This window comes from Triticum urartu, chromosome 6A (genome assembly GCF_056163025.1).
Source record: "Triticum urartu cultivar PI428250 chromosome 6A, HENAU_Tu73, whole genome shotgun sequence".
NCBI classification, from domain to species: Eukaryota; Viridiplantae; Streptophyta; class Magnoliopsida; order Poales; family Poaceae; genus Triticum; species Triticum urartu.
The window spans coordinates 361691896-361980253 of NC_141878.1; the positions used below are offsets into that span (position 1 = coordinate 361691896).

General features: G+C 46.1%; 1 protein-coding gene and 1 pseudogene across 1 annotated transcript; both read right to left on the bottom strand.

The window, feature by feature from the left end:
• Positions 1–84105: 84105 nt before the first annotated feature.
• Positions 84106–84629, bottom strand: LOC125516784 (uncharacterized; annotated as a pseudogene).
• Positions 84630–271487: 186858 nt separating this feature from the next.
• Positions 271488–276770, bottom strand: LOC147965262 (uncharacterized). The gene is made up of 6 exons (XM_087530376.1): positions 276615–276770; positions 272525–272698; positions 272051–272434; positions 271808–271960; positions 271653–271715; positions 271488–271562 (listed from the first exon to the last, which is right to left on the bottom strand). The coding sequence occupies exons 1-6, from the start codon at positions 276768–276770 to the stop codon at positions 271488–271490; spliced, it is 1005 nt and encodes a 334-aa protein (XP_087386502.1).
• Positions 276771–288358: the final 11588 nt, after the last annotated feature.

Here is a 288358-nt window from a genome sequence, read left to right on the forward strand (position 1 = left end):
CTAAGATCGAGTTTATCCATTTTCGCCTCTTGTAGGAGAACAAGCAGGAACTATGCAAAAAGATACTGAGCTTGGACTAGGAGATCGAGGACATAAGGGACCAAAATTCTGTCCTCAAACGCAAATTAAGGAAGCAGCCTACGCCATCAACAAAATCACCACCGTCTCCTCCAACAAAGAAGAATTGAGTATCTTGGTATGGGCACTCCACTTGGCAACTGCCAAGCTTGGGGGAGTGCCCCGGTATCGTATCACCATCACTTTTATCTTTACCGTTTTCCTTAGTTCGATCTTATTAGTAGTATTTTGATCTGGTAGAATAAAGTTTATGGCATGATCTAGTTGTGAGTTTTGCTTTATTATCCTTCTATGTAATCAAGTCTGTGAGCTATATAATAAAGATTAGTGTTGAGTCAAGGGCTTGATTATTTTTCCATGATCCTAAGTGAATAAAAGAAAAGAGAAAGAAATAAAAAGAAACAAAGAGATCATATGGATCTCATGGAGAGTAATGAGCTCACATAGAAAAAGTATGATTAGTAAAAGTTGTTGAGAGTTGACAAGCATAGTTTTGGTCATCGTTGCAGTTAATAGGAAGTAATAAAGAAAGAGAAGTCCTCACATATAGATATACTATCTTGGACATCTTTTACGATTGTGAGCACTCATTAAAATATGACATGCTAAAGAGTTGACATTGGACAAGGAAGACAACGTAATGGGTTATGTTTTGTTACATCTGAGATAAATTATATTGTCTTGGATCCTCCAACATGTTGAGCTTGCCATTCCCCCTCATGCTAGCCAAATTCTCAACACTGAGTAGAGATACTACTTGTGCTTCCAAATACCCTTAAACCAGTTTTTCCATGAGAGTCCACCATACCTACCTATGGATTGCATAAGATCCTTCAAGTAACTTGTCATCGGTGCAAAGCAATAAAAATTGCTCTCTAAATATGTTTGATTGATTGGTGTGGGAGAAATAAGCTTTATACGATCTTGTGATGTGGAAGTAATAAAAGCGACGGACTGCATAATAAAGGTTCATATCACAAGGGGCAATATAAAGTGACGTTCTTTTGCATTAAGATTTTGTCCATCCAACCATAAAAGCGCATAACAACCTCTGCTTCCCTCTGCGAAGGGCCTATCTTTTATCATTATCTTCTACCTTATGCAAGAGTCATGGTGATCTTCACCCTTCCTTTTTACATTTTACCCTGTGGCAAGCACAATATGTTGGAAAGATCCCGGTATATATGGCTAATTGGATGTGGTTTTTCATGAACTATTACTGTTGACATTACCCTTGAGGTAAAACGTTGGGAGGCAAGACTATAGGCCCCTATCTTTCTCTGTGTCCGATTAAAACTCCACACCCATAAGTATTGCGTGAGTGTCAGCAATTGTGAAAGATTATATGATAGTTGAGTGTGTGGACTTGCTGAAAAGCTCTTATACATTGACTCTCTCCTATGTTATGATAAATTGCAATTGCTTCAATGACCGAGATTGTAGTTTGTTAGTTTTCAATGAAGTTTATGATTCATACTTGATATTGTGATTGAATTATTACTCTAGCATTAGAGATCATATGACAAACATTATATAAGTTGTTGTTATAAGAATGATCATGATGCCCTCATGTCCGTATTTTATTTTTATCGACACCTTCATCTCTAAACATGTGGACACATTTTTCGATTTCGGCTTTTCGCTTGAGGACAAGCGAGGTCTAAGCTTGGGGGGGTTGATACGTCCATTTTGCATCATGCTTTATATCAATATTTATTGCATTATGGGCTGTTATTTCACATTATGTCACAATACTTATGGCTATTCTATCTTATTTTACAAGGTTTACATAAGGAGGGAGAATGCCGGCTGCTGGAATTCTGGGCTGGAAAAGGAGCAAATATTAGAGACCTATTCTGCACAACTCCAAAAGTCCTGAAACTCCACGGATTGATGCTAGTAGGTTGCTAGTAGTGTTAATTACTCCTTGTAGTTGATGCTAGTTGGTTTAATTGGTGGAAGATCATATTTTCAGATCCTATATGCATATTAATACCCCTCTGATTATGAACATGTTCATGCTTTTGTGAGTAGTTACGTTTGTTCTTGAGGACAAGGGAGAAGTCTTGCTATTAGTAGTCATGTGAATTTGGCATTCGCTCGATATTTTGATGAGATGTATGTTGGCTAGCCTCTATTGGTGTTATGTGAACGTCGACTACATAACACTTCACCATTATTTGGGCCTAGAGGAAGGCATTGGGAAGTAATAAGTAGATGATGGGTTTCTAGTGACAAAACCTTAAAACCTAGTTTATGCGTTGCTTCGTAAGGGCTGATTTGGATCCGTATGTTTCATGATATGGTTAGGTTTACCTTAATACTTTTGTTGTAGTTGCGGATGCTTGCAATAGAGGTTAATCATAAGTGGGATGCTTGTTCAAGTAAGAACAGCACTCAAGCACCGGTCCACCCACATGTCAAATTATCAAAGTACCGAACATGAATGATATGAACATGATGAAAACTAGCTTGACGATATTACCATGTGTCATCGGGAGCGCTTTTCCTTATATAAGAGTTTGTCCAGGCTTGTCCTTTGCTACAAAAAGGATTGGGCCACCTTGCTGCACTTTTATTTACTTTTGTTATTTGTTGCTCGTTACAAATTATCTCATCACAAAACTATCTGTTACCACTTATTTCAGTACTTGCAGAGAATACCTTGCTGAAAACCGTTTATCATTTCCTTCTACTCCTCGTTGGGTTTGACACTCTTACTTATCGAAAGGACTATGATAGATCCCCTATACTTGTGGGTCATCATGTCTCGGTCATGTCTACATAGTTCTCAAAGCCGTAGGGTCCGCACGCTTAACGTTCGATGACGATATATGAGTTATGTAATTTGCTTACCGAATGTTGTTCGGAGTCCCGGATGAGATCACGGACATGATGAGGAGTCTTGAAATTTTCGACAGGTAAAGATTGATATATAGGACGATGGTATTCGGACATCGCAAGTGTTTCGAGGGGTATCGCGTACTTATCGGGTCACCGGAAAGGGTTTCGGGCACCCCCGGCAAAAGATGTGGGCCTTATGGGGCAAGAGGGGAAACACACCAGCCACAAGGAGCTGGTGCGCCCCCCATATGGGCCGGCCTAAGGAGGATAAGGAAAGGGGAGAAGGGAAATGTAAGTGTGGATTAGGATTCCCACTTCCTTCCCTCTCCCCCCTCTTTCCTTCCCCCCTTCGACAAACATGGCAGGGGGGCACGGCCAAGGGAAGGAGCCCAAGTAGGATTTAGACCTACTTGGGGCGCTCCTTGACCTCTCCCCTCTCCCTCGCACCTATATATATGAGGAGGGGTGCACCTAGCACACAACATACATTTGCCTAGCCGTGTGCGGCGCCCCCTCCATAGTGTACATCCCCGATCATATTTTCCTAGTGTTTAGGCGAAGCCCTACGAAGATCACTTCACCATCATTTTCACCATGCCGTCATGCTGACGGAACTCATCTACTACCTCGACGTATTGCTGGATCAAGAAGGCAAGGGACGTCGCTGAGCTGAACATGTGCAAAACACAGAGGTGGCGTGCGTTTGGTACTTGATCGGTTGAGGCACGAAGAAGTTTGACTACATCAATCGCATTGTGAAACACTTCTGCTTACGGTCTATGAGGTTACGTAGACACCCCCCCCCCCTCGTTGCTATGCATCCCCATGGATAGATCATTGCGTGTGCGTAGGAATATTTTTGTTTTCCATGCAACGATTCCCAACAGTGATATCAGAGCTAGGTCTATGCTTAGAAGATATGCGCGAGTAGAACACAAAGAGTTGTGGGCGGTGATAGTCATACTGCTTACCACCAACGTCTTATTTTTATTCGACGGTATTGTGGGATGAAGCGTCTCGAACCAACCTTACATGTCCACGCACATGAGACCGGTTCCACCGATAGACATGCAACTAGTTTTGCATAAAGGTGGCTGGCGGGTGTTTGTTTCTCGTACTTTAGTTGAATCAAATTTGACTGCGGCCGGTCCTTGAATAAGGTTAAAACAACAAACTTGATGAAACACCGTTGTGGTTTTATGCGTAGGTAATAATGGTTCTTGCTAGAAGCCCGTAGCATCCACGTAAAACTTGCAACAACAAATTAGGGGACGTCTAACTTGTTTTTGCAGGGTATGTTGTGATGTGATGTTGTCAAGACATGATGTGATATATATTATTGTATGAGATGATCATGTTTTGTAAGTTATCGGCAACCGGCAGGAGCCTTAGGTTGTCTCTTTATTGTATGAAATGCAAACGCCATGTAATTGCTTTACTTTATCACTATGCGTTAGCGATAATTGTAGAAGCAATAGTTTGCGAGACGACCATGACGTAACGATGGAGATCAAGTTGTCGACTCGGTGACGATGGAGATCATGATGATGCTTTGGATATGGAGATCAAAAACACAAGATGATGATGGCCATATCATGTCACGTATTTTGATTGCATGTGATGTTTATCCTTTATACGTATTATTTTTCTTAGTACGGTGGTAGAATTATAAGATGATCCCTTCACTAAATATCAAGGTAGAAGTGTACTCTCTGAGTATGCACTATTGCAAAAGTTTGTCATGGTCAAACACCACGTGATAATCAGGTGTGATAGACTATACGTTCTCATACAACGGGTGCAACACAGTTTTGGACATGCAGAATGCTTGGGTTAAACTTGACGAGCCTAGCATGTACAGACATGGCCTCAGAACACTGGACACCGAAAGGTCGAATGTAAATCATATAGTAGATATGATCAACATAGAGATGTTCACCATTGATGACTACCCCATCTCACGTGATGATCGTACATGGGTTAGTTGATTTGGATCACGTGTCACTTAGATGACTTGAGGGATGTCTATTTAAGTTGGAGTTCTTAAGTAATTTGATTAATTGAACTTAATTTATCATGAACTTAGTCCTGATAGTATTTTGCATATCTATGTTGTAGATAAATAGTTTGCGATATAGCTCCTATATATTTAGATCAACAGTTTGCGATATAGCTCCTATATATTTTTGATATGTTCCTAGAGAAAACTAAGTTGACAAATGATAGTAGCAATGATGCAGACTGGGTCCATGATATGAGGATTATCCTCATTGCTGCACAGAAGAATTATGTCCTTGATGCACCGCTAGGTGAAAAACGTGTTGTAGGAGCAAATGCAGATGTTATGAATGTTTCGCAAGCTTGATATGATGACTACTTGATAGTTTAGTGCGCCATGCTTTGCGGATTAGAACCGGGATTTCAAAAACGTTTTGAACACCATGGAACATATGAGATGTTCCAAGAGTTGAAATTGGTATTTCAGACTTATTCCCGTGTTGAGAGGTATGTGACCTCTGACAAGTACTTTGCCAACAAGATGGAGGAGAATAGCTCAGCAAGTGAGCATGTGCTCAGAATGTCTGGGTACTACAATCGCTTGAATCAAGTGGGATTTAATCTTCCAGATAAGATAGTGATTGACAAAGTTCTCTAGTCACTATCACCAAGCTACTAGAACTTCATGATGAACTATTATATGCAATGGATGACAACAACAATTCCCGAGATCTTCGCGATGCTGAAATTGGCGATGGTAGAAACCAAGAAAGAGCATCAAGTGTTGATGGTTAAACAAGACCACTAGTTTCAAGAAAAAAGGCAAGGGAAAGAGAGGGAACTTCAAGAAGAATGGCAAGCAAGTTGCCGCTCCCATGAAGAAGCCCAAAGCTAGACCCAAGCATGAAACTGAGTGCCTATACTGCAAAGGAAATGGTCACTGGAAATGGAACTGCCCCAAATACTTGGCGGATAAGAAGGATGGCAAAGTGAACAAAGGTATATTTGATATACATGTTATTGATGTGTACCTTACTAGTATTGATAGTATCCCCTAGGTATTTGATACCGGTTCAGTTGCTAAGATTAGTAACTCGAAACAGGAGTTGTAGAATAAACAGATACTAGTTAAGGACGAGGTGACGATGTGTGTTGGAAGTGATTCCAAGGTTGATGTAACACCCCGGATATAATTTATCTTATATGTATCCCAACTCTTGCCGTTTCCGGCGCTAAGTTATTTTATTTTTCCTCGGGTTCGGGTTTTTGTCTCCGTGTGTTGTTTCCTTTGTCATGCATCTCATATCATGTCATCATGTGCATTGCATTTGCATACGTGTTCGTCTCATGCATCCGAGCATTTTCCCCGTTGCCCGTTTTGCATGCCGGCGCTCCTATCTCCTCCGGTGGTCCTTTCTACCTCTTTTCGTGCGTGGGGGTTAAACATTTCCGGATTGGACCGAGACTTTCCATGCAGCCTTGATTTACTACCGGTAGACCGCCTGTCAAGTTTCGTGCCATTTGGACTTCGTTTGATACTCCAACGGTTAACTGAGGGACCGAAAAGGCCTCGTGTGTGTTGCAGCCCAACACCCTTCCAAACTGGCCCAAAACCCACCTAAACCCTCTCCATCGTCTAGAGCATTCGATCAGGATCGCGTGGCCGAAAACCGCACCTCATTCTGAGCTTCCTAGCTCCCTCTACCCCTATATATAGACCCCTCCTTGAAAATCCCGGATCCCCTCCTTCCAAACCCTAGATCTTTCGTCCCTCAGCACGCCGGACGTGTCCGGGCGCACCGGACGCACCGCCCCGCCACTCAGTTCGCGCCACGTGGCACCATAGATCCGCCGCCGCCGCTGGCCCGGGAAGCCCACTCCGGGCCCCCGAGGCCCATCCGCCGCCGCGCCGCCAGGGCGCCTCCCCGCCGCCCAATCGCCCGCGCCGCCTTGCCGCCGGCGACGCTCCGCCGCGCCACTGTTCTCCTTCCTCCCCGCTGGCCGTCGCGCTGCCCCGCCGCTGTAGCAGCTCCGGCCGCCGCACCGGCCACGCCCGCGCCGCCCGAGGCCTCCGCCGTCACCAGCACCAGCGACCTCATCTCCGGCCCCGGTGACATCATCCCCAGCCGGCGCCTCCTCTCTGCGGCGAGCTCCCGTAGATCCGGCCCCTTCCTTCCACAACTCCGGCGTACCTCGAATCGCATGCTGGATCTGGATCTGAGAACTTCGTGGTTGACTTTTTCACCTCCAAACCCTAGCTTAATCGGTATGCTGATTTCGGGGACTTAGAATTTCACTAAGTCCTTGTTCTGATTTTTTTTCGGTATGCCATATGTTCATGTTGTTTCCTAGTGATCCATGCCTCTTTTGAGGATGATCAGTAAGGATGATTTGTTAAAATTGTGGTGGTCTATCCATCCATTTCTTTGTTTGCATTTATGGAGCACCCTAGCTTGAGTCAATCAAGCTCTACTTTTGCTATTTCGTGAAACCTGGCAGATTGTTGACTTGTTAGCGATTTTGCCGAGGATGTTGCTATTGATCTGTGCATGCTATGTTGTTGTTCTTGCCATGTCTAGCTTCTAGGACATTTATTCTTGATGGGTGTATGCTTAGTTTGTCATGACATGCTCTGTAGTGAGTGCATCGAGCTCGTGAACATGCCTACTCGTTAACTGATTTGCATGCTCCAGTTTTTCACTGTCTGTAATCTGTTTATGTTTTTTCCATGTTCACATGCTTGCAATTGTATTTTATGATCCCTTTTGGCTCAAGGTCACTAAGGGACTCTTTTTAAGTGCTTTGAGTAGCTTTATGCCATGCCTTGCTTTTCCATGTTAAGTTCCTGTAGCATGTAGTTTTCATGCTCTAAAGTGTGCTACCTGATGTTAAATTCCAGACTTGTGTTAATTTCACAAAGTCTGAAACCTGTTATCATTTGCACTTTTGCCATGCTTGTTTGAACCTGTTAATGGATGAATTGGCTGTAGCTCAGTGTTCATCTTTTGTCAAGCATCATGAGTGGATACCTGCCATGTATTTTGTTGTCATGTTTGATTGCCGTAGCATAATTATCTTGATGCTTTTAGATGGCTACTTGCTGATTATCGCAGACCGGTGCCATATTTCTTTTGCTTGCCATTTCCAAACCGTGCATCCGATTCCGGTGATCTTTATATCGATTTCAACCGAAATCACATCACCTTTCCAGCAGCACTCTTGGATTTCCATGTTGATGCCAGGTTCAATCATTCCTTGTCAAATATTGCAAATGCATCACATACCGCATCCCGCATAGCATGCCATGTTTGCATCATGTTTGTTTGAGCATTGCACGTGCTTGATTGTGTTCCTTTTGCTTGTTTGTCTTTTTTGGGTAGAGCCGGGAGACGAGTTTGCTAACGAGGAGCCCGTTGAGTTTTCTTACGAGGATCAAGTCAACTCTGACAACTTTGCAGGCAAGATGATCATACCCTCGAAATCACTTCTATCTTTGCTTGCTAGATGCTCGCTCTTTTGCTATGCCTATGCTACGATGCCTACCACTTTCTTATCATGACTCCCAAATTGCCATTTCAAACCTCTAACCCACCATGTCCTAGCAAACCGTTGATTGGCTATGTTACCGCTTTGCTCAGCCCCTCTTATAGCGTTGCTAGTTGCAGGTGAAGATTGGAGATCGTTCCTTGTTGGAACATTGTTTTTTATTGGGATATCACTATATTATCTTGTTATCTTAATGCACCTATATACTTGGTAAAGGGTGGAAGGCTTGGCCTTTTTGCCTAGTGTTTTGTTCAACTCTTGCCGCCCTAGTTTCCGTCATATCGGTGTTATGTTCCCGGATTTTGCGTTTCCATACGCGGTTGGGTTGTAATGGGAACCCCTTGACAGTTCGCCTTGAATAAAACTCCTCCAGCAATGCCCGACCTTGGTTTTTACCATTTTCCACCAAGCCTCTTTTTCCCTTGGGTTTCCGGAGCCCAAGGGTCATCTTATTTAAACCCCTCCGGGCCAGTGCTCCTCTGAGTGTTGGTCCAAACAGAGCCACTTGCAGCGCCACCTCAGGCAAACTTGAGGGTTTTTTTTAGTTGTATGTAGTGTTCATCTGAGTGTGCCCTGAGAACGAGATATGTGCAGCTCCTATCGGGATTTGTCGTCACATTCGGGCGGTGTTGCTGGACTTGTTTTACCATTGTTGAGGATGTCTTGTAAAACCGGGATGCCGTGCCTGATCGGAATGTCTTGAGAGAAGGAATATCCTTCGTTGACCATGAGAGCTTGTGATGGGCTAAGTTGGGACTCCCCTGCAGGGATTTGAACTTTCGAAAGCCGTGCCCGCGGTTATGGGAAGATGGGAATTTGTTAATGTACGGTTCTAGATAACATGAAACTTAACTTAATGAAAATGAATCAACCGTGTGTGTTACCGTGATGGTCTCTTCTCGACAGAGTCTGGGAAGTGAACACGGTGTTGGAGTAATGCTTGACGTAGGTTGTTCTAGGATCACTTCTTGATCATAGTTCTTCGTTCATGCTTTGCCTTCTCTTCTCGCTCTCTTTTGCGAACAGGTTAGCCACCATATATGCTAGTCGCTTGCTGCAGCTCCACATATTACCTTGCCTTACCTATAAGCTTAAATAGTCTTGATCGCGAGGGTGCGGGATTGCTGACTTCCCGTGACTCACAGTTTACTTCCAAAACCAGATGCAGGGACCGATGATACCGTTCCAGACGATGCGCTTGAGCTCAAGTGGGAGTTCGATGAAGACTCTCGCCGTTACTATGTGTCTTTCCCAGATGATCAGTAGTGGTGCGCAGTTGGGGCGATCGGGGACCGTGTCGCATGTGGGGGTTGAACTTTTATTTTGGTACCGTAGTAGGATCATGAGTGTATTGGATGATTGTAATGTTATTCATGTATTTGTGTGACGTGGCGAGTGTAAGCCAACTATGTACCTTTACCCCTTTTATCTATTTACATGGGTTGTTGTGAAGATTACCTTACTTGCGACATTGCTTTCAATGCGGTTATGCCTCTAAGTCGTGCTTCGACACGTAGGAGATATAGCCGCATCGAGGGCGTTACAAGTTGGTAATCAGAGCCTTCCCCGACCTTAGGAGCCCCCTGCTTGATTGAATCATTGGTGTTGTTGAGTCTAGAAAAGATGTTTTGAGTCATTTAGGATTATATATATCGGAGAGTTAGGAATTCTTTTTACTCCCCAGTCCCTTCATCGCTCTGGTAAGGCATCCTGACGTAGAGTTTTGACTCTTCTCTTCTCAAATTTCACTAAAAAAAATTTAGGATCACGCGGATATCTTGGAATCGTTCCGGTCGATTTGTGACGAGAACATTGTTCTTGGTGCCTCCTGTTATTTAGGAGTTGTGGCAGTGTCCCGGGGAGTTGAGCTCCGAGGTATTGTCATCACAATTTTATCGTTGAGATTCTGGAATACCTGAGTTTCGCCAACATCGAAAATCTCTTTTATGCAGTTGTTGGTGAGATAACCTCGACGCCACCCAGTACTGGGGCGGGAGTTCGGGAGTATTGCCATAACTTGTATAACGGATGCTTTTCGAAGGTTGAGGTAAATGATTTCCAAAGTTTTTCCCGGTTATGTGTTGAAGGATGGATACAGCTGGATGTAGGATTTTCTAGATTTGGGTGAGATATTATGCTTCCCATGTATCCCCAACACCTGATTGCATAACCGGATAGGTTCGGGAGTTTCATAGGTGGGAATTCTTGTAGCTCTAGTTCTTCTTCCACGGGTATTTGGTTTTGGATTGGGTAATCCTCACCAAGTATTCGTTCTTGTTCCATACCTTGTTTTTATTCTTCTTCCTCAATTCTAAGTGCCTTCTCAATTTATGGATATGTGACCATTTAATTGGAATGCATTCATTCATTTGGTTCGGATGTGAAGACTATATGTTGCAATTTCAACCCATTTGATTCAGCTTCGATATTTGTCTGCCAATGTGCTAATGGATGTCAACCTCTTTAGGATGGCTCCTCCAACGTGCACGACTCTGAATCCTGAGCCGCCGCCACCACCTCCACCTCCGGAGGCATGGCAAGCTGTGATGGCCGCTACCAATGCAAACACGCAGCTGATCATGCAACTTCTTCAAGAGCGCAATCAAGGAAACCAGGGCCAAGGCAACAATCAGAATCACTTTGCTACACTCAACCAGTTCCTTGCTAACCAGCCAAAGACCTTCTGCAATTGTGTTGAGGCAACAGACGCTGATGATTGGCTCATGGACATATGCAAGCATTTCGAGTGGAGTAACATCAGGCCTGAGGACTTTGTCAAGTTCGCTTCCTTCCAACTCAAAGACCAAGCTGCAGAATGGTTTCAGCAGTACAAAGATTCCAGAGGAGGCCGTGTGATTACCTGGGATGAATTCCGTCAAGACTTCAAAGCTCATCATATTCCTCAGAGCGTGGTTGAAAGCAAGCGAGAGGAATTCCGCAACCTGAAGCAAGGCTCTATGTCTGTTTACGAGTACAACAAGATGTTTCAGAAGCTCGCCCGTTTTTCTAAGCAAGATGTCCCTGACGAGAAGAGCATGATATACTAGTTTAGGGGTGGTCTCAGAGAAGAAATCCAGCTAGCTCTCGTTCTCTTTGAGCCCAAGAGGTATGATGAGTTTTACAACATGGCAATGAAGCAAGAGACTGCTCAACTGAAGTGCGATGCTTCCAAGAAGCGAGTCAGAGATGCAACTCCTTCTTCCTCAACTCAAGTGGCTAAGCAGCAGAAGTATTGGCTTCCTCCTCCTCCTCCGTTCTGTCAGCCTTATCAGCAGAAGAGCAAAGGTGGCAGTGGATCTTCCCACCCACCCAACCCTGGCTTTCAGAACAAGACTTCGTCTCAAGCTCCAAGATCAAGTGCTCCGTATCACCGTCCGCTTTCAGAGGTCACGTGCAACAAGTGCCAACAGAAGGGTCACTATGCCAACAAATGCTTCAATCAGAGGCGTCTCCCTCCTCCTCCGGTGAGATCGGCAAGTACAACTGTGGTCAAGCATAACCCCAAGCACGCCAAGGTCAACTTGTTGAACGTAGCTCAGGTAGAGGACTCGCTAGATTTCATCATGGGTAACCTTCCTGTTAACGATGTTCCTGCAAAAGTTCTTTTTGACACTGGTGCATCGCTTTCTTTTATTTCAAGACCATTTGCTGCCCAGCATGATTTTGTGACCGAAAGGATTCCTTTCCCATTGAAGATTGTGTCCCCGGGCAAGCAAATGACTTCTAACAATTGCGTCCCGGATGTCTCTATCACATTGGGCGACTACAAGTTTCTGTCCTCTCCAGTGGTTCTTGATAACTCGGATAACGATCTTATTCTCGGAATGGATTGGCTTTCTAAGCACAAGGCTCATCTTGATTGTGATGCCAGGAAGATTCAATTGACTCATTCGTCTGATGATGTAATTGTCTTTGCCACTCGTGATGATACCATCTGTCTGTTTTCTCTCAATGAGAAGGGTGAACTGGATGCCATCTCTCAAATTCCAGTCGTTTGCGAATATCAAGACGTCTTTCCAGAAGAGCTTCCAGGAATGCCTCCGCACCGGCCAGTTGAATTCGTCATTGATCTTGAGCCTGGCATGGAACCTGTTTGCAAACATCCTTACAAGCTTGGACCTGAAGAGTTGAAGGAGCTGAAGAAGCAACTCGATATTCAAGAGTGAATGGGTCTCATCCGACCTAGTTCTTCTCCGTGGGGTTGTGGAGCTCTTTTTGTGAAGAAGAAGGATGGAACGGACTGACTTTGTGTTGACTACCATCCATTGCACAAGAAGATGATAAAGAACAAGTACCCACTTCCCAACATCAACGAGCTGTTTGAACAACTCAAAGGTGCTCAAGTATTCTCCAAGCTTGATCTCCGTATGGGCTATCACCATATTCGAATCCGTGAGCGAGATATCCCCAAGACGGCTTTCAGAACAAGCTATGGTTCATATGAATACACTGTCATGTCTTTTGGCCTCGTCAACGCTCTGCCGACTTTCTCTCGCATGATGAACTTCATCTTCAACGCCTACACAAATGACTTCGTCTTGGTCTACCTCGATGAAATTTTGGTCTTTTCCAAGAAGAAGGAAGATCATTCCAAGCACTTGCGTTTGTTGCTCGATAAGCTCAGAGAACATCAGTTCTACGCCAAGTTCTCAAAGTGCGAGTTTTGGCTCGATGAGGTTCTCTATCTTGGGCATATCATCTCTGCCAAGGGCATAGTGGTGAATCCTGAGAAGGTGTCTGCAATTGTGAATTAGGAACCACCTCAAAACGTGAAGCAACTCCGCAGCTTCGTTGGTCTCGCAAGCTACTGTCGAAGGTTCGTTCAGAACTTCTCAAAGATCGCGAATCCGCTTTCCAACCTTCTCCAGAAACACGTTAAGTACATTTGGTCTCCTGAGTGTGACATCGCTTTCAACACCCTGAAAGAGAAATTAGTCACTGCTCCAGTTCTGACTCCTCCTGATGGATCCAAACCGTTCGAGGTCTTCTGTGATGCCTCTCTTCAAGGTCTTGGTGCGGTGTTGATGCAAGAGAAGAAAGTTGTGGCTTATACCTCTCGCCAGTTGAAGCCCAACGAGAAGAACTACCCCACTCATGACCTCGAGTTGGCGGCAGTTGTGCATGCTCTTTTGACTTGGAGACATCTCTTATTGGGAAGAAAAGTGGACATCTTCACTGACCACAAGAGTCTCAAGTACATCTTCACTCAGCCTAATCTCAACCTCAGGCAGACTTGTTGGGTCAAAATGATTCAAGAGTACAATCCGAGTATCGAATATACTCCAGGCAAGGCCAATGTGATTGTTGACGCATTGAGCAGGAAGGCTTATTGCAACAGTTTGATTCTCAAGCCTTACCAACCCGAGCTTTGTGAAGCTTTCCGCAAACTCAATTTGCAAGTTGTTCCTCAAGGTTTCCTCGCCAACCTTCAAGTCTCTCCTACTTTGAAAGATCAGATTCGCGAGGCTCAACTTCTTGATGCTATGGTGAAGAAGGTGAAGATTGGGATTGCCAAGAGTCAATCCAAGTACATGTGCTATCGCCTTGATGACAAGGATACTCTCTTCTTTGAGGATCTCATTGTTGTGCCTAAAGGTGACCTTCGTAAAGTCATTATGAACGAGGCTCACAATTCACTCCTCTCTATCCACCCTGGGAGTATGAAGATGTACCAGGACCTCAAGAAGGCTTATTGGTGGACTCGAATGAAGCGCGAGATTGCTCAGTTCGTGAATGAATGTGATGTCTACAGAAGAGTGAAGGAAGAACAACATAGACCAGCTGGTCTCCTCCAACCTCTTGCCATTCTAGAATGGAAGTTTGACCACATTGAGATGGACTTCGTGACTGGGTTTACAAAGTCAAAGCATGGCAATGATGCTATATTCGTTGTCATCAACAAACTCACTAAAGTGGCTCACTTTCTGCCTACCAAAGAGTCTATCTCTGCAGCTCAATTGGCGGAGCTTTATACCTCTCGGATTGTCTCTCTGCACAGTATTCCGCAGTTGATCTCTTTAGACCATGGCAGCATCTTTACCTCCAAGTTTTGGGATTCTTTTCAGAAGGCCATGGGCACCAACATCCGTTTCAGCGCAGCTTTTCATCCTTAAACTAGCGGTCAAGTCGAGCGTGTCAATTAGATTCTCGAAGATATGCTCAGGGCTTGCGTTATCTCTTTTGGTATGAAGTGGGAAGATTGTCTTCCATATGCCGAGTTCTCCTACAACAACAGTTTTCAAGCAAGTTCGGGCAAGGCCCCATTTGAAATTCTCTATGGCAGGAAGTGCCGTACTCCTCTTAACTAGTCAGAGACCGGTGAACGTCAACTTCTTGGAAATGACTTGATCACAGAGGCAGAGGAAATGTGCAAAGTCATTCGTGATAACCTCAAAGCAGCGCAATCGCGCCAGAAGAGCTAATATGATAGTAAGCATCATGATTTGGCTTTCGAGATCGGAGACCATGTTTACCTCCGTGTCTCTCCAATGAAAGGTACTCGTCGCTTCGGTATCAAAGGGAAGCTTTCCCCTAGATATGTGGGTCCTTTCAAGATCATCAGCAAGAGAGGCGATCTCGCCTATCAACTCGAGCTTCCTTCAAACTTTGCAAACGTGCACGACGTGTTCCATGTCTCTCAGCTCCACAAGTGCTTCAAGACCCATGACCGCACCGTCAACTTCGAAGACATTTGATCTCCAAGAAGACCTCTCTTATCGTGAGCACCCAGTTGCTATTCTTGAAGAAACTGAGCGCAAGACTCGCAATAAGTCAATCAAATTCCTCAAAGTGAAGTGGTCACACCATTCCGACCGTGAAGCTACCTGGGAACGCGAGGATCACCTCCGTTCTGAGTACCCGGTGTTTTTCCAGTCTTAGATCTCGGGGCGAAATCCTTTCGTACTGGTGGAGTGTTGTAACACCCCGGATGTAATTTACCTTATATGCATCCCAACTCTTGCCGTTTCCGGCGCTAAGTTATTTTATTTTTCCTCGGGTTCGGGTTGTTTTCTCCGTGTGTTGTTGCCTTTGTCATGCATCTCATATCATGTCATCATGTGCATTGCATTTGCATACGTGTTCGTCTCATGCATCCGAGCATTTTCCCCGTTGCCCGTTTTGCATTCCGGCGCTCCTATCTCCTCCGGTGGTCCTTTATACCTCTTTTCGTGTGTGGGGGTTAAACATTTCCGGATTGGACCGAGACTTTCCATGCAGCCTAGATTTACTACCGGTAGACCGCCTGTCAAGTTTCGGGCCATTTGGACTTCGTTTGATACTCCAATGGTTAACCGAGGGACAGAAAAGGCCTCGTGTGTGTTACAGCCCAACACCCTTCCAAACTGGCCCAAAACCCACCTAAACCCTCTCCATCGTCTAGAGCGTTCGATCACGATCGCGTGGCCGAAAACCGCACGTCATTCTGAGCTTCCTAGCTCCCTCTACCCCTATATATAGACCCCTCCTCGAAAATCCCGGATCCCCTCCTTCCAAACCCTAGATCTTTCGTCCCTCAGCGCGCCGGACGTGTCCGGGCGCGCCAGACGCACCGCCCCGCCACTCAGTTCGTGCCACGTGGCGCCGTAGATCCGCCGCCGCCGCCGGCCCGGGAAGCCCACTTCGGGCCCCTGAGGCCCATCCGCCGCCGCGCCGCCAGGGCGCCTCCCCGCCGCCCAATCGCCCGCGCCGCGTTGCCGCCGGCGACGCTCCACCGCGCCGCTGTTCTTCTTCCTCCCCGCTGGCTGTCACGCTGCCCAGCCACTGCAGCAGCTCCGGCCGCCGCACCGGCCTCGCCCGCGCCGCCCGAGGCCTCCGCCGGCCACCGCCGTCACCAGCGCCGGCGACCTCACCTCCGGCCCCGGTGACATCATCCCCGGCCGGCGCCTCCTCTCTCCGGCGAGCTCCCGTAGCTCCGGCCCCTTTCTTCCACAACTCCGGCGTACCTCGAACTGCGTGCTGGATCTGGATCTGAGAACTTCGTGGTTGACTTTTTCACCTCCAAACCCTAGCTAATTTGCATTTTTCCGCATGCCATAACTTCGCATCCATAGCTCCGATTTGCGCGTTTAGCATATCAAAATGTTCGCCTCGACGATTACATCATTCCATATCAATGCGTCATTTTCATTTGATCTCATCTTGATTCCCGAAATCCTGTTGGAAGAGGGCTATGTGATATATTTGCCAGATTTGTTACATCAAATAGATATTTGTCATTTTTGCCATGATTAATGTGTGCATGATATGCTCCTAGGCTCTACATTAGTTTTGTTATATGCCATGCCATCTTTATAGATGTTCTTACCATTTATTTTTGTGATATGTGTGGTGACTAGCACAAGCTTGCTGATTTCAGGGACTTAGAATTTCACTAAGTCCTTGTTCTGTTTTTTGTCGGTATGCCATATGTTTATGTTGTTTCCTAGTGATCCGTGCCTCTTTTGAGGATGAGCAGTAAGTATGATTTGTTAAAATTGTTGTGCTCTATTCATCCATGTCTTTGTTTGCATTTATGGAGCACCCTAGCTTGAGTCAATCAAGCTCTACTTTTTAGCGATTTTGTGAAACCTGGCAGATTTTTGACTTCTTAGCGATTTTGCCGAGGATGTTGCTATTGATCTGTGCATGCTATGTTGTTGTTCTTGCCATGTCTAGCTTCTAGGACATTTATTATTGATGGGTGTATGCTTAGTTTGTCATGACATTCTCTGTAGTGAGTGCATCGAGCTCGTGAACATGCCTACTCGTTAACTGATTTGCATGCTCCAGTTTTTCACCAAGTCTGTAATCTGTTTATGTTTTTTCCATGTTCACATGCTTGCAATTGTATTTTATGATCCCTTTTGGCTCAAGGTCACTAAGGGACTTTTGTTAAGTGCTTTGAGTAGCTTTATGCCATGCCTTTCTTTTCCATGTTAAGTTCCTGTAGCATGTATTTTTCATGCTCTAAAGTGTGCTACCTAATGTTAAATTCCAGACTTGTGTTAATTTCACCAAGTCTGAAACCTGTTATCATTTGCACTTTTGCCATGCTTGTTTGAACCTGTTAATGGATGAATTGTCCATAGCTCAGTGTTCATATTTTGTCAAGCATCATGTGTGGATCCCTGCCATGTATTTTGTTGTCATGTTTGAGTGCTGTAGAATAATTATCTTGATGCTTTTAGATGGCTACTTACTGATTATCGCAGACCGGTGTCATATTTGTTTTGCTTGCCATTTCCAAACCGTGCATCCGATTCCGGTGATCTTTATATCGATTTAAACCGAAATCACCTCACCTTTCCAGTGGCACTCTTGGATTTCCATGTTGAGGGCAGGTTCAATCATTCCTTGTCAAATCTTGCATATGCATCACATACCGCATCCCGCATAGCATACCATGTTTGCATCATGTTTGTTTGAGCATTGCGTGTGGCTGATTGTGTTCCTTTTGCTTCTTTGTCTTGTTTGGGTAGAGCCGGGAGACAAGTTCGCTAACGAGGAGCCCGTTGAGTTTGCTTACGAGGATCAAGTCAACTCTGACAACTTTGCAGGCAAGATGATCATACCCTCGAAATCACTTCTATCTTTCCTTGCTAGATGCTCGCTCTTTTGCTATGCCTATGCTACGATTCCTACCACTTGCTTGTCATGCCTCCCAAATTGCCATGTCAAACTTCTAACCCACCATGTCCTAGCAAACCGTTGATTGGCTATGTTACCGCTTTGCTCAGCCCCTCTTATAGCGTTGCTAGTTGCAGGTGAAGATTGGAGATCGTTCCTTGTTGGAACATTGTTTATTATTGGGATATCACTATATTATCTTGTTATCTTAATGCACCTATATACTTGGTAAAGGGTGGAAGGCTTGGCCTTTTTGCCTAGTGTTTTGTTCCACTCTTGCCGCCCTAGTTTCCGTCATATCGGTGTTATGTTCCCGGATTTTGCGTTCCTTACGCGGTTGGGTTATAATGGGAACCCCTTGACAGTTTGCCTTGAATAAAACTCCTCCAGCAATGCCCAACCTTGGTTTTTACCATTTGCCACCAAGCCTCTTTTTCCCTTGGGTCTCCGGAGCCCAAGGGTCATCTTATTTAAACCCCCCCGGGCAAGTGCTCCTCTGAGTGTTGGTCCAAACAGACCCACATGCAGCGCCACCTCAGGGAAACTTGAGGGTTGGTTTTAGTTGTACGTAGTGTTCATATCAGTGTGCTCTAAGAACGAGATATGTGCAGCTCCTATCGGGATTTGTCGGCACATTCAGGCGGTGTTTCTGTACTTGTTTTACCATTGTCGAGGATGTCTTGTAAAACCGGGATGCCGAGCCTGATCGGAATGTCTCGGGAGAAGGAATATCCTTTGTTGACCATGAGAGCTTGTGATGGGCTATGTTGGGACTCCCCTGCAGGGATTTGAACTTTCGAAAGCCGTGCCCGCGGTTATGGGCAGATGGGAATTTGTTAATGTCCGGTTGTAGATAACATTAAACTTAACTTAATTAAAATGAATCAACCACGTGTGTTACCGTGATGGTCTCTTCTCGGCAAAGTCCGGGAAGTGAACATGGTGTTGGAGTAATGCTTGACGTAGGTTGTTCTAGGACCACTTCTTGATCATAGTTCTTCGTTCGTGCTTTGCCTTCTCTTCTCACTCTCTTTTGCGAACAGGTTAGCCACCATATATGCTAGCCGCTTGATGCAGCTCCACATATTACCTTGCCTTAACTATAAGCTTAAATAGTCTTGATCGCGAGGGTGCGGGATTGCTGAGTCCCCGTGACTCACAGTTTACTTCCAAAACCAGATGCAGGGACCGATGATAACGTTCCAGACGATGCGCTTGAGGTCAAGTGGGAGTTCGATGAAGACTCTCGCCGTTACTATGTGTCTTTCCCAGATGATCAGTAGTGGTGCCCAGTTGGGGAGATCGGGGACCGTGTCGCATGTGGGGGTTGACCTTTTATTTTGGTACCATAGTCGGACCATGAGTGTATTGGATGATTGTAATATTATTCATTTATTTGTGTGACGTGGCGAGTGTAAGCCAACTATGTACCTTTACCCCTTTTATCTATTTACATGGGTTGTTGTGAAGATTACCTTACTTGCGACATTGCTTTCAATGTGGTCATGCCTCTAAGTCGTGCTTCGACACGTAGGAGATATAGCCACATCGAGGGCGTTACAGTTGATACGATCGCCATCACACACTCCCTCTACCTTCGGGATTAGTGTTGAACCTAAATAAATGTTATTTGGTGTTTGCGCTGAGCATGAATGTGATTTGATAATGTTTATTGCAATATGGTTATTCATTTAAGTCAAAGAATAATTGTTGTTCTATTTACATGAATAAAACCTTCTATTGTCATACAACCAATGTAAATGGTTTATTGAATCTCGATCATTGTGATACACATATTCAATATTGATGCCAAAAGATGCAAAGTTAATAATGATAGTGCAACATACTTGTGGCACTGCCATTTAGGTCATATTGGTGTAAAGCACATAAAGAAACTCCATGCAAATGGGATTTTGGAATCACTTGATTATGAATCATTTGATACTTGCGAACCATGCCTCATGGGCAAGATGACTAAAACTCCGTTCTCCGGAACAATGGAGTGAGCTAATAACATATTGGAAATAATACATACTGATGTATGCGGTCCGATGAGTGTTGAAGCACGTAGCGGGTATCATTATTTTCTGACCTTCACAGATGATTTAAGTAGATATGGGTATATCTACTTAATGAAACACAACTATGAAAGATTTGAAAATTTCAAAGAATTTCAGAGTGAAGTGGAGAATCATCATAACAAGAAAATAAAGTTTCTATGATCTGATCGCGGAGGCGAATATTTGAGTTACGAGTTTAGCCTTCATTTAAAACGATGTGGAATAGTTTCACAACTCACACCACCTCGAACACCACAGCATAATGGTTTATCCAAACATCATAACCATACTTTATTAGATATGGCACGATCTATGATGTCTCTTACCAACTTACCACTATCATTTTGGGCACTGGCGGACGACCCCGGTGGGCAAGGTGTGGCAGCCGCCATACCTTGATTTTGTCCAAAAAAATTTATATATGCTTTGTTCGCTAATCGCTAGGATTCTGTGAATTGCTAATCTCTAAGTATAGAGAGAGGTCGTTCATTTTATTGGGCCAGGCCGCCTTAGCCAGCCTTGTATTCTGGCCTTCTAGTGACGCACCATGCTCGAACGATGCATCGAGATCGAGCCTTTCATGCCAGGAGCAGGTGGATTGGTGGAGCGATTCGAGTCAGGCAAACAGCGACCGAGTGACGCAGTCGGTTGTGGCGTCGAGCACTCGTCGGGCAAGCGTGAGGTGTGGCTAGGCGCTGCCGAGACAGGGACGTGGGCACACGGCGAGCGGTGGCTGTGGCTGGGCCTAGCGGATAGCACGACAGCACAACATGGCAGCAACGAGCTACCCGACTTTGCGTCCTTCTCGTCTTGGTCGTTAGAAGATGGAGAGCAAGGGGGCTGGGCCAATCACTACAAAAAATATACATCCGTGACATTTTGGGCCAAACGAAAAAAATGTCATAGTTATGACACTTCTATGACAATAATTATGACAAAACCCGGTATCATCATAGATGTGGTGGGGTCCTACTTCTATGACAAAAAATCATGACAGAAAATGGGCTTTTCATCCTAGACGGGCCAGAGAGGCAGCTACATGACATTCTTTGGGCCATCCATGACGGAAAAAAACCGTGGTAGAAGCAAGGGCGAGGAAAATATCGGGGAGTTCCCGGTTATGGTGGGTGGTCGGGGGCCGAGCGATGCGCGCTTCTCTCATACACATACACGCGTGGGTGCGAGGCGTTGGGCTCTAACTGAACCCGAGCGAGGCGTTGGGCTCTAACTAAACCCGAGCGATTGCACTAGCTACGTTACTGAACCCGAGCGATCGATCCCTTGCTGTTAACTGAACCGAGTGATTCCTTCGCTCTGCTGCTAACTAAAGCCGATCGATGCTGCCTCTGGATGAACAACGAGCATTGTTGGGGTTGGATGAACAATTCCCGGTGGGGCGTTGGATGAACAGGACCCTGTGGTAGTAGAGGCCGTTGCTGCTGGATGAACAGTACCCCAATCGATCGAGCCGGTGGATGAACAAGACCCCATGGAGGGCTAGATGAACAGGACCCCGCGGAGGGATGGATGAACAGTAGCCGATGGAGGGCTGGTTGAATAGTAGCCGGTGGAGGGCTGGATGAACAGTAGCCGGTGGAGGGGTGGTTGAACAGGACCCCGTGGAGAGGGCTGGTTGAACAGTAGCCGGTGGAGGAGTGCGCGGTGGAGGCTGGATGAACAGGATCCCGTGGATGAACAGTCGCAGGTGGAGGCTGGAGGAGGTCGACGATGGATGAATAGTAGCCCATGGAGGCTGGAGGAGGTCGACGGTGGAGATGAACAATATCCCGTGGAGTCCCGTTTTGCGGTACGCCACACCCCTCCTAATGAATAGGACCCCCGTTTTGACTGTAGCGCTCCAACACAAGTATGTTTCCTCCGCTTTGCGGTACGCCACACCCCTCCCGATCAACAGGACCCCGTTTCCACCGTAGGAGGTCCGTTTCCTCTGTTTTCCGGTATGCCAGACCCCTCCCGATGAACAGGATCCCGTTTTGACTGTGGTTGGTCGAACACAAGGCCATTTCCTCCATTCTGCGGTATGCCAGGCATCATTTCCATCGGCTATTCCGTCCAAGCCGGTTGGCTCCCGACGAATAGCACGCGTTCCATTGCCTCCTGATGAACACAACGCATTCCGTTGCCTCCCCATGAACACGACGACGACGCAGTTTCTCTGTTCCGACCCAGCCATGTACAGGAGCCCTGGCCGTACGTATGCACAAGTAGGCGTTCGAGACCCCGCATGTATGTACGTACGTGGCCGTATTTACTTTCTTGCACCCTGGCCATTGTACGTATGTGTACATGCTACATGCGCACCTCTACTACGACACGTGCCCTTCCTTACACGGCCATGGATCATCGCTACAGCCTGCAGATAGACCGATCGTATGTACATACATGTTCGCAACCAGGATGACAACGCTACATACGCTTCGACCAGGTGGGTCCCGACTGTCAGGCACTTCCTTGCATGCGAAGATGTAGTTGGTGGGTCCCAGCAATCAGCAGGGTGAATCATTTTTTTGCCCGTAATATGGATGCACTTCCTTGCACGCGAAGATGTAGCTGGTGGGTCACAGTAGTCAGGGGGAAACTATTTTTTCGCGAAATACGGTGGCTCGTCCGGTGGGTCTCTAATGTCAGGTGGAGGAATAATTATTTTCCGCGTAATAAAGAGGCACTTCCTTGCGGCGGCCGTTGACCTAGCTGTCAGCCTCTCCACGTACAATACTCTCTTGATGGAAGTCATTCGTTGACCACATTGACCACGCTGCGCCGAAAGCACCAAGGCGGAGGAGGGCGGTGAGGCCTAGGAAGGGGACGACGCGGAGCCGGGGAAGACGCAGCAGTGGATGCCCACGCGGAGAGGAGTACGAGGGTTCCCTGATTCGGTTGCGGTGTGAGGCTGCCATCGCCGCAGGGCCTGGCCAGTGGTGGGAGTAGTAGGGGGAGGTGAGGCCTCCGCGGCATCACAGCCGGCCACGGGAGGCGGGAGCAGGCGGCACGACCGGCGCTGCTTTGGGCGGCTAGACCAAGAAGACCAAAGGTTGAAGAATCACGACAGCCGTTGAATGGACATCGTACGATCACTGCAGCTAGAATCGTTTATATTGATTAAGTTGACAAAGCCCTTGGTACGCGTCAACTTAGTAGACCCACAAGTCATCCTCTGAAACGGTGCGCCCCAGATGTCAGGGGGGAATCATCTATTGGGCGGCTGAAGCTAGAATATTTGAGATTGAAGAAGAAGCACGACATCCGTTGGATGGACATCCAACGGACACTGCTGCTAGAACCGTGTGTTGACTATAAGTTGACAAAGCCTTGCATACCTATCAACTTACTTTTTTAGGGGACGCATCAACTTAGTAGGCCCACAAGTGTGTGGCAAAGAACTTATAGCCTATTTGCGATTTGTAAGAATGTACAACACATTTTTGAATTCTAATGGAATTTACTACAGCCCATTTATAGTTTGTTAAAAGTACAACCCATTTTCTAGCTAGGACAACGATTAATAATTTCAACCAACCATTCAAAACAGAATTCAATAAAATTTCCCACATTTTGATGGGATCCAAAATATTTTTATCCCGAAATTTCTAGTCAGCTTAAATACAATTTCAATATAAATTTGTATTATGTAAAAATCCAACGAAACATTACGCGCGCAACAATTAGTGAAATTAAAATTTTCAAAATCAAAAGTAGTATTTTATAAACTAATTACGTGTTTGGTGCATTTTCTTATAGTTACTGCCCAGTTTTTATAATTACGTCTGATTTATTATTTCTTAAAGCCCATTTTCTTGTTGAGCCTAATGCATCCCTCCTAGGAAAGATTTGCAGCCCAGCGAGGTGGAGAATAAGAAGTTCACCCGGATTGTGTAGAACTGTCGGCCCAGTTGCATTGCTGATGTTGAAAAAAGGCCTGTGTAGTACAGTACAACCTTACATGGTACTCAGCCCACATTCAGCGATGCCGGAAAGTCCAAACAAGGCTTCTGTACAACTTTTTGAAGTCACTGAGCTCAGTTAATAACTTAAGAAAAAAGTTAGAGTGTAGTGGAACCTAATTAAAAGATGTCACCAACGAAGAAATAATTCAACGGGTCCCACTTGTGCGTGTGTGCGTATGTGTGTGTGTGAGAGAGAGAGTGAAAGAGAGACCCGTCGGTCAATGCTCGTAAATACATCTTTCAGCCATATGCATTGATGATGCTCAGTAAAAACTTATATAGTTGACACAATCATATAGAACATCATAGCACACTGAACATGCATACAAAAATTTCACGCAGGCGGCACAATCAGGGTGGAAGCAGTGCATCGCTACGGGTAGGGCTATGTTGAAACCAACGAACTCGTACATAACGGTTCATCGTCTTTATCAATGACGAGGAAATATCTTGAATGTTGTGCAAAGAAAATAGACAAACAACACAATATATATGTTCTGCTAGGACATTAAGTTGACATGCAGCCCTTTCTAAAAAAAGTTTAGGTAAAAAAATAGAATAGGTCACAATCAAATGTACTGGCACATCAGTGCTTCACACCTATAGCTCAGATTTAACTAGTATAGTATCTGACAAGATTCAGTTGTTACCTAAAATTAGAGCACATCCAGGCAGCCAGCCCTGCCTCTTGTCCCAAAGAAGTAGCGGCCTCTGCCGCGTAATGGAGTAGGCCCTGTGCCATCCATCGTTCCGAGAAACACGGGGTAATTCTGATGTTGACTCCTGTAATGGATGTCGTCGACGGACCCGGGCACCAGCGGCGGTGGCAGGACTTCGATTGATGGATTGACCACTTCTTCGACATGCACGAACAATCGATAGGTACATCCCTAACATGGTCCATGGCGGCCTTGGTGGCGACGAATAGTACAACCCCGGTTCCTGCACCGGTATCTCAACGCCAATCACCTTCTTTATGGTGGACGGCTTCTTCATCCATGCCATAACCGTAAGAGCCCAGCTGTCTGGAGGAACAAACATACTTACGAGCTCACCTCCAAGGTCGTTGATAAGCTCATTCATGGACTCGTTGTTCCAAGAATGTGGAGGCATTCTGTGGAAGGTAAGCTTTGTTAAAAACTCAAGCTCAGAGGGCACCGAGCCACATCCTGGGTGCCACCGATCAAAGCTCACCAGTGCGCCATCGCAGAACAAACACCGGGAAGATTCGAACACACGACTATAGTCCAAAGTTGTCTGGAACCTGACGAAGAAACCAGCCGGTGGCGGACAGACTTCGATGAGCAAGTCACTTATTTGGATGCCGTGCGCAATGCCAAGAGCTTTGACAAGGTCGTCCGGCGAGACGGGATGCCGGTCGCCGTTGATGGTTACCATCAGCACTTTGCTGGCAAACTGGTCGTTAAGCGCCGCCATGCCACTTTTGAGCGACAGCACGCAGCGCCCGAAGGCAGGACGGACCTCAGGATCTCCGGCTCGGAGATCCGCGTTGACCGGCGACATGATAGTGCGCTTGAGTACAGGGAGTATAGGAGGGTGATTTGGGGGAACTAGAGTAGGAATCAAGATTCCAGAGGTGGGGAGGGGCGGGAGATTGGGGATGAAAAGGTAGCATGAATTTCGAACACACGCAAATATGCTCTTGGCGCGCAAGCGCATGAAAACACTGGTGGCACCCACATGTCGGCCTAAGAGTCCCTATTCTTTCTGTTTTTGAGAGCCTGGCCTTTTTTGGAGGATCTTTGAGAGCCCGTCCTGAGAGTCATAATTGACCTATTTTGCATTGCGTTACTACTCGGCTCATATTCAACGACACCTCACTGGCCCAAACAAGTGTACATCATCGATAAGACACAGAGCTCAAATTATAACTTCAAAAAAGGAGATATACTCTGAACACTGGAGAATGGTGATGCCCTCATTTAGCCCACCGGCAGTTTGAGACAATAAACAGTTCGAAACAACGATATATAAAACATTCAAACACTGACTAGTGACTACTACTGACATAAACAGCAAGACATGATAGTTCATAAGAAGTCTTGCTACACCACCAAAACAGAACCATCTGCAGCGCTCAGACTCTCGTGATCCAAACGAGAATGACATTCTAAATAGAGGCAACTATTACATAGTAAGAGTGACATAGACGAGGCTGACCAAATGACAAGGAATATGCATAACAAAAGAGAGAACTACCCATCCAGAACAAGCTGCAAAGACAACAAGTCATTTGAAGAGGGATGATCCAACACCACATAATTTGCAGCCCCGATTCAGCCATCAGTGATCGAGAGACACCAGTACTCCACCCTTTCGACGCAATAGCCCAATTACCTATCAACCTGAAGGCTTGAACCACATCACTACCTGCCGGACTCGACACATCCAAGGATCAAAGTTAATCCAGATGCCTTTGTCATTCTCACCTTCTTTTGGCTGCAGGCTGTATCATTGTCAATCAGAGGAGTTTGCTCCTGAACTCCTAGGGATCGCCGTGTAGACACCATTTTCCATAGCAAACAGAGCCTCTCTACCATCAAGGTCCTTGCCAATGGTGATCTCCTGGTTCATCGAATAATTGAGTCTAAGAAACAGAGAGTGTGAACCAAGGCTGTTTACCCGCCTCCAACGCAAAAATCCTGAAGGCCCCACCAAGCTGGTATCCTGCTCATAGACGTAACAGCCACTGTCCGGATACTCACGTATTTCACAGTGCTTGAATAGAGTGGGGGTTTTGCAATATAACTTTTCCGGCTCATGTGTCTGAATGATCATCAGTCTTTTGCTGTCGTCTGATCGAGCGAGGAGCCAGTTGTGCTTCCTTGTTTTTGGCAAAGGTGGTGTAATTACAAAGGGCAGTAACTGTAGGGACACTGCATCATATCAAAAAGGACAAGCATTGTTAATGTAAGATCAGCATTGTTCAGAGTATGAGTAGGATAATGCAAGAAATAGCATTGATATGTCCCTGTTGGAACTGGGAGGAAAATACAGGGAAATGTATATTGGGTTCGAAAATATAGAAGTGCCATGCATGGTTATACTCATGTTATCTCACAATCAATTCTTCACAAGAAACTACCATGTCATGCATGTTATGTAATCATTTTCTGTCCTCACAAACAAATTCTTCAAGGAAACTAACAGACCATGCATTGTTATATACTCATGTTCTATGGGAAAAAAATTGTGAGCATATTATTCGAGCCATTGCTTGCTGAAGGGCGAACATAGGTATGTACATACGGTAAGCATTACAGGATTTCACTACTTCCAAATATAGAGTTCTCCATATGCACATTTACTTCCCTGATGTATGGTTTGATGAAACCTACAGTGTGATGCATGTTTCTACATTAACATCAGACGGAAACAACTTACATGCGTCGTCCCAGCAATACGTGGTGCCATCTGCTTTGTCAATCGCGTAGATGATGCCATTGTGTTTAATAGCATCACAGAAGTGTGTATCAGCTTTGACGATGATCCAATGCGAGCTGAGCTGTCTCCAGCTAAAGAAGGAACCGGCGGAAAGATAGGAGAGTCCCTTGTCGAACAAGGCAATTAGCTTGAAGTCTGCGTAATCTGCATGTCGTGTGGGCACTTCGCTGATTACAATCTTCTGCAACACAAGGTGCGTCCAACTGACGACGTAATCTAGATGACTTGGACCGCGACAGTAACTCTATATCATCCAACGGAGGAAGGATAATCTCATGGGAGGTCTGGAAGTTCACGAGCACCAACTTTTTCCCGTCTTCTCTGATGGCAGCCATCCAGTGGCAGTTCATGCCGACCCAGTACATACCTGCAAGATGTTTTGGGCGATGGTGATCGGATCGGAGTCGAGGGAAATGATGTACGGCGACCCACTACATACCTACAAAGAAGTTTCGGCTAATGGAGGTCGGATTGAAGTCGAGGGGCATCATGTACGCCTCCGTATCATGGTGAGCAAATCTCGCAAGACCAGATAGCAGCAAGCAGGGTGTCTTGAAAAGCTTAGGCCTCACTTCGACGATGGTCGTGTGCATGCCCCTCGAGCATCCAGCCAGCCGCAGGGCGCTCAACATATCCATACATGAACAACAAAGTTCGTGGATGTCACCGGGGAGATTGCTCCAATCGTGGCTCATATGGATGTTGCGCGTTTCACGTTCAGCCATGGTGGAGTTTGGAAGGTGGGGTTTTGGGGGGCTTGATTTACGGGGGAGAAGGCTCTCGGTGCTGGAGAGGCTAGCGAAGGAATAGTGGTATTGGGGGAGGCAAGGGTACGCGGGGGCACAGTGAGATGATGAAGAGTGACCTCTTTTTTGTGTGAAAATGAAGAGTGACATCAGGATCCCCGACAAGACGGAGATGGAGATGGAGTGGTGCTACGGGAGATGGGGATGAGACGAGGCATGCTATATAGCAGCGGTGACAGTGACTGCACAGTGCACAAGGTGAGGCTGACTTTGGTAACCCGGACACGCCGCCTGGACTGGTGTCACCTCGGGTGCAGGGTCTTGTCACTTCAGTGTGAGGACCGGATGAATAATAGTACAGTAGTATTTTGACCATCAAGTGTACCATAGTAGTACTACTACTAGTAGTAGGAGTTGTAGGAACATGTGTAGTACTCCCTCCCTTCCGGTTTATAGGGCTCAAATCTCAAATCTCATCAACCAAGGCATTTTGTGAGTGGAGGAATGTATCTCATACTCTACAAGACTACCCCAATTAAACTCATGCATTAATTTGGATTAATTACAGTGCATGCATGCTTGGCCACTAGATGAGTAGGAACATTGCATGCATTGGTGTGTTCCTTTTTAATTCTTGCATGCAAAGATTTAATGCGCATTGGAAACTAAAAATGAGATGGAGATGAGCCCTTTCAATTCGAAAAACAAAAAAGGTGAGATAAGCCTTATAAATCGAAAAGGAGGGAGTACTCCCGTGCTAGCATGCCTATGGGTTCACTTCATCCTCCAGGTATCATCCATATTGCGAGCAGAACCAAATTCTCGTGCATGCGGAAGCGTGAAGAAGGACTTTTATCTACTTGCATAGGTCCCACCTGTCAGGAGGGGTGCAGAAATAAAAAGGAATCATAAAATGTCTCGCCACAGTGATTCGAAAGAGTGACCTCAACTAGCCAGTGGCACGTGTAGTGCTAGAAGGATGGGCACGTACAGGGACAGGCCCCACTCCTTAGTCTACCCCCGTAGCCTTTTCATTTGGTCTACCTAGCGGTATAATCAACTGCCTTCAGGCCACTTCTCCCATTTACTTCTCCATTGGGAACCGATTCTCCTCGGCTTCTTCACTACTCCTTCATCTTCATTTGCATCCAAACCACACTGCATTCACATTGTTTTAACCTCTTCACATCCTCCTGGAGTAATTCCGAAGCCCCTATAAGTAATCATCTTCATCAGTTAGACTAGCCATCTAATCCTATTCTCCAAACCATAGCCCTCCGGTCCAGTGGTTCCAAATGGCGAAAGAGATCGAGATGCAGGTTTTTAGCATCCAACATGTCCTCGTCGAAGGCTCATTGAGCATAGTTGCCACAGTCACCGACCACCCAAGGGTTGTTCGGAAGTGGATCAACAATGTATCCAACTCCCTCCAAAAGGTGGAGATGAAGGTCATCGGTCTCGACGCAGAGTACATGGAGCGTGCCACTAGGAAGATCCAACGCGCCGCCATCCTTCAGCTGTGCCTCGAAGATGATGTTTTGGTGTACCACATCATACACGCTCTGTCAGGACCCCGATTCCAAGTCACATCGATCTAGCCGGTAACACCTCATATCACATTGCGGCCTCATGCATGGTATCCCCATGGGTGTCGCCTTACCATGGCCCGGGACCGTTTGCGCCTTTTAGCTCACGTATATGATAGTGTCGCTAGCATCCATATGACAGAGAACCCGGGCCGACATGGCTAGTCGAGAACCCAAAGCGGCACAGACCTATGGAGACAGGCATACATGAATCACATCGAGCATGTCGGTCATCAGCGAGTGAATCCGGGCTGTAGCACTAGGCTAACAGGACTCCGGGGAACCCGGGCTGTAGCAGGCTAGGCAGGACTCCGGATGTCACCGCGTGACATTCCCCCGAAGCGACAGACATAGGAACAAAGTGAAACACATGCCGGCTAGTCAAATGTCCTGAGCAGTAGTGCTGGGCTAGCAGGACTCCGGTGAACCGGGCTGTACCGGACTACTATGGCTCGAGGAACACTAGACTACATTTCCCCATAAGAAAGGCTGCCAAGGATAAACAACTAGATTGTCGGATCCCACACATACCAAGCATTTCAATCATACACACAATATGCTCGATATGTGCAAATACAACATGGCACCACAACAAAACTCTACAACTCAAGTACTTTATTTAAAGGCTCCAAAGAGCCATAGATAACATGTTCATATAGGTAGGGGTCACATGACCCGACACTCAAGTCATACAAGCATACAAGCACATGCGGAAGCAAATAGTCACTAGAAAGAAAGAAGGCTTCTCGAAGCCTGTCTATCTACATAGGGCCCTCCATGGCCAGGATCACCACCTGGGTGGCAAGTCACTCATCGACGTCGACATCTACATAAAACCCATCGGAGGGGGCGGTGTTGTCGTCTGAAAACAGTAATTAAACAAACATGAGTACAAAGGTACTCAGCAAGTCTTACATCAGAACCTACTATACATGCTCATTCTCAAGAAGGTGGTGGAGTTATTGCAGCAAGCCAGCTTTGACTCTTGGCTAAGCTATCCTACGGGACACCACTTAGTAAAATAGTTTTCGCACACGAGTCCACTAATCACCAACACAATACACCACCGGGGATCCTCCCTCGTCATCCTACGAGAGGGCCATCCTCGGTACTCACACTTATCTTGAGTCTTTTAGTAGTATCCATTAACTTGTCTATGAACTGTATAGGCAACCAAGTAGTCCTTTACCGCGGACGCGGCAATTCGAATAGATGATGTTAACCCTGCAGGGGTGTACTTCTTCATACACGCTCTCACCACTTACCGCCGTTTACACGACATGTACTCGGAAACCTTCAAGCGGAAGCCCAACGAGGGTGTCGGCCACGGCCTACCTAAACACTTAAGTCTCTAGTCCAGGTTTATCGCCTACCCAGGTTCCATCCGTAGGGTGTCTGGCCGAGGTTTCCACATTCGGCCCCGAACAATGTGAACAGGGTCCCGAGACGCCAAACGGGCGCCCGGCATACCTGGCCACGGTGTATCTACCGCAACATAGCCCACCCCTAGGGTCAACGCTACGCACGGCCGCCAACACATAACCTACAAACACCAGAAACTAATTGCAACTCCTGGACAAAGTACTAGGGTGATTAAGAAGCTAAGAGGGTCAATTAAGGATCCCAATGCATGGTAGTAGCTGATTCTTAAAATCACACATACAGATCTCAGTTCTTAGGGACGGCCTCAATGAAACAACCCACCATGTACTCCTACATGGCCTCTCATCGATACCTTTACCAAATCATGTTCAACACATCCCTCACATTACCGACATAATCATTTCACTCTAGCCCATCACCCAGATGAACCAGACCTGACACACCTCGAAGCATAGCAGGCATAGCAAGGTAGGAAACACATACAAGGCTCAATCAACTCATACACATGCTAGTGGGTTTCATCTAGTTACTGTGGCAATGACAGGTCATGCAGAGGATAAGGGTTCAACTACCGTAGCACACAGCAGTTTGAAACGTTGTTGTCTTAATGCAGTAAATGAGAGCAGAGGCGAGAACATGGGATTGTATCGATATGATCAATGGGGCTGCTTGCCTGATGTAGTGGTAGTAGGGTACTGCCCTTCAGACGAATATTCGGGGTTATCCTCGGAGGCAGAACCTACCACGAAGGACACACAAAACAGAATCAACACATGACAATATGCAACAATATGATGCATGCTATGACATGGCAAAATGATGTGTCCTGCCTAATGCAATGTGAAACAAGTTGAAATGGGTCCATTTGAATCAAAGATTCAAATGAAGGTTAAAGTTCTTATGCATAATAAGTGTATTAGCTTGTTTCACCTAAACAGCAAGGTTAAAGTGGTTTTTCATGCATGAAACCATTACAGATGGATAGATTTAATTTTTCTGATAATTTTTCATATAAAATTTGTTTGATTTGGAGCTATGGTTGATTTTCTATGATTTTTAGAAGTTTTGGCTATTTTTTGGAATTTCCTATGTAAAAATAAATCCAGAAAATGAATAATTGCGTCAGCACTTCGTCACTGTGACATCAGCGAGTCAAAGGCGCCAGGGCCAGTCAAACCTAACTGGTGGGCCCCGTCTGTCAGTGTCTCAGCTAACTAACAGAGTTAAGTTAGTACTAATTAACTGTTAGTGGGGCCTGGGCCCACATGTTAGTGACCTAAACTAACTAAAATTAGTTAACACTAATCCGAAACTAATTAACAGGCCGGCCCCACCTGTCATAGGCTCAGGGGGGGGTCAACCTGGGCCCACACGGGTCAGGCGTGGTCAACTCACCGGTCAGCGGGTCAAGGCCTGCCGGCGTTTAGCCGCCGGCGAGGCGAGACACGGCGGCACGCTACGGGATTTGCCCACAGGGCATCATTTGCTACGAGGAGAGCAGCTACGGGCAGCTGGTGCTCGCCCGCATCCAACCGTGGTGATGGCTTGGCCGGGGAGTGGCCCGAGCATCGCCGGCGACGAGCTTGGCGTAGGCCGAAGCTCGGGTCATCTCGTGCATGTGGCTGGAGTGGCCTAGGCGGCATGGCGCTTTCACCTACAACATCTACGTGATGCAGTGAGTGTGACGGGCACAAGCCCGTGACCAAAAGGTCACCGGAGCATCGCCGGCGATGTGGTCAGGCGGCGGTGCATTCGGACGGCAAAGGCACGGCGGCTACAGAGCTCTAGCGATGAAGCAGAGAGAAGGGGGAGGAGCAGTAGCTCACATGGAAGCCGCAGAGAAGGTCAGCGCGCTCGGGGAAGGTTCGGTGCGGTCGGAACGGTGACGGGGATCTCGGCGGCCTGAGGTTGAAGACGACGGCGGCGGGGACGATGCAGGGGCTCCGGCGTCGTGCGGCTTGGCTAGTCAACATAGTCGACGACGGTGAACCGTCCGGACACGGTGAGAGGGCGCGGGGATGGTGTTGGACGTGGCTGTGGCTAGCGGCAGCGACGGTGACGTCTCGGGCAACGTCGGGGATGGCGAGAGAGAGGAACCAGAGGGAAGAGCGAATGTCTGCGAGGTCGGGGAGAGAGAGGGGGGTCGTCCCATGTCGACAGCTCGACGAGGGGAGCGGCGAGGCGGCGGGCAGCTGCGTGGCGCGCATGCTGTGCTCGCTGTCGAGCAGCTGCTTGCCTGCCTGGCCAAGCCAAGCAGCTCGCTGGAGCGTTGGCTGGGCTGGGCCGACAGGTGGGCCTGCTGGGTGGGCGCCAGGTAAGCTTTTCTCTTTCTCTCAGTCCTGTTTGTTTTCTTTTTCAATTTTTCTATAACTTTAGGGCTTTATTAAAACTACTTAGGCACTTGCTAAAATCCTGAAAATAATTGTGGGCTCTGTTGGGATTATTCCCAACAGCCCTCACTTAACTCCAGAATTATTTGGGCATTTAAAATATTTTATAGCATTTAAATGCCCAAATTCAAATACTTATGATTTAATTCAAAGAATCCAGAATGTCCTAGAAAAGAGTGCACCATTTTTGCCAGGGGTTTTAACCCAATCCAGAAATGATGAACATTTTGTGAAGGGAATTTTGGGTTCATTGAAAATAATTTTATTAAACCCTAGTTGTTTCCAGGGGGTGGGTTGCTGGGGGTTTTGTCATCCCCATTTCAAGTTTTTGTGGAAGTAGACATGATGCAACACTCTAATGCATGAACCAGCTAGGGTGTGACAACACACCCCCACTCAAAAGAATCTCGTCCCGAGATTTATGATCCTCCGGGAAGAAGGTGGGGTACTCGAGTCGAAGACGATCCTCCCTTTCCCAAGTGGCTTCTTTCTTGGAATGGTGTGACCATTGAACCTTGAGAAACTTGATATTATGGCGTCGAGTGGTACGCTCGGCTTGATCAAGGATACGAACGGGATATTCTTGATATGAAAGGTTATCTTGTAGATCAAGCATTTCGTGGTCCACTCCACGGATAGGATCCGCGAAGCAACGCCTGAGTTGAGAAACGTGGAAGACATCGTGAACTCTGGAAAGATGCGAAGGTAGTTCCAATTGGTAGGCAACTTCTCCTCGTTTGGCAAGAATGCGAAAGGGTCCAATGTAACGAGGAGCCAATTTGCCTATGATACCAAAGCGATGGTTTCCCTTTAACGGAGTAACCCGAAGGTAAGCCTTCTCGCCGACTTAATAAGTCATGAGCTTATGTTTACGATCATATTGGCTCTTTTGACGAGATTGGGCTGTTTTCAATTTCTCACGAATAACACGAACCTGCTCTTCTGCTTCCTGACTCATATCCGGGCCAAAGAGTTGTCTTTCCCCGGTTTCAGACCAGTTAAGAGGCGTTCGACATTTTCATCCATAGAGAACTTCGAAAGGAGCCTTGCCCAAGCTAGCTTGATAACTATTGTTATAAGCAAACTCCGCGAATGGAAGGCATTTCTCCCAACCCATTCCGAACGAGATGACAGAAGCTCAGAGCATATCTTCCAGAATTTGATTGACTCGCTCTACTTGACCACTTGATTGAGGATGGAAGGCGGTGCTAAAAGAGAGACGAGTTCCCATAGCATTTTTGAAACTTCCCCAAAATCGAGAGGTGAAGAGACTCCGACGGTCTGAGTAAATTTCCAATGGGACACATGAATAGACACTATTCGGGAGATGTATAAATCATCTAGCTGGCTAGTGGTGATACTCTCACGAACAGGTAGGAAATGGGCTACTTTGGAAAGACGGTCGATCACGACAAAGATGGCATTATTCCCTCTCTTGCTCCTGGGAAACCCAATAATGAAATCCATACTGATTTTATCCCATTTCCACTTGGGAATAGCCAAAGGTTGAAGGGTGCCAGCAAGCCGTTGGTGCTCTGCTTTAACACGACGACAAACGTCACAATTAGCGATGTATTGAGCGATTTCTCTCTTCATCCTAGTCCACCAAAACCTCTGGCTTAGGTCTTGATACATCTTAGTACTACCGGGATGAATGGTGAGAGGGGATTCATGAGCTTCCTTAAGAATCAACTGGCGTAAATGTTGTTTCTTGGGAACCACCAAGCGGTTCTCGAAGAAGACAACACCTCGCTCATCCATGGAAAAACATTTAGCAACTCCGCTAGCGATGTTTTCCTTAATCCGGGATATGCCCTTATCATACCGCTGGGCGGTTATGATTTGATCCATAAGGTTAGGCTTCGCTACCAGGGTGGATAGGAATCCTCGAGGAACTATGTGATGGTTAAGCTTACGAAATTCCTCGTGGAGAAGTGGTTGAGTTTGTTGTAACATCAGGTTGTTACAATAAGATTTACAACCCAGCGCATCAGCCATGACATTGGCTTTGCCCAGGGTGTAAGTTATTCCTAAGTCATAATCCAAGATCAACTTGACCCAACGTCTTTGCCTGAGATTCAAATCCGGTTGGGTGAAGATATATTTCAAACTTTGGTGATCGGTGAAGATCTCGCAACGATTACCGAGAAGGTAATGTCGCTAAGTTTTAAGTGCATGGACTACAGCTGCAAGCTCTAAATCATGTGTGGGATAATTTTCCTCATGGGGGTGTAATTGCCGTGAAGCATAGGCAATTACCTAACGATCTTGCATGAGTATGCAACCTAGTCCTTGTCGCGAGGCGTCGCAATAGATAATAAAGTCCTTGGAGAAATCTGGTGGTACCAGTACGGGAGCAAATGTTAGGCATCTTTTCAGTTCCTGAAAGCTGAACTCGCACTGTGGGGTCCACTCGAACTTTTTATCTTTCTTGAGGAGTTCAGTTAGAGGTTTAGCAACCTTGGAGAAATTCTCGATGAAGCGGCGGCAATAGCTCGCTAAGCCAAGGAAGCTCTGAAATTGCTTGACTGTCTCAGGTGGAGTCCAATCAAGGACGGCTTGAACTTGCTCGGGATTGACAGCAATATCCTTACCAGAGATTACATGGCCTAGATAGGTCACTTTTGGCAACCAAAATTCACACTTGGAGAATTTGGCATAAAGGCGATGCTCTCGATGTTTCGTCAATACCAGCCTTAGATGTTCGGCATGTTCCTCTTCATTCTTGGAGTAGATGAGTATGTCATCGAGGTATACTACGACGAATTTATCCAAATACTCCATGAAGACCGAGTTCATTAACCGAGAGAAGGTGGCTGGGGCATCGGTTAAACCGAAGGACATAACGGTGTACTCGTATTGGGCATAACGAGTAACAAAGGTCATTTTGGGAATGTCCCCGTTTCTGATTTTGATTTGATGGTAGCCCAACCTCAAATCCATCTTGGAAAAGACTGAGGATCCAGCGAGCTGGTCATACAGATCGTTGATCTTGGGAAGCAGATACTTGTTCTTGATAGTGACCAAGTTGACAGGTCAGTAATCTACAACCATCCGATCCGTTCCATCCTTCTTCTTGACGAAGAGGACGGGGCAAGCCCAAGGAGAGGAACTAGGATGGATGAAACCCTTTTTCAAGGACTCATCGAGTTGGTTCTTAAGCTCGACTAGTTCTAAGGGTGCCATCTTATAGGATCTTCTAGAAATTGGAACGGTTCCTGGAACAAGGTCTATCACAAACTCGACATCCCTGTCAGGTGGAACACCTGGCAGTTCTTCTGGAAAGACATCCGGAAAGTCCTGGACTACCGGAATATCTCCAAGGTCTGGAAAGGGGTTGGCATTTAGGGAGTAAAGCTGGCGCTTGGCCACTCGAGTTAAAACATTGACTGTCTTGCCCGATGGGTGAGTAAGTTGAACGGTTCTAGTGGCACAATCAATCTTAGCATAATGAGCTGACATCCAGTCCGTACCCAAGATGATGTTTATGTATGAGGACTTGAGAGCTATTAATGATGCAAGGAAGACAAGTCTATCGACAAGAATTTCATTCCCATGGCTTACTTTAGAAGTTTACCATTTAGAGCCAGGGGTTTGAATTTCCATGGTAGTGGGCATGTCACAGAATGTTGTGTTATGCAATCGAGCATAGCTCTCAGATATGAATGAATGAGATGCTCCAGTATCGAAAAGAACAAATGCCGGATGGCAATTAACAAGGAGCGTACCAAGGACGACGTTAGGATCCTCATGAGCCTCCTCGGCTGAGACATAGTTAACATGGCCACGTGCAGTGGTGACCGGCTTGGCGTAGAATGTCTTTCCCGCTGGCTTACCACGACCAACGGACTTTCCAGACTTATTGGGGTTGTTGTTCTGTGGACACTCTCGACTGTAGTGACCCGGCTCTCCACACTTGAAACATGTCACAACATTGGGGCATGGAGCAGCATTAGCAACGGGGCCACCATAGGGCTTGGACGGTGCAAACTGCTGGTTGGGACGAGGTGCCTCAAAGGATGGCCTCAGAATGAACCTTGGTGGTAGTGCCATGCTTGGAATCCACACCCGACGCTTCTGAGATCCAGAGCCGGATAAAGAGCCAAAATCACGGGAGTGTTTGCGTGAAGCATCATAGTCAGACTGGCCTGTCTCAGCACTGATGGCTTTATCGACCAACTTCTGAAAGGAGGTGCACTCGTGCAGACGAAGATCGCGGCGAAGCTCAGGGCTAAGTCCCTTGCGGAACCTTGCCTGCTTCTTAGCGTCGGTAGATACTTCTTCAGGAGCATATCGTGTCAGATTCCCAAATTCACGACTATATGCATCCACAGTCAGTCTTCCTTGGGTGAAATTGCAGAACTCTTCCCTCTTGCGATCTATGAGACCTTCCAGGATGTGATGCTCACGCAAAGCCTCACTGAATTCAGCCCAAGTAGTGATTTGGCCGACCGGGCGCATAGCTTCAAAATTTTCCCACCAAAGACTAGCAGGGCCTTCGAGGTGATAGGCATCATAAGTAACCTTATCAGCTTCGGCTACGTTGGCAGAACATAGCTTGTGGGTGATGCTGCGAAGCCAGTCATCCGCGTCGAGGGCTCGACGGAATGGTTAAACTTTGGTGGGTACAACTTGATGAAGTCATTGATTGACACCAAGTCATTTCGCTGATGGCGTGCAGTGTTCTGCTCAATCCGCTCCAGCAAGCAGTTAGTCTCATGCTTGTTTCTTTCCGCCTCCAGCATCACTTCGGCCAGAGAAGGCGGGTGAGGCAGATTTTCACCCCAAACTGCACTGGCTTCCCCCTGCTCCGGGGCAGCAGGGTTGCTGCGGGTTTTGACCATCCTAGGAGAAAACAAGACAACGGTTTAGATAAGGATGGCACAACTTAGCAAGGAAGTGCAGAATGTAATGGATAACACGGAATGCAGAGATGTTCATCCGTATGACATGGTAATATAGAACTGCCATATATATACCAATGGTCATACACACCATACATAGTTTAGTACAAGCCCAGGCTACAGTACAACTATGATGAAAGACGTTACATCTACTCGGAGGCATTCCAAGCTCCTATACATTATTTGTCTACACCTCCGGAATTGATTACACACTAAGTCATATTCCACAAGTCACGCAGGACAGTGGAGATACAACTATTAAAATACTAGTGACACTACTACTAACTCAGATAGCTCCGTAGTAGTCCTCATAGAAGTCACCTCCATAGCCTGGAAGTTCAATGTGATCATCCGGGAACAGACAGTCCTAAGGAGCTTGTGGACCAAAGGGGCTAGGATGAGGTCTTGGACCAACAAACGGTGGCCTGCGGGGACCACGGGGTGGGGTGATGCCTCCCACATCACGCCAATCCACCATGTCTGGCAGAGCAGATCTCACAGGATACAGATCCCTCGTATCCATACATCCATCTTGCACAGTAGGTGCAAACCGAGTCAAAGTGGCCCAATGATCAGCACGGGTGTTGAAAAGCTCCAGTCTCAAGGCCCAATTCTCTCGGTCCTTATCCTCGAGCATCTCGGCAGTGGTGCGAGTTAGTGAGTCCTCACGTGTGGAGTCAGCATAGATAGCCTGGAGATACCCTTGCGCTCCCGGGAGTGAAGCTGGCATATAACGGAAGTCGGTGTTCTGAAGCAGGCCAGTGCGGACTCGCATGATGGTCATCATGGAATAGGCAGCATCCTGCACAACCATCTCAACAGTAACCCCGAGTCCATAGGAACAGTGGAGGGGCTCGATAGATCCAGGATAAGAAGGAAATATCCTGACGGTGCAGAAATATTGGCTTTGATTAAAGTATCGGAATTGCTCTTCGACAGTGTTTTCGGGATACCAACGGTAACCCGTTTCGATCATTACCCGGACTAACATAGCAGTATGACGGGGCACATCGAGGCACCGGGTCAGGCGAACCACTTGGTTTTGAGCACGAGTGGCCATCTGAAAGCACAACCACAATGCAAAGACATTAGAATTTCTAGGGAAAATTGGACAGCATAATAGCTGTAAATGCTCAGAAAAAGATTTGAGACATCCACAACAGTTTGCAACACCACTCAACAACATCATATAAAGGTTCTGATTCAACTGGCAACATACTCAAAGTGGTAGAAACTGAACTTAGGCTGGTAACCAACAATCCTATAAGTTACTATGGATTAGTAACACGTGAACCTGACAGAAGAAGAGAGCCTAGTCCTTAACCCACGTTGAATGAGAAGAGAATGACTCAGATCAGAGAGCATAAGGAAAAGGAGTAAAAAGAGCCTTACGTTCCCTCCCACAATCAATTTCCCTACATATAACTAAAGCATTTCTAGACTCGACATCGACCAGTTTGGCTCAACGAACCTATAGGCAGTCCGGCTCTCATGCCAACACTGTCAGGACCCCGATTCCAAGTCACATCGATCTAGCCGGTAACACCTCATATAACATTGTGGCCTCACGCACGGTATCCCCACGGGTGTCTCCTTACCATGGCCCGGGACCGTTTGCGCCTTTTGGCTCACGTATATGATAGTGTCGCTAGCATCCATATGACAGAGAACCCGGGCCGACATGGCTAGTCGAGAAACCAAAGCGGCACAGACCTATGGAGACAGGCATACATGAATCACATCGAGCATGTCGGTCATCAGCGAGTGAATCCGGGCTATAGCACTGGGCTAACAGGACTCCGGGGAACCCGGGCTGTAGCACTGGGCTAACAGGACTCCGGGGAACCCGGGCTGTAGCAGGCTAGGCAGGACTCCGGATGTCACGGCGTGACATTTCCCCGAAGGGACAGACATAGGAACAAAGTGAAACACATGTCGGCCAGTCAAATGTCCTGAGCAGTAGTGCTGGGCTAGCAGGACTCCGGTGAACCGGGCTGTAGTGGACTACTATGGCTCGAGGAACACTAGACTACATTTCCCCATAAGAAAGGCTGCCAAGGATAAACACCTAGATTGTGGGATCCCACACATACCAAGCATTTCAATCATACACACAATATGCTCGATATGTGCAAATACAACATGGCATCACAACAAAACTCTACAACTCAAGTACTTCATTTAAAGGCTCCAGAGAGCCATACATAACATGTTCATACAGGTAGGGGTCACATGACCCGACACTCAAGTCATACAAGGATACAAGCACATGCGGAAGCAAATAGTCTGAGTACAGACACTAGAAAGAAAGAAGGCTTCTCGAAGCCTGTCTATCTACATAGGGCCCTCCATGGCCAGGATCACCACCTGGGTGGCAAGTCACTCATCGACGTCGACATCTACATAAAACCCATCGGAGGGGGCGGTGTTGTCGTCTGAAAATAGTAATTAAACAAACATGAGTACAAAGGTACTCAGCAAGTCTTACATCAGAACCTACTATACATGCTCATTCTCAAGAAGGTGGTGGAGTTATTGCAGCAAGCCAGCTTTGACTCTTGGCTAAGCTATCCTACGGGACACCACTTAGTAAAATAGTTTTCGCACACGAGTCCACTAATCACCAACACAATACACCACCGGGGATCCTCCCTCGTCATCCTACGAGAGGGCCATCCTCGGTACTCACACTTATCTTGAGTCTTTTAGTAGTATCCATTAACTTGTCTATGAACTGTATAGGCAACCAAGTAGTCCTTTACCGCGGACGCGGCTATTCGAATATATGATGTTAACCCTACAGGGGTGTACTTCTTCATACACGCTCTCACCACTTACCACCGTTTACACGACATCCAACTACATGTTAACTATGCTAGGAAGAACACTCTAATGGAACCCACCTCCCACGTCGGCGCTCCCACCACCCCTCCGGCGATTTTCACCTCTCTCCATTCATTTCTTGATCCTCCCGGGCCATCTTGTCCGGCGTTCTCTCTGGATCAAGGCAATACCCATCTCCTATGGGTTCTTCTGGTGGATCTACCCTTGGTTTGGATTTCTCCAAGGGTAGGGTTTTCGCTGATGAAGTTTTCAGATCTACTGGTCGCACAATTCATCCGATGGGAAGAGGGAGGGCTTTCATTGTGATCGTGTCTTTTAGTAGGTACGTCTTTCGCCTGTCAGAGGATTCAGTGGCTGCGGCGCTGGAAGCTGCGCTCGGTGGATCGGCAATTGATCTTCGGGTCAGTCATGTTAAGGACAAGGTTTTTTCTTTTGAAGTCTCATGCAAGCAGGTTGGCTTTCTTATCATGGATCTACGCTCTTTTGCTTGTGATTTGTTCAAGTGTTATTTCCATCTTTGGGGTAATGGAGGACCTAATTGGGTTTGTGAGCTTAAGATCTGGCGAAAGGAATGTGATGCTGAATGGATTCTGATTAGTCCTACTAAGCGTAGGTCCTCGTTAGGTTTAATGGCTATGCATAAGGCCACGGTTCGGTCATCTCTCAAATCCTCAAATTCAACCAGTAAAAAGCTATCTTTTTCCACATTTGAAAGGTATTCTGCTTGCAAGGGCTATAGATACCCAGCTATTCAGAATTGCATTGATACTATAGTTGATGGAGGGTATAATCTTTCTGCTCATGAGCGTGTAGTCATTCGGCAACCTCCTGCTCTAGATCTGCGTTGGACGGTGGCAAGGCCACCCATTGTGTTTGGTACAGTCAACTTGTCGCCGGAGTTGCACCGGCCGACTGTTGGGCCTCGTTCTGGTCCAGTTTCTGTGGATCAGCAGCCCTTGATTGCTGGTAATCTCTCGGCACAATTTGAGGAAGCGGGAACCGCTTTAATTCAAAATGGGTGTTTAGAATCGGGCCCTTCACAATTGGTCGAATCGGACCCTTCACAATTGGTCATCCCACAATGTGAGAGCTCAGTGAGTCAGGGTTCTATTGCATCTGGTGGGCTTGAAGCTGGCCTATCTGCTTCTGGGCTTCCCGATATTAGGTTGGTTTCATCTGTGTGCCAGAGCCTGGAGGGTGTTACGCTAGAAATCCCTTCTACACAAGAGGCAGCCAAGCAGTTTGATGCTATGGTCGATGACATGGTGGACCGTGTTTTAACTTGTACGATTTGCACTCATAAGGTCCACATGGTAGTCTCTTGTGGAATGCGAGCGGTCTACTTGGCTTGCTCTCGTGTGGGTCACTCTAGGCATGAGTGTAATGATTTTGCTCGGGCTCATGGATTGGTTTGGAGGCAGAGCTCGCTGCAACAAAACACGACTATTTCAGAATCCTCAGCTGATCAGGGGAAGGGAGCCGGGGTTATTGGGATATCTACTCCTGTCACATCACCACCGCCCACATTGTTATAATCTCCTCGCCTCCCTGCCAAGGAAACCTCCTGCCCTTCCAAAGAAAACCTCTGCTCGTCGCCGTTGCAGCCGGCCATGGCAAACTTTGAGCTCGACCCACACCGTCTGGTGCCGCCGGGGCATCACATCATCGATGGTGGGGAGCGACGTCTGCCCCGCACCTTCTTCACGCCTGCGACCTGCCCGCCTTGACGCCATGAAGATTACATGGTGGCTGAGGTTATGCCTGCTCCAGATGGACCTCTCGGACCTGTTAGAGAGGAGGTGGTTCAGTTTCTTCAGAACAGAGGTATTCTTGTCCATTCTGCTTAGTCATGGTTTCATGGAGTTGGTCTATTTCAAGTTCAGGATCCGTCTGTTAGATATACTTTGATTCAGCATCCGCCTTTGCTTTGGGAAATGATCGATTTGTTAGATTTATGAAGCATGATGAGGGGGAAAACTTCAAAGGAAATCATGGTTTTTGTAAGGGCTGGCTCATGTTCGTTGGGATTCCACTTGATTATCTACGACAGAGTATATCTCTCAGGCAGTAGGTACTTTTGGAAAGTTTCATTCTTGGGATAGTGAAGATCCGTACCTGGCCCGTATTGTTGTGGAGGCAAGCTTTCCGGATACGCCTCTTGTGCCAAGGGATGTGGTTTTTGGAGATTATGCTGAATGGGGGGGTGCACAAGTTTCCTGGACTACTGCATGTTATGTTCTTGGGGCAGACTTTGCCGACCAGATGCCCAATGATGAGGATTCGATGCCTTTGGATGGCAATCCTCATCCAATGCCTGGACACCTAATTCCAAACAACATACCATTTGTTCTCCCGCCTTACCCAATGCTTGGATGGAATGACGCGCCTCTCACACCCCCTCTCCCTCCTGATAACCCAGTTGTTGCTGGTTGGGGCAATGCTCAATGGGGAGATGAGGAGGACAATAATCAGCCCCCACAGCCCGCTGTGCCAGAACAAGATCAAGTCTCCATTGGCATTGATCAACCAGAAGAATCTGAGTCTATTGAGCAGCCTCTGCAAGTCGTTCAACCGCAGCATCCACCATTGCTCGATCTGATTGCCCCAGTTCATGTTCAACCTGCAGCTGTGGCAGAAAATCCATTGGCTATTGTCCCCTATCAGCCACCTATAATTCAGCACCATCAAATCTTCATTGGGATGGCTCGGATAGTGGCTGGACCAACTCTTCCGCCTGAAATGCTTTGGAAGCGCTCGTTTGAGAATTTGATGTTTGACTTTTCAGTGAAGGAGGTGCCCAGGTCCATTTTCTTCAAGCCCTTCGGGACTGTCACCTATTCCAAGTGTAAATGGTCAATTGCATTTGAGGACTCTCAGAGGATGTCCATGCTGGTCCCAAGTTTGCCCAGTACTCTGCCTAGCAATATTGCAACTGTCACTAGGCGCCCAGTTGCTCGATCCTTGTTTGGTAGTTCTTCTGTCTCAAGTGATGGGCATTCTGGTGATGTGAGTTCTGTTGGGCTGTTGATTTCTGATGCTGTGGTTGCTGCGGATTCTGGGGCTGTGGGGCTTTCTGGCCAGGAGGAGGTTTCCTCTCCAGTGGTTTTCGCTATGGAGTCCAAGACTTGTCAGAAAAACCAGCGTGGTAGGCGGAAGATATCTGCTCCCTTGGTGGACACTTCAGTTAGAAGATGTACGAGGAGCGCGGCAAAGTTGGATGGTTTCAAATCTGTGGTTTTTGAGCAACTTTCACTTCAGCCTGCTAAAAGACGTCCTAGGTCCAAGCCCATGGAAGAGAAGGCCCGGCCCAATCCGGAAGCTGCTGCTGGCATGGACAACAACACTGAAGATGTGGGCAACGACAAGTCTGAAGAAGTACCTCCGCCGACGCCGCTCGGGGTGCTGCAGGCAATTGGAGCAGAGCTGGAAATTGATTCCAACCTGCTGTCTCAGGAGAAGCTTATGGCTAATCCTAAGGACGACTCCTCCTCCGGCAGTGCTTAAATGTTAAAGTTTAATGTTTTGTCTAGGTGTAGCGAGCCTGTCAAATATGCTGTCTGTTATGTCCTCTCTGAACTTATGCACTATGGTCTAGACTTGGCACTTCTGGTTTTCTATGGCCTGGGTTGTGTGGCACTAGGTGTCACACTGTTTTTGCTATGTTCTTATATATTATTCTATGAATCAAAGGTCAATGCGTAGCTGGAAGGTTCTTTGTTGGAATGTCCGTGGGTTGAATTCTGAAACAAGGCAGCGTGCTGTTAGGCAGAAAGTATCTGAAACTAAGCTCTCTGAGTGCCCTTGAAATTTAATTAAAAGCATTTGTCCTGTGGGTTTTGATCAGTTTATTGAATCTCCTTCAAGGGGAGCTTCTGGTGGCATTTTAACTATGTGGCGATCAGATGTTTTTTCAGGGACCTTAATTGAAGTTAAACCTTATGGGGTTGTGATTAGTTTCAAGTCTGTGCATAATGATGACATATGGTACCTAGTCAATGTTTATGGACCCTGTCAGGGTGTCTTACGGGATGAATTTGTCAGTTGGCTTTATAATTTAAAGATTGAACCTGAACTGAATTGGCTGTTGTTGGGAGATTTTAACTTCATTAGATCTCTAGACAATAGAAATCTTCCTGGTGGAGATGTCAATGATATTTTTAGTTTCAATGAGATCATAGGTCACTTGGGACTGCTTGAATTACCTCTAAAAGGAAGAAGGTTCACTTGGTCTAATATGCAGGATTTCCCTCTTCTTGAACAGTTGGATTGGTTTTTTACCTCTGCCAGCTGGATTGACCAATACCCAAATACTCAAGTCACACCTCTTGCCAAAACTACGTCAGATCATATTCCATGTGTGGTTTCTATATGCACAAACATCCCAAAGGATCACATATTCAGATTTGAAAATTATTGCGTCCACCAACCTGGTTTCATGGAGTGTGTTTAAGAGGTTTGGCAAGAACATTCTCATAAAACACACATATCAGCAATTATTATGGACAAACTAAAAGCTTTGAGGTTTGCTCTTAAGAAATGGCAGAAGGGTTTGTCACATATTAAAATTCTGATTGAGAAGTGTAACTGGGTAATTTTTTGGTTAGATGATTTGGAAGACTCCAGGCCTTTGTTCTTATCTGAATCCAATTTCAGAAAACTGGTGAAGATGCACCATGAACATCTTCTTCACTTGCAATTTCTATACTGGTAGAAGAGGTGCACCATTAGATACATGAATGTGGGGGAAGAAAATTCCAAATTCTTCCAAGCCATGGCAACTGAGAGATATAGAAAAAATTCAATTGCCACCTTACAGTTGTCTGATGGAACAGTTTCTTCAGACCATGACACAATTGCTAAGGAATTTCTGGAGATTTTTAAGGGCGGAATAGGAACTGTGAAACCAATCTTTCTGGGCAATGACATCCTTTCTATCATCCCTAGGGTGCAGGGGCTAGATGTCCTCACTAGGCCTTTTGAGGTCAAAGAAATTGAGCAGGTGATCAGGGAATTGCCCACTGACAAGGCTCCTGGACCAGATGGATTTAATGGTCTTTTTATGAAAAAGTGTTGGCCAATCAGTTCAGGAGATTTCATTGCACTGGTTAATGAGTTCCATGCTGGAACTGCTCAGCTTGAAAATCTCAGTGAGGCCTTCATAACTCTGATCCCCAAAAAGTTGTCACCTGAAACTGCTGGAGATTTTAGGCCAATTTCTTTGACAAGTGTGGGGTTGAAATTCCTCACTAAGCTTGCAGCCAAGAGGTTCCAAGATGAAATAACCAAATGTGTGCATAAGAATCAATATGGATTTATCTAGTCAAGAACCATTCAAGATTGTATAGCATGGACTTTTGAGTACATTCACCAATGCAATCAGTCAAAACAGCCAATCATGTTACTCAAACTTGACTTTGAAAAAGCCTTTGATTCTATTCAGCATGAGGCAATTATAAAGATCTTGGTGGCAAAGGGTTTTGATAATAAATGGATATCCTGGATACAGCAATTGTTGTCCTCAGCAACCTCCTCAATCTTACTTAATGGGGTACCAGGAAATCATTTCAAGTGCAAGTGTGGGGTAAAGCAAGGTGATCCCATTTCACCTTTGTTGTTTGTGATTGCTGCTGATCTAATGCAGACTATGATTAATGATCATCTCATGAAAGGACTTATCTCTTTGCCCCTACTAACTCATGATCCTGATTACCCAGTGGTCCAATATGTTGATGACACACTTCTATTTGTGAATGCTGATTCTGCTCAGTTGGAGGTGCTTAAGTCTGTTCTAAAGTCCTTCTCCATGGCAACTGGACTGCAGATTAATTACCACAAATCATCAATGTACCCAATCAATGTGGATGCCACTTCTGCCAATGTTCTTGCTGCACAGTTTGGGTGCCAACTGGGGATTATGCCATTCACATATTTGGGTCTGCCAGTGGGCAGAACTAGGCCCAAAATTGTTGATCTGCTTCCACTAGTTGACTGTATGGAAAGAAGGTTAACTGCTAGCTCATGGTTCTGCCCCAAGGTAGTAGGCTGCAGTTGGTAAACTCTGTTATCTCTTCATTGCCAATCTTTTTCCTTTGTAGTTTATCAATACCACAAGGGATTTTAAAGCATCTGGAAAGAATATAGAGACAATGTCTATGGAGAAAGTATGGTCAGGAGAAGGGGAATTCTCTGGCTGCTTGGCCCTTGGTCTGCAGGCCCAAACTTAAGGGTGGGCTTGGCATACTCAATCTAGGCCTGCAAAATGAAGCTTTGTTAATGAAATTCCTCAGTAAGTTCTATAACAAAGTAGATGTGCCATGGGTTCATTTGATCTGGGACAGTTACTATTATCAGAGAGTTCCTCATGACACTTCTTTGTGTGGCTCCTTTTGGTGGAGAGACATCTGTAAGCTAATGGATAAATTCAGGGCTGTTTCTTGTGTATCTGTGGGAAGAGGGGACTCTTTGCTATTCTGGTCTGATTCTTGGGAAATTGATAACTCATGCATACCACTCCAAGACAGATTCCCCAGACTTTTTTCCTTCTGCTTGCAAAAGAATTTCTCTGTTATGGAAGTGTTGCAGACCAGTGAGTTTCAAAGCATTTTCTCCTTGCCATTATCTGAATTGGCCTATATGGAGTTTAATCAACTATCTAGAATTATGGCTGAGATTTCCTTCGATGTTGCTGCTAATGATTCCTGGCAATGGAAACATGGGAAGAAAGCTGGCTTTACAGCAAAGAAATACTATAACTTTGTTCATGAGCCAATTCCTGTCAACCCTCTTCTCTATTGGATATGGAAATCATGATGTACTATGACAATTAAAATGTTTGCCTGGCTTGTCATTGTGGACAGAGTAAATACCAAAGATATGATTCAACGCAGGAAGTGGAAGATCAATGATGGCCCTGAGTGTGTACTTTGTCACACAGGAGCACTTGACGATAGGAATCATTTATTCTTCCAGTGCAACTTCAGCATGTGAGTATGGAACTATCTACAAATTTCATGGCTCAATAGTCAGGATATGGTGAAGATTACACACCATGCTAGGAAGGATTTCAATAAGCCATTCTTCTCTGAAGTGGTCTTCCTCACTTGGTGGAATATTTGGAAAGTTAGGAATGACAAAGTCTTCAAGTATCTCAGACCTACCTTTAGGCAGTGGAGGAATGGCTTTGTCCAAGACATCTCTCTCTTAGCTCACAGAATCAAGTCAAGACATAGGGATGCTTTGATCAGATGGATTGATTTCCTGCCTCCCTGAGGGGCCCTGCATTTGTAATCTTTATAGTTAGACTTTTCTTTTCTGTCTAGAATAGTTTGTATAGTTTCTTTTTCTTTCCTTTCCTGCCCAGTTCCTTTTCTTAAGGAACTCTTTGATGTTCTTCCTGTCTTTTTTTTAATAAATTGCTGTGGGGTGTAAACCCTGCAGTCTTCAAGGTCAAAAAAAACCTTCAAGCGGAAGCCCAATGAGGGTGTCGGCCACGGCCTACCTAAACAATCAAGTCTCTAGTCCAGGTTTATCGCCTATCCAAGTTCCATCCGCAGGGAGTCCGGCCAAGGTTTCCACATACGGCCGCGAACGATGTGAACAGGGTCCCGAGATGCCAAACGGGCGCCCGGCATACCCGGCCACGGTGTATCTACCGTAACATAGCCCACCCCTAGGGTCAGCGCTATGCACGACTGCCAACACATAACCTACAAACACCAGAAACTAATTGCAACTCCTCGACAGAGTACTAGGGTGACTAAGAAGCCGAGAGGGTCAATTAAGGATCCAATGCATGGTAGTAGCTGATTCTTAAAATCACACATACAGATCTCAGTTCTTAGGGACGGCCTCAATGAAACAACCCACCATGTACTCCTACATGGCCTCTCATCGATACCTTTACCAAATCATGTTCAACACATCCCTCACATTACCGACATAATCATTTCACTCTAGCCCATCACCCAGATGAACCAGACCTGACACAACTCTAAGCATAGCAGGCATAGCAAGGTAGGAAACACATACAAGGCTCAATCAACTCCTACACATGCTAGTGGGTTTCAACTAGTTACTGTGGCAATGACAGGTCATGCAGAGGATAAGGGTTCAACTACCGTAGCACACAACATTTTGCAACGTTGTTGTCTTAATGCAGTAAATGAGAGCAGAGGCGAGAACATGGGATTGTATCGATATGATCAATGGGGCTGTTTGCCTGATGTAGTGGTAGTAGGGTACTGCCCTTCAGATGGATATTCGGGGTTATCCTTGGAGGTAGAACCTACCACGAAGGACACACAGAACATAATCAACACATGACAATATGCAACAATATGATGCATGCTATGACATGGGAAAATGATGTGTCCTGCCTAATGCAATGTGAAACAAGTTGAAATGGGTCCATTTGAATCAAAGATTCAAATGAAGGTTAAAGTTCTTATGCATAATAAGTGTAGTAGCTTGTTTCACATAAACAACAAGGTTAAAGTGGTTCATCATGCATGAAACCATTACAGATGGATAGATTGAATTTTTCTGATCATTTTTCATATATAATTTGTTTGATTTGGAGCTATGGTTGATTTTCTATGATTTTTAGAAGTTTTGGCTATTTTCTGGAATTTCCTATATAAAAATAAATCTAGAAAATGAATAATTGCATTAGCACTGCGTCACTGTGACGTCAGCGAGTCAAAGGCGCCAGGGCTAGTCAAACCTGACTGGTGGGCCCCGTCTGTCAGTGTCTCAGCTAACTAACAGAGTTAAGTTAGTACTAATTAACTGTCAGTGGGACCTGGGCCCACATGTCAGTGACCTAAACTAACTAAAATTAGTTAACAATAATCCGAAACTAATTAACAGGCCGGCCCCACCTGTCATAGGCTCAGGGGGGGTCAACCTGGGCCCACACGGGTCAGACGTGGTCAACTCGCCGGTCAGCGGGTCAAGGCCTGCCGGCGTTTAGCCGCCGGCGAGGCCAGACGCGGCGGCGCGCTGTGGGATTTAACCACAGGGCATCATTTGCTGCGCGGAGAACAGCTACGGGCAGCTGGTGCTCGCCCGCATCCAGCCGTGGTGATGGCTTGGCCGGGGATTGGCCGGAGCATTGCCGGCGACGAGCTTGGTGGAGGCCGAAGCTCGGGTCAGCTCGTGCGCGTGGCTGCAGTGGCCTAGGCGGCGTGGCGCTTGCACCTACAACATGTACGCGATGCAGTGAGTGTGACGGGCACAAGCCCGTGACCAAAAGGTCACCGGAGCATCACCGGCGACGTGGTCAGGCGGCGGTTCGTTCAGACGAAAAAGGCACGGCGGCTACAGAGCTCTAGCAACGAAGCGGAGAGAAGGGGGAGGAGCAATAGCTCACTGGGAAGCCGCAGAGAAGGTCAGCGTGCTAGGGGAAGTTTCGGTGCGGTCGGAACAGCGATGGGGATCTCGGCGGCCCGAGGTTGAAGACGATGGCGACGGGGACGATGCAGGGGCTCCGGCGTCGTGCGGCTTGGCTAGTCGACGTAGTCGACGACGGCGAATCGTCCGGACATGGTGAGAGGGTGCGTGGATGGTGTTGGACGTGGCTGTGGCGAGCGGCGGCGACGGTGACGTCTTGGGCGATGTCGGGGAGGGCGAGAGAGAGGAACCAGATGGAAGAGCGAATGTCTACTAGGTCGGGGTGAGAGAGGGGGGTCGTCCCACGTCGACAGCTCGACGAGGGGAGCGGCGAGGCGGCGGGCAGCTGCGTGGCGCACATGCTGTGCTCGCTGTCGAGCAGCTGCTTGCCTGCCTGGCCAAGCCAAGCAGCTCGCTGGAGCGTTGGTTGGGCTGGACCGGCAGGTGGGCCTGCTGGGTGGGTGCCAGGTAAGCTTTTCTCTTTCTCTCATTCCTGTTTGTTTTCTTTTCCTATTTTTCTGTAACTTTAGGGCTTTATTAAAAATACTTAGGCACTTGCTAAAATCCTGAAAATAATGTGGGCTCTGTTGGGATTATTCCCAACAGCCCTCACTTAACTCCAGAATTATTTGGGCATTTAAAATATTTTATAGCATTTAAATGCCCAAATTCAAATACTTATGATTTAATTCAAAGAATCCAGAATGTCCTAGAAAAGAGTGCACCATTTTTGCTAGGGGTTTTAACCCAATCCAGAAATGATGAACATTTTGTGAAGGGCATTTTGGGTTCATTGAAAATAATTTTAGTAAACCCTAGTTGTTTCCAGGGGGTTGCTGGGGGTTCTGTCATCCCCATTTCAAGTTTCTGTGGAATTAGACATGATGCAACACTCTAATGCATGAACTAGCTAGGGTGTGACACGCTCCCTCCATACCAGGTGAGCTTCACGATTTCTTGTCTCGGGAGGACATTTACTTCTGTGGGGCAGCCATCGCAGGGGACAAACAGAAGTTGGAGCCGTACAAACTTGATTTCAAAAGCATCGCTGACATACAAACCAAAATAAAAATTCATGTATAAGATTGTGATAAACCGACACCATCCCTATTCGACGTAGCAAATTTTGTGCTCGGAACAAATCTTCAGACGGGTGACGAGATGCTGGCATTAAGGTCGTCTGGATGGGAGAATTATCCCTTGACGTACGAGCGGATAAAATATGCTACCCTCGATGCCTGTGTGAGTTTCGAGATAGCTTCAAGGTCCAGAGAGCTTGTTGCGAAGCCATCTCCCACAGAAAATGAGAAGAAGTAGAAGAAGAAGAAGAAGATGTTGCACTAGCAGCAGGGCATTATGGATGGATGAACTATTTCCTCTATTGCAAAAAAAATTATTCCCTCTCCGTGTATATTGGTATAGATGGACTATTTCAATGGTGTGCATCTCTTTGGAATAAGTAGTAGCATGGGTCCGCTTGACTATAAGGAACTATTTATCCGCAGCTTTCTCTACTACTCCTTCCAGTGATCGGTATGCAATGCATGTGTCCGTAGACATGACAGATTGTCCATGGAAGTTCAACTACGGCGACCATCATGTTTCATCCACTGCCACTCGCGATTCCCACGATGCCGCTCCAACCCACGGCACCACGTCCCCCGACGTGCGCCTCACTCCTCTCGGCCGCACTGCCCCACTGCCTTTGTGTGCATGATATGTGGGCCAATTGAAATGCAGCGAACATCAAGTGTCTACCATAGCCACATGCGATTCCCATGATGCCGCTCGAACCCATGACACCACACGTCCCCCGACCTGCGGCTCACCCCTCTCGGCCCCACTGCCCCTCTGCCTTCAGGAGCATTACATGTGGACCAGCCACCTATCGAGTCCACATGTTATTGACTCAAAGGCAGGTGTCGTAAGGCCCTAAAGCTCAGACCCGAGGTCCCCAAGAGGTAAATGTAACTCCTGCGCCAGGCCTTGTGGTGCTACCGCTGCACGAACTCGTGGCAAACTCGAGATTTGTTTCTTTACTATACATGCACGCAACGATTTAATGGACATTGTAATCTCAACATGTGATGGGGAGATCTAAATTTGAATTTGAAACTTATAAAATGAAAAAATTCAAAACAAATAAACTGGGAGAGGGATTATCCCGTAAGATGTGTCCCATACGAAACAAGTCCCCTGGTTTGCCACCGCGAAGATGCGGTTACATAGGAGTACAACATCTTCGTACTCGTACGGGAACAAATCGGCCGCAGACAGCATCGTCCACCTTTGACCACCATGTGCAAGGTTCGTGATATCTTCTTCAATCTCACCGTGGTTCCATCGTACCAATTCAGGCGGTGGCCCATTGGATAGTTGATCCCAATGTTGGACAAAGATTCTATCGGAATGGTGTCACCGTTGTAAATGTTGTGCAAATTGATGTTGGTACCCTCCCGTACATATGCAAGCCAATCTCCACTCGCACCGAGCCTAACCTGTGAAACAATGGGCAGGGGGAGAATTAGGAAATGGACACAGAAGTAGTCTTTAGAATGCATTTACTATGTGATCAAACTCATCTTACTTTCTCATCGGATAAAATCCGAGTGCCCCTCAACGTTGGCGTCAACTTGCAACTACGGCCACGCCACGCTGGAGAGCCCCCAAGGAAACATCCTCGTGCGTTGCACGGAACATCAAGATGCATTTGTATGAGTATTTTATCTTGTGGGAGAAAAGGATGACCGAGGGAAGGCCTTATTTGCAAATGTGGAGAGGGGTGTAGGTTTCTTCTTGCAAAATTGCCACAGTTTTCTTCCTATCCATCAGATATAAATTGAACGGCCTATATTGCAGGGTGGCAGGCACACCATCATCACCAACTCTGTTTTTATCTCTACTCCTATAAAAGACTCAGTTGGTGATGATGGTGTGTCTGCCATCTGTCATTTCTGACCATCAGATCTACATCTAACGACTATGATGTAAGTCCTGGCTTTTTGCAGCAAGACCCCACTTCCCTGCTCCAATTTGCAGAAACCCCTTAGTATATTGAAACCAACCACATCCCTCCCCCACCTCATCAAAACAACCAAAAGGAATATTTTTTGAGTGAAACCTAATACGAGTATATTTTTAGTGATATATAGACCAAACTAGAGTGTTTTTCTTTCAAGTTTGTGAACATGTATTATTATATTTTGGATCCGTTGCAATGCACGGGCACATTGCTAGTAAGAGCAGAGAAAAGGATGAATTAGGGAAGGCCTTATTTGCAAACATGGAGAGGGGTGTGGGTATATTTTTGCAAAATTGCCATAGTTTCCTTCCTATCTGTTAGATATAAATCCGACAGCCTATATTGCAGGATGGCATGCACACCATCATCACCAACTCTGTTTTCTACTCCCTCCATTCCTAAATATTTGTCTTTTTAGATATTTCAATAAGTGACTACATACAGAGAAAAATGAGTCAATCTACACTATAAAATATGTCTACATACATATCCGTATGTGCTAGTCCATTTGAAATCTGAAAAAGAAAAATATTTTGGAACGGATGGAGTATAAGAGTACACATGGAGATATATCTCCAGAATGGTCTACAACAAAAATGTGCTGGACTGGTTAGCGCCGGATGCACGCAACTCGATGAACTGAGTTCGAATTCTCTCTTTAACTTTAGATTTTTATATATTATATATATATATATATATATATACATACATTACTTCTTTAATATATACTTCTTTCGCTACTGTACTGACAATGGAACCCACAGAGAACTTAGAATACAATATTAAGGATGGACTTGTTTCTTTTTTAACTTTCTGTATGAAGCTATAGCCACCCTGCAAGTCACGTGTACACTATACATGCAATTAACTTTTTATCGAGGGAGAATCATACACGCAATTAACTCAAATGGATTGGATGTGACTCTATTATTTCCAGCATAAGATACTTTTTTCTTTTTAACTTTCTGTACGAAGCTGTAGCCACCCTGCAAGTCACGTGTACACTGTACATGCAATTAACTTTTTATAGAGGGAGAATCGTACACGCAATTAAATCAAATGGATTGGATGTGACTATTCTTTCCAGCATAAGAGCATCTCCAAGGGCAGCCGGCAAATTTCCTCCCGCTTCCTTCCGCGGAGGACGACATCAAACGCCAGCGGCATACATTTTCACAACTCTAACCACCTAGATGAAATTCATGCAAACACGGACTGTTTTCATATAAGCATGCATGATTTCGTATAAAAAAGCCGGATATTCATATTGTATGTATTCATATTGTTCCGGAACTCGAGTTAACCTTAGGGATATGTGTGAGAGACATAATTATCCTTATCCTTTGAGACATTAGTGGCTGTGGGTGGGTGGAATTAAAGGGGTGGGCGTGTTTGACAGAGAGAGTGTGTGTGTTTCTGTGTGAGAGACTTGTAGGACAGGGTAGAAAGATGAATTCTAACCTTGACGGAGGAAGAGAAGTACGCGAAGTGCGCGTGTGTGATTCCGATGCCCACGGGGAAATGAGATATGTATGCATGTGAGAGAGGTTGCACAATTCATTCACGTATCAGTATCTAGCGATCGTGGACGTGCATCGCTTGAACATAAATCAATATCTACTTCGTATCATGGCCAAAGGTACAATATCGATTCAACGCTATAAAGATTGGACACTCACATATCACATTTTTTCTATCTAAATAAACCTTTTCAATTGTGCATGCCAAAGTTACATTGATGTTTCTTCAAACAACCAATGTAATTATCATGTACATGCACTGTTGTTACTCTTGCATTCAAATTCATTAGTGTTGGATGATTTAATATTCTATTATGAAGTAATATACGTAATATTCATATATGAATTCAACGGGTACGCAATTTATGAAATGGAGGCTATATAATCATATGAGGTAACACTTTTATGTAGCGGACTACAATATCCATTTCTTTTGTGCGACTAGAATATCCATTTCTTTTTGTGCGCCTCTACACTAACACGTCAATGCATTATGTTTAAAGTAAATAACCAATGGAACTAAATTATCTATTTACACGACAAATACATAGGCTGAGCGTTTGATCCCTTTTTTGTGAACGCGCCTCTACACCCGTACGATTGGCCGCGCCCATGTGAACGTCCAAGTTGTTGGCGCATCATTCCGAATTATTGTCTTTTTTCTGGGGTGGAGTTCACACCAGTTGTTATCTGCTGACGCGTGCCCCATGTACACACTCTCACATGACCTTCCCGCTAGCACGGTCCAAAATTAGTTGAAAATGGATATGAACGATCCCGCGGGCGGCAAAATCTCCCGCCTCCTTCTAAAATTTTGGTCACCTAGTCTTTAGCATGTGAAATTCCCCTTTTGTCCTTGGTGCACGGAGAACAAAAGTAACACTACCGCCCTCATCTACATAATAGGCCAGGGCTGCTTTGGTATCTTCAGGTTCCCCCCACCACACGGCACCCCCATTTCCTCTCCCCCTCCTGCAAAAATGATCCACAACACTAGAGCACCTTACATCACATGGTCCGTACTTCATCGGCCTTTCTTCCCCTCCCCTCTCGAAACCCTAGACTGCTCATCCACCGGCATAACAGAGCCTATTCACTGCCAGTGGCGTCGACCTTGTCGGATCTTCTTCTACGGCCGCATCTACCCCTCCCACGTCCACTAGAAACAAGTAGATTGTTCATCCACCAGTGTACCACAACCCATTTAGTGTCGGCCTTGTCCACAGCGCCGGATCAGCTTCACCGGTACTCTTGTCAACCGTAGCGCATCTGTAGAGGCTCATTCTTACTCCCCACCGAAGACGCTTCATGCACACCTCCCCCCCCCCCCGAGCCGCCCCACCGACGCCCCCATCGACAGCCTCTGATCCACTTAGTCGACACCTTCCTCAACCCTACCGAAGCCGCTTTTGCCGACACCATCGTCAACCCTGCCGGAGTAGCTTTTCCTATACCATTATCTACCCTACTAGGGCTGCTTTGCCAACTCACAAGTCCATGGCCACAGATCCGCTTCGTCACACCCTCATCCAACCTACCGGAGCAGCTCCTGACGCCCCGTCCACGGCCGCAGATCCGCATCGTTGACACCATCCTTAACCCAAACACCGGAGCAGCTTCACCGACACCCTCGTCCACGGCCAAAGATCTGCTTCGCCCACACCGTAGTCCACCCTACCAGAGCTGCTCCACAAACACCCTACTCAACGGTTCTAGATCTCCTTACCGGACCCCGACAGCCAGCGCAGCGTCATCACCCTTGATGTTTCTAACCTGATTCCCACCGTCTAGCAAGATGCCAAGCACCCACCACGGCCTACGGACTTCACCTTTAAACCCATCCAGCATCACCTGCCCAATGTACTTCAAATATACTAACATGTCGTTGTTACCTGTTATGCAGCTGGCAAAAACAACAATGACGATGTTTCTTCTAGATCTAACAGCTTGGCCAACCAAGATCCTGGACTGAGGCATTGCTATGATCTTGTAAGTGTGTGTCTCTCTCTTGTATTGTTGTGTGCCTACCAGCGTGCTTTGCTAGGATTTTCGACCAGTAATCCCTTTGTGCTGACAATGATTTCTAATACTAGCTACTAAATTAGATATGTAGAGGTCATACATGATACTACCTTGTACCTCCGTGATGAGGACATAGACCTGGGGTAGGGTAATAGGCCTGACCTATACGTCCTACCCAAGGTCCTTGTCTTAGAAGCAAAGAAGTTCAAGAGTAAACGAGGTGGGCCCAATAAAGGTGTCGAGTGCAATCCACTCGACCTCCATTCACTCGGAGACTACTCTTTCTTTGCGTAACTCGACTATTCAACCACTCGACCATGTAAAAGACCACTCGACGTACAAGAAGACCTAAAGCCGTTCTACACAGCAACAGTCGGGCATTCAGTCGTATATTTAATGATCATTTGTAGCACTTTATTATAGACGTTACCTGTAACGCTCTCTCTTTATGAACATTGAACCCTGTGTAACGGAAGGGAGCTGAGGTCTTGGCGCACTCTATATAAGCCACCTCCCTCCTCTGGGACAAGGGTTCGCACCCTCTCCTCCAGCCGACCGCCTCCGGGCTCCGAGACGTAGGGCTGTTAATTCCTCCGAGAAGGCCCTGAACTCGTAAACCTCGCGTGTACAACTCCTCCATAGCTAGGATCTTGCCTCTACATCCCTACCCCCCTATTCTACTGACAGACTTAGAACCACGATAGTTGGCGCCCACCATGGGGCAGGTGTCTTAGCGACTTGTTGGAGAAGTTGCCATTTATTCGAACCCCATCAACATGGTTTCGGGCGGAGGTTTGGCCGAGGTCCGCGAGATCCGTCTCGGTGCGCTCGTATTCATCGCCGGCGACTTCGCTTGGCTCCAAGAAGCGCCACTTGATGTCGAGGCTCATCCCGTCCGCGGGGCAACGCGCTTTCGCGCGTGTGTCCGTGGCGTCCTCCTACGGCAGCCGTCAAATCAGTATCGGTCAGCTCCTGTGCTGACCTCCCTCCCTGCAGCCCGCCAGAGCAAGCGTTCCGGTCGATCGAGGCTTCAGCGGTGGGTGAGGCATGCGGTGGCTCGCCAGTCGGCCACCCCCCAAGTTGCGGCAATTGAGCCCGACAAAACTCTCTACGGCATGTTCGACTGGCTCCGTAGAGACTGCATCCAAGTGCGACAGCAGCGACCCGGCGGCGGAAGTTTTGATGGTCAATGGACCACGCAGTCCTCCTGGCTTCACCCGTGAAGACGGAGGCGATGGGTGCGGCGATTCGTCACGTGTTCACGAAGAGTACCGCCTCAAACCCCTCTCTTCGCAGCAGAGGGAAGAACTTCTCCGCTAGAACATGGATGCGCTTCACACTCCTATCGTTGGAGAAACCCCTGAGGCCCAGGCCTTAGAAGAGGTGTGCCTAGCCAACTTGGCTGAGCGCACTCAACTGGAGAACCTCCAGCGCGCACTCGACGAGCGTGCTCGGCAGCGTATCCCCGAGTCCCGTCGACGCCAACTTTTTCCGCCTCTGACTCAGGTATACCGAACTCCGATCCAGAATCTCTCAGCTGCGGCCCGAATAGCGGAGTCAATCCAACCTTCCCACTCAAAAGCTGGTCGAGGTTTGGTGCAGATCCGGGCTTTGCTCCGTGCAGCGAGAGAGCAGAATACAACAGTATCTCAGTCACAGAATAGGATCCATAGCAAAACCGTGGTTGCAGACACAGTCCAGTCGGCTCACAGCCCGAGATCGCCCCCGAGGCGTGAAGGACATGGGGACCGGCGAGATTAGTACAGAAACCGCGAGCAGTATGATCACCGAATCGATCACGATGATCATCGTCGAGTGCCCACGCCTCCCCCAAGGAGTGGTCATACGTGCCTCGGCAGCATGATGACAGACGTCCTCATAGTGGTGGGCGAAGGATTCCAGTCGACCCCAGGGAGCCGGGCTTTGATGCGAGATCTATTCTCGTTCAGGGTCTGGTCGACAGAAACAGAGCTCACAGAGAAGGCCACGACAGAGATTTCCCAACAAGCAGCAGGGTACATGTCTCAGGTCCAGAGTGCTTCAGCAGAGCCATCAGGGCTGCGGTGATTCCTCCCAACTTCAGGTTGGCGACTGGAGTCAGTAAGTTCACTGACGAGTCCAAGCCTGACACTTGGCTTGAGGATTATTGATTGGCTATACAGATTGGTGGTGGCAACAATGAAGTGGCCATGAAGCACCTTCCTTTGATGTTAGAGGGCTCGGCCAGAGCGTGGCTGAATCAGTTAGCACCTGGTAGTATTTATACTTGGGAAGATCTTTCCCAAGTATTTGTCAGAACATTTGAAGGTACTTGTAAACGGCCAGTAGGGCTGACAGAATTGTAGTGTGGCATTCAGAAACCGAATGAAACTTTGAGAGATTATATCCAGAGATGGATCACGTTGCACCACACAGTGGAGAATGTGTCGGATCACCAGGCAATTTGTGCCTTCAAAGAAGGCATTAAGTATCAGGAGTTGAATCTGAAATTCGGTCGGACAGGAGATATGACTCTGAATCGGATGATGCAGACTGCCACCAAGTACGGCAATGGTGAAGAAGAAGACCGACTCCGGAGTGGCAAGCAAAAAATAGTCGCCCACGAAACTAGAGGAGGGAACTCCAGTCAAAAGCAGAAGCGCAAAGCCGAGCCAGCCGCTCCTGGTGAAGCCTTAGCCATGACTCAAGGAAAGTTCAAAGGGAAACCCAAAGGGCCGTGGAACCCCAATAAAGTAAAAGATCAAGATGGAAATGATGTGCTAGATTTACCGTGCCACATTCACACCAAAAAAGATGAAGAGGGTAATTTCATTTACCCGAAGCATACCACTCGACAGTGTCGACTCCTAATCCAGCAATTCCAAGAGAAACAACCCAAGGAAAAGGAGAAGGAAGTGGACAAAGTTGAGGATGAGGAGGACTATGATTGTTACCCCCACGTCATTTCCACTCTGATGATTTTCGCCGATGTTGAGAGTAAGAGTCGATTGAAAGTCATCAATAGAGAAGTGAACATGGTCGCTCCGGTGACACCCACTTATCTGAAGTGGTCTCAGACTACCATTACATTCGACCAGTCCAATCACCCAGCGCACATAGCCACCCCTGGGAGGCAAGCGCTGGTGGTCGACCCAGTAGTCGAAGGCACTCAATTGACTAAGGTTCTGATGGATGGTGGCAGTGGTCTGAATATACTTTATGCAGAGACATAGAAAGGAATGGGCATTCCGATGTCCAGACTCAGTGAAAGTAATATGAGTTTCCCACTAGTAGAAAAAGGGTCAAACATGAAGCACATTAGTGCCGGTTTGTAAAAAAACCGGCACTAATCTGATCAATAGTGCCGGTTCGAATGGCTATGCGTTAGTGCCAGTTCGTAATGAACCTTTAGTACCGGTTCGTGCCATGAACCGGTACTAAAGGGGTGGTGGCAGGCTGGCGTCAGGCCAGGGCCCCACGAGTACCTTTAGTGACGGTTTGTGACACAAACCGGTACTAAAGGTCTAACCTATAGTACCGGTTTGTGTCACCAACCGGCACTACAAAGTCATAACCTATAGTCCCGGTTGAAGACACAAACCGGCACTATAGGGCAATTTTCAAACTCTACCCCCCCCCCCCCCCCCCGTGTATCGCCATTTCAGTTTTGAAAAAATCAAAAGAAAATGATAAAAACTTCAAAAAATAAAATCCTTCGAGAGGTAGTTATATTCTACATCTACACGTTAGGAAAATTTGAAAACTTAAATTTGGACATGTTTTGCAAAAAGTGTAGGGAAAATGTAAAACGGCTATAACTTTTGCATACGATGTCAGAATAAAACGTATAATATATCAAAAAATTCAGCACGAAAATCCACATCCGATGGAGACAGCCTATGGCCTCTTTGTGATTTTTTAGAATCGTCAAATTCCAAAAGGAAAAAAAGATATGGTCAAATTTAAGTTTTTTAATTTTTTTTGTTAAATCTGGTCAAACTACTAATTCAAGAAGTATTAATGTTACTACATAATTATTCAAGAATATTAGTGTTACTAAATAATTATTTCAATTTTTTGAATTTTGGTCAAATCTGGTCAAACTGTGGTCAAACTATGGTCAAACTTATTCAAGAAATATTAGTGTTACTAAATAATTACTGTTTTTTAGAATAAAAGTTTCAAACTCAAACAGTGAAATGTGTGACTTCATGCTCAAGCTAAACTCCTGAGGGTTAATAGGATTGACATCTTACTATTGTGAGGAAAACAACAAGTGCAGACTTGGAAACGAAGGAGAATAGAACCCGAAAGTTAAGCGTGCTTGGGCTGGAGTAGTGAGAGGAATGGGTGACCGGTCGGGAAGATAGATGATTTGGAATGAGTGATCCACACTTGAGCAGTTAAGAGAGGTGATTAGAGACTAAATCACCAAATAATTTATAAAAATTAAAAATCGAAAAAAATAAAAAAAATCCAAAATTTTCAAAAAAAATTCAAAAAAAAACCTTTAGTACCGGTTGGTAACACCAACCGGTACTAAAGGTCCCCCATACCAGGGCGCGAGCTCATGCCACGTGGTGGCACTTTAGCGCCGGTTCGTGCCGAACCGGTGCTAAAGGGGGGGGGGCCTTTAGTGCCCACCAATTAGTGCCGGTTATGGAATCGGCACTAAAGGCCCTTACGAACCGGTTTTAAAGCTCCGTTTTCTATTAGTGTCCATGGAGTTATTCCTGGCAAGAAGGCTGCGTCACTCGGCCAGATCACCCTTGATGTAGTTTTCAGTGATTCCAAGAATTATCGCAAAGAAAAGTTGACATTTGAAGTTCTGGATTTCCAGAGTGCTTATCATGCTATTCTAGGCAGACCAGCTTATGCACGTTTTATGGCTTGACCATGTTACGTGTACCTCAAATTGAAGATGCCTGGTCCTAAAGGGGTGATCACTATCACTGGCAGTCGAAAGAAGGTAGAAGAGTGCTTCCAGAAGGGCTCAAAGATCACCGATGCACAGATGGCAGTAGTGGAGTTGCAGGAGTATCAAAAAAATGCAGACCCGAGTGATTTGTTGCGAGCTAAGAAGCCTGCCACAGATTTAGCATTGTAGTCGCCTGGTGAAACGAAGCCGATTCATATTCATCCAACAGATCCCAATGCTGCTCCGACTCACATTTCAACAACACTCAACTCCAAATAGGAAGAAGCGCTCATCCAGTTCCTCTGTGAGAACTGGGACATCTTTGCATGGAAACCTTCTGACATGCCAGGTGTTCCCAGGGGACTGGCTGAGCATCATTTGAGAGTCGACCCAAAGGTGAAACCAGTCAAAGAACATCTTCGACGGTCCGTCGTACAGAAGAGGAAGGCAATCGGTGAAGAAGTGGCTCGGCTTCTGGCAGCTGGGTTTATCCGAGAGATTTACCACTCCGAGTGGTTAACTAATGTTGTCATGGTCCCAAGGAAGGACGACTCACTTCACATGTGCATCAACTTCAAACATACCAATCGGGCCTGCCCGAAAGATCACTTTCCTCTCCCTCGCATCGACCAAATAGTCGACTCGGCTGTGGGGTGTGAGCGTTTGTCCTTTTTGGACGCTTATTCTGGGTATCATCAGATCTGTCTGTATGGACCCGATGAGATAAAAACAGCTTTCATCACCCCATTTGGGTGCTTCTATTATGTCACTATGCCATTCGTGTTGAAGAATGCTGGAGCCACATTCATGCGGATGATTCAGAAGTGCTTACTCACTCAGATCAGTCAGAATGTGGAAGCATACATGGATGACATTGTGGTCAAGTCATGTAAAGGTTCCGACCTACTGGCTAACCTTGCTGAAACGTTTGCCAACCTCAGAGGGTATGATATCAAGCTTAATCCATCAAAGTGCACGTTTCGAGTTCCAGGCGGAAAATTACTCGGTTTTCTCGTTTCTGAACGAGGGATCAACGCTAACCCAGAGAAAGTGGGTTCCATACTCCGGATGAAACGCCATGTGCATGTGCACGATGTCCAGAAGCTTACTGGTTGTTTGGCCGCCCTAAGTCGATTCATTTCTCACCTCGGTGAAAAGGCACTGCCTCTTTACCGGCTGATGAAGAAGTCAGTTAAGTTCGAGTGGCCTCCTGAAGCTGATGCAGCATTTGCAGAGCTTAAAGCCCTACTTTCCACCCAGTCGGTGCTTGCTTCTCCAATCAGCAAAGAGCCTTTAATGCTTTACATTGCATCCACTGGAAAAGTCGTCAGTATAGTACTTACGGTCGAGTGGGAAGAAGAGGGAAAATCCTATAAAGTTCAGCGCCCAGTATACTATGTCTCTGAAGTTTTGACTCCATCAAAGCAAAGATATCCACATTATCAGAAGCTTGTTTATGGGATTTATATGACCACGAAGAAGGTTGCACATTACTTCTCTGATCACTCCATTATAGTCGTCAGCGACGCTCAATTATCAGAGATTCTAAACAACAAAGATGCAACTGGTCGAGTGGCAAAGTGGGCGATTGAACTCCTTCCCTTAGATATCAAGTTCGAGGCAAAGAAAGCTATCAAGTCCCAAGCAATGGCGGATTTCCTCGCCGAGTGGATTGAACAACAACTGCCGACTCAAGTTTACTCGGAGCACTTGACCATGTTCTTTGATGGTTCCAAGATGCTGAATGGTTCTAGTCCTGGGGTGGTACTGGTATCCCCCCGAGGAGACAAGCTCAGATATGTCCTCCAAATTCACTTTGATTCCTCCAATAACGAAGCATAATATGAAACACTCTTGTATGGGTTGCGTATGGCCATCTCACTCGGCGTCCGTCGCCTCATGTTCTATGGCGACTCAGATTTGGTAGTCAATCAAGTGATGAAGGGGTGGGACGTCAGAAGCCCAGCCATGACTGGTTACTGCAACGCGGTGAGGAAGTTGGAAAAGAAGTTTGAGGGGTTAGAGCTCCATCATATACCTCGACTGAAAAATCAAGCAGCAAATGATTTAGCAAAGATAGGCTCCAATAGAGAAGCTATTCCCAGTAATGTGTTCCTAGAGCATATTCATGCACCTTCAGTTCAAGAAGATCATTTCACTAAAGAGCCCCCGCAGCCTAAGAGTGCCACAGATCCAACTGAAGTTGAGGTCCCAGCCGTGGTCGACTTGATCATGGAGGTGTTGGTCATCACTCCCGACTGGACAGTGCCATACATTGCATATATCCTTAGGAAAGAACTCCCAGAGGATGAAGAAGAGGCTCAAGAGATCGTCCGTCAATCCAAGGCCTTTACTGTAATAAGAGGACAACTGTTCAAAGAAAGTGCAACTGGGGTCAGCCAGAAATGCATAACGCCAGAAGAAGGTCGAGTGATCCTCCACGACATCCATTCGGGGACCCGTGGTCACCATGCGTCCTCTCGGACCATTATGGCTAAAGCATACCGAGCTGGATTTTATTGGCCACGAGCAAATGAAATTGCGAAACATATAGTCGACAGATGTGAAGGCTGCCAGTTCTACTCCAATATGTCGCACAAACCTGCATCAGCCCTGAAGACCATTCCACTCGTCTGGCCCTTTGCTGTTTGGGGATTGGACATGGTTGGTCCACTGAGGACTGGTAGGAGTGGCTTCACTCATGTGCTTGTAGCAGTCGACAAGTTTACCAAATGGATCGAAGCCAAGCCTATTAAGAATCTTGAAGCTAGTACTGCTGTCAGCTTCATCAGAGAGTTGACATTCAGATATGGGGTTCCGCACAGCATCATCACTGACAACGGATCGAACTTCGATTCTGATGAATTCATAACCTTCTGCGCCTCACAAGGCACATGAGTCACCTATGCTTCAGTCGCCCATCCCCAGTTGAATGGACAAGCAGAAAGAGCAAATGGCCTGATTCTCAAAGGATTGAAACCCCGACAGATGCGAGATCTCAAGCACGCAGTGGGCGCCTGGGTTGATGAACTTCCATCAGTTCTTTGGGGATTGAGGACAACTCCCAATCGGTCGACTGGCCGAACTCCATTCTTCTTGGTCTATGGAGCTGAAGCTGTTCTACCGAGTGACTTACTTCAAAATGCACCACGAGTTGAGCTCTTCTCTGAAGATGAATCAGAACAAGCTCGGCAAGACGCAGTCGACCTCCTAGAGGAGGAAAGAGAGATGGCCTTGATCCGGTCGACCATTTATCAGCAAGACTTTTGTCGATTCCATGCTAGACACGTGAAGGGTCGAGCCTTTCAAGAGGGTGACTTGGTTCTTCGAGTGGATCAGCAGAAACCACACAAGCTCGCCCCGGCTTGGGAAGGTCCCTTCATTGTCACCAGAGTGCTCCACAATGGGGCATACCAACTTTACAATGTTGAGCATAAGAAGGACGAGCCACGGGCTTGGAATGCGGATCTGCTCCGCCCCTTTTATACTTAAGTACTCGTTCGAATAAAATGTAATAAGAAATACCTTTGTAATTTGTTTATCAAAGACAAGAGCTTTACAGTCCTCTTGAATGATTGTTGTTGCTTTTATTTGCGTCTGAAATCCCCCAATGGGTGCCTTAGCTGCGAATCTGTTTCGCCTAAGTTCAAAAGAAAATCCTACCGAGTGGTGAGCAAGCCTCTCACTCGGAGGCTTAGCTGGGAATCCGTTTCGCCTAAGTTTAAAAAATCCTACCGAGTGGTGAGCAAGCCTCTCACTCGGGGGCTTAGCTGCAATCCAGTACTCGCCTAAGTTTAAAAAATCCTACCGAGTGGGAAGCAAGCCTCTCACTCGGGGGCTTAGCTGCAGTCCAGTACTCGCCTAAGTTTAAAAAATCCTACCGAGTGGTGAGCAACCCTCCCACTCGGGGGCTTAGCTGCAGTCCAGTACTCGCCTAAGTTTAAAAAATCCTGCCGAGTGGTGAGCAACCCTCCCACTCAGGGGCTTAGCTACAGTCCAGTACTCGCCTAAGTTTAAAAAATCCTACCGAGTGGTGAACAACCCTCCCACTCGGGGGCTTAGCTGTAGTCCAGTACTCGCCTAAGTTTAAAAAATCCTGCCGAGTGGTGAGCAACCCTCCCACTCGGGGGCTTAGTTGCAGTCTAGTACTCGCCTAAGTTTAAAAAATCCTACCGAGTGGTGAGCAACCCTCCCACTCCGGGGCTTTGCTGCAGTCCAGTACTCGCCTAAGTTTAAAAATGATCCTACCGAGTGGTGAGCAACCCTCCCACTCGGAGGCTTAGCTGCAGTCCAGTACTCACCTAAGTTTAAAAAGTTCTACCGAGTGGTGAGCAACCCTCCTACTCGGAGGCTTAACTGCAGTCCACTACTCGCATAAGTTTAAAAAATCCTATTGAGTGGTGAGCAACCCTCCCACTCGGGGGCTTAGCTGCAGACCAGTACTCGCCTAAGTTTAAAAAATCCTACCGAGTGTTGAGCAACCCTCCCACTCGGGGGCTTAGCTGCAGTCTAGTACTCACCTAAGTTTAAAAAATACTGCCGAGTGGTGAGAAACCCTTCCACTCGGGGGCTTAGCTGCAATCCAGTACTCGCCTATGTTTAAAAAATCCTACCGAGTGGTGAGCAACCCTCCCACTCGGGGGCTTAGCTGCAGTCCATTACTCACCTAAGTTTAAAAAAATCCTACCGAGTGGTGATGAACCCTCCCACTCGGAGGCTTAGCTGCAGTCCAGTACTCGCCTAAGTTTAAAAAATCCTACCGAGTGGTGAGCAACCCTCCCACTCGGAGGCTTAGCTGCAGTCCAGTACTTGCCTAAGGTTTAATGTCCGTCCCTATCTGCAAGGACGATGAGGTGCAGGTCGACTACAACCTTCTCCTTTGGAGCTGCGCCACAAATACAACACGCGCAACATCCCTATCCGCAAGGATGACGAGGTGCAGGTCGACTGCAACCTTCTCCTTAGGAGCTGCGCCACAAGTACAATGTATGCTCCATCCCTATCCGCAAGGGAGACGAGGTGCAGGTCAACCACGGCCTTCTTCTCCAAGCTACGCCACAAGTACAATGTATGCTCCATCCCTATCCGCAAGGGCGACGAGGTGCAGGTTGACCGCGGCCTTCTTCTCTGAGCTACGCCACAAGTACAACCTATGCTCCATCCCTATCTGCAAGGGCGACGAGGTGCAGGTCGACAGCGGCCTTCTTCCCCGAGCTACGCCACAAATACAACGTGCGCTCCATCTCTGTCCGCAAGGACGACGAGGCGCAGGTCGATTGAAGTCTCCACTTCAAGGTTACATCTCAAAGAGCAAATTCCACGCGAAGGCAAAAACAAGCATATTCGGAAATAAATCAAGTTCAGATAGATCCTAAAAGTTCCAGACGACAGATCAAAAGTATTCGAGCATCAAGCCCGAAGGAGTTTAACGGTTACACAATCACTCGGCATTCCGAGGCAAATAAATGTGGAGCATAATGTTTTTCGGTCACGCATCAGGAGAAGGACTGGCCGGGTCGCAGAAACTATCAAGGTCTATGCTGTCTGCAATACGAGTGGCGGCCTCAAGGAAAGTGTCCATGAAGGAATGGAAAGTGTGTTTCTTGGTGTTAGCAACCTTGAGTTCTGCCAGCTTGTCTTCCTTGACGTTTTTGTAGTGCACTCGGACCAGGGACAATGCGGCATCAGCACCACAGCGAGCGGATGACTTCTACCATTCTTGCACTCGGTCAGGGATTTGATTCAGTCGAGCCATCAGGGACTCGAGATCTTGGGACAGTTCCTCCTGAGGCCAGAGTTTAGCATCAACCCGAGTCATCACCGCTTTTAGGCGGGCAAGATAAGTAACCGCGTTGTCCATGCGAGATTCCAACCGCAGCACATTCATCGCAACATCATCCTTGACTAGACAGTTTATGGGGTCAAGACCCATCTCGACCCGCCCAGTTTCCGCTTCAAAGTCTTAATGAAACTCTGCACAGTCGAGTGAATGGTGAGTCGACGATATAATTAGACTTGACAGTCGACAAAAACAAGTCAGTCAACCATCAGTACCTTCATGGTTTAAGACCAGCTTTGCAGCAAGCTGGCCTAGATAAGACTCCAACTCGCCCTTCTTAACTTTGAGGCTCCCAAGCTCGTCAGTCAGCTTGTCCTTGTCCTTCTCTAGTCGCTCGACCTCCCGATTGGCATCGGAAACAACAGTCTTCAGTTTGGAATTCTCTTCTTCTAGCTTGTCGACCGAAGCAAGCTTCTTGTCAGCAAGCGCAGTTTTATCTTGCGCTTCCTTCTGTGCAGCAGCATGATCTAGATCCTTCTTCTCCAAAGCCTGCTTCATTTTCTCTAAAGAAATAACGGGCTTGGAGTTGACGGTTTTCACTACGTACATCTACTCGAGTGGAGTCACTCGGTTAAAAAAAACCAGAAAGGAAAAGTGCCAGCAACAGTAAGATAAATAGTTCATGATTGGTTACCTCCCATGGCAGCTACTTCATTGCGAGCAGTCTTGAGATTCTTTTTGGCCAGTTCCAGATCAATGTTGAGGCTGATTTGTTGTTGGTTCAGCGTAGAGAGTTGAGCTCCGAGATCACAGGATTCTGCAGCCAACACACAAGACTCGTCAGTCGACTAAAATGAAAGACACCACTCCGACAGCTACTCCAAGACTACCATCGAATCAAACATTCAAAAAAAAATAGGTTCAGGTTCTCAGACCATAGTCGACTGCCCGCAGTCAATTATGGTTTCGGGGACTACACCCAGTGGGTGCACTTAGCGTGCCCCACTGGTTTTAATTCCACTCGGCATGGTCCACCCAGCGCGAGTTGTAAAAAAGAAAGTACAGATTCTCAGACCACAGTCGACCGCCCGCGGTCAACTCTGGTCTCGGGGACTACACCTAGTGGGTGCACTTAGAGTGCCCCCACTAGTTCGAAGATTCAGCTTGAGTCGATCCAAAGTGACTTATACAATTTCAAAACAACCACACCCCAGTGGGTGATCAGACGAGAAGTATGACCAACTAACCTGGACATTGGTTTGCAAAGCAGCTCCAGCGTTGAGGGCCACCTGGCTGGCCTCATGCACCACTTTCATTTGCCCCATCACAAGATTTAACTGAAGAAGAGCTTCCTTGGCAGCAGTCGACGGGTCGTCCGGAGTTTCATACGCAGTAAAAAGCGATGCTGGCAGAGTAGTCGAAGCAGCTGCAGGATCTGAAGCATGGAGTTGTATCGGTGCAGCAGGGGCCTCACCAGCTGATCCTGATGGACAACCAGTCGACAGAGGGACAGCGAAGGTGACGTTGGTTCGAGCCGGATCTGTCTATTGCTCGACTGTCCTCCCAGACGTCACGGTCGACTGAAGAATCTGGACCTCAGGCGCTGTCCCGCCCAGTTCCTTGTCTTTCCTCCTCCCCCCCTCAGCGGTGCTTCTTCTTCATCATCCGGGAGCACAACAATGTCCCGTGGTACTGCAATAAACAGAGAAAGTCGTACGTATAGCTGGCAAACAGTCCAGTCGACCAAACGAATTCGAATCGGGCAGACTTACTAGCTTTGGAGGTAGCTACGTCGTTGGTTTCCTTGTCGACCGGATTCTTTTCAATGTCCATGTCAGTCGCAGCCGAGGTCGGGCTTAAAAGGTTCATCATCCACTCGGTCAGAACAAAAAAGTCAGTCGGAACAAGAAAATATGGGAAAAATATTTACCCAGAAGCAACAGGAACGTCCATCTTGATTCTGGGCAAGGTCTTCCGAGCCTTCGAAGGATTGGCCTTGGGCTTCTTGGTGACCTTCTCAGCCAATTCTGGAGTCGGAGACTGAGCGCGCTTTTGAGATGGAGCATTCGACGCCATAGCTTTACCGCGCCTGCCTATGGGATCATGGTGCTGCCTGGATCGACGTTCAGAACAAGGCGGTGAATCGGCTACTTCCTTGTTGCCCGACTCATCACTCTCATCTTCATGATCATCGGCTGATGACTCCCACTCGCCGCTCTCCTCCGCACTGTCCTCGCCCTCTTGGTCTTGCTCCAGAGCTTGCTCACCATTGGGCATTGAAATACATCTCCGTGTAGATCTACAAAACAAGGAGCCGACTGCAAGTCAGTCGGGTTGACAAACAATCGGAAAACATGTCTAAAAAACTCAGTTGAGATGGCCAAACCTTGTCCGGTTGGTTTCTGTCACTGAAAGGGTTGACTCCCTTGGCGCGCCTGGGGTTATCCTTGTTCCTAGTGATTCCCTTCAGCCACTCGACCACTGTCTTGGCCTCCACCTCTTCCGGATGAACCCGAGCGGTATCACCAGCCCTAGAGTACATCCACATGGCGTGGTCACGAGCTTGGAGTGGTTGGATGCCCCGACTGAGGAACACCTCTAGTAGATCCATGCCAGTGACACCTTGGTTGATCAACTGAACCACTCTCTCGACGAGCATGCCTGTCTCTCGGCAGTCACTTTCAACGAAGATGGAGTTTGGACTCGATCAAAAGAGAAAGGGGAAGTCCAGTCGACTGGCCTGGCGTCACGATGTCCTGGCAGTAGAACCAGGTCAACTGCCAGCCCCTGACCGAGTCCGAAAGAGTCATTGAGGGAAAGGAACTTCTTTTCCTCTTCTGAATACCCAGACCCCCACACATCTGGATAACATGGGTTTTCTCGTCGTTCGAGTTCGCTTTCTTCACCGATTAGGAGCGGATGGTAAAGATGTGCTTGAAAAGACCCCAGTGCGGTCGACACACCAGGAAATTCTCGCACATGGATATGAACGCGGCAAGATACATGCTGGTGTTGGGAGTAAAATGATGGAGTTGGGCCCCAAAGAAATTCAAGAAACCTCGAAAGAAGGGGTGGGGAGGAAGCGAGAAGCCGTGGTCGACGTGGGTGGTGAGCAGGACGCACTCACCCGGTCGCGGCTGCGGTTCTGTTTCCCCCTCCGACAGCCGCGCAGACTCATGGACGATCAGCCCTAACTCAGCCATATCGTCCAAGTCTTCTTGTCGGAGCGAAGATCGGGTCCAATCTCCTTGGATCCAACCCGATGGCAGCCCCGAGCGCGATGAAGACCCCCGATTCGCCTTCCTGCTTTTCGCCGCCCCTGTCACCTCCTTCACGCGTTCCAGCGCCGCCGTTCTCTCCTTCCCATGGCGGCGGAGCGGTGGCGTCGAGAGTGGAGAAGCCTGGTGGGGTAAAGGAGCAAGAGGAAGAAGAAAGAGAATGGGCACGCACAGTGCGGACGCCTCGGTCTCGCCGCTTTTAAAGGCCCGCTTCCGAGTGGCTGATGCATGGGTCCGGGCGATCCTGTCAAATCCCTCAAACAGTCACGCACAGGATACGTGGCGAAAAAGGTGGCGCGGAAATCAAAACGCTCTGTCTATCCACTCTGCTCACCACGGCACGTTCCGTCAAGCGCGCTCCTACCGAAATTTTGAATCCCACGAAATCTGGGATCCTCGGCAACGGATCACGCCAAAGATTTCGCATCAAAGGTGACACTCGACAGGCGATGTTATAAAAACTTGTCGGTAATTGCTGAATCGATCGTGGCAACTGAAACAAAGCCGAAAGTTTCAACACTGGCCTCCATTCGGAGATGAATTCTTGAGAAAGGCAAGAGTCAAAGCTAGATCAACTTCAACCTTGTTTCCACTTGGACCTCAATCCATTCGGGGGCTAATGATGAGGACATAGACCTGGGGTAGGGTAATAGGCCTGACCTATACGTCCTACCCAAGGTCCTTGTCTTAGAAGCAAAGAAGTTCAAGAGTAAACGAGGTGGACCCAATAAAGGTGTCGAGTGCAATCCACTCGACCTACCATTCACTCGGAGACTAATCTTTCTTTGCGTCACTCGACTATTCAACCACTCGACCATGTAAAAGACCACTCGACGTACAAGAATACCTAAAGCCGTTCTACACATCAACGGTTGGGCATTCACTCGTATATTTAATGACCATTTGTAGCACTTTATTATAGACATTACCTGTAACGCTCTCTCTTTATGAACAATGAACCCTGTGTAATGGAGGGGAGCTGAGGTCTTGGCGCATTCTATATAAGCCACCTCCCTCCTCTGGGACAAGGGTTCTCACCCCCTATAACACACACGCATATAATCCAGTCGACCGCCTCCGGGCTCTGAGACGTAGGGCTGTTACTTCCTCCGAGAAGGGCCTAAACTCGTAAACCTCGCGTGTACAACTCCTCCATAGCTAGGATCTTGCCTCTACATCCCTACCCCCTATTCTACTGTCAGACTTAGAACCACGACACTCCGTTCCTAAATATAAGTCTTTCTAGAGATTCCACTATAGGCTACATATGGAGCAAAATGAGTGAATCTACACTTGAAAATTCATCTATATACATCTGTATGTGGTCCATACTGGAATCTCTACAAAGACATATATTTAGGAACAGAGGTGGTACATTACACAAAATTGTAGGTGGCATGTAGGAATTCCAGTACACTACATTAGGCTCCCTTAGAGTGCATGTTAGTCCAGCACACAGGGTCATGGCTAGTTTATGCTACGCACATAATCGTTAATTGGTGGTTTAAATATGCGCAAGGGATATGCAATCTCTCCCTAATAATAAAGCCTAGATTGAGTCTCCGGGTTCACCATCACGGCATTTTTGCGAAATAGTCCTTGTTGTTTTAGGTATTCAACCCGCACTCACGTCCCTAAGTGAAATAACAATTCGCAATAGAAAAAAGGTCCCGAACAGGTGTGCATCGCCCCCACCGCTTCGCCTCAATTGGCACCGGTGCAGGCCACCCTGCTGCTCGACCTCGCCTCGCACCGGAGGCGACCACCACCATCCTCCCCGCTCCCTCCCCTCTCCCAACCCGATATAGATGCCTAACTTGCGGGAACCGGCAAGCGGCCAGCGGGCAACGCGAGGCGCGGTGGCGGCTCGAGGAAGACGGGCAGATGTGGGCGCGGCGTCGACCGATCTGGCGGGTGGTGCGGCGGCTTGTTCCGGTGCCAGCAGCGTACTGCTCACCCAGAGAAGGAGAGACAAGGGCCTGAGGGAGAGAGGAGACAGAGGAAGAAAGGAGAAGGAGAAGGGGCACACGCAGGGTGAGGGAGGCAGTCGCCGACGATGGTGGCTCCAGTGACTGACCGACGGGCTTGCTGCCAAATCGCGCCCACCGGGCCATGCTCTGCGCCGGCTACGCCGACTGCCGTGCGCCGCCGGACGGCGGCGGTGGAGCCTCCCTCATGGTGGATTACACCGGCTGCCCCGCATTTTCCGAGATCCTCCGCATCCTTCCCGTGAAGCGTCGTCGTCGCGGGAGGACTTCGATGCCTAGATCGCCGACATCCTCCTCCAAATCCTATAGGAGGTCCAGGTACAACATCTACAAAATTGTGTTCGTGTATGTGGGGTCGACAGATGAATCAATCTCCTTTCAAGTTTCAACCCAGCAACCTTCGTGTATGTAGATGTGTATATCAAGGACGCACAGATCCATTGGCCTGCGTACCACACATCCCTTCACTAATTCCATCAGTGTCATTCTTAACAAGGTAAGTATGATTCCCCCATCCATGATTTTCTTAATTGATCTTTGATCCTTGATCTCCCTAATGTCCTTACATTTTATTGATTCTATAAACGATCTCAAATAGGAATATACCATGATTTAGATGGAACCAATTTTTAGGCCACAATTCCTATAACTTTCCTTGTCAATTTGATAAAATTAGATGTGTGTTGGAGGTTGTAACCTATTACGGTTTACATTGTTAGAATTCTTCAAGACCCTCTGTCGATCCTCACTATCTTTGAAACAATCTGATTTCTGTGTCATTGCTAAACATATGTATATATTTGGTGTGCTGGATTTTCTGATGTATATGCTATATAAGAGGAAGCTATTCGACAATCCTGCCCAAGTTGCTACAGATTAGCTCGATTTTATTCAGTAAATATTTATGCTTGATAGATACAAGCCTTCCTCTTTTGCCCTTCTTTTCTCCATCCTCTGCAGGTCTCTAGCACATGTGAATCGTTGTCGTGAAGAGCATGCTTGTGACATCATTACAATACGTGATGCAGGGCAAAAGGATGTTATCAGTAATAAAAACAAATTTAATCATTTCCTATTCTTTTTCCTTGCCAGTTTTCGTCGTTATATACACTGTATTTCCCATTGTAATGCACAGCCAAATTTGTATTCTTGAAAGTTTTAGTCATCTCTGCTGCAGCTAAGTGGTCAATTGCAATCTCTAGCCAAGTTCCCTTTGTTGTTGTGTTGAATTTGAGGAAAGGCGGCCAAGCAGCTCTTGGCAGCTGTGTCGCGCCTGCTCCACCGCTGTCTTGACTTGCCGACGACGTCGCCGGTTGGGCCGTAGGGGGGCAAGATCATCGTGGGACCCATTGCCATGGGCGCCGAGTATGCTTGATTGCCATGTCAGAGGCAAAGGTCCTAGAGCTTGGTGGTGTGTGTGTGATTTGTTTTCTCCCGTTGCAATGCATCAATCCATTTATTCATGCGTCCATCGATTTACTTTGATTTTTTTTTCAGTTGTCGAACATTAACTGGATTGGTTCATGGATATGCAGTGTGACAAGTCGTGTGAGATGAAGGTGGTGAACCGTCTCAATGTGAAGCCAAGTATGTGAAGGATATGCCATGGATGATGTGGACAGGTAAGGGCAAAAGTTTGAGCTGTCGAATTTTGTGTGATCGAGCTCCTGTACGGTCAAACCTAAAAATTTCAGTGAAGATTCAAATTACATATGGATTCCTTTTTGTTGCCTACAATGCTATAATCACACTAACTATGTGCATGGAATACCAGAGATAATGCAAAAATTGCTTGCCGATAGGCAGCTGGGCGCATGCATAATTGTCGAGGAGGCCGAAGCCAGCGCTATTCTGGTTTGACTGAATAACATATTCTGAGGCTCCTTTGTGGTGGAGATCGACTATGCACTGGGGAAAGGAGCTAGGGGCTGATTCGTAAGCAGATCATTGTTGATATTAAATCTGCGTTGAGTAAATATCACATCAGGGCTGTCAGAAGGACAAACAATGGGCTAGATCATGAACTAGCCAACGTTTCCAAAGCTCATGGAGACTTTGTGGTTGCGGATGATGTCCCGGACCATGATCTTCTTCGGAAGGAAAACGATGCAGCCTTGGTGTCGGTATTAGGCATTTTGATGGATGTAAAGCGGACTTGATTGTCTGTGACGGCGCCCCTGATAGTAAGCTTGCATTGCTAGACAAGTGGCCGATAACCATCTTACATGTGTTTATGGTACTTCTGTTTCTTACTTTGCTTTGGATGATTGTAGTTACTGGACTTCATGATATGGATGAGTTTGTTCTGTCCCAGCCTATATAGGTGGTTGGTATATTTTTCTCTTTCTCTACGTATCAATTTAGATCAGAGATACTTTTTGGAAGTAATTTGCAGTATCCATAAGATGAAGTGTCCAAAAATAATGCTACCTTAGCCCTGCAGTTTATGCTTAGTATTCTACCTTAAAATGTTTACTTTCGGCGCAATAGCTTCTTTGGATTTTTATATTGAACATTGGACCATTTTTACTCAACCTTTGGATATTTCGTTGCTGTTTATGTTGTAGAACAACATGGTGTAACACTATGGTTCCACTAACTTGATATATTTTCCACTAATGCCCTTCCTGCTTCCATCTACCTTGTTGCCCCATCTCTCCTCTACCAAATCCCAGCTTCATGGTGGATTCATCTACAGGTAGTTAATCTCCTAGCGCTGAATCACTACACAGCTGCACATGAATTGTTATGGACCATTTGTTTTTCTTCAGGAATCCACACCTACAACAGTTCTCCTAGAAATCATCTGCCTGAAGTTCATCTCCCTACCACTCTGTTAGTACTTATCTCACCCCATATGCCCTTAGCAGATCACATGTCTCTCTCATCTTACTCACAACTGATTGTTGTTGTTTTCCTGCAGATTTGTGACAGAACAGAGAATTGTTACAGCTGAGATCATAGACAAATCTTATGTTGCAACAATAGGTTTGGAGGTTGTGCTGAGAATTAAAATGTCAAGGTTCAAAAAATAGATGCTTCAAGTATTTAATCTCTTTCAAATACTCTTATCATGTTCCTTTCAGTGGTTAGAGCCCACAACTAAGATATGTTTGCTTCACACTCATGCTTGTAATACGCCTATATGGTTCCTTATTTCATCATGTCCACGTTTGTAATTCTCTGGTGCAGCAGAGCTGACCGATAGTAGAGGTTAACCTTCTTTTTAGCCAAAACTTCCAGTATTGTACTAATTATATGTGCTCTTTGGTGCAGCGCTCACTCAACATATTGATATGTAAGTCAATTTTAACAAATAACTCTTTGCTTTGTCATGGTGGCTAAAATACATCACACTTATCTGCACCTAGAACTGACTATTTGATTCTTTTTGCACCTAGAACTGAAAATTTGATTCTTTTTGCCTGCATGTCAACAGTATCGAAAATCATGTGCATAGTTATCGAGTTAGTTTTGTGAGAACTATATATGATAAACTACTAGAACCAATAGGATAAACTATAGTAGTACTGTTGCATTGGAACACATGATTCTCTGGTTGATATTTGGCATGATGCTTGCATTCAATATCTAGAATCCTGCACCTCAAACCATATGAATGTGATCCCTATATGGTGTTCCAGTGGTGAAAACTAGAGCATATACTATATTCAAATATATTTTTTGTTACACATCAGGCATACATTGGATGGACGAACCATAAAAATAGTAGTCAATATGATATGGTTTAGTTACATATACTTTTTTGTTTTCTTCTGGTGTGTAGTCATCTCTTATAGTGACCACAAATTAGTACATATAAATTCAATTTTATGACCACTGTTAATATGAACAAGATTCTTGCTCTATGTCATTTATGGTTAGTGATATGTAACAGTGAGCTGCACTATTTTTTTCATCCTGTTAGCAAAGCATCATTTTTGTTTTCGAGAAGATTTGATGATAGTGCAGCTTATAAACTTACTCCAGAATGGACCGATGTTAATAATTCTTTTTCGGAAATTGGTCAATATATTTGGTGATTTAACTCCCTTGATATTTTTCAGTTGCTTTGGTTTTGTACCTAGATTTGACTGTATTTAGGCTGCACACAGTACGAGCTATATTCAGATGTACACGATGGTAGACGTGCATATCATGCTGGTTTTCTACTCTATAGTTTTGGGCACCCATGGTGTCCATTTTGAACTGGCATAGTCTGGATTATAAATGTTTTAATGCATGCGAATATGGCCTGATTTATTAACAAAGAGAATTCTATATGCTTTTTTTTGCCCTGTGCAATGCACGAGCATTTGTGCTAGTGTATTATCATGTAGAGATGTCTTAAATTAGCCGTGTCAACTTGCAGATAGGGTTACACAATGAAAAAGTACAAGATGTATGTGGCAATTTCATGGAACATCACAAAAAAGGAGAGGCAGCGGTGAGCCTATACAGATTGCTATGGTAGGTCACTCCTCCATTGCAATCATCGTGAAATGTTATTTGTATGTCAGTTCTATTGGCCAAGTTTCTTATGGACAGTTATTACTAGTTATCCTAAGAAAATAAGCACATGTGAATATAAGCTCCAGGTAATAAGCCAACCAGTTATTTTCATTGCCTTCCTTTTTCATCTTATATTTTGTCATTTTTTTGCCCATATGAAAATTAATTTGACTTGCAAACATCACAAATTGAACCCACTGCGGTAATTAATATGATAGGAAAACAAACCATGACTATTTGTTCAAAATGCAAATATAAAGATACCATCTACTTGGCACAATCTACTTTGGTCAATGTCTTCCATAGAGGTCCCATTGCCTAATTTAAATGAAGAACGCATGAACCACATTTAAATGAAGAACAATTATTTATTGAAATTCGATAGTATAGGTGGCTGGTTATTATCATATAGCAGCACCACCTGAAAGCATCATATAGCAGCAGCAGCAGCTCATAGCAACTCATCATACAGTAGCAGCAGCAACAGTGTGCAATTCATCATATACCAGCAGCAGCTCATAGCAATTCATCATATAGCAACAGCAGGAGCAGCTCATAGCAATTCATCGTATAGCAGCAGCAGAAGCAGCTCATAGCAATTCATCATATAGCAGCAGCAGGAGCAGCTTATAGCAACTCATCATATAGCAGCAGCAGCTCATCGCAATTCATCATATAACAGCAGCAGCTCATAGCAATTCATCATTTAGCAGCAGCATGACCAGCTCATAGCAATGCATCATACAGCAGCAGCAGAAGTAGCTCATATCAATTTATCATATAGTGGATCAGAATGAAGATTTGGCAGAAAAATCAGAGGAGAACCTCACCGTGTTGGATGAGCTCATCCTTCAACAGCACCTCAAGGCCACGGCCTGGGAGGAGGGAAGGGGGAATAAGGTGCCTTCTGCTGTAGTGTGGCATCAGCCATAGTTGTGCGGCACCCGCCGGAGTAGTGTGTTGGACGGACCACACTGGCGCATCTGCTGGAGACCATGAGGATGAGGGGCGATGCTAGAGGGAGGAGCAGCCGGGAAGATTTGGCCCTACCCACTGGCCATGTAGCCTAGCTAGACAGAGCATTGTCAAGGACCAGGCCAGATGCGACCAGTGGCGACTGCTCGCTAGAGGAACCCTATCACTGCAGGCAGGGGATCGAGGTAGAGGGAAAGGGGAGAGGAGATGCAAGTGGGCAGGGCAATTCCATTTTGAGTGTAATATAGGCAGACAACAGAGTCATTTCACTATTCCCCTTCCCTTCAATTTTTAGTGATCTTCTACCTGAAACATCCCCCTCCGAAGCGAAATAAGTTAAGCCCAAGCCCATAACTCAAAAATGACATCTTTACATCTTTTATGGCTTATTTTGACAATAAGCTCTGAAAGGCAGAATAGATCTGGCCCTTAACCTGCAATTCAATTGTTCGTGCAATAATGAATCACTCCTGTCTGCTATAGTGTACATTTAGGCATCATCATACATGGCATAACCTAATACATGTGCATTCCATTATAGAATCTGGAATATGCAATGTTTATGTTAGTTCATACGTTGCACATGATGTTTAAATGCCCCTTAAATCTGGTCAGTCAAGTGATGGTCTTTAAGCCTCCTTCTTTGCTTCTTTTCTTGATACATCTGTTCAATTGCTTGTTTGCATCAGCCATACCAGAACTGTTTGCTTTGATTACTTGTTGTTCTTGACCTAACGCTTTAATAGAGCTTGTCAACGATTTAAACACTAAGGGCTGCTGTAGTGGGGGCTTGTCTAACTCATATGTGACATAAAGGTTTGGTTGTACACAAAAGTAGGCTCTCCAAGAGTACCTGGAGATCCAGTTTGAAGGTATTCCTAGTTTTTACATAGTGCACACATAGTAAATGCTCATTTTATTGTGTGCAAGTGCAAGAGATGTTCATGTTTCATTATGTGGTGGTGTTTTGTTATAATCTCATCCTTTTGTGTTGTTCACAGACTGAAAAGCATGCATATTTAACTTCCAAGGAGACGAGTAACTAGTTTGTGTCACCTTCCAGAGGGGGGCAATGAAGATAAGATTGAGGATTTTCAAGTACAAGATGTTAGGAAGGAGCCTTGCAAGAGAAGTAGGAGCAGTGCTGAGCCTATTCAACCAGCTAAGGTAAGTTACTGTATCCAACTTAACAATTCAATTCCTTGTTCGTTTCAGGCGTAGTTAATTTGTTCTTTTCAATTGCTTTATTTTTCCTCAGTTAATGAGATGCCCAAACAATGATTCCTGATGTTGGGTACTTGTATAACTATTAGTTGACATAATTAAAGGCCTTACCATTTAATTACTCTGGCAAAGTGTGCCTGAAGCTTTGAAGTCTATTAACCAACTATTAATGCATGAGGCTCCCAATCTAGTTTATACTAGGCTAATGATTGCATAGCTTTGCTTGTTGTAGTAGGTTTGTATGAATCCCTCTGCTGTCCATTATGCACCCTAAGACTTTGATTGAGCTACAGAATGGCCAACTGCTTGCTTACTTATATGCAACATGCTGTCTAAATTTGTAACATGTCTGTGTTTTGGATATGGCCCCAACATCATGCTCCTATGGTGAGCTAAGAGAGATTTCTATATGCAGGCTGCACAGACTACCATTTTTATAATTTTTAAAATATCACATGCTTATGCTTCATGACGTGTAACATTATTGTTAGTCCTATTTTGCCATGTACAAAATAGTCTGTCTTGCTCGCTTCACTGTTGTAACTATATTTTTGCCCTAGTCATGTGTACTTACAGAAACATTTTAGGATGAAGTGACATCAACACAAAGATCTGCGAGTAGTGCGGCATGGCCGTTACCGAATGATTATGGATTGGAATTGGAATGTGTTGATGTTCTCGAGCATCAACTAGAGGTGGCAAGACAACCTATACATGATTCTCAACGTACAATGAACAAGTTGTGACTGGACATGCAGGTATTAGATGCACGAGTCAAAAAATGAAACAAGACACTAAGGTAACCATGAAGGAATTGGTGATTTTGCAGACTGAAATTTGTGCTATCTATATCTGACTAATCCTATTTTCTGAAGAAATTATAGTTCAAATGCTAAGTTCTGTTGATGCGTACCCATGATGTATGAGCTTTATTTGTCCAGTGTATGTAATTTGTTGTTTGTGTATGCTTTATTATCACTTGTGCCGAACTATAATGCCCAGTGGGTATATTCGGCTGGAATTTCTTTATTGTATAGTGTAGGATTATTGTAAGTTTCTATGCCTTAGTATTTTTATTGTATAGTGTATGTTTTTTAGAGGCGATCACTACTAGGGGAAAGCCTAGCAGCAGCGCGGGTACCCGCGCTACCAATAAGGCGCTATAGCTAATAGTTAGTAATAGTGTGGGTTGAAGCCGCGCTACTACTAACAAAGTTAGTAGTAGCGTGTGCCACCCACGCTACTGCTATTTAGTACCCGCGCCACTACTAACAAAATAGTAGCAGCGTGTCCATACTACCAACGCTACTAGTATCCTAAATACTAGTAGCGCACAGTCTTTTCCCACGCCCCTACTAACTAATTTATAATTAAAAAAATAAAATCCACCAATTCCATTTTATGCATACAGTTCCCAGTAAACACAACAATAGTGAGCACTGTTGGGCTCCTATTTCATGGTTAACCGGAAACCGAAGAAAATAAATTAGCCAAAAAACCTCATTATGCATTGCAACTCACAAATGACCACTTCAAAGAACATGCAAGTATCTATGTCATTAACAATTGCAAACATAAGTTTCTTTTTAGTACAGTTGTTGTATGTACTATCACACAGTTCCTCATTCTGTTCTCACTCAATAATAAGAGAAATGAAAAGAAAAGATAGAGATAATCTACCGCAATTGCACTTTGGTGTCATGGATTCAGTTTGCCGCTTCAACATCTCATTATCCGGCAGCACTCTGTCGCTATCTTCTACCTATGAATAAAAACAGACCTTGTCAGAGAAGCAAATGTGAAACCTTATTACAACATGTATGCTAAGTCGCTAACCCATAGAGACAGCTAGAACAAATGTGGAAACTTTCCATGTTGCCGAGTAAGTATATTAACTAGACAAAGTTAGATGACAGTGAAGCTTAAAGCTGCAGTAAGAAATATTAGATATACACATTTTGAAAATCAACCTCAGAAGTGGATACTCTAGTAGACCTGCAAGAGCAGATATGGTAGTAACCAAAATCCTATAAAGATTCAAGGTTAAAGATTATAAATCCAATTTTTCATTAGCATAAAAATATTAGTTCCATGAAGAAGTTTGTCAAGACATATTTTCTAGTGTTTCTAAGACAGTGACTGAAACATAATGAAAGAAAACACGTTTTTGCATTTTAATTAAGGGGAGCTTTAGTTCTAAAATACTGGAACTGTGACTGAATGATCATATATACTATTAGAAAAACAGACCAAAATCCCCGCAGAACAAAATAGACTAAAAAAATTAACTTCCTACTTACAGTGGCAAGAAAATCTTATATGAATGTGTTATAATAAATAATGCTAACCATGAAGTCTTCTTCCATATAACAAAGGAGTGACGAAACCAAAAAACCTGTAATTCAAGTACGACATGCAGTTAGTTAATTATTTGCATGTCAACAGTTCTAACATCTAGCTACAGATCTTCAAAGTAAAGATTGTGAACTCTATTAGACATGATTATATCAATTAGACCAAATAGAAAATAATTGAATATGTTGTACATCCATTAAACGAAGTTCAATCTATCTTCTGATTATTAATGTTTCAGTTAGGTGATTAGTCCTTCTACGGCCGCCGGTTAATAGGTGAGCCATGACTTTTTATAGTAAAAAATGCAAAGGAAATAACAAGTTAGTATTTTTCCAAATCTAATTATATGGCCACGTTGATCACACCTTACTAATTCTGGACGGACACTAGTAACACAAGAAAAACTCCCATGCTTTATCGGTGCACATTCACCTTACTGTCAGAGTATTTTCTTTTTCAATTTAATCGCGCAATTCCAACATCCCCACCCATAGATGTTTTGTTTGTGTATGAATAGTACAATGTTTTCTTTTCAATTTAATGAGCAAAGTTTAAGGTCCATAGGCTCCTTTGTATCCTATGGAACACAGAATTCTACATTGATTGAACAAATTGACATTTCAACATTCCTAGAGGCATTGTTGCAAACACCTTGCGAGCGAGCTCAGAGCGTGCACCTGCTGCATAGACTAGACTAATCTAATCGCAAGCCGTCCTACTAGTAGTAGTTCAGCAGAAGGATCCTACTAGTTCATCTACTAAACTTACATAAACTAAATCTTACTAGCTCAATCAGAATACTATGGTTTCTACAAAACTGTACTTTTGAGTACTGTGAGGTGTTTGCCTAAACCAACAAAACTATACATTTGTAGCACTCATTTGCTCATATAATCATTCAAAACTCAGAAGTAGAAATAGAAGCTTATGCAGTTGCCGATCAACCATAGCTAATGGACTACAGAATTCACTGCTCCTCACTTGTGATAAATTAGGCTAAAAAATTGCATGTTCAATTTTGCATCAACTGAACTTAAGAGAACGGAGAAACCGGACCTTGGGCTGTAGCTCTTGGCGACGTATCTCCCGACACCAGGGTTTATCCGCACAATCCTCCGGATTGAGTCATCGGTGTCATTAGCATATCCCACCCACCAACCTACCTGAAAATGAAATTGGCTAGAGTCAAACCCAACAACGCGTGCTGCAGGATGGCATCAAAAGCCCACTTGATGGATTATCTAGTGTTTACAACTTTGGCCATATCTGGAACAGACATGTGTGTATTTTTTGCATATATAAAGGATCGAACAACGGAGGAATTATCACTAGCCATGGTTTGTTATTACTTATATTAGGACCAGCACCTTACTTATATTACACCTCATGGATAGTTGTTCAGCAAACAGAGACCACGCTTTACATGATGATGTCCCCTTTTTGCTGAGCTTTTACAAAAATAGGTACTCACATTTGACATAATTTCTCATCTTTAGATGCCAATACCTTTTGCTGGATGTTTATTATATATAGAAAACAACACAATGGTACACACGCAACTGGGACGATCATGTTTAGGTACAAATATAGTTTGCTGGGTATTAAGGAGCACCATGGACTAGAATTCCTAACTGAAGATTCACAAAATCAAGACCAACATGAAGCTAATTGAGCACTTGGACTGGAACAATGCACTCACACATGGGCGAAAGCTAACGAGGCAAGAGCTTACGACAAGATGTATGTCCAGAACTGCTTCTCCTTCATGTGGCGTGGGCACAGATCATAGCGGACCTTAGCGAGTTCCTGCAGGGATCACAAATTACAGTTTGAGACCTGAGAGCCATCTCTGTCTTGGGCGAAGCGGAGGACGAGATCCGTGGGAGACCTACCTTGGCTCTAGCGAGCACGAGGACGGCGTGCCGCTGCTGCCAGTCTGAGAGTTCGGCCGCCGACTCCGCGGATCCTCTTGCGACAAAGCATAGCACCGCCACTAATCGAGAGGGAACTAGCAGGGGAGCGGAATCGAGAAGGGAGGAAGGAGGGGGTGCCTTGGTGGAGCTGGAGGGGAAGGACTTGAAGGCGTCGGGGGAGAGTGTCCGGAGGAAGTCAAGGAGCTGCGGCGTGACGCCGAGCTCCTCCGCGTCCTCCTCCTTCCCCTCCGCGGCAGAGGGTTTGCTTGGGCCGGTTCCGCCGCTGCCGCTGCCGCCGGATCAGCGGTGGAACGGCCATGGGAACGAGGAGAAGGCCATCGGCGGGCATGTGGGCTGGGATGGGATGCGGCCGGCGACGGCGATATGATGGATATGAGATTCGTCGGCGAGCTCGCTGGACTGGGGGTGGAGGGGAGGGCAGCGGCTCGAGACGGGGAGCGGCAGCCACGCGGCCGCCGGCGTGGCGCACGCAGTGGGGGATGGAGGCGGAGGGGATCTGGATCGGGCGTTGGTGGATTTTTTTTAGACAGACATGGGTTGAGTGGTGTGGGACGGTTGCAGGTGGGAGTGTATCCGGCGGGGGTGGGTGGCGTGGGAGACTAGTAGTAGCGCGGGTGTCTGACCTGCGCTATGGCTATCCACGTAGTAGTAGTGTAGGTTTTACAACCCGCGCTACTACTACGGATGGTCCCGGGAGGCACGGTGGAAATAACTTAGTAGTAGCGAGGGGTAAAAACCCACGCTACTACTATCAGGTTATTAGTAGCGCGGTTTTCTCAAGCTCGCTACTGCTAATTAGTAGTAGCATTTGTTTTTAAACCGCGCTACTGCTAAGATTTTGTGTATAAGGTTTTCCCTAGTAGTGGATAGTATACAGTAGGATAATTCTTGAATATGCTATATCGTTGAAACGGGGGCCACACACCCAAACATTTCTTGGACGCCATACAAACAAACAAACATGTGTAGTCAAAGCAGGCCTTAATTGGGCTGGTCAAAATAATATTAAGTGGATCCCAAATGATGTGTCCCACTGTAACAACGGCTCTTAGCAGGCCGTAAACAGGCCAAAAGCTCGATAGGGCCGTAAACATGGAAATGGCATGTGGGCCTCTAGCAGGCCGAAATAGATGTCAATTTTGTCTCGGCCCTTTCACTTTACGGGCCAGTAAGAGGCCGAAAGTGTTATGGGGCAGAGGAGGCCCAATTTGCAAACTAGGCTTTTAACAGGCCGAAAGTCACGCTGGGCTGGAATGATGCCCTATGGAACGTGGGCCCCTAATGGACCTAAAGTTAAAGGCCCAACTGTTGTGCGGGCCGTTAGCAAGATGAGAGACAAAATGGGCTAGGAGTTGGCCCATTTACCGAATGGGCCGTTTACAGGCCTAATGTCACACTCGGGCCGCAATTGGGCCCAAAGATGTAGCGGGCCATTAACGGGCTAAAACTGACGATGGGCTGGAAATTGTCAAATGTAGAATGGGCCTTTGATGGCCCAATTATGTGTAACTTGTATGGGCTGTGCTTGTAAATGGGCCTGACCGCTTATTTTGATAGGCCCTGCCTTTTAACCTGAATGGTCCACTGTTGGGTCGGTCCACGTGTCGACATATCGTAGGCGCCTCCTCTCTAGTGAATGGATGAAATCTGTCCCAACGGTGAGCCAACACGTGTTTCCTCCGGCCAATGATAATTTTACACATGGAAATCCTCATTGGTCCGGGCTGTTACCGGGTTATCGGATCCAAAACCGGACCTGATAGCTTAACGTCGACCCGTTACGATGGATGCCACGTGTCGGTCACCCTTGACGAAAGCACTTCCATGACGTGGCATTTATCGTCATGGAAGTGAACACTTCCATGATGATAATTTTGGTAATGTCATGGAACACTTCTACGACAGCACATGTATGACTATCTTGATTCTGTCATAAAATTGCCATGGATGTACATGCATGACAGAAAACATGACCTACTGTGACAAACACGTAACATCACGGAAGTGTCCTTTTTTTTGTAGTGAATGGGGAGAGGTATATTTTTTGAATTTTGTAGCATTTTTTGATACCTTGTAATCTGTAGCAATCAGTAGTTCTAATTGCAATAGTTTATCTCTTCTATTGCAAATGGAAATCATTTTTTCGATATTGGCTACAATTATTTAGATTATATTAATGTATATTTTCTTAATTTTAAATCATTTGGATATCATTTTTTGACATCTTGGAAGCAATGGAATGTAGTGATACTTTAATGGTGTGAATTTGTGAATTGCAGGAGTGTAGGGCACTGCCATTGTGAAAGGATCGAGATGGACCTAGAGGGGGGGTGAATAGGTACAATTACAAATTTTAATTATTTACTTAGCAATTTTAGGCAATAATGCGGAATATGAAAGTGAGCCTAACAATTGCAAGTATGATGCTAAGAGCTAAGCAAAGTAAACGAGTAACATAAATACGCAACGTGCTGTCTAAATTTGTAACATGTCTGTGTTTTGGATTTGGCCCCAACATCATGCTCCTTTGGTGAGCTAAGAGAGATTTCTGTATGCAGGCTGCATAGACTACCATTTTTATAATTTTTAAAATATCACCTACTTATGCTTCATGACGTGTAACATTATTGTTAGTCCTGTTTTGCCATGTACAAAATAGTCTGTCTTTCTCGCTTCACTGGTGTAACTATATTTTTTCCCTAGTCATGTTTACTTACAGAAACATTTCAGGATGAAGTGACATCAACACAAAGATCTGCGAGCAGTGCGGCATGGCCATTACCGAATGATTATGGACTGGAATTGGAATGTGCTGATGTTCTCGAGCATCAACTAGAGGTGGCAAGACAACGTGTACATGATTCTCAACGTACAATCAACAAGTTGAGACTGGACATGCAGGTATTAGATGTAGGAGTCAAAAAAATGAAACAAGACATCGAGGTAACCACGAAGGAATTGGACATTTTGTAGACTGAAATTTGTGCTATCTAAATCTTACCAATCCTATTTTCTATAGAGATTATAGTTCAAATGGTAAGCTCTGTTGATGCGTATCCATGATGCATGAGCTTTATTTGTCTAGTGTATGTAATTTTCTGTTTGTGTACGCTTTATTATCACTGGTGCCGAACTATAATGCCCAGTGGGTATATTCGGCTGTAATTTCTTTATGGATTATTGTACGTTTCTATGCCTTAGTCTTTTTATTGTATAGTGTATGTTTTTTAGAGGCGATAGTATACAGTAGTATAATTCTTGAATATGCTATATCATTGAAATGGGGGCCCACACGCCCAAACATTTCTTGGACGCCATACAAACGAACAAACATGTGTAGTCAAAGCGGGCCTTAATTGGGTTGGTCAAAATAATATTAAGTGGATCCCAAATGATGTGGCCCACCGTAAAAACGGCTCTTAGCAGGCTGTTAACTGGCCAAAAGCTCGATAGGGCCGTATACATGTAAATGGCCCACGAGCCTCTAGCAGGCCGAAATAGATGTCAATTTTGTCTCGGCCCTTTTACTTTACGGGCCAGTAAGAGGCCGAAAGTGTTATGGGGCAGAGCAGGCCCAATTTGCAAACTAGGCTTTTAACAGGCCGAAAGTCACGCTGGGCTAGAATAATGCCCTGCGGAACATGGGCCCCTAATGGACCTAAAGTCAAAGGCCCAACTATTGTGCGGGCCGTTAGCAAGCCGAGAGAAAAAAATGAGCTAGGAGTTGGCCCATTTACCGAATGGGCCGTTTACAGACCTAATGTCATGGCGGGCTAGAATTGGTCCAACTGCTGAATGGGCCGAGAAAAAGCCGAAAGACGTTCTGGGCCATTAACGGGTTGGAACTGATGATGGGCCGCTAACAGGCCGAAAGAAGCTCGGGCCACAATTGGGCCCAAAGATGTAGCGGGCCGTTAACGGGCTAAAACTAACGATGGGTTGGAAATTGTCAAATGTAGAATGGGCCTTTGATGGCCCAATTCTATGTAACTTGTTTGGGTTGTGCATGTAAATGGGCCTGAATCAAGTAGGCCGCTAATGGGTTGGCCTACTTATTTTGACAGGCCCTGCCTTTTAACCTTAATGGGCCACTGTTGGGCCGGTCCACGTGTCAACGTATCATAGGCACCTCCTATCCAGTGAATGGATGACATCTGTCCCAACGGTGAGCCAACACGTGTTTGCTCCAGCCAATGAGAATTTTACACGTGGAAAATCCTCATTGGTCCGGGCTGTTAGCGGGTTATCGGATCCAAAACCAGACTTGATAGGTTAACGGCGACCCGTTACGGTGGATGCCACGTGTCGGTCACCCTTGACGAAAGCACTTCCATGATGCGGTATTTATCTTCATGGAAGTGAACACTTCCGTGATGATAATTTTGTTAATGTCATGGAACACTTCTACGACAGCACATGTATGACTATCTTGATTATGTCATAAAATTGTCATGGATGTACATGCATGACAGAAAACGTGACCTACTGTGACAAACACGTAACATCACGGAAGTGTCTTTTTTGGAGTGAATGGGGAGAGGTTTATTTTATGAATTTTGTAGCATTTTTCAATACCTTGTAATCTGTAGCAATCAGTAGTTCTAATTGCAATGGTTTATCTCTTCTATTGCAAATGGAAATCGTATTTGGTACTATATGGGCTATAATTATTTAGATTAGATGCATGTATATTTTATTAATTTTAAATCATTTGGATATCATTTTTTGACATCTTGGAAGCAATGGAATGTAGTGATACTTTATTGGTGTGAAATTGTGAATTGCAGGAGGGTAGGTAACTGCCATTGTGAAAGGATCGAGATGGACCTAGAGGGGGTGAATAGGTACAATTACAAATTTTAATTATTTACTTAGGAATTTAGGCAATAATGCGGAATATTAAAGTGAGCCTAACAATTGCAAGTATGATGCTAAGAGCTAAGCAAAGTAAACGAGTAACACAAATACGCAACATGCTGTCTAAATGTGTAACCTGTCTGTGTTTTGGATTTGGCCCCAACATCATGCTCCTCAGGTGAGCTAAGAGAGATTTTTGTATGCAGGCTGCACAGACTACCATTTTTATAATTTTTAAAATATCACCTGCTTATGCTTCATGACGTGTAACATTATTGTTAGTCCTGTTTTGCCATGTACAAAATAGTCTGCCTTGCTCGCTTCACTGTTGTAACTATATTTTTTCCCTAGTCATGTGTAATTACAAAAACATTTCAGGATGAAGTGACATCAACACAAAGATCTGCGAGCAGTGTGGCATGGCCGTTACCTAATGATCATGGATTGGAATTGGAATGTTCTGATGTTCTCGAGCATCAACTAGTGATGGAAAAACATCGTGTACATGATTCTCAACGTACAATCAACAAGTTGAGACTGGACATGTAGGTATTAGATGCAGGAGTCAAAAAATGAAACAAGACACTGAGGTAACCACGAAGGAATTGGAGATTTTGCAGACTGAAATTTGTGCTATCTAAATCCGACCAATCCTATTTTCTGAAGAGATTATAGTTCAAATGGTAAGTTATGTTGATGCGTATCCATGATGTATGAGCTTTATTTGTCCAGTGTATGTAATTTGTTGTTTGTGTACGCTTTATTATCACTGGTGTGGAACTATAATGCCTAGTGGGTATATTCGGTTGCAAATTTTTTATTGTATGGTGTAGGATTATTGTACATTTCTATGCCTTAGTATTTTTATTGTATAGTGTATGCTTTTTAGAGGAGATAGTATATAGTAGGATAATTCTTGAATATGCTATATCATTGAAACGGGGGCCCACACGCCCAAACATTTCTTGGACGCCATACAAACGAACAAATATGTGTAGTCAAAGCGGGCCTCAATTGGGTTGGTCAAAATAATATTAAGTGGATCCCAAATGATGTGGCCCACCGTAACAAAGCCCGGACATCCGGCGAGACAGGAAGACCCGGACATCCGGTGAGTTCAAAGAGCCAAACCGCTCCCTGGATAGCTCAAGCCGGACATCCCGCTTGGGCAGCCCAGATATCAGGGGAGCAAGGAGAGTCCGGACATCCAGCATGGAATTCCGGACATCCGGACATCAAAACCACCATATGATGCACTCTGGACAGCAGGGTCACGGATATCCGGCGTGCGGGCCGGATATCCAGCAAGCGACCCGGACATCCGACAGGCTGCCCGAACATCCGGCTTGTGTTGAGGCAGAACTTTTAGCACAAGGATTTTGGGAGACCCTAAGACTTGGAGGTTAGGAATCTTGTGGCATGAGCAAGTCCTTCACTAACCCTATCGATCCCCTCTTAATAGTGTGGGATCCTATACTCAAGAAAAACAAATATGCAATCTTTTTTATACTTCTTCCTTGAGTGAAAACAACTCCGTATGTCCATGATCCACACACCATTGATGATCCGGGGACTAACACCTGAGATTCACTTGACGAACATAGTTAGTCCCCTACATGTATATTGTCATCAACATCAAAATTGATGTATGGGCATGATTGCACTTTCAATCTCCCCCTTTTTGTTCGTTGATGACAATCGTACATGTAGTATCATAGATAAAATAAATAGATTTAGCATTGTAATTCATGAGAGCATAATACAATATATGTTCCTATTTGCTTTAGCTCCCCCTCATTGTGTGCATAAGATGATTATGTTAGAATGTACTGCACAAATTCTCATGGTAGCATATGTAGCTCAAAAGATAGGAAAGTAGGACAAGCACACATGAAACAAAACACACCAACAACCCATAGAAACAACAACTCATAGCCACAAGGATAACAACATAGTCTCATTCGATTAAGTACCGTATGTAGCATACATAGAGAGTTTGAATAATAGCAAACATGAATAGCAACATATAGCACGACACTTTAGCCAACTAAGATACTACTTCTTCCCCTTTGATAGGAACATGCAAAAAGGGGGTGAAGATAACTAGAATAACAACTTTGAAATCACTCTTGGCGGATGTCATCATCAACAGCGATCCCCTCAAAGAACTCAGCATACTCGTCACGAGATGGGAACCCGAAGGTGGAAGAGGATGGTGTCACAGGAATACGATCATCATCGCTCATGGGACTCCCACGGTCGCGAAGGCGCTGCTCGAGCTGGTTCTTGGAGATGATGAGGCGCTTCTGAACATCATGGTTTTGCTGAAAGTTAAAAGTGATAGCCTTCATGATAGCAGACTGAGCCTTGCCCAAGAACGAGGCAAGACGTCCACGAGGCGCGATCGAGGAGGAAGGCATGGAGGAACCCGTGGGCTGAGACCCGCCAGCAGACTTCCTAGGCTGACATGGTGCAACAAATGGTGCAGGAGCTGCCATGCGCATATGAGTAGGAGGTTTCCAAATGGAATGCACAACAATCTTTGCAACCTCAAAGGGAGCAGTGTGATCGATCAGCGCCTGAATGAATGGAGCATGAGGGAATTGGCGCGTCTGAAGAAAGCTGGAGACACGGATCTCATGTCAAATGTAATGGGCTGTGTCAAGAGGCTCGGTAGGCTCGTCATGCATACGAACCATCAAGTCAATGCAGTAGTTGCGAGCCCTTGAGCGATCTCCCTTCTTAGGATAGAGAGTGCGAAGCACACACTGATAGAGAATGTAGTAGGGAGACTTGAGGATGGATACCTCATTGGTTGGATACGCACGCTCCTCCGAAGTGAGCTGGGTGATAGGCTTAACAAGAGGCATGCAATCATCAATCCCTTTGGGCCTATGCAGAGGATCCATACTCTGGATTTGATGACCAAAACTAGAGATGCCCAAAATCTGAAGAAAACGGTCATAGGTGACGCTTAGCACAGTATCGTCGGTCATCCAGGTGAGAGTGTGTTGGGGCCAAAGAAGCAGGTGGCATAGAACTGAAGGATGGCAGCTTCATTTCAATCACACTTGAAGGTCATTGCTGGACCGAGAGTCATGTCATCAATGATCTTGACCAGGTTGCCAGGAAACATGGCAGTATGATCACGCAAGAATTGAAGATCCAAGTATTTGTGAGGAGCAAGTCCACGACCGAGGACGAAGCTAGAGTAGAGATCCTGCTGCATGCGAGTACGAAACCGAGGATCCTCAGCATCAACCACCATCTCATACTGGTTGATATCCCATCGAAACTCAAGACATGGACCAGCCCCCACGGTTGTGAAATCGTTAGTGGGGCGATCCTCGTTGAAAGGGATCTCCATGGATATGTGCCGACCACGGACAACGGGCATCGCAGAGCCCTGGACCTGAGGCATGGGTGCCCTCCGGGTGCCCAGTTTTAACTATCCAAAGGAGCTCCTAGGGGCAATGTCTTCCTCTTCCTCCCCAACATAATCCTCATCATCTGGATCAGAGGCCGACAGACTCGGTGATCGAGCCCGACGCAACTTCTTCGATCCAGTGGTGGTCTTCTTCTTCTTAGGCCGGACATGCTCCTTGGAGTCAGTAGAACCTTGCCGGCGAGCGACTGAAATGGACACATGATAGGGATACGATGAGAAGTAGCCCCAAAAAAATTATGAACAAGGATAAAGCAATTAATCTATGGAGATGTGGATATTTTTGAACATGACCATAGAACAAGTCCTAGTGGTAGATCAAAACATCGACATGCCCATGGTTTAATTGTTTAGCCGAGTACATAGAGATGGAATCTGGGCTAGGCAAGTGACATCAAAACTATGGAGCGGCATAAATATCAAGATAATCATGAGATTTTACCGTGAACCTAGAATAGTTGAACCAAACGAAGAAGTAGGCAAGAATAGATGACAACCATACCCCGGGATGAAGGAGGAGGACCACATTGCTTGGTACGCGCCATGAGGAACTCCGGTGGCCGACCCACGAGTCAACACCCAAACCGGCCCTTCCCGAGTGATTCACAGCGCAACCCAGGAATTGGACTGGGTGGAAGCATATGTCAGGAGGAGATGAGGGTGTGGGAAGGAGATCCGGGCTGGAGGATGGAGGAGATGGCCGGGGCATGCCAGAGCATAGCCCGACGGCGGCGGAGACTAGAGACAGGTGGGGGAGCAAGAGTGGAAGAAGAAGGGGAACTGCCCCCAAATCCCACGCCCCCCTGTTTTATGTGTCTGTGAGCGTACGGGCCGGACATCCGGGGCAAGGCCCAGATATCCAGTGACAGGTGGTCAGAGAACAGAATTTCAGGGCCCGGATGTCCAGCTGTGAAGCTGCATGTCTGGCCACTGGACAGAGATACCAACTGGGAGAAGATATTATAAGGGCCATATAGACTCCGCCAAGGAGATTTAGAGATGGTAGAGATGAAGAACTAAGTAATTTATGGCCATACTAAAATGCGCAAAATAACCCACCAACACTAAGGGAAGAAAGGTTCATATAAGCAATGCACGAGCGGTGACCGAAGTCACCATGTTTGAGCATATGGGACATAATACCGCAAAGATTTTGACTTTGGGTACATAGTCACGACTCCATCATTTAAAGCACCATAGTTCGAAAAACATGATAACTTTGAGAGTGTTTGTTTTATTTATGCATTATGCATTATGCACCGAAGTCTCCCCCTAACTATATGCCTACATCAAGACAAGACATTAAGTACATGCATGGATTGGTACTAGATTTCACATAATGTTGTCAAGATCCAAGATACCAAGTTCATGCCTAAGTTGGCAAAACCTTGCTTCATCCAATGGCTTGGTGAAAATGTCTGCAAGTTGCATATCTATACCAACATGAGCAATATCATTGTCTCCCTTTTCCACATGATCTCTCAAGAAATGATACCTAATACCAATGTTCTTGGTGCGGGTATGATCTTTTGGATTCTCAGCAATATTAATGGCACTTTCATTATCACATAGAAGAGACACATGTCTATAGGTGATATTGTAATCCTTCAAAGTTTGCCTCATCCATAGTAATTGAGTTGCACAACTGGTGGTTGCAATGTATTCGGCTTCGACAGTGGAGAGGGCAACACAATTTTTTTTCTTCGAAGACCAACTTACCAAGGAGCGTCCAAGAAATTGACATGCACTGCAGGTGGACTTACGATCCACTGTGTCTCCAGTCCAATCCACATCTGTGTACCCAATGAGATCAAACTTAGCATCCTTGGGGTACCATAAACCCAACTTTGGGGTGTGAACAAGGTATCTAAGAATATGCTTAACCGCCTTATGATGACTTTCCCTAGGGGAAGCTTGAAATCTAGCACACATGCATACACTGAACATGATGTCTGGTCTAGATGCACAAAGATAAAGCAATGAACCAATCATAGAGAAGTAAATAGATGGGTCAAAAGGGATACCGTTTGTGTATTCAGTGAGTACATTTTTTGTTGGCATGGGTGTCTTACATGGACTAGCATTAGACATGCCAAACTTCTCTAGAATATCCTTGAGGTATTTTGCTTGAGACAAGAAAAATCCTTCTTGAAATTGTTGAATTTGGAATCCGAGAAAGAACTTCAAGTCCGCATTGAGTGACATTTCAAAATTCTTGGTCATGGAGGCCGCAAACTTCTTGCACAAATGAATGTTAGGAGAACCAAAAATGATGTCGTCTACATATATTTGGCATAGGATCAAATCACCCTTGTCCCTCTTAGTAAAAATAGTGGGATCGATCACCCCTCTCACAAAACCATCATCAAGTAGAAACTTCTTAAGATGATCATACCAAGCACGAGGTGCTTTTTTGAGTCCATACATCGCCTTGTGAAGTTTATACACATAGCCTTTGTGATCGGGATCAATGAACCCAGGTGATTGTGATACATACTTATTTTTGTAGAGTACCGTTAAGGAAAGCACTCTTCACATCCATTTGATGTAATGTAAAACCATTGAAAGCACCATAGGCAAGTAAGATGCGAATAGATTCAAGACAGGCAATGGGAGCAAAGGTCTCACCAAAGTCCAAACCTTCAACTTGTGAGTACCCTTGTGCCACTAACCTTGCCTTGTTGAGAATGATTATACCATTCTCATCTTTCTTGTTCTTGAAAATCCATTTTGTTCCAATGACATTGTGTTCTATAGTTGGTCTCTTCTAATGACCACACTTAGTTGCGCTCAAAACTGTTCAACTCTTCTTGCATAGCAACAAGCCAATCGTTGCCCATCAATGCATCTTGTACCTTGAGTGGCTCAACACTAGAAACAAACGAGAAGTGAGCACAAAAGTTTGTCAATTGTTTATGAGTGACACTACCTTCCGATATGACGGTAAGTATTTTATCAATATCAACACGACCGTCCACTCAGGACATGATGGAGGTTAGGGTTTCATGAGGTTCAACTTCATGTCCATCATCCGCATCCTCAACATATGAATCATTAATTTGTGGTGGAATATCTTCTTCTTCATATTGCATTTGTTGAGGTTCATCATCAATGATTGCACTTTCTTGTTCTTGCTCTTGGTGATGATCTTGTTCTTGAAAATGATTATGATGAGGGACTTGATCATCTTCTTGTACTTGAACTATGGGCATCGGTTGATAAATAGGAGCTTGTGGTGGTATGGGTGTTTAGGTGATTTGATGATGTGTAAAACTTCCATATTCTTCTTCATCATCATGAGGTTCTTGTTCCGTGGGAAGGAGAGCACCAACACCCATGGTCAAAATATCTTGAGATGAATCTTCTTCACCTACATCACTTAGATCAACTTGCTCCCCATGGGAGCCATTAAATTCATCAAACACCATGTCACAAGTTTGTACAACACATCCACTGGATTTGTCGTAGACTCTATAGGTGTGAGAGTTTGATCCATAGGCAACAAATATGCCCTCGTTTTTTTTGGACTGAAATTTTCCTAACCGTTCTCTTTTGTTGAGGATGAAACATTTGCACCCAAATACACGAAATTACTTGACATTTGGCTTGTTCCCAATTAGGAGCTCATATGGAGTCTTTTCCAATATTGTGCGGAGGAAGAGCCGGTTTGATGCATGGCATGCGGTGTTGACAGCCTCGGCCCAAAAACTATGTGGCGACTTGTATTCATCCAACATGGACCTTGCCATCTCCACAGATGTATGATTCTTCCTTTCGGCAAATCCATTTTGTTGAGGTGTGTATGGTGCGGAATATTGATGCTCAATCCCTTCGTCACTAAGAAATCCTTCCAAGGTGTAGCTCTTGAACTCGGAGCCATTATCACTTCTTATTGTCAAGATTTCTTTGTCAAACTTGTGTTCTGCCGTCTTGGCAAAATCAATGAAGGTGATCTTCGTCTCATCCTTGGACTTGAGGAAAAACACCCATGTATATCTTGAGTAATCATCAACAATGAAAAGTCCATAATTTTCCCACCAAGACTATCCCATGAAGGAGGCGCAAAAAGATCCACATGAAGGACCTCCAAAGGCCTTGAAATAGACACGATATTCTTGGGTGGGTGCTTATATTTATGTTGCTTCCCATCTATGCATGCACTACACACACGATCTCTCTTAAAAGTGACATTGGTTAGTCCAAGGATGTGATAACCCTTTAAGAGATCTTGAAGATTTCTCATGCCAACATGGGCTAGCCAGCGATGCCATAGCCACCCCTTGTTGGCCTTAGCCATTAGACAAGTTGCATGGAATGTGCTCTCTTTCGAGAAATCAACCGTGTAAAGGTTGCCATCCAACTCTCCAACAAAGGCCACTTCGAGAGTATCTCTCTTAAAGACTTTCACATCCATTAGTCCAAACAGTGTACCATGACCAACAGAAGCCAATTGGCAAATAGAAAGCAAATGGTATTTAAGGGATTGAACAAGCATGACATTTGCAAGAGACATGTCATTTGTGATAGCCACCTTGCCCAACCCGATTACATGTACTTTTGATCCTCCACCAAACATAATGCTCATAAATGGTTGAACAACTTCCATGAAATCATAGAGCAATTTGCTATCTCCGGTCATATGATTGGTACATCCACTATCGATCACCCATTTTACTCCACCAGAGAAAGCAACCTACACACAATTATGACTTGGTTAGAGGCACCCATTTTGCAATGGGACCTCTCAAGTTAGTAACAAGGGGCTTAGGGACCCAAATAGCATAAACCCGCAATGCATTTCGAGGACCAACAAATTTTGCATAAACTTCTCCATCCTTGGTTTTATGAAGTACATAGGATGGAGGCATGAACTCTTTTGGCTTGTTGAGAGTGGGCACGCCCCTTCTGGCCTTCCCACTCACAACCTTACCTTTCTCCTTATGCCCTTCTCGTACAAATGTTTCTTTTAGAGGAGTGGTGCACTTTTGAGAAGAAGTCTTCTTCTTGCTTGTTCTTGGGTCAAACCCGAGCCCCTCTTTAGAAAACACCTCATTATGTTGGCTCAGTACCTCATTAAGTTTCTTTTGTCCTTGAGCACATGTCATGAGACCTTTCTTGAGTTGATCCTTGAGAAAGCAATTCTCCTCAAGAATAGATGCTAGGTCACCACTAGAGTTAGCAATACAAGCATCAACATTGATAATAGGAGAAGAGTAAGCCTTGGCTAGAGTTTCAAGATAAGTAAGCTTGAGCGTCTCAAAACTCTTTGTAAGAAGAGTGAGCTCTTCTTCCTTAGTCTTGAGGGACACGGATAGAAGCTCACAATCCTTAGAGAGAGAAGCATGAGACTTCACAAGCTTACTTTTATCATTCATCAACTCCTTGCAAGAGTCCTTAGCCTTTTTCATGGAGGCAAGTTCTTTAGCATGAACATCAATGTTTGCACCAATTTTCAAGCATAGTTCATCATTTCGTGCTTCCTCATATTGGACTTTCCTCTCAAGGATTTCATATTTTTCCTTTTCCTCGGTGATGAGGGTTTCGTGTTCCTTAATGGTGATGGTGTGCTTACTCACCATCTCCATAAGCATATGAAACATAGTGAGCTTCTTTCCTTTGAGGGAGCACATGAACTTATTTAGTTTAGCAAGCATATGATCATCTATATCATCATCATCATAACTATCCTCTGCATCAAGATACTCATCACTAGGAGTAGAAGGAGTGAAAAGAGGAGGGTTTGATCGTGGGGTTACCTTGACCTTGTCAGGAGAGTTTTGGTCATCTCCATCTTCTAGCATGGACTTTGCCATTAGGCACTTGTGAGCATTGCCCTTGTAGTCTTTCATATAGTTGTAGGTGACAACGTCACCACTCTTGTTGACTAGCATCAAAGTGTTTTGAGAATCTTGAGCTAATCCGGCAACACCACTAACATCATCCGGATCGGATTCTCCATGAGCAACCATTGCTTTCCCATCTCTCTTCTTGAGCTTGGAGTTCAAAGGATTTGGCAACTTCTTCTTGGGAAAGGTCTTGGCAAACCTTGGTTTATCTTCTCTCTTCTCATACGGGCAATCGTTGGAGAAGTGGTTGGTTTCTTCACAGTTGTAGCATTTTCTCACTTTCTTCTTATGGAATCTTCCCTTGAATTTTCCCGCGCTAAACTTCTTGACAAAGAGGGCAATGTCTTCATACGAAGGTCTCTCATCAGAGTCAATCTCATCACCATCTTCATCCTCATCATCTTCTTCTTCTTCACTTTGCTCTTCTTCATATACATGCTTGGCCTTCAATGCAAGATTGATTTTTGATGTTGAGGTACCATGCATGGCAAGATGTTTTGTAGAATTTTCCTTTGACTCTTCAAATAGTTGGAAAGTGGATATGATGTCATCTGGAGTCATTTCCTTGAATCCATGGTGTTGCCTTATGTCCCACACCATTTGGTGGTGATACGGAGCAAGAGCATGAAGTAACTTGTCCATGAGAAATCGCTTAGTCAAGTTGAATCCATCTTGTGTCTTGTCACAATCACAAGACTCGATGTCGGCGGTGAGAGTCATGAGACACTCAAGGAGCTGCTTGGGGGATTCACATTTCTCCATACAAAAGTTTTGCAATTTACGCGTGGCAATTTCATATTGAGCAAGCCGGAGAGTGGAGGTACCGGTCTTGGTCCTCACAATGCTATCTCCCAATTCCATGGCACCTGTGATGTGTATGTATGGTCTCCTTTGCTTGTCAGTCATACCTCTCCTTATGCATATTGTTGCTGTGTCATTAAGATTCTTGTCATATTTTTCTGTTGGTGTAAGATTCTTCGGGTCAACAACTTTGTAGCCATACTCCAAGATTCCAACATCTCATCATTTCCATATCGAAGATGATCCTGCATAGCAACTCTCCACAAAGCAAAATCGGTAGAGTCATCAAGTATAGGAGGTTTGCCTTGAGGGTTATACTTTTGTTTCTCTATTTGAGGTCTTGCATAAAGCCAAGGAACACTTGAGTGATCATTACTAGCTAGAGGTTGTTGGCCGAGTGAAGGAGTAGGCACCGTTGGCCTCGAGGCTGCACGACCCAAAAGTGGTGCAAGCATCATGGTTAATGTGGCTAATCTCATTTGGACCAAGGCCTCAAGAGAAGCATCATGATCCTCCTTTTTCTTAGCAAGGGCCCGTTCCAGATCCTCAGAAGTAAAGGACTTGACTTCCGCAGAAGCCCCGCCCTTACCCTTCGGATCTGCAACAAGGGGAGTCCCATCAGGGTTCATCTCGCTCTAGGGCGGTTAAGCCACAAGAATAGAGCATGAGGCTCTGATTCCAATTGAAAGGATCGAGATGGACCTAGAGGGGGTGAATAGGTACAATTACAAATTTTAATTATTTACTTAGCAATTTTGGGCAATAATGCGGAATATGAAAGTGAGCGTAACAATTGCAAGTATGATGCTAAGAGCTAAGTAAAGTAAACGAGTAACACAAATATGTGAGTAAGCAAGTACAATATGATATAAGTAAGGACTAATAGACAGGTAACCACAAGTAGGAAGTTAGGGTTATGGATAACCGCAACTCCGACATACGAGGATGTATGCCGATGTTCACTTCCTTGGAGGGAAGCTACATCACTGATAGAGAGGTGGATGTTACCATGAAGGCGCACCAATGCCACGAAGGCTCACCCTATTCTCCCTTTGAGACAACACCACGAAGGTGTTTCTCAACCACTAGTGGTAGACCTTGGGGTGGTCTCCGAACCCTCACAAGCTTTCCGGGGGTAATCACAATGGTCAATTCCTCTCCGAAATACTCCTACCGCCTAGGAATCTCCAACCTCCAAGAGTTACAAGAACGATGGGGAAAAGCTCAAGATTTTCTCAAATTACAAATTCCTTTGGTGCAAAGAAGGGGAAGGAGTGGATCTATCACTTGGGCGGACAACTTCTCTCAAATGCTCTCAAATCCCTTAGGGATCTAAGATTTGGTGTAGGAGAGTGAGAGAGAGAGAGAGTGTGAAATGTATTCTAGGGTTTGCTCAAAGTGAATGGTCAACCCTCTCCCGAGGGGGAAGAGGATATATACAGTGTGGGTGCAAATATGGCCGATGTAGTGCAAGTGACAGGGTAGGCCGGACATCCAGGACAGGGGCCGGACATCTGTCCTAGCGTAGCACTAGTGAAGTGAAGCAGACAACAGAGGATAAAACAGAGGGGTTGGACATCCGGGGCAAAGCCCGGACATCCGGCGAGATAGGAAGACCCGGACATCCGTCAAGATGGCCGAACATCCGGCGAGTTCACAGAGCCGAACCACTCCCTTGATAGCTCAAGTCAGACATCCGGCTAGGGCAGCCCAAAAATCTGGGGAGCAAGGAGAGCCCGGACATCCGGCATGGAGGGCCGGACATCCGGACATAAAAACCACCATATGATGCACTCTGGACAGCAGGGTCCCGGATATCCGGTGTGTGAGCCGGATATCCGGCAAGCGACCCGGACATCTAGCTTGTGCAGAGGTAGAACTTTTGGCACAGGGATTTCGGGAGGCCCTAAGACTTTGAGGTCAGGAATTTTGTGGCATGAGAAAGTCCTTCACTAACCCTATTGATCCCCTCTTAATAGTGCGGGATCCTATACTCAAGAAAAACAAATATGCAATCTTTTTGATACTTCTTCCTTGAGTAAAAACAACTCCGTATGTCCATGATCCACACACCTTTGATGATCCGGGGACTAACACCTGAGATTCACTTGACGAACATAGTTAGTCCCCTACATTTATATTGTCATAACATCAAAACTTGATGTATGGGCATGATTGCACTTTCACATTGCCTGGGTCTTCTAGACACCATTGAAAGCTTCATTATTGGTATGTTTTAGGTTGTTTTTATTTTGAAACATATCTACATTTTCATTGTATTTGATATTTCATTTGTGATGTGCAATGTTAGTGTGTATTGAATCTTTTGCTTTGTATCAAAAAAATTCTTTGCTTAAGACTTTGCCACACCTTAAAAAAAATCGTCCTCCGCCTCTGGTTTTGGGGTTATGCATTAGAGACAGCTACATTCACGTTAAATAGGGCACTGTCTAAATTCGTTGAGACGACACCATATGAACTGAGGTTTGGCAAGAAACCTAAGTTGTCGCTTCTTAAAGTTTGGGGTTGCGACACTTATGTCAAAAGGCTTCAGCCTGATAAGCTCGAACCCAAATTGAAGAAGTGCGTCTTCATAGGATACCCTAAGGAAACAATTGGGTACACCTTCTATGACAGATCCGAAGGCAAGATCTTTGTTTCCAAGAATGAAACCTTTCTAGAGAAGGAGTTTCTCTCGAAAGAAGTAAGTGGGAGGAAAGTAGAACTTTATGAGGTAATAGTACCTTCTCTCAATTTGGAAAGTCGCACATCAGAGAAATCCGTTCCCGTGATGCCTACACAAACTAGAGAGGAAGCTAATGATGATGATCATGAAACTTTAGATCAAGTTACTACTGGACCTCGTAGGTCGAACAGAGCACGTCCCACACCAGAGTGGTATAGTAATCCTATCCTGGAAGTCATGTTACTAGACCATGGCGAACCTACGAACTATGAATAAGCTATGACGAGCCCAGATTCCGATAAATGGCTTGAGACCATGAAATCTGAGATAGGATCCATGTATGAGACCAAAGTGTGGACTTTGGTGGACTTGCCCGATGATCGACAAGCCATTGAGAATAAATGGATCTTCAAGAAGAAGACTGGCGCTAATACTAATGTCAGCATCTATAAAGCTTGACTTGTCACGAAAGATTTTTGACAAGTTCAAGGGGTTGACTACGATGAGACCTTCTCACTCGTAGCGATGCTTGAGTCAGTCCGAATCATGTTAGCAATTGCCGCATTTTATGATTATGAAATTTGGCAAATGGGCATCAAAACTGCATTCCTTAATGGATTTCTTAAAGAAGAGTTGTATATGATGCAACCAGAAGGTTTTGTCGACCCTAAAGGTGCTAACAAAGTGTGCAAGCTCCAGTGATCCATCTATGGACTGGTGCAATCATCTCGGAGTTGGAATATACGCTTTGATGAGGTGATCAAAGCATATGGTTTTATACAGACATTTGGTAAAGCCTGCATTTACAAGAAAGTGAGTGGGAGCTTTGTAGCATTTCTGATATTATATGTAGATGACATATTTGTTGGGGAATGTAGCATGCAATTTCAAAAAGTTTCCTCGATCATGCGAGATCTATCTAGGAGATGCATAGCAACGAGAGGGGGAGAGTGTGTCCATGTACCCTCATAGACTGGAAGCGGAAGCGTTAGGTTAACGTGGTTGATGTAGTCAAACAACTTCATGATCCAACTGATCTAGTACCGAACGCATGGCACCTCCGAGTTTAGCACACGTTCAGCTTGATGACGTCCCTCAAACTCTTGATCCAGTAGAGGGTCGAGGGAGAGTTTTGTCAGCACGACGGTGTGGGGACGGTGATGTGATCCGCGCAGGGCTTCGCCTAAGCACTACGATGCTATGACCGAAGGAGTAAATTGTGGAGGGGGGCACCGCACATGGCTAAGAGAACAACTATTGTGCTATGGGGTGCCCCTGGCCCCGTATATAAAGGAGGAGGGGAGGAGGCCGCCGGCCTAGAGGGGCGCGCCATGGGGGGACCGAATAGGACTCCAGGTCCTATTCGCCCTCCTATCTTTCTTATGGAGGGGGAGGGAAGAGGAGAAAGAAAGGGGAGCGCGCCCCCTCCCCTAGTCCAATTCGGACTCCCTATGGGAGGGGGCGTGGCCACCCCTTATGGGCTGCCTCCCCACTCCCGTATGACTCTTGTAGGCCCATTACTTTTCCCGGGGGGTTCCGGTAACCTCTCGGTACTTCGAAAAACACCTGAAATGATTCGGAACCGTTCCGGTGTCCGAATACAATCGTCCAATATATCAATCTTTACCTCTCGACCATTTTGAGACTCCTTGTCATGTCCGTGATCTCATCCGGGACTCCGAACAATCTTCGGTCACCAAAACACATAAATCATAATCCAAATCGTCATCGAACGTTAAGTGTGCGGACCCTATGGGTTCGAGAACTATGTAGACATGACCGAGACACATCTCCAGTCAATAACCAACAGCGGAACCTAGATGCTCATATTGGTTCCTACATCTTCTACGAAGATCTTTATCGGTCAAACCGCAATGACAACATACGTAATTCCCTTTGTCATCGGTATGTCACTTGCCGGAGATTCGATCGTTGGTATCCTCATACCAAGTTCAATCTCATTATCGGCAAGTCTCTTTACTCATTCCGTAATGCACCATCCCACAACTAACTCATTAGTCACATTGCTTGCAAGGCTTATTGTGGTGTGCATTACCGAGAGGGCCCAGAGATACCTCTCCGATACTCGGAGTGACAAATCCTAATCTCGATCTATGCCAACCCAATAAGCACCTTCGGAGACACCTGTAGAGCATCTTTATAATCACCCAGTTATGTTGTGACATTTGATAGCACGCAAGGTGTTCCTCCAGTATTCGAGAGTTGCATAATCTCATAGTCAAAGCAATGTGTATAAGTCATGAAGAAAGCAATAGCAATAAAACTTAACGATCATTATGCTAAGCTAATGGATGGGTCTTGTCCATCACATCATTCTCCTAACAATGTGATCCTGTTCATCAAATGACAACACATCTCTATGGTCAGGAAACTTAACCATCTTTGATTAACGAGCTAGTCAAGTAGAGGCATACCACCATGGCCGAAGCCATCACTGCCGCAGCTCCTCGCCGTTGTGGCTAGAGCCACCGCAGCCCGTGCCTGCACCTACCACCGCGCTCAGCAGCCTCCCAGAAGGCCAACGCCGCCGCCCGTAGCTCCTGCCGTGCCCTGCAGCACCCGCGCGCACCCGGCCGAACTCCGGCCGCCGCCTCGAGCTCGTTTCCGATGAGCTCCGGCCACCCAGGACTCTCCCGCTTGCTCCACACGATGCAGATGAGCCCTGGCTCCTCGCCCATGGCCTCTGCCGCCCAGATGGTCGCCGGACCGACGAACCCGACGCGCTCCGCCGCGTTCGGCCTCGTCGGCGACTAACTACTGGTCAAACCGGGTCAACCCCGCTAACTATACCCCCCTCCCCCCCGTGACACTGACATGTGGGGCCCGACCCTGCTAATTTTTAGTTTAGGATTAGTTTAGCAACTAATTAACTCTGTTAACTAACTATGACACTGACGTGTGGCCCCCACACGTCAGGTTTGACCCAGGTTGACAGCTGACGCGGTGCTGACCTCAAGCTGATGCAATAAATGATTTCTGGAATTATTCTAAATCAGGAAATTCCAGAAAATGATTTAAACTTCAAAAATTCATAGAAATTCAACCGTAGCTCAGATTGAAATAAGTTATATATGAAAAATGATCAGAAAAATTCAATCTATCCATCTGTACCATTTTCATGCATGACAAACCAACCTATACATACTGTATATATGAAAACACACTTATGGCATTTAAAGGGACTTAATTTAGAGTTGCATTTGAACCTTTGGGTCAAATGGACCTCTTCCAAATAGAATGCTAAATGCATTCGCTCAAAACACATCACATACTCATGCCATGTTCACGCATCATAATGTTGCATATGATTGTGTATTGATTGCCGACACCGTTCCTTCTCAATAGGTCCTGCTCCGGAGAGTGCTCCAGAGTACCTGTCTGAGGAGCAGTTCCCCCCTGTTGATCTACCAGGCAAGCAAACCCCCTTGTTCGTTCCGATACAATCCTACTCTCTCGCTCCTGCTCTCATTTATTGCATTAGGACAACAATGATTCAACTGCTACTTTGTGCTGCGGTAGTTGAACCCATTCCTCTGCATGACCTGTCATTGCCACAGTAACTAGTTGAAACCCTCTAGCATGTGTAGGAGTTGATTGAATCCATTGTTGTGTTCCTACCATGCCATGCTTGCTATTGCTTAGAGTGTATCAGGTCTGATTCATTGGGAATGAATTGGAGTGCAGTGTTCTATGTTCTGATGCTGAGAGTAATGTGTGTGAACATGATTTGGTAAAGGTAGCGGTGAGGGGCCATGTAGGAGTACATGGTGGGTTGTCTCACTAGAACCGTCCTTAAGCACTGAGTTCTATGTATGTTGTCCAATGACTCGATACTACCACACATTGTGTTCCGGTAATTCGACCCCTCTCGACTTATTAACCAACTTGATCTCTGTCCAGGAGTCGCAACTAGTTTCTGGTGTTTGTAGGTAGTGTTAGTAGTCTACCAAGTGGCACCCGGCTAGGTGGGCTTGGGCAGACTAGGCACAGTGGCACGGTGTACCAAGTGGCACCCGGATGGTGGGCTTGGGAACCCTGCTCACATCGTTTGGGGCCGTGAGCGACACCCCGACCGGATCTCCTTGCGGATGGAACCCGAATAGGCGATGAACCTGGATGAGAGACTTGTGTGGTTAGTCAGGTCGTGGCCGACACCCTCGCCAGGCTTCCGCTTGAAGGTTGCCGAGGTACATGACGTGTACATGGTGATAAGTGGTGAGAGCGTGTTTGAAGAAGTACAACCCTGCAGGGTTATCATGATCTATTCGAATAGCTGTGTCCACGGTTATGGACTTCTTGGATGCTTACGTGGTACATAGACAACTTGAAGTGGATACTCTAAAATGCTCAAGACAAGTGTGAGTGCTATGTATGGCCTTCTCGTAAGAAGACGAGGATGAATCCATAGTAGTGTATTGATGTGGTGATTAGTGGACTCGTGTGCGCTGCCTCACCTCAAAGAAGTTTCTCATAGTCATAGAACAGGATAGCCACCGAGTCAAAGCTGGCTTGCTGCAACTATACCCCACATTACCTTCTTGATACAAATGCATGTATGATAGGATCTGATGTAAGTCTTGCTGAGTACCTTTGTACTCACGTTTGCTTTATTTGTGTTTTGCAGGTGAGACATCTGTCTCACTAGTAGTACCGCTTGGACTTCGACGAGTAGCTTGTTACCTCACCTACGATCTTGTACCCTTGGGAGGGACTTGTAGATAGTCAGGCTTCTTAGCCTTTTTCTTTTGTAGTTGTCTGTACTCAGACATGTAATGCTTCCGTTGCTTGTATGCTCTGAATGATGGGTCATGTGACCCCTATTTGTATTTAATGCTATGTGGCTCTTTTGGGCCTTTATCTATATGAGTTTGCGTTATGTTGTGATGCCATGTTGTACAGCACATACTTGCATGTTATGCGTACATGTAACATGTATTGCTATGTGCGGGATCCGACAACCTAGTTGTCTATCCTTGGTAGCCTCTCTTATGGGGAAATGTAGTCTAGTGCTTTCACCGATCCATGGTAGTCCGCTACAGCCCGGTTTACCCGGAGTCCTGCTAGCCCAGTACTACTGCTCCGGAACACTTAGACTGGCCGGCATGTGATGCACTTCGTTCATGTGTCTATCCCTTTGGGGAAATGTCACGCGGTGACATCCGGAGTCCTGTTAGCCCAATGCTACAGCCCGGATTTGCACGCTGCTGACCGACATGCTCGATGTTGATTCATGTATGGCTGTCCCTGTAAGTTAGTGCCACTTTGGGTTCACGACTAGTCATGTCTGCCCGGGTTCTCTATCATATGGATGCTAGCGACACTATCATATACGTGAGCTAAAAGGCGCAAACGGTCTCGGGCCATGGTAAGGCGACACCCGTGGGAATACCATGCATGAGGCCGCAAAGTGATATGAGGTGTTACACGCTAGATCGGTGTGACTTAGAATCAGGGTCCTGACAGCTTTGGTATCAGAGCCTGACTGCCTGTAGGATTTCCAAGCCAACCTGGTCGAAGTTGAGTCTAGAAATTCTTTAGCTATATAGGGGAATTGATTGTGGAAGGGAACGTAAGGCTCTTTTACTCCTTATACCTCATGCCTTCTGATCTGAGTCATCCTATCTTTCCTACGGGGTTAAGGAACTAGGCTTTCTCTTCCATCTATCAGGATCACGTGTTACTACTCCGTAGTCTCTTAGGATTGGTTGATCTGAGTCATATCCCAGTTCGAGTACCTCCGGTGTAGTCTATTTAGTAATATCTCAGAACCTTGAGTGATGATGTTGAGTTTGGTGCTACCCCGCCTTTTGCAAAATGTCTCATTTTGAGCATTTTATTGCCGTTATGCTACCGGAATTGTCCTTGGAGTTCAAGAGATAGTATTTTCCATGTACTACATTCTACATCCTTATGATGATGCTGAATCCATCCTTGTTTCCTTGGTTTCTTTCTTCAGGATGTTGCCGGTTAACCAAAATTCTGTTGCTCGTAGCCAGAGCCACGGAGATGGTAGGGATGAGGTTCCTCCCGACCAGCTGCCATAGCCTTAGCCTTTGCTTGACCTTGCATGATCATCATGTCATCATGTTTAAGTTTTATGAAACTCTGAAATGGGGATGGTCAAGCCCTAGCACAAATGCAATTCAAATAGTTTCGAATAAAAATATTTTCAATGAACTCAAAATGCCTTTTAAGAATGTTCATCATCTCTGGTTTAAGGTGGAAGAATCAACCCAAAATGATTTGCATTTTTGCTGGACACATTTGGGCTTTGAATTAAATCACTAGGTATTTGAATTTGGACATTTAATCAATATAAATATTTTAAATGCTCAAATAATCCTGGAAACAATTTTGGGCAGTCGTAAATATTTCAAATAAAGCCCAAAATATATCCCAGGATTTATGGAAATGAGTTAGTATTATTACTAATTCCTAACATATCAAATAAATAGAAAACAGAAAACTAATAGAAGGAGAGAGAGAGAGTTTCCTTACTTGGCGCCACCTGGCAGCCCAGTTGGCCCAGCCAGCCCACCAGGGACACGGGCGTCTTCTTCCCCGCGCCAGCGCACGAAGCAGCTCGCTGGAGCCCGCCGACGCCGCCTTGGCCACCTCCTGCTTCCTCCCCGGGCCTTCTAGTGACGCCATGGAGACGCCCCGTGGCCCCTCGCTCCTCTCCCTCACTCTCTGCTCTCCCCCTCGCCCTCTGCTCCCTCTCCCGAGCACATCCGAGCGGAGCTCATCGTCGCCGACGCAATTTACCACGGCCACCGACCACCCCTCGCCCTGCCGATGAGTCAAGAAGCTCTGCCACGACGCCCTCTTCCTCCCCGTCGAGCTACGCCTCACCGGGAGCTCTGCATCGCTGTTCCGCCATCATCTTCCTCCTCGGATCGCCAGAGATTGTCTTTGCTGTTCCACCTGCACCGGACTTTCCCTGAGCCGCTGAGACCTCCTCCGGCCTCACTATGAGCTTCTCCACCTCCTCCCCTTGCTCCTGTGCTCAGCTTCTCACCGCAGCCATTGTTTCGACGATGACCGAATCGCGCCGCCGCCTGAGCTCCTTACCGCCGTGGCCATGGTCACCGTAGCCTCCAACCGAGCTCACCCACGTGCTCGCCATGCCATGTAGGTGTCGTGGGAGCCAAGCACGCAACCCCACAGCCACCATAGCCTCGCCCCCGAGCTCGGCTGAACTCCGGCCGCCGCTGCCGTTGCCACCGCCGACGTCTTAGACCACCCCGGCCCAAGCTAACCCTGCCAGTCGATGCGCGCGAGCTCCAGCTCCTCGTAGATGGGCTCAGCCATCGATTTGGTCGCCGGAGGCCAAATCCCGGGCCCCTCCACCGTCTCTGGCCTCGCCGGCGAGGAGCCGCGGGTCAACTCCGGTGAGTTTGACCCCGGTTGACCAGGTTTGACTTCCCCTGACTCACTGATGTGTGGGCCCCATGCCACTAACTAAACTAGGTTAGTATTAGTTTAACGCTAACTAAACTTCGTTAGTTTAATGCACACTGACAGACGGGACCCATAGGGCAGGTTTGACCTGGACCAGCCCCTGTTGACCTGCTGATGTCAGCATGACCTGATGCTGACGCAGTAATACATTTTCTGGATTTATTAATAATCAGGAAATTCCAGAAAATGTTCAAAACTTCTAAAAATCATAGAAATTCAACTGTAACTCCAAATGAAATAAATTATATATGAAAAATTATCAGAAAAATTCAAGGAATCTGTTTATGGCATTTGCATGCACGTTTGAACAACCTAGGGTTGCTGTACAAGGAAATTTTCATAATTGACATTTAAATAAACACATATGGAGTTTGAATTTGAACCCTTGGTTCAAACGAACTTCATTTAATATGATTGCTAGTTGCATTTGCTCAATCAACAGCATATTGCCATGACATTATCATGCATCATAATTATTGCATTGCATTGATTGTGTTCCTCTTTGTTTGCCGGTATTTTTTCCCTCTCGATAGATGTGGTTCCGACGATGAGTTCAATGACACCGATGAAGAACTTTACTATCTTCAGAAGTGCCAGGCAAGCAAAACCCCCTTGCTCATTCCGATACAATCCCACTCTCCCGCTCCTACTCTCTTTTACTGCATTAGGACAACAACGATTCATCTTTTACTTGCTGCGGTGGTTGAACCCCTTATCCTCTGCATGACCTATCATTGCCACAGTAAATAGATGAAACCCACTAGCATGAGTAGGAGTTGCTTGAGCCCTGATGTGCCTACTCATTCATGCTTGTTTGTCATGCCTGCTATTGCATAGAGTCGTGTCAGGTCTGGTTCATTGGGGATGAATCGGAGGTTTGTGAACATGTCCTACTGTGTGTGAGCTAAATGTGTGAACACGATTTGGTAAAGGTAGTAGTGAGAGGCCATGTAGGAGTACATGGTGGGTTGTCTCATTGAAACCGTTCCCAGGAACTGAGTTCTGTGTTTGTGATCCATGAAACAGCTACTACCACACAATGGGCCCTGAAATATGACCCCACTCGACTTAGTGACCCCTCTCATCCTCTGTCCAAGAGTTGCAACTAGTTTCTGGTGTTTATAGGCTATGTGTTGGCGGTCGTGCGTAGCGCTGACCCCAGGGGTGGGCTATGATGCGGTAGATACACCGTGGCCGGGTATGCCGGGCGCCCGTTTGGCGTCTCGGGACCCTGTACACATCGTTTGGGGCCGTTGAGGACACCCCGGCCGGATTTCCTTGTGGATGGAACCCGAATAGGCGATAAACCTGGACTAGAGACTTGTGCGGTTAGTCAGGTCGTGGTCTACACCCACGTCGGCTTTCGCTTGAAGTCTGCCGAGCACATGTCGTGTGCAGACGCTAAGTGGTGGAAACATGTGTGACGAAGTACACCCCTGCAGGATTATAAATGATCTATTTGAATAGCCGTGTCAGCGGTAAAGGACTTCTGGGTTGCCTATAACAGTTCATAGACAAGTGAAAGTGGATACTCTAAAACTCGCAAGATAAGTGTGAGTGCTATGAATGGCCTTCTCGTAGGGAGACGGGAGCGGACCCATAGTGGTGTATTGATATGGTGAATATGTGGACTCGTGTGCGCCACCTCAAAAGAGTTACTTGCAGTCGTAGTTTAAGATAGCCACCGAGTCAAAGCTGGCTTGCTGCAGTTAAACTCCACCACCCCCTGTTGATACCGATGCATATGTAGCTAGTTCTGATGTAAGTCTTGCTGAGTACTTTTGTACTCACGTTTGCTTAATTTATGTTTTGCAGAGAGATTTCAGTCTCGCTAGTAGTTTCGCGTGGACTTCGACGTTTAGCTTGATACCTCAGCTACGATCTTGCGCCCTCGGCAGGATCTGGTAGATAGTCAGGCTTCTCAGCCTTTTTCATTTGTAGATGTCTGTACTCAGACATGTTAAGCTTCCGCATGTGCTTTGATTTGTATGCTATGATTGTTGGGTCATGAGACCCATGTATGTAATATCTTGGCTCCTCGGAGCCTAATGAATAAATACTTGGGTTGTAGAGTTATGTTGTGATGCCATGTTGTATTTACACATATCGAGCATATTGTGTGTATGATTGAAATGCTTGGTATGTGTGGGATCTGACAATCTAGTTGTTTATCCTTGGCAGCCTCTCTTATGGGGAAATGTAGTCTGGTGCTTCCATGAGCCATAGTAGTCCGCTACAGCCCGGTTCACCGGAGTCCTGCTAGCCCAGCACTACTGCTCAGGGCACTTGACTGGCCGGCATGTGTTTCACTTCATTCCCGTGTCTGTCCCTTCGGGGAAATGTCACGCGGTGACATCCGGAGTCCTGCCTAGCTTGCTACAGCCCGGGTTCCCGGAGTCCTATTAGCCCAGTGCTACAGCCCAGATTCACACGCTGTTGACCGACATGCTCGATGTGATTCATGTATGCCTGTCCCCATAGGTTGGTGCCGCTTTGGGTTCACGACTAGCCATGTCGGCCCGGGTTCTCTATCATATGGATGCTAGCGACACTATCATATACGTGAGCCAAAAGGCGCAAACGGTCCCGGGCCATGGTAAGGCGACACCGGTGGGAATACCGTGCGTGAGGCCGCAAAGTGATATGAGGTGTTACCGGCTAGATCGATGTGACATGGAATCGGGGTCCTGACAGCGTTGGTATCAGAGCCTGACTGCTTGTAGGATTACCAAGCCAGACTGGTCGAAGTCGAGTCTAGAAATGCTTTAGTTATGTAAGGGAATTGATTATGGAAGGGAACATAAGGCTCTTTTTACTCCTTTACCCTATGCCCTTCTGATCTGAGTCAACCTGTTCTTTTCTACGGGGATTAAGAACTAGGCCTCCTCATCTATCTATCAGGATGACGTGTTACTAATCCTTAGACATATATAATTGATCGTTTCAAGCCTCAGTTCCGTTCCTAATACTTCCGTATGTTGACAGTTGATCTCGGAACCTTGATATTGTGTTGTTGAGTGGTTATGCCACGATTTTGTAGGATGTCTCAAATATTTTTGAGCATTTACAGCCGTTATGCTGTCCGAGTCATCCCAGGTTACTAAATAGTCTGATGCATTTGCAAATCCTTTCTTTCCGTTCCCGATGTCCTTTTGGTCAGAATAAGCAAACTAACCGGTCAGTTGAGGTACTCTATTGCCTCGACATATATGTTGGAGCTATTATTATGACCCTAGGTGTTTAGGGAGTCACCTAGTAATATAGCCATGTTTTGTGTTCCCAGTGTGATGATTCTAGCCACCATTCTCAAAAGCATCCCGTGATGCCATGTAGTGGTAGGTATTCTATTCATAGGTTCTTAAACCCGAGATTCACCCTACTTATCTCATGTTGATAGTGTTGCTAGTTCCTTTAGGATATTAGTAACCTTTGCGATAGTCCTCGAGGTTCGTGGTACATCCTTCTTCCAATTATCATGGACCATTCTTGGCAGGAGTTCTTTTGAACCAAAAGGACTCGACAGAGTGCTCCTGATGAGTTCTCCATTCTATGTTGTGACTCTGCCAACCCTACCTTCCTGCATGGGTTATCCGGAAGAAATATGTTGAACTCGTTCGACATACTAATCTATGCATCCATAACTCAGAAAATTTATATGTTCCTTTGAGTTCTTCCTCTTTAGTTGTATTCTGAACCTCGTCCATCAATTGTTGGTCAAGAGTAGTTGTGCATTGGTGTTATCGATGCCTATTATTCATGTGATCTGTCAAGCCATTCCATTCCGGAATGACTAGGAGAAACAAACTCCAGTACCTCATCCATATCCAGTATTGGGTCAAAGCAGTTGTATTCCGCAGATCAAAGTGCCAATGCAGCTTTTGATTCTGTTCAACCCTTAAGTATTTCCCTCTTTATGTCAGGAATATCAAGGAATTGCACAACCTCCTATGAACTCTAGATACAGTGATACTTCTCGCCATCATTATTCATTCCTCGGTTCCGTGTTGTTGTAACCAGAATGCCAACAAGTGAATCATGATGCGTGAAATCTATACTCCTAGCAACTCCGTTGCTTGGTAGTTAAAGGACAATAATCTCATTCTTCGTGTGTAGGATATTGAATCATCGTTCTAAGATAGACTGTGCTACCTAGTCCTTGTTTCTGGTGCACTCTTCGATTGATGAGTTTGGATTTTGTCAAATCCTCGCTCATTTGATCATATCGTCTTGGCCTAAAAAGCAAGATTGTTCTCGACCTTAGTAACATATCGGTGGTTCGTGATGTTCCGAATATCCTCTCGGAAGTATTACCAGGTTGTCATCTGACCACTATGTTGAGTTCGTGATCATGTTGGTTTTTCTCCAAACCACCCATTCTCCAAAAATCTGTGTTGGATATCCCTGAGCTAGTTGGTTGAGCTAAACAACAACTTGGAGAGTTGGAAGATAAAAGCTTGTCTGAATTAGTTCATGTTAAGGGATATCTTTGTGTTTGTGTGTGTGTTGAAGAAATATGATATCTTCACTAATTGGTCCTCGTGATCAGTTGTTGGATCTATTGTCTTGTCAAAACTTTGACTTGAGTATGGGCTATCGTCAAGTCAAATAAGAACCAACGATGTTCGTAATGTCGTCTTACTCGTGGTTGATCCATCGAGCATACACCATTACATCCTTTGGTCTGACCAATGCTATAACCGTGTTCACATGATGGTGGAAGTCCAGTGATATGGAAATTTCTATGAGTTGTTGTTGAGCTCATCAGCAGCATTTTGTCTCCCCCATGATTCATGTTGAACATCAACCTAGTGTTGAAAACTTGTAAGCAATGCCTTTGTGTCCCGTTCATGAAGCATATGTTGGATGAAAGAAGTGACTTTCTCCGGTTCACGTGCATTTGGTGTAAGTTGCCGCCATGAATTTGAGAAAGGTTTGTTTTGTTTCCCTTGGAATCATCCCAAATCAGTCATGCATACGTGCGAAGTATTCTATGGTTTGGTAGACTAATTACCTCCACTCCATATGTGTTCCTAGCACACCAAGCCACTGATTGGTTTGTTCAAGGAGAGGAAGTTCCTTCTTAAGAGCAAGGCTTATACAAGGACTTCGATATCCTCGATGATGGTTCCCCATCTAAACTTGGTAGTGTTTATTATAAGACTACCATGTGGTCATGCTTGTCTAGGACAGTGTGTTCACAAGTGTGTAGCAGAACCAGCTCATATTTTGGAGCTTGCTATCGTAGTTCACTCCCCGAGAATCTCGCAAAGTCATCTCGTCGATTTGTGTTGCAGACCTTCATTTCTCTTTCTAGTCTTGATGAGTCTTATCCCGTTATCAACCGGATCTGAATCTCCGGCAGATATGATGGTTGAAACTTTTCCAAGACCTATGATGTAGGTCCCGACAGGGTTGATGTTCTGACCGACACAGCTAGCCGGAAGATCTATCATTGTAGTATCTTGATTGAGCTATTTGACTATTTTCATCCATGAGGATTTTGTGCGACTCATTCCAGAAGTTGCTCCTTAGGGATCCTTGTGCTCTTGGTTTCCTCGGTTATGTTATAACCTTTCCAAACAATGGGCTCACTCTCTACTATTGGGTTTCTTCCCAGTTACTAGAATCATTCCCAGCATTTGCCTTATATTCCCATCTTGCACCGCCGTTGTGCCATCCTACCATGGGTCCCATCCATTTCCGATGATAAGCAAAAGTCATCCATTGCGTTGTCTTCAACAAGGTAGTCCACATCATTCATTCTAATCCAAGTATGTCATTCCTTCAAACTCCTTCAAATGATCGATTGTGATTTGCCCTAAGTTGGTATAAAGAGTTTCAATGATCTCCGAATCAAAAGTAATTCTTTTTGCCACTTAAGGGAATAATTCTACGAGTCACCTTCCTCGAGGTATCACGTTACGAAATCATGGCAAATATCTCCTTGCTACTTTGGAATTCATGCTCCATCTTATTCAAGTATGGAATGGTTGCCTACCTAGTGAACCTTCGCCAACCGTTTCACTCCATCCCTTTAGGTGTATGCTTCGTGTCTCAGCTCGAGAGATGTTACTATGTCTCATTCCATGAGTTGATCTTGTGATCATTAAGATGATCCTAAGTTGCTCGAATCTTAGGAAGATTGATTCTTCTTAAATTCTCCCTTTCTACTCGTTGTCATGTTGGATGTAGTTCTCAAAGCAAGACGTCGAGATCAAGGTGATGCAATGAATCAACATCCTCGAGAAAGACATCTGGATCATGAAGATTGAGTTAGCTTGTGTCCCTCTGTCTTCTTACCTCACGGCTTGAATCTCGGGACGAGATTCTTGTTTAGTAGGGGTGAGTTGTCACAGCCCTAGCCTTAGCATTTTCTTGACCTTGCATGATCATCATGTCATCATGTTTAAGTTTTATGAAACTCTGAAATGGGGATGGTCAAGCCCTAGCACAAATGCAATTCAAATAGTTTCAAATAAAAATATTTTCAATGAACTCAAAATGCCTTTTAAAAATGTTCATCATCTCTGGTTTAAGGTGGAAGCATCTACCCAAGATGATTTGCATTTTTGCTAGACACATTTGGGCTTTGAATTAAATCACTAGGTATTTGAATTTGGGAATTTAATCAATATAAATATTTTAAATGCTCGAATAATCCTGGAAACAATTTTGGGCGGTTGTAAATATTTCAAATAAAGCCCAAAATATATCCAGGATTTAGGGAAATGAGTTAGTATTATTACTAATTCCTAACATATCAAATAAATAGAAAACATAAAACTAATAGAAGGAGAGAGAGAGAGTTTCCTTACCTGGCGCCACCTGGCGGCCCAGCTGGCCCAGCCAGCCCACCAGGGGCACGGGCATCTTCTTCCCCGCGCCAGCGCACGAGGCAGCTCGCTGGAGCGCGCCGACGCCGCCTTGGCTGCTTCCTCCCCGGGCCTTCTAGCGACGCCACGGAGACGCCCCGTGGCCCCTCGCTCCTCTCCCTCACTCTCTGCTCTCCCCCTTGCCCTCTGCTCCCTCTCCCGAGCACACCCGAGCGGAGCTCGTCGTCGCCGACACAATTTACCACGGCCACCGACCACCCCTCGCCCTGCCGATGAGTCACGAAGCTTCGCCACGACACCCTCTTCCTCCCCATCGAGCTACGCCTACCGAGAGCTCTGCATCGCCGTTCCGCCATCGTCTTCCTCCTCGGATCGCTGGAGATTGTCTTCGTTGTTCCGCCTGCACCGGACTTTCCCCGAGCCGCTGAGACCTCCTCCGGCCTCGCTGTGAGCTTCTCCACCTCCTCCCCTTGCTCCCGTGCTCAGCTTCTCACTGCAGCCATCATTTCGACAATGACCGAATCGCGCCGCCGCCTGAGCTCCTCACTGCCGTGGCCATGGTCACCGTAGCCTCCAACCGAGCTCACCCACGTGCTCGCCATGCCATGTAGGTGCCGTGGGAGCCAAGCACGCAACCCCACGGCCACCATAGCCTCGCCCCCGAGCTCGCCTGAACTCCGGCCGCCGCTGTCATTGCCACCGCCGACGTCTTAGACCACCCCGGCCCAAGCTAACCCTGCCAGTCAATGCGCGCGAGCTCCAGCTCCTCGTAGATGGGCTCAGCCGTCGATTTGGTCGCCGGAGGCCAAATCCCAGGCCCCTCCACCGTCTCTGGCCTTGCCGGCGACGAGCCGCGGGTCAACTCCGGTGAGTTTGACCCCGGTTGACTAGGTTTGACTTCCCCCTGACTCACTGACGTGTGGGCCCCAGGCCACTAACTAAACTAGGTTCGTATTAGTTTAACTCTAACTAAACTTAGTTAGTTTAATTGACACTAACAGACGGGACCCACAGGTCAGGTTTGACCTGGACCAGCCCCTATTGACCTGCTGACGTCAGCATGACCTGATGCTGACGCAGTAATACATTTTCTGGATTTATTAATAACTTGGAAATTCCACAAAATGTTCAAAACTTCTAAAAATCATAGAAATTCAACCGTAACTCCAAATGAAATAAATTATATATGAAAAATTATCAAAAAAAATTCAAGGAATCTGGTTATGGCATTTGCATGCATGTTTGAACAACCTAGGGTTGCTGTACAGGGAAATTTGCATATTTGACATTTAAATAAACACATATGGAGTTTGAATTTGAACCCTTGGTTCAAACCAACTTCATTTAATATGATTGCTAGTTGCATTAGCTCAAACAACAGCGTATTGCCATGACATTATCATGCATCATAATTGTTGCATTGCATTGATTGTGTTCCTCTTTGTTTGCTGGTATTTGTCCCCTCTTGATAGACGTGGTTCCAGCGATGAGTTAGATGACACCGATGAAGAACTTTACTATCTTCAGAAGTGCCAGGCAAGCAAAACCCCCTTGCTCATTCCGATACAATCCCACTCTCCCGCTCCTCCTCTCTTTTACTGCATTAGGACAACAACGATTCATCTTTTACTTGCTGCGGTGGTTGAACCCCTTATCCTCTGCATGACCTGTCATTGCCACAGTAAATAGATGAAACCCATTAGCATGAGTAGGAGTTGTTTGAGACCTGATGTGCCTACTCATTCATGCTTGTTTGTCATGCCTGCTATTGCATAGAGTCATGTCAGGTCTGGTTCATCGGGGATGAATCGGAGGTTTGTGAACATGTCCTACTGTGTGTGAGCTAAATGTGTGAACACGATTTGGTAAAGGTAGTAGTGAGAGGCCATGTAGGAGTACATGGTGGGTTGTCTCATTGAAACCGTTCCCAGGAACTGAGTTCTGTGTTTGTGATCCATGAAACAGCTACTACCACACATTGGGCCCTGAAATATGACCCCGCTCGACTTAGTGACCCCTCTCATCCTCTGTCCAGGAGTTGCAACTAGTTTCTAGTGTTTATAGGCTATGTGTTGGCGGTCGTGCGTAGCGCTGACCCCAGGGGTGGGCTATGATGCGGTAGATACACCATGGCCGGGTATGCCGGGCGGCCGTTTGGCGTCTCGGGACCCTGTACACATCGTTTGGGGCCGTTGAGGACACCCCGGCCGGATTTCCTTGTGGATGGAACCCGAATAGGCAATAAACCTGGACTAGAGACTTGTGCGGTTAGTCAGGTCGTGGTCTACACCCACGTCGGCTTTCGCTTGAAGTCTGCCGAGCACATGTCGTGTGCAGACGCTAAGTGGTGGAAACATGTGTGACGAAGTACACCCCTGCAGGGTTATAAATGATCTATTTGAATAGTCGTGTCCACGGTAAAGGACTTCTGGGTTGCCTATAACAGTTCATGGACAAGTGAAAGTGGATACTCTAAAACTCGCAAGATAAGTGTGAGTGCTATGAATGGCCTTCTCGTAGGGAGACGGGAGCGGACCCATAGTGGTGTATTGATATGGTGAATATGTGGACTCGTGTGCGCCACCTCAAAAGAGTTACTTGCAGTCGTAGTTTAAGATAGCCACCGAGTCAAAGCTGGCTTGCTGCAGTTAAACTCCACCACCCCCTGTTGATACCGATGCATATGTAGCTAGTTCTGATGTAAGTCTTGCTGAGTACTTTTGTACTCACGTTTGCTTAATTTATGTTTTGCAGAGAGATTTCAGTCTCGCTAGTAGTTTCGCGTGGACTTCGACGTTTAGATTGATACCTCAGCTACGATCTTGTGCCCTCGGCAGGATCTGGTAGATAGTCAGGCTTCTCAGCCTTTTTCATTTGTACATGTCTATACTCAGACATGTTAAGCTTCCGCATGTGCTTTGATTTGTATGCTATGATTGTTAGGTCATGAGACCAATGTTTGTAATATCTTGGCTCCACGGAGCCTAATGAATAAATACTTGAGTCGTAGAGTTATGTTGTGATGCCATGTTGTATTTACACATATCGAGCATATTGTGTGTATGATTGAAATGCTTGGTATGTGTGGGATCCGAAAATCTAGTTGTTTATCCTTGGCAGCCTCTCTTATGGGGAAATGTATTCTAGTGCTTCCATGAGCCATAGTAGTCCGCTACAGCCCGGTTCACCGGAGTCCTGCTAGCCCAGCACTACTACTCAGGGCACTTGACTGGCCGGCATGTGTTTCACTTTGTTCCTGTGTCTGTCCGTTCGGGGAAATGTCACGCGGTGACATCCGGAGTCCTGCCTAGCCTGCTACAGCCCGGGTTCCTGGAGTCCTGTTAGCCCAGTGCTACAGCCCGGATTCACACGCTGCTGACGGACATGCTCGATGTGATTCATGTATGCCTGTCCCCATAGGTTGGTGCCGCTTTGGGTTCACGACTAGCCATGTCGGCCTGGGTTCTCTGTCATATGGATGCTAGCGACACTATCATATACGTGAGCCAAAAGGCGCAAATTGTCCCGGGCCATGGCAAGGCGACACCCGTGGGAATACCATGCTTGAGGCCGCAAAGTGATATGAGGTGTTACCAGCTAGATCGATGTGACATGGAATCGGGGTCCTGACACCAGCCCTCGTTGACAGAGTTCAGGATAGAGATGGAGAGGAACAAGCGTGAGTCTAACCGCTTGTTAGCACGTATCGAGGAGAACACCGCACCCCAGTGCAAGGAGTCAGCGACCATCTATGATTTCATTGGTCTGAAACCACCTACCTTCCATCATTCCATTGAACCACTTGATGCAGATGACTGGCTCCGTAGTATCACACACAAGCTGTGTTCTTCGAACGTAGCTGAAAGTGACAAGGTCACCTACACTGCTTATCATCTGGATGGTCCTGCTAGTCTTTGGTGGCAAAACCGTGAGGCTATGCTTCCAGCTGGTCAGATTCTTTTCACTGAGGCTTTTCGCGAGCATCACATTCCTGAAGCCCTCATCGATCGCAAGAGAGAAGAGTTCTGTAGTTTCACCCAGGGTAAGATGGCTATTGATGCTTATAGTAGAGAGTTTGAGAACCTCGCCCACTATGCTGCAGAAGAAGTGTCCACGGACGCCAAGAAGCAGGCTAGGTTCCGGAAGGGTTTCAACCCCAAGTTTTGTCGTGATCTCCACTTGCACCATTGCAATACATTCCAGGCTCTTGTGAACAAGGCCATTAAGGCGGAGACAGCTCAGCTCACTTACGAGGAGTCCCGTAAGCACACCCGTGATTTGGTTTCTTGCTCCGGTTCTAGTTCGCAGAAGCGCCGGATTTGGGTTCCAAACTCCGCTCTTCCACCCGGTTATACACCGAGGCCATCTTGTGTGGCACCTCACCCAGTTCAACAGTATGCTACACCCATGTCTATTGGTAGACCACTTGTCAATGCGGGTCCACGTCCTACTTCAGGGACTTGCTTCACAGGCGGAGATCCAGGACACTATGCACGTGACTGCTCTCAAGCCAGTTATGCTCCACCCCAGCCCGAGAAGCCTATTGGCCGTGGTAAGCCACCATGCAAGATAATCAGTGTCAAGTCAGCTCCCACTAAACATGGATGTGTGCATCATGTCTCAGCTAAAGACGCTCATGATGATCTGGATGTCGTTCTTGGTACACTCCTTGTCAATTGCCATCCATCATCGGTTTTGTTCGATACTGGAGCATCTCATTCCTTCATTTCTGAAAGCTATGCTAACTTGCACAACATGTCATTTTGTGATATGCCCTCTCCACTAGTCATTCAAACCCCTGGATCTAAATGGCAAACATCTAGTGTAAGCCATGGTAATGAAATCCTTATTGACAGACTTGTATTCCTTGCCTCACTTGTAGCCCTCAAGTCTACAGATATTAACACCATCTTGGGTATGGACTGGATGAAAGCTCATTATGCGAAGATTGATTCTTACACTAGGTCTGTTCAGCTTACACACCCATCTGGCAAGATAGTCACTGTCTCCACTAGAGTTGCAAAGCGCCAACTCTATTCGCTTAATGCCAACCCTCTTCCTAACCTTGAAGATATCCCGGTAGTCCGTGACTTTCCGGATGTCTTTCTTGAGGAACTGCCAGGTATTCCACCTGACAGAGATGTAGAGTTTGTCATAGATCTTATCCCGGGAACCGCCCCAATTTCTAGGAGAACTTACAAGATGGCACCCTTAGAGCTAGCCGAGCTTAAGAAACAACTCGATGAATCCTTGCAAAAGGGTTTCATCTGTCTTAGTTCTTCTCCCTGGGCTTGCCCCGTCCTCTTTGTCAAGAAGAAGGATGGTACGGACCGAATGGTTGTAGATTATCGTCCCGTTAATTTGGTCACGATAAAGAACAAGTATCCGCTCCCCAGGATCAACAACCTGTATGATCAGCTCGCTGGATCCTCAGTCTTTTCCAAGATGGATTTGAGGTTAGGCTACCACCAAATCAAGATCAGAAACAGGGACATTTATAAAACGGCTTTTTTCACTCGTTATGGTCAGTACGAGTACACCATCATGTCCTTTGGTCTAACCAACGCTCCAGCTACGTTCTCCCGCTTGATGAACTCGATCTTCATGGAGTACTTAGATAAGTTTGTCGTGGTTTACCTCGATGATATCTTTATTTACTCGAAGAACGAGGAAGAGCATGCCGAACATCTTAGACTTGTGTTAGAAAAACTCAGAGAGCACCGCCTTTATGCCAAGTTCTCCAAGTGTGAGTTTTGGTTGCCAGAAGTGACCTACCTAGGCCACGTAATCTCTAGTAAGGGCATTGCTGTCAATCCCGAAAGAGTTCAGGCCGTTCTTGATTGGACTCCACCTGAAATAGTTAAACAAGTTAGGAGTTTCCTTGGTCTAGCCAGCTATTGTCGCCGCTTCGTTGAGAACTTCTCCAAAGTGGCCAAACCTCTCACGGAACTTCTCAAGAAAGATAAAAAGTTTCAGTGGTCCCCACAGTGTGAGTACAGTTTTCAAGAACTGAAAAGACGCCTGACTTCTGCTCCCATACTTGTACCACCGGATTTCACTAAAAACTTTGTCATCTACTGCGACGCCTCACGACAGGGACTAGGTTGCATTCTTATGCAAGATCGCCATGTTATTTCCTATGCATCTCGACAGTTGCATCCACATGAGGAGAATTATCCTAGACATGATCTAGAGCTTGCAGCCGTAGTCTATGCACTTAAGACCTAGCGACATTACCTTCTTGGTAAGCGTTGCGAGATTTACACTGACCACCAGAGTCTCAAGTATATCTTCACCCAACCAGATTTGAACCTTAGGCAAAGACGTTGGTTGGAGTTGATCTCAGATTATGACTTAGGGATTACCTACACCCCAGGCAAGGGAAATGTCATGGCTGATGCACTAAGTCGTAAGTCCTATTGCAACAATCTGATGTTGCAACAGGGCCAACCACTTCTCCATGAGGAGTTGTGTAAGCTCAACCTTCACATTTCTCCTCATGGATTCCTTTCTACCTTGGTGGCGAAACCTACTCTTGTGGATCATATCATAGAAGCCCAGAAGCATGATACGGGGATTACTCGGATCAAGAGAAACATGGCCAAGGGCATTGCTGGTAGTTTCTCTATAGATGATCGAGGTGTTGTTTTCTTCGGGAATCGCCTGGTGCTCGCCAAGAAGCAGCATCTTCGGCATCTAATCCTTAAGGACGCGCATGAATCTCCTCTCACGATTCATCCCGGTAGTACTAAGATGTATCAGGACCTGCGCCATAGGTTCTGGTGGACTAGGATGAAGAGATAAATTGCTTAGTTTATTGCTAACTGCGACGTTTGTCGTCGCGTTAAGGCAGAGCATCAAAGGCCTGCTGGCACCCTTCAGCCTTTAGCTAATCCTGAATGGAAATTGGATAAAGTTGGTATGGACTTCATCACCGGCTTTCCCAGGACCAAGAAAGGGAATAATGCTATCTTCGAAGTCATTGATCGTCTTTCCAAAGTGGCTCACTTCCTACCTGTTCGAGAGAGTATCACTGCTAGTCAGCTCACTGACTTATATATTTCTCGAATAGTTTCACTTCATGGTGTCCCACTAGAGATCAATTCAGACCGTGGTAGTCTTTTCACTTCTCATTTCTGGGAGAGTTTCCAAACTGCCATGGGCACCCATCTTTCCTTCAGTACCGCTTTCCACCCTCAGTCAAGTGGTCAGGTGGAAAGGGCCAACCAAATTCTCGAAGACATGCTTAGAGCTTGTGTTATCTCATTCGGTATGGATTGGGAGAAGTGTCTTCCCTTCGCCGAGTTTGCTTATAACAACAACTACCAATCCAGCCTCAAGAAAGCTCCTTTTGAGGTTCTGTATGGACGAAGATGTCGAAAACCTTTGAACTGGTCAGAAACCGGTCAAAGACAATTCTTTGGACTGGACATCATCCAGGAGGTAGAAGAGCAAGTTCGCATCATTCGTGAGAATTTGAAAACAGCCCAATCTCGTCAAAAGAGCCAGTATGACCGTCGTCATAAGGAAGTGGCTTATGAAGTTGGCGACAAGGCTTACCTTCGGGTTACCCCTTTGAAGGGTACCCATCGTTTCGATATCAATGGCAAGTTGGCTCCTCGTTACATTGGTCCTTCTCGCATTCTCGCTAAACGAGGAGAGGTTGCCTACCAGTTGGAACTACCCCCACATCTTTCTCGAGTACATGATGTCTTCCACGTCTCCCAACTCAGGCGTTGCTTCTCGGATCCCATCCGTGCAGTGGACCACGAAACGCTTGATCTCCAAGATAACCTCACTTATCGAGAGTACCCCGTCCGCATTCTGGATCAAGCAGAGCGTGTCACTCGACGTCATAACATCAAGTTTCTCAAGGTTTAGTGGTCTCATCATTCCTAGAGAGAAGCTACTTGGGAGCGTGAAGATCGTCTTCGACTAGAGTATCCCACTTTCTTTCCATTGACCCCTGAATCTCGGGACGAGATTCTTTCAAGTGGGAGCGAGTTGTCACATCCCTAGTTATGGTATGACCTAGACTAGCTAGCCATGTGTGCATCATGTTTCAATACCATTTAAATTTGAAATGGGGATTTGTGAAAGCCTCAGAAATTATTTCTGGAAATGACCCAGATAAAAATTGCTCGGTCCAAGAAAATGTTCATGTTGCTCTCTAAAAATATTGGCGAGAGGTAAAATTCTAACAAATATTTTTAGGAGCTCATAAATACTTATTTTGGCCATTTGGAATTAATGCATAATTATTTTCTTTGGATATATATATGTTATATATATAATATATGTCCAAAACTTATGCTAGTTATTGAGGAGCTCTGGAATAATACCATTAGCTCCTACAAAAATTGGCATAAGAAAATAAATTAGTTCAGTATTATTTTTAAGAAGAAACAAATGTCAGAAAATAGAAAACAAAACAAAAATAGAAAGAAACTTGCCTGGGCTACATATCTGTGCAGCCCGGCACTGTGCAGCCTAGCTTGGCCCAGCAGCCGACCCAGCCCACCGGCCACCGCACCGTCCCCTTCCTCGCGCCAGTAGGAGGCGTGTGTCTGGCGCGCGTGCACGCTCCGCGCGCCACGCGAGCTGCCTGCCTGGCCTCTTCCTCGACGCCCTGGCCGCCGCGAACGACGCCACGCAACCCCCCCAGGCCTCTCTCGCTCTCTCCAGTCCTCCTCCCCGCTTTTGTCGCCCTCTCCCGCGAACGCCCGAGCACCACTGTCGCTGCCGCACGCCGTTGCCGCGCCCACTGCCACGACCTCGCCTCTCCGACAAGTCCAACAGCTTCTAGCCGTCGTCCTCGTCCTCTCCGTCGAGCCGCGCACCTCCGGACGGCCTGCATCGCCGCCATCGCCATCGTCTTCCTCCTCGGGCTCCGCCGTCCGCTGTCATCGATTCACCGTCACCAGGTCTCCCCCAAGCCCACTGTGCTGCTCCGCGCGATCGCCGTGAGCATCTCCCCGTTTTCCCCTCTCTTCTCCCCCTCGTTCCCGCGTCGTAGCCGTCGTTACCACCATGGCCGAAGCCATCGCCGCCACAGCTCCTCGCCGTCGTGGCCAGAGCCACCATAGCCCGTGCCTGCACCTGCCACCGCGCTCAGTAGCCTCCCAGAAGGCCAACGCCGCCGCCTGCAGCTCCTGCCTTGCCCTGCAGCACCCGCGCGCACCTGGCTGAACTCCAGCCGCCGCCTCGAGCTCGTTTTCGACGAGCTCCGGCCACCCCCGCCTCTCCCGCTTGCTCCAGACGACACGGACAAGCCCTGGCTCCTCGCCCGTGGCATCTGCCGCCCAGATGGTCGCCAGACCAATGAACCCGACGCGCTCCACCGCGTTCGGCCTCATCGGCGACTAACCACCGGTCAAACCGGGTCAACCCCGCTAACTAAACCCCCCCTGTGACACTGACATGTGGGGCCCGACCCTGCTAATTTTTAGTTTAGGATTAGTTTAGCAACTAATTAACTCTGTTAACTAACTATGACACTGACGTGTGGCCGCCACACATCAGGTTTGACCCAAGTTGACCGCTGACGTAGTGCTGACCTCAAGGTGACGCAATAAATGATTTCTGGAATTATTCTAAATCAGGAAATTCCAGCAAAATGATTTAAACTTCAAAAATTCATAGAAACTCAACCGTAGCTCAGATTGAAATAATTTATATATGAAAAATGATCAGAAAAATTCAATCTATCCATCTGTACCATTTTCATGCATGAAAAACCAACCTATACATGTTGTATATTTGAAAACACACTTATGGTATTCAAAGGGACTTAATTTAGAGTTGCATTTGAACCTTTGGTTCAAATGGACCTCTTCCAAATAGAATGCTAAATGCATTCGCTCAAAACACATCACATACTCATGTCATGTTCATGCGTCATAATGTTGCATATGATTGTGTATTGATTGCCGACACCATTCCTTCTCGATAGGTCCTGCTCCGGAGAATGCTCCAGAGTACCTGTCTCAGGAGCAGTGCCCGCCTGTTGATCTACCAGGCAAGCAAACCCCCTTGTTTGTTCTGATACAATCCTACTCTCTTGCTCCTGCTCTCATTTATTGCATTAGGACAACAACGATTCAACTGCTACTTTGTGCTGCGGTAGTTGAACCCATTCCTCTGCATGACCTGTCATTGCGACAGTAACTAGTTGAAACCCACTAGCATGTGTAGGAGTTGATTGAAGCCACTGTTGTGTTCCTACCATGCCATGCTTGCTATTGCTTAGAGTGTGTCAGGTATGATTCATTGGGAATGAATTGGAGGGCAGTGTTCTATGTTCTGATGCTGAGAGTAAAGTGTGTGAACATGATTTGGTAAAGGTAGCGGTGAGGGGCCATGTAGGAGTACGTGGTGGGTTGTCTCACTAGAACCGTCCTTAAGCACTGAGTTCTATGTATGTTGTCCGATGACTCGATACTACCACACATTAGGTTCCGGTAACTCGACCCCTCTCAACTTATTAATCAACTTGATCTCTGTCCAGGAGTCGCAACTAGTTTCTGGTTTTTGTAGGTAGTGTTTGTAGTCTACCAAGTGGCACCCGGCTAGGTGGGCTTGGGACAGACTAGGAACAGTGGCACGGTGTACCAAGTGGCACCCGGATGGTGGGCTTGGGAACCCTGCTCACATCGTTTAGGGACGTGAGCGACACCCCGGCCGGATCTCCTTGCGGATGGAACCCGAATAGGCGATGAACCTGGATGAGAGACTTGTGTGGTTAGTCAGGTCGTGGCCGACACCCTCGCCAGGCTTCCGCTTGAAGGTTGCCGAGGTACATGACGTGTACATGGTGATAAGTGGTGAGAGCGTGTTTGAAGAAGTACACCCCTGCAGGGTTATCATGATCTATTCGAATAGCCGTGTCCACGGTTATGGACTTCTTGGATGCTTACGTGGTACATAGACAACTTGAAGTGGATACTCTAAAATGCTCAAGACAAGTGTGAGTGCTATGTATGGCCTTCTCGTAAGAAGACGAGGATGAATCCATAGTAGTGTATTGATGTGGTGATTAGTGGACTCGTGTGCGCTGCCTCACCTCAAAGAAGTTTCTCGTAGTCATAGAACAGGATAGCCACCGAGTCAAAGCTGGCTTGCTGCAACTATACCCCACATTACCTTCTTGATACAAATGCATGTATGATAGGATCTGATGTAAGTCTTGCTGAGTACCTTTGTACTCACGTTTGCTTTATTTATGTTTTGCAGGTGAGACATCTGTCTCACTAGTAGTATCGCTTGGACTTCGACGAGTAGCTTGTTACCTCAGCTACGATCTTGTACCCCTGGGAGGGACTTGTAGATAGTCAGGCTTCTTAGCCTTTTTCTTTTGTAGTTGTCTGTACTCAGACATGTAATGCTTCCGTTGCTTGTATGCTTTGAATGATGGGTCATGTGACCCCTGTTTGTATTTAATGCTATGTGGCTCTTTTGGGCCTTTATCTATATGAGTTTGCGTTATGTTGTGATGCCATGTTGTACAGCACATACTTGCATGTTATGCGTACGTGTAACATGTATTGCTATGTGCGGGATCCGACAACCTAGTTGTCTATCCTTGATAGCCTCTCTTATGGGGAAATGTAGTCTAGTGCTTTCACCGAGCCATGGTAGTCCGCTACAGCCCGGTTTACCCGGAGTCCTACTAGCCCAGCACTACTGCTCCGGAACACTTAGACTGGCCGGCATGTGATTCACTTCATTCCTGTGTCTGGCCCTTCGGGGAAATGTCACGTGGTGACATCCGGAGTCCTGTTAGCCTAGTGCTATAGCCCGGATTCGCACGCTGCAGACCGACATGCTCGACGTTGATTCATGTATGCCTGTCCCCGTAAGTTAGTGCCACTTTGGGTTCATGACTAGTCATGTCGGCCCGGGTTCTCCGTCATATGGATGCTAGCGACACTATCATATACGTGAGCCAAAAGGCGCAAACGGTCCCGGGCCATGGTAAGGCGACACCCGTGGGAACACCGTGCGTGAGGCCGCAAAGTGATATGAGGTGTTACATGCTAGATCGGTGTGACTTAGAATCGGGGTCCCGACAGGGTCGTCTTGAGACTCGGCGGCTACAATGACATGACTCGGCAGAATTGGCCGGTTTCAGTGAACTCAAGAACTCCGATTCATTGGAGGGAAGATAACCCGGTCCCAGAGGCTATTGCCTTATTGATAAAAATTTAAAGGCCGTCAGTAAATTTCCGGCTTAAAGAGAAGATTCTAGTTTAACATCCGGTTTAAGAGAATTTTTTTTCTCACTGAAGCTCTCAAATATTGGGTTTAAATTCTGGCTCAAGGGAAATCTGTCTCTCGCAAAGCTTCGAAGCTCTCAAATATCCGGTTTAAAATTCTAGTTCAAAGAAGAATTCATCTCTCGTAGGTTCGAGTTCTCAGAAAAATGAAAGGTTGCCAAAGAGAACTTGTTGCCATGAGGCGCGGTTCAAACATGGGTATCCAGCCTTATGGGCTCATCTTCAAATCGTCACTTGGGGGCTTCCTGCTCGTATTCGAAGCATAGCTGTGAATATCCCTTTTGATCGATGCAATGCCACACTTATGGTCACTTGGGGGCTTCCTGTTCAAACATAGGTGTATTCACCAAAGAGAACATAGCGTTGCTACACTCTTGACCGAATATGTCACTTGGGGGCTTCCTGTTCAAACATTGGTGTATTCACCAAAGTGAACATAGCATTACTACCCTCTTGGTGGGGTTATCTTGTCCAATCATAGGTGTATTCACCAAAGAGGATGTAACCCTTTTGGGTCATCCTGCCTATAGGTCAGCTGCTTCTCCATCAAGTAATCCTGATTGACCCATCGAACTCTTAACAGTCATATCTGAACTCGTTAAGGTTAAAATGTTGGATTGTCATGTGAGGGCACGGCTTACAGATTGCGAGGATGAACCCAGGCTACTAAGCCGCCTTCTTTGAAACTTGGTTAAACCTGCTTGTTTGCTTGATGCTACTCCGACCTCGTGTACTCTCGATAAGTCATATCTGAACTTATCCAGGTTCAAACACCGATTGGGTCACGTGAGAGTCGGCTTACAGAAAGTCAGGATACTCCGGTGGCTATCATGCTAGTTTCAATGAAGTATTCTGTTATCATACACACACATTGCATCATCATACATTGCATTATCATTGCATCATCATAGCATGCATCATATATGCATGGATATACTAGTTTATATTGTAGGAACCGGTTTTGAAAACGGGTTATATTATTCAAATCTTGAATAGACAACATGGTTGGATTTTTATTATGGTTATCAATAACCAATATTATGATTGAGGTTTTCAAAGTCGCTTCAGCGCAATGACTATTATTTTATCAATTGATATAATTTATTCCACAATGGAAGGAATAGTCCCGAGTCACTGCAGTCTTACAACCCGGCACTTGGAGGCTACATTATTCAAGTTGAGATTATATCAAATATGCAAGTCCCATGTCACTGCCAGCATGCACCATGGCACTGGGGGCTAATGCAAAGTCATTTTTACTGGCCTTATTGAAGACCCGACTCATCACATTGTAATGAGCCGGCCCTTGGGGGCTACCAATTTCTCCTATCAAAAATTCAAAGTACGCAAGTCTTAATACATTATATTGAAGGGTCAATTGCTCAGTTGGTAGAGCATAAGGCTCTTAACCTTATGGTCGTGGGTTCAAGCCACACGGCGGAGGCTACATCATATGATGTTATTTTCAACAAAGTATATATAAAGTCCCAGCTCAGTATTATCTTACTGAGCCGGCCCTTGGGGGCTACACGTTGCTGCTCAAGTCTACATGATCATATTTATAAAGTCTCTGCTCACTATTGCATAATGACCCGGCCCTTGGGGACTACACTGGTTGAAGTTTTTATGGGCACCGGGCAATTACAAGTCCTAGGTTGTTGCAAGCATGACAACCCGACACTTGGGGGCTAAATATATGGAATATTCAGTTTTAACTAGTGACTGAGATGAACAACCTGGATTTCTTCAAAGTGGTAGTATATTATATTGAAGCAAGTCTTAAGTCATCACTTTGTTCTGCTCAAGACTTGGGGGCTATAGGTAATATGGATATACGGGAGAAATATCTTCAAATTCTCAGTTTTGAGAAAACCAGATTAACCCGGTGTCTGCAACAATCATGACCCGGCATCACCAAAAATTATGACCCGGTGTTTGCAACAATCATGACCCCGCATCACCAAAAATTATGACCCGGTGTCAGCAGCAATTATACCTCGGCATCATCTGTTTATAACCTGGCAATTTTGGTAAACATAAATCGGCAAGATCTACATCTTCAAGCCGGCTGAAAATCAGATGAGTATTTCAAGACCAATATTTTTTAAGCATTGGGAGCTGAATCAAATGAATTATTCTTCACAATATTTTCCTGTGAGAAACCAATGTCAGCAAATTGAAGTTGGCTTATTGACCCGGATTTTTTAGAAGGAAATGACAAGGAATTAAGGATGATTAGGTGCCAGCTTACAAGAACTTTTAACCTGGAGTGCAACCTGTCAAATTTCTTCTTGTGTTTACTTTGCAGGATGAGTTTAACATGGATAAATCCAAATTAAACTGGGGGCTAATGTCAGGGATATACCCCGAGGTATGACCTGGCCGGAAGTATGACGCGGCCGGACTTGGCGACTCACTAATGACCCGCCCGGATCTCTCCACTCAATGATGACCCGGCCAAGCTAGGTGACTCATTGGTGACCCGGCAGGTGGGTCAGAGGAGCGACAAGACCCGGAGGCCCAGTAGGCGGTTCAAGGAAGGCCGGATCGTGTTATGCTAGGCCGACTTAAGATGAAAGCATAAGGAATATTCCCTTACAAAGGAAGCAATACCAGGACTCCACTTGTAATAGAGTAATCCTAATCCTACTAGGACTATTTATGTAACCCGCCCATTCAACTTATATAAGGAGGGGCAGGGCACCACAAGAGGGACAAGTTTTCACAAGTTAGGTTTAGACAGACAAGTCAATAGCTCTTGAAATAGAGGTAGCGAAACCTCGCCCTTGTAACCGAGATTATCATCATCATCAATATTAATCAAGCAGGACGTAGGCTTTTACCTCCACCGTGAGGGGCCGAATCTGGGTAAAAACCTTGTGTCTCTCGTCCCACTCAACCCCTCTCCAGCAACCACATAGATGCGTTGGCCTCACGACTAAGTCCTCACACTAGGACATCTGCCATAACAATTCCACGACAGGATGCGATCAGAGCGTGCCGTGGCCGCCTAAACCGCAAGCAACCACACGCATAGAGCACTTGAACACACAGGAAATGGTCGCCTACAAGCTGGCCGACAGTTGCGTCACTGTGTAGAGAGCGGCCGTGTGCTACCACCACCGTCTAGTCTATAGTCCCCTTTATATTTTTTGCCATACTTTGCCCTCAAATTTAACCCAAAAAATGTTAGTGCATGTTACAAAAATTATATAATTGGAAACTATGTTCAAATACGAATCCAACTATATAATCTTTGGTGATATGCATTCGTATTTTATTGGTTAAATCATACTTATAAACCAGGATGGGGGTATAGTAGGTAATTAAATCGCAAATGTTTTTATTAAATGTATGTGTACGTGGCCTTTCATCCTCCTCTGGCACGTCTTGTCACCCCGCTGCCGCAGATGGCTTACAGCGCAAGCTTGCGCAGCATGTGGGGCCATTCTTTTGGCCAAACGTTGGCGCCAATGAATCGTTGGTGAGCATGTTCCCGCACAACCTCATAGGTTCCTGCGCAAGCTTCCCGCCTGACTCAGTCAAATCCCCCAAAATCCCAATGCTTACTGGCCTGCTATAAAAACGCTAACGGCCGGCAAGTCTTGCGTCGCATTTTCCCCTCCCCCTGTAGCTTATCTCGTCTGCTTCTCCCACAACCGCCAATGGCGCCGGTCCATCATCGTCGCTCAGCCACTCCGTCGTCATCAGAGGACAACTCCAGCTGGGAGGCTACACCGTGGCGGCGGTGCGGTCCCTGGCGTAGTGTAGTGCGTGTGGCGTCCCTATTGGGTGTGCGTGGAAGACCCACCACACGCTCCGCCGCCAGTGCCCGTCGGCAGCTGTTGCCGGTTGTCGTTGTGGCCACACCACCATCGAAAGCCAGGGACATCGCCCGCTCCGCCGCCACGGTCCGAAGGTGGGAGGTGGCCGTCGTGGCCGCCACCCCACTGCTGGCCACCGTGGCTAGCACCCGCTCCGCCACCGCGACCCGAAGGCGGGAGGTGGTGGTCGTGGCCGCCACCCCATCGTCGTCGACGTGGCCGACATCCCACCATCGACCACCGGGGTCATCACCCGCTCCGCCACTACCGCCCGAAGGTGGGAGGCGCCGGTGGATGCCCGCACGTGCGTCAACGACCATGCGCGCTACACCGAGTTCCTGCGGGAGGAGGAGGAGCGCCTCGTCAAGCATGCAAAGAGCCTTACTGCCGCCGTGGCCGCGGCACACGCCGCCTCAGAGGCGAGGAATCAGGAGATCTACGAGGAGAAACACCACTTCGAAAGGGGTCGTCTGGAGCGGTAGAGGGCGTTCGAGGTGAGCGTCGTTGAAGCTGCAACAGCGGCAGGCACCGTATTGCGGTTGCCCAGCTTGTCGGTAGGCTCCTCCTCCTCTGCCTCTGCCTCTTACTGAGCGCGCTCGGCAGAGGAGAGGCAGCCGAAAGTAGTACAAAGCCCCTCCGTAGTAGTAGTAGTATTTAGGGGCTATTTTGTTCAGTTCATCTGACTATAGATGTGGTGGAACTGTACAACGTACTTAAAATTAGCTAGTATATATAGTTGAACTAGCTATTTCAGTACGTGGTTGGCAACATTTGGGGAAAAGTTTGGTTGGTTCAGCTATCGAGTTGAACTATTTGTATAAATCTGAATTTTTGTTGCAAAAATTAGATACTACTAGTGATTTTTAGCTTCATATTTTCACAAATTCAGTGTTACTAGGTTGACAAATGGCAATGTTACTAGATCAACAAATGTCAATCTTTCTAGTTTGACAAATGGTAATATACCCAAAATGACAGATGCAAATCTTACCAAATTGTTTGTAAGTGGTTGCACATGGGTCATCCAAAAGAACCGTTTGCGTTGAAGAGATGCACAAATGTTGCTCTCACTTTGCATACGGTGTTCTATCTAAAATGTCTGCGATCAAGAGCCACAAAAATCCCGCTCGGCACATTTTCCCTTGGCTTCCTGGGCAAGCTCCCGGTTTGCATACGGGTGTTGTAACTAAAACATTTGTGATGAGTGTTTTATATTTAAAAACCATTGACATTTTTTTGAAAGAAAATTGTTTGTTAAGTCTGTACATTAAGAGAGAAAAACACAAGTTCGCTCAAACCATATCTTTTATTCAGTCATGCTGCGAATTTATATTCATATGGTCGAGATACAGTATTAAACCAAAGAAAAACACTATTTCCGGCGGCGGCGGCCGCGCGCACGGAGAGGATGGCGGGCGGCCATGGAAGTCAAAGGGCTCACTTCCCAGTGAGCTTGCGTAGTGTACATCTTCCACGCTTCTCGGTGAGCCTGCACATTCGAGGACAGCTTGCACACCTCTCGGTCAGCCTGCGCACCGGACTGCGCTCGCACGCCTCCCATTCAGTCAAGGTCAAGCAGTTCTCCGCACGGCACCTCCTACAGCCATTAAAACCAAGACTCGTGGCGTAAAGTGAATGGTTGACAGAAGACACACGGTTTGAATTATACAAACGTTGGAGATATTAAAGTGGCAGCTATTTTTTCAAAATGCCTTTGTTGGCTGTCATTATTCGAGTGCGCCTTCTCTCCAAATGGACACAAAAATACCATAGCATGTCGGGTGCCATTCCATGATAGCATGCCAAGTTTCATGAATTTCAAACGAGTTTTGGATTTACTTGAATTTTAAAGGAAAGTATCTCAACATTTTGCCGGCAATCAACGGTGCTCTGGTGTTTGAAATTCATTCCCATTTCTTGCATGGGACCTAAGCATGCACCCAAGGACATAGATTTGATTTTTCAACCAATTTATATGCACTGGAGCATGTGCATGTAGTTAACATTTGAATTATGCACATAAATGCATTGAAAACTCAGTTAATGCATACAAAATATCCGAACGAACCCCTAAAAATCACAAAAATTGACACAACACTCCTGTTGTTCTATGTTGACATGAGAAAAAATTTCAAAGCAATAAGAGGCAATGGATATCGTTTCGTCCCCAAAGGTGGGACGTTCCCTACCGAAACCATCATGCTTGTTGTGAGAAGCTCTGGTTTGTGAGAAGCATATACCCGAACCTGCCCCAAATGCGATAAACATTTTACCACGCATGCTGATGCCTCTCCATGATAGCATGCCAAGTTTTATGAATTTCAGACGAGTGTTGGATTTACTAGAATTTAAAAACCAGGTATCTCAACATTTTGTCGGCAATCAACGGTGCCCTGGTGTTTGAAACTCATTCCCATTTCTAGCATGGGACCTAAGCATGCACGCAAGGACACATATTTGATTTTTCAACCAATTTATATGCACTGGAGCATGTGCATGTAGTTCAAATTTTAATTATGCTCATAAATGCATTGAAAACTTAGTTAGTGCATAAAAATGTTCAAACAAACCCCGAAAAATCACAAAAATTGACACAACACTCCTGTTGTTCTATGTTGACACGAGAAATTTTTTGGAAGTAACAAGAGGCAATGGATATCATTTCGTCCCCAACGGTGAGACGTTCCCTACCGAAACCATCATGCTTTTTGTGAGAAGGTCTGGTTTGTGAGAAGCATATACCCAAACCTGCTACAAATGGGACAACAAATTACCACGGCATGTTGATGCCGCTCCATGATAGCATGCCAGGTTTCATGAATTTCAGACGAGTTTTGGATTTACTAGAATTTAAAAACCAGGTATCTCAATGTTTTGCCGGCAATCAACGGTGCCCTGGTGTTTGAAATTCATTCCCATTTCTCATATAGGACCTAAGCATGCACCCAAGGACACAGATTTGATTTTTCAACCAATTTATATGCACCGGAGCATCTACATGTAGTTCAAATTTGAATTATGCACATAAATGCATTAAAAACTCAGTTAATGCATAAAAATGTCCAAACGAACCCCGAAAAATCACAAAAGTTGACACAACACCCATGTTCTTCTATGTTGACATGAGAAAAAATTTGAAAGCAATAAGAGGAAATGGATATCGTTTCGTCCCCAACTGTGGGACGTTCCCTATTGAAACCATCATGCTTGTTGTGAGAAGCTGTGGTTTGTGAGAAGCATATACCCAAACCTGCCCCAAAAGGGACAAAAATTTTACCACGGCATGTTGATGCTGCTCCATGATAGCATGCCTAGTTTCATGAATTTCAGATGAGTTTTGGATTTACTAGAATTTAAAAACCAGGCATCTCAATGTTTGCGGCCGAGTGATGGTGGCAGGGTGTTTGACATTCATTCCCATTTCTTGCATGGGACCTAAGCATGCAACAAGGACAAATATTTGAATTTTCAACCAATTTATATGCATTATAGCATGTGCATGTAGTTCAATTTTGAATTACGCACATGAATGCATTGAGAACTCAGTTAATGTATAAAAATGTCCAAGTGAAGCCCAGAAAATCCCGAAAATTGGTACAACACTCCTGTTGTTCTATGTTTACACTAGGAAATGAATTGAAATCGAGAAGAGGCAACGGATATCGTTTCGTCTAGAAAGGTGAAACGTTCCCTACAAAAACTATCACACTAGTTGTGAGAAGCTCTGGTTTATGAGAAGCTTATACCCAAACCTACCCCAAATGGGACAAATTTTTTACCATGGCATGTTGATGCCGCTCCATGATAGCATGACAAATTTCATGAATTTCAGACGAATTTTGGATTTACTTGAATTACAAAAGAAAGTATGTCGACATTTGTCGGAGAGACACGGTGCCGTGGTGTTCGAATTTCATCCCCATTTCTTGCATGTGACATACGCATAAACCCATGGACACAAATATGATTTTACAACCCATGTTGGTGCAACGGAGCATGTGCATGTAGTTTAATTTTGAATTGTGCACCTGAAATGGCTAGAAAACCAATTTAATGTATAAAATGTTCAAACGAATCCTAAATAATTCCAATTCTTTTACGACACACTTATATTTGCATGTTCACTGCAGATAAAAGGTCTAGCAATTCAAACACTATCTATTGCCGCTATGACCCCATAATGTGACTCAAATCAAGATGAAAAATCAAGTAGATCGCACATAGTTTATTATCACCAAGGTGTGAGATGCGGCACAAAATATCCTGGACCACCATCAGTGTATAGTATGCCTATGGCTTACACGAGCAGGTGCGTCGGCTACAATCTGTAGCCGGCGTCTCAAGCACACTAGCTCACTCCCCAAATATCATTTGACAGTTCAATCATTGCTGGTGAAAGATGGGCACGTGGACCTGCATCGTGAGGGCAACTTTGGTGGCCCACTCCCGCGAAAGCGCGGCCGCAGCCGCAATGCGCGTGCTAACAAGGTGCATGAGCACGGCCACAATCTACAACTAGGCGGCCAAGGCAGCCCAAACGACCGATGTTGCTTCCCAGGTGGCGGTAGCAACATCTGCCTCGGGGATAGCAACTGGCGAGAGTGGCACAACAACTGTCTGTTCCGCAGCGGCGGCCTTAGCCCTGATGGAGGTGCCCACGACCATGTCGAGGCCGCCCAGGCCTAGCTCCTGGAAGTCACTGCACAAATCGAATGATGCTTCTCCAACAACGGTCGGCAACCCACGACCGAAGAGCTGGCAATCACCGAGAGCATTCGAGCAGCCACCCGTTCCTCCGCCGCATACCTTGCGACGACAGAGCCTATCCAATCCCACATCGCGGCTACCCACGCCGAGCTCGTGACGGCCTTTTCCAAAGAGATGGCGGACGCGGATGGCGAGATGCTTGCCGAGTATGGTGCGATGGATGCCATGGAGCCCCTTCCCTAGGAGACCGTCGGGCGCGAGCTGGACATGGAGGCAGCGGCGGAGATCGACGAGCACCAGCCGTTGTACTAGTACTCTTTGTTTCGTTTAATTAAGAGCGCCAGTCTTTAATTTGTTAGAGTAATGTTTAGGTCATCTAGCTCTGTTTAATAGCTGAACTTGCTCAATTAAGAAGTGTGGGTGTCCTATAGTCTCCTTTGTGTACCCAAATTATGCAATGACGTGGATGACCACTGTAACCAGGGAAAATCGAACCAAAATTTTTGAAGTTCAAACTCATCACACACGGGTTAAGCTATCTGAATCATTTGTGATGTTCACATATCGTACACAGTTCTGAATAAGGGACCGTGTCTGATGACACTTTGCGCGCCAGTTTTTTTGCTGAAGCGATTCCAAATTTTCGGCTTCCGCAGATATATCTACCTCCCCGCCCCATCCCCCTTATCAAAAGCCACATTTCCCCTATTTCCCCCTTCCTTTCCAAGTTGAAACCTTCACTCCTTGCTTTCAGTGCCGCCTCCTCGCCGGTGACCCTCCTTCACGCTGCTTGGCCTCGTCTATCCAGGCAATTAATCCACACCTGACCCCCATCCTCCTCCTCCTTCCACATCCCAGATGCCCCGACCGCCGGTGCGAGTGCGACACCTTCTACCCAAATCACCGACCCCTCCACCAAATAAGTGTCGCCCTAAGCCATGGTGCACACAGTATAGCCAGGATCTCAAGGAGCATTTGGCAGCAAGAAGCAAATCGCGGCTGCACATGCGAATGAGGTCACGATGGCTGCCATTCGTGTCGACCCCCAGATCTTGGAGGAGCACCTTGCCATTTTCTAGCTACGCCGGTTAAGCATGCTCGGTTTACCCGTTGCGTGTGCTGCTCCTGCCTTTCCTTCACAAATTCTACTGAATTGTGCTATCTAATTTTACCATGCACTCTGTTGCTCTAGTGTATATGTTCTATATGTCGTGCAATGTGGTGCTCACTTATTAACTGTTTTGTTAATTAGTTGTCGTGTTCAGCTAACTGTTTGGTTCAATTCTGCAAATGTGATGTTCAATTCTTCAGGCTGCAATTTTGTATTTTCTTCCATGTGAGAAATAAATCTAATTTATCTTTACAAAATACATGAGAAAGGAATACAATTGCTATATTTCCAAGTTGTCAAGCATGCTTGGTTTGGTTATACATTGTGCAATGTGGTGCTCAGTTAACATTTGGTTCATTTGTGTTGTGGTGTTTAGTTAACCGTTTGGTTCAATTCTGCAATGCGATGTTCAATAGTTGTGGGTGCGTTCTGTTATTATATACCATGTGAGGAATAAATTGAAATTGGTTGTAGTAAATACACGAGAAACAAATAAAATTGCTATATTTCCAAGTTGTTAAGCATGCTTGGTTTGGTTAACTGTCTGATCTTCTATTACGAGTATGTTATATTGTGCAATGTGGTGCTTAGTTAATGTTTGGTTCATTTGTTGTGGTGTTTAGTTAACTGCTTGGTTCAATTCTGCAATGTGATGTCCAATTGTTGTGGGTAGAATTTTGTATTGTTGTGCATGTGAGCAATAAATCGAATTTGGTTGCACTTAATACATGAGAAACATATACAAGTGCTATATTTCCTAGTTCTTAATAATGCTTGGTTTGGATAAATGGGTTTTCCATGTGGCTTGAATTAATCTGATGAATCTGCAATGGGCTTATTTTTCATCAACATATTTTACTGATATCATGCGAACCCTTACTTAACCTGATGACTAACTACCATATATGTGTTGCAGGGAAACAATGGGAAGCACTGAGGTTTAGAATCGAGGTTAGCACGTGCATGGTTCATTGTCTACTAGCACATTATTGTGCAATTGCAGGAACCATTCTAATACTTAGGTTTTTAACAATTTGGTCTTGCACATGTAGGTCCTGCTGTCAGAGGTTTTGACCCACTATTCGACCCTTTTTGCATATGGGGAAATGAGTTGCCCATGAATATCAATAAAATCAAGAAACTCAGAAAGATTGGTAGGATAAAGAAATTAGTGAAAAAAACAACAAGATCTTTGTCTGCACAACGAAGGCATCAGTTCACTACAAGATGGTACTAACTATTATACCTTTCCTTTTTTATTCCTTTGCCCCATTTCCAATATAGAGAAGATATTTATGCACATACTTGTGTTTAGGCCTTTCAAAAGCAGTTCACTGATGATTACCTCTCAAACCACCTCTATGGTAAGGAGGTGAGGAAGGTTTTCATACAACACCCACGGTTCAATATTGAAGTTTTTCTGAAGAGGACGAAGGACGGACGGTCAATCATCCACATGCACTGGCCTAAAGTAGCAAAGACCTTCAACATGAATAAAGGATCAATATTCACCTTTCGCTTCAGCAGTTTTCCAAATGAGATGCATCTGTCTATATACCGTCTATGATGCTAATTTGAAAAGGTTCTACATGTTGCATGTGAAATTGGTGCTGGTGTAGTTGTGTAATGGGGTAGCTGAGTGCTGAAGCTATATCATGTTGTACTCTGATGTATTTCAGTTATGAAATTCTGCTTCCTTAATATGGAAATGAAATATATTATGTGGTTAATATGGATGTCAATTAGATTAATAAATGGATTATTAATAATAGGGCAATTAGCCTGCTAATGGCAAATTAGCCTGCTAATTGGGTTTTTCTATTGCAAACGGTTATTGAAAAAATACTGTGGGCAATGACCTCAGGAAACGCACACAGTTTCTAGGAATAAACCGTGTTGGATCAATGAACAATCACACATGACTTTCTCTTGAAAATTGTTTGCGTTAGGCCACCTTGCGCAAACATTTACCACATAAAAACTGTGTGTGATGGACATCCTTTGCCACATAGTTTCGTCTACAGACCATGTGTGATGCATTCAATAATGCAAATGATAAAATTGTTAATATCGTGTGCAACGGCAATGCTATCACAAACGATTTAACGGGAGAAATTGTGTGTGATGTACCTATCAACAGAAATGTTTTCCTTGAAGCGATTGTGTGGGATGTACATACAAGTGGAAATGTTTAGCGGGGACTGACTGTGTGGGATGTACTTACAATCAGAAACAATTTCTCCTATATAATTGTATTTTTAGCTCTAATGTACATATTTCTGTATTTGAGCGCTCGCCGGTCGCACACAACCTCATTTTGCCAAGCCCATGTGCCAGGAGGGCCGATCCCCGACAATTTCTAGGTCGTGTGGGAAGGACCCCCCTATCGCCCACACTCACTAGGCGACGGTTCCAAATGTCGTAGCAAAAAGGGGTTAAAAACCATTTGTATAGCACCGACGCGTACAAGTGAGTCTAGTTTTGACATGAGGACTTTAATACTCAAGCTTACCAACAAGCAACCATGTCTTTCAAAATATCAAAGCTAAAATAATTTATCCCTAGGCCATCATGCTCAATCATTGGTCCATTCATGAAACACGCTCGCATATTAACTACACCCAATGCTCTAGTACGATCATAGTGCCCCCTAGTTGGTGTTTTATAAGAGAAGATGGAGACTCAATTTTTTTTTGCATAAAGTAAGAAGGCCCTTCGTGGAGGGAAGTAGGGATTTGTAGAGGTGCCAGAGCTCAAATAGAAAATTGAGAGATTAAAACATTTTGAGAGGCATACTTTTCCCACCAACGAAAATGACATAGAGTTCCCAACACTTTCCATGCTAGATATATCATAGGTGGTTCCCAAACAGAAAATAAAGTTTATTCCTTTTTCAACCATACTTTCACTTTCCATGGCTAACCATATCCACGGGTGCCCTCCATACCAACACTTTCCAAGGAATTTATTATTTGACAACATAAAGTAAATTCATTTTTCATTTCGGGACTGGGCCCTAATACCTTTGCCTTACTCTCGTGCAATGACAAGTGAATAAACACTCATCGTGAGAATAACACATCTAGCATGGAAAATATTGGCCACCCCTCACCTCCTCGCAAGCGGTACAAGCACACAAAAGAGAAATTTATTTTGAAAGTTAGAGATGGCACATATAAATTTGCTTCAAACGGCAAAAGAATACCACATATAGGTAGGTATGGTGGACTCATGTGGCAAAATTGGTTTAAAGGATTTTGGATGCACAAGTAGTGATCATACTTAGTGCAAAATGAATGCTAGCAAAAGATTGACAAGCGATCTACCAAGAAACGAATAATCTCATAAGCGAGCATTGAGCATAATTAACACCGAATAATGCACCACAAGTAGGATGTAATTTCATTGCACAACTATTGACTTTCATGCTTGCATAGGGAATCACAAACCTTAACACCAATATTCTTACTAAAGCATAATTACTCATCGACATGACTCACATATCACATCATCATATCTCAAAACTATTACGAGGAATCAAGTTTATTTTGTCCAACGATCTTCATGAAAGTTTTCATTATATCCTTCTTGGATATCTATCACTTTGGAACTAATTTCCATGTATTGCTTTTGATAAGCTCAAACCAATATAAGTGAAGATAATGAGCATAATATTTCTTTCTCTCAAATTAATTTAAGTGAAGCAAGAGCGAATTTCTTCAAAAATACTAAAGCACACCGTGCTCAAAAATATATAAGTGAAGCAGTAGAGAATGACAAGCTACTCCAAAAAAGATATAAGTGAAGATCAAGTGAGTAGTTAAGTAAATAGGTAGCCATGTGAGGACTCTCTCTTACTCAAAAACTTTCAAATCTAAGTATTTTATTAAAACATCAAGCAAAAAAATGGCATTCTAAGAATTGCGCACATCATGTGAAGAAGCAAAAAATTTAGGCTCAACCGATACTAACCGATAATTGTTGAAGAAAAAGGTGGGATGCCTACCGGGGCATCCCCAAGCTTAGATGCTTGAGACTTGTTGAAATATTATCTTGAGGTGCCTTGGGCATCCCCAAGCTTGAGCTTTTGTGTCTCCTTAATTCCTCTCATATCATGGTTTTCCTACATCTCAAAAGCTTCATCCACACAAAACTCAACAAGACCTTGAGATAAGTTAGTATAAACCAATGCAAAAACCTTATCATTCTCTAATGTAGCAAATCACTAAAATTGTTATTCAACATTGCATACTAAATGCCTCTACATATTTAATACTCCTATCCTCAAATAGAATCATTAAACAAGCAAACATAACAACAATCTGCCAAAATAGTACAATCTGTAAAGAATGCAAGAGTATCAATACTTTCCTAACTCTAAAAGTTATGAAAATTTTCCACACTTTAGAAAATTTATCAGAGCTCATTTTTCAAAAAGTTTCAACATTTTATCATCTGACTTTTCTAGGGAATTTTTGCAATAGCGGTAAACTTTCTATTTGCAAACATCAACATGTATACTTGCAAAATAAGCATGGAAAAGGCTATCAATGCCACTTTTATTGAAATAAAAGATGCAAAACATATTCTAAATAACAGAAAGCAAATCTTAACAAAATAAAATGACGCTCCAAGTAAAACTCATATCATGTGACGAATGAAGACATAGCTCCCAGTGAGGTTACTGATAATGTTGAAGACGGAAGAGGGGATGTGAAAGTGCTAGTTGTCGACTAGAGGGGGGTGAATAGGCGATTTTTATGGAAGTCTTAAAAAAACGGGGTCTTTGAAGACAAACGATAGAAATGAACCTATTGATATGCAGCGGAAGGTAGACTACACTAGATAAGCCATAGTCAAGTAAGCAATGAAATGAAAGCACGAAGACTATCAACAGCTAGGTAGTAAGGATCTGGATGGAAGACAGTACGAAGCCAAACAGTAAACAGTCTTCACTCAGTGAAGTCAATCAGATCATATAGGCAGGCAGTGACTTCATGAAGACAAACTGTAAAGTAGAGGGAATTAAAGGATAGAACCAGTTGCTTGGAGAGGACACGAATTTGGTAGACCAGTTCCAGTTGCTGTGACAACTGTACGTCTGGTTAGGGAGGCTGCGATTCAACTCAGAAAACCGCGTCTTCACCTTATTCCCCTTGAGCTAACACTACAAAAAAAGACACATCCATGACATTTTGGGTCGAACGAATTTTTTTCTATCATACTTATGACACTTCTATGACAATAATTGTGACAAAACACGGTATCATCATAGTTGTGGTGGGTCCCTACTTCTATGACAAAAAATCATGACAGAAAATGGGTTTTTCATCCTGGGCGGGCCGGAGATGCAGCTGCATGATATTCTTTGGGCCGTCCATGATGGAAAAAACCATGGTAGAAGTGAGGGCGAGGAAAATATCGGGGCGTTCCCGGTTACGGTGGGTGGTCGTGGCCGAGCGATGCGCGTTTCTCTCGTACACGAACGCGCGTGGGTGCGAGGCGTTGGGCTCTAACTAAACCCAACCGAGGCGTTGGGCTCTAACTGAACCCGAGCGATTGCATTACAGGCTACGCGTTACTGAACCCGAGCGATCGATCGATGGCTGTTAACTGAACCCGATCGAGCAATTCCTTTGCTACTACTGCTAACTGAAGCCGATCGATGCTGCCTCTGGATGAACAGTGAGCGTTGCTGGGGGTTTGGATGAACAGTTCCCGGTGGGGGTGGATGAACAGGACCCCGTGGTGTTGCCTATGGATGAAGAGGACCCCGATCGATCGAGACGGTTGGGGCTGGATGAACAGGACCCCGTGGAGAGCTGGATGATTAGGACCACCGCGTGGAGGGCAGGATGAACAGTAGACGGTGGAGGGCTAGATGAACAGTAGCCCGTGGAGGGGTGGTTGAACAGGAGCCCGTGGAGAGGGCTGGTTGAACAGTAGCCGGTGGAGTAGCGCACGGTGGAGGCTGGATGAACAGGATCCCGTGGATGAACAGTCGCAGGTGGAGGCTGGAGGAGGTCGACGGTGGATGAAGAGTAGCCCGTGAAGGCTGGAGGGGATCGATGGTGGACATGAACAGTATCCCGTGGAGTCCCGTTTTGCGGTACGCCACACCCCTCCCGATGAACAGGACTCCCGTTTCGACCGTAGGAGATCCGTTTCCTCCATTGCGGTACGCCAGACCCCTCCCAATGAACAGGATCCCGTTTGAAACGTGGCCGGTCGAAGACAAGGCCGTTTCCTCCGTTCTACCGTACATGAGGCCTCGTTTCCATCGGCTATTCCGTCCAACCCGTCCCGACGAACACGATGACGCATTCTGTTCTGACCCAGCCGGTTGGCTCCTCATGAACACGACGACGATGTAGTTTCTCCGTTCTGACCCAGCCATGTACACGAGCCCTGGCTGTACATATGCGCGAGTAGGCGTTCGAGACCCTACCCGTATGTACGTACGTGGCCGTATTTTCTTTCTTGCACACTAGCTGCTATACATACGTGTACATGCTATGTGCACGCCTCTACTACGACACGTGCGCGCCTCTACATCGACTAGTATGTACGTACACGTTCGCGACCAGAATGACAATGCTACGTACGCTTTGACCAGGTGGGTCCTGACTATCAGGCACTTCCTTGCATGCGAAGATGTAGCTGGTGGGTCCCAGCAGTTAGGGGGGCGAATCGTTTTTTTTCGGACGCACTTCCTTGCGTGCGAAGATGTAGCTGGTGGGTCCCAGAAGTCACGCGGAAATGTTTTTTTTCACGAAATACAGTGGCCCGTGCGGTGGGTCCCTGCTGTCAGGTGGAGGAATAATTATTTTTCGCATAATAAGGAGGCACTTCCTTGCTGCGGCCGTGGACCCAGCTGTCAGCCTCTCCACGTACAGTCCACGTCTGATGAAAGCCATTCCTTGACCACATTGACCACGCCACGTCGAGAGCACCAGGGCGGTGGATGACAGCGAGGCCTAGGAAGGGGACGACGCGGAGCCAGGGAACACGCGGTAGTGGAAGCCTATGCGGAGGGGAGTACGAGGGTTCACTGGTTCGACTGTGGTGTGAGGCTGCCGTCCCCGTAGGGCCTGGCCAGCGGTGGGAATAGTAGTGGGCGGTGAGGCCTCCGTGGCAGCACAGCCGGCCACGGGAGGCAGGAGCATGTGGCACGACCGGCGCTGCTTTGGGCGGCTGGAGCAAGAAGACTAGAGGTTGAAGAAGCACTACGGCCGTTGGATGGACATCGTTCAGTCACTGGAGCTAGAATTGTTGATATTGACTAAGTTGACAAAGCCCTTGGTATGCGTCAACTTAGTAGGCCCACGGGTCAGCCTCCGAAACGGTGCGCCCAGATGTCAGGGGGAGGAAACATTTTTTGGGCGGCTGAAGCAAGAATATCCGAGATTGAAGAAGAAGCACGACATCCAACGGCCACAGCTGCCAGAACTGTGTGTTGTTGACAAAGCCTTGCATACGCGTCAACTTAGTTTTTTGAGGAGACGCATCAACTTAGAAGGCCCACAAGTGTGTGGCAGAGAACATACCGCCCATTTGCGATTTGTAAGAATATACAGCCCATTTTTTAATTCTAATGGAATTTACTACAGCCCATTTACAGTTTGTTATAAGTACAACCCATTTTCTAGCTAGGACAATGATTAATAATTTCAACCAACCGCTGAAAATAGAATTAAAAAAAATTCCCACATTTTTATGGGATCCGAAATATTTTTATCCGAAATTTCTAGTCAGATTAAATATAATTTCAAAATAAAGTTGTATTACGTTAAAATCCAACAAAATATTCCGCGCGCAACAAGTAATGAAATTAAAATTTTCAAATTCCAATAATAATATATTTCTAAACTAATTACGCATTTGGTGCATTTTTAATAGTTACTGCCCAGTTATTATATTTACATCCCATTTATTATTTCTTAAAGTCCATTTTCTTGTTAAGCCTAATGCATACCTCCTAGGAAAGTTTCCCGCCCAGCGGGGCGGAGAATAACAAGTTGACCCGGATATTGTGTACAACTATCAGCCCAGTTGCATTGCTGATGTTGAAAAAAGGCCTGTGTAGGACAGTACAACCTAACATGGCTACTCAGCCCACATTCAGTGACGCCGGAAAGGCCCAAACAAGGCTTCTGTACAACTTTTTGAAGTCACTGAGCTCAATTGATAACTTAAGAAAAAAGTTAGATTATAGTGGAACCTAATTAAAAGCTGTCACGAGCACAGAAATAATTCAATGGGTCCCACTTGTGCGTGTGTGTGTGAGAGAGAGAGAGAGGGAGAGAGAGAGACCCATCGGTCGATGCTCGTAAATACATCTTTCAGCCATATGCATTGCTGATGCTCAGTAAAAACTTATATAGTTGACATAATCATATAGAACATCATAGCACACTGAACTTGCATACAAAAATTTCACGCAGGCGGCACAATCAGGATGGAAGCAGTGGATCGCTACAGGTAGGGCTATGTTGAAACCAACAAACTCGTACATAACGGTTCATCCCTTGAATGTTGTGCAAAGAAAACAGACAGACAACACAATAAGTTCTGCTAGCACATTAAGTTGACATACATCCCTTTCTAAAAAAAGTTCAGGTACAAAATTAGAACAGGTCACAATCAAATGTACTGGCACATTAGTGCTTCACACCCATAGCTCGGATTTAACTAGTATATGACAAGATTCAGTTCTTACCTCAAATTAGAGCACATCCAGGCAGCCAGCCCCGCCTCTTCTCCCAAAGAAGCAGTGGCCTCTACCGCGCAATGGAGTAGGCCCTGTGCCATCCATTGTTCCGAGCAACATGGGGAAAGTCTGACGTTGACTCCTGTAATGGACGTCGTTGACGGACCCTGGCAATAGCGGCGACGGCAGGACTTCGATTGATGGATTGACCACTTCTTCGACATGCACGAACACTCGATACAGGTACATCCCTAACGTGGTCTGCGGCGGCCTTGGTGGCGACGAATAGTACAACCCCAGTTCCTGCACCGGTATCTCAACACCAATCACCTTCGGTATGGTGGACGGCTTCTTCATCCATGCCATAACCTTCAGAGCCCAGTTGTCTGGAGGAACAAACATACTTACGAGCTCACCTCCAAGGTCGTTGATAAGCTCAATCATCGACTCGTTGTTCCAAGCATGTCGAGGCATGCCATGGAAGGTAAGCTTTGTTAAAAACTCAAGCTCAGAGGGCACCGAGCCCCATCTTGGGTGCCACCGATCAAAGCTCACCAGTGCGCCATCGCAGAACAAACATCAGGAAGATTAGAACACACGACTGCAGTCGAAAGTTGTTTGAAACCTGACGAAGAAATCAGCCGATGGAGGACAGATTTCGACGAGCAAGTCACTTATTTGGATGCCGTGCGCAATGCCAAGAGCTTTGACAAGGTCGTCTGGTGAGACGGGAGGCCGATCGCCGTTGATGGTTACCATCAACACTTTGCCGGCAAACTGGTCGTCAAGCGCCACCATGCCACTGTGGAGCGACAACACGCAGCGACCGAAGGCAGGACGAACCTCAAGATCTCTGGCTCGGAGATCCGCGTTGACCGACGATATGATAGTGAGATTGAGTATAGGGCATACAGGAGGGGGATTTGGGGGAAATGGAGTAGGAATCGAGATTCCAGAGGTGGGGGAGGGGCGGGAGATTGGGGATGAAAAGGTAGCTTGAATTTCGAACACGCGACAATATGCTCTCAGCGCGCAAGCGCACGAAAACACCGGTGGCGCCCACATGTCGTCCTAAGAGTCCTTATTCTTTCTTTTTTGGAGAGCCAGGCCTTTTTTAAGGATTTTTTGAGAGCACGGCCTGAGAGTCATAATTGGCCTGTTTGGCATTGCGTTACTACTCGTTCCATATTCAACGACACCTCACTGGCCCAAACAAGTGTACATCATCGAAAAGACACTGAGCTCAAATTATATAACTTGAAAAAAGGAGATACACTCTGAACACTTGAGAATGGTGATGCCCTCATTTAGCCCACCAGTAGTCCGAGACATTAAACAGTTCTAAACAACGATATATACAACATTCAAAAACTGACTAGTGACTACTACCTGACATAAACAGCAAGACATGATAGTTCATAAGAAGTCTTGCTCCACCACCAAAATGCACCCATCTGCAGCGCTCAGACTCTTGTGATCCAGACAAGAATGACATTCTAAACAGAGGTAAATATTACATAGTAAGAGTGACATAGACGAGGATGACCAAATGAAAAGGAATATGCATAAGAAAAGAAAGAACTGCCCATCCAGAACAAGCAGCAAAGAAAACAAAGTCATTTGAAGAGATGATCCAACACCATCATAATTTGTGGCCCCGCTTCAGCGACCAATGATCCGGAGACACCAGTACTCCACCCTTTCGACGCAACATCCCAATTACCTATAAACCTGAAGGCTTGAACGACATCACTGCCTATCGTAATTGAGACCTCCAAGGATCAAAGTTAATTTGGATTCCTTTGTCATTCTCACCTTCTTTTGGCTGCAGGTTGTATCATTGACAATCAGGGGAGTTTGCTACCGAACTCCTAGGGCTCGCTGTGTAGACACAGTTTTCCATAGCAAACAGAGCCTCTCTGCCATCAAGGTCCTTTCCAACGATGATCTCCTGGTTAATCGGATAATTGAGTCGGGAAACAGAGAGTGTGAACCAAGGCTGTTTACCTGCCTCCAACTAAAAAACCCTAAAGGCCCCAACAAGCTGGTATCCTGCTCATAGACGTAATAGCCACTGTTCGGATACTCATGTATTTCATGGTGCTTATATAGAGTGGGGTTTTTTCAATATAGCTTTTCCGGCTCATGTGTCTGTATGATCATCAATCTTTTGCCGTCGTCTCATCGAGCGAGGAACCAGTTGTGCTTCCCTATTTTTGGCAAAGGTGGTGTGATTACAAAGGGAAGTAACTGTAGGGACACTGCATCATATCAAAAAGGACATGCATTGTTAATGTAAGATCAACATTGTTCAGAGTATGAGTAGGATAATGCAAGAAACAGCATTGATATGTCCCTATTGGAACTAGTAGGAAAATACAGGGAAATGTATACTGGGTTTGAAAATATAGAAGTGCCATGCATGGTTATACTCATGTTATCTCGCAATCGATTATTCACAGGAAACTACCATGTCATGCATGTTATGGAATCATGTTCTGTCCTCACAAACAAATTCTCCAAGGTAACTATTCGACCATGCATTGTTATATACTCGTGTTCTGTGGGCAAATTTTTTGTGAGGATATTATTCTAGCCATTGATTGCTGAAGGGAGAATATAGGTATCTACACATGGTAAGTATTACAGGATTTCACTACTTCCAAATATAGAGTTCTCCATACGCACATTTACTTCCCTAGTGTAAGGTTAGATGAAACCAACAGTGTGGTGCATGTTTCTACATCATGAAAATGAGGAAACCAACATGGCCATTGATACACACTCATATTTAGTAGTAGTATATAGATTACTGTAAAATAAGGAGGATATCACTATATTCCTAACCGTTTGATTATTCAGGGGTACAAATTGGCTGTAATGACATGATCACAATCGCATGAATTAACTCATTCCAAATATAGCTGATTTCCGACATCTCTAATACATTGCCATAGTTCTACTCAAATTCTGCTCAAACAGGTATATGCCAATCATCACAAAAAGTTCAAACAGTGTCATGGCGTCATCATTAACATGAGACAGAAACAACTTACACGCGCCATCCCTGCAATACGTGGTGCCATCTGCTTTATCGATCGCGTAGATGATGCCATTGTGTTCAATAGCATCACAAAAGCATGTATCAGCTTTGACGATGATCCACTGCGAGCTGAGTTGTCTCCAGCTAAAGAAGGCACAAGCGTAAAGATAGGCGAGTCCGTGGTTGAACAAGGCAATTAGCTTGAAGTCTGCGTAATTTGCATATCGTGTGGGCACTTGGCAGATTACAATCTTCTGCAAAACAAGGTCCATCCAACTGACGTGGTAATCTAGATGACTAGGACCGCGATGGTAAAACTCTATATAATCCAACAGAGGAAGGATAATCTCATGGGAGGTCTAGAAGTTCATGAGCACCAACTTTTTACCGTCTTCTCTGAAGGCAGCCATCCAATGGGAGTTCATGCCAACCCAGTACATACCCGGCAAGAAGTTTCGGGCGATGGTGATCGGATCGAAGTCAAGGGAAATGATGTACGGCGACCCACTACATACCTGCAAAGAAGTTTCGGCTAATGGAGATCGGATTGAAGTCAAGGGGCATCCTGTACGCCTCCATATCATGGTGTGCCAATCTCACAAGACCAGATAGCAGAAAGCAGGGTGTCTTGAAAAGCTTTTTCCTTGCTTCGATGATGGCCGTGTGCATGCCCCTCGAGCATGCAGCCAGCCGCAGTGCGCTCAACATATCCATACACGAACAACAGAGGTGAGGACGTCACTGGGGAGATTGCTCCAATCGCGGCTCATATGGATCCTGCGTGGTTCGTGTTCCGCCATGGTGGAGTTTGGAAGGTGGGGTTTTGGGGGGCTTGATTTATGGGGGAGAAGGCTATCGGTGCTGGAGCGGCTAGTGAGGGAATAGTGGTATTAGGGGAGGCGAGCGAGGGGAGGGTATGCGGGGGCACAGTGAGATAATGAAGAGTGACCTCGGGATCTCCGGCGAGACGGAGATGGAGATGGGGTGGTGCTAGGGGAGAGGGAGACGAGGCGAGGCATGCTATATAGCGGCTGTGACAGTGACTGAACAGTGCACAAGGTGAGGCTGACTTTGGTAACCCGGAAACGCCGCCTGGACTGGTGTTACCTCGGGCGCAGGGTCTTGTCACTTCACTATGAGGACAGGATGAATAATAGTATTTTGACCATCAAGTGTACCACAGTTGTACTACTACCACTAGTAGGAGTAGTAGGAACATGAGTACACTCCCGTGCTAGCATGCCTTTGGGTTCACTTCATCCTCTAGTTATCATCCATATTGCGAGCAAAACCAAATTCTCGTGCATGCGGAAGCGCGAAGGACTTTTCTTTTTTGAGGATAACCGCATATTCCTTAACCGTAGTAGGAACATGAGTAGTACTCCCTCCGGTCCTATTTTGTCTATGCATAACTTTTTTTAGTATTTCTCTAATTAGTCTGCGTATATACCCTTTTGCATGCGACCATTTCCCTCCATGCCCCGCATTCACAACATTAATTAGCGTATGCATGAGCAGCTGTAGCCAGACCCCATCCAATAAACTGCAACATACGAGTGGGCCATTCTGTGCGCGTGGGAGAGAGAAAAGGCAACCAAAGAGCCCGTCCAATCCATTGCATGCAGTAGTTAAACCACTGCAGCTCTCCTCATGGATGTACATAACTTCTCCCATTTACTTCTCCATCGGGAACCGATTTTCCTCGGCTTTTTCACTACTCCTTGATCTTCATTTGCATCCAAACCACACTGCATTCATATTGTTTTAACCTCTTCACATCCTCCTAGAGTAATTACGAAGCCCCTATAAATAATCATCTTCTTTAGTTAGACTATCCATCTAATCCTAATTCTCCAAACCATAGCCCTCCGGTCCAGTGGTTCCAAATGGCAAAAGAGATCGAGATGCAGGTTTTTAGCGTCCAACATGTCCTCGTCGAAGGCTCATTGAGCATAGTTGCCATAGTCACCAACTACCCAAGGGTTGTTCGGAAGTGGATCAACAATGTACCCAACTCCCTCCAAAAGGTGGAGATGAATGTCATTGGTCTCAATGCAGAGTACACGGAGCGTGCCACTTGGAAGATCGAACGCGCCACTGTCCTTCAGTTGTGCCTCGAAGATGATGTTTTGGTGTACCACATCATACACGCGCCCTCCATACCAGGTGAGGTTCACGATTTCTTGTCTCGGGAGGACATATACTTCTGTGGGGCAGCCATCGCAGGGGATAAACAGAAGTTGGAGCCGTACAACCTTGATTTGAAAAGCATTGCTGACCTACAAACCAGAATAAAAAATTCCTGTAGAAGATTGTGATAAACCGACACCATCCCTATTCGACGTAGCAAATTTTGTGCTCGGAACACATCTTCATAAGGGTGACGAGATGCTGGCATTAAGGTTTTCTGGATGGGAGAATTGTCCCTTGACGCACGAGCGGATAAAATATGCTGCCCTCGATGCCCGTGTGAGTTTCGAGATAGCTGCAAGGTCCAGAGAGCTTGTTGCAAAGCCGTCTCCCACAAAAAATGAGAAGAAGAAGAAGATGATGATGATGATGATGGAACAGTAGCAGGGAATTATGGATGGATGAACTATTTCCTCTCTTGTAAAAAAATATTCCCTCTCTATGTATATTGATATAGATGGACTATTTCGATGGTGTGCATGTCTTTGGAACAAGTAGTAGCATGGGTCCGCTTGACTATAAGGAACTATTTATCCGCCTAGCTTTCTCTACTACTCCTTCCAGTGATAGGTATGCAATGCATGTGTCCGTAGACATGACAGCTTGTCCATGGAAGTTCAACTACGACGACCATCACGTTTCATCCACTGCCACTCGTGATTCCTACGACGCCGCTCCAACCCACGGCACCACGTCCCCCGGCGTGCGCCTCACCCCTCTCGGCCGCACAGCCCCTTTGCCTTTGTGTGAATGACATGTGGGCCACCTTAAATGCGGCAAGCATCAAGTTTCTACCACAGCCACACATGATTCCCACGATGCCGCACGAACCCATGACACCACACGTCCCCCGACCCGCGGCTCACCCCTCTCGACCCCACTACCCCTCTAAATTTGAATTTGAAACTTATAAAATGAAAAGATTCAAAACAAATAAACTGGGAGAGAGGGAGTATATCGTAGGATGTGTCCCATACGAAACAAGTCCCCTGGTTTGTCACCACGGAACATCAAGATGCATTTGTATGAGTAGTTTATCTTGTGTGAGAAAAGGATGAATGAGGGAAGGCCTCTAGAGATAGAGATAGACACTACTACTGCCAATGTGCTAGCCCGTGCGTTGCAATGGATCCAAAGTAGTAGAATAATACTTGTTCACGTGCTTGAAATATAAACACTCTAGTTTTGATATACATGTGTCAGCAGACATGACAGCTTGTCCATGGAAGTTGAATGACGGTGACCATCACGTTTCTTGTTTTTACCACTGCCACACACACATGTGATTCCCACGACGCCGCTCCAACCCTACCTGTAAGCACGACGTCCCCCGACGTGGACATGGATCCTCTGACGTGGCTATCACTGCCTTACCCTGCCTTTCCTTCGATGGCTGGTGGGACCCACACTTGCGGGTCCCACATGTCAGTGATAGAATGGTAGGATTGTTCACGTCAGGGGATCCTCATCCCACCGACGTGCACCTCATCCCTCTGGGCCCCACTGCTCCTCTACCTTTGTGTGCATGACATGCGGGCCAGCTGAACTGTGGCGACCATCAACTTTCTACCACAGCCACACCCGATTGGACGCGGTTTGCCTACTCCGCTGCTGTGCTCCGATCCGTACCCCCGCACCATCGAATTTTCATCCAGTGGCTGTGACACATTTCATCCCGGGCATCAATCCTCAGCTGGAGTACTTCTGTAATATAGGTAGTACCCGCCGGTGTGGCCATCTACGCCTCGTAACACCCCGACGCCCAGCTGTGGCACCCTCGCCACGGCCACGCCACCACCGGCCGTTTCATCTCGAACGAGTGAGTCGCGAACCACACCAACACCATGAGAATGACATGTGGGCCAGCCGCATTTATGGTCCGCATGTCATTGACTCATAGGCCGGGCACTAAGCCATTGAAGTTCGGTCCTGTGGGCCCCGAGAGAGAAATGTAACTCCTGCTGCAGGCCTTGTGGTGCTCCCGCAGTACGAGCTCGTGCCAAACCCGGAATTTGTTTCTTACTACTACCAAGTACTAGTAAGGTACATGTGCATTGCACGCATGAGATTCTGGTGGTTTGTGCATTATGCTTCTACATGTGGAGTCTTCTAGATTCTACATGTGGCAAAATCTGGTGGAATGTAGATGATATCCACTGGCCACTAGTGCTCAGATTTGCCATCTTTGTACCGTCGGATTGGCTTCATCCAACGACCAACTTTCAAAGTTATGGTTTTTTTTGCAGCCTAAGGTTGCCACGCCTAAGCTTAGGCATGCCACAAGTGTGTTTAGTTGCGTTCTCATCTCAGCATAGTTGTTCCCTCTTCATGCATGCTCAACTCAACACCCCTCTTCATGTATGCTCTCTTCATTCATGCTTCTAGTGTATTTGTGCTAATATAGTGTGGACTCATGCACCTCCATACACTCTACCAAACACCCAAAAGTGGGTCGAGAAGGGAACTCTTGCGATCATGCACCCTTCATACACCCTACCAAACACACCAGGCATGTGTTTGGTTCATTGCTACACTTGTGGCTTGCCACACTTTTCTAACTACATGGTCCACATGTCATAGACTCAACTTCTTGCCAAATCTTGCCACGCTTGTGGTGGCCATTTTGTAAGCCGCATTTTTGGTGGCAGACACACTTTGCCTAAGCTTAGTTGTGGAAAAGTTAGTCATGAATGAAGTTCAACCATGGAGTCTTCTAGATTCTACATGTGGTAGAATCTGGTGGAATGTAGATGATATCCAACGGCCAGTAGTGCTCGGATTTGCCATCTTTGTACCGTCGGATTGGCTTCATCCAACGACCAACTTTCAAAGTTATTCACACACTATATAGGGGGTATAGATATAGATGTGTCGTCCCGTTGCAATGGATCCAAAGTATATCTTTTTAGTGGGGTGCACTCTAAACACATTATCTATTTATTTTTCTCTAACCTTTCGTAGCCATGCAACCAAGCCACATAAGCTTCATGGGTGCCCCCACATCATATTATTCATACTACGTTGACTAAAAAAAAGATAAATCACCCAAAACAAGATCTTCCCGTTTTTTGTTCCTACGATGCTGTGTCGTGCATGTACCTACTAGTTGTATAGTGGTAGTACTAGTTGTATAGTACTACAAACATGGCACTAGTATGAGTAGAGTAGTATGGAATGCTCCTACTCTATCAACGAGCCCCATCTGACACCAAATTTCTTGGCTTCCATGCTACAGCTAGATCTTCCCCTCGTTTCTGTTTTCTGATCCGGCGGCGGGCGGGGTGTGGTTTGCCAATAGTCAGTTTGCTCGACGGCAGTCCCATATGAAAGTTAAAATGCTAGGGAACACGCCTTCCCTAAGCTATGTGTCGTGCCGGACGGGCTATGGAGTACTCCCGATTCCCGGGCGTGTGTGGGGGGAGTGCGACGCGAACGCGGCATGCCTTTTCCTTTTACTAGCAATGTGCCCATGCGTTGCGACGGATCCCAAGTAGTAGAATAGTAGTACTTGTTCGCAAACTTGAAAGAAATCACTCTTGTTTTGATATACTCCTAATATATTACTCCCTCCATTCCTAAATATTTGTCTTTTTAGATATTTCAAATGGACTATCACATATGGATTATATAGACATATTTTGAAGTGTAGATTCACTCATTTTGCTCCGTATGTAGTCACTTATTGAAATATCTAGAAAGACAAGTATTTAGGAATGGAGGGAGTACTTTTCACTGAAAATATATTTCTCAGGCTGTTTCGATGAGGTGAGGGAGGATGTGGTTGCTTTCAAGATAATAAGGGGTTTTCTGCAAATTGGAGTAGAGAAGTGGGCTATTGTTGCAAAAATGCCACAACTTACTCACAACCGTTAGATGCAGATCTAATGGTCAGAATCGACGGATGGCAAACACACCACCATCACCAACGAGTCTTTTATAGGAGTATATCTTTCTCAGGCTATTTTGATCAGGTGAGGGAGGGATGTGGTAGCTTTCAAGATAATAAGGGTTTTTCTGCAAATTGGAGCAGAGAAGTGGGCTATTGTTCCAAAAATGCCACAACTTACCTCACAACCATTAGATGCAGATCTAATGGTCAGAAATGACGGATGGCAGACACACCACCATCACCAACCGAGTCTTTTATAGGAGTAGGAGTAGAGAAACATGTATAAATTGTAACATTTTGGTTCTGCTCCTTGGCACGATCGATAGATAGAAATAACAATTGGAAACTCTAGGGCGGGGCTATTTCCGCCAGATAAGCAGGGTACGTAGTAGCTAGGTTGGCACATCATTGGTTTGGTCACAGTGGTTCGACATTTCTAGTGTTTCTAGCAAGATACCCGTGTGTTGCACGAAGTTTATGGAAAATGTAAGCACAACTTATAAATTGATGGATGGAGTACTAGTTACAGTGATGCATATAATTAAGCAAAGGGATCGCACATGTCGGTATTGACTAGAACGAGAATGCAACAGCACAATAAGAATTAAGGCCACGATGATGATGCGATCGTAGTGGTGGTTACAAAAGGCAAGAAGAAAGATGCATCCATCAACGTACGACCTCCTCCTCCTCCTCAACTTAGTGGGCTGGGCCACCGACCGGCGGCTAAGGAGCGGCGGATTTTGTGGCGAGGTCGAGGTGCTTCTCAGCAAAGGCATCCAAGGCTTCCAGCCGGTTGAGGAAGGCCAACGTCGTAGCGTCCTCACTAGCCTTATAGACACCTATGTACACGATTTGCTCGTACACGTGGATGTGCAGGTCGACGGATTCTTGCAGGGCGAGGCTCCTTGCGGCGAGCGCGACCTCCAGGTGGACATTCTTCGTGGCGTCGGCGGGTAGTCCCAGGGCCACCAGTGCTTGAAAGAGGTTTCGGCCATGGAGGACGATTAGGGTGGCAGGCAATGAGGAGCCCGGGCACGCAGGCTGGAGGAGTACGGCGATGTTGTTCGCGAGCTTCTTGAGGATGGTGAACTTGTTGGTGGTGGCAACGATCATCTGGTCCAACTGAGAGTCGTAGTTGCCGTCGACGGCGGCCATCCACCAGCCGGTCTCCAACACCGTCTGGAGACGATCCTCGGCGCCATGCCGCAGGCCGACGTCGTGGACCATCTGGCACAGACGCTGGCCGCTCACGCGCATCGCCGCCATGGATCTGGAGTGAGCTCTTTTGTGCTTAGTGTAGGTGCTTAGGAAAATGCTTAGGTGCGTACGATGTGGTAGATGCATTGGAATGGAGGGGCGCCTTTATATGAGGGCAAACTGCGTTGCATTCACATAGTGCAGCCTCTTTTCCCGGTCCTCTTCCCATTACTTCCCTCATGCATTAATTGAAGGAGGATGCATTGGCCATTCAACATTTCGGGAACCGCTACTCCCTCCCCCGTCTGCATTAAAGCAGTATCGGGAACTGCGCCGCCCGCTGTCAAATCGAATAGTACTACGCCTCCCGTTGATAACCCACAAGTATAGGGGATCGCAACAGTTTTCGAGGGTAGAGTATTCAACCCAAATTTATTGATTCGACACAAGGGGAGCCAAAGAATATTCTCAAGTATTAGCAGCTGAGTTGTCAATTCAACCACACCTGGAAACTTAATATCTACAGCAAGGTATTTAGTAGCAAAGTAATATGATAGTAGTGGTAACGATAGCAAAAGTAATGGTAGAAAAAGTAATATTTTTGGTGTTTTTGTAGTGATGATAACAATCACTGTTCAAGATATCTTCCGATATGCCGATAAATCGGCCGATTTATTGCTTACCGCTATCTGACTGATAAGATAAATCGGCCGATAAATCAGCCAATATGGCGATAAATCGGCTGATATGCCGATAAACTGGCCGATTTACCCCTTATCATGGGTCGACCGATAAGTTCCCGATAAGCAATATCCCCAACATTGATAACAGTAGCAACTGAATAGTAAATAAGCGAAGAACAATATATGGAAAGCTTGTAGGCAATGGATCGGTGATAGAGAATTATGCAGGATGTGATCGATCATGTAACAGTCATAACCTAGGGTGACACAGAACTAGCTCCAATTCATCAATGTAATGTAGGCATGTATTCCGAATATAGTCATACGTGCTTATGGAAAAGAACTTGCATGACATCTTTTGTCCTACCCTCCCGTGGCAGCGGGGTCCTATTGGAAACTAAGGGATATTAAGGCCTCCTTTTAATAGAGTACCAGAACAAAGCATTAACACATAGTGAATAGATGAATTCCTCAAACTACGGTCATCACCAGGAGTGGTCCCGATTATTGTCACTTCAAGGTTGCTGGATCGTAACACATAGTAGGTGACTATAGACTTGCAAGATAGGACCAAGAACTCTCATATATTGATGAAAACATAATAGGTTCAGATCTGAAATCATGGCACTCGGGCCCTAGTGACAAGCATTAAGCAGAGCAAAGTCATAGCAACATCAATCTCAGAACATAGTGGATACTAGGGATCAAACCCTAACAAAACTAACTCGATTATGTGATAACTCTCATCCAACCCATGACCTTCTAGTAAGCCTGCGATGGAATTACTCACACACGGAGGTGAGCATCATGAAATTGGTGATGGAGGATGGTTGATGATGACGATGGCGACGGATTCCCCTCTTCGGAGCCCCAAACGGACACCAGATCAGCCCTCCCGAGACAGTTTAGGACCTGGCGGCGGCTCTGTATCGTAAAATGCGATGAATCCTTCTCTCTCATTTTTTTCTCCCTGAAAGTGAATATATGGAGTCAAGGTTGAGGTCGGTGGAGCGTCAGGGGGCCCACGAGGTAGGGGGGCACGCCCAGGGGGTAGGGTGCGCCCCCCCACCCTTGTGGACAGGTGGAGGCCCCCCTGACGTGGATTCTTCTTCCAGTATTTTTTTATATTCTAAAATAATTCTCCGTTGATTTACACGTCATTCCGAGAACTTTTATTTCTGCACAAAAATAACACCATGGCAATTCTGCTGAAAACAACGTCAGTCCGGGTTAGTTCCATTCAAATCATGCAAGTTAGAGTCCAAAACAAGGGCAAAAGTTTTTGGAAAAGTAGATACGACGGAGACGTATCACCCGCTGCACGCCCGGCTGAACACGCCTCCTCTCCTCCATCAAACCCCTCCGTTAAACCCGCATGCAAACCGAGAAACCTACTCCGGCCACATGTCCGTTCATGAGTGGGCCGGAATTAAACGCAACACCGGCCAAGCTCCTCCCGTCTGCCCTCAGTTTAAATGAGGCCAGATGCCGGCCAAGCTCCTACCGTCCGACCTCTATTTACACGAGGCCAGACAGACAGCGGGCAAGAATCACACCCCTCCGCCGCTCCCCCATCTCCTCCTTCACCATTTTCTCCACTCTTCTGATGGCTTTCGAGGCGCCATTCTCCGGCATATTACCTAGTTGGGTGGCCCGCCGGGCCCTCCGGATACGAGCGAGGCCGCTCGGTGCTTCACCAACCTCGCTTGGCCTGGTGGAGCCAGTTGCCGCCCCAAGAAGGCGCGTGGTTCAGCAACTCGCTGCTCCAATTCAACTCGATGAGGAGTGGCGAGTTGCTCCACACTGGCACGACAGCGAGCACACCGATACGAGCGTCGTCGCTGCCGCGTCGTACTGCGCCACTAGTGTCTGCGTTGTCACGCCTCCCGTGTCTGTGGGCGCGCCTCCCGTGCATGCAGCAGCGCGATGCAGGCAGAGATAGAAGCCGGGTGCATGGAGAGCAATGAGTCGGTGGCCAGCTTCTCCGTGTCCGCCACCATCATCGAGGAGAAGTAGAACACGGGAGGCCGCCGCCACTTGGGTCCCATGAAGGCCACTGCCAAGGCGATGACTGCGTATTTAGGTGGTTTCTTTGCTTCTTCGTCTCTTCCGAGGACCTTCATCGACCCCGCAAAGTGTGTGCCGGACATGGGGAAGACAAAGGGATCCGCTGGCGGCCATTTAGATTATGTACTCCCTCTCCAGCTGGCGGGATATTTTTGTTCTAAGAATGGATAAATTGTATGTATCTATAACTAAAATAAGTCTAGATACATCCATTTCTAGGACAAGTATTTCGGAATGGAGGGGGTATTAATTATACCATGAGAGCCGGATTGGCACCGCTTAGTTCATGTAAATGTAATGACATTTATCATGTTTATATGAAGATCCGGCTTTTTTATACGAAATACTTCATGCTTATATGAAATCAGTCCATGTTTGCACGAATTTCATCTGGTTGGTTAGAGTTGTGAAAATGTATGCCGCTGGCGTTTGATGTCATCCTCCGCGGAAGGAAGCGGGAGGCAATTTGCCGGCTACCGTGGGAGATGCTCTTATGTTGGAAATAATAGAGTGACATCCAATCCATTTGAGTTAATTACGTGTATGATTGTCCCTCTATAAAAAGTTAATTGCATGTACAGTGTACACGTGACTTGCAGGGTGGCTACAACTTCCTATAGAAAGTTCAAAAGAAACAAGTCCATCCTTAATCTTGTATTCTAAGTACTTTGTGGGTTCCACTGTCAGTACAGCAGCGAAAGAAGTATATATTAAATAAGTAATATGTAATATAAAAATCTAAAGTTAAAGACAAAATCTGAACTCATGTCATCGTGTTGCGAGCATGCGGCGCTAACCAGTCCAGCACATTTTTGTTGTATACCATGCTGGAGATATATCTCCATGTCTACTCTTATACTCCATCTGTTCCTAAATATTTCTCTTTTTCAGAATTCAAATGGACTACCACATACAGATGTGTATGTAGACATATTTTAGAGTGTAGATTCACTCATTTTGCTCCATATGTAGTCACTTGTTGAAATCTCTAAAAAGGCAAATATTTAGGAACGGAGGGAGTAGAAAACAGAGTTGGTGATGATGGTGTGCGTGCCATCCTGCAATATAGGCCGTCGGATTTATATCAAACGGATAGGAAGAAAACTATGGCAATTTTGCAAAAATATACCCACACCCCTCTCCACGTTTGAGAATACGGCCTTCCCACATTCATCCTTTTCTCGCACAAGATAAACTACTCATACAACTGCATCTTGATGTTTCGTGCAATGCACGGGCATCTAGCTAGTTTCTTTTAAAATAGTTACTGCGATAATTGGGTTGAAGTGATATATTTTATGTCTGCCCCGAATGATTTCAGATTCACTAGTAGTAACAAATAAAAGTTTGCCTTGTTAATCAACAGAAAACAGGGTGAAAACTATCACATGAGGCCGGTAAAAACGAGTCACACTGGGTTCAGCATCATCGTCACTACAACTGTGCGCGCCCGAGAAGTCTACATATCGAGGTGGCTACTAAGCGATGCACAGAGACACAATGTTTGAGAGAGAAACCAATCGATAGATTACGATTAGATCAAGTTGTCACCCTTCTGTTTTTCATTGTTGGGGAGGGGGAGGGAGAGAAAGACATATTGAGAGTGTGCGCGGTAGGCACAGAGGCACAACTAGCGAGTGTGTGTGTGTATGTGTGTGTGTGTGTATTTGAAAGAGGAGTAGATAGATTACTATCAAGATCGAGGTGCTGCCCTACTCCTTCGGTGTCGGGTAGTGAGTGTGCATGTGTGTGTGTGTTTGAGAGAGAAGCCAGTCGATATATTAGTACCAAGATCGAGGTGTCACGCTACTCCTTCGGTGTTGGGAAGTGTGTGTGTGTGGTTGTGTGGGTGTGGGTGTGTGTGTCGGGGGGGGGGGGGGTAGTGACACTAACATATCCCTACTCTTATAAAAAACAGAGTTGGTGATGATGGTGTTCCTGCCATCCTGCAATATAGGCCATCCGATTTATACCCAACGGATAGGAAGGAAACTATGGCAATTTTGCAAAAACATACCCACACCCCTCTCCGCATTTGCAAAGAAGGCATTCCCTCATTCATCCTTTTCTCCCACAAGATAAACTACTCATACAAATGCATCTTGATGTTCAGTGCAACGCATGTGCATCTTGCTAGTAGGGAGAAGGAGTTTGTGTGACACATATCTGGCTATATTAAGGGATAGGTAGATAGCATTTGTGCAAGGCATACTTAAAGCATCACGAAGATAAACAAAATTGTGTGCATGCAAGTGCCGGAAAAAATGAAGCGAGAAACAATGTGTGTGTGCGTGTGCGCGCGCGCGCGTGTGTGTGTGCATGTGTGTGAGAGAGAGAGAGAGAGAGAGGGAGAGAGAGCGAAATCTCAAAACAAAAGTTGCTCTGCTGGAATCCCATTGTATGTATTCATATGGTTCCATAACTCGAGTTAACCTTAGGCATATGTGTGAGAGACATTATTATACTTTGAGACATTAGTGGCTGTGGGTGGGCGGAATTAAAGGGGTGGGCGTGTTCCACAGAGGTAGAAAGACGAATTCTAACCTTGATGGAGGGAGAGAAATACACGAAGTGTGCGTGTGTGATTCCGATGCCCACAGGGAAATGAGATATGTATACGTGTGAGAGAGAATGCACAATTCATTCACGTATCACTATCTACGATCATGGACGTGCATCGGTTGAACATAAATCAATATCTACTTCGTATCGTGGCCAAAGGTACAATATTGATTCAACGCTATAAAGATTGTACACTCACGTATCAGATTTTTTTCTATTTAAAAAACCTTTTCAGTTGTGCAAGCCAAAGTTACAGTGATGTTTGTTCAAACAACAAATGTAGCTATCATGTACATGCACCATTGTTACTCTTGCATTCAAAATCATTAGTCTTGGATGATTTAAGATTCTATTATGAAGTAATATATGTAATATTCATATATGAATTCAATAGGTATGCAATTTATGAAATGGAGGCTATGTAATCATATGAGGTAACACTTTTAAGTAGCGGACTACAATATCCATTTCTTTTTGTGCGCCTCTACACTAACACGTCAATGCATTATATTTAAAGTAAATAACCAATTGCACTAAATTATCTATTTACACAAGAAATACATAGGCTGAGCGTTTGATCCCTTTTTTGTGAATGCGCCACTACACCCGTACGATTGGCCGCGCCCGTGTGAACGTCCAAGTTATCGGCGCATCATCCCGAGTTATTGTCTTTTTTCTGGGGTGGACTTCACACTAGTTATTAACGGCTGACGTGTGCCCCGTGTACACAGTCTGGCATGACCTTCCCGCTAGCACGGTCCAAATTTAGTTGAAACTGGATACGAACGTTCCCGCGGGCGGCAAAATCTCCCGGCTCCTTCTAAAATTTCTGCCACCTTAGTCTTCAGCATGCGAAATTCCCCTTTTGTCCTTGGTGCACGGAAACCAACAATTACAATACCGCCCTCATCTACATAATAGGTTAGGGCTGCTTTGGTAACTTCTGGTTCCCCCCACTACACGGCACCCCCATTTCCTCTCTCCCTCCCGCAAAAATGACTAACTCCACAGCACCAGAGCATCTCACATCACGCCGTCCGTACTTCATCGGCCTTTCTTCCCTCCCCTCTCAAAACCCTAGACTGCTCATCTGCCGGCGTACTAGAGCCCATTCACTGCCAGCGGCGTCCACCTCACCGGATCTGCTTCTGCGGCCACATCTAACCCTCCCACCTCCCCTAGAAACAAGTAGACTGCTCATCCACCACTTACCACAGCCCATTCAGTGCCGGCCTTGTCCACGACGCCGGATGTGCTTCGCCGGTACTCTCGTCAATCGTAGCACATCTGTAGCGGGTCATTCGTACTCCCCACCGGAGACGCTTCGTCCACCCCCACCCCCCGAGCCGCCCCACCGACGCCCCCATCGACGGCCTCTGATCCTCTTCGCCGACACCTTCCGCAACCCTACCGGAGCCACTTCGCCGACACCATCATCAACCCCACCAGAGTAGCTTCGCCTATACCATTTTCAACCCTACCAGGGCCGCTTTGCCAACTCACAAGTCCACAGCCTCAGATCCACTTCCTCACACCCTCATCCAACCTACCAGAGCAGCTTCTGACGCCTCGTCCACAACCGTAGATCCGCATCATCGACACCATCCTTAACCCAACCACCGGAGCAGCTTCACCTACGCCCTCATCCATGGCCAAAGATCTGCTTCGCCCACACCGTAGTCCACCCTACCGGAGAAGCTTCACCTATGCCCTCGTCCACGGCCACAGATCCACTTCGCCCACACCGTAGTCCAACCTACCGGAGCCGCTCCAAAAACACCCTACTCCATGGTTCTAGATCTCCTTACCGGACCTCGACAGCCAGCGCAGCGTCATCACCCTTGACGTTTCTAACCAGATTCCCACCGTCTGGCAAGATGCCAAGCACATGCCACAGCCTAGGTACTTGTCACCTTTAAACCCATCCAGCATCACCTGCCCGATTTACTTCAAATATACTAACAGGTCGCTGTTACCTATTATGCAGCTGGCAAAAACTACAAGGACGATGTTTCTTCTGGATCTAACAGCTTGGCCAACCAAGATCCTTGACCGAGGCATTGCTATGATCTTGTAAGCGTGTCTCTCTCTCTTGTATTGTTCTGTGCATGCCAGCGTCCTTTGCTAGGATTTTCGACCAGTAATCCCTTTGTGCAGACAATGATTTCTACTACTGGCTGTCTTTCTAGAGATTCCACTATAGGCTACATACGGAGCAAAATGAGTGAATCTACACTCGAAAATGCATCTATATACATCTGTATGTGGTCCATACCGGAATCTCTACATAGACATATATTTAGGAACAGAGGCAGTACATTACACAAAATCGTAGGTGGCATGTAGGAATTCCAGTACACTACATTAGGCTCCCTTAGAGTGCCTGCTAGTCTAGCACACAGAGTCATGGCTAGTTTATGCCAGGCACACAATCATTAATTGGTGGTTTAAATATGCGCAAGGGATATGCAATGTATTAGCATGTGGAGATGTCTAAAATTAGCCGTGTCAACTTGCAGATAGGGTTACACAATGGAAAAGTACAAGATGTATGTGGCAATTTCATGGAACATCACAAAAAAGGAGAGCCAGCGGTGAGCCTATACAGTGTGCTATGGTACGTCACTCCTCCACTGCAATCATCATGACACGTTATTTGTATGTCAGTTCTATTGGCCAAGTTTCTTAGGGATAGTTATTACGAGTTATCCTCAGAAAATAAGCACCTGTGAATATAAGCTCCATGTAATAAGCCAACTAGTTATTTTCATTGCGTTTTCAGCTTATCTTTGGTATGATAAGTGAAAAGTCTAGATTGCATTATATTTTTTCATTTTGTTGCCCATATGAAAATTAATTTGACTTGAAAACATCACAAATTGAACAAAGTGCATTAATTAATATGATAGGAAAACAAACCTTCACTATTTGGTCAAAATGCAAATACAAAGATACCATCTACTTCGCAATCTACTTTGGTCAATGTTTTCCATAGAGATCCCATTGCCTAATTTAAACAAAAAACTCATGACCCACATTTAAATGAAGAACAATTATTTATTGAAATTTGATGGTCCAAGTGGCTAGTTATTATCATATAGCAGCACCACCTGAAAGCATCATATAGCAGCACCAGCAGCTCATAGCAACAGCAACAGTAGTGTGCAATTCATCATATACCAGCAGCAGCTCATAGCAATTCATCATATAGCAGCAGCAAGAGCAGCTCATAGCAATTCATCATATAGCAACAGCAGGAGCAGCTCATAGCAATTCATCATATAGCAGCAGTAGGACCAGCTCATAGCAATTCATCATATAGCATCAGCAGGAGCAGCTCATAGAAATTCATCATACAGCAGCAGCAGGAGCAGCTTATAGCAACTCATCATATAGCAGCAGCAGCAACTCATAGCAATTCATCATATAGCAACAGCAGCTCATAGCAATTCATCATATAACAGCAGTAGCTCATAGCAATTCATCATATAGCAGCAGCAGGAGCAGCTCATAGAAATGCATCATTTAGCAGCAACAGAAGCAGCTCGTAGCAATTCATCGTATAATGGATCAGAATGAAAATTTGGCAAAAAATCAAAGGAGAACCTCACCTTGTTGGATGTGCTCATCCTTCAACAGCACCTCAAGGCCACGGCCTGGGATGTGGGGAGGAGGAATAAGGTGCCTTCTTCCATAGTGTGGCATCAGCCATAGTTGTGCAGCGCCTGTCGGAGTAGTGCATTGGACGAACCACAGTGGAGCAGCTGTGGAGACCATGAGAATGAGGGGCGGCACCAGAGGGAGGAGCAGCTAGGGAGATTTGCCCCTACCCACCGGCCATGTAGCCTAGCTGGACAGAGCATCGTCGAGGACTAGGCTAGATGGGACCAGTGACGACGGCTTGCTGGAGGAACCCTAGTGCTGAAGGAAGGGTATCGAGGTAGAGGGAAAGGGGAGAGGAGATGCAAGCGGGCAGTGCAATGAACGCTTGCGTGTTTGTTTTTACTTGAGGGTGAGGTGTGATGCGGGCGTCACCAGTTGCATTTTGAGTGTAATATAGGCAGACAACAGAGTCATTTCATTATTCCCCTTCCCTTCAATTTTTAGTGAGGTTCTACCCGAAACACCCCCCTCCAAAGCGAAATTAGTTAAACCCAAGCCCATAACTCAAAAATGACTTCTTTACATATTTTATGGCTTATTTTGACAATAAGCCCTGAAAAGGTAGAATAGAACCTGCCCTTAACCTGCAATTCAATTGTGCGTGGAATGATGAATCACACCTGCCTGCTATAGTGTACATTTAGGCATCATCATACATGGCATAACCTAATACATGTGCATTCCATTGTAGAATCTGGAATATGCAATGTTTATGTTAGTTCATACGTTGCATATGATGTTTAAATGCCCCTTAAATCTAGTCAGTCAAGTGATGGTCTTTAAGCCTCCTTCTTTGCTTCTTTTCTTGATATGTAAGATTTGCTCACACATCTGTTCAATTGTTTGTTTGCATCAGCCAGCCATACTAGGACTGTTTGCTTTTATTACTTGTTGTTCTTGACCTAACACTCTAACAAAGCTTGTCAATGATTTAAACACTACGGGCTGCTGTAGTGGGGCCTTTTCTAACTCATAGGTGACATAAAGGTTTGGTTGTACACTAAAGTAGGCTCTCCAAGAGTACCTGGAGATCCAGTTCGAAGGTATGCCTAGTTTTTACATAGAGCAGACATAGTAAATGCTCATTTCATTGTGTGCAAGTGCAAGAGATGCGGCATATTTCATTATGTGGTGTTGTTTAGTTATAATCTCGTCCTTTTGTGTTCACAGACTGGAATGTATGCATATTTATCTTCCAAGGAGACGAGTAACTAGTTTGTGTCACCTTGCAGAGGGGGTCCAATGAAGATAAGATTGAGGATTTCCAAGTACAAGATGTTAGGAAGGAGCCTTGCAAGAGAAGTAGGAGCTGCGCTGAGCCTCTTCAACCTGTTAAGGTAAGTCACTGTATCCAACTCAACAGTTCAATTCCTTGTTTGTTTCAGGCATAGTTAATTTGCTCTTTTCAATTGCTTTATTTGTCCTCAGTTAATGAGATGCCCAAAGAATGATGCCTGATGTTGGGTACTTGTATAACTATTAGTTGACATAATTAAATGCCTTACCATTTAATTACTCTGCCGAAGTGTGCCTGAAGCTAAGTCTATTAACCAACTATTATTGAATGAGGCTCACAATCTAGTTTATACTAGGCTAATGATTGCATAGTTTTGCGTGTTGTAGTATGTTTGTATGAAATCCTCTACTATTTATTATGCTCCTCTGGTGAGCTAAGAGAGATTTCTGTATGCAAGCTGCATAGACTACCTTTTTATATTTTTTAAAATATCACCTGCTTATGCTTCATGACATGTAACATTATTGTTAGTCCTATTTTGCCATGTACAAAATAGTTTGTCTTGCTCGCTTCACTATTGTAACTATATTTTTGCCCTAGTCATGTGTACTTTCAGAAACATTTCAGGATGAAGTGACATCAACACAAAGATCTGTGAGCAGTGCGGCATGGCCGTTACCGAATGATTATGGATTGGAATTGAGATGTGCTGATGTTCTCGAGCATCAACTAGAGGTGGTAAGACAATGTGTACATGATTCTGAACGTACAATCAACAAGTTGAGACTAGACATGCAGGTATTAGATGCAGCAGTCAAAAAATGAAACAAGACACTGAGGTAACAATGAAGGAATTGGAGATTTTGCGGACTGAAATTTGTGCTATCTAAATCCGGCCAATCCTATTTTCTGAAGATATTATAGTTCAAATGGTAAGTTATAGTTCAAATGGTAAGTCAAGTTGATGCGCGTCCATGATGTATGAGATGTATTTGCCCAGTGTATGTAATTTGTTGTTTGTGTATGCTTTATTATCACTGGTGCCGAACCATAATGCCCAGTGGGTATAATCGGCTGTAATTTCTTTATTGTATAGTGTAGGATTATTCTACGTTTCTATGCCTTAGTCTCTTTATTGTATAGTGTATGTTTTTAGCAGTGATAGTATAGAGTAGGATAATTCTTTGAATATGCTATGTCGTTCAAACGGGGGCCAACTCGCCCAAACGTTGTAGTGACCATGGCCGTCCACAGGCCATACGATCCATGGGCCATCTACGTGACGGACGATCCATGGCCTTCTATGGGCTGTCGGATCCGTGGGCCTTCTATGGGCTGTCGGATCCGTGGGCCTTCTATTGGCCATCGAATCCATGGTCCTTCTATGGGCCGTCGGATCAATGGGCCTTCTATGGGCCATTGGGTCAATGGGCCTTCAACGTCCCGTAGTATCCATGGGCCTTCTACGGGCCATCTCATCTATGGGCCTTGTACGGGCCGTATAAGGGGCCGTAAACGGGCTAGAGTTGAAATCGTCCGTTCATGGGCCGACCATAACAGGCATCATTAATCAGCGGTATTTGATGACGCTATGAAAACGGCTGTCGGTGTCAAAACCGGCGGATCTCTGGTAGGGGGTCCCGAACTGTACGTCTAAGGCAGATGGTAACAGGAGGCAGGGGACACGATGTTTTACCCAGGTTCGGGCCCTCTTGATGGAGGTAAAACCCTACATCTTGCTTGATTTATTCTTGATGATATGAGTATTACAAGAGTTGATCTACCACAAGATCGAAGAGGCTAAACCCTAGAAGCTAGCCTATGGTATGATTGTATGTTGTCCTACGGACTAAAACCCTCTGGTTTATATAGACACGGGAGGGGGCTAGGGTTACACAAGGTTGGTTACACAGGAGGAGATATCCATATCCGTACTGCCTAGCTTGCCTTCCACATCAAGTAGAGTCCTATCCGGACACGGGATGAAGTCTTCAATCTTGTATCTTCATAGTCCAAGAGTCTGGCCAAAGGATATAGTCCGGCTGTCCAGAGACCCCCTAATCTAGGACTCCCTCAGTAGCCCTTGAACCAGGCTTCAATGACGATGAGTCCGGCGCGCAGTGTTGTCTTCGGCATTGCAAGGCGGGTTCCTCCTCCGGATAGACCACAGAAGAGTTTGAATAAAAGGATAATGTCCAACCCTGCAAAATAAGTTCCACATACCACCGTAGAGAGAATAATATTTCCACAAATCTAATCTGCTGACACGTTTTGGCAACATGACATCATGCCATGGCTCGCTGATTATTCAAACCGTTTTTCTTTAACTAGCCCCGCACATAACACGAGAAAGTTTCTTGACACGTCTTGTCAAAGAAGAGATTGTATCCCCCTTATTACGGTATTCTCATCAATACAGGTGTGGGTAACCCAACCGCGCCATCAATTATGGCGCTCGGGGGATAAGCGAGTTTTACCAAGCTAGTGGGGGCGCATAGTTTCGGCCGCCCTTATAAGGGGATAAGGTTTAACCTTTTTCTAGCCACGCCTTCTTCCTCCTTGCTCATCCATTCTTGCGCACTCGAGCTCCAATGCCCAAGTCCACATCCTTCTCCTCAACCCTCTCCAAACATGTCCGGAGCGGGAGGCAAGTGGATGGCTTCCTCTGTCACGGAGGGTCACATCAAAAAGTTGCGCGGAGCCGGATACATCGGCTGCCCGCTGCGGGGCAGATCGTTCCTACCCCGGAACCTCACGAGAGGGTAGTTTTCCTCCACCACTTCCTCCGTGGACTGGGGTTTCCCCTCCATCCATTCGTCTGCGGTCTTATGTTCTACTACGGGCTGGACTTTCATGATCTGGCCCCGAAATTCATCCTCAACATTTCGGCGTTCATCATCGTGTGTGAGGCTTTCCTCCGCATCTGGCCCCACTTCGGCCTGTGGCTGAAGACCTTCAATATCAAGCCGAAGGTGGTGGGAGGCCAACAAGCGGAATGCGGCGGAGCCATGGTGGGCAAGATGCCCAATGTTATATGGCTTGAAGGCTCCTTTGTGGAGACCATGAAGGGGTGGCAATCGGCGTTCTTCTACATCACCGAGCTGCGCAACACCAACTGGTTGGTGGCCCCCGAGTTTCGATCCGGAATCCCCACGCGGCTCACCTCCTGGAAATAGAAGGGCCTATCCTGGGGTTCATCGGTGGAGCTGGACGGACTCCAGAAATGTATCCGGAATATGGCAAGCAAGAAGCTCAAGCTTGTCAACATAGTCCAGGTCATTCTCTTCCGCCGGATCCTCCCGTGTCAACAACGGGATTTCAACTTGTAGGAGTTCGACCCGGCCCAGCACCAGACTTTGAGCGAGCTCTTTGACACGACGCACAAGGATGTCTAGAGGGTGCTGTTCAAGGGTGCCGAGGTCCCTCCCTCTCTCACCGAGGACCGCGGGCTCCGGCTCCTTACAATGTGCCGGAGAAGACCAAGCAGAAGGCCAAGGGAACCCGAAAGAGTTCCCGACGCCAGGTGGTATCAGACTCATCGTCCGATGACTCTGCAACGCACTCCTCCCACGAAGACGAGGAGGATGATGAAGATGCTCCCCCTCCAGCCGGGGGAGACAAGAAAAGGAAGGCCGCCCCAACTGGGGGGCTGAAAGGTCCAAGAAGGGAAGGACTCTCCTTCCCGACTGCTCATAGCATAACTTTGTCGCACTGCTTCTCCTAACGCCGAATATGATTATGCAGACCGCCCCAAGCCCGTATCGTCGTATCTTCGTCGGGCGGCTCCTTAGACTCGTCGGATATAGATAGCGATCCACTTTCGACCACCACCTCCCATTTCCCTACGGACAATGCCGAGGTGCTGTCTTAAGAGGCACCGGGTCGAGGAGAGACAGTCCCGGAGGCGCCTGAGGGCGACCTTCCGGACACCGGGAGCAGAGGGAGTAAGGCTCCCGAGCGCTCCGAGTTCGGCCTTCAGCCGAACATTGTGCCGGAACCTCCAGTGGTTCTGGACTCGGGCAGGCGGCCTCCTTCCAAAAGGGGCAAGACGCCTGTGCCGGTGACCTCTGTCCATCCAGAGGCACCGGACAATCTGCTGGGAGCGCTTCGCGGCGCTTCCATCGACGAAGAGCACCGCACTATTATGAGTGCGGTGATCAAGAAGGTTCAGTCCGCCAAGTGCGGACTGACTAAAGCCTGTGCCAGCCTTCTAATAGGCTTTGAGGTAAATGTTCAAAATATAGGAAAAATATTACCGCATAGACAGTAGACCCTGATGCTCTGTTTGGTGTTCAAAAAGAAAAGCCGAATAGAGGATCAACTAATATCTGCAGGAGTCTAATATAAGTATGTCTATATGCGTATGCAGGCTTCGCTGCTGACCTCTGCCGCACTGATTGCGGAGGTCGCCGTACTGAAGCAGGACCTTGAAGGGTCCAAGAAAGAGCTCGACCATGCCAAGAGGCAGCTCGAGGAGAACAAAGGTAAGTAATACCTAGTCTATAGATATGTATATATACAAAAAGGATGCGATTGCAAAATGACAGGATCATATTTAATTTGCCAGGGGACACGACCGAAGTGGCAACCCTGAAGCAAGCGCTATCCGTGGCCAAAAACAAAGCAGCCCAGGAGCGCATCGAGCGGGAAAAACAAGAGGCACAGGTGGGCGAGGTGCAGCAAGAGCTCCATGCTCTCGTGACGAAGCACGAGGCGTTGGAGCTTGACTTGAAGACGCGAGAGTCCGAGCTTGCCGGGGCCCTTGAGAGTGCAAAGAGTTCCAAGGCTGAAGCCCAAAAGGCCCTCCAGGAGATTGATGCGATGAAGAAGATAGCGGCGGGTAAGGCATTCAATATGCAAAGCAAGCATGTGAAAGTAAATTACTTGTTACTTACCCGAGTCCGGAGCTCTCCAGGAGCATTCGCAGATTTGCCCCACAGCGTGTCGGATGCTGCACAGTTTTACTAGGCCGAGGAGGGAAGCTCAACGGAGAAGCTGTTCTAGTCTCTGTATACTAGGACCGAACACCCGATGCCTCTGAGCGACCAGCTGAAGCAACTGGTCGAGCTGCACAAGGCGGCCGAACATGCCATGAAGGGCTTTATAGTCCGGATGTGGCCTGGCGACGCCCTTTCCCAACGGCTACTTCGGCCTGGTGAGGCAGCTTGTGGATGCCTGCCCATGGCTGGAAGTCATCAGGTGGTCCGTCTGCATCGAAGGTGCACGCCGGTCTTTTGCCCGTGGGAAGGTGCACTGGGCCAAACTGGACGCCGTGAAGCTGGTGAAGGAAGGGCCGCCGCAGGGCAAGGAGCATCGCCACCCCGAGATGTAATATGAGGGTGTCCTGAAGGGTGCCCGTCTTGTAGCGGACGAGTGTGAGAAAGATGTAATATTTGAATAAACTTTCTCGTGTAATCTTGTATTATGAAAACTTGTTCATATGCACTATGCAACGCTTGTTTGAATTTAAAATATTACCTTCTGTTCGGCTGTTTATCAAATCTAGGAGATGGCTAGTCGTCGGCTACTGCCCCCACGCCACGAGTGCTGGGGTGTTCGGGATAAACCTGACCACTCTTGTTTACATTTTTGGGTCCTTCAAGGGGGGTGCTCAGCACAACAAACAAGGCAATCATACTATAATGCGTTATCACTCTCACTTAGCCATAGAATTCTATAATTTTAAATTTCGGTGAAGCCCCTAGTATTCGGAAGGCCGAATTCGGGGCGCTATACACGCCTTAAGCCGGACAGGGCCGACTGCTCGCTCTAAGCGGCATAAGTCTTTAGGGACTTGAAACCTCTCGAACAGCGACCAGTCTCTCGACTTATCATGACAGTCAGTTTTAGCTTTCTCTACTGAGGTGCTTAGCCCAGCAGAACCGGGGCACAATCATAGTAGTTCTCCCAGTGCTACCTTAGCCGATATAATGGAATGTAAGGTACGAAAACATGGGATCCGGGCAAACCCAACTATTGACCCAAGACATGATTCGGAGCTTATGCATATAATGCTATAAGTTCGGGGAGCCGCACTGTCGAAAGTGTTCGGACTTCTCACACAGTATTATGGGGTATGCTTAAGCCCCTAGCGTATTGGTCGTAGCAGAGTATACGGGTGCTAGATGTCATGAATGAACATATATATATATAAAGGAAGAATGCAATAATAGTCTTAATGCTATGCATTGTTTATTCAAAAAGGTGCGTTAAAGCAGAATGATACAAGTAGTGCGATAAGCAAAAAGTAGGACTATTTGACAGGTCCCTTCCAAGGGCAAGCTGAGGAATGGTATTAAAGCAAGTATTTCACTCGTTATCATAATCCACCTGGGAGTTCCGTGGTGTGACGTAGCTTTCTTCCTCCTTGGTTGCTGCATCATGTGTTCGGCAATCATGCTGCCGGACAGGGTTTCGAGATATTAAAGTCCTGAAAGAGAAAAATAACAAAGCGGGAAGCCCCTAGTGCGGTTTAAGCCGCGTCTTGGAGCATGCCATAGTCGTGCCCCCCTTCCCACCTATTCCCATGGTATTTTTAATGCATAATTATGTATGCGTGGCATAGACTTCGCCGTTTGGCTGGGACCGGGGTGGGCGCCGCATTGCTATGCGAGCTCGGAACGTGCCAAGCGGTCCTATTGCCGATTACTCCGGGCGCTCTTGAAGGTGTCCGGGTCCTTAATAGCCGAACTAGTGGATTGCCTTAAGAGGCTGCTTTGAGCTTCTGCTGCGAGGGCTGCAGTGTGCTCCTCCGTACGGATATAGCGCTCTGTGTTTCCATTGACTGTGATGACCCCCCGGGGTCCTGGCATCTTGAGCTTGAGATATGCATAATGTGGTACCGCATTGAACCTCGCAAATGTGGTTCGCCCGAGCAGTGCATGGTAGCCACTGCGGAACGGGACTATGTCGAAGATTAACTCTTCGCTTCAGAAGTTATCCAGGGATCCGAAGACCACTTCCACTGTGACTGAGCCTATGCAATGGGCCTCTACACCTGGTATGACGCCTTTAATCCTTGAGGGATCTATACCCATTTTGCGCACTATGTCCTGATAAAGCAGGTTTAGGCTGCTGCCGCCATCCATAAGGACTCGAGTGAGGTGAAATACATCAATGATTGGGTCTAGGACCAATGCGGCAAATCCTCCATGACGGATACTAGTGGGGTGGTCCCTGCGATCGAAGATGATCGGACAGGAGGACCATGGCTTGAACTTTGTGGCGACTGGTTCCAACGCATATACGTCCCTGAGCACGCGCTTCCGCTCCCTCTTGGGGATGTGGGTTGCGTATATCATGTTCACCGTCCACACTTGTGGGGGGGACCTCTTCTGTCCTCCGGTGTTCGGCTGCCGGGTCTCCTCCTCGTCATCGCTATGTGACACTTATCTTTGTTTTCGGCATTTAACTTGCCGGCCTGCTTGAACACCCAACAATCCCTGTTGGTGTGGTTGGATGGCTTGTCGGGGGTGCCGTGTATTTGACACGAGCGATCGAGTATACGGTCCAAACTGGACGGGCCCGGAGTGCTTCTTTTGAATGGCTTTTTCCGCTGACCGGGTTTAGAGCCTTTGAATCCGGCATTGACTGTCGTTTCCTCGGTATTGTCGCTGTTAATGCGGCGCTTATGTTTGTTGCGACATGACCTGCCGTTGCCGTCCTTGGTATCCGAAGTACCATGGTTCTTTGATATTTTATTGCTGCGAGCCAACCAGCTGTCCTTTCCCGCACAAAAGCGGGTCATGAGTGTCGTGAGGGCTGCCATAGATTTTGGCTTTTCCTGGCCAAGGTGCTGGGCGAGCCATTCGTCGTGGATGTTGTGCTTAAAAGCTGCTAGGGCCTCTGCATCCGGACAGTCGACGATTTGATTTTTCTTTGTTAGGAACTGTGTCCAGAATTGCTTGGCCGATTCCTCTGGCTGCTGAATTATGTGGCTCAAGTCATCGGCATCTGGTGGTCGCACGTAAGTGCCCTGAAAGTTGTCGAGGAATGCGGATTCCAGATCTTCCCAACAACCAATGGACTTTGCTGGCAAGCTGTTGAGCCAATGCCGAGCTGGTCCTTTGAGTTTGAGTGGGAGGTATTTGATGGCGTGTAGGTCATCACCGCGGGCCATGTGGATGTGCAGGAGGAAATCCTCGATCCATACCACATGATCTGTTGTGCCGTTGTATGATTCTATATTTATGGGTTTGAAACCCTATGGGATTTGATGATCCATTACTTCGTCTGTGAAGAATAAGGGTTGTGCGGCGCCTCTGTACTGGGCTATATCGCGACGCAACTCAAATGAGTCTTGCCCGCTGTGTTCGGCCTAGCCGGACTTACTTTTACTGTATCCGGCGTGACGATTATCGTCTCGCATAGTGACGCGCCCTCGTGATCCGTAGATCGATCTTGCATGTTTTCCTTTGTCCTCCAATACGTCTCGCAGGTCTGGCATATTTCCCCATGCCTTTTTATTTGAATGGCGTTGGGGTACGGGCTGAGCTTTTGGCTGGAATGCCTCTCTGTCGCGACCACGAGGTGGCCGATCAGCCGCGTCATACGCTGGGGATGTAGGTTTCGGTGCTTCCTCCTCCAGTCGGGGTAGCAACCTGCACTTTGGGTAACTCTTGGAGGGGCGTTCGAGTTTATATTCCTCGGCCGCCAGGACTTCAGTCCATCTGTCAGCTAGCAAATCTTGATCAGCTTGAAGCTGCTGCTACTTTTTCTTAAGGCTATTTGCCGTGGCTATAAGCCGATGCTTGAAGCACTCTTGTTCGATGGGATCCTCTGGCGCGACGAATTCGTCATCGTCGAGGGTTTCCTCGTCTTCGGAGGGAGGCATGTAATTATCATCCTCTGCTTCTCCATCTGCCGCTCTCTCCGGAGGGTTGGCTTCTCCATCCTCCTGCTCTAAATCTTGCTGGAGGGGATTGTTGTTGTCTTCGGCACTATCCGGAGTGCTATTATCTCCAGTGCCGGTATCACCGCTTTTGCCTTGGCGGGACTTAGAGCGGCGCCGCTGATGCCGACGCTTGGGTTGCTTCTTGGAGGGGTCATCCTCCGCTGTCCCGTCGCCATTGCATTCTTTGGGTGTGTCCACCATGTATATGTCATATGATGAGGTGGCTGTCCAGTGCCCTGTGGGCAGTGGTTCCTGTTCGCCTCCCGTATCGTCGTCCATACCATTGATGTCTTCAGAGTCGAAGTCGAGCATGTCGGTTAAGTCATCGACAGTGGCTACTAAGTGGGTGGTGGGTGGGAGGCGAATTTCTTCGTCATCCGCATCCCAATCCTGCCGGACATAGTTCGGCCAGGATCCTCCTGACAAGGAGAGAGACCATAGTGAGTTCAGTATGTCACCGAAGGGCGAGTGCTGAAAAATATCTGCGGAGGTAAACTCCATGATCGGCGCCCAATCGAATTCGACAGGAACAGGCGCAGGCGGTTTGGAGTCCGTGGCCGGAGAAGGATCCGACAGTTTGGCAACACGGCTCCCGTGAAGGGTAAGGTCGATATTCGGCTCGATCGCCGCTGAGGATACGGCCTCCGTGGCGGGGTCTATCTACCCGTCCATGGATGGCGCAACTGGCTCCAAATTGAGGGTCCCAGCGGCTGCCGGTGCATTTCTTGAAAATTGTCCGATGGTAGAGCTAAATCATACTCATCGTGACCGCGTGGCGCACAAGGAAGGGGCTCGAATCCGTCGAAGATAAAGTCTCCGCGGATATCGGTCGTGTAGTTTAAGCTTCCAAACTTGACCTGGTGGCCAGGGGCGTAACTTTCGATCTGCTCCAGATGGCCAAGCGAGTTGGCCCGCAGTGCGAAGCCGCCGAACTCAAAGATCTGTCCGGTGAGAAAAGTCTCACCCTGGACTGTATCGCTATCGATGATCGTAGGAGCCATCAAGCCTAACAGCGACAACACAAAGGAACTCTCAATGAAAGCATCAATCTTGGTGTCAAAATCGGCGGATCTCGGGTAGGGGGTTCCGAACTGTGCATCTAAGGTGGATGGTAACAGGAGGCAGGGGACACGATGTTTTACCCAGGTTCGGGCCCTCTTGATGGAGGTAAAACCCTACGTCCTGCTAGATTTATTCTTGATGGTATGAGTATTACAAGAGTTGATCTACCACGAGATCGGAGAGGCTAAACCCTAGAAGCTAGCCTATGGTATGATTGTATGTTGTCCTACGGACTAAAACCTTCCGGTTTATATAGACACCGGAGGGGGCTAGGGTTACACAAGGTCGGTTACAAAGGAGGAGATATCCATATCCGTACTGCCTAGCTTGCCTTCCACGCCAAGTAGAGTCCTATCCGGACACAGGACGAAGTCTTCAATCTTGTATCTTCATAGTCCAACAGTCTGGCCAAAGGATATAGTCCGGCTGTCCGGAGACCCCCTAATCCAGGACTCCCTCAATGGCCCAACGTATCAACGGGCCACAAACGGGCCGACTGTAACCACGGGCTGAATTTGGCCCATAAGCAGAAATGATAGTAACGGGCCGAAAGTAAACGAATGCTGGAAATGAGCCCAAGAATAAATGGGCCCTGAGAAGGCCGAAAGATAACATGGGCTGGAAAAGGCCCAACATAATAATGGGTCGTTAATGGGTACAAAGTGATACACTGTTCATTACGGGTCAGTTTTACCACGGGCCGTTAATGGCCCGAGGGTTACTAATGGCCTTATATGGGCCGAAAGACGTCGTGGGCCATACATGGGCCGGAAGTTAAAATGGGATGGAATTATATTGGACGGCCCAGATGACGCTACTGGGCCTAATTCGGATAGGTCGTAAACGGGCCCTAGGTTAGCAGGTTGTAAATCGGCTATATGCGAACAAGCCGTTAACAGGCTTGCCATGCGCCGGCCCGCCACCTTTTGACCAAGTCAAACGGGCCAGCCTTTTCACAGGAATGGGCCTCTGTTGGGCCGTGCCACGTGTCGATGTATCATAGGCGCTTTCGGTCCAATGAGTGGATGACATATGTCCCAACGGCGAGCCGGAACGTGTTCCCTCCAACCAATGATGATTTTACACGTGGAAAATCCCCCTTGGTCGGGGCTCTTAACGGGTTATCGGATCCAAAACCGGACCCGATAGCTTAACGGTGTTCCGTTATGGTGGATTCCACGTGTCGGTCACCCCTGACAAAAGCACTTCTGTGACGCGCGATTTATCGTCATGGAAGTGGACACTTCCATGATGATAATTTTGGTAATGTCATGGAACACTTCTACGATAGCACAGGTATGACTATCTTGATTCTGTCATAAAATTATCAAGGATGTACATGCATGACAGAAAACGTGACCTAGTGTGACAAACACGTATCATCACGGAAGTGTATTTTTTTGTAGTGTAAGGACACACAGTCCTCGCCCAATCACTCTGGTAAGTCTTCAAGGTAGACTTCCAAACCTTCACAAACTTCATTCACCGGCGATCCACAATGACTCTTGGACGCTCAGAACACGATGCCTAACCGGCTGGAGGATTCACAGTCCTCAAGTGTAACAAGTCTTCAGATCACGCAGATAGAAAGACTTCAGTGATGCCTAACACTCTTTTGGCTCTGGGTGTTTTGGGCTTTGTCCTCGCAAGGATCTCTCTCTCAAATGCTTCAGAGATGGGTTGCTCTCAAACGACAAAAGTTGTGTACTAACTCTCAGCAGCCACCAATTTATGGTGTAGGGGTGGGCTATTTATAGCCAGGAGGCAACCCGACCTGATTTGTCAGAAATGACCCTGGGTCACTAAGGAACTGACACATGTCCAACAGTCAGATTTCAAACAGACACGACAGCTTGACTTGGGCTGCAAGTAAGGCTGAGTGATCCAGCTCTGGATAAGATTTGCTCTCATTGTCTTCCCTCGAAGACATAGGATTTGGTTGAGCATCACATCAGTCACTCTGACTTTGTTCACTTGGACCCCACTTAACAGTATGGTGGTTCTTATGACTCAACAAAGAAGAAAAAGGAAACTACGAAACAACTATGTCTTCGCACTCCATAGTCTTCATACGATGTCTTCTCATGTCATAGTCTTCAATGTGAAGCTCTTCACAGACCACCATTGTCTTCAATGTCTTCACACATTTTTAGGGGTCATCTCTGGTAGGTAAACCGAATCAATATGGGACTACTACCTGTGTTATCCCACAATTCTAACAAACACATTAGTTCCTCAACCAAGTTTGTCGTCTATACTCCAAAACCAACTAGGGGTGGCACTAGATGCACTTACAGTCTCCCCCTTTTTGGTGATTGATGACAAAGTGGTTGAAGTTTTCAACGAGGATAAAAGTATGTGAAAGTTTAAGGATTGAGGTATTGTCTTCATAAATAGCAAAAGGCTCCCCCCGAAGATGTCCATACAGGTAGTTTGCTTTTGCATGCAAATGCACATGACAGGTTTGATTTTGTGGAGATCCTCTTCAACTTATGAAGACAATTCATCATGCATATAAAGAGATAACAAAGATAATTACATGCATAATGAAAAATGGACGTCTGCGGAATGGCTTCATGCGGAATTTACCATCGCCTCACAAGGTAGCAGAATAAAGTGGCAGACGACCATCGAGTTTAAGTGTTATAACTCAAAGAACCAAATGTTTCAAACGACGAGAGTTGTAAAGACTTAGCAAAAATAATGCAACCACCCACAAGGACCCGCTTGAAGACTATCAACTTATATACTTCTCCCCCTTTTGTCAGTAATGGCCAAAAAGGTTTGAAGACATAGAGCATATACTCGTTTCCATCAGGACTAGATGATGGAGCAGGGTCGACGCTAGGGTTCAGTGGTGCAGACGGGCCTGATGCGGTGTCGAGATGCAGAGAAGCCATGGTTGGTGAAGTGGCGTCGTCTTCTTCATCGACGACTCTCACAACAACAGTTGCAGCTGAAGATGAACACTCAGAGTCTTCAATGGTCGGAGTGCGGCGCCAGCTTGCATTTTGTGGAGGCCTGGAATCAAAATTGAAGGCCTCAGTGAAGCCATCTTCGCGAAGATCGTCTTCAGAGCATAGCAGTGTGAGACTCTTCCAGGACTGCCGACAGGCTTCATGGGCAATGAATGATTTCTTGGTGGCCAAGTTTCAGATGTGATTGACATCCACCAAGATACTTTGCATCTGACGCTTGATCCAGTCATGATGCTTGTCCTGCTTCTGATGTAAGGCCATGAGAAGCTCTTGGTCATTGAGTACACGAGAGCGCTTTTGAGGCCTTTGGGGAATAGTACTGTTAGTGGCTTCGGCGTTTGCACGATGGAGCACATACATATTGCCAGACAGAGGATAAGCAGGAGTTGCAGCATTGCAGACATGAATTCCTTCTATTGGTTGCGTGAAGTTTGATGATCAACATTGTGAAGACATAGAGGTTGCTTGGCAGGCTCTGGGTAGATGGCTTCAACGAACAGAACAACCTCAGGCATGAAGACAATGTGACTGCATGCTGAGGGCTGATAGTCAATAGTTGAATAGAGCTTGATTAGGCACACCACCCATGGAGCATAGAACTTCAGGCCAAACAGATCAATCCCAGATGCAACAAGTTGTCTGATGAAGAAATCATGGGTGTTGAATCTGATGCCATTGATGATGTAAAACACCAAAGTCTTCATGGCTCCTTCAAGTTTGGCTTCAGCTGAGTGTTCCTTGATTGGCCATAGAGAACACCTCAGAATATGATAGACTGCGTGTGGCAAGTACTCGAGGTCTTTGACGAAGAATTCCTTGGGATATTCGGCATTAGAAGGCAATCGCTTCATCATACTTAACATCTCACTCATATTGGGTTCAGGCCTCTGGAAGATACACTCCAATTCATCGCGATGATGCTGACAACCAAGCTCATAGAACTCGCTTGGAGTGGGCAGGGAAGTAACCTCGATGATGTCTTGAGCTTTGGCTTCATGATGCACATCTCCTATCATCCACTCAAGAATCCATGTCTTCGGATCCCTGTTTTAGCCGCGAACATGAAGTGTTGCATAGAATTGTAGCAGTAGTTCTTCATTCCAGTGCTCCTTGTATGTAACAAACGGTAGAAGACCAACCTCCCTGAAGCAATCAAGAGCTTCTTCCAGACAGGGCAGCCCAGCAATAGCTTCACAATCAAGACGCATGTGAGGAAAGATTAGTGATGACCCACAAGTGTGGGGGGTCTATCATAGCCTTTTCGATAAGTAAGAGTGTCGAACCCAATGAGGAGCAGAATGAAATGATAAGCTATTTCTAGTAAGGTATTCTCTGCAAAGCACTGAAATTATCGGTAACATATAGTTTTGTGATAAGGTAATTTGTAACAAGTAGCAAGTAATAAAAGTAAATAAGGTGCAGCAAGATGGCCCAATCCTTTTTGTAGCAAAGGACAAGCCTGGACAAACTCTTATATGAAGGAAAGCGCTCCCGAGGACACATGGGAATTCTTGTCAAGCTAGTTTTCAACACGTTCATATGATTCGCGATCGGTACATTGATAATTTGATATGTGGGTGGACCGGAGCTTGGGTACTGTCCTATCGGATCACGGGTTCCGGCAAAACCCTTAAGGTTTGAACACTGGGGTGCACGTGAAGATCCCCCCTACCGATCCGCCTCCTAACTCGGCTAAGATCTCACGAACTAACTTGACGAACTCGCAGCACAATGGACACAAGATTTATACTAGCTCGGGCCATCGTTGTGGTGTAATACCCTACTCCAGTGTGGTGGTGGTGGATTGCCTCTTGGGCTGAGGATGATCAGTACAAAGGGAAGAATAGCCTCCCGAGGTTGAGGTGTTCTTGTGCTTGGCGAACTTGTGTGTGCTCTGGTCTTTCTCTCTGTGTGTCTATGGTTCGGTCTCTCCCAGTCTCAGCTGTGGTCCTCTCTTTTCTCTAGCTATGGTGGTGGCTCATCCTATTTATAGAGGCCCTGGTCCTCTCCCCAAATATTGAGCGGGAAGGGAGCCAACAACGGCCAATTTGAAAGGGGACGCTAGTACAGATTATCCTGACAAAAGTGGTCTTCGCCTGCCAAAGGCTCTGGTGGTGATGTCATCATGGGCTCCACGGTGACCTCCGTCTTGCCGTCCTTCAGGTCCTGGTCTTGTTGCACCGATATGGAAACCTTTTCTTGGTGCCTCGGTACTCCACGCCTGCGCATGCCCCCTTAGCACCAAATAGGAAACAAGGACGCTGTGCCCGCCTGGTCTCGATCGTCATGGCTCATGTCATGAGAACCTCGCGAGGTTTGCCGTGCCTTGAACTCTCTGCCCCTCGTGAGCCAGCCTGGTGAGGCCGCTCCTGAGGAGGTCTTGTTTCGTCCACCTCATGAGGCTTGGCCCCTCGTTAGGGTCTTGAATGCCTTGTTGGTGAAGATGGGCCGTACAGGCCTGCTAGCAAAGCCACGCCGTGGGCCGTAGGTAGGCAAGTCTGGGACCCCCGTTCCCAGAACGCCGACATGTCCTTACTTGGACAAGCATCTCACTTATGATTAACCCCCATTGCAAGCATCTGCAACTACAACATAAGTATTAAGGTAAACCTAACCATAGCATGAGACATATGGATCAAAATCAGCCCCTTACGAAGCAACGCATAAACTAGGGTTTAAGTTTCTGTCACTCTAGCAACCCGTCATCTACTTATTACTTCCCAATGCCTCCCTCTAGGCCCAAACAATGGTGAGTGTCATGTAGTCGACGTTCACATGACACCACTAGAGGGATGACAACATACATCTCATCAAAATATCGAATGAATACCAAATTCACATGACTACTTATAGCAAGACTTCTCCCATGTCCTCAGGAACAAACGTAACTACTCACAAAGCGTAGTCATGTTCATAATCATAGGGGTATTAATATGCATAATGGATCTGAACATATGATCTTCCATCAAGTAAACCAACTAGCATCAACTACAAGGAGTAATCAACACTACTAGCAACCCACAGGTACCAATCTGAGGTTTGGATACAAAGATTGGATACAAGAGATGAACTAGGGTTTGAGATGAGATGGTGCTGGTGAAGATGTTGATGGAGATTGACCCCCTCCTGATGAGAGGATCGTTGGTAATGACGATGGTGATGATTTCCCCCTCCCGAGGGGAAGTTTCCCCGGCAGAACAGCTCCGTCGGAGCCCTAGATTGGTTCCGCCAAGGTTCCGCCTCATGGCGGCGGAGTTTCTTCCCAAAAGCTTTCTTATAATTTTTTCCTCGAAGAAAGACTCCATATAGCCAAAGATGGGTATCAGAGGGCCACCAGGGGGCCCACGAGGCAGGGGGCGCGACCTCCACCCTCGTGGATGGTGGTTGGCCCCCCTCTGGTACTTTCTTCGCTCAGTATTTTTTATATATTCTGAAAATGTTTCAGGACTTTTGGAGATGTGCAGAGTAGGTCTCTAATATTTTCTCCTTTTCCATCCCAGAATTCTAGCTGCAGGCATTCCCCCTCTTCATGTAAATCTTGTAAAATAAGAGAGAATAGGCATAAGTACTGTGACATAATGTGTAATAACATCCCATAATGCGATAATTATCGATATAAAAACATGATGCAAAATGGACGTATCAACTTGCCCAAGCTTAGACCTCGCTTGTCCTCAAGCGAAAGGTGAAATCAAAAAATATGTCCACATGTTTAGAGATAGAGGTGTTGATAAAATAAAATACGGACATGAGGGCATCATGATCATTCTTAGAACAACATATATATATTGTCATATGATCTCTTATGCTAAAGTAACAATTCATTCACAGTTTCAAGTATGAATTATAAACTTTATTGAAAACTAACAAACTATAGTCTCAGTGATTGAAGCAATTGCAATATATCTTAACATCGGAAAGAGTCAATATAAGAGCTTTTCAGCAAGTCCACATACTCAACTATCATTTAGTCTTTCACAATTGCTAACACTCACGCAATACTTATGGGTATGAAGTTTTAATCGGACACAGAGAAAGATACGGGCTTATAGTTTTCCCTCCCAACTTTTTACCTCAAGGGTAATGTCAACAATAATAGTTCATGAAAACTCACATCCAATTAGCTATATATATTTGGATCTTTCCAACACATTGTGCTTGCCAAAGAATAAAATGTAAAAAGGAAAGGTGAAGATCACCATGACTCTTTGCAAAAGTATAAGACAAGAATAAAAGATAGGCCCTTCGTTGAGGGAAGCAGAGGTTTTCATGCGCTTTTATGGTTGGATGCAAAAAATCTTAATGCAAGAGAATGTCACTTTATATTGCCACTTGTGATATGAACCTTTATTATGCAGTCCATCACTTTTATTGCTTTCATATCACAAGATCGTATAAAGTTTATTTTCTCCACACAAATAGATCATACATATTTAGCAAGCAAATTTTTTATTGCATGCACCGATGACAACGTACTTGAAGGATCTTACTCAATCCATAGGTAGATAGGTGGACTCTCATGGCAAAACTGGGTTTAAGGATATTCGGAAGCACAAGTAGTATCTCTACTTGGTGCAAAGAAATTGGCTAGCATGAGAGGGAAAGGCAAGCTCAACATGTTGGATGATCCATGATAACATAATTTATCTCAGATGCAAGAGAACATAACCCATTATGTTGTCTTCCTTGTCCAACATCAACTTTTTAGCATGTCATATTTTAATGAGTGCTCACAATCATAAAAGATGTCCAATATAGTATATTTATATGTGAACCTCTCTTTCTTTATTACTTCCTATTAATTGCAACGATGACCAAAACTATGTTTGTCAATTCTCAACAATTTTTATTCATCATACTCTTTATATGTGAGCTCGTTACTCTCCATAAGATCCATATGATCCCTTTATTTCTTTTTATTTCTTCTCTTTCATTTTATTCCCTCAAGATCATAGCAAAATAATCAAGCCCTTGACTCAACACTAATCTTTATTATTTATAGCTCACGGACTTGATTACATAGGAAGATCATAAAGCAAAACTCACAACTAGATCATACTAAAACTTTATTCTACTAGATCAAGATATTACCAAAAGGATCGAACTAAGAAAAATGGTAAAGATAAAAGTTATGGTGATACGATACTGGGGCACTCCCCCAAGCTTGGTAGTTGCCAAGGGGAGTGCCCATACCCATGTGTTTATGTTTCCTTCGTCAGAGGTGGTGATGAAGGAGTTGTTGATGATGTGCGCTTCTTCCTTAATTTGCGCTTCAGGACAGAATTCTGCTCCTTTAGGTCCTCGATCTCCCACTCAAGGCTTAGTAACTTTTTGCATAGTTCTTGTTTGTTATCCTGCAAGAGACGAAAAGGGATAAACTCGATCTTAGGTTTCTTTGCTCTATTTGGGAGGCTTGACTTTTTGAACTCCACATGCATGTCCCTAGGTTGAGGTAATGGGACTTCATCTTCATCCGAGCTCGTCTCCTCCTTTCCTTTAGGCTCATAGTCTTCTTCTTCCTCTGTGGTCCAACCACAATGCTCCAAGTCCCCGTTGACCTTAGGATCAGCAAGGTAGTCAGCCACATAGCTTTCTCCTTCCGAATCCTGGGACACCATGTTGCTCAAATCTGCAGCAGACCAGCTCAAAACAAAGACAGGAGATATTTGCCTGAGACGGTGGTCAAAACCTTCGGGAGATTATATAATGAATTTTTACCGACCAAAAGAAGTATCGTGCAATAAAACGGAGTTCGGAGGGCACACGAGGTGACCACAGGGCAGGGGGGCGCGCCCTCCAACCTCGTGGAAGCCTCGTGTCCTTTCCGGACTGCTTCTTATTTTCCTATTTTCTTAAATATTCCAAAACGGAATAAAATTGCCATTAGAACTGTTCAGGAGTCGGTTTACTTACCGTACCACGCACCTATTCCTTTTCGGAGTCTGAAATGTTCTGGAAAGTGTCCGTTATGTATTCCTCCGGGGTTACGGTTTCAATAACATTAGTTTCAACATTAATGGGATTACCTGAGATATAATGTTTGATTCTCTGACCATTTACCACCTTCGGATTTGTTCCTTCAAAGTTGTTGATTTTTATGGCACCGGAACGATAGACCTCCTCGATGTAAGGACCTTCCCATTTAGAGAGAAGTTTGCCTGTAAAAAATCTTAAACGAGAGTTGTATAACAATACATAATCACCTACATTGAACTCACGCTTTTGTATCCTTTTGTCATGCCATCTTTTAACTTTTTCTTTAAACAGTTTGGCATTCTCATAGGCCTGGGTTCTCCATTCATCAAGTGAGCTAATGTCAAATAACCTCTTCTCACCGGCAAGTTTGAAATCATAATTGAGCTATTTGATGGCCCAATATGCCTTATGTTCTAATTCGAGAGGTAAGTGACATGCTTTTCCATAAACCATTTTATACGGAGACATACCCATAGGATTTTTATATGCAGTTCTATAAGCCCATAATGCGTCATCAAGTTTCTTGGACAAATTCTTTCTAGATCTATTAACAGTCTTTTGCAAAATTAATTTGAGCTCTATATTACATAATTCTACTTGACCACCAGAATGCGGGTGATATGGAGATGCAATTCTATGATTAACATCATACTTAGCAAGCATTTTATGAAAGGCACCATGAATGAAATGTGAATCACCATCAGTCATTAAATATCTAGGGACTCCAAACCTCGGAAAAATAACTTCTTTAAGCATCTTAATAGAGGTGTTATGATCAGCACTACTAGTTGGAATAGCCTCTACCCACTTAGTAACGTAATCAGCAGCAACTAAAATATGTGTATACCCATTAGAGGAAGGAAATGGTCCCATATAATCAAAGCCGCAGACATCAAATGGTTCAATAACAAGTGAATAATTCATAGGCATTTCTTGACGTATACTAATATTACCAATTCTTTGACATTCATCACAAGACAAGTCAAACTTACGGGCATCCTTTAAGAGGGTAGGCCAATAAAAACCGGATTGCAATACCTTGTGTGCAATTCTATCTCCAGTGTGGTGTCCTCCATAAGACTCAGAGTGGCACTTGCGTAGGATCTATTCCTGTTCATGCTCAGGTACACAACGTCTAATAACACCATCTACTCCTTCTTTATAAAGGTGTGGGTCATCCCAAAAGTAATGTCTTAAATCATAGAAAAACTTTTTCTTTTCCTGGTATGTGAAAATAGGTGGTATAAATTTAGCAACAATGTTATTAGCATAATCAGCATACCATGGAGCAATACGAGAAGCATTTATGACAGCTATTTGTTCATCAGGAAAGCTATCATCAATAGGTAGTGGGTCATCAAGAACATTCTCTAACCTAGACAAGTTGTCTGCAACGGGATTCTTAGCTCCCTTTCTATCAATAATATGCAAATCAAATTCTTGTAGCTGGAGAACCCATCTAATAAGTCTAGGTTTAGCATCTTTCTTTTCCATAAGATATTTAATAGTAGCATGATTAGTGTGAATAGTTACTTTAGAATCAAAAATATAACGTCTGAACTTATCACAAGAAAATACAACTACTAAGAATTCCTCTTCAATAGTAGCATAATTTCTCTGGGCATTATCTAGAGTTTTACTAGCATATTGAATAACATTTAATTTTTTATCAACTCTTTGACCTAGAACAGCACCTACAGCAAAGTCACTAGCATCACACATGATTTCAAAGGGTAGATTCCAATCAGGAGGCTGAACAATAGGTGCAGAAATCAAGGCTTTCTTAAGTATTTCAAATGCTTCTACACAATCATCATCAAAGACAAAAGTAACATCTTTTTTGTAAGAGATTGGTCAGAGACCGAGAGATTTTAGAGAAGTCCTTAATGAACCTCCTATAAAAACCGGCATGACCAAGGAAACTTCTTATACATTTAATGTCCTTAGGACACGTCATCTTTTCAATAGCGTCAACTTTAGCTTTATCAACTTCAATACCTCTTTCAAAAATTTTATTCCCCAATACAATACCTTCATTTACCATAAAGTGGCACTTCTCCCAATTCAGGACAAGATTAGCTTCTTCACATCTCTGCAAAACTCGATCAAGGTTGCTTAAGCAATCATCAAAAGACGTCCCATAAATGGAGAAATCATCCATGAATACCTCAACAATCTTTTCACAAAAGTCAGAGAATATAGTAGTCATACATCTTTGAAAAGTAGCAGGTGCATTACATAGACCAAAAGGCATACGTCTATAAGCAAAGGTACTGAAAGGGAAAGTAAAAGTTGTCTTTTCTTGATCCTCTTTTGACACAGGTATTTGAGAGAAACCAGAATAACCATCTAGAAAGCAAAAATGTGTATGCTTGGATAATCTTTCTAGCATTTGAACAATAAAAGGTAAAGGGTAATGATCCTTTTTAGTAGCTTTATTTAATTTGTGGAAATCAATTACCATTCTATAACATGTAACAATTCTTTGTGGGATCAGTTAATATTTATCATTAGGAACAACAGTAATACCTCCCTTCTTGGGGACACAATGGACAGGACTTACCCACTGACTATCAGCAACGGGATAAATTATACCTGCCTCCAGAAGTTTTAGTATTTCTTTTCTAACCACTTCTTTCATCTTAGGATTTAACCATCGTTGGTGATCAACAATTGGTTTAGCATCTTTCTCCAATTTTATTTTGTGCTGGCATAAAGTGGGACAAATACCCTTATGATCATCAAGAGTATATCCAATAGCAGCATAGTGCTTCTTCAGAGTTTTCAGTAATTTCTTTTCTTCATGCTCTGAAAGGTTAGCACTAATAATAACAGGATATATCTCTTTCTCATCAATATAAGCATATTTGAGAGTATCAGGTAAAGGTTTAAGCTCAAACACGGGGTCACCCTTAGGTGGAGGGGGATCCCCGAGGATTTCAATAGGCAAGTTGTGTTTCAAAATAGGTCCCTATTTAAAGAATACTTCATCTATTTCCCTTCTTTCATTCATAAACATATCATTTTCGTGATCTAGAAAATATTGCTCTAAAGGATCAGTAGGAGCCACGGCAATAGAAGCAATACCAATAATTTCATATTTACTAGGCAATTCTTTATCGTGGGGCTATCTATGAAATTTAGCAAAATTAAACTCATGAGACATATCCCCTAAACCAACAGAAACAATATCCTTATTGCAGTCTATCTTATCATTAATAGTATTCATGAAGGGTCTACCAAATATAATGGGACAAAAGTCATCTTGTGGGCAACTAAGAACAAGAAAATCAGCAGGATATTTAACTTTCCCACACAAGACTTCAACATCTCTAACAATCCCAATTGGTGAAATAGTATCTCTATTGGCAAGCTTAATTGTAACATCTATCTCTTCTATCTCAGCAGGTGCAATATCATGCATAATTTCTTTGTATAAGGAATGAGGTATTGCACTTGCACTAGCACCCATATCACATAAGCCATGATAGTAATGACCTCCTATTTTAACAAAAATAATAGGCATGCCTACAGCAGGTCTATTTTTATTTTTAGTATCAGGTCTAGCAATTCTAGCAGATTCATTGCAAAATTAAATAACATGCCCATCAATGTTATCAACCAAGAGATCTTTAACCATAGCAACACTAGGTTCAACTTTAATTTGCTCAGGGGGTTTAGGCGTCTTAATATTACTTTTGTTAACCACAGTTGAAGCTTTAGCATGATTCTTTATTCTAACAGGGAAAGGTGGTTTCTCAATATAAGCAGTATTTTCTTCAAATTTAATCGGTGCAACTACTTTCACTTTAATGGGAGGATTATATTTAAACCACTTCTCCTTAGGGAGATCAACATGAGTAGCAAAGAATTCACAGAAATAAGCTACTATCTCATAATCAAGTCCATATTTAGTGCTAAATTCACGGAAAGCATCGGTATCCATAAAAGATTTAACACAACCAAACTTAGGTGTTATACCTGACTCCTTACCTTCATCGAGGTCTCAATCTTCAGAGTTGCATTTAATTCTTTCCAATAAATCCCATTTGAATTCAATAGTCTTCATCATAAAAGATCCAGTACAAAAATTATCGAGCATGGAGCGATTACTGAGAGAAAGCCGAGCATAAATTTTTTTGATTAATCATTTCTTTTGAGAGCTCATGATTGGGGCATGAATATAACATTGACTTAAGCATCCCCCAAGCTTGAGCGATGCTTTCTCCTTCGCGAGGCCAAAAATTATATATATAATTGTGATCACGATGAACAAGATGCATAGGATAAAACTTCTGATGAAATTCCAATTTCAATCGCTTGTAGTTCCATGATACCATATCATCACATAGCCTATACCATGTCAATGCCTCTCCCTTCAAAGATAAAGGGAAGACCTTCTTCTTGATAACATCATCGGGCATACCTGCAAGCTTAAATAATCCACAAACTTCATCCACATAGATTAGGTGCAAATCGGGATGTAATGTTCCATCACCTATGAAAGGATTAGCTAGCAGTTTCTCAATCATACCTGAAGGAATTTCAAAGTAAACATTTTTAGTAGGTTCAGTAGGCTGAGGAGCAACTCTTTGCTCTACTGGTCGGGGTGAAGATACCCCGAACAAGCCCCTCAAAGGATTATGTTCCATAGTAACAAGTGACAGTAAATTTCAGCGCACTACATAAATTTTTCCTTACCAAATTCCACCTACCAAAGGCGCTTCACTCCCCGGAAATGGCACCAGAAAAGAGTCTTGATGACCCACAAGTGTAGGGGATCTATCGTAGCCTTTTCAATAAGTAAGAGTGTCGAACCCAACGAGGAGCAGAAAAAAATGATTAGCAGTTTTCAGTAAGGTATTTTCTGCAAGCACTGAAATTATTGGTAACAGATAGTTTTGTGATAAGGTAATTTGTAACGAGTAGCAAGTAATAAAAGTAAATAAGGTGCAGCAAGATGTCCCAATCCTTTTTGTAGCAAAGGACAAGCCTGGACAAACTCTTATATGAAGGAAAGCGCTGCCGAGGACACATGGGAATTATCGTCAAGCTAGTTTTCATCACGTTCATATGATTCGGGTTCGGTACTTTGATAATTTGATATGTGGGTGGACCGGTGCTTGGGAACTATCCTTACTTGGACAAGCATCCCACTTATGATTAACCCCCATTGCAAGCATCCGCAACTACAATAGAAGTATTAAGGTAAACCTAACCATAGCATGAAACATATGGATCCAAATCATCCCCTTACGAAGCAACGCATAAACTAGGGTTAAACTTCTGTCACTCTAGCAACCCATCATCTACTTATTACTTCCCAATGCCTCCCTCTAGGCCCAAACAATGGTGAAGTGTCATGTAGTCGACATTCACATGACACCACTAGAGGGATGACAACATACATCTCATCAAAATATCGAATGAATACCAAATTCACATGACTACTTATAGCAAGACTTCTCCCATGTCCTCAGGAACAAACATAACTACTCCCAAAGCATATTAATGTTCATAATCAGAGGGTTATTAATATGCATAATGGATCTGAACATATGATCTTCCACCAAGTAAACCTACTAGCATCAACTACAAGGAGTAATCAACACTACTAGCAAGAGGTTTGGATGCAAAGAGTGGATACAAGAGATGAACTACGGTTTGAGATGAGATGGTGCTCATGAAGATATTGATGAATATTGAACCCCTCCCAATGAGAGGATCGTTGGTGATGACGATGGTGATGATTTCCCCCTCTCGGAGGGAAGTTTCCCCGCCAGAACAGCTCTGCTGGAGCCCTAGATTGGTTCCGCCAAGGTTCCGCCTCGTGGCGTCGGATTTTCTTCCCAAAAGCTTGCTTATGAGTTTTACCTCGACGAAAGACTCCATATAGCCAAATATGGGCATCAGAGGGCCACCAGGGGGCCCACGAGGCAGGTGGGCGCGCCCAGGGGGGTAGGGCGCGCCCCCACCCTCGTGCATGGTGGGTGGCCCCCTCTGGTACTTTCTTCTCTCATCATTTTTTATATATTCTGAAAATATATCCCGTGGAGTTTTAGGACTTTTCAAGATGTGCAGAGTAGGTCTCTAATATTTGCTCCTTTTCAAGCCCAGAATTCGAGCTGCCAGCATTCCCCCCTTGTAAAATAAGAGAGAAAGTATTGTGACATAATGTGTAATAACAGCCGATAATGCGATAATTATCGATATAAAAACATGATTCAAAATGGACGTATCAATTAGCTCTTGATTTTATAGGATGCAGGAGTAGTAGCTGCGCTGCTGATAGCTCCAGAATCGATCGGAAGAGATCTTTGGCTTCGAGTAAGGATTCTTGGCACTGTCGAAGAAAGTATTGTCTGCCCTGAAGCTGTTCACGTTGAATGGTCCTAGGGATGTGGCAGCACCTGGAAGCCTTGGCAGCCTGGGCTTTGGCTTCTGAACCTGAGGCCTCTGCTCAACATGGTAGTCGTACTGTGGTCTGGGACTAGTTGGAGGAGCCAAGATAGGCCATTTCACAGTGACCAGCTGTCCACAATAAAAGGCATGTTCAATGGTGTGAGGCCTAGGAGGTCGAACAGTGGCTTCAGCATGCACATTGGCTTCAGATTGCACATGGGCTTCAGGCACCACATTAGCTTCAGGCTCCACATTGTCTTTGGCCAGGACAACGTCATTGGCGTCAGCATCATTGTTGGTGGCAGCCTTAGTGTTTTCAACCTCCGTTTGCACAATAACAGGAGGGTCGGGCACAATCACATTCTCCTCAAGAATGATTGGTTCTGCAGTAGGGGGTGTGGCAACTCTTTCTTCTTCTTTGTCTTCTTGATCATCATCGACTGATGCAGCCGGAATGTCTTCATCAGCATTGGCTTCAGACTCGGAGACATTCATAGTTGGGGTGGCTTCAGGAAACACTTGAGGTGCTACTGAGCTTTGGTGCACCTCCCCTTCTGGAATGCTTGACATGGTGACCTGCGGCCTGGGGCCTTTGCGAAGCCTGCAATATGCGGGCGATGCCTTTGGTGATGGAGTGGTCTGCACCATGTAGTTGTCATCATCAAGCACCGAAGTGGTGACTTGAGGTGGTGGAGTTCTGGGTGTCTCATCATGAATGGGGGTGTCTTGTTGAGGGCGATCGGCCCGTGAATCATCCTAAGCAATTGGCGTCAAGGGACAACCAATGCTGATGAGTTCACTGTTCGTAAGAACAGGCGATGATACCAATTGGTGCTCGGCTTGAGGAAGGACTTCATCATCTTCAACATTGTCTTCACGACCAATGTCTTTAGCTGTGATGGGGTCAACAGCTGGAACTTCTTCATCTTTAGGAGCCTCTGTGAAAGCAGGCTTGTGGATCACAAGGAGACGTTATTGGTTGGTGGAGGCTGGACGAGCAACATAAATGGGCTCAACAAAAACGGGCTCAGAGGCCGCAGCACACTCTTTCTTGGAAGACTTTGTCTTCAATTTCTTCTTGGATGGGGCCTCATCAAAAGCACTCTTGTGCTTGCGCTTCCTAGCATCAGCTTCAACTGCCCTTGTCTTCTTCAGTTCTGAAGCTGCTGAGGGGACCTTAGGCTTCGAGCATGTCATGCTGGCAGGGAAGACAATGCGAGGTTCTTCTGGCCTTGATGCTTCAGTTCGGGCCACAACAGACTTCTTTGTTGGCTTGGCATCCATTCTTGGGTCAATGCCAGGACGCCCAAGAGCCTTGCGCTTCTCAGCCTCATTGTGTTCTTGAACACATTTCTGCGCAAAGTACTTCATGTGCTCTCTTGAACCTTTTGTTTCTTCACGCTTCTTGTGAAATTATTCCTTGAGCTCATGCAACATCTTCCTGAAGTGAGCCTTCTCATAGTCAATTTTGTTTTTGAGCTCGACTATCTTCTAAGTCACGGCCAGCTCATTGGCAATAGCTCTGTGAAATCTGATGCTGATGTCCACTAGCAGCTGAAGATCATCAATACTGATGGTATGATCATCAAACCAGTCGTCGATGAAGTTGTTCAGGATATCAACATCAAATAGGGTAGATCGTTTAATATCTCCGCCTCTTGTTTGCTCTTGATGAGTTTCTCAAGTGCGTCATCACCAAGATCTTCGTCACTTGATCGATCAATGGTGTCTTCTTCGTTCCTGAGAATGGCAGCTGGATTTAGTTCATGCCCAGAAATCTTCTTGGGCGTCTTGGCTTTCTTGGTCTTCTTTGCCTTCTTGGAGACACGAGACAAGTCTTCGGACTGCACACTGGCTTCAGGAGGTGCAGTGGCCAATGGCTTCACACGAGAAGCTTTTGGTGAGGCAGAGGGCCTTGAAGCTTTGGTTTTCTTCTTCTGATGCTGCTTTGGTGGTGCTGGTGCTTCTTCAGAATCTGTGTCTTCAGCAGACTACTCCACCGTAACCCTCTATACAGTTATATGAGACAGAAGGCTATCGAAGTTGTAGAAGGGGCCGGTGACATTTGGATTGGCATCGTGTGTGCCATCAGCCCTTGGAGCAGATGGGCCAGGGTTGAAGTTGAGGCCAAACTCGTTTTTGTTCTTGGTGGCTGACTCCTTGGCAAATTGATAGTTGCGTTTGAAGAGATTGTCTTCGAGACACCATAACATAGATGATGGGTCGGCATTCTCTGGCATCGGTCCACGGACCATGCATGGGTCGAAACCTTGAGCAATGGCTTTAGACTTGGACTTGGGCTGCTGATTTCTGTACAGAATATCTCCCCATGGGCGCTTGATAGTGTTCTTTTCAGCATATTCAGCAGTCACAAATCTGTATTTGAACCATTATTCTGCCCAATATCTTCGAATCCACTGGATTCGGGTCTTGCACTGGTTATAGCTTTCCTCCGGATCTAACTTGTACAGCTCAAACAGATCTGGAGGTAAATCCTTAGTTGTATCTCCACGGCGCTACCTGCCGCCCTTTCTAGCTGATTTCTCTGTTGCCGTTGTATTCAGATTGAAAGGCTTCAAGACAGTGAATGGCTTCCTTTTGCTAGTCAGATAGGAACTGGCTTCATGTGAGTGAATATGACGCTGTAAGAACTCTGCAAATGAATGCAGACTATGAGAACCAAGGGATTCTCCCACGGACATATACCTGTGACAGCATTAGAGATGTGAGGGAAGGGGAAGAGGTCATATGCATTCTCAGAAGATTTTGAAGATAAATCAGTTTGAAGACATTGACCTCATAGTGCGAAGACATTCACTTATTTGAAGAGAGTAGGTTCCATATTCGTACGAATCCACGAATAAGTACAAGTGAGGAATCTAACTAGTTATGAAGCATAAGTGAATATACTTGGCATGATATGATATGCAAATAAGGTTGGATCCATATTTGGAAGTGAAGAAACCACTTTTGGTTGAAGTGGATGGATTTGACAAATCTAAAAGGCTATAAAAAGTAAGATTTAAGTACCACGGACGAATTGCTAGACGAGATAGAGTTGGAGACCGAGCAGTTCAATCTTCCAAGCCCTAACTTGGCGATGGAAGACACCTATGGCGACGGTGGAGAGGACGAGGCTCGCGGCCGGCATGAGGATGGCGTTGAAGAAGTTGAGGCAGTCAAGCGCTTCGTCTCCGGCGTCGATGCAAGCCAGCGGAGGCGCTAGGGTTTGTGCGAGATGGCGAGGTGGAAGAAGAGATAAGGAAGGGGGCAGCACAGCGTAATTACGCAGGTGCCCCTGGCGGTTCACATCTGAAGGACATGTGGCTTGCATGCAACTCATTGGGAGTTGATCCATGTTCCCATGCATGCCTGGATCGTGGGGTGGTTGTTCCGTCTTGTCCGGTTGTCGGTGTCAAAACCGGCGGATCTCGGGTAGGGGGTCCCGAACTATGCGTCTAAGGTCGATGGTAACAGGAGACAGGGGACACGGTGTTTTACCCAGGTTCGGGCCCTCTTGATGGAGGCAATACCCTACGTCCTGCATGATTGATCTGGATGAGTATGAGGATTACAAGAGTTGATCTACCACGAGATCGTTGTGGCTAAACCCTAGAAGTCTAGCACGTATGATTGTGATTCTTCTCTACGGACTAAATCCTCCAGTTTATATAGACACCGGAGGGGCCTAGGGTTATACAAAGTCGGTTATAGAGAAAGGAAATAATACATCCGGACGCCTAGCTTGCCTTCCACGCAAAGGAGAGTCCCATCCGGACACGGGAGGAAGTATTCCATCTTGTATCTTCATGGCCCAACAGTCCGGCCCATGTCACACAGGCTAGACGCCCGAGGACCCCTTAATCCAGGACTCCCTCAGTAGCCCCTGAACCAGGCTTCAATGATGAGGTGTCCGACGTGCGGATTGTCTTCGGCATTGCAAGGCGGGTTCCTCCTCCGAATATTTCAAAGTAGTCCTCGAACACAGAGAACGTGTTCGGCTCTGCAAAACAGGCTCCATAAAGAGTATAATATTTAACCAGTCCCATCTACTAGCATTTTTGTAGTGAGACGCCACATCTCCGCCCGGTCATTATTTCAAACTATTTTTTAGCCTCCCATTTTGTGTTTCGAGATGCGGTTTTCATTGGCACATATTGTCAAAGCAGAGATCGTGTACCCTTATTGCGGGATTCTCATCAATACGGGCGTGGGTAATCCAACCGCGCCGCGTGCACGACCCTTGGGGAATAGGCGAGTTTTAAGGCGAGTGGGGAGGCGCTTGATATTCGCTGCCTTTATAAAGGGATAAGGATTCACCTCTTTCACCCACGCCTTCCTTCTCTCTGCCCATCCATTCTCGAGCTCCAGCGCCCAAGTTCTCATCTTTTCTGCCTCAAAAAAAGCACTCCAGCCATGTCCGGATCCGGAACGCAGGGCAAGTTGATGGCCTCCTCCCTTATGGAGGACATTACGAAGCTCCAGGAGGCGGGGTACTTGGCCCCCGAAATTACCCACCGGCTTTCGGCCAAGGGACAGATTGTCCCCACCCCGAAGTCCCATGAGAGGGTGGTGTTCATCCCCCACTACTTCCGCGGACTGGGATTTCCACTCCACCCATTCGTCCACGGACTCATGTTGTACTACTTGTACTACGGGCTAGATTTTCATGATTTGGCCCCCAATTCCTTCCTCAATATCTCGGCATTCATTGACGTGTGCGAGGCCTTCCTCCGCATCTCACCCCACTTCGGACTATGGCTGAAGATCTTCAACGTGAAGCCGAAGGAGGTGGGCGGTCAGCATGTAGAGTGCAAAGGCGCTATGGTGAGCAAGCTGTCCAATGTCCCATGGCCCAAAGATACCTTCGTGGAGACCATCAAGGAGTGGCAGAAGCAGTGGTTCCATGTTACAGAGCCCGCGACACCACTTGGGCCGCGGCCACCGAATTCAAATCCGGGGCCCCAATGCAGCTCACCTCCTGGCAAGAGGAGGGCCTGGATAGGGCATCGTAGGATGAGATGGTTGCGCTGCAGATGCACATGAAGAGCATGGTGGACAAGAACATCAAGCTTGTCAACGTGATCCAGGTGATGCTCTTTCGCCGGATACTTCCTTGCCAGAACCGGAACTGCAATCTGGAAAGTGCTTTTCAATGCCAATGAGACGTGGCCGAAGACGACCGAGGACCGTGGGTACAACCTGGCCCATCCCTCCAGTCCGATAAGTTTTTCGTATTGCAAGGTGTATCGTTCACCTGTGTATTCAAGGAAGATGTCTAAGCTTCCATATTTGTCTTTCCAGGGCTGGATAGAGAAGACGGAGCGGATCCAGTGTCCGGCTCCGCTGCCCGAAAACCCAGCTATCCCACTTCTAACGAAGATGCTGGTTCTAGCACCCTACCAGGCGCCGAAGAAGAAGGCCAAGAAGAAGGCCAAGGGGACCAGAAGTGGCCTCCGCCATAAAGGCACTGCCGACATGATGTCCGAAGACACTGAAACCCATTCCTCCCCCGCTACCGAGGACGAGGAGGAGGAGGAGGAGGAGGAGGGGAGAAGGAAGAAAAGGGGGGCCTCCACGTATCTGGCGGTAGAGGTGCCCAAGAAGGGGAGGGTCCCCCTCGCGAACAACTCCGTGTTGGATACGGCCATCAGCTCACAGTGGCGCCCTAGGGAGAAGCCCCTGGCCGAATCGTAAGTACTCAAAAGAAACTATGAACACATATATCTAACTTTTTATTTCATGGTTTTAATGTGTCGAATCATGCGCTGCAGTCCGGCTCACGCCCGCCCCCAGTGATCCTCATCTTCGAGGAACTTGCTGGATCCAAAGGTGATGGACAACAGGTCACTTCCGGAGGCCTCCTCTCCCAAGGCCACGGACGACACTGAGGTATTGTCTCGAAGGACCTTCCCAAGCCAGGGAGAGGAACAGGAGGCCGTTAGGGCGGTGCCAGAAGGTGAGACCTCGGCCGCTGGAAACATGGGAGAGCAAATCCCCCCGGAGACTGGCGATGGGGGCCATGTCCAATTTGGCCCCCAGCAGAACACTATTCGGGAGGCCCATACGGCTCCGGAATCAGGCAAGAAGCCTCCTTCGTGAGAAGGAGGTGCACCTATTCTACCGGTGACCTCTATCCATCCAGAGGCGCCGAATACTTTACTATAAGCACTGCAAAGTTCTTCCATTGTTAAAGAACACCGTACCCTCATGGGTACGGTGGTTGAGAGAGTTCGGTCTGCTAAGAGCGGACTGACCGAAGCCTCCACCAGCCTTCTGACGGGCTTAAGGTATGCGATGTAATTTATGAAAAAAAGAATATCATAGTATAGACAGTATCCCTTGAGGCACTGTCCGGTGCTTCAAAAGAGAAGCCGGACAGAGGATCAAATAATTTTCGCAGGAGACTAACCAATACATGTCTATATGAATAAGCAGGCGTCGATGCTGGCTGCGACCTCTCATTCTGCCGAAGTCTCTAAACTGAAGTAGAGTTTGGAGCGGGCCGAGTAAGAGCTCCGCCATGTTAAAAAACAACTAGAGGACCAGCAAGGTATGCAATGGTCTATTCAGATGTAGAAAGATATGAATTGTGTGTGTTGATCATACTATCATGATATTTTGTAGGGGCTGCGACCGAGGTGGAGACCCTCAAGAAGTCGCTGGTCGAGGCCCATGAAAGAGCGGTGAAGGAACAAGCCGCCCGTGAAAAGCATGAGGTAAGGGTCGGGGAGGTCTAGCGGGAGCTCCAGGACGCTGCAAGAAATGCGAGTCCTTGGAGGGCAAGATTTCGGACCAAGAGTCCAAACTTTCTAAGGCCCGCCAAAGCGCGCAAGAGGCCAGGGCCGAAGCCCAGGATGCCCTCCAGGAGATCCAGGAAGCCAGGAAAATCACGGTGGGTAAGGCCTTTATTATGCAGAGCAAGTTTGTGAAGAAAAGGTACCTCTTATTGACCCAGATATGGAGTTCTCCAGGAGCGTTTGCGGATCTGCCACGAAGTGTTGCTGATGCAACATAGTTCTTCCGAGCCGAAGAGGGGAGCTCAACGAAGAAGCTGTTCTGGTAGCAATACCTTGCGCCAGATCATTCAGTGCCCTTTAGCGATTAGCTGAAGCAGCTGACCGAACTGCATAGGGCGGCCGAACTGGCCATCAAGGATTTGATAATCCATCTATGCCCTGCTGACGCCTTGCCCAGCAGCTACTTCGTAATCGTGAAGCGGCTGGTCAAACCCTGCCCTCGGCTTGACGCCATCAAGCGATCGGTCTGCATCAAAGGTGCGCGAATGGCCTTTGCCCGTGTCGAGGTGCAGTGGGAGAAGATGGATGAGGGAGTCCTGGAATAAGGGGTCCTCAGGTGTCCGACCTATTGGACATGGGCCGGACTGATGGGCCCCGAAGATACAACACAGAAAACTCTCTCTCTCCCGTGCCCAGATGGGACTCACCTTGGTGTGGATGGCAAGCCTGACGTTCGGATATGAAGATTCCTTTCTCTGTAAGCGACATTGTACAACCCTAACCCCCTCTAGTGTCTATATAAACTGGAGGGTTTAGTCCGTAGAGGCAATCATAATCATACAGTCTAGACTTCTAGGGTTTTAGCCATTACGATCTCGTGGTAGATAAACTCTTGTAACCTCCATACTCATCAATATCAATCAAGCAGGACGTACGGTATTACCTCCATCAAGAGGGCCCGAACCTAGGTAAAACTTCGTGTCCCATGTCTCCTGTTACCATCAAACCTTAGACACATAGTTCGGTACCCCCTACCAGAGATCCGCCGGTTTTGACACCGACATTGGTGCTTTCATTGAGAGTTCCACTGTGTCGTCACCAGAAGGTTCGATGGCTCCATCGATCATCTACAACGATGATGCCCTAGGGGAGGTTTTTCTCCCCGACCAGATCTTCGTATTCGGCGACTTTGCACTGCAGGCCAACTTGCTTGGCCATCTAGAGCAGATCGACAGCTACGCCCCAGGTCACCAGATTAGTTTTGGAAACTTGGATTATGTCGCGGATATCCGAGGAGACTTGATCTTCCAAGGATTCACGCCATCAATCTCCGCTCTGGTCTTAGATCCGGAGCATATCGCCAGGTCCGAAGACGGGCTCCCTGAGCTCGTCGGACTATCTGCGGCCACTAAGCCCATTGTGGGAGAGCCGGGGGAAGTTGTGTTGCTGGCGGCCATTGTGGAGCCAAACCCTTCTCCGGACACGGGCTCCGAATCCTCTGAGTCAACATCGTGTGTGTTTAGCCCGGGAGTCTCCCTCTCGCCGCACTCCACGAGCTCTCTTCTCTCGAGCCAAACCTCGCCTTTAAGCGATGCCCTGGACTTAATGTGATCCCTTGTCATTACAGTGGAGCAACATCCGAACTATACCCAGCCCGGACTAGGGGCTGAAAGAGGGGAATTTTACATCCCACCCACCGCCCACTTCATCGCCATAGTTCAGGACTTAACTGACATGCTCTATTACGGCTCCGAAGACATCGGCGGTATGGATGACGATGCCAGAGAGGAGCAAGCCAAAAACCCGCCGTTTACCGGACGTTGGACGGCCACCTCTTCGTATGAAGTGTACATGGTGGATACACCCAAGAAGGGTGACAACAATAATGAGAAAAATCCAGTAGAGGATGAACCTCCCGAGATACAACCAAAGTGCCGATGCCACCGCTCTAAAGCACGCCGCAGCAAAGACATCAATACCGGCACGAGAGACAACAACACTTCGGATGATGCCAAAGACCAAGAAAAACCCATCGAGCAAAACTCTGAACAAGACGATCGGGAGGATGTGCAAGTTAGCCCTGATGAAGAGGCTGCAAACGAAGACTCGGAGGACAGTAATTACCTTACGCCCTCCGAGGATGAGCTGAGCCTCGGCGATGAAGACTTTATCGTGCCTGAGGAACCTCTCGAGCAGGAGCGCTTTAAGCAATGGCTAATAGCCACTGCAAGGATCCTGAAATAGAAACAGCATCCGCTTCAAGCTGATCAAGATATACTCTACGACAAATGGACTAATGTCCTGGCAGCCGAGGAATACGACCTCGTGCGCCCAACCAAAAGTTACCCGGAGCACAAATTGCTACCTCAATTCGATGACGAGGCACGGGAGCCCGTACCATTAGCGCGTAATGCGGCTGATCGACCACCATGTGGCCTGGACAAAGCGGCAACTCAAGCCAACACCAGCCCATCCTACCTCGCCGTAAAGGCAGAGACACAACAGCTCGGGGATACACATATGACCTGCTGCAGGACTAGAAAAATAAAGCAGGTCCGGCCAGATCGATCTACAGATCGGAGGGGCATGCCCCAACGCGCGGCGACGGCCATCAAGCTGAACATGACAAGCACAATCATGTCCAGGCCGAAAACCATAGACGGACTCCATCCGAACTACGTCGCGATCTAGGGCGATATAGAGGCGCCGCACACCCCCTCTGCTTCACTGATAAAGTAATGGAACATGAATTCCCAAAAGAGTTCAAACTCGTGCATATCGCATCATATGATGGAACAACAGATCCCGCGGTATGGATTGAAGACTTTATTCTCCACATTCATATGGCCCGCGGTGATGATCTTCAAGCCATCAAATACCTCCCCCTAAAATTCAAGGGACCGGCCCAGCACTGGCTAAACAGCCTGCCTGAAAACTCTATTGGTAGCTGGGAAGACCTAGAAGACGCCTTCCGTGACAACTTCCAAGGCACATACGTCAGACCTCCGGATGCCGATGACTTAAGTCACATAGTTCAACAGCCCAGAGAGTCCACCAGGAAATTCTGGAACAGGTTCTTAACTAAAAAGAACTAGATCATCGACTGCACGGATGCCGAAGCCCTAGTGGCCTTTAAGCATAGCATCCACGATGAATGGCTCGCCCGACACCTCGACCAAGAAAAGCCGAAGTCCATGGCAGCCCTCGCTTAAAGATAGCTGGCTAGCCCGTAGCAATAACAATGCAAGTGAACCTGGCACCTCTGAAGCCAGAAATAGCAATGGCAAGCACCGACGCAACAGACACAAGCGTTGAAACAACGATAACAACACCGATGACACGGCGGTCAATGCCGGATTCAGTGGCTCTAAGTCCGGTCAGCGGAAGAAGCCATATAAAAGGAACAATTCGGGCCCTTCCAGTCTGGACCGCATACTCGACCATCCATGTCAGATCCACGGCACCCCTGATAAACCAGCCAATCATACCCAGCGGAATTGTTGGGTCTTTAAACAAGCCGGCAGGATAAGTGCCGAAGACAAGGAGAAGGGGTCGCAAAGTGAGAATGAAGACGAGGAGCCCCGTCCATCGAACAGAGGGGGGAGAGAAGAAGTTTCCCCCTCAGGTCAAAATGGTGAACATGATATATGCTACCCATATCCCCAAGAGGGAGCACAAGCGCGCGCTTAGGGACGTCTATGCGATAGAGCCCGTTGCCCCAAAATACAACCCATGGTCGTCCTGCCCGATCACCTTTGATCGCAGGGACCATCCGACCAGTATCCATCATGGTTGTTCAGCCGCACTGGTCCTCGACCCAATAATTGATGGATTCCACCTTACACGAGTCCTCATGGATGGTGGCGGCAGCCTCAACCTGCTTTATCAGGATACAGTGCACAAAATAGGAATCGGTCCATCAAGGATCAAGCCCAGCAAAACTACCTTTAAAGGAGTTATAACAGGTGTAGAGGCCCGTTGCACGGGCTCAATCACATTGGAGGTCGTCTTCGGATCTCCGGACAACTTCCGAAGTGAATAGTTAATCTTCGATATCGTCCCTTTCCACAGTGGCTATCACGCACTGCTCGGACAAACTGCATTTGTGCGATTCAATGTGGTGCCACACTATGCTTTTCCCAAGCTCAAGATGCCTAGACCACGCGGTGTCATCACAGTCAAAGGAAACACGGAGTGCTCCCTCCATACTGAGGAGCACACCACGGCCCTGGCAGCAGACGTACAGAGCGGCCTTCACAAGCAGAACCTTATTTCGGCGGCCATGCTCTCAGACACCGTCAAACGAGTCCGGACTACTCTGCAGCAGGACAGTCCATCTCGTTAGGAGCTCGACTAGCAATTCGGCCTTCGTCTCAGTCCCGACCAAGTGGCGGCATACGTACCGCGCATACATAACTACGCACTAAAAATACCATGGGCAGAGACGTAGGCATAACCAGACTGTGGTCCACAATATGGCTCGACCTTCCCTGGACACACATACTCTTACTTTTCTTTTTATCCTTTTCAGGTTTCTTTTTCATAGGCCCCTCTTGACGGCCTGATAATCGGTCCTTTCGAAGGACGGACATACCAAGGCGGCAAGTAGCACAGACGTGTGGGGGAATCTCTAGATGTTCTTCTTAACGATCATTCTACCGGTTTTAAGGACCCGTACGTAGCTCCCCCTTGTTCTTGGCATGTTAAATAGCCACTGATGCTTATCGCACTATTTATACAAATACGCTTTGACGTATTAATCAAAATTATAATGGAAACAGTTTGCGGCTCAAATTATAATGGAAACAGTATGCCGTAATTCGCCAGGGGCTTTATTGCGCCCCATACTATGGCAACAAGTCCGAACACTTCTACAGTATAGTTCCATATTATGGTATCCTCAAATAGAATCATTAAACAAGCAAACATAACAATAATCTGCCAAAATAGTACAATCTGTAAAGAATGCAAGAGTATCAATACTTTCCTAACTCTAAAAGTTATGAAAATTTTCCACACTTTAGAAAATTTATCAGAGCTCATTTTTCAAAAAGTTTCAACATTTTATCATCTGACTTTTCTAGGGAATTTTTGCAATAGCGGTAAACTTTCTATTTGCAAACATCAACATGTATACTTGCAAAATAAGCATGGAAAAGGCTATGAATGCCACTTTTATTGAAATAAAAGATGCAAAACATATTCTAAATAACAGAAAGCAAATCTTAACAAAATAAAATGACGCTCCAAGTAAAACTCATATCATGTGACGAATGAAGACATAGCTCCCAGTGAGGTTACTGATAATGTTGAAGACGGAAGAGGGGATGTGAAAGTGCTAGTTGTCGACTAGAGGGGGGTGAATAGGCGATTTTTATGGAAGTCTTAAAAACACGGGGGCTTTGAAGACAAACGATAGAAATGAACCTATTGATATGCAGCGGAAGGTAGACTACACTAGATAAGCCATAGTCAAGTAAGCAATGAAGTGAAAGCACGAAGACTATCAGCAGCTAGGTAGTAAGGATCTGGATGGAAGACAGTACAAAGCCAAACAGTAAACAGTCTTCACTCAGTGAAGTCAATCAGATCATATAGGCAGGCAGTGACTTCATGAAGACAAACTGTAAAGTAAAGGGAATTAAAGGATAGAACCAGTTGCTTGGAGAGGACACGAATTTGGTAGACTACATATTATGGTATCCTCAAATAGAATCATTAAACAAGCAAACATAACAACAATCTGCCAAAATAGTACAATCTGTAAAGAATGCAAGAGTATCAATACTTTCCGAACTCTAAAAGTTATGAAAAATTTCCACACTGTAGAAAATTTATCAGAGCTCATTTTTCAAAAAGTTTCAACATTTTATCATCTGACTTTTCTAGGGAATTTTTGCAATAGCGGTAAACTTTCTATTTGCAAACATCAACATGTATACTTGCAAAATAAGCATGGAAAAGGCTATGAATGCCACTTTTATTGAAATAAAAGATGCAAAACATATTCTAAATAACAGAAAGCAAATCTTAACAAAATAAAATGACGCTCCAAGTAAAACTCATATCATGTGACGAATGAAGACATAGCTCCCAGTGAGGTTACTGATAATGTTGAAGACGGAAGAGGGGATGTGAAAGTGCTAGTTGTCGACTAGAGGGGGGTGAATAGGCGATTTTTATGGAAGTCTTAAAAACACGGGGGCTTTGAAGAAAAACGATAGAAATGAACCTATTGATATGCAGCGGAAGGTAGACTACACTAGATAAGCCATAGTCAAGTAAGCAATGAAGTGAAAGCACGAAGACTATCAGCAGCTAGGTAGTAAGGATCTGGATGGAAGACAGTACGAAGCCAAACAGTAAACAGTCTTCACTCAGTGAAGTCAATCAGATCATATAGGCAGGCAGTGACTTCATGAAGACAAACTGTAAAGTAAAGGGAATTAAAGGATAGAACCAGTTGCTTGGAGAGGACACGAATTTGGTAGACCAGTTCCAGTTGCTGTGACAACTGTACGTCTGGTTAGGGAGGCTGCGATTCAACTCAGAAAACCGCGTCTTCACCTTATTCCCCTTGAGCTAACACTACAAAAAAAGACACATCCATGACATTTTGGGTCGAACGAATTTTTTTCTGTCATACTTATGACACTTCTATGACAATAATTGTCAGAAAACACGGTATCATCATAGATGTGGTGGGTCCCTACTTCTATGACAAAAAATCATGACAGAAAATGGGTTTTTCGTCCTGGGCGGGCCGGAGATGCAGCTGCATGATATTCTTTGGGCCGTCCATGATGGAAAAAACCATGGTAGAAGTGAGGGCGAGGAAAATATCGGGGCGTTCCCGGTTACGATGGGTGGTCGTGGCTGAGCGATGCGCGTTTCTCTCGTACACGAACGCGCGTGGGTGCGAGGCTTTGGGCTCTAACTAAACCCAACCGAGGCGTTGGGCTCTAACTGAACCCGAGCGATTGCATTACAGGCTACGCGTTACTGAACCCGAGCGATCGATCGATGGCTGTTAACTGAACCCGATCGAGCAATTCCTTTGCTACTACTGCTAACTGAAGCCGATCGATGCTGCCTCTGGATGAACAGTGAGCGTTGCTGGGGGTTTGGATGAACAGTTCCCAGTGGGGGTGGATGAACAGGACCCCGTGGTGTTGCCTATGGATGAAGAGGACCCCGATCGATCGAGACGGTTGGGGCTGGATGAACAGGACCCCGTGGAGGGCTGGATGAATAGGACCACCCCGTGGAGGGCAGGATGAACAGTAGACGGTGGAGGGCTAGATGAACAGTAGCCCGTGGAGGGGTGGTTGAACAGGAGCCCGTGGAGAGGGGTGGTTGAACAGGAGCCCGTGGAGAGGGCTGGTTGAACAGTAGCCGGTGGAGTAGCGCACGGTGGAGGCTGGATGAACAGGATCCCGTGGATGAACAGTCGCAGGTGGAGGCTGGAGGAGGTCGACGGTGGATGAAGAGTAGCCCGTGAAGGCTGGAGGGGATCGACGGTGGACATGAACAGTATCCCGTGGAGTCCCGTTTTGCGGTACGCCACACCCCTCCCGATGAACAGGACTCCCGTTTCGACCGTAGGAGATCCGTTTCCTCCATTGCGGTACGCCAGACCCCTCCCAATGAACAGGATCCCGTTTGAAACGTGGCCGGTCGAAGACAAGGCCGTTTCCTCCGTTCTGCCGTACGTGAGGCCTCGTTTCCATCGGCTATTCCGTCCAACCCGTCCCGACGAACATGATGACGCATTCTGTTCCGACCCAGCCGGTTGGCTCCCCATGAACACGACGACGATGTAGTTTCTCCGTTCTGACCCAGCCATGTACACGAGCCCTGGCTGTACATATGCGCGAGTAGGCGTTCGAGACCCTACCCGTATGTACGTACGTGGCTGTATTTTCTTTCTTGCACACTAGCTGCTATACATACGTGTACATGCTATGTGCACGCCTCTACTATGACACGTGCGCGCCTCTACATCGACTAGTATGTACGTACACGTTCGCGACCAGAATGACAATGCTACGTACGCTTTGACCAGGTGGGTCCTGACTATCAGGCACTTCCTTGCGTGCGAAGATGTAGCTGGTGGGTCCCAGCAGTTAGGGGGCCGAATCGTTTTTTTTCGAAAGCACTTCCTTGCGTGCGAAGATGTAGCTGGTGGGTCCCAGAAGTCACGCGGAAACGTTTTTTTCACGAAATACAGTGGCCCGTGCGGTGGGTCCCTGCTGTCAGGTGGAGGAATAATTATTTTGCGCATAATAAGGAGGCACTTCCTTGCTGCGGCCGTGGACCCAGCTGTCAGCCTCTCCACGTACAGTCCACGTCTGATGGAAGCCATTCCTTGACCACATTGACCACGCCGCGCCGAGAGCACCAGGGCGGTGGATGACAGCGAGGCCTAGGAAGGGGACGACGCGGAGCCAGGGAACACGCGGTAGTGGAAGCCTGTGCGGAGGGGAGTACGAGGGTTCACTGGTTCGACTGTGGTGTGAGGCTGCCGTCGCCGTAGGGCCTGGCCAGCGGTGGGAATAGTAGTGGGCGGTGAGGCCTCCGTGGCAGCACAGCCGGCCACGGGAGGCAGGAGCATGTGGCACGACCGGCGCTGCTTTGGGCGGCTGGAGCAAGAAGACCAGAGGTTGAAGAAGCACTACGGCCGTTGGATGGACATCGTTCGGTCACTGGAGCTAGAATTGTTGATATTGACTAAGTTGACAAAGCCCTTGGTACGCGTCAACTTAGTAGGCCCACGGGTCAGCCTCCGAAACGGTGCGCCCAGATGTCAGGGGGAGGAAACATTTTTTGGGCGGCTGAAGCAAGAATATCCGAGATTGAAGAAGAAGCACGACATCCAACGGCCACAGCTGCCAGAACTGTGTGTTGTTGACAAAGCCTTGCATACGCGTCAACTTAGTTTTTTGAGGAGACGCATCAACTTAGAAGGCCCACAAGTGTGTGGCAGAGAACATACCGCCCATTTGCGATTTGTAAGAATATACAGCCCATTTTTTAATTCTAATGGAATTTACAACAGCCCATTTACAGTTTGTTATAAGTACAACCCATTTTCTAGCTAGGACAATGATTAATAATTTCAACCAACCGCTGAAAATAGAATTAAAAAAAAATTCCCACATTTTTATGGGATCCGAAATATTTTTATCCGAAATTTCTAGTCAGATTAAATATAATTTCAAAATAAAGTTGTATTACGTTCAAATTCCAATAATAATATATTTTTAAACTAATTACGCATTTGGTGCATTTTTAATAGTTACTGCCCGGTTATTATATTTACATCCAATTTATTATTTCTTAAAGTCCATTTTCTTGTTAAGCCTAATGCATACCTCCTAGGAAAGTTTCCCGCCCAGCGGGAAGGAGAATAACAAGTTGACCCGGATATTGTGTACAACTATCGGCCCAGTTGCATTGCTGATGTTGAAAAAAGGCATGTGTAGGACAGTACAACCTAACATGGCTACTCAGCCCACATTCAGTGACGCTGAAAAGGCCCAAACAAGGCTTCTGTACAACTTTTTGAAGTCAGTGAGCTCAATTGATAACTTAAGAAAAAAGTTAGATTATAGTGAAACCTAATTAAAAGCTGTCACGACCACAGAAATAATTCAATGGGTCCCACTTGTGCGTGTGTGTGTGTGAGAGAGACAGGGAGAGAGAGAGACCCATCGGTCGATGCTCGTAAATACATCTTTCAGCCATATGCATTGCTGATGCTCAGTAAAAACTTATATAGTTGACATAATCATATAGAACATCATAGCACACTGAACTTGCATACAAAAATTTCACGCAGGCGGCACAATCAGGATGGAAGCAGTGGATCGCTACAGGTAGGGCTATGTTGAAACCAACAAACTCGTACATAACGGTTCATCCCTTGAATGTTGTGCAAAGAAAACAGACAGACAACACAATAAGTTCTGCTAGCACATTAAGTTGACATACATCCCTTTCTAAAAAAAGTTCAGGTACAAAATTAGAACAGGTCACAATCAAATGTACTGGCACATTAGTGCTTCACACCCATAGCTCGGATTTAACTAGTATATGAAAAGATTCAGTTGTTACCTCAAATTAGAGCACATCCAGGCAGCCAGCCCCGCCTCTTCTCCCAAAGAAGCAGTGGCCTCTACCGCGCAATGGAGTAGGCCCTGTGCCATCCATTGTTCCGAGCAACATGGGGAAAGTCTGACGTTGACTCCTGTAATGGACGTCGTTGACGGACCCTGGCAGTAGCGGCGACGGCAGGACTTCGATTGATGGATTGACCACTTCTTCGACATGCACGAACACTCGATACAGGTACATCCCTAACGTGGTCTGCGGCGGCCTTGGTGGCGACGAATAGTACAACCCCAGTTCCTGCACCGGTATCTCAACACCAATCACCTTCGATATGGTGGACGGCTTCTTCATCCATGCCATAACCTTCAGAGCCCAGTTGTTTGGAGGAACAAACATACTTACGAGCTCACCTCCAAGGTCGTTGATAAGCTCAATCATCGACTCGTTGTTCCAAGCATGTCGAGGCATGCCATGGAAGGTAAGCTTTGTTAAAAACTCAAGCTCAGAGGGCACCGAGCCCCATCTTGGGTGCCACCGATCAAAGCTCACCAGTGCGCCATCGCAGAACAAACATCAGGAAGATTCGAACACACGACTGCAGTCGAAAGTTGTTTGAAACCTGACGAAGAAATCAGCCGATGGCGGACAGATTTCGACGAGCAAGTCACTTATTTGGATGCCGTGTGCAATGCCAAGAGCTTTGACAAGGTCGTCTGGTGAGACGGGAGGCCGATCGCCGTTGATGGTTACCATCAACACTTTGCCGGCAAACTGGTGGTCAAGCGCCACCATGCCACTGTGGAGCGACAACACGCAGCGACCGAAGGCAGGACGGACCTCAAGATCTCTGGCTCGGAGATCCGCGTTGACCGACGATATGATAGTGAGCTTGAGTATAGGGCGTACAGGAGGGGGATTTGGGGGAAATGGAGTAGGAATCGAGATTCCAGAGGTGGGGGAGGGGCGGGAGATTGGGGATGAAAAGGTAGCTTGAATTTCGAACACGCGACAATATGCTCTCAGCGCGCAAGCGCACGAAAACACCGGTGGCGCCCACATGTCGGCCTAAGAGTCCTTATTCTTTCTTTTTTGGAGAGCCCGGCCTTTTTTAAGGATTTTTTGAGAGCACGGCCTGAGAGTCATAATTGGCCTGTTTGGCATTGCGTTACTACTCGTTCCATATTCAACGACACCTCACTGGCCCAAACAAGTGTACATCATCGAAAAGACACTGAGCTCAAATTATATAACTTGAAAAAAGGAGATACACTCTGAACACTGGAGAATGGTGATGCCCTCATTTAGCCCACCAGTAGTCCGAGACATTAAACAGTTCTAAACAACGATATATACAACATTCAAACATTGACTAGTGACTACTACCTGACATAAACAGCAAGACCTGATAGTTCATAAGAAGTCTTGCTCCACCACCAAAATGCACCCATCTGCAGCGCTCAGACTCTTGTGATCCAGACAAGAATGACATTCTAAACAGAGGTAAATATTACATAGTAAGAGTGACATAGACGAGGATGACCAAATGAAAAGGAATATGCATAAGAAAAGAAAGAACTGCCCATCCAGAACAAGCAGCAAAGAAAACAAAGTCATTTGAAGAGATGATCCAACACCATCATAATTTGTGGCCCCGCTTCAGCGACCAATGATCCGGAGACACTAGTACTCCACCCTTTCGACGCAACATCCCAATTACCTATAAACCTGAAGGCTTGAACCACATCACTGCCTATCGTAATTGAGACCTCCAAGGATCAAAGTTAATTTGGATTCCTTTGTCATTCTCACCTTCTTTTGGCTGCAGGTTGTATCATTGACAATCAGGGGAGTTTGCTACCGAACTCCTAGGGCTCGCTGTGTAGACACAGTTTTCCATAGCAAACAGAGCCTCTCTGCCATCAAGGTCCTTTCCAACGATGATCTCCTGGTTAATCGGATAATTGAGTCCGGGAAACAGAGAGTGTGAACCAAGGCTGTTTACCTGCCTCCAACTAAAAAACCCTGAAGGCCCCAACAAGCTGGTATCCTGCTCATAGACGTAACAGCCACTGTTTGGATACTCATGTATTTCATGGTGCTTATATAGAGTGGGGTTTTTTCAATATAGCTTTTCCGGCTCATGTGTCTGTATGATCATCAATCTTTTGCCGTCGTCTCATCGAGCGAGGAACCAGTTGTGCTTCCCTATTTTTGGCAAAGGTGGTGTGATTACAAAGGGAAGTAACTGTAGGGACACTGCATCATATCATAAAGGACATGCATTGTTAATGTAAGATCAACATTGTTCAGAGTATGAGTAGGATAATGCAAGAAACAACATTGATATGTCCCTATTGGAACTGGGAGGAAAATACAGGGAAATGTATACTGGGTTTGAAAATATAGAAGTGCCATGCATGGTTATACTCATGTTATCTCACAATCGATTATTCACAGGAAACTACCATGTCATGCATGTTATGGAATCATGTTCTGTCCTCACAAACAAATTCTCCAAGGTAACTATTCGACCATGCATTGTTATATACTCGTGTTCTGTGGGCAAATTTTTTGTGAGGATATTATTCTAGCCATTGATTGCTGAAGGGAGAATATAGGTATCTACACATGGTAAGTATTACAGGATTTCACTACTTCCAAATATAGAGTTCTCCATACGCACATTTACTTCCCTAATGTAAGGTTAGATGAAACCAACAGTGTGGTGCATGTTTCTACATCATGAAAATGAGGAAACCAACATGGCCATTGATACACACTCATATTTAGTAGTAGTATATAGATTACTGTAAAATAAGGAGGATATCACTATATTCCTAACCGTTTGATTATTCAGGGGTACAAATTGGCTGTAATGACATGATCACAATCGCATGAATTAACTCATTCCAAATATAGCTTATTTCCGACATCTCTAATACATTGCCATAGTTCTACTCAAATTCTGCTCAAACAGGTATATGCCAATCATCACAAAAAGTTCAAACAGTGTCATGGTGTCATCATTAACATGAGACAGAAACAACTTACACGCGCCATCCCCGCAATACGTGGTGCCATCTACTTTGTCGATCGCGTAGATGATGCCATTGTGTTCAATAGCATCACAAAAGCATGTATCAGCTTTGACGATGATCCACTGCGAGCTGAGTTGTCTCCAGCTAAAGAAGGCACAAGCGTAAAGATAGGCGAGTCCGTGGTTGAACAAGGCAATTAGCTTGAAGTCTGCGTAATTTGCATATCGTGTGGGCACTTGGCAGATTACAATCTTCTGCAAAACAAGGTCCATCCAACTGACGTGGTAATCTAGATGACTAGGACCGCGATGGTAAAACTCTATATAATCCAACAGAGGAAGGATAATCTCATGGGAGGTCTAGAAGTTCATGAGCACCAACTTTTTACCGTCTTCTCTGAAGGCAGCCATCCAATGGGAGTTCATGCCAACCCAGTACATACCCGCCAAGAAGTTTCGGGCGATGGTGATCGGATCGAAGTCAAGGGAAATGATGTACGGCGACCCACTACATACCTGCAAAGAAGTTTCTGCTAATGGAGATCGGATTGAAGTCGAGGGGCATCCCGTACGCCTCCATATCATGGTGTGCCAATCTCACAAGACCAGATAGCAGAAAGCAGGGTGTCTTGAAAAGCTTTTTCCTTGCTTCGATGATGGCCGTGTGCATGCCCCTCGAGCATGCAGCCAGCCGCAGGGCGCTCAACATATCCATACACGAACAACAGAGGTGAGGACGTCACTGGGGAGATTGCTCCAATCGCGGCTCATATGGATCCTGCGTGGTTCGTGTTCCGCCATGGTGGAGTTTGGAAGGTGGGGTTTTGGGGGGCTTGATTTATGGGGGAGAAGGCTATCGGTGCTGGAGCGGCTAGTGAGGGAATAGTGGTATTAGGGGAGGCGAGCGAGGGGAGGGTATGCGGGGGCACAGTGAGATAATGAAGAGTGACCTCGGGATCTCCGGCGAGACGGAGATGGAGATGGAGTGGTGCTAGGGGAGAGGGAGACGAGGCGAGGCATGCTATATAGCGGCGGTGACAGTGACTGAACAGTGCACAAGGTGAGGCTGACTTTGGTAACCCGGAAACGCCGCCTGGACTGGTGTTTCCTCGGGCGCAGGGTCTTGTCACTTCACTGTGAGGACAGGATGAATAATAGTATTTTGACCATCAAGTGCACCACAGTTGTACTACTACCACTAGTAGGAGTAGTAGGAACATGAGTACACTCCCGTGCTAGCATGCCTTTGGGTTCACTTCATCCTCTAGTTATCATCCATATTGCGAGCAAAACCAAATTCTCGTGCATGCGGAAGCGCGAAGGACTTTTCTTTTTTGAGGATAACCGCATATTCCTTAACCGTAGTAGGAACATGAGTAGTACTCCCTCCGGTCCTATTTTGTCTACGCATAACTTTTTTCAGTATTTCTCTAATTAGTCTGCGTATATACCCTTTTGCATGCGCCCATTTCCCTCCATGCCCCGCATTCACAACATTAATTAGCGTATGCATGAGCAGCTGTAGCCAGACCCCATCCAATAAACTGCAACATACGAGTGGGCCATTCTGTGCGCGTGGGAGAGAGAAAAGGCAACCAAAGAGCCCGTCCAATCCATTGCATGCAGTAGTTAAACCACTGCAGCTCTCCTCATGGATGTACATAACTTCTCCCATTTAATTCTCCATCGGGAACCGATTTTCCTCGGCTTTTTCACTACTCCTTGATCTTCATTTGCATCCAAACCACACTGCATTCATATTGTTTTAACCTCTTCACATCCTCCTAGAGTAATTCCGAAGCCCCTATAAATAATCATCTTCTTTAGTTAGACTATCCATCTAATCCTAATTCTCCAAACCATAGCCCTCCGGTCCAGTGGTTCCAAATGGCGAAAGAGATCGAGATGCAGGTTTTTAGCATCCAACATGTCCTCGTCGAAGGCTCGTTGAGCATAGTTGCCATAGTCACCAACTACCCAAGGGTTGTTCGGAAGTGGATCAACAATGTACCCAACTCCCTCCAAAAGGTGGAGATGAATGTCATCGGTCTCAACGCAGAGTACACGGAGCGTGCCACTTGGAAGATCGAACGCGCCACTGTCCTTCAGTTGTGCCTCGAAGATGCTGTTTTGGTGTACCACATCATACACGCGCCCTCCATACCAGGTGAGGTTCACGATTTCTTGTCTCGGGAGGACATATACTTCTGTGGGGCAGCCATCGCAGGGGATAAACAGAAGTTAGAGCCGTACAACCTTGATTTGAAAAGCATTGCTGACCTACAAACCAGAATAAAAATTCCTGTAGAAGATTGTGATAAACCGACACCATCCCTATTCGACGTAGCAAATTTTGTGCTCGGAACACATCTTCATAAGGGTGACGAGATGCTGGCATTAAGGTTGTCTGGATGGGAGAATTGTCCCTTGACGTACGAGCGGATAAAATATGCTGCCCTCGATGCCCGTGTGAGTTTCGAGATAGCTGCAAGGTCCAGAGAGCTTGTTGCAAAGCCGTCTCCCACAGAAAATGAGAAGAAGAAGAAGAACAAGATGATGATGATGATGGAACAGTAGCAGGGAATTATGGATGGATGAACTATTTCCTCTCTTGTAAAAAAATATTCCCTCTCTATGTATATTGATATAGATGGACTATTTCGATGGTGTGCATGTCTTTGGAACAAGTAGTAGCATGGGTCCGCTTGACTATAAGGAACTATTTATCCGCCTAGCTTTCTCTACTACTCCTTCCAGTGATAGGTATGCAATGCATGTGTCCGTAGACATGACAGCTTGTCCATGGAAGTTCAACTATGACGACCATCACGTTTCATCCACTGCCACTCGTGATTCCTACGATGCCGCTCCAACCCACGGCACCACGTCCCCCAACGTGCGCCTCACCCCTCTCGGCCGCACAGCCCCTTTGCCTTTGTGTGCGTGACATGTGGGCCACCTTAAATGCGGCAAGCATCAAGGTCTACCACAGCCACACATGATTCCCACGATGCCGCACGAACCCATGACACCACACGTCCCCCGACCCGCGGCTCACCCCTCTCGACCCCACTACCCCTCTAAATTTGAATTTGAAACTTATAAAATGAAAAGATTCAAAACAAATAAACTGGGAGAGAGGGAGTATATCGTAGGATGTGTCCCATACGAAACAAGTCCCCTGGTTTGTCACCACGGAACATCAAGATGCATTTGTATGAGTAGTTTATCTTGTGTGAGAAAAGGATGAACGAGGGAAGGCCTCTAGAGATAGAGATAGACACTACTACTCCCAATGTGCTAGCCCGTGCGTTGCAATGGATCCAAAGTAGTAGAATAATACTTGTTCACGTGCTTGAAATATAAACACTCTAGTTTTGATATACATGTGTCAGCAGACATGACAGCTTGTCCATGGAAGTTGAATGACGGTGACCATCACGTTTCTTGTTTTTACCACTGCCACACACACACGTGATTCCCACGACGCCGCTCCAACCCTACCTGTAAGCACGACGTCCCCCGACGTGGACATGGATCCTCTGACGTGGCTATCACTGCCTTACCCTGCCTTTCCTTCGATGGCTGGTGGGACCCACACTTGCGGGTCCCACATGTCAGTGATAGAATGGTAGGATTGTTCACGTCAGGGGATCCTCATCCCACCGACGTGCACCTCATCCCTCTGGGCCCCACTGCTCCTCTACCTTTGTGTGCATGACATGCGGGCTAGCTGAACTGTGGCGACCATCAACTTTCTACCACAGCCACACCCGATTGGACGCGGTTTGCCTGCTCCGCTGCTGTGCTCCGATCCGTACCCCCGCACCATCGAATTTTCATCCAGTGGCTGTGACACATTTCATCCCGGGCATCAATCCTCAGCTGGAGTACTTCTGTAATATAGGTAGTACCCGCCGGTGTGGCCATCTACGCCTCGTAACACCCCGACGCCCAGCTGTGGCACCCTCGCCATGGCCACGCCACCACCGGCCGTTTCATCTCGAACGAGTGAGTCGCGAACCACACCAACACCATGAGAATGACATGTGGGCCAGCCGCATTTATGGTCCGCATGTCATTGACTCATAGGCCGGGCACTAAGCCATTGAAGTTCGGTCCTGTGGGCCCCGAGAGAGAAATGTAACTCCTGCTGCAGGCCTTGTGGTGCTCCCGCAGTACGAGCTCGTGCCAAACCCGGAATTTGTTTCTTACTACTACCAAGTACTGGTAAGGTACATGTGCATTGCACGCATGAGATTCTGGTGGTTTGTGCATTATGCTTCTACATGTGGAGTCTTCTAGATTCTACATGTGGCAAAATCTGGTGGAATGTAGATGATATCCACTGGCCACTAGTGCTCAGATTTGCCATCTTTGTACCGTCGGATTGGCTTCATCCAACGACCAACTTTCAAAGTTATGGTTTTTTTTGCAGCCTAAGGTTGCCACGCCCTAAGCTTAGGCATGCCACAAGTGTGTTTAGTTGCATTCTCATCTCAGCATAGTTGTTCCCTCTTCATGCATGCTCAACTCAACACCCCTCTTCATGTATGCTCTCTTCATTCATGCTTCTAGTGTATTTGTGCTAATATAGTGTGGACTCATGCACCTCCATACACTCTACCAAACACCCAAAAGTGGGTCGAGAAGGGAACTCTTGCGATCATGCACCCTTCATACACCCTACCAAACACACCAGGCATGTGTTTGGTTCATTGCTACACTTGTGGCTTGCCACACTTTTCTAACTACATGGTCCACATGTCATAGACTCAACTTCTTGCCAAATCTTGCCACGCTTGTGGTGGCCATTTTGTAAGCCGCATTTTTGATGGCAGACACACTTTGCCTAAGCTTAGTTGTGGCAAAGTTAGTCATGAATGAAGTTCAACCATGGAGTCTTCTAGATTCTACATGTGGTAGAATCTGGTGGAATGTAGATGATATCCAACGGCCAGTAGTGCTCGGATTTGCCATCTTTGTACCGTCGGATTGGCTTCATCCAATGACCAACTTTCAAAGTTATTCACACACTATATAGGGGGTATAGATATAGATGTGTCGGCCCGTTGCAATGGATCCAAAGTATATCTTTTTAGTGGGGTGCACTCTAAACACATTATCTATTTATTTTTCTCTAACCTTTCGTAGCCATGCAACCAAGCTACATAAGCTTCATGGGTGCCCCCACATCATATTATTCATACTACGTTGACTAAAAAAAAGATAAATCACCCAAAACAAGATCTTCCCATTTTTTGTTCCTACGATGCTGTGTCGTGCATGTACCTACTAGTTGTATAGTGGTAGTACTAGTTGTATAGTACTACAAACTTGGCACTAGTATGAGTAGAGTAGTACGGAATGCTCCTACTCTATCAACGAGCCCCATCTGACACCAAATTTCTTGGCTTCCATGCTACAGCTAGATCTTCCCCTCGTTTCTGTTTTCCGATCCGGCGGCGGGCGGGGTGCGGTTTGCCAATAGTCAGTTTGCTCGACGGCAGTCCCATATGAAAGTTAAAATGCTAGGGAACACGCCTTCCCTAAGCTATGTGTCGTGCCGGACGGGCTATGGAGTACTCCCGATTCCCGGGCGTGTGTGGGGGGAGTGCGACGCGAACGCGGCATGCCTTTTCCTTTTACTAGCAATGTGCCCATGCGTTGCGACGGATCCCAAGTAGTAGAATAGTAGTACTTGTTCGCAAACTTGAAAGAAATCACTCTTGTTTTGATATACTCCTAATATATTACTCCCTCCATTCCTAAATATTTGTCTTTTTAGATATTTCAAATGGACTATCACATATGGATTATATAGACATATTTTGAAGTGTAGATTCACTCATTTTGCTCCGTATGTAGTCACTTATTGAAATCTCTAGAAAGACAAATATTTAGGAATGGAGGGAGTACTTTTCACTGAAAATATATTTCTCAGGCTGTTTCGATGAGCTGAGGGAGGATGTGGTTGCTTTCAAGATAATAAGGGGTTTTCTGCAAATTGGAGTAGAAAAGTGGGCTATTGTTGCAAAAATGCCAGAACTTACTCACAACCGTTAGATGCAGATCTAATGGTCAGAATCGACGGATGGCAAACACACCACCATCACCAACGAGTCTTTTATAGGAGTATATCTTTCTTAGGCTATTTTGATGAGGTGAGGGAGGGATGTGGTAGCTTTCAAGATAATAAGGGTTTTTCTGCAAATTGGAGTAGAGAAGTGGGCTATTGTTGCAAAAATGCCACAACTTACCTCACAACCATTAGATGCAGATCTAGTGGTCAGAAATGACGGATGGCAGACACACCACCATCACCAACCGAGTCTTTTATAGGAGTAGGAGTAGAGAAACATGTATAAATTGTAACATTTTGGTTCTGCTCCTTGGCATGATCGATAGATAGAAATAACAATTGGAAACTCTAGGGCGGGGCTATTTCCGCCAGATAAGCAGGGTATGTAGTAGCTAGGTTGGCACATCGTTGGTTTGGTCACAGTGGTTCGACATTTCTAGTGTTTCTAGCAAGATACCCGTGTGTTGCACGAAGTTTATGGAAAATGTAAGCACAACTTATAAATTGATGGATGGAGTACTAGTTACAGTGATGCATATAATTAAGCAAAGGGATCGCACATGTCGGTATTGACTGGAACGAGAATGCAACAGCACAATAAGAATTAAGGCCACGATGATGATGCGATCGCAGTGGTGGTTACAGAAGGCAAGAAGAAAGATGCATCCATCAATGTACGACCTCCTCCTCCTCCTCCTCAACTTAGTGGGCTGGGCCACCGACCGGCGGCTAAGGAGCGGCGGCTTTTGTGGCGAGGTCGAGGTGCTTCTCAGCAAAGGCATCCAAGGCTTCCAGCCGGTTGAGGAAGGCCAACGTCGTAGCGTCCTCACTAGCCTTATAGACACCTATGTACACGATTTGCTCGTACACGTGGATGTGTAGGTCGACGGATTCTTGCAGGGCGAGGCTCCTTGCGGCGAGCGCGACCTCCAGGTGGACATTCTTCGTGGCGTCGGCGGGTAGTCCCAGGGCCACCAGTGCTTGAAAGAGGTTTCGTCCATGGAGGACGATTAGGGTGGCAGGCAATGAGGAGCCCGGGCACGCGGGCTGGAGGAGTACGGCGATGTTGTTCGCGAGCTTCTTGAGGATGGTGAACTTGTTGGTGGTGGCAACGATCATCTGGTCCAACTGAGAGTCGTAGTTGCCGTCGACGGCGGCCATCCACCAGCCGGTCTCCAACACCGTCTGGAGACGATCCTCGGCGCCATGCCGCAGGTCGACGTCGTGGACCATCTGGCACAGCCGCTGGCCGCTCACGCGCATCGCCGCCATGGATCTGGAGTGAGCTCTTTTGTGCTTAGTGTAGGTGCTTAGGAAAATGCTTAGGTGCGTACGATGTGGTAGATGCATTGGAATGGAGGGGCGCCTTTATATGAGGGCAAACTGCGTTGCATTCACATAGTGCAGCCTCTTTTCCCGGTCCTCTTCCCATTACTTCCCTCATGCATTAATTGAAGGAGGATGCATTGGCCATTCAACATTTTGGGAACCGCTACTCCCTCCCCCGTCTGCATTAAAGCAGTATCGGGAACTGCGCCGCCCGCTGTCAAATCGAATAGTACTACGCCTCCCGTTGATAACCCACAAGTATAGGGGATCGCAACAGTTTTCGAGGGTAGAGTATTCAACCCAAATTTATTGATTCGACACAAGGGGAGCCAAAGAATATTCTCAAGTATTAGCAGCTGAGTTGTCAATTCAACCACACCTGGAAACTTAATATGTGCAGCAAGGTATTTAGTAGCAAAGTAATATGATAGTAGTGGTAACGATAGAAAAAGTAACGATAGAAAAAGTAATATTTTTGGTGTTTTGTAGTGATGATAACAATCACTGTTCAAGATATCTTCCGATATGCCGATAAATCGGCCGATTTATTGCTTACCGCTATCTGACCGATAAGATAAATCGGCCGATAAATCAGCCGATATGGCAATAAATCGGCCGATATGCGGATAAACTGGCCGATTTACCCCTTATCATGGGTCGACCGATAAGTTCCCGATAAGCAATATCCCCAACATTGATAACAGTAGCAACTGAATAGTAAATAAGCGAAGAACAATATATGGAAAGCTTGTAGGCAATGGATCGGTGATAGAGAATTATGCCGGATGTGATCGATCATGTAACAGTCATAACCTAGGGTGACACAGAACTAGCTCCAATTCATCAATGTAATGTAGGCATGTATTCCGAATATAGTCATACGTGCTTATGGAAAAGAACTTGCATGACATCTTTTGTCCTACCCTCCCGTGGCAGCGGGGTCCTATTGGAAACTAAGGGATATTAAGGCCTCCTTTTAATAGAGTACCAGAACAAAGCATTAACACATAGTGAATAGATGAATTCCTCAAACTACGGTCATCACCAGGAGTGGTCCCGATTATTGTCACTTCAAGGTTGCTGGATCGTAACACATAGTAGGTGACTATAGACTTGCAAGATAGGACCAAGAACTCTCATATATTGATGAAAACATAATAGGTTCAGATCTGAAATCATGGCACTCGGGCCCTAGTGACAAGCATTAAGCATAGCAAAGTCATAGCAACATCAATCTCAGAACATAGTGGATACTAGGGATCAAACCCTAACAAAACTAACTCGATTATGTGATAACTCTCATCCAACCCATGACCTTCTAGTAAGCCTGCGATGGAATTACTCACACACGGAGGTGAGCATCATGAAATTGGTGATGGAGGATGGTTGATGATGACGATGGCAACGGATTCCCCTCTTCGGAGCCCCAAACGGACACCAGATCAGCCCTCCCGAGACAGTTTAGGACTTGGCGGCGGCTCTGTATCATAAAATGCGATGAATCCTTCTCTCTCATTTTTTTCTCCCTGAAAGTGAATATATGGAGTCAAGGTTGAGGTCGGTGGAGCGTCAGGGGGCCCACGAGGTAGGGGGGCACGCCCAGGGGGTAGGGGTGCCCCCCCCACCCTTGTGGACAGGTGGAGGCCCCCCTGACGTGGATTCTTCTTCCAGTATTTTTTTATATTCTAAAATAATTCTCCGTTGATTTACACGTCATTCCGAGAACTTTTATTTCTGCACAAAAATAACACCATGGCAATTCTGCTGAAAACAACGTCAGTCCGGGTTAGTTCCATTCAAATCATGCAAGTTAGAGTCCAAAACAAGGGCAAAAGTTTTTGGAAAAGTAGATACGACGGAGACGTACCACCCGCTGCACGCCGGCTGAACACGCCTCCTCGCCTCCATCAAACCCCTCCGTTAAACCCGCATGCAAACCGAGAAACCTACTCCGGCCACATGTCCGTTCATGAGTGGGCCAGAATTAAACGCAACACCGGCCAAGCTCCTCCCGTCTGCCCTCAGTTTAAACGAGGCCAGATGCCGGCCAAGCTCCTACCGTCCAACCTCTATTTACACGAGGCCAGACAGACAGCGGGCAAGAATCACACCCCTCCGCCGCTCCCCCATCTCCTCCTTCACCATTTTCTCCACTCTTCTGATGGCTTTCGAGGCTCCATTCTCCGGCATATTACCTAGTTGGGTGGCCCGCCGGACCCTCCGGATACGAGCGAGGCCGCTCGGTGCTTCACCAACCTCGCTTGGCCTGGTGGAGCCAGTTGCCGCCCCAAGAAGGCGCGTGGTTCAGCAACTCGCTGCTCCAATTCAACTCGATGAGGAGTGGCGAGTTGCTCCACACTGGAACGACAGCGAGCACACCGATACGAGCGTCGTCGCTGCCGCGTCGTACCGCGCCACTAGTGTCTGCGTTGTCACGCCTCCCGTGTCTGTGGGCGTGCCTCCCGTGCATGCGGCAGCACGATGCAGGCAGAGACAGAAGCCGGGTGCATGGAGAGCAATGAGTCGGTGGCCAGCTTCTCCGTGTCCGCCACCATCATCGAGGAGAAGTAGAACACGGGAGGCCGCCGCCACTTGGGTCCCATGAAGGCCACTGCCAAGGCGATGACTGCGTATTTAGGTGGTTTCTTTGCTTCTTTGTCTCTTCCGAGGACCTTCATCGACCCCGCAAAGTGTGTGTCGGACATGAGGAAGACAAAGGGATCCGCTGGCGGCCATTTAGATTATGTACTCCCTCTCCAGCTGGCGGGATATTTTTGTTCTAAGAATGGATAAATTGTATGTATCTATAACTAAAATAAGTCTAGATACATCCATTTCTAGGACAAGTATTTCGGAACGGAGGGGGTATTAATTATACCATGAGAGCCGGATTGGCACCGCTTAGTTCATGTAAATGTAATGACATTCATCATGTTTATATGAAGATCCGGCTTTTTTATACGAAATACTTCATGCTTATATGAAATCAGTCCATGTTTGCACGAATTTCATCTGGTTGGTTAGAGTTGTGAAAATGTATGCCGCTGGCGTTTGATGTCGTCCTCCGCGGAAGGAAGCGGGAGGCAATTTGCCGGCTACCGTGGGAGATGCTCTTATGTTGCAAATAATAGAGTGACATCCAATCCATTTGAGTTAATTACGTGTATGATTGTCCCTCTATAAAAAGTTAATTGCATGTACAGTGTACACGTGACTTGCAGGGTGGCTACAACTTCGTATAGAAAGTTCGAAAGAAACAAGTCCATCCTTAATCTTGTATTCTAAGTACTCTATGGGTTCCACTATCAGTACAGCAGCGAAAGAAGTATATATTAAATAAGTAATATGTAATATAAAAATCTAAAGTTAAAGACAAAATCTGAACTCATGTCATCGTGTTGCGAGCATGCGGCGCTAACCAGTCCAGCACATTTTTGTTGTATACCATGCTGGAGATATATCTCCATGTCTACTCTTATACTCCATCTGTTCCTAAATATTTGTCTTTTTCAGAATTCAAATGGACTACCACATACAGATGTGTATGTAGACATATTTTAGAGTGTAGATTCACTCATTTTGCTCCATATGTAGTCAATTGTCGAAATCTCTAAAAAGGCAAATATTTAGGAACGGAGGGAGTAGAAAACAGAGTTGGTGATGATGGTGTGCGTGCCATCCTGCAATATAGGCCGTCGTATTTATATCAAACGGATAGGAAGAAAACTATGGCAATTTTGCAAAAATATACCCACACCCCTCTCCACGTTTGCGAATACGGCCTTCCCACATTCATCCTTTTCTCGCACAAGATAAACTACTCATACAACTGCATCTTGATGTTTCGTGCAACGCACGGGCATCTAGCTAGTTTCTTTTAAAATAGTTACTGCGATAATTGGGTTGAAGTGATATATTTTATGTCTGCCCCGAATGATTTCAGATTCACTAGTAGTAACAAAGAAAAGTTTGCCTTGTTAATCAACAGAAAACAGGGTGAAAACTATCACATGAGGCCGGTAAAAACGAGTCACACTGGGTTCAGCATCATCGTCACTACAACTGTGCGCGCCCGAGAAGTCTACATATCGAGGTGGCTACTAAGCGATGCACAGAGACACAATGTTTGAGAGAGAAACCAATCGATAGATTACGATTAGATCAAGTTGTCACCCTTCTGTTTTTCATTGTTGGGGAGGGGGAGGGAGAGAAAGACATATTGAGAGTGTGCGCGGTAGGCACAGAGGCACAACTAGCGAGTGTGTGTGTGTGTGTATTTGAAAGAGGAGTAGATAGATTACTATCAAGATCGAGGTGCCGCCCTACTCCTTCGGTGTCTGGTAGTGAGTGTGCAGGTGTGTGTGTGTGTTTGAGAGAGAAGCCAGTCGATAGATTAGTACCAAGATCGAGGTGTCACGCTACTCCTTCGGTGTTGGGAAGTGTGTGTGTGTGTGGTTGTGTGGGTGTGGGTGTGTGTGTCGGGGGGGGGGGGTAGTGACACTAACATATCCCTACTCTTATAAAAAACAGAGTTGGTGATGATGGTGTTCCTGCCATCCTGCAATATAGGCCATCCGATTTATACCCAACGGATAGGAAGGAAACTGTGGCAATTTTGCGAAAACATACCCACACCCCTCTCCGCATTTGCAAAGAAGGCATTCCCTCATTCATCCTTTTCTCCCACAAGATAAACTACTCATACAAGTGCATCTTGATGTTCAGTGCAACGCATGGGCATCTTGCTAGTAGGGAGAAGGAGTTTGTGTGACACATATCTGGCTATATTAAGGGATAGGTAGATAGCATTTGTGCAAGGCATACTTAAAGCATCACGAAGATAAACAAAATTGTGTGCATGCAAGTGCCGGAAAAAATGAAGCGAGAAACAATGTGTGTGTGTGTGTGCGCGCGCGCGCGCGTGTGTGTGTGCGTGTGTGTGTGAGAGAGAGAGAGAGAGGGAGAGAGAGAGCGAAATCTCAAAACAAAAGTTGCTCTGCTGGAATCCCATTGTATGTATTCATATGGTTCCATAACTCGAGTTAACCTTAGGCATATGTGTGAGAGACATTATTATACTTTGAGACATTAGTGGCTGTGGGTGGGCGGAATTAAAGGGGTGGGCGTGTTCCACAGAGGTAGAAAGACGAATTCTAACCTTGATGGAGGGAGAGAAATACACGAAGTGTGCGTGTGTGATTCCGATGCCCACAGGGAAATGAGATATGTATACGTGTGAGAGAGAATGCACAATTCATTCACGTATCACTATCTACGATCGTGGACGTGCATCGGTTGAACATAAATCAATATCTACTTCGTATCGTGGCCAAAGGTACAATATTGATTCAACGCTATAAAGATTGTACACTCACGTATCAGATTTTTTTCTATTTAAAAAACCTTTTCAGTTGTGCAAGCCAAAGTTACAGTGATGTTTGTTCAAACAACAAATGTAGCTATCATGTACATGCACCATTGTTACTCTTGCATTCAAAATCATTAGTCTTGGATGATTTAAGATTCTATTATGAAGTAATATATGTAATATTCATATATGAATTCAACAGGTATGCAATTTATGAAATGGAGGCTATGTAATCATATGAGGTAACACTTTTAAGTAGCGGACTACAATATCCATTTCTTTTTGTGCGCCTCTACACTAACACGTCAATGCATTATATTTAAAGTAAATAACCAATTGCACTAAATTATCTATTTACACGAGAAATACATAGGCTGAGCGTTTGATCCTTTTTTTGTGAATGCGCCACTACACCCGTACGATTGGCCGCGCCCGTGTGAACTTCCAAGTTATCGGCGCATCATCCCGAGTTATTATCTTTTTTCTGGGGTGGACTTCACACTAGTTATTAACGGCTGACGTGTGCCCCGTGTACACAGTCTCGCATGACCTTCCCGCTAGCACGGTCCAAAATTAGTTGAAACTGGATACGAACGTTCCCGCGGGCGGCAAAATCTCCCGGCTCCTTCTAAAATTTCTGCCACCTTAGTCTTTAGCATGCGAAATTCCCCTTTTGTCCTTGGTGCACGGAAACCAACAATTACAATACCGCCCTCATCTACATAATAGGTTAGGGCTGCTTTGGTAACTTCTGGTTCCCCCCACTACACGGCACCCCCATTTCCTCTCTCCCTCCCGCAAAAATGACTAACTCCACAGCACCAGAGCATCTCACATCACGCCGTCCGTACTTCATCGGCCTTTCTTCCCTCCCCTCTCGAAACCCTAGACTGCTCATCTGCCGGCGTACTAGAGCCCATTCACTGCCAGCGGCGTCCACCTCACCGGATCTGCTTCTGCGGCCACATCTAACCCTCCCACCTCCCCTAGAAACAAGTAGACTGCTCATCCACCACTTACCACAGCCCATTCAGTGCTGGCCTTGTCCACGACGCCGGATGTGCTTCGCCGGTACTCTCGTCAATCGTAGCACATCTGTAGCGGGTCATTCGTACTCCCCACCGGAGACGCTTCGTCCACCCCCACCCCCCGAGCCGCCCCACCGACGCCCCCGTCGACGGCCTCTGATCCTCTTCGCCGACACCTTCCACAACCCTACCGGAGCCGCTTCGCCGACACCATCATCAACCCCACCAGAGTAGCTTCGCCTATACCATTTTCAACCCTACCAGGGCCGCTTTGCCAACTCACAAGTCCACAGCCTCAGATCCACTTCCTCACACCCTCATCCAACCTACCAGAGCAGCTTCTGACGCCCCGTCCACTACCGTAGATCCGCATCATCGACACCATCCTTAACCCAACCACCGGAGCAGCTTCACCTACGCCCTCATCCATGGCCAAAGATTTGCTTCACCCACACCGTAGTCCACCCTACCGGAGCAGCTTCACCTATGCCCTCGTCCACGGCCACAGATCCACTTCGCCCACACCGTAGTCCAACCTACCGGAGCCGCTCCAAAAACACCCTACTCCATGGTTCTAGATCTCCTTACCAGACCCCGACAGCCAGCGCAGCGTCATCACCCTTGACGTTTCTAACCAGATTCCCACCATCTGGCAAGATGCCAAGCACATGCCACAGCCTAGGTACTTGTCACCTTTAAACCCATCCAGCATCACCTGCCCGATTTACTTCAAATATACTAACATGTCGCTGTTACCTATTATGCAGCTGGCAAAAACTACAAGGACGATGTTTCTTCTGGATCTAACAGCTTGGCCAACCAAGATCCTTGACCGAGGCATTGCTATGATCTTGTAAGCGTGTCTCTCTCTCTCTTGTATTGTTCTGTGCATGCCAGCGTCCTTTGCTAGGATTTTCGACCAGTAATCCCTTTCTGCAGATAATGATTTCTACTACTGGCTGTCTTTCTAGAGATTCCACTATAGGCTACATACGGAGCAAAATGAGTGAATCTACACTCGAAAATGCATCTATATACATCTGTATGTGGTCCATACTGGAATCTCTACATAGACATATATTTAGGAACAGAGGCAGTACATTACACAAAATCGTAGGTGGCATGTAGGAATTCCAGTACACTACATTAGGCTCCCTTAGAGTGCCTGCTAGTCTAGCACACAGAGTCATGGCTAGTTTATGCCAGGCACACAATCATTAATTGGTGGTTTAAATATGCGCAAGGGATATGCAATGTATTAGCATGTGGAGATGTCTAAAATTAGCCGTGTCAACTTGCAGATAGGGTTACACAATGAAAAAGTACAAGATGTATGTGGCAATTTCATGGAACATCACAAAAAAGGAGAGCCAGCGGTGAGCCTATACAGTGTGCTATGGTACGTCACTCCTCCATTGCAATCATCATGACACGTTATTTGTATGTCAGTTCTATTGGCCAAGTTTCTTAGGGATAGTTATTACGAGTTATCCTCAGAAAATAAGCACCTGTGAATATAAGCTCCATGTAATAAGCCAACTAGTTATTTTCATTGCGTTTTCAGCTTATCTTTGGTATGATAAGTGAAAAGTCTAGATTGCATTATATTTTTTCATTTTGTTGCCCATATGAAAATTAATTTGACTTGAAAACATCACAAATTGAACAAAGTGCATTAATTAATATGATAGGAAAACAAACCTTCACTATTTGCTCAAAATGCAAATACAAAGATACCATCTACTTCGCAATCTACTTTGGTCAATGTTTTCCATAGAGATCCCATTGCCTAATTTAAACGAAAAATGCATGACCCACATTTAAATGAAGAACAATTATTTATTGAAATTTGATGGTCCAAGTGGCTAGTTATTATCATATAGCAGCACCACCTGAAAGCATCATATAGCAGCACCAGCAGCTCCTAGCAACAGCAACAGTAGTGTGCAATTCATCATATACCAGCAGCAGCTCATAGCAATTCATCATATAGCAGCAGCAAGAGCAGCTCATAGCAATTCATCATATAGCAACAGCAGGAGCAGCTCATAGCAATTCATCATATAGCAGCAGTAGGACCAGCTCATAGCAATTCATCATATAGCATCAGCAGGAGCAGCTCATAGAAATTCATCATACAGCAGCAGCAGGAGCAGCTTATAGCAACTCATCATATAGCAGCAGCAACAACTCATAGCAATTCATCATATAGCAACAACAGCTCATAGCAATTCATCATATAACAGCAGTAGCTCATAGCAATTCATCATATAGCAGCAGCAGGAGCAGCTCATAGAAATGCATCATTTAGCAGCAACAGAAGCAGCTCGTAGCAATTCATCGTATAATGGATCAGAATGAAAATTTGGCAAAAAATCAAAGGAGAACCTCACCTTGTTGGATGTGCTCATCCTTCAACAGCACCTCAAGGCCACGGCCTGGGATGTGGGGAGGAGGAATAAGGTGCCTTCTGCCATAGTGTGGCATCAGCCATAGTTGTGCAGCGCCTGTCGGAGTGGTGCGTTGGACGAACCACAGTGGAGCAGCTGCTGGAGACCATGAGAATGAGGGGCGGCACCAGAGGGAGGAGCAGCTAGGGAGATTTGCCCCTACCCACCGGCCATGTAGCCTAGCTGGACAGAGCATCGTCGAGGACTAGGCTAGATGGGACCAGTGACGACGGCTTGCTGGAGGAACCCTAGTGCTGAAGGAAGGGTATCGAGGTAGAGGGAAAGGGGAGAGGAGATGCAAGCGGGCAGTGCAATGAACGCTTGCGTGTTTGTTTTTACTTGAGGGTGAGGTGTGATGCGGGCGTCACCAGTTGCATTTTGAGTGTAATATAGGCAGACAACAGAGTCATTTCATTATTCCCCTTCCCTTCAATTTTTAGTGAGGTTCTACCCGAAACACCCCCCTCCAAAGCGAAATTAGTTAAGCCCAAGCCCATAACTCAAAAATGACTTCTTTACATATTTTATGGCTTATTTTGACAATAAGCCCTGAAAAGGTAGAATAGAACCGGCCCTTAACCTGCAATTCAATTGTGCGTGGAATGATGAATCACACCTGCCTGCTATAGTGTACATTTAGGCATCATCATACATGGCATAACCTAATACATGTGCATTCCATTGTAGAATCTGGAATATGCAATGTTTATGTTAGTTCATACGTTGCATATGATGTTTAAATGCCCCTTAAATCTAGTCAGTCAAGTGATGGTCTTTAAGCCTCCTTCTTTGCTTCTTTTCTTGATATGTAAGATTTGCTCACACATCTGTTCAATTGTTTGTTTGCATCAGCCAGCCATACTAGGACTGTTTGCTTTTATTACTTGTTGTTCTTGACCTAACACTCTAACAAAGCTTGTCAATGATTTAAACACTACGGGCTGCTGTAGTGGGGCCTTTTCTAACTCATAGGTGACATAAAGGTTTGGTTGTACACTAAAGTAGGCTCTCCAAGAGTACCTGGAGATCCAGTTCGAAGGTATGCCTAGTTTTTACATAGAGCAGACATAGTAAGTGCTCATTTCATTGTGTGCAAGTGCAAGAGATGCGGCATATTTCATTATGTGGTGTTGTTTAGTTATAATCTCATCCTTTTGTGTTCACAGACTGGAAAGTATGCATATTTATCTTCCAAGGAGACGAGTAACTAGTTTGTGTCACCTTGCAGAGGGGTTCCAATGAAGATAAGATTGAGGATTTCCAAGTACAAGATGTTAGGAAGGAGCCTTGCAAGAGAAGTAGGAGCTGCGCTGAGCCTCTTCAACCTGTTAAGGTAAGTCACTGTATCCAACTCAACAGTTCAATTCCTTGTTTGTTTCAGGCATAGTTAATTTGCTCTTTTCAATTGCTTTATTTGTCCTCAGTTAATGAGATGCCCAAAGAATGATGCCTGATGTTGGGTACTTGTATAACTATTAGTTGACATAATTAAATGCCTTACCATTTAATTACTCTGCCGAAGTGTGCCTGAAGCTAAGTCTATTAACCAACTATTATTGAATGAGGCTCACAATCTAGTTTATACTAGGCTAATGATTGCATAGTTTTGCGTGTTGTAGTATGTTTGTATGAAATCCTCTACTATTTATTATGCTCCCTAAGACTTTAATTGAGTTACAGAATGGCCAACTGCTTGCTTACTTCTACGCAACATGCTGTCTAAATTTGTAACTTGTCTGTTTTTTGGATTGGGCCCCAACATCATGCTCCTCTGGTGAGCTAAGAGAGATTTCTGTATGCAAGCTGCATAGACTACCTTTTTATATTTTTTAAAATATCACCTACTTATGCTTCATGACATGTAACATTATTGTTAGTCCTATTTTGCCATGTACAAAATAGTTTGTCTTGCTCGCTTCACTATTGTAACTATATTTTTGCCCTAGTCATGTGTACTTTCAGAAACATTTCAGGATGAAGTGACATCAACACAAAGATCTGTGAGCAGTGCGGCATGGCCATTACCGAATGATTATGGATTGGAATTGAGATGTGCTGATGTTCTCGAGCATCAACTAGAGGTGGCAAGACAATGTGTACATGATTCTGAACGTACAATCAACAAGTTGAGACTAGACATGCAGGTATTAGATGCAGCAGTCAAAAAATGAAACAAGACACTGAGGTAACAATGAAGGAATTGGAGATTTTGCGGACTGAAATTTGTGCTATCTAAATCCGGCCAATCCTATTTTCTGAAGATATTATAGTTCAAATGGTAAGTTATAGTTCAAATGGTAAGTCATGTTGATGCGCGTCCCTGATGTATGAGATGTATTTGCCCAGTGTATGTAATTTGTTGTTTGTGTATGCTTTATTATCACTGGTGCCGAACCATAATGCCTAGTGGGTATAATCGGCTGTAATTTCTTTATTGTATAGTGTAGGATTATTCTACGTTTCTATGCCTTAGTCTCTTTATTGTATAGTGTATGTTTTTAGAGGTGATAGTATGGAGTAGGATAATTCTTTGAATATGCTATGTCGTTCAAATGGGGGCCAACTCGCCCAAACGTTGTAGTGACCATGGCCGTCCACAGGCCATACGATCCATGGGCCATCTACGTGACGGACGATCCATGGCCTTCTATGGGCTGTCGGATCCGTGGGCCTTCTATGGGCTGTCGGATCCGTGGGCCTTCTATTGGCCATCGGATCCATGGTCCTTCTATGGGCCGTCGGATCAATGGGCCTTCTATGGGTCGTTGGGTCAATGGGCCTTCAACGTCCCGTAGTATCCATGGGTCTTCTACGGGCCATCTCATCTATGGGCCTTGTACGGGCCGTATAAGGGGCCGTAAACGGGCTAGAGTTGAAATCGTCCGTTCATGGGCCGACCATAACGGGCATCGTTAATCAGCCGTATTTGATGACGCTATGAAAACGGCTGTCGGTGTCAAAACCGGCGGATCTCTGGTAGGGGGTCCCGAACGGTACGTCTAAGGCGGATGGTAACAGGAGGCAGGGGACACGATGTTTTACCCAGGTTCGGGCCCTCTTGATGGAGGTAAAACCCTACATCTTGCTTGATTTATTCTTGATGATATGAGTATTACAAGAGTTGATCTATCACAAGATCGGAGAGGCTAAACCCTAGAAGCTAGCCTATGGTATGATTGTATGTTGTCCTACGGAATAAAACCCTCTAGTTTATATAGACACGGGAGGGGGCTAGGGTTACACAAGGTCGGTTACACAGGAGGAGATATCCATATCGGTACTGCCTAGCTTGCCTTCCACGTCAAGTAGAGTCCTATCCGGACACGGGATGAAGTCTTCAATCTTGTATCTTCATAGTCCAAGAGTCTGGCCAAAGGATATAGTCCGGCTGTCCAGAGACCCCCTAATCTAGGACTCCCTCAGTAGCCCTTGAACCAGGCTTCAATGATGATGAGTCCGGCGCGTAGTGTTGTCTTCGGCATTGCAAGGCGGGTTCCTCCTCCGGATACACCACAGAAGAGTTTGAATAAAAGGATAATGTCCAACCCTGCAAAATAAGTTCCACATACCACCGTAGAGAGAATAATATTTCCACAAATCTAATCTGCTAACACGTTTTGGCAACATGACATCATGCCATGGCTCGCTGATTATTCAAACCGTTTTTCTTTAACTAGCCCCGCACATAACACGAGAAAGTTTCTTGACACGTCTTGTCAAAGAAGAGATTGTATCCCCCTTATTACGGTATTCTCATCAATACGGGCGTGGGTAACCCAACTGCTCCATCAATTACGGCGCTTGGGGGATAAGCGAGTTTTACCAAGCTAGTGGGGGCGCATAGTTTCGGCCGCCCTTATAAGGGGATAAGGTTTAACCTTTTTCTACCCACGCCTTCTTCCTCCTTGCTCATCCATTCTTGCGCACTCGAGCTCCAATGCCCAAGTCCACATCCTTCTCCTCAACCCTCTCCAAAGATGTCCGGAGCGGGAGGCAAGTGCATGGCTTCCTCTGTCACGGAGGGTCACATCAAAAAGTTGCGCGGAGCCGGATACATCGGCTGCCCGCTGCGGGGCAGATCGTTCCTACCCCGGAACCTCACGAGAGGGTAGTTTTCCTCCACCACTTCCTCCGTGGACTGGGGTTTCCCCTCCATCCATTCGTCTGCGGTCTTATGTTCTACTACGGGCTGGACTTTCATGATCTGGCCCCGAATTTCATCCTCAACATTTCGGCGTTCATCATCGTGTGTGAGGCTTTCCTCCGCATCTAGCCCCACTTCGGCCTGTGGCTGAAGACCTTCAATATCAAGCCGAAGGTGGTGGGAGTCCAACAAGCGGAATGCGGCGGAGCCATGGTGGGCAAGATGCCCAATGTTATATAGCTTGAAGGCTCCTTTATGGAGACCATGAAGGGGTGGCAATCAGCGTGCTTCTACATCACCGAGCTGCGCAACACCAACTGGTTGGTGGCCCCCGAGTTTCGATCCGGAATCCCCACGCGGCTCACTTCCTGGAAATAGAAGGGCCTATCCTGGGGTTCATCGGTGGAGCTGGACGGACTCCAGAAATGTATCCGGAATATGGAAAGCAAGAAGCTCAAGCTTGTCAACATAGTCCAGGTCATTCTCTTCCGCCGGATCCTCCCGTGTCAACAACGGGATTTCAACTTGTAGGAGTTCGACCCGGCCCAGCACCAGACTTTGAGCGAGCTCTTCGACACGACGCACAAGGACGTCTAGAGGGTGCTGTTCAAGGGTGCCGAGGTCCCTCCCTCTCTCACCGAGGACCGCGGGCTCCGGCTCCTTACAATGTGCCGGAGAAGACCAAGCAGAAGGCCAAGGGAACTTGAAAGAGTTCCCGACGCCAGGTGGTATCAGACTCATCGTCCGATGACTCTGCAACGCACTCCTCCCACGAAGACGAGGAGGAAGATGAAGATGCTCCCCCTCCAGCCGGGGGAGACAAGAAAAGGAAGGCCGCCCCAACTGGGGGGCTGAAAGGTCCAAGAAGGGAAGGACTCTCCTTCCCGACTGCTCATAGCATAACTTTGTCGCACTGCTTCTCCTAACGCCGAATATGATTATGCAGACCGCCCCAAGCCCGTATCGTCGTATCTTCGTCGGGCGGCTCCTTAGACTCGTCGGATATAGATAGCGATCCACTTTCGACCACCACCTCCCATTTCCCTACGGACAATGCCGAGGTGCTGTCTTAAGAGGCACCGGGTCGAGGAGAGACAGTCCCGGAGGCGCCTGAGGGCGACCTTCCGGACACCGGGAGTAGAGGGAGTAAGGCTCCCGAGGGCTCCGAGTTCGGCCTTCAGCCGAACATTGTGCCGGAACCTCCAGTGGTTCCGGACTCGGGCAGGCGGCCTCCTTCCAAAAGGGGCAAGACGCCTGTGCCGGTGACCTCTGTCCATCCAGAGGCACCGGACAACCTGCTGGGAGCGCTTTGCGGCGCTTCCATCAACGAAGAGCACCGCACTATTATGAGTGCGGTGATCAAGAAGGTTCAATCCGCCAAGAGCGGACTGACTAAAGCCTGTGCCAGCCTTCTAATAGGCTTTGAGGTAAATGTTCAAAATATAGGAAAAATATTACCGCATAGACAGTAGACCCTGATGCTCTGTTTGATGTTCAAAAAGAAAAGCCGAATAGAGGATCAACTAATATCTGCAGGAGTCTAATATAAGTATGTCTATATGCGTATGCAGGCTTCGCTGCTGACCTCTGCCGCACTGACTGCGGAGGTCACCGTACTGAAACAGGACCTTGAAGGGTCCAAGAAAGAGCTCGACCATGCCAAGAGGCAGGTCGAGGAGAACAAAGGTAAGTAATACCTAGTCTATAGATATGTATATATACAAAAAGGATGCGATTGCAAAATGACAGGATCATCTTTAATTTGCCAGGGGACACGACCGAAGTGGCAACCCTGAAGCAAGCGCTATCCGTGGCCGAAAACAAAGCAGCCCAGGAGTGCATCGAGCAGGAAAAACAAGAGGCACGGGTGGGCGAGGTGCAGCAAGAGCTCCATGCTCTCGTGACGAAGCACGAGGCGTTGGAGCTTGACTTGAAGACGCGAGAGTCCGAGCTTGCCGGGGCCCTTGAGAGTGCAAAGAGTGCCAAGGCTGGAGCCCAAAAGGCCCTCCAGGAGATTGATGCGATGAAGAAGATAGCGGCGGGTAAGGCATTCAATATGCAAAGCAAGCATGTGAAAGTAAATTACTTGTTACTTACCCGAGTCCGGAGCTCTCCAGGAGCATTCGCAGATTTGCCCCACAGCGTGTCGGATGCTGCACAGTTTTACCAGGCCGAGGAGGGAAGCTCAACGGAGAAGCTGTTCTAGTCTCTGTATACTAGGACCGAACACCCGATGCCTCTGAGCGACCAGCTGAAGCAACTGGTCGAGCTGCACAAGGCGGCCGAACATGCCATGAAGGGCTTTATAGTCCGGATGTGGCCTGGCGACGCCCTTTCCCAACGGCTACTTTGGCCTGGTGAGGCAGCTTGTGGATGCCTGCCCACGGCTGGAAGTCATCAGGTGGTCCGTCTGCATCGAAGGTGCACGCCGGTCTTTTGCCCGTGCGAAGGTGCACTGGGCCAAACTGGACGCCGTGAAGCTGGTGAAGGAAGGGCCGCCGCAGGGCAAGGAGCATCGCCACCCCGAGATGTACTATGAGGGTGTCCTGAAGGGTGCCCGTCTTGTAGCGGACGAGTGTGAGAAAGATGTAATATTTGAATAAACTTGCTCGTGTAATCTTGTATTATGAAAACTTGTTCATATGCACTATGCAACGCTTGTTTGAATTTAAAATATTACCTTCTGTTCGGCTGTTTATCAAATCTAAGAGATGGCTAGTTGTCGGCTTCTGTCCCCACGCCACGAGTGCTGGGGTGTTCGGGATAAACCTGACCACTCTTGTTTACCTTTTTGGGTCCTTCAAGGGGGGTGCTCAGCACAACAAACAAGGCAATCAGACTATAATGTGTTATCACTCTCACTTAGACATAGAATTCTATAATTTTAAATTTCGGTGAAGCCCCTAGTATTCGGAAGGCCGAATTCGGGGCGCTATACACGCCTTAAGCCGGACAGGGCCGACTGCTCGCTCTAAGCGGCATAAGTCTTTAGGGACTTGAAACCTCTCGAACAGCGACCAGTCTCTCGACTTATCATGACAGTCAGTTTTAGCTTTCTCTACTGAGGTGCTTAGCCCAGCAGAACTGGGGCACAATCATAGTAGTTCTCCCAGTGCTACGTTAGCCGATATAATGGAACGTAAGGTACGAAAACATGGGATCCGGGCAAACCCAACTATTGACCCAAGACATGATTCGGAGCTTATGCATATAATGCTATAAGTTCGGGGTGCCGCACTGTCGAAAGTGTTCGGACTTCTCACACAGTATTATCGGGTATGCTTAAGCCCCTAGCGTATTGGCCGTAGCAGAGTGTACGGGTGCTAGATGTCATGAATGAACATATATATATATAAAGGAAGAATGCAATAATAGTCTTAACGCTATGCATTGTTTATTCAAAAAGGTGCGTTAAAGCAGAATGATACAAGTAGTGCGATAAGCAAAAAGTAGGACTATTTGACAGGTCCCTTCCAAGGGCAAGCTGAGGAATGGTATTAAAGCAAGTGTTTCACTCGTTATCATAATCCACCTGGGAGTTCCGTGGTGTGACGTAGCTTTCTTCCTCCTTGGTTGCTGCATCATGTGTTCGGCAATCATGCTGCCGGACAGGGTTTCGAGATATTAAAGTCCTGAAAGAGAAAAATAACAAAGCGGGAAGCCCCTAGTGCGGTTTAAGCCGCGTCTTGGAGCATGCCATAGTCGTGCCCCCCTTCCCACCTATGCCCTTGGTATTTTTAATGCATAATTATGTACGCGTGGCATAGACTTCGCCGTTTGGCTGGGACCGGGGTGGGCGCCGCATTGCTATGCGAGCTCGGAACGTGCCAAGCGGTCCTGTTGCCGATTACTTCGGGCGCGCTTGAAGGTGTCCGGGTCCTTAATAGCCGAACTAGTGGATTGCCTTAAGAGGCTGCTTTGAGCTTCTGCTGCGAGGGCCGCAGTGTGTTCCTCCGTGCGGAGAGAGCGCTCTGTGTTTCCATTGACTGTGATGACCCCCCGGGGTCCTGGCATCTTGAGCTTGAGATATGCATAATGTGGTACCGCATTGAACCTCGCAAATGTGGTTCGCCCGAGCAGTGCATGGTAGCCACTGCGGAACGGGACTATGTCGAAGATTAACTTTTCGCTTCAGAAGTTATCCGGGGATCCGAAGACCACTTCCAGTGTGACTGAGCCTATGCAATGGGCCTCTACACCTGGTATGACGCCTTTAAAGGTCGTTTTTGTGGCTTTGATCCTTGAGGGATCTATACCCATTTTGCAGACTATGTCCTGATAAAGCAGGTTTAGGCTGCTGCCGCCATCCATAAGGACTCGAGTGAGGTGAAATACGTCAATGATTGGGTCTAGGACCAATGCGGCAAATCCTCCATGATGGATACTAGTGGGGTGGTCCCTGCGATCGAAGATGATCGGACAGGAGGACCATGGCTTGAACTTTGTGGCGACTGGTTCCAACGCATATACGTCCCTGAGCGCGCGCTTCCGCTCCCTCTTGGGGATGTGGGTTGCGTATATCATGTTCACCGTCCACACTTGTGGGGGGAACCTCTTCTGTCCTCCGGTGTTCGGCTGCCGGGTCTCCTCCTCGTCATCGCTATGTGACCACTTATCTTTGTTTTCGGCATTTAACTTGCCGGCCTGCTTGAACACCCAACAATCCCTGTTGGTGTGGTTGGATGGCTTGTCGGGGGTGCCGTGTATTTGACTCGAGCGATCGAGTATACGGTCCAAACTGGACGGGCCCAGAGTGCTTCTTTTGAATGGCTTTTTCCGCTGACCGGGTTTAGAGCCTTTGAATCCGGCATTGACTGTCGTTTCCTCGGTATTGTCGCTGTTAATGCGGCGCTTATGTTTGTTGCGACATGACCTGCGGTTGCCGTCCTTGGTATCCGAAGTACCATGGTTCTTTGATATTTTATTGCTGCGAGCCAACGAGCTATCCTTTCCCACACAAAAGCGGGTCATGAGTGTCGTGAGGGCTGCCATAGATTTTGGCTTTTCCTGGCCAAGGTGCTGGGCGAGCCATTCGTCGTGGATGTTGTGCTTAAAAGCTGCTAGGGCCTCTGCATTCGGACAGTCGACGATTTGATTTTTCTTTGTTAGGAACTGTGTCCAGAATTGCTTGGCCGATTCCTTTGGCTGCTGAATTATGTGGCTCAAGTCATCGGCATCTGGTGGTCACACATAAGTGCCCTGAAAGTTGTCAAGGAATGCGGCTTCCAGATCTTCCCAACAGCCAATGGACTTTGCTGGCAAGCTGTTGAGCCAATGCCGAGCTGGTCCTTTGAGTTTGAGTGGGAGGTATTTGATGGCGTGTAGGTCATCACCGCGGGCCATGTGGATGTGCAGGAGGAAATCCTCGATCCATACCACATGATCTGTTGTGCCGTTGTATGATTCTATATTTATGGGTTTGAAACCCTCTAGGATTTGATGATCCATTACTTCGTCTGTGAAGAATAAGGGGTGTGCGGCGCCTTTGTACTGGGCTATATCGCGACGCAACTCAAATGAGTCTTGCCCGCTGTGTTCGGCCTAGCCGGACTTACTTTTACTGTATCCGGCGTGACGATTATCGTCTCGCATAGTGACGCGCCCTCGTGATCCGTAGATCGATCTTGCATGTTTTCCTTTGTCCTCCAATACGTCTCGCAGGTCTGGCGTATTTCCCCATGCCTTTTTATTTGAATGGCGTCGGGGTACGGGCTGAGCTTTTGGCTGGAATGCCTCTCTGTCGCGACCACGAGGTGGCCGATCCGCCGCGTCATACGCTGGGGATGTAGGTTTCGGTGCTTCCTCCTCCAGTCGGGGTAGCAACCTGCACATTGGGTAACTCTTGGAGGGGCGCTCGAGTTTATATTCCTCGGCCGCCAGGACTTCAGTCCATCTGTCAGCTAGCAAATCTTGATCAGCTTGAAGCTGCTGCTACTTTTTCTTAAGGCTATTTTCCATGGCTATAAGCCGATGCTTGAAGCGCTCTTGTTCGATGGGATCCTCTAGCGCGACGAATTCGTCATCGTCGAGGCTTTCCTCGTCTTCGGAGGGAGGCATGTAATTATCATCCTCTGCTTCTCCATCTGCCGCTCTCTCCGAAGGGTTGGCTTCTCCATCCTCCTGCTCTAAATCTTGCTGGAGGGGATTGTTGTTGTCTTCGGCACTATCCGGAGTGCTATTATCTCCAGTGCCCGTATCACCGCTTTTGCCTTGGCGGGACTTAGAGCGGCGCCGCTGATGCCGATGCTTGGGTTGCTTCTTGGAGGGGTCATCCTCCGCTGTCCCGTCGCCATTGCATTCTTTGGGTGTGTCCACCATGTATATGTCATATGATGAGGTGGCTGTCCAGTGCCCTGTGGGCAGTGGTTCCTCTTCGCCTCCCGCATCGTCGTCCATACCGTCGATGTCTTCAGAGTCGAAGTCGAGCATGTCGGTTAAGTCATCGACAGTGGCTACTAAGTGGGTGGTGGGTGGGAGGCGAATTTCTTCGTCATCCGCATCCCAATCCTGCCGGACATAGTTCGACCAGGATCCTCCTGACAAGGAGAGAGACCATAGTGAGTTCAGTATGTCACCGAAGGGCGAGTGCTGAAAAATATCTGCGGAGGTAAACTCCATGATCGGCGCCCAATCGAATTCGACAGGAACGGGTGCAGGCGGTTTGGAGTCCGTGGCCGGAGAAGGATCCGACAGTTTGGCAACACGGCTCCCGTGAAGGGTAAGGTCGATATTCGGCTCGATCGCCGCTGAGGATACGGCCTCCGTGGCGGGGTCTATCCACCTGTCCATGGATGGCGCAACTGGCTCCAAATTGAGGGTCCCAGCGGCTGCCGGTGCATTTCTTGAAAACTGTCTGATGGTAGAGCTAAATCATACTCATCGTGACCGCATGGCGCACAAGGAAGGGTCTCGAATCCGTCGAAGATAAAGTCTCCGCGGATATCGGTCGTGTAGTTTAAGCTTCCAAACTTGACCTGGTGGCCAGGGGCGTAACTTTCGATCTGCTCCAGATGGCCAAGCGAGTTGGCCCGCAGTGCGAAGCCGCCGAACTCAAAGATCTGTCCGGTGAGAAAAGTCTCACCCTGGACTGTATCGCTATCGATGATCGTAGGAGCCATCAAGCCTAACAGCGACAACACAAAGGAACTCTCAATGAAAGCATCAATCTTGGTGTCAAAATCGGTGGATCTCGGGTAGGGGGTTCCGAACTGTGCATCTAAGGTGGATGGTAACAGGAGGCAGGGGACACGATGTTTTACCCAGGTTCGGGCCCTCTTGATGGAGGTAAAACCCTATGTCCTGCTAGATTTATTCTTGATGGTATGAGTATTACAAGAGTTGATCTACCACGAGATCGGAGAGGCTAAACCCTAGAAGCTAGCCTATGGTATGATTGTATGTTGTCCTACGGACTAAAACCTTCCGGTTTATATAGACACCGAAGGGGGCTAGGGTTACACAAGGTCAGTTACAAAGGAGGAGATATCCATATCCGTACTGCCTAGCTTGCCTTCCACGCCAAGTAGAGTCCTATCCGGACACAGGACGAAGTCTTCAATCTTGTATCTTCATAGTCCAACAGTCCGGCCAAAGGATATAGTCCGGCTGTCCGGAGACCCCCTAATCCAGGACTCCCTCAATGGCCCAACGTATCAACGGGCCACAAATGGGCCGACTGTAACCACGGGCTGAATTTGGCCCATAAGCAGAAATGATAGTAACGGGCCGAAAGTAAACGAATGCTGGAAATGAGCCCAAGAATAAATGGGCCCTGAGAAGGCCGAAAGATAACATGGGCTGGAAACGGCCCAACATAATAATGGGTCGTTAATGGGTACAAAGTGATACACTGTTCATTATGGGTCAGTTTTACCATGGGCCGTTAATGGCCCGAGGGTTACTAATGGCCTTATATGGGCCGAAAGACGTCGTGGGCCATACATGGGCCGGAAGTTAAAATGGGCTGGAATTATATTGGACGGCCCAGATGACGCTACTGGGCCTAATTTGGATAGGTCGTAAACGGGCCCTAGGTTAGCAGGTTGTAAATGGGCTATATGCGAACAAGCCGTTAACAGGCTTGCCATGGGCCGGCCCGCCACCTTTTGACCAAGTCAAACGGGCCAGCCTTTTCACAGGAATGGGCCTCTGTTGGGCCGTGCCATGTGTCGACGTATCATAGGCGCTTTCGGTCCAATGAGTGGATGACATATGTCCCAACGGCGAGCCGGAACGTGTTCCCTCCAACCAATGATGATTTTACACGTGGAAAATCCCCCTTGGTCGGGGCTGTTAACGGGTTATCGGATCCAAAACTGGACCCGATAGCTTAACGGTGTTCCGTTATGGTGGATTCCACGTGTCGGTCACCCCTGACGAAAGCACTTCTGTGACGCGCGATTTATCGTCATGGAAGTGGACACTTCCATGATGATAATTTTGGTAATGTCATGGAACACTTCTACGATAGCACAGGTATGACTATCTTGATTCTGTCATAAAATTATCAAGGATGTACATGCATGACAGAAAACATGACCTAGTGTGACAAACACGTATCATCACGGAAGTGTATTTTTTTGTAGTGTAAGGACACACAGTCCTCGCCCAATCACTCTGGTAAGTCTTCAAGGTAGACTTCCAAACCTTCACAGACTTCATTCACCGGCGATCCACAATGACTCTTGGACGCTCAGAACACGATGCCTAACCGGCTGGAGGATTCACAGTCCTCAAGTGTAACAAGTCTTCAGATCACGCAGATAGAAAGACTTCAGTGATGCCTAACACTCTTTTGGCTCTGGGTGTTTTGGGCTTTGTCCTCGCAAGGATCTCTGTCTCAAATGCTTCAGAGATGGGTTGCTCCCAAACGACAAAAGTTGTGTACTAACTCTCAGCAGCCACCAATTTATGGTGTAGGGGTGGGCTATTTATAGCCAGGAGGCAACCCGACCTGATTTGTCAGAAATGACCCTGGGTCACTAAGGAACTGACACATGTCCAACAGTCAGATTTCAAACAGACGCGACAGCTTGACTTGGGCTGCAAGTAAGGCTGAGTGATCCAGCTCTGGATAAGATTTGCTCTCATTGTCTTCCCTCGAAGACATAGGATTTGGTTGAGCATCACATCAGTCACTCTGACTTTGTTCACTTGGACCCCACTTAACAGTATGGTGGTTCTTATGACTCAACAAAGAAGAAAAAGGAAACTACGAAACAACTATGTCTTCGCACTCCATAGTCTTCATACGATGTCTTCTCATGTCATAGTCTTCAATGTGAAGCTCTTCACAGACCACCATTGTCTTCAATGTCTTCACACATTTTTAGGGGTCATCTCTGGTAGGTAAACCGAATCAATATGGGACTACTACCTGTGTTATCCCACAATTCTAACAAACACATTAGTCCCTCAACCAAGTTTGTCGTCTATACTCCAAAACCAACTAGGGGTGGCACTAGATGCACTTACAGTCTCCCCCTTTTTGGTGATTGATGACAAAGTGGTTGAAGTTTTCAACGAGGATAAAAGTATGTGAAAGTTTAAGGATTGAGGTATTGTCTTCATAAATAGCAAAAGGCTCCCCCCGAAGATGTCCATACAGGTAGTTTGCTTTTGCATGCAAATGCACATGACAGGTTTGATTTTGTGGAGATCCTCTTCAACTTATGAAGACAATTCATCATGCATATAAAGAGATAACAAAGATAATTACATGCATAATGAAAAATGGACATCTGCGGAATGGCTTCATGCGGAATTTATCATCGCCTCACAAGGTAGCAGAATAAAGTGGCAGACGACCATCAAGTTTAAGTGTTATAACTCAAAGAACCAAATGTTTCAAAAGACGAGAGTTGTAAAGAATTAGCAAAAATAATGCAACCACCCACAAGGACCCGCTTGAAGACTATCAACTTATATACTTCTCCCCCTTTTGTCAGTAATGGCCAAAAAGGTTTGAAGACATAGAGCATATACTCGTTTCCATCAGGACTAGATGATGGAGCATGGTCGACGCTGGGGTTCAGTGGTGCAGACGGGCCTGATGCAGTGTCGAGATGCAGAGAAGCCATGGTTGGTGAAGTGGCGTCGTCTTCTTCATCGACGACTCTCACAACAACAGTTGCAGCCGAAGATGAACACTCAGAGTCTCCAATGGTGGGAGTGCGGCGCCAGCTTGCATTTTGTGGAGGCCTGGAATCAAAATTGAAGGCCTCAGTGAAGCCATCTTCGCGAAGATCGTCTTCAGAGCATAGCAGTGTCAGACTCTTCCAGGACTGCCGACAGGCTTCATGGGCAATGAATGAGTTCTTGGTGGCCAAGTTTCAGATGTAATTGACATCCACCAAGATACTTTGCATCTGACGCTTGATCCAGTCATGATGCTTGTCCTGCTTCTGATGTAAGGCCATGAGAAGCTCTTGGTCATTGAGTACACGAGAGCGCTTTTGAGGCCTTTGGGCAATAGTACTGTCAGTGGCTTCGGCGTTTGCACGATGGAGCACATACATATTGCCAGATAGAGGATAAGCAGGAGTTGCAGCATTGCGGACATGAATTCCTTCTATTGGTTGCGTGAAGTTTGATGATCAACATTGTGAAGACATAGAGGTTGCTTGGCAGGCTCTGGGTAGATGGCTTCAACGAACAGAACAACCTCAGGCATGAAGACAATGTGACTGCATGCTGAGGGCTGATAGTCAATAGTTGAATAGAGCTTGATTAGGCACACCACCCATGGAGCATAGAACTTCAGGCCAAACAGATCAATCCCAGATGCAACAAGTTGTCTGATGAAGAAATCATGGGTGTTGAATCTGATGCCATTGATGATGTAAAACACCAAAGTCTTCATGGCTCCTTCAAGTTTGGCTTCAGCTGAGTGTTCCTTGATTGGCCATAGAGAACACCTCAGAATATGATAGACTGCATGTGGCAAGTACTCGAGGTCTTTGACGAAGAAGTCCTTGGGATATTCGGCATTATAAGGCAATCGCTTCATCATACTTAACATCTCACTCATATTGGGTTCAGGCCTCTGGAAGATACACTCCAATTCATCGCGATGACGCTGACAACCAAGCTCATAGAACTCGCTTGGAGTGGGCAGGGAAGTAACCTCGATGATGTCTTGAGCTTTGGCTTCATGATGCACATCTCCTGTCATCCACTCAAGAATCTATGTCTTCGGATCCCTGTTGTAGCCGCGAACATGAAGTGTTGCATAGAATTGTAGCAGTAGTTCTTCATTCCAGTGCTCCTTGTATGTAACAAACGGTAGAAGACCAACCTCCCTGAAGCAATCAAGAGCTTCTTCCAGACAGGGCAGCCCAGCAATAGCTTCACAATCAAGAAGCATGTGAGGAAAGATTAGTGATGACCCACAAGTGTGGGGATTCTATCATAGCCTTTTCGATAAGTAAGAGTGTTGAACCCAACAAGGAACAGAATGAAATGATAAGCTGTTTCTAGTAAGGTATTCTCTGCAAAGCACTGAAATTATCGGTAACATATAGTTTTGTGATAAGGTAATTTGTAACAAGTAGCAAGTAATAAAAGTAAATAAGGTGCAGCAAGATGGCCCAATCCTTTTTGTAGCAAAGGACAAGCCTGGACAAACTCTTATATGAAGGAAAGCGCTCCCGAGGACACATGGGAATTCTCGTCAAGCTAGTTTTCAACACGTTCATATGATTCGCGATCGGTACATTGATAATTTGATATGTGGGTGGACCGGAGCTTGGGTACTGTCCTATCGGATCACGGGTTCTGGCAAAACCCTTAAGGTTTGAACACTGGGGTGCACGTGAAGATCCCCCCTACCGATCCGCCTCCTAACTCGGCTAAGATCTCATGAACTAACTTGACGAACTCGCAGCACAAAGGACACAAGATTTATACTAGCTGGGGCAATCGTTGTGGTGTAATACCCTACTCCAGTGTGGTGGTGGTGGATTGCCTCTTGGGCTGAGGATGATCAGTACAAAGGTAAGAATAGCCTCCCGAGGTTGAGGTGTTCTTGTGCTTGGCGAACTTGTGTGTGCTCTGGTCTTTCTCTCTGTGTGTCTATGGTTTGGTCTCTCCTAGTCTCAGCTGTCGTCCTCTCTTTTCTCTAGCTATGGTGGTGGCTCATCCTATTTATAGAGGCCCTGGTCCTCTCCCCAAATATTGAGCGGGAAGGGAGCCAACAACGGCCAATTTGAAAGGGGACAGCTAGTACAGCTTATCCTGACAAAAGTGGTCTTCGCCTGCCAAAGGCTCTGGTGGTGATGTCATCATGGGCTCCACGGTGACCTCCGTCTTGCCGTCCTTCAGGTCCTGGTCTTGTTGCACCGATATGGAAACCTTTTCTTGGTGCCTCGGTACTCCGCGCCTGCGCATGCCCCCTTAGCACCAAATAGGAAACAAGGACGATGCGCCCGCCTGGTCTCAATCGTCATGGCTCATGTAATGAGAACCTCGCGAGGTTTGCCGTGCCTTGAACTCTCTGCCCCTCGTGAGCCAGCCTGGTGAGGCCGCTCCTGAGGAGGTCTTGTTTCGTCCACCTCATGAGGCTTGGCCCCTTGTTAGGGTCTTGAATGCCTTGTTGGTGAAGATGGGCCGTACAGGCCTGCTAGCAAAGCCACGCCGTGGGCCGCAGGTAGGCAAGTCTGGGGACCCCCGTTCCCAGAACGCCGACATGTCCTAACTTGGACAAGCATCTCACTTATTATTAACCCCCATTGCAAGCATCTGCAACTACAACATAAGTATTAAGGTAAACCTAACCATAGCATGAGACATATGGATCAAAATCAGCCCCTTACGAAGCAACGCATAAACTAGGGTTTAAGTTTCTGTCACTCTAGCAACCCGTCATCTACTTATTACTTCCCAATGCCTCCCTCTAGGCCCAAACAATGGTGAGTGTCATGTAGTCGACGTTCACATGACACCACTAGAGGGATGACAACATACATCTCATCAAAATATCGAATGAATACCAAATTCACATGACTACTTATAGCAAGACTTCTCCCATGTCCTCGGGAACAAACGTAACTACTCACAAAGCGTAGTCATGTTCATAATCATAGGGGTATTAATATGCATAATGGATCTGAACATATGATCTTCCACCAAGTAAACCAACTAGCATCAACTACAAGGAGTAATCAACACTACTAGCAACCCACAGGTACCAATCTGAGGTTTGGATACAAAGATTGGATACAAGAGATGAACTAGGGTTTGAGATGAGATGGTGCTGGTGAAGATGTTGATGGAGATTGACCCCCTCCCGATGAGAGGATCGTTGGAAATGACGATGGTGATGATTTCCCCCTCCCAAGGGGAAGTTTCCCCAGCAGAACAGCTCCGTCGGAGCCCTAGATTGGTTCCGCCTCATGGCGGCGGAGTTTCTTCCCAAAAGCTTTCTTATAATTTTTTCCTCGACGAAAGACTCCATATAGCCAAAAATGGGTATCAGAGGGCCACCAGGGGGCCCACGAGGCAGGGGGCGCGACCTCCACCCTCGTGGATGGTGGTTGGCCCCCCTCTGGTACTTTCTTCGCTCAGTATTTTTTATATATTCTGAAAATGTTTCAGGACTTTTGGAGATGTGCAGAGTAGGTCTCTAATATTTTCTCCTTTTCCATCCTAGAATTCTAGCTGCAGGCATTCCCCCTCTTCATGTAAATCTTGTAAAATAAGAGAGAATAGGCATAAGTACTGTGACATAATGTGTAATAACATCCCATAATGCGATAATTATCGATATAAAAACATGATGCAAAATGGACGTATCAACTTGCCCAAGCTTAGACCTCGCTTGTCCTCAAGAGAAAGGTGAAATCAAAAAATATGTCCACATGTTTAGAGATAGAGGTGTTGATAAAATAAAATACGGACATGAGGGCATCATGATCATTCTTAGAACAACATATATATATTGTCATATGATCTCTTATGCTAAAGTAACAATTCATTCACAGTTTCAAGTATGAATTATAAACTTTATTGAAAACTAACAAACTATAGTCTCAGTGATTCAAGCAATTGCAATATATCTTAACATCGGAAAGAGTCAATATAAGAGCTTTTCAGCAAGTCCACATACTCAACTATCATTTAGTCTTTCACAATTGCTAACACTCACGCAATACTTATGGGTATGAAGTTTTAATCGGACACAGAGAAAGATACGGGCTTATAGTTTTCCCTCCCAACTTTTTACCTCAAGGGTAATGTCAACAATAATAGTTCATGAAAACTCACATCCAATTAGCTATATATATTTGGATCTTTCCAACACATTGTGCTTGCCAAAGAATAAAATGTAAAAAGGAAAGGTGAAGATCACCATGACTCTTTGCAAAAGTATAAGACAAGAATAAAAGATAGGCCCTTCGTTGAGGGAAGCAGAGGTTTTCATGCGCTTTTATGGTTGGATGCAAAAAATCTTAATGCAAGAGAATGTCACTTTATATTGCCACTTGTGATATGAACCTTTATTATGCAGTCCATCACTTTTATTGCTTTCATATCACAAGATCGTATAAAGTTTATTTTCTCCACACAAATAGATCATACATATTTAGCAAGCAAATTTTTTATTGCATGCACCGATGACAACGTACTTGAAGGATCTTACTCAATCCATAGGTAGATAGGTGGACTCTCATGGCAAAACTGGGTTTAAGGATATTCGGAAGCACAAGTAGTATCTCTACTTGGTGCAAAGAAATTGGCTAGCATGAGAGGGAAAGGCAAGCTCAACATGTTGGATGATCCATGATAACATAATTTATCTCAGATGCAAGAGAACATAACCCATTAAGTTGTCTTCCTTGTCCAACATCAACTTTTTAGCATGTCATATTTTAATGAGTGCTCACAATCATAAAAGATGTCCAATATAGTATATTTATATGTGAACCTCTCTTTCTTTATTACTTCCTATTAATTGCAACGATGACCAAAACTATGTTTGTCAATTCTCAACAATTTTTATTCATCATACTCTTTATATGTGAGCTCGTTACTCTCCATAAGATCCATATGATCCCTTTATTTCTTTTTATTTCTTCTCTTTCATTTTATTCCCTCAAGATCATAGCAAAATAATCAAGCCCTTGACTCAACACTAATCTTTATTATTTATAGCTCACGGACTTGATTACATAGGAAGATCATAAAGCAAAACTCACAACTAGATCATACTAAAACTTTATTCTACTAGATCAAGATATTACCAAAAGGATCGAACTAAGAAAAATGGTAAAGATAAAAGTTATGGTGATACGATACTGGGGCACTCCCCCAAGCTTGGTAGTTGCCAAGGGGAGTGCCCATACCCATGTGTTTATGTTTCCTTCGTCAGAGGTGGTGATGAAGGAGTTGTTGATGATGTGCGCTTCTTCCTTAATTTGCGCTTCAGGACAGAATTCTGCTCCTTTAGGTCCTCGATCTCCCACTCAAGGCTTAGTAACTTTTTGCATAGTTCTTGTTTGTTATCCTGCAAGAGACGAAAAGGGATAAACTCGATCTTAGGTTTCTTTGCTCTATTTGGGAGGCTTGACTTTTTGAACTCCACATGCATGTCCCTAGGTTGAGGTAATGGGACTTCATCTTCATCCGAGCTCGTCTCCTCCTTTCCTTTAGGCTCATAGTCTTCTTCTTCCTCTGTGGTCCAACCACAATGCTCCAAGTCCCCGTTGACCTTAGGATCAGCAAGGTAGTCAGCCACATAGCTTTCTCCTTCCGAATCCTGGGACACCATGTTGCTCAAATCTGCAGCAGGCCAGCTCAAAACAAAGACAGGAGATATTTGCCTGAGACGGTGGTCAAAACCTTCGGGAGATTATATAATGAATTTTTACCGACCAAAAGAAGTATCGTGCAATAAAACGGAGTTCGGAGGGCACACGAGGTGACCACAGGGCAGGGGGGCGCGCCCTCCAACCTCGTGGAAGCCTCGTGTCCTTTCCGGACTGCTTCTTATTTTCCTATTTTCTTAAATATTCCAAAACGGAATAAAATTGCCATTAGAACTGTTCAGGAGTCGGTTTACTTACCATACCACGCACCTATTCCTTTTCGGAGTCTGAAATGTTCTGGAAAGTGTCCGTTATGTATTCCTCCGAGGTTACGGTTTCAATAACATTAGTTTCAACATTAATGGGATTACCTGAGATATAATGTTTGATTCTCTGACCGTTTACCACCTTCGGATTTGTTCCTTCAAAGTTGTTGATTTTTATGGCACCGGAACGATAGACCTCCTCGATGTAAGGACCTTCCCATTTAGAGAGAAGTTTGCCTGTAAAAAATCTTAAACGAGAGTTGTATAACAATACATAATCACCTACATTGAACTCACGCTTTTGTATCCTTTTGTCATGCCATCTTTTAACTTTTTCTTTAAACAGTTTGGCATTCTCATAGGCCTGGGTTCTCCATTCATCAAGTGAGCTAATGTCAAATAACCTCTTCTCACCGGGAAGTTTGAAATCATAATTGAGCTATTTTATGGCCCAATATGCCTTATGTTCTAATTCGAGAGGTAAGTGACATGCTTTTCCATAAACCATTTTATACGGAGACATACCCATAGGATTTTTATATGCAGTTCTATAAGCCCATAATGCGTCATCAAGTTTCTTGGACAAATTCTTTCTAGATCTATTAACAGTCTTTTGCAAAATTAATTTGAGCTCTATATTACATAATTCTACTTGACCACCAGAATGCAGGTGATATGGAGATGCAATTCTATGATTAACATCATACTTAGCAAGCATTTTATGAAAGGCACCATGAATGAAATGTGAATCACCATCAGTCATTAAATATCTAGGGACTCCAAACCTCGGAAAAATAACTTCTTTAAGCATCTTAATAGAGGTGTTATGATCAGCACTACTAGTTGGAATAGCCTCTACCCACTTAGTAACGTAATCAGCAGCAACTAAAATATGTGTATACCCATTAGAGGAAGGAAATGGTCCCATATAATCAAAGCCGCAGACATCAAATGGTTCAATAACAAGTGAATAGTTCATAGGCATTTCTTGACGTATACTAATATTACCAATTCTTTGACATTCATCACAAAACAAGTCAAACTTACGGGCATCCTTTAAGAGGGTAGGCCAATAAAAACCGGATTGCAATACCTTGTGTGCAATTCTATCTCCAGTGTGGTGTCCTCCATAAGACTCAGAGTGGCACTTGCGTAGGATCTATTCCTGTTCATGCTCAGGTACACAACGTCTAATAACACCATCTACTCCTTCTTTATAAAGGTGTGGGTCATCCCAAAAGTAATGTCTTAAATCATAGAAAAACTTTTTCTTTTCCTGGTATGTGAAAATAGGTGGTATAAATTTAGCAACAATGTTATTAGCATAATCAGCATACCATGGAGCAATACGAGAAGCATTTATGACAGCTATTTGTTCATCAGGAAAGCTATCATCAATAGGTAGTGGGTCATCAAGAACATTCTCTAACCTAGACAAGTTGTCTGCAACGGGATTCTTAGCTCCCTTTCTATCAATAATATGCAAATCAAATTCTTGTAGCTGGAGAACCCATCTAATAAGTCTAGGTTTAGCATCTTTCTTTTCCATAAGATATTTAATAGCAGCATGATTAGTGTGAATAGTTACTTTAGAATCAACAATATAACGTCTGAACTTATCACAAGAAAATACAACTACTAATAATTCCTCTTCAGTAGTAGCATAATTTCTCTGGGCATTATCTAGAGTTTTACTAGCATATTGAATAACATTTAATTTTTTATCAACTCTTTGACCTAGAACAGCACCTACAGCAAAGTCACTAGCATCACACATGATTTCTAAGGGTAGATTCCAATCAGGAGGCTGAACAATAGGTGCAGAAATCAAGGCTTTCTTAAGTATTTCAAATGCTTCTTCACAATCATCATCAAAGACAAAAGTAACATCTTTTTTGTAAGAGATTGGTCAGAGGCCGAGAGATTTTAGAGAAGTCCTTAATGAACCTCCTATAAAAACCGGCATGACCAAGGAAACTTCTTATACATTTAATGTCCTTAGGACACATCATCTTTTCAATAGCGTCAACTTTAGCTTTATCAACTTCAATACCTCTTTCAGAAATTTTATGCCCCAATACAATACCTTCATTTACCATAAAGTGGCACTTCTCCCAATTCAGGACAAGATTAGCTTCTTCACATCTCTGCAAAACTCGATCAAGGTTGCTTAAGCAATCATCAAAAGAAGTCCCATAAATGGAGAAATCATCCATGAATACCTCAACAATCTTTTCACAAAAGTCAGAGAATATAGTAGTCATACATCTTTGAAAAGTAGCAGGTGCATTACATAGACCAAAAGGCATACGTCTATAAGCAAAGGTACTGAAAGGGAAAGTAAAAGTTGTCTTTTCTTGATCCTCTTTTGACACAGGTATTTGAGAGAAACCAGAATAACCATCTAGAAAGCAAAAATGTGTATGCTTGGATAATCTTTCTAGCATTTGAACAATAAAAGGTAAAGGGTAATGATCCTTTTTAGTAGCTTTATTTAATTTGCGGAAATCAATTACCATTCTATAACATGTAACAATTCTTTGTGGGATCAGTTAATATTTATCATTAGGAACAATAGTAATACCTCCCTTCTTGGGGACACAATGGACAGGACTTACCCACTGACTATCAGCAACGGGATAAATTATACCTGCCTCCAGAAGTTTTAGTATTTCTTTTCTAACCACTTCTTTCATCTTAGGATTTAACCATCGTTGGTGATCAACAATTGGTTTAGCATCTTTCTCCAATTTTATTTTGTGCTGGCAGAAAGTGGGACAAATACCCTTATGATCATCAAGAGTATATCCAATAGCAGCATAGTGCTTCTTCAGAGTTTTCAGTAATTTCTTTTCTTCATGCTCTGAAAGGTTAGCACTAATAATAACAGGATATATCTCTTTCTCATCAATATAAGCATATTTGAGAGTATCAGGTAAAGGTTTAAGCTCAAACACGGGGTCACCCTTAGGTGGAGGGGGATCCCCGAGGATTTCAATAGGCAAGTTGTGTTTCAAAATAGGTCCCTATTTAAAGAATACTTCATCTATTTCCCTTCTTTCATTCATAAACATATCATTTTCGTGATCTAGAAAATATTGCTCTAAAGGATCAGTAGGAGCCACGGCAATAGAAGCAATACCAATAATTTCATCTTTACTAGGCAATTCTTTATCGTGGGGCTATCTACGAAATTTAGCAAAATTAAACTCATGAGACATATCCCCTAAACCAACAGAAACAATATCCTTATTGCATTCTATCTTATCATTAACAGTATTCATGAAGGGTCTACCATATATAATGGGACAAAAGTCATTTTGTGGGCAACTAAGAACAAGAAAATCAGCAGGATATTTAACTTTCCCACACAAGACTTCAACATCTCTAACAATCCCAATTGGTGAAATAGTATCTCCATTGGCAAGCTTAATTGTAACATCTATCTCTTCTATCTCAGCAGGTGCAATATCATGCATAATTTCTTTGTATAAGGAATGAGGTATTGCACTTGCACTAGCACCCATATCACATAAGCCATGATAGTAATGACCTCCTATTTTAACAAAAATAACAGGCATGCCTACAGCAGGTCTATTTTTATTTTTAGTATCAGGTCTAGCAATTCTAGCAGATTCATTGCAAAATTAAATAACATGCCCATCAATGTTATCAACCAAGAGATCTTTAACCATAGCAACACTAGGTTCAACTTTAATTTGCTCAGGGGGTTTAGGCGTCTTAATATTACTTTTGTTAACCACAGTTGAAGCTTTAGCATGATTCTTTATTCTAACAGGGAAAGGTGGTTTCTCAATATAAGCAGTAGGAACAACAGGATCATTATAAGTGATAGTATTTTCTTCAACTTTAATCGGTGCAACTACTTTCACTTCAATGGGAGGATTATATTTAAACCACTTCTCCTTAGGGAGATCAACATGAGTAGCAAAGGATTCACAGAAATAAGCTACTATCTCATAATCAAGTCCATATTTAGTGCTAAATTCACGGAAAGCATCGGTATCCATAAAAGATTTAACACAATCAAACTTAGGTGTTATACCTGACTCCTTACCTTCATCGAGGTCTCAATCTTCAGAGTTGCGTTTAATTCTTTCCAATAAATCCCATTTGAATTCAATAGTCTTCATCATAAAAGATCCAGTACAAAAATTATCGAGCATGGAGCGATTACTGAGAGAAAGCCGAGCATAAATTTTTTTGATTAATCATTTCTTTTGAGAGCTCATGATTGGGGCATGAATATAACATTGACTTAAGCATCCCCCAAGCTTGAGCGATGCTTTATCCTTCGCGAGGCCAAAAATTATATATATAATTGTGATCACGATGAACAAGATGCATAGGATAAAACTTCTGATGAAATTCCAATTTCAATCGCTTGTAGTTCCATGATACCATATCATCACATAGCCTATACCATGTCAATGCCTCTCCCTTCAAAGATAAAGGGAAGACCCTCTTCTTGATAACATCATCGGGCATACCTGCAAGCTTAAATAATCCACAAACTTCATCCACATAGATTAGGTGCAAATCGGGATGTAATGTTCCATCACCTATGAAAGGATTAGCTAGCAGTTTCTCAATCATACCTGAAGGAATTTCAAAGTAAACATTTTTAGTAGGTTCAGTAGGCTGAGGAGCAACTCTTTGCTCTACTGGTCGGGGTGAAGATACCCCGAACAAGCCCCTCAAAGGATTCTGTTCCATAGTAACAAGTGACAGTAAATTTCAGCACACTACATAAATTTTTCCTTACCAAATTCCACCTACCAAAGGCGCTTCACTCCCCGGAAATGGCACCAGAAAAGAGTCTTGATGACCCACAAGTGTAGGGGATCTATCGTAGCCTTTTCAATAAGTAAGAGTGTCGAACCCAACGAGGAGCAGAAGAAAATGATTAACAGTTTTCAGTAAGGTATTTTCTGCAAGCACTGAAATTATTGGTAACAGATAGTTTTGTGATAAGGTAATTTGTAACGAGTAGCAAGTAATAAAAGTAAATAAGGTGCAGCAAGATGTCCCAATCCTTTTTGTAGCAAAGGACAAGCCTGGACAAACTCTTATATGAAGGAAAGCGCTGCCGAGGACACATGGGAATTATCGTCAAGCTAGTTTTCATCACGTTCATATGATTCGGGTTTGGTACTTTGATAATTTGATATGTGGGTGGACCGGTGCTTGGGAACTATCCTTACTTGGACAAGCATCCCACTTATGATTAACCCCCATTGCAAGCATCCGCAACTACAATAGAAGTATTAAGGTAAACCTAACCATAGCATGAAACATATGGATCCAAATCATCCCCTTACGAAGCAACACATAAACTAGGGTTAAACTTCTGTCACTCTAGCAACCCATCATCTACTTATTACTTCCCAATGCCTCCCTCTAGGCCCAAACGATGGTGAAGTGTCATGTAGTCGACATTCACATGACACCACTAGAGGGATGACAACATACATCTCATCAAAATATCGAACGAATACCAAATTCACTGACTACTTATAGCAAGACTTCTCCCATGTCCTCAGGAACAAACATAACTACTCACAAAGCATATTAATGTTCATAATCAGAGGGTTATTAATATGCATAATGGATCTGAACATATGATCTTCCACCAAGTAAACCTACTAGCATCAACTACAAGGAGTAATCAACACTACTAGCAAGAGGTTTGGATGCAAAGAGTGGATACAAGAGATGAACTACGGTTTGAGATGAGATGGTGCTCATGAAGATGTTGATGAAGATTGAACCCCTCCCAATGAGAGGATCGTTGGTGATGACGATGGTGATGATTTCCCCCTCTCGGAGGGAAGTTTCCCCGCCAGAACAACTCTGCTGGAGCCCTAGATTGGTTCCACCAAGGTTCCGCCTCGTGGCGTCGGATTTTCTTCCCGCAAGCTTGCTTATGAGTTTTACCTCGACGAAAGACTCCATATAGCCAAATATGGGCATCAGAGGGCCACCAGGGGGCCCACAAGGCAGGTGGGCGCACCCAGGGGGGTAGGGCGTGCCCCCACCCTCGTGCATGGTGGGTGGCCCCCTCTGGTACTTTCTTCTCTCATCATTTTTTATATATTCTGAAAATATATCCCGTGGAGTTTTAGGACTTTTCAAGATGTGTAGAGTAGGTCTCTAATATTTGCTCCTTTTCAAGCCCAGAATTCCAGCTGCCAGCATTCCCCCCTTGTAAAATAAGAGAGAAAGTATTGTGACATAATGTGTAATAACAGCCGATAATGCGATAATTATCGATATAAAAACATGATTCAAAATGGCCGTATCAATTAGCTCTTGATTTTATAGGATGCAGGAGTAGTAGTTGCGCTGCTGATAGCTCCAGAATCGATCGGAAGAGATCTTTGGCTTCGAGTAAGGATTCTTGGCACTGTCGAAGAAAGTATTGTCTGCCCTGAAGCTGTTCACGTTGAATGGTCCTAGGGATGTGGCAGCACCTGGAAGCCTTGGCAGCCTGGGCTTTGGCTTCTGAACCTGAGGCCTCTGCTCAACATGGTAGTCATACTGTGGTCTGGGACTAGTTGGAGGAGCCAAGATAGGCCATTTCATAGTGACCAGCTGTCCACAATAAAAGGCATGTTCAATGGTGTGAGGCCTAGGAGGTCGAACAGTGGCTTCAGCATGCACATTGGCTTCAGATTGCACATGGGCTTCAGGCACCACATTAGCTTCAGGCTCCACATTGTCTTCGGCCAGGACAACGTCATTGGCGTCAGCATCATTGTTGGTGGCAGCCTTAGTGTTTTCAACCTCCGGTTGCACAATAACAGGAGGGTCGGGCACAATCACATTCTCCTCAAGAATGATTGGTTCTGCAGTAGGGGGTGTGGCAACTCTTTCTTCTTCTTTGTCTTCTTGATCATCATCGACTGATGCAGCCGGAATGTCTTCATCAGCATTGGCTTCAGACTCGGAGACATTCATAGTGGGGGTGGCTTCAGGAAACACTTGAGGTGCTACTGAACTTTGGTGCACCTCCCCTTCTGGAATGCTTGACATGGTGACCTGCGGCCTGGGGCCTTTGCGAAGCCTACAATATGCGGGCGATGCCTTTGGTGATGGAGTGGTCTGCACCATGTAGTTGTCATCGTCAAGAACCGAAGTGGTGACTTGAGGTGGTGGAGTTCTGGGTGTCTCATCATGAATGGGGGTGTCTTGTTGAGGGCGATCGGCCCATGAATCATCCTAAGCAATTGGCGTCAAGGGACAACCAATGCTGATGAGTTCACTGTTCGTAAGAACAGGCGATGATACCAATTGGTGCTCGGCTTGAGGAAGGACTTCATCATCTTCAACATTGTCTTCACGACCAATGTCTTTAGCTGTGATGGGGTCAACAGCTGGAACTTCTTCATCTTTAGGAGCCTTTGTGAAAGCAGGCTTGTGGATCACAAGGAGACGTTATTGGTTGGTGGAGGCTGGACGAGCAACATAAATGGGCTCAACAACAACGGGCTCAGAGGCCGCAGCACACTCTTTCTTGGAAGACTTTGTCTTCAATTTCTTCTTGGATGGGGCCTCATCAGAAGCACTCTTGTGCTTGCGCTTCCTAGCATCAGCTTCAACTGCCCTTGTCTTCTTCAGTTCTGAAGCTGCTGAGGGGACCTTAGGCTTCGAGCATGTCATGCTGGCAGGGAAGACAATGCGAGGTTCTTCTGGCCTTGATGCTTCAGTTCGGGCCACAACAGACTTCTTTGTTGGCTTGGCATCCATTCTTGGGTCAATGCCAGGACGCCCAAGAGCCTTGCGCTTCTCAGCCTCATTGTGTGCTTGAACACATTTCTGCGCAAAGTACTTCATGTGCTCTCTTGAACCTTTTGTTTCTTCACGCTTCTTGTGAAATTATTCCTTGAGCTCATGCAACATCTTCCTGAAGTGAGCCTTCTCATAGTCAATTTTGTTTTTGAGCTCGACTATCTTCTAAGTCACGGCCAGCTCATTCGCAATAGCTCTGTGAAATCTGACGCTGATGTCCACTAGCAGCTGAAGATCATCAATACTGATGGTATGATCATCAAACCAGTCGTCGATGAAGTTGTTCAGGATATCAACATCAAATAGGGGTAGATTGTTTAATATCTCCGCCTCTTGTTTGCTCTTGATGAGTTTCTCAAGTGCGTCATCTCCAAGATCTTCGTCACTTGATCGATCAATGGTGTCTTCATCGTTCCTGAGAATGGCAGCTGGATTTAGTTCATGCCCAGAAATCTTCTTGGGCTTCTTGGCTTTCTTGGTCTTCTTGGCCTTCTTGGAGACACGAGACAAGTCTTCGGACTGCACACTGGCTTCAGGAGGTGTAGTGGCCAATGGCTTCACACGAGAAGCTTTTGGTGAGGCAGAGGGACTTGAAGCTTTGGTTTTCTTCTTCTGATGCTGCTTTGGTGGTGCTGGTGCTTCTTCAGAATCTGTGTCTTTAGCAGACTACTCCACCGTAACCCTCTATACAGTTATATGAGACAGAAGGCTATCGAAGTTGTAGAAGGGGCCGGTGACATTTGGATTGGCATCGTGTGTGCCATCAGCCCTTGGAGCAGATGGGCCAGGGTTGAAGTTGAGGCCAAACTCGTTTTTGTTCTTGGTGGCTGACTCCTTGGCAAATTGATAGTTGCGTTTGAAGAGATTGTCTTCGAGACACCATAACACAGATGATGGGTCGGCATTCTCTGGCATCGGTCCACGGACCATGCATGGGTCGAAACCTTGAGCAATGGCTTTAGACTTGGACTTGGGCTGCTGATTTCTGTACAGAATATCTCCCCATGGGCGCTTGATAGTGTTCTTTTCAGCATATTCAGCAGTCACAAATCTGTATTTGAACCATTATTCTGCCCAATATCTTCGAATCCACTGGATTCGGGTCTTGCGCTGGTTGTAGCTTTCCTCCGGATCTAACTTGTACAGCTCAAACAGATCTGGAGGTAAATCCTTAGTTGTATCTCCACGGCGCTACCTGCCGCCCTTTCTAGCTGATTTCTCTGTTGCCATTGTATTCAGATTGAAAGGCTTCAAGACAGTGAATGGCTTCCTTTTTCTAGTCAGATAGGAACTGGCTTCACGTGAGTGAATATGACGCTGTAAGAACTCTGCAAATGAATGCAGACTATGAGAACCAAGGGATTCTCCCACGGACATGTACCTGTGACAGCATTAGAGATGTGAGGGAAGGGGAAGAGGTCATATGCATTCTCAGAAGATTTTGAAGATAAATCAGTTTGAAGACATTGACCTCATAGTGCGAAGACATTCACTTATTTGAAGAGAGTAGGTTCCATATTTGTACGAATCGACGAATAAGTACAAGTGAGGAATCTAACTAGTTATGAAGCATAAATGAATATACTTGGCATGATATGATATGCAAATAAGGATGGATCCATATTTGGAAGTGAAGAAACCACTTTTGGTTGAAGTGGATGGATTTGACAAATCTAAAAGGCTATAAAAAGTAAGATTTAATTACCACGGACGAACTGCTAGACGAGATAGAGTTGGAGACCGAGCAGTTCAATCTTCCAAGCCCTAACTTGGCGATGGAAGACACCTATGGCGACGGTGGAGAGGACGAGGCTCGCGGCCGGCATGAGGACGGCGCCGAAGAAGTTGAGGTAGTCAAGCGCTTCGTCTCCGGCGTCGATGCAAGCCAGCGGAGGCGCTAGGGTTTGTGCGAGATGGCGAGGTGGAAGAAGAGATAAGGAAGGGGGCAGCACAGCGTAATTACGCAGGTGCCCCTGGCGGTTCACATCTGAAGGACATGTGGCTTGCATCCAACTCATTGGGAGTTGATCCATGTTCCCACGCATGCCTGGATCGTGGGGTGGTTGTTCCGTCTTCTCCGGTTGTCGGTGTCAAAACCGGCGGATCTCGGGTAGGGGGTCCCGAACTATGCGTCTAAGGTCGATGGTAACAGGAGACAGGGGACACGGTGTTTTACCCAGGTTCGGGCCCTCTTGATGGAGGCAATACCCTACGTCCTGCATGATTGATCTGGATGAGTATGAGGATTACAAGAGTTGATCTACCACGAGATCGTTGTGGCTAAACCCTAGAAGTCTAGCACGTATGATTGTGATTCTTCTCTACGGACTAAATCCTCCAGTTTATATAGACACCGGAGGGGCCTAGGGTTATACAAAGTCGGTTATAGAGAAAGGAAATAATACATCCGGACGCCTAGCTTGCCTTCCACGCAAAGGAGAGTCCCATCCGGACACGGGAGGAAGTATTCCATCTTGTATCTTCATGGCCCAACAGTCCGGCCCATGTCACACAGGCTAGACGCCCGAGGACCCCTTAATCCAGGACTCCCTCAGTAGCCCCTGAACCAGGCTTCAATGACGAGGTGTCCGACGTGCGGATTGTCTTCGGCATTGCAAGGCGGGTTCCTCCTCCGAATATTTCAAAGTAGTCCTCGAACACAGAGAACGTGTTCGGCTCTGCAAAACAGGCTCCATAAAGAGTATAATATTTAACCAGTCCCATCTACTAGCATTTTTGTAGTGAGACGCCACATCTCCGCCCGGTCATTATTTCAAACTATTTTTTAGCCTCCCATTTTGTGTTTCGAGATGCGGTTTTCATTGGCACATATTGTCAAAGCAGAGATCGTGTACCCTTATTGCGGGATTCTCATCAATACGGGTGTGGGTAATCCAACCGCGCCGCGTGCACGACCCTTGGGGAATAGGCGAGTTTTAAGGCAAGTGGGGAGGCGCTTGATATTCACTGCCTTTATAAAGGGATAAGGATTCACCTCTTTCACCCACGCCTTCCTTCTCTCTTCCCATCCATTCTTGAGCTCCAGCGCCCAAGTTCTCATCTTTTCTGCCTCAAAAAAAGCACTCCAGCCATGTCCGGATCCGGAACGCAGGGCAAGTTGATGGCCTCCTCCCTCATGGAGGACATTACGAAGCTCCAGGAGGCGGGGTACTTGGCCCCCGAAATTACCCACCGGCTTTCGGCCAAGGGACAGATTGTCCCCACCCCGAAGTCCCATGAGAGGGTGGTGTTCATCCCCCACTACTTCCGCGGACTGGGATTTCCACTCCACCCATTCGTCCACGGACTCATGTTGTACTACTTGTACTACGGGCTAGATTTTCATGATTTGGCCCCCAATTCCTTCCTCAATATCTCGGCATTCATTGTCGTGTGCGAGGCCTTCCTCCGCATCTCACCCCACTTCGGACTATGGCTGAAGATCTTCAACGTGAAGCCGAAGGAGGTGGGCGGTCAGCATGCAGAGTGCAAAGGCGCTATGGTGAGCAAGCTGTCCAATGTCCCATGGCCCAAAGATACCTTCGTGGAGACCATCAAGGGGTGGCAGAAGCAGTGGTTCCATGTTACAGAGCCCGTGACACCACTTGGGCCGCAGCCACCGAATTCAAATCCGGGGCCCCAATGCAGCTCACCTCCTGGCAAGAGGAGGGCCTGGATAGGGCATCGTCGGACAAGATGGTTGCGCTGCAGATGCACATGAAGAGCATGGTGGACAAGAACATCAAGCTTGTCAACGTGATCCAGGTGATGCTCTTTCGCCGGATACTTCCTTGCCAGAACCGGAACTGCAATCTAGAAAGTGCTTTTCGATGCCAATGAGATGTGGCCAAAGACGACCGAGGACCGTGGGTACAACCTGGCCCATCCCTCCAGTCCGATAAGTTTTTCGTATTGCAAGGTGTATCGTTCACCTGTGTATTCAAGGAAGATGTCTAAGCTTCCATATTTGTCTTTCCAGGGCTGGATAGAGAAGACGGAGCGGATCTAGTGTCCGGCTCCGCTGCCCGAAAACCCAGCTATCCCACTTCTAACGAAGATGCTGGTTCTAGCACCCTACCAGGCGCCGAAGAAGAAGGCCAAGAAGAAGGCCAAGGGGACCAGAAGTGGCCTCCGCCATAAAGGCACTGCCGACATGATGTCCGAAGACGCTGAAACCCATTCCTCCCCCGCTACCGAGGACGACGAGGAGGAGGAGGAGGAGGGGAGAAGGAAGAAAAGGGGGGCCTCCACGGATCTGGAGGCAGAGGTGCCCAAGAAGGGGAGGGTCCCCCTCGCGAACAACTCCGTGTTGGATACGGCCAGCAGCTCACAGTGGCGCCCTAGGGAGAAGCCCCTGGCCGAATCGTAAGTACTCAAAAGAAACTATGAACACATATATCTAACTTTTTATTTCATGGTTTTAATGTGTCGAATCATGCGCTGCAGTCCGGCTCACGCCCGCCCCCAGTGATCCTCATCTTCGAGGAACTTGCTGGATCCAAAGGTGATGGACAACAGGTCACTTCCGGAGGCCTCCTCTCCCAAGGCCACGGACGACACTGAGGTATTGTCTCGAAGGACCTTCCCAAGCCAGGGAGAGGAACAGGAGGCCGTTAGGGCGTCGCCAGAAGGTGAGACCTCGGCCGCTGGAAACATGGGAGAGCAAATCCCCCCGGAGACTGGCGATGGGGGCCATGTCCAATTTGGCCCCCAGCAGAACACTATTCGGGAGGCCCATACGGCTCCGGAATCAGGCAAGAAGCCTCCTTCTTGAGAAGGAGGTGCACCTATTCTACCGGTGACCTCTATCCATCCAGAGGCGCCGAATACTTTACTATAAGCACTGCAAAGTTCTTCCATTGTTAAAGAACACCGTACCCTCATGGGTACGGTGGTTGAGAGAGTTCGGTCCGCTAAGAGCGGACTGACCGAAGCCTCCACCAGCCTTCTGACGGGCTTAAGGTATGCGATGTAATTTATGAAAAAAAGAATATCATAGTATAGACAGTATCCCTTGAGGCACTGTCTGGTGCTTCAAAAGAGAAGCCGGACAGAGGATCACATAATTTTCGCAGGAGACTAACCAATACATGTCTATATGAATAAGCAGGCGTCGATGCTGGCTGCGACCTCTCATTCTGCCGAAGTCTCTAAACTGAAGTAGAGTTTGGAGCGGGCCGAGTAAGAGCTCCGCCATGTTAAAAAACAACTAGAGGACCAGCAAGGTATGCAATGGTCTATTCAGATGTAGAAAGATATGAATTGTGTGTGTTGATCATACTATCATGATATTTTGTAGGGGCTGCGACCGAGGTGGAGACCCTCAAGAAGTCGCTGGTCGAGGCCCATGAAAGAGCGGTGAAGGAACAAGCCGCCCGTGAAAAGCATGAGGTAAGGGTCGGGGAGGTCTAGCGGGAGCTCCAGGACGCTGCAAAGAAATGCGAGTCCTTGGAGGGCAAGATTTCGGACCAAGAGTCCAAACTTTCTAAGGCCCGCCAAAGCGCGCAAGAGGCCAGGGCCGAAGCCCAGGATGCCCTCCAGGAGATCCAGGAGGCCAGGAAAATCACGGTGGGTAAGGCCTTTATTATGCAGAGCAAGTTTGTGAAGAAAAGGTACCTCTTATTGACCCAGATATGGAGTTCTCCAGGAGCGTTTGCGGATCTGCCACGAAGTGTTGCTGATGCAGCATAGTTCTTCCGAGCCGAAGAGGGGAGCTCAACGGAGAAGCTGTTCTGGTAGCAATACCTTGCGCCAGATCATTCAGTGCCCTTTAGCGATTAGCTGAAGCAGCTGACCGAACTGCATAGGGCGGCCGAACTGGCCATCAAGGATTTGATAATCCATCTATGCCCTGCTGACGCCTTGCCCAGCAGCTACTTCGTAATCGTGAAGCGGCTGGTCAAACCCTGCCCTCGGCTTGACGCCATCAAGCGGTTGGTCTGCATCAAAGGTGTGCGAATGGCCTTTGCCCGTGTCGAGGTGCAGTGGGAGAAGATGGATGAGGGAGTCCTGGAATAAGGGGTCCTCAGGTGTCCGACCTATTGGACATGGGCCGGACTGATGGGCCCCGAAGATACAACACAGAAAACTCTCTCTCTCCCGTGCCCAGATGGGACTCACCTTGGCGTGGATGGCAAGCCTGACGTTCGGATATGAAGATTCCTTTCTCTGTAACCAACATTGTACAACCCTAACCCCCTCTAGTGTCTATATAAACTGGAGGGTTTAGTCCGTAGAGGCAATCATAATCATACAATCTAGACTTCTAGGGTTTTAGCCATTACGATCTCGTGGTAGATCAACTCTTGTAACCTCCATACTCATCAATATCAATCAAGCAGGACGTACGGTATTACCTCCATCAAGAGGGCCCGAACCTAGGTAAAACTTCATGTCCCGTGTCTCCTGTTACCATCAAACCTTAGACACATAGTTCGGTACCCCCTACCAGAGATCCGCCGGTTTTGACACCGACATTGGTGCTTTCATTGAGAGTTCCACTGTGTCGTCACCAGAAGGTTTGATGGCTCCATCGATCATCTACAACGATGATGCCCTAGGGGAGGTTTTTCTCCCCGACCAGATCTTCGTATTCGGCGACTTTGCACTGCAGGCCAACTTGCTTGGCCATCTAGAGCAGATCGACAGCTACGCCCCAGGTCACCAGATTAGTTTTGGAAACTTGGATTATGTCGCGGATATCCGAGGAGACTTGATCTTCCAAGGATTCACGCCATCAATCTCCGCTCTGGTCTTAGATCTGGAGCATATCGCCAGGTCCGAAGACGGGCTCCCTGAGCTCGCCGGACTATCTGCGGCCACTAAGCCCATTGTGGGAGAGCCGGGGGAAGTTGTGTTGCTGGCGGCCATCGTGGAGCCAAACTCTTCTCCGGACACGGGCTCCGAATCCTCTGAGTCAACATCATGTGTGTTTAGCCCGGGAGTCTCCCTCTCGCCGCACTCCACGGGCTCTCTTCTCTCGAGCCAAACCTCGCCTTTAAGCGAGGCCCTGGACTTAATGTGATCCCTTGTCATTACAGTGGAGCAACATCCGAAATATACCCAGCCCGGACTAGGGGCTGAAAGAGGGGAATTTTACATCCCACCCACCGCCCACTTCATCGCCATAGTTCAGGACTTAACTGACATGCTCTATTACGGCTCCGAAGACATCGGCGGTATGGATGACGATGCCAGAGAGGAGCAAGCCGAAAACCCGCCGTTTACCGGACGTTGGACGGCCACCTCTTCGTATGAAGTGTACATGGTGGATACACCCAAGAAGGGTGACAACAATAATGAGAAAAATCCAGTAGAGGATGAACCTCCCGAGATACAACCAAAGTGCCGATGCCACCGCTCTAAAGCACGCCGCAGCAAAGACATCAATACCGGCACGAGAGACAACAACACTTCGGATGATGCCAAAGACCAAGAAAAACCCATCGAGCAAAACTCTGAACAAGACGATCGGGAGGATGTGCAAGTTAGCCCTGATGAAGAGGCTGCAAACGAAGACTCGGAGGACAGTAATTACCTTACGCCCTCCGAGGATGAGCTGAGCCTCGGCGATGAAGACTTTATCGTGCCTGAGGAACCTCTCGAGCAGGAGCGCTTTAAGCAATGGCTAATAGCCACTGCAAGGAGCCTGAAATAGAAACAGCATCCGCTTCAAGATGATCAAGATATACTCTACGACAAATGGACTAATGTCCTGGCAGCCGAGGAATACGACCTCGTGCGCCCAACCAAAAGTTACCCGGAGCGCAAATTGCTACCTCAATTCGATGACGAGGCACGGGAGCCCGTACCATTAGCGCGTAATGCGGCTGATCGACCACCACGTGGCCTGGACAAAGCGGCAACTCAAGCCAACACCAGCCCATCCTACCTCGCCGTAAAGGCAGAGACACAACAGCTCGGGGATACACATATGACCTGCTGCAGGACTAGAAAAATAAAGCAGGTCCGGCCAGATCAATCTACAGATCGCGGGGGCATGCCCCAACACGCGGCGACGGCCATCAAGCTGAACATGACAAGCACAATCAGGTCCAGGCCGAAAACCATAGACGGACTCCATCCGAACTACGTCGCGATCTGGCGCGATATAGAGGGCCGCACACCCCCTCTGCTTCACTGATAAAGTAATGGAACATGAATTCCCAAAAGAGTTCAAACTCGTGCATATCGCATCATATGATGGAACAACAGATCCCGCGGTATGGATTGAAGACTTTATTCTCCACATTCATATGGCCCGCGGTGATGATCTTCAAGCCATCAAATACCTCCCCCTAAAATTCAAGGGACCGGCCCAGCACTGGCTAAACAGCCTGCCTGAAAACTCTATTGGTAGCTGGGAAGACCTAGAAGACGCCTTCCGTGACAACTTCCAAGGCACATACGTCAGACCTCCGGATGCCGATGACTTAAGTCACATAGTTCAACAGCTCGAAGAGTCCACCAGGAAATTCTGGAACAGGTTCTTAACTAAAAAGAACTAGATCATCGACTGCACGGATGCCGAAGCCCTAGTGGCCTTTAAGAATAGCATCCACGACGAATGGCTCGCCCGACACCTCGACCAAGAAAAGCCGAAGTCCATGGCAGCCCTCGCTTAAAGACAGCTGGCTAGCTCGTAGCAATAACAATGCAAGTGAACCTGGCACCTCTGAAGCCAGAAATAGCAATGGCAAGCACCGACGCAACAGACACAAGCGTTGAAACAACGATAACAACACCGATGACACGGCGGTCAATGCCGGATTCAGTGGCTCTAAGTCCGGTCAGCGGAAGAAGCCATATAAAAGGAACAATTCGGGCCCTTCCAGTCTGGACCGCATACTCGACCATCCATGTCAGATCCACGGCACCCCTGATAAACCAGCCAATCATACCCAGCGGAATTGTTGGGTCTTTAAACAAGCCGGCAGGATAAGTGCCGAAGACAAGGAGAAGGGGTCGCAAAGTGAGAATGAAGACGAGGAGCCCCGTCCGTCGAACGGAGGGGGGAGAGAAGAAGTTTCCCCCTCAGGTCAAAATGGTGAACATGATATATGCTACCCATATCCCCAAGAGGGAGCACAAGCGCGCGCTTAGGGACGTCTATGCGATAGAGCCCGTTGCCCCAAAATACAACCCATGGTCGTCCTGCCCGATCACCTTTGATCGCAGGGACCATCCGACCAGTATCCATCATGGTTGTTCAGCCGCACTGGTCCTCGACCCAATAATTGATGGATTCCACCTTACACGAGTCCTCATGGATGGTGGCGGCAGCCTCAACCTGCTTTATCAGGATACAGTGCACAAAATAGGAATCGGTCCATCAAGGATCAAGCCCACCAAAACTACCTTTAAAGGAGTTATAACAGGTGTAGAGGCCCGTTGCATGGGCTCAATCACATTGGAGGTCATCTTCGGATCTCCGGACAACTTCCGAAGTGAATAGTTAATCTTCGATATCGTCCCTTTCCACAGTGGCTATCACGCACTGCTCGGACAAACTGCATTTGTGCGATTCAATGTGGTGCCACACTATGCTTTTCCCAAGCTCAAGATGCCTAGACCACGTGGTGTCATCACAGTCAAAGGAAACACGGAGTGCTCCCTCCATACTGAGGAGCACACCACGGCCCTGGCAGCAGACGTACAGAGCGGCCTTCACAAGCAGAACCTTAATTCGGCGGCCATGCTCTCAGACACCGTCAAACGAGTCCGGACTACTCTGCAGCAGGACAGTCCAGCTCGTTAGGAGCTCGACTAGCAATTCGGCCTTCGTCTCAGTCCCGACCAAGTGGCGGCATACGTACCACGCATACATAACTACGCACTAAAAATACCATGGGCAGAGATGTAGGCATAACCAGACTGTGGTCCACAATATGGCTCGACCTTCCCTGGACACACATACTCTTACATTTCTTTTTATCCTTTTCAGGTTTCTTTTTCATAGGCCCCTCTTGACGGCCTGATAATCGGTCCTTTCGAAGGACGGACATACCAAGGTGACAAGTAGCACAGACGTGTGGGGGAATCTCTAGATGTTCTTCTTAACGATCATTCTACCGGTTTTAAGGACCCGTACGTAGCTCCCCCTTGTTCTTGGCATGTTAAATAGCCACTGATTCTTATCGCACTATTTATACAAATACGCTTTGACGTATTAATCAAAATTATAATGGAAACAGTTTGCGGCTCAAATTATGTGCCACTAGCTTACTACTTCATTTTATTTCCCTATTCTTATCGGTTGCATCCGTACACTTTGGTATGCCGTAATTCGCCAGGGGCTTTATTGCGCCCCATACTATGGCAACAAGTCCGAACACTTTTACAGTATAGTTCGGCCCCCGAATTTAGCATTATATGCATCGGCTCCGAATCATGTCTTTGGTCAATAGTTGGGTTGCCCGGCTCCTGTGCTTACTACCTTACGTTCTGCTCTATCGGCTAGGATAGTAAAGGGAGAACTACTACGATTGTGTCCTGGTTTATCTAGATGAGCACCTCAGTAGAGAAAGCTGAAAAATGACTGTCATGATGCGGCGTGAGCCGGTCAGCTCTTCGGAGGTTAAAATCTCTTGCGATTTTTTCCGCATTATGCGACGGATCGGCCTTCACCTGATCAGGTGTCTACAGCACCCTAGTCTGGACCAACGAATACTAGGGGCTGCGCCTACATTTCTATTGTCAAACTCCTATGGCTAAGTGAGGGTGATAAAGCCACATAGTCCGATTGCCTGGTTTGTTGCGCTAAACACCTCCTTCAAGGACCAATTTCTTGGATCAAGAGTGTTTAGATTTCCATCCCGAACACCCCTGTACTACCTATGTGGGGGCTAAAGCAAATGACTAGCCAACTCTCAGATTTAATAAAAACGGCCACACAGGTGGTAAAATTCAAAAATAAACAACAAGCATTATATTACATATCAGTCTTGTTTTCATCATACGGCGCAGGATAACATGAAGGTACTAATTCAAAGATAATGACTTTTAAACACTTGCCCTCTACAATGTGGGATCCCTTGAGGACATCATCAAAATACCGCTCTGGCATGCAGTGCTCCTTGCCAGCGGGCGCTCCCTCGGTCGCGAGCTTGACGGCGTCCATCTTCGCCCACTATATCTTGACACGGGCAAAGGCCATCCACACACCTTCGATACAGGCCGACCGCTTGATGACATCAAGCCAGGGGCAGGCATTGACTAGCCGCTTCACAAGCCTGAAGTAGCTGCTGGGTATGACTTCGGCAGGCCATAGCTGGAATAATAAATCCTTCATGGCTAGTTCAGCCACCCTATGCAGTTCCACTAGTTGTTTTAGCTGATCGCTAAAGGGCACCATATGTTCTGGCGCAAGGTATTGCGACCAAAAGAGCTTCTCTATCGAGCACCCCTCTTTGGCTCGGAAGAACTCCACAGCGTCGGCAACGCTGCGCGGCAGATCCGCAAATGCTCCTGGAGAACTCCAAATCTAGGTCTGTAAGAGAAATCTTCTCTTCACATACTTCATCTGCATAATAAAGGCCTTACCCACCGCGATTTTTCTGGCTTCCTGGATTTCCTGGAGGGTGCCCTGGGCTTCAACCAGGGCATCATGTGCGCTCTGGCGGGCCCTTGCAAGTTCGGACTCTTGATCCGCAATATTGCGCTCCAAGGACTCGCATTTCTGCACAGTGTCCTGGAGCTCCTACTGGACCTCACCAACCCTGGCCCTGTGTTTCTCACGAGCAGCTTGTTCCTTTGCCGCTCTCTCCTGGGCTTCGGCCAGCGCCTTCTTGAGGGCCTCCACCTCGGTCTCCGCTCCTAACAAATATCATGGCACTATGGTCAGTACAAATCATTCATCGCTTCTGGATCTACAAAAGGTCATTGCATACCTTGATGATCCTCCAGCTGTTTTTTCATGCGGCCGAGCTCTTCCTCGGTCCGCTCCAGACTCTACTTCAGTCCGGATACCTCAGCAGCATGAGAGGTCGCAGCTAGCAAAGACGCCTTCTTATTCACATAGAAACATATGGTTAGTCTCCTGCGAAAATTAGTTGATCCTCTGTCTAGCTTTTCTTTTCAAACACCAGGCAGTGTCTTAGGGGCTACTGTCTATACTATGACATTCTTTTCATACAATTGTGTCGCTTACCTCAAAGCCTGTTAGAAGGCTTGTGCAGGCTTCGGTTAGTCCTCTCTTGGCGGACTCAATCCTCTCAACCACCGCACAGAGGTCACCGGTGGAATCGGTGCGCCTCCTTCTTTCGAAGGAGGCTGCTTGCCGGATTCCGGAGCCGTATAGGTCTTTGGGATCATATTCGGCCGGGGGCCGAATTGGATATGGCCCCCATCGCCAGTCTCCATGGGGATCTGCTCCCCCATGTGTCCGGCGGCCCAGGTATCATCCTCTGGCGCCACCGTGACAGCCTCATGTGCCTCACCCTGGGCCGGGAGGGTCCTTCGGGACAGTACTTCAGCGTCCTCCGTAGCCTTTGGAGAGGAGGCCGCCGGAAGGACCCGTTGTCCATCACCTTCGGATCCACCAAATTTCCCGAAGATGAGGATCGCTCAAGGTCGAAACGAGCCGGGCTGCAAGTGCATGATTTAACTTGTTAAAATTATGAAGTCAAGAGGCTGGGTATTTGTGTGCGTCTTCGAGTACTTACGATTCGGCTTCAAGTACTTACGATTCGGCTAGGGGGCTTATCCCTGGGGCACCATGATAAATCTCCAACATATCTATAATTTTTGATTTTTCCATGCTATTATATCATCTGTTTTGGATGTTAATGGGCTTATTTATACACTTCTATATTATTTTTGGGACTAACCTACTAACCCAAGGCCCAGTGCAAATTGTTGTTTTTGCCTATTTCAGTGTTTCGCAGAAAAGGAATATCAAATGGAATCCAAACGGAATGAAACCTTCGGGAGAGTTACTTTTGGAACAAACGTGATCTAGAGGACATGGAGTGGACGTCAAGCAACCAACAAGGAGGCCACGAGGCAGGGGGCGCGCCTACCCCCATGGGCGCACCCTCCACCCTCGTGGGCCCCTCGTGGATCCACTGACCTACTTCTTCCTCCTATATATACACTACAGGAAACAGCTACTTTGCCGTCTGCCAAGGCAGACGGCAAAGGCATGGAAGGCGGACAGCAAAGGCCTTTGCCGTCTGCCACAGACGGCAAAAGGCGCCGACAAGGAAAGGATCGGCAAAGACCTTCTTTGCTGTCTGCTTCCTGACGCGGACAACAAAGGACCCTTTGCCATCAGCGGCGGACGGCAAAGAAAGCAGACGGCAAGAAACTCGCTGTTAGTCCGCTAGGTGGCTAACGGCAGTCTTTGCCGCCCGTGGCTGACGACAAAGAGCATCAGGCCTTTGCCGTCTGCCACTGTAGGCAAATTGACCAAATGGTCAGCTGCCAGAGAACACAGGTGGTTGCCACATGGCTTCTTTGCCGTCCACGGCGGACGGCAAAGAGCCCATTGCCGTCGGTGGCAGACGGCAAAGAGCCTGCATTGCCTCTTTTTTTCTTTTTTTCTTATACTCAACCATTTTCGCAACAAATAGATGATACATATATAATTTTCACATGGCATGTTCACAGCAAACATACGAGATATCCAACACATATAATTTCATCATAAATGTATAGTTCCATCAACCAAACATAGCAAGTTCCACATACATACATCCAACCATACATATTACAATATTGTCATCAAAGCATACATGCATAGTTCATCGATACAAAAGAAACATAGTTCATCCGAACAAGCACTCCATGTATGCAAGCTTCCATGAAGCGAATGAATTCTGCAAAATGGGAAATAAGAAAGTTAGAAGAAGAAGATTAGCAGAAGAAGAAGAAGATGATGATGAAGAAAATGAAGAAGAAGAAGAAGAAGAATATATGACATCTATGAGCTAATTTAGGTGAAATTGATCGTTTGTGAGCTAACATATGTGAAATGGATCGTTTAGGAGCTAACCTAGGTGAAATGGATCGCTTATGAGCTAACTTAGGTAAAATGCATCATTTTAGAGCTAACCTAGGTAATATGGATCATTCTGGAGATAACCTAGGTAAGATGGGTCATTTTAGAGCTAACTTGGGTAAAATGGATCATTTATGAGCTAAGTAAGGTAAAATGGGTCATTTTAGAGCTAACTTAGGTAAAATGGATCGTTTATGAGCTAACTAAGGTAAAATGGATCATTTTAGAACTAACTCAGGTAAAATGGATCGTTTATGAGCTAAATAATGTAAAATGGATCATTTTAGAACTAACTTAGGTAAAATGGATCGTTTATGAGCTAACTAAGCTAATTATGCCATTTTTGACATAAGTAAGCTAAGTACATGTCATTATTGAGAAAACCTAGTTAACTAAGCATATTAGAGCTAACTTTTTTCATTTTGGAGGAAACAAAGGTAAGTATAGATCGTTTTAGAGCTAACTTAGCTAAAATGGATGGTTTTGGAGGTGAGTAAGCTTATTAAGTCATTTTGGAGGAAATAAAGCTAAGTCTAGGTCTTTATGCATTTGTTAAGCAAAACACTAGAGAAACTTACTGTGATCATGGAAGTGTGGGAGCGGGCTGGCTCGTGCCGGTACCTGGAGAAGCATCGTGCGATGCTTGTCTGGAGTTACGCTGCACCAAAGATCATTTCCAATGTCTCGTTAGCATGATGACACTCAAATGTTTAGACTAGCAAGTAGTGTCCGTTCAAATTAAACTCACCGTCGTCCTAGGAGCAACCACTGGCATCGGCGGAGCGGTCTGACCGGACTTCTCGCACACAGACTGCACATTTGGTTTTGACGACTCAGTCATACTAGTTAGTAATGAGACAAACACTACATGAATGTTTTGGCTAATCAGCAGAAGAAACTTACCACAAGGAGCTCGTACATTGCCCTTGCCTGCATGTCATTCCGTGCCCTCTCCTCCTCCGACATCTTTGTCATCCTCTCCTCCAACTCCCGCCGCCTCTCCGCCGCCTCCGACAGAAGTTTCTCCGTTCTATCTCTCTCACTCTGTATAGCAGCCTACAACACCACTCCTCGTTAGCATTTGTAATCATTGATGGAAGCTCACACAATGTAATGTAGAAAGATAGCTGAGTACGTATAACTAACCTTGAAGGCGAGTTGGACTAGCCATTCATGAGGCCTTATCTCAGGAGCGGATCTCGACTGGCGCACCTTGATCTCCGGGAGAGTGCTAGGACAACGGAAAAGTCCATCTCCAATGGCTATCGAGCCATGGGACCTCCCGCCACCAGCTATCATCACCAGCTCTGGATCAATGGGACCCTGGATCGGGTTAAAGTCCTCCCCTTTCCTCCCCTTCCCTTCATCTCTATATTTCATGAGCTTGTCATGGGAGGAGATGTTGGTGAAGTTGTTTGCATCATCAAGGTCAGACATAGAGAATGCCTTGACTTCCTTGTAAGAGGCACTATGGGCCATGGCATAGAGGTCGTACACCTCTGGCACCTTATCTGCCTTATTGTAGTGTGCCTGAAAGAGAGAAACAACGTAAATTAGTAATTAAAGGACTCAAGCTACCATGATGAATGAATTGGATGAATCATGAAGCAAACCACATACCCAGTTCCGCCCGAACTGATATAAGTTGGAGCTGCCTTGATGGTGTGGCACACCTTCCATTTGGGCACGTTTGTCCTTGGCCGCGTTGTGGACGGCTAGCCATTCTTTTGAGCAGCACTCATTGACCAACACCTCCCAACAATCCATCTGATCCGCACACCATCTCGGAGGCGCCTAAGTTAGCAAATAGAAACTTGAGCGCTACGGCTATGAATTAATAAATGAAGGAAGTAAGTACAAGGCCTTAAGAATTACCTTCATGTATTGCTCCTTACTCAGGAACTTCTCGCGGCACGCCGGCTTGGGCTTCTTGATACCACGCAAGGCGTAGTAGTCTCGAATAGCCTGCACCCGAGCCTCGTGTCGTAAGTTCTGTAGTAGGCGCTTGTAGACGTTCTCAATAACATTTTCCGCCTCCTCCTCGTATCCCTCCTCACACCTATAGAATGTCTGCAATCAAGTGAGACAATATTGATTAGTACAATTAATAAATAGATAGTTGAAGATTTTTAATTCTGTAAAGGAGAAATTACCTGGAACTTTTTGATCACCACGTCTGCCCTCGTGTTGCACAAGACACCATCGATAATCTAACCCGGCGGGGCCGGGGCAGCCAAGTAGTGCTCCCAGCTCAATCCAAGCTCTGGAAGCCAACCCTCACCAGGCAACGTGACAAACCCCGCTAAGTTTTGCCGGCAAAGCACTCCAAGGACAGAGTTGGGCCGGCGGACCTTCTCATGGTGGTCCCAACCGCTGCAGCATGACAAGGTCAACGCTTTAGATATTTGAAGAAACGTGAATGCAGAAGGTACAAAAATATTAAATGCACTTACCTCTCCCCATCATGGAAAATCAACCGCCTCTGCTCGCGGGTCGCCGGCATGGACGGGAGCCGTGTACAACCACGCTGGTAGACGGTGCCCCCCTCCTCCTCAATATCAGTTGGCTCCCCGCCATCATCAGCATGGCCACTCGGCCCCTCAGGCTGATCCGGCCAGGTACCCCATCCAGATGTCTGCTCGTCCGGGGTCTCACGGGCCCAACTATCATGGGCCGAAGGCCCGTGGACCCAAGGCTCGTGGACCGGAGTCCGTGTAGCCTCCTCCTCGGACGAGTCCACCCTAGCAGTCACGTGCTCGGGTGAAACAGCTGGGGGTGGCGGCGAGGAAGGCACCCTAGCAGTCACCCTACCACCTCTCCTGCGACCACTTGCTCTAGCTCCTCTCTGCTTCCCTCCCTTTCCTCGAACCCTGCTGGGCACCACGGTTGACGAAGAAGGGCCCGACGATGTCGCCATACTATCCAGCAATGCTCATCGGATTTGTGTGGGTGGAACGGAAGACCTCCCACCAAGCGTCGACGAAGAAGGGGCCTCAGAGCGCTCCAGACCAGCACAAACCATCTTTCAACACCTGCCATGACAAAGACTAAACGACATTAATACAACATAAAAAAGTACCGACATGAATAATAATATATGATGTTTTTCATGACAAAATCAAAAAATATATATGGTGTCAGGGTGGCGTGTCGGGGTCGGGGTGCCGTGTCAGTGTCGGGGTGCTGTTTCGCGGTCTGGGTGTCGGGGGTCGGGGTGTCGGGGTGTCGGGGTCTGATGTCTAGTACACAACCTTCTTCTTGTAGACGTTGTTGGGCCTCCAAGTGCAGAGGTTTGTAGGACAGTAGCAAATTTCCCTCAAGTGGATGACCTAAGGTTTATCAATCCGTAGGAGGCGTAGGATGAAGATGGTCTCTCTCAAGCAACCCTGCAACCAAATAACAAAGAGTGTCTTGTGTCCCCAACACACCCAATACAATGGTAAATTGTATAGGTGCACTAGTTCGGCAAAGAGATGGTGATACAAGAGCAATATGGATAGTAGATAAGGGTTTTTGTAATCTGAAAATATAAAAACAGCAAAGTAACTAATGATAAAAGTGAGTGTAAACGGTATTGCAATGCGTGGAAATTAGGCCTAGGGTTCATACTTTCACTAGTGCAAGTCCTCTCAACAATAATATCATAATTGGATCACATAACTATCCCTCAACATGCAACAAAGAGTCACTCCAAAGTCACTAATAGCGAAGAACGAACGAAGAGATTATGGTAGGGTACGAAACCACCTCAAAGTTAGTCTTTCCAATCAATCTGTTGGGCTATTCCTATAAGTGTCACAAACAGCCCTAGAGTTCATACTAGAATAACACCTTAAGACACAAATCAACAAAAACCCTAATGTAACCTAGATACTCCAATGTCACCTCAAGTATCCGTGGGTATGATTATGCGATATGCATCACACAATCTCAGATTCATCTATTCAACCAACACATAGAACCTCAAAGAGTGCCCCAAAGTTTCTATCGGAGAATCACGACGAAAACGTGTGCCAACCCCTATGCATAGGTTCATGGGCGGAACCCGCAAGTTGGTCACCAAAACATACATCAAGTGAATCACGTGATATCCCATTGTCACCATAGATATCCACGGCAAGACATACATCAAGTGTTCTCAAATCTTTATAGACTCAATCCAATAAGATAATTTCAAAGGGCAAAATCAATCCATTACAAGATAGTAGAGGGGGGAAGAAACATCATAGGATCCAAATATAATAGCAAAGCTCGCGATACATCAAGATCGTATCACCTCAAGAACACGAGAGAGAGAGATCAAACACATAGCTACTGGTACATACCCTCAGCCCCGAGGGAGAACTACTCCCTCCTCGTCATGGAGAGCACCGGGATGATGAAGATGGCCACCGGAGAGGGATTGCCCCCTCCGGCAGGGTGCCGGAATGGGTCTAGATTGGTTTTCGGTGGCTACGAAGGCTTCTGGCGGCGGAACTCCCGATCTATTGTGTGTTCTGGAAATTTTAGGGTACGTAGGTATATATGGGTGAAAGAAGTACGTCGGTGGAGCTTCAGGGGCCCCACGAGGCAGGGGGGCGCACCATAGGGGGGGCGCCCCCTACCCTCATGAGCACCTCCCTTGGCTCATGACGTGAGGTCCAAGTCCATCTGGTAGCTTTCCTTCCAAAAATAACTTCTCCAGTTGATTTCGTTCCGTTTCGACTCTGTTTGATATTCCTTTTCTTCGAAACACTGAAATAGGCAAAAAACAACAATTCTGGGCTGGGCCTCCGGTTAATAGGTTAGTCCTGAAAATAATATAAAAGTGGATAATAAATCCCAATATTGCCCAAAACAGTAGATAACATAGAATGGAGCAATCAAAAATTATAGATACGTTGGAGACGTATCAGGGTCGGGGTGTGGTGTCAGGGTGTCGGGGGTTGGGGGTTGGGGTCGGGGTGTCAGGGGGTCAGGGTCGGGGTGTTAGGGTGTCGGGGGTCGGGGTGCTGTGTCGGGGTCGGGGTGCTATTTCGGGGTATGGGTGTTGGGGGTCGGGGTGTCGGGGTCGGGGTGTGATGTCAGGGTGTCGGGGGTCGGGGTCGGGGTCTCGTGTCGGGGTCGGGGTGCCGTGTCAGGGTCGGGGTGTCGGCAGTTGGGGTGTCGAGGGTCGAGGTGTCGGGGTCGGGGTCGGGGTGTGGGTCGCGGTCGGGGCACGTGACAGCCTTTTCTTCTTCTCTTCTTCTCCTCCTCCTCTTCCTCCCTCCTCATCCTCCTCTTCTCCTCTTCCTCCTCCTCCTCCTCTTCCTCCCTCCTCCTCCTCTTCTTCTTTTTCTTCTTCTTCTTCTTCTTCTTCTTCTTCTTCTTTCTTCTTTTCTTTCTTCTTCTCCCTCCTCCTCTTCCTCCCTCCTCCCCACTTCTTAAAACTAAAACTAATCTAAAATGAACTAAACTAAAAATAAAAACTAAAACTAAACTAAAACTAAAACTAAAGTAAAACTATAACTAAAGTAAAACTATAACTAAAACTAGGGTTTCCTCTTCCTCTTCTTTTCTTTCTTCTTCTCCCTCCTCCTCTTCCTCCCTTCTCCCCTCTTCTTCTTCTTCTTCTTCTTCCCCTTCTACATATTCTAGCACTAAACCTAAACTGAATCTAACACTAAAACTAAACTGAATCTGACACTAAATCTAACAGCAAAAAAAGAAAAAAAAGAAAAAAATAACTCACTGGATCGAGCGGCGGCGACGGCGGCGACGGTGGCGCCGGGGAGGTGAGCGGCGGCGCCGAGCCGGCAGGGAGGCGGGGGCGATGGGGCCACAGTGGCGCCAGGTGGTGGGCAGGTGGAGGGGGCACCGGGGCGGTGGGGCGGTTGGGCGGCGACATGGTGGGGCGTCGGGGCAACGGGGCAGGGTGGGGTGGTGGGTCGGCGCGTGGGGGGAGGCGGGGTGGTGGGTCGACGGGGCAAGCAGTAGCGGGTGGCGGGGGCGGTGGTGGGTAGTGGGGGCGGTGGCAGGCGGCGGGGGCGCCGGCGGGGGTCTGGGACGAAAGAGGGAGAGAAACAGAGAGAAGGGGCAGGGTGGGGCTCGGCCTTTAGTTAGGAAGAATCTTTGTCGTCCGCGCACCCTTTGTCGTCCGCTTTGTTTCCTCTTTGCCATCTACTAGCAGATGGCAAAGAGGGGGGCCGTTAAGTTTTCCTCAATTACCTCGTTTAGTGGGGCCAGCTATCTCTTTGCTCTCAGCCAGCGGACGGCAAAGAATCTTTGCCGTCCGCCAGCGAATGGCAAAGAACAGGCTGATGGCAAAGACCTTTGTCGTCTGCAGTTCTTTGCCGTCAGTTTTCCTTAAGCTGACGGAAAAGACCTTCTTTGTTGTCCGCCAGCGGATGGCAAATAAGCTAATTCCAATAGTGATATATATATATACCCCAAAAACATCCAGGAGCACCACGAAACCCTATTTCCACCGCCGCCACCTTCTGTACCCAAGAGATCCCATCTTGGGTCCTTTTCCGGAGCTCCACCAGAGGGGGCATCGATCACGGAGGGCTTCTATATGAACACCATAGCCTCTCCGATGATGTGTGAGTAGTTTTCCTCAGACCTTCGGGTCCATAGTTATTATCTTGATGGTTTCTTCTCTCTCTTTGTATCTCAATACAATGTTCTCCTCGATCTTCTTGGAGATCTATTTGATGTAACTCTTTTTGCGGTGTGTTTGTCGAGATCCGATGAATTGTGGGTTTATGATCAAGTTTATCTATGAACAATATTGGATTCTTCTCTAAAATCTTTTATGTATGATTGGTTATCTTTGCAAGTCTCTTCGAGTTATCAGTTTGGTTTGGCCTACTAGATTGATATTTCTTGCAATGGGAGAAGTTCTTAGCTTTGGGTTCAATCTTCCGGTGTCCTTTCCCAGTGACAGCAAGGGCAGCAAGGCACGTATTGTATTGTTCCCATCGAGGATAAAAAGATGGGGTTTATATCATATTGCTTGAGTTTATCCCTGTACATCATGTCATCTTGCCTAATGCATTACTTTGTTCTTATGAACTTAATACTCTAGATGCATGCTGGATAGCGGTCGATGTGTGGAGTAATAGTAGTAGATGCAGAATCATTTCGGTCTCCTTGTCACAGACGTGATGCCTATATACATGATGATGCCTAGATATTCTCTAATTATTCACTATTCTATAAATTGCTCGACAGTAATTCGTTCACCCACCGTGATACTTATGCCATCTTGAGAGAAGCCACTAGTGAAACCTATGCCCCCCGGGTCTATCTTTTATCATATAAGTTTCCAATCTATTTTACTTTTCAATCTTTACTTTCAATCTATATCACAAAAATACCAAAAATATTTATCTTATTATTATTATTATCTCTATCAGATCTCACTCTCGTAAGTGACCGTGAAGGGATTGACAACCCCTTTATCGCGTTGATTGCGAGGTTCTTATTTGTTTGTGTAGGTATGAGGGACTTGTGCATAGTCTCCTACTGGATTGCTACCTTGGTTCTCAAAAACTAAGGGAAATACTTATGCTACTTTGCTACATCACCCTTTCCTCTTCAAGGGAAAACCAACGCAGTGCTCAAGAGGTAGCACGCCACTCGGAGCTGCTATCAATCTCTCACGTGGAGTTGTCCGCGGCGGAGGCCTTCCCCTTCTTGGACGCCTTTGCCTCCAGATGCGTGGAGGCCGCCCTTTTCTTCCTTCCCCCCTCAGGGGGAGAATTTCTTTCCTCCTCTTCCTCGTCGTCGGCGGTGGGAGGGGAGTGGGTTTCGGCGTCTTTGGATGTCACGTACGAAGTGCCCTCATGGCGGAGACCACCCCTGGTGCCCTTGGCCTTCTTCTCCGACACTTGATAGGGCGTCGGAACTAGCATCTTCGTCAGAAGCGGGATAGCTGGTTCTTCGGGCAGCAGAGCCAGACACTGAATCCGCTCCGCCTTCTTTGTCTAGCCCTAAAAACAAATAGGGAAGCTTAGACATCTTCCTTGAGTATGCAAGTAAAGGATACACCTTGAAATACGGAAAACTTACCGCACTAGCGGGATGGGCCAGGTCGTGCCCGCGGTCCTCGCTCATAGTCGGCCACATCTCGTTGGCCTTGAAGAGCAGCTTCCAAATGTCTTCGTGCGTAGTGCCGAAGAACTGTTGCAAGGTCTAGTGCTTGGCCGGATCGAACTCCCACAAGTGGCAAGTCCGGCTTTGGCATGACAGGATCCGGCGAGCAAGCATCACCTGGATCACATTGACAAGCTTGGCGTTCTTGTCCACCATGCGCTTGATGTGCGTCTAAAGTGATGTCAGCTCGTCCGACGAAGACCAGTCTAGGCCCTTCTCTAGCCAGGAGGTGAGCCGCATTGGGGCGCCAGACTGGATTTCAGGAGCCACAACCCAAGTGGCATCGCGAGGCTCAGTTACGTAGAACCACTGCTGTTGGCACCCTTTGACGGTCTCCACGAAGGTACCTTTGGGCCATGTGACATTGGGCAGCTTGCTCACCATGGAGCCTCCGCACTCTGCATGTTGGCCATCCACCACCTTTAGCTTCACGTTGAAGATCTTCAACCACAGTCCAAAGTGGGGTGGGATACGCAGGAAGGCCTCGCACATGACAATAAATGCCGAGATATTGAGGAAGGAGTTGGGGGCCAGATTGTGGAAATCTAGCCCGTAGTAGAACATGAGTCCGCGAACGAATGGATGGAGAGGAAATCCCAACCCGCGGGCGAAGTGGGGGATGAACACGACCCTCTCATGGGGCTCCGCAGTAGGGACGACCTGTCCCTTGGCCGGAAGCCGGCGGGCGATTTCCTTGGCTAAGTACCCGGCCTCTCGGAGCTTGGTGATGTCCTTCTCCTTGACGGAGGAGACCATCCACTTGCCCTGCGCTCCAGATCCGGACATGGCTGGAGTGCTTTTTTGAGATGGAAAGGATGGAAGCTTGGGCGTTGGAGCTCGAGAATGAATGGGCAGAGAGAAGGAAGGCGTGGGTGAAAGAGGTGAATCCTTACCCCTTTAAAAAGGCTATAATATCAACCACCTCCACACTCGCCTTAAAACTCGCTTATTCCCCAAGGGTCGTGCAGATGGCGCGGTTGGGTTTCCCACGCCCGTATTGATGAGAATCCCGCAATAAGGGGACATGATCTCTACTTTGACAAGACGTGAAAATAAAACCGCATCTTGAAACATGGAGCGGGAGGCTAAAAACAGTTCAAAATAATGACCGGGCTGTGATGTGATGTCATGATCCAAAAGTTGTCAGTGGATTGGACTCATAAAATATTATACTCTCTGCGTATGTGTGTGGTACTCGTTTTGCAGAGCCGGACACATTCTCTGTGTTTGAGGACTACTTTGAAATATTTGAAGGAGGAACCCACCTTGCAATGCCGAAGACAATCTACGCGCCGGACACCTCGTCATTGAAGCCTGGTTCAGGGGCTACTGAGGGAGTCCTGGATTAAGTGGTCCTCGGGCGTCCGACCTGTTGGACATGGGCAGGACTGATGGGCCGTGAAGATACAAGATAGAAGACTCTCTCCCGTGTCAGGATGGGACTCACCTTGCCGTGGATGGCAAGCCTGACATTTGGATATGAAGATTCCTTTCTCTGTAACCGACTTTGTACAACCCTAACCCCCTCCAGTGTCTATATAAACCGGAGGGTTTTGTCCATAGAGGCAATCATAATCATACAGGCTAGACTTCTAGGGGTTTAGCCATTATAATCTCGTGGTAGATCAACTCTTGTAACCCCCATACTCATCAATATCAATCAAGCAGGACATAGGGTATTACCTCCATCAAGAGGGCCCGAACCTGGGTAAAACTTCGTGTCCCCTGTCTCCTGTTACCATCAAACCTTAGATGCATAGTTCGGGACCCCCTACCCGAGATCCGCCGATTTGGACACCGACAATGGACGCCCGCGGGCAAGGAGCACCGTACGCCCGAGCGGTATTTTGAGGATGTCCTGAAGGGATCCCGCATTGTAGAGGGTCAGTGTTCAAAAGACATTATCTTCGAATGAATACCTTCATGTTATCCCGTCCTATATGATGAAAACAAGGTTGATATGTAATATAATGCTTGCTGTTTATTTTAAAATAATTTCTCTTGTGCGGCCATTTTATTAAATCTGAGAGTTGGCCAGTCGTCGGCTTCAACCCCCACATAGGTAGTATGGGGGTGTTCGAGTTGAAACCTAAACACTCTTGATCCAAGGTTTTGGTCCTTAAAGGAGGTGTTTAGCGCAGCGAACCAGGCAATCAGACTATGTGGCTTTATCACCCTCACTTAGCCATAGGAGTTTGACAATAGAGATGTAGGTGCAGCCCCTAGTATTCGTTAATCCAGACTAGGGTGTTGTAGAGACCTGATCGGGTGAAGGCCGATCCGTCACATAATGCCGAAAAAGTCGCAAGAGATTTTAGCCTCCGAATAGCTGACCAGCTCACGCCGCATCATGACAGTCAGTTTTCGGCTTTCTCTACTGAGGTGCTCATCCGGATAAACCAGGAAACAATCACAGTAGTTCTCCCTTTACTACCCTAGCCGATAGAGTGGAACGTAGGGTAGTAAGCACAGCAGCCGGGCAACCCAACTATTGACGAAAGACATGATTCTAAGCCGATGCATATGATGCTAAATTTGGGGGGCCGAACTATGATACGTCTCCAACGTATCTATAATTTTTTATTGTTCCATGCTATTATATTATCCATCTAGGATGTTTTATATGTATTTATATGCTATTTTATATGATTTTTGGGACTAACCTATTAACCTAGAGCCCAGTGCCAGTTTCTGATTTTTTTTCTTGTTTTGGAGTATCGCATAAAAGGAAAACCAAACAGAGTCCAATTGACCTGAAATTTCACGGAGATCCTTTTTGGACCAGAAGAAGCCCACGAAGTATCGGATATGGGCCAGAAGAGTCGCGAGGCACCCACGAGGGTGGGGGCGCGCCCTACCCCCTGGCACGCCCCCTACCTCGTGGCCGCCTCGGAGGCCCCCCTGACCTGTTCCCCACGCCAAAACCTCTTATATATACCCAAACTTCCAGAACATAACCTAGATCGGGAGTTCCACCGTCGCAAGCCTTTGTAGCCACCGAAAACTAATTTAGACCCGTTCTGGCACCCTGCCGGAGGGGGGAATCCCTCTCCAGCGGCCATCTTCATCATCCCGGCGCTCTCCATGACGAGGAGGGAGTAGTTCACCCTCGGGGCCGAGGGTATGTACCAGTAGCTATGTGTTTGATCTCTCTCTCTCTCTTGTGTTCTTGATTCGGCACAATCTTGATGTATCACGAGCTTTGATATTATAGTTGGATCTTATGATGTTCCTCCCCCTCTACTCTCTTGTAATGGATTTAGTTTTCCCTTTGAAGTTTTCTTATCGGATTGAGTCTTTAAGGATTTGAGAACACTTGAAGTATGTCTTGCACGTGCTTATCTGTGGTGACAATGGGATATCACGTGATCCACTTGACGTATGTTTTGGTGATCAACTTGTGAGTTCCGTGACCTCATGACCTTATGCATAGGGGTTGGCACACGTTTTCGTCTTGACTCTCCGGTAGAAACTTTGGGGCACTCTTTGAAGTTCTTTGTGTTGGTTGATTAGATGAATCTGAGATTGTGTGATGCATATCATATAATCATACCCACGGATACTTGAGGTGGCATTGGAGTATCTAGGTGACATTAGGGTTTTGGTTGATTTGTGTCTTAAGGTGTTATTCTAGTACAAACTCTAGGATAGATTGAACGGAAAGAATAGCTCCATGTTATTTTACTACGGACTCTTGAATAGATCGATCAGAAAGGATAACTTTGAGGTGGTTTCGTACCCTACAATAATCTCTTCGTATGTTCTCTGCTATTAGTGACTTTGGAGTGACTCTTTTTTGCATGTTGAGGGATTGTTATATGATCCAATTATGTTATTATTGTTGAGAGAACATGCACTAGTGAAAGTATGAACCCTAGGCCTTGTTTCCTAGCATTGCAATACCGTTTTCACTCACTTTTGTCATTAGTTACCTTGCTGTTTTTATATTTTCAGATTACAAAAACCTATATCTAACATCCATATTGCACTTGTATCAACATCTCTTCGTCGAACTAGTGCACCCATACAATTTACCATTGTATTGGGTGTGTTTGGTACACAAGAGACTTTTTGTTATTTGGTTGCAGGGTTGCTTGAGAGGTACTATCTTCATCCTATGCCTCCCATGGATTGATAAACCTTAGGTCATCTACTTGAGGGAAATTTGCTACTATCCTACAAACCTCTGCACTTGGAGGCCCAACAACGTCTACAAGAAGAAGGTTGTGTAGTAGACATCAAGCTCTTTTCTAGCGCCGTTGCCGGGGAGGTGAGTGCTTGAAGGTATATCTTTATATCTTGCAACCAAATCTTTTTGTTTCTTGTTTTATCACTAGTTTATTCTATAAAAGAAAACTAAAAATGGAATTAAGGATGCCTGATATGCTTCATGTTTTTAATGTCTTTCGTGAGAATAAGGATTCCGGTAATTGTCCCAAAGTGTTAGAAGAAGAATGTATTAAAATGTTTGGCACTAGATCATTGGATGATGAGCATGATTGCAATGTTGTTAGTATGAATTCTTTGAATATCCATGATGCTAATGATATGCAAATCTACAAGCTCGGGGATGCTATGTTTGATGAAGATGATATTTTTCCCCCATGTTTTGATGAGCAAATTTATTTTGATGATAGCATGCCTCCTATTTATGATGATTATATTGATGAAAGTGGGTATGGAAGAGTGTCATCTTTAGGAAGTAATGATCCCACTATTTTGGAGGGTGTTGAATCTTATTGTGATAATTATGAAAATGGGTTTGGAGAGGTCATGACTTTAGCTAATGTTAATCCCACTATTTGGAAGAGTGTCAACTTTGCATACATGTAGATCGTGTTAATAATATGTTTTGTGATAGCTATATTCACTAGTGCAGAACCGGGCAATAGCACCGGTTCGTAAGGCCCTTTAGTGCCGGTTCGGTAACCGGCACTAAATTGTGGGCACTAAAGGCCCCCCCCTTTAGGACCGGTTCAGCATGAACCGGTGCTAAAGGGCAACCACATGGCACGAGCCAGCTCCGTGGGCGCGTAGGACATTAGTACCGGTTGGTAACACCAACCGGTACTAAATGTTTGGGTGTGTTTTGGTTTTATTTTTTATTTTTACTTTAATTTTGTGTTTTCAATTTAATTTACGGATTGTTTTACATTATAATGAGTTGTTAAATCATTAGGTGAATGTACCATAGATTAGTTTGACTGGATGCGTGGATCCTAGCTAAGTCATCAAGTATATGTCATATCCATATTATATACTTGATCACCTAATTAAGTGATCGAGGTAATATCGATATGGCATATACTTGATCGCTTAGCTAGAATCCATCCAGTTGAAACTAATATGCAGTTTCTTTCATAAATGATATAATAACTCATCATCATCATCATCATATTAATATAAAAACTCTTGCATCATATATATCATCACCAACAATAGTTTTCATAGCAAAGATATCATCGAGTTCAACATGGTAATGATATTATAAGCGTTCATAACACCACAAAAGCAAATCACTCTTTGAGATTAAGTTCAGGATGAAGAACACGGACATGAGAGGACAAGTACTAAGAGCATGAACTAGCTAATTAATCACTCCTGCTGCTCTCTCTCTCTCAGGTAAAATATCATAGAACATGTATAGCTTTGCTGATTCATCATATTGGAGCATGCAGATGAACCTGTCTCCTAATTGTGGGTTGCGCTTCTGATTGCTGCCCCTAGTACTTCTCTGTGATCGTTCACAATTTTGCTCCAATCTTTTACGATTAAGCATTCCTCGCTATTAGAAATCCTGAATGCACTAAAGTGCATTGTAGGATATCTTGGCCGTAAGCTAACAATATTCATGGTACCTTTAGTCTCCATCCAATCAGGCACAACATTCATCGGGAGTCCCTGTTGAAGAACATCGTATAGTAACATACTTAGCAATGAAGTTTAGCTTAAAAAAATAATGTATGCAAAAGATGCACTGCGGAGAAATAGTAGAAATCTTACCATCTTTCCTAAATATATGTGACTGTAGTTTAGTACGAACACTATTGGTCGCACGTTTTGAGTACTAACATTTCTAAGTGCAAGAAAAAAATTGTCTTGACAGCATCAAGATCCTCAAGCCATGAAACATAATGACTTGTCTCCTCGCAGTTTAGTTCAGCCTCGGGATAGTGGACGGTGCTGTCTACCAAGCGCCGGACATGTTTGCTTGATTGGAAGTAAGCTATCAATATAAATTGAGATCTATTAATTATTCAACTGGTTCAAATAATCTCATATCGAAGACATAAATATGGTTGAGAAACTCACATAATGGTAGAACTGGAGGCGTCTGCACATCGACCCAGATGTCTCTATTACCTTCAATATCATCTTCCGAATGAATATCAAAGGTGATAACCATATCAGGCTCAAATGCATAAGCCTTGCATAGTGCTTGCCAAGTTTTGCATTCAAAAAAGGTGTATGTGTCTGCCTTGTATAATTTAACGTTGAAGGTATAACCATGCTCGGTCTTCAAGTAAACTCTTTTTACCTCCATAGTTTTGTTAGGACTGAAACCTATCTTATCCAAGACAAAAAATTCTTGCATGGCAGGGGATACGCTAGTAGAATAGTGAAAAATTAAAATTAAAAGTTGAAGCAAATGAAGCATAAGTCATGCTTAATTACGAAAAAAGACTTGTCGTTGTGACTTACTGTATCCACTTCGAAGTTCTCATCCAGCTTGATGCTGAAGCGTCTATCATCAACTAGAAAATTTCTGCCGCACAGGCCGCGCTGGTCTTCGCAGTATTCGTACATAATGAAATCGTGTTCGTCGTCAGACGACATTCCTATGTTCATAGGTGAAACATTAAACACTTATTAGTTCTATTAATTCAACTAATTCTGTTAATTCAACTAGTTCAACTAATTAATTGAACTAATTCAACTAAGCACTTATGAAAATTATACCTAATTAATTGAACTAATTCAACTAACTAGTTCAACTAATTAATTCAACTAATTCAACTAAACTAGTTCTATTAATTTTCTTACTAAAAATAAGGTAGCTAGTTCTATATAATAAAATGTTAATTACATAATGAAATCTCATATAACTAAATTAAATATATATCTAATATATAATTTATATCTAATTCATCTAACATTTGACATTAATATCTAACATATGTTCATATATAGGTGCAACATTAAACACTTACTAGTTCTATTAATTCAACTAAATAAACTAGTTCTATTAATTCAACTAAGCATTTACTAAAAATAAACTAGTTCTATTAATTTCTTACTAAAAATAAACTAGTTCTATATAGTAATATTTTGATTAGATCATCAAATCTCATATACCTAAATTTTCTTACTAAAAATAAACTTGTTCTATTAATTTTCATACTAAAAATAAACTAGTTATATTAATTCAACTAGTTCAAATCTCATATATATATACCTAATTAATATCTAGCTAATTCATCTAAAATTGACATTAATATTTAACATCTTTTCCATATAATTCATCTAACATTAACATTCTAACATTATTATCTACGTAATTTATCTAACATTAATCTAAACAACAGAAAATAGAAAATAAGTAAAAACAATGTGTGTGTGTGTCTGTCTGTGTGTGTATGTGTGTGTGTACAAGCGGGGGGCGGCGGCATACGAGCGGCGGCGGGCGATGCGACGGGGACGGGCGGCGGGCGAGGCGGCGGCAACGGGCGGTGGGGGCGACGGCGGTGACGGCGACGACGGGTGGCGGGGGCGACGGCAGTGACGGCGACGACGGGCAGTGGGGGCGGCGGGGCCTGCGAGGGCGGCGCGCGATGGGCGACGGCGCGGCGACGGCAGCGATGTCGCGCGAAGAAGTTGGATCGAGAAGTGGTGGTCGATGAAACTGAATTTTTCATAAGTGCCATATATATAGGAGGGGTCTTTAGTACCGGTTGGAGCCACCAACTGGTACTAAAGGCCAATTTTTGCCAGGCCAAGGGGCGGGAAACGGCCCCTTTAGTACCGGTTCATGCCACGAACTGGTACTAAAGGCCCAATCATTAGTACCGGTTGGAGCCACCAACCGGTACTAATGGTTGTGCGCTGCCACCGGCGGTGCACAATGTTTAGTCCCACCTCGCCGAGCGAAGGGCAGCCGCACTGGTTTATAAACCCAGCCGCGGCTGCTCCTTCGAATTTCTCTATATAGCAGGCTTCTGGGCCTAACTACGGCACGCTGCCCTGTGAGTCTGCTGGCCCTTCTGGGCCTGCATTTGCACACCCTAGGTCTGGTAGGCCCACTGGGCAGCGCCCCAACAAATTTTTTATATAGTTTTTTCTTTTCTGCATTATTTATTTTTGAGTAATTTTTTATATAGTTTTTTTCTGCATTATTTATTTTTGAGTAATTTTTTATATAGTTTTTTTCTTTTCTGCTTTATTTATTTTCTTCTATTTATTTCTGAGTAGTTTTTTTGTGACCCTCTCTACTCTTTTGCACATGCTATGCGGGTGAAATGATAATACCATTGCAAGTTTCAACATTTTCAGATTTCATTTTGTGGTGATTTTCAATTTCACGGTCATTTAGCTCTCTAAACAATTAGGTAAATGACTGAAAAATAACAAATGATGTCAGAACATGTTGGAAATTGATGACGTCGCTTTGAATGCTGCATACTGAACACGAAAGAAGTCCGGAGTTCAAATAAGTTTAAAAAACATTGAAGTGCCCGTGTAACAGATGAGTTCTCGTCCGAAACCTTGATACTCCAAAAGAGATTGTCCAATTTGTACACGAAGTGCGTCTAGTTTTTGTCGTGACCCTCTCACCTCTTTAGCACATGCTATGCGGGTGAAATGATGATACCATGCCAAGTTTCAACATTTTCACAGTTCATTTTGTAGTGATTTTCCATTTCACGGTCATTTAGCTCTCTAAACAATTAGGAAAATGACTAAAAAACAACAAATGATGTCAGAACATGTTGGAAATTGATGACGTCACTTTGAATGCTGCATACTGAACACAAAAGAAGTCCGGAGTTCAAATAAGTTTAAAAAACATTGAAGTGCCCGTGTAACAGATGAGTTCTCGTCCGAAACCCTGATACTCCGAAAGAGTTTTTCCAGTTTGTACACGAAGTGCGTCAAGTTTCAACATTTTCACAGTTCATTTTGTAGAGATTTTCAATTTCACAGCCATTTAGATCTTTAAACAATTCGGTAAATGACTGAAAAGCAATAAATGATGTCAGAACATGTTGGAAGTTGATGACGTCGCTTTGAATGCTGCATACGGAACACAAGAAGTCCGGAGTTCAAATAAGTTATTAA

Coding starts and splice junctions, on each gene's coding strand:
- LOC147965262 (XM_087530376.1), bottom strand. CDS start 276,770: ATGTCGCCGCCCAACCGCCCCACCGCCCCGGTGCCCCCTCCACCTGCC. Junction 271,961..272,050: donor TAGTCCAACTCGCCTTCAAG/GTTAGTTATACG, acceptor GTGGTGTTGTAG/GCTGCTATACAGAGTGAGAG. Junction 271,563..271,652: donor TGGTTGCTCCTAGGACGACG/GTGAGTTTAATT, acceptor TCTTTGGTGCAG/CGTAACTCCAGACAAGCATC.